The following is a 265,821-nucleotide window of genomic DNA, read 5'->3' on the forward strand; positions in this document are numbered from 1 at the left end:
GTGCCAGGTCCAGCACCCACTCCTCAGTCCAAGGCTGATCCTGCCCTTCTGACTTCCCAGAACACAGGCATACCCTGTTTACTGAACTTTGCTTTACTGCACTTGAAGATACTGCATTTTTTACAAATTGCACATTTGTGACAACCTTGGATCAAGCAAGTCTACTGGCATGCTTCCAACAGTGTGCTCACTTTGTATCTCTGTGTCACATTTTGGTAATTCTTGCAATATTTATTTCAAACTTTTTCATTATATTATCTATTATGGTGATCTGTGATCAGTGATCTCTGATATCACTTTTGTAATTCAGCACCACAAACCATGCCCACGTGGCAAACAATCAATAAAGGTTGTGTGTGTTCTGCTTCATTGACCTGCCATTCCCCATCTCTTTCCCTTTTCCTCTGGTCTTCCTATTCTCTAAGAAACAATATTGAAACAGGCCACTTAATAACCTTGTAATGGCCTCTAAGTGTTCAAATGAAAGGAAGGGTTACACATCTTTTAAGTCAGAAGCAAGAAAAATGATGAAGCTTAGTGAGGAAAGCATGTTGATAGTTACAACAGGCTGAAAGCTGGGCCTTCTGTGCCAAACAGCCAAGTGAATACAAAGGAAAAGTTCTTGATGGAAATTAAAAGTGCTACTCCACTGAACACAGGAACAGCGAGAAAGTCAAACACCCTTACTGCTGATAGGGAGAAAGTTTGAGTGACCTGGATTAAAAAAAAAAAACCAATCACAAGATTCCTTTAAGCCAAAGCCTAGTCCAGAGCAAGGCCCTAACTCTCTTCAATTTTATAAAGGCTGAGAGAGGTGAGGAAGCTGCAGAAGAAAAATTGGAAGCTAGCAATGGTTGGTTCATGAGGTTTAAGCACAGAAGCTGTGTCTGTAATGCAGAAGTGCAAGGTGAAGCAGCAGGGGCTGTTGGAGAAACTGCAGCAAGTTAACTGAAGGATCTAAGATCCTTGATGAAGGCGGCTACACCAAACAACAGATGTTCAATGTTGATCAAACAGCCTTCTATAAGATGTCATCTAGGACTTTTATAGCTAAAGCGGAGAAGTCAATGTTTGGCTTCAGAGCTTCAAAGGAAGGCTGACTCTTAGGGGCTAATACAACTGGTAACTTTGCTGAAGGCAATACTCATTTACCATCCTAAAAATCCTAGGACCCCTAAGAATGAGGCTAAATCTACTCTGCTTGTGCCCTAGAAATAGAACAACAAAGCCTGGGTGACAGCACATCTGTTTATAGCATAGTTTACTGAATATTTTAAGTCCCCTATTGAGATTCAAATTATTACTGCTGACAACGTACCTGGTCACCCAAGAGCTGTACAAGGAGATGAATGTTTCCATGTCTGCTAACAACATCCATTCTGTAGCCCATGTATCAAGGAATAATTTCAACCTTCAAATCTTTTTTTTTTTTTTTTTTTGAGACAGAATCTCACTTTGTTGCCCAGGCTGGAGTGCACTGGCACAATTTCGGCTCACTGCAACTTCCACCTCCCAAGTCCAAGCAATTCTCCTGCCTCAGACTCCCAAGCAGCTGGGATTACAAGCGCGCACCACCACGCCTGGCTAATTTTTGTATTTTTAGTGGAGACAGGGTTTCACTATGTTGGCCAGGCTGGTTTCGAACTCCTGACCTAAGGTGATCTGCCTGCCCCAACCTCCCAAAGTATTGGGATTACAGGCGTGAGCCACTGCACCCGGCCTCAAATCTTTTTAAATTTTTTTAAAAATTGGCCAGGCATGGTGGCTCATGCCTGTAATCCTAGCACTTTGGGAGGCCGAGTGAGACCGTCCTGGCTAACACGGTGAAGTCCCGTCTCTAGTAAAAATACAAAAAATTGGCCAGGTGTGGTGGCAAATGCCTGCAGTTCCAACTACTCAGGAGGCTAAGGCAGGAGAATTGCTTGAACCCGGGAGGCGGAGGTTGCAGTGAGCCGAGATCGCATCACTGCACTCCAGCCTGGGCGACAGAGTGAGACTCTGTCTCAACAACAAAAAAAAAGTACACTGTTTTAGACATAATGCTATTACAAACTTAATACAACATAAACATAACTCATATGCAGTGAGACACTAAAACATGCGTATGACTCATTTTATTGCAAAGTTTGCTTTACTGTGGTGGTCTGGAACTGAACCTGCGACATCCCTGAGGTATGCCTGCACTTAATAGTGAGCTTCCCGTGGGGGCGTGAACTGCCGGGCATATTATCCTCCCCCTTTCCTCCACTTAAAAAGCAGCTTTGCCTGGCCAGGCTTGCAGTTCCTTAAGGATAGACTGGTCTTCTCTAGCTTGACATGCAGTCGATCCATCCCTCTAGCTCCGAGGTTCTGAAACTTCAGTGCGCACAGCAATCACCCAGAGGCCTTGCTGAAAAGGTTGCTGGGCCTCACCCCCAGGATTTCTAATTCAAGGTGGACCCCAAGAATCTACATTTCTAACAAGTTCCCAGGTGATAGCTGATGCTGCTGGTCTGGGGACTACACTTTGACCACTGATCTAGTTTAGCTTCTCCCAAAGACTTTCCTGGGCAAAACCGGCTTTCTCAGAGTAGCTGTGTGGATCCTGGTCACATCTACCGCCTGTCTGCCCAGGTCCCTCAGAGCTAGGACTCAGCTGACACCTGGGATGAGGCAATGCTTAGTAAAATAAAACACCAAGACACCAGGATCTTGTTAGCTGGATATATTTCTTTTTTCTTTTTTTTTTCTTTTTTTTTTTTTTGTCACAGAACACTGTTTGCAGTAGAGGAAACTGGCATTGCAGTCTGGTGGTATAATGGCTTGTCCACATAAACCAGTACATGTTCATCCTTTAGCGCAAAAAGCCCTAATGGCGCGTACCCTATTAAAATTCAGGACATCTCCAATATTATCTCTCTCTGTTTTTCTTTGTCATCTTTTTTTTTTTTTTTTAAATAAACATTTTCAAGGTTTGTCCAAAAGAAGGCCATATAGGTTCTTGGCTAGCGGAAGACAATTCAGAACAGCTGTTGCACACTTGGACTGTCACCTTCTCCAGGCTGGCAGTTGATATCTTATTTTTTTTCCAACTCATTTTTATTAAAAAAATAAAAAAATGCTCCAACTATCAGTTTTACAAAATCTCTAAGGGAAACACAAGAGCAAGGTGCTGAGGTAAAAAACACCTGAGGTAGCTTTTTCTGTGTGTTTTTTTCATTAAAAAAATCTGTAAATTTAACGCCCTGGGCCAACAACCTTGGTAAATTTCTACTTTCCTCCACATTTTTTTTTTAAAGAAAGAAATCATTTTGCTGAATATCGATGGCTTATACACCAAAATGCAAAAAGACAAAATACATTCTTTCATTGTGGAATTTTTTCTTTGTTTGGTTGACTGGTTGGTTTGATGGGTTCCTGTTTTCCTCTTCCAAAACGCTAGGACAAGTACCATTGACTCTTGTTCTTTTGAGTAACCAAGTGTAAGTTGAGGCTGGTTTGTGTGTTTCGCTTTTGTTCCTTTTGTGTGATGTGATACTCAGAGCACTGCTTTGCCTGGGGGGGGGGGGTGCGTAAGATACGGGATTGAGATGGAGGGATGAGGAAATTCAAAGAATGGAGATGGAGAAGGGGAGGGGAGGGAGGGGAGAGATAAACAGAGAGAGACAGAGAATTATATAGCAGTATGCAAAAAACCAGTTTAAAACCTGTGAAGCAAAGAGAAATGGGTGTATGAGCTAGACAGGCATGAGGAGTGACAGAGTTTCCTCTTCAAGGAGACGGTATCCCTTCTGTTGACATACACAGGTGATCCAGAACTGCTGTGAGTGTCCTTCCGACGAGATTTCCCTCTGGGTAAATTTTGTGTGGGTGGCCTCAAAGCTCCTCTCTACACTGTGAGACCCCCCAAAGAAAGACTTTATTCTTTAAAGTCTAGAAAAGCCTGCTTTCTCTTTAAAAAGAAAAAAAAAATTAATAATTGATTAAAAATTGGAGTTAGTTGAGTTATTTGATATATTATTTCTAAAATATATTACCGCTGCAGGCACCCTGTGTAACCCACAGGCCACATATCTTAACATCTTCCCTTTCTAATATGTACACACATGTACAGAGACGATTTGCCACAAAAAAAGGGTGTGCATTTTGCTTGGCTTTGAACACGTTCACCTATGTTAGTTCAACTAAAAGGGATAGCGTCCTGGGAGTTAAGGAGAGATCCGAGTGGATGGTGGAGTGGATGGCTGGAGCCTGCAGAAGCCCTGGGGGGCGGGAGGCGGGGCTCGGTGGTTCTGGCAAACCTGGCTGACCTTCCCCACCCCTCCTCGGCCCCTGGGGTTCTCAGGGCCTCTGCAGAGTCCCTGGCCGCCTCCGCAGACTTCTCATTCCTCAGATGGTCTTTGGTTTGCTCCCGATCTGGCTGGCTGTGTTTGGTCTCATTCTGTCAGGTGTTGGAAGGGCTACATTCATCCGTTGTTTTGCTGGTGCCTGTGGGAGCCTCACTTGCTGCGCTGTGAGGCGACTCCCTGAGGGTATTTCTGCTCCTGCTGCTTCACCTGTTGTACAATTTCCCTGATCTTGCGCTGTGCAGTCTGCAGCAAGGGAGAGAAGGGAGAGGAAGGGACAGGGGAAAAAAGGAACCCAGTTCTGAGGACAAACGGCAGGGGAGGCTCTGGGGCTTGGGGACGAAGGGTGGAATGTTCAGACAAGCATCATCTACCCCCACCCCCGCACCTTACTCTGGGCCCTTTTCTGCCTGGAAGTAAGTGGCAGAGATCCCCCCTCCACTCCCACCCCAAGGTCCAGAGTAAGGGGATGGGACTCCGGCAGCTTCCAGTTTGCTGCTGGACGGACAGGCCAGGAAGCAGAAGCAGGGCGCCAGCAACAGGGGGCCTGCAGAGTCAGATGCTGCTCCCGCCCCGCCCCCGTTCTACGGCGGCTAGGAGGGCCATGAGTGTGATGGACACGGGAGGGAGGGAGGAATTGAGCCCAGATGCTCTACCCTGAATAGCTGGAGCACACACATGAACCCCCACCTGTCCCCTCACCCAGCTCAGCACTGTCCCTGCAGGCAGCTCCCTGCAAACTGAACTCCTGTAGGAACCAGCTGTTCAGACACATTCCCAGGGCACTGAGGAGCTGAGCTGGGAGACAGCAGACAGGGGCGTGGCCAGGGACTCTGACTGCAGAAGACCCAACTGAGAATTTCAAAGGGCACTGGGCGGGGGGTGTGTGTGTGGGTGGCGGGGGATCCACAGTGTGGCAGGTGCCTTTTTCTGGACCATCAGGTCTCTTGGCACAGGCACAGGTGTTGGGAGAGCAGGCTGACAGCTTAGACAAACCTTCAGTGTCTGCTTACACCAAGTACACTGTCTTCACTGGTTTAGGACAAAGACCAGGAACACTCTCCCCAAAACTCAATTTACAAAAGCATCAAAGAGAAAGAGGCCAGGTGCTGGCCTTTCCCAATGAAAGAGAAGCAGCTGTGTGGAGGTGCAGTATTTTGATAGGTGGGTTGTGGTGAGATGGAAGAGGAGGAGGAGAGAGAAATGAGAAACAAGGCTCTCTTGCCGTGAGCATGTAGCCTTTCATAGTGAGTGCTCAGGCTTTCCGGGAGGAATCCAGAGAGTGGCCTTGCCTGGCTCCCAGTGGGGAGGCTGGGACTGAGGCCTGAGGAGAGAGGGTGAGGGAAGCTGAGACCATGCCCTTAAGCACTGCAGGGGGCTTGGAACCTGCGTGGCTTTGCTTAAGCGCTTAACTCTCCCCTCTTCCCCAAGCTCCTAGCATACATACCTCGGGGATGACAGTGGAGAGAAGTGTGAAACAACATCCCCTGCCCCGGGGGCCATCCCTGAAGACCCAGGAAGAACCAGGGAGAGGTTCCATCTTGGCAGGGATCGGTGCTCAGGGCCTGTGGCCACCTGACAGGCCACCAGTAGCTTAGCAGAGAATTGAAAAGAGACTTGCAGGAGAGACAGGGCCCTCACAGCACAGTACCTGGCTAGCAAAGAAGTGCCCGATAATTCTGACGATCACTTCCTCATTTTCATCTGGCGTTTGGTCACGAGGCACGATGACTTCTGCACTGGTTAAGTTCTGCAGTTCATTCACCTGTGAAGGGAGAAACGGCAATGGGTTGGATAGGTTCCCTCCCTGTCAACGTGGTGGGCTCAGGATGGAGTGGCCAAGAGGTGGAGCAGGCGAAGGAGGAGGGCTGGACTCTGCTCTCCTTTCATCAAGGACACCCCGGGGGCTCCTCTGCCCCTGGGCACATGGGGCCATGTTGGTTGGGCCCTGACAGGCTCAATGACAGGGAGAGGGAGTCCAGCCACAGATTCCTGGGGCTGCTTCTGAGGCGAAGTTCTCTTATTCTGGAGTTCCCATCGATGCAGGCCTGCACATGCTCACAGAGACCCCAGGCTTTCCCATAAGCCCCCCACTCCCCACCCCTACCCTGTAAGATCATTCCTCCTGGACATGCTCTCCTGGGTGCTATGAGCCCAAACTTCTTCTTGGTTAACTTTCCCTGCGAATCAGCCCTGCTGTTCCCTCCTCCTGATTTTCACTCCTGCTGCCAAGTCTTGCTCATGCTGTTCCTACCCTTGCATTGTTGTCCTCTCTCCCGGCCACTGGATCCCACCCCAGGCCCACCTCCATGCAGCCTCCAGCCCATGCTGAGCTCCTCATGTCTCCAACCACTGCCTGCACTGTTTCTCCTCCCCGCTGCCTCACTGGGCCTGCTTCCCAACAGGACTGCACGCTTCCTGAGGGCTCAGACCCCATCCTCCAGCCCTCTGGCCTGATGCTGAGCTCACAGGCGGGTTCAGCATGTGCTTTAGGGGAAACCTGAAAGTCTGGAGGATGCAGAGAATTCAGTGACTGGTTCTGAAATAGCCAAACAGGACACCCAGGGGCTCAGGATTCTACTCCCTGCTGATCCATCTGCTTTCTTTTGCCTCCTACATTCCAGCTCCGCCTAAAGCGCACTGTGTGCCCTGGAGCGCCGACTACATTCTGGAGACAGGGAATCATCTGATTCCACACCGCTCCATTCTTTCGTAGAAAGCTGACTCATTATATCTAGAACTTGGTTTTGAATTCCATTTAAGAGTTTCTATGTAAAGAGCTTTACAGCTGGACGCGGTGGCTCACGCCTGTAATCCCAGCACTTTGGGAGGCCGAGGCGGGCAGATCACCTGAGGTCGGGAGTTCAAGACCAGCCTGACCTGACCAAAATGGTGAAACCCCATCTATACTAAAAATATAAAAAATTAGCTGGACGTAGTGGCAGGTGCCTGCAGTCCCAGCTACAGGAGGCCGAGGCAGGAGAATCATTTGAACCAGGGAGGTGGAGGCTGCAGTGAGCAGAGATGGCGCCACTGCACCATAGCCTGGGTGACAAGAGCGAAACTCTGTCTCAAAAAAAAAAAAAAGCTTTACAAAAACAGCAAATAACACACATATACATATATACACATACACACTCAGGACTCAAAAGAACCCCCCCCCCACCAAGTTCCTGCCACCCAACACTGTTACTTTGCCAGCCAGCCTGCACTAGGCTCTCCTGGAACTTCTCAGTGGTTATCTCCCCACCCAGGTCAGTAAGTCACATTCCAGAACATACCTGGGTCTGCAGACCACCTGCTCATTCCAACAAGCTTCTGGCACTTTTCAAACTACACTGCGTTTGTTCGTGCCACCTTCCGGTAGAAAATGCAGATGATCTTTCAAAAAACAATCTCCTCCTTGCCCACCCCCCTACTGCTAAACTAGCTCCCCTATAGCCACGTTTGGGAAACAGCCAGAAGATGGAGCCTGCAGAGGGAGAGTTAGGGAATGGAGGCATCTGTCAGGAGGGCTGAGAGTCAGAAGAGTGCAGGGCACAGGCCTGAGTGACATCCAGGGAAGGTGGTGGTCTGCCAAGCGGGTTAGCATCTCTCTCGGTGGGACTCCCCCCTTTCCGATTTTAATGGCTGCTACGTGTGGGTATAAAGGGGGCAGAAAACAGCCTCTCTGTTTTCAGGGAATGGAGGCCTTCATTTACCAAGGAGCCAAGATGCGTATTACTGGGCACAGGAATGTGGTGTTTTTGGTGCTGGGCTTACAGCAGCACGGATTAGGGGCCCTAAGTTGTGGAGTGAAGCCGATGACATTTTTGTCCTTGGGATCCTCATGCCTCAAAGGGCTCAGATGCCAGGAGAGCCTTAGTTTGTCTGCCAAAGACCCTGACTGTACATTGGGAGAGAAGGCGCCAAGGGGAGACTGAGGGAACTCAGGCAAGGCCAGAGCGGGGAATCTGACCCAGGTGATGAAGCGAGCCCGGAGCACACTTACGGTCTTGCCACCTTTGCCAATCACCCGGCCAGCTGTGGAAGAGGGCACTCTGATATGCGCTTCCAGCTTCACTTCTTCTTTAGGGTTAAAGAAGTTTTCCTCTTTCAGTTTCCCAAAGATCCGTCCCTGGGCCTGAGAGAGCAAGACATGACTAATGACTCTCAGTCGGCCAGCAGCTGGCCACTTCATCAGTGCTGCAGAGGGCACTGGAGAGTCCAGACAACGGGTCAGTCCCATTTCCACACTCCCTGGGACACACAGGAAGCTGCGCGCCCCAGCCCCCGCTCTCTCACACACCTGGGGGGCGCTGCTCCCGCCACGTCCGATGGCTGCACTTTGAAAAATGTGCACGGGCATTCATGTTTTGGTGGTTTGCACAAGACTGCCTCCTCTAGGATGCTTTCTGTGTGTCAGGGCTAAGAGGATGGCTGAGGGGATGGAACTCTATGTCTTATTTCCATATTATCACCTATAAATGTTCGCTTGATTGACTGAATTTTTTCAGGGGATTCTTAACTCCCATCAACCACAGGGTCATACCCCTGGTTAGTAAAGGATGGAGGTGATGGTGGTGGTAATGGGATTTGAGGAGCCTGATGTTGCTTTTTTAATTAAAAAAATTTTTAATGGAGAACAGGGTCTTGCTCTGTGCCCAGGTTGGAGTGCAGTGGCACGATCACAGCTCCTGTTTTCATTTTTTTTTTTTTTTTTAAGAGACGAGGTCTCACTATGTTGCCCAGGTTGGTCTTGAACTCATGGCCTCAAGTGATCTTCCCACCTTGGCCTCCCAAAATGCTGGGATTACTGGTGTGAGCCACTACATTCAACATGATCTTTCTTTTTGATGTCTAACTCCAAAGGCAGAGGAGCCAAGAATCTATTTTTCTTTTTTTTTTTTAAGTGAAAAAGAACCACAGCTTACAATGTTTTTCTTTCTTTACTTAAAATATTGAGATATAACTTACATAATCTGAAAGTCACCATTTTAAAGTATACACTTCAGTCCAGGCGTGGTGGCTCACACCTCTAATCCCAGCACTTTGGGAGGCCAAGGTGGACAGATTGCTTGAGGCCAGGAGTTCAAGACCAGCCTGGTCATCATGGTGAAAACCCATCTCTACTAAAAATACAAAAATTAGCCAGGTGTGGGGGCATGCGCCTGTAATTCCAGCTACTCGGGAGGCTGAGGCACGACAATCACTTGAACCCGAGAGATGGAGGTTGCAGTGAGTCGAGATCACACCACTGCACTCCAGCCTGGGTGACAGAGGGAGACTCCGTCTCAAAAAAATAAAAACTAAAAAAAAAAAGTATCCATTTCCGTGGTCAGTATGTTGTGCAATCATCACCATTATCTATTCAGAACATTTCCACCCTATTCCCCCAGATAAAAACCTCGTAACTATTGGCAGTTAGTTCCAACTCCTCCTATTCTCTGGCAACTGCCAATCTACTTTCTGTCTCTATGGACTGGCCTATTCTGGACATTTCATATAAATGAAATCATTTCACACGTGGCCTTTATTTATTTTGAGACAGTCTTGCTCTGTCACCCAGGCTAGAGTGCAGTGGCATGATCACAGCTGACTGCAGCCTTGAGCTTCTGGGTTCAAGTGATCCTCCTGCCTCAGCCTCCCAAGTAGCTGGGACTACAGGTACAAGCTACCACACCCAGCTACTTTAAATTTTTTTTGTAGAGATGTGGGTCTCACTATGTTGCCCAGGCTGGTCTCAAACTCCTGGGCTCAAGCAGCCCTCCTGCCTTGGCCTCCTAAAGTGTTGGGATTACAGGAATGAGCCTGTACACCTGGCCTATATGGGGCTTTTGGTGTCTGACTTCTTTTACTTCGTGTGATGGTCACCCATGTTGCACCATGCATCAGTACTTCATTCCTTTCTGTAATATTCTGGTTTTTTTTTTTTTTTTGAGACGGAGTCTCGCTCTGTCGCCCAGGCTGGAGTGCAGTGGTGCAATCTCGGCTCACTGCAAGGTCCACCTCCCGGGTTCACGCCATTCTCCTGCCTCAGCCTCTCCGAGTAGCTGGGACTACAGGTGCCCGCCACCACGCCCTGCTAATTTTTTTGTATTTTTTTTTTTTTAGTAGAGACGGGGTTTCACCGTGGTCTCGATCTCCTGACCTCGTGATCCACCCACCTCGGCCTCCCAAAGTGCTGGGATTACAAGTGTGAGCCACCACGCCCAGCCGAGTAATATTCTGTTAAATGGATATTCCACAAGTTGTCCAATACTGAGTTAAAGGGTTACTGTTTTTTGTTATCTTTTTCTTTTCGTTAGAGATGAAGTCTTGCTATATTGCCCAGCCTGTTCTCAAACTCCTGGGCTCAAGGGATCCTCCTGCCTCTGCCTCCCGAGTAGCTGGAACTATAGGCGCATGCCACCACCTGCTGCCCCTGGCTGAGGCTATTGCTTTTGAGCGGTTCCACATGTGTGAATTTCCTCTTCTCAGCTACATTGTAAATATTTTTAATGATAAGGATTGTACTTTTATAAATAAATAAATATGTGTTTCTCACTTTTAGAAAGCTCAAGTTATAATTTTCCTAGGGAAGAAAAAAAGGCAAAAACAAAACAAAGCAAAACACACCTCACCAAAGAACTTCCAACAAACCATGCTACTTCCCCTTACACCTGTGTTAGTCCTCCATCGCTTGAAGGGTAGAAATGACTAAATGAGCCAGAGACATCCATCCTCAAAACCAGGGCTAAGGGATCAGAGGTGCCAAAGGAGGGGCCACTCAAACTGGGCACCAACAGATGATCTACTTTTCCATGGGAGGGAAGGGAAAGAGGGCTTCCCAGCAGAGGGCAAACGTGCAGAAGGAACAGCCAGGGACAACAGGGTGAGCCGGAGCCCGATGGGCAGTAGCAGGGAGGGAAATGGAGGCTGGGCCTCCAAAGAAGAGCCTTGAATGTGCCTCTGAGGTGGCTGCTCTGTGCCCAGAGCCTGCAGGGCTGAGGTGTCCCTTGGCACTAACCTTGAACTGGGCTTCCGGTGGCCCGGTGATGATGACCATCCTTTCGCTGACGTCTGGGCCTTCCGCAGGGGCGATCTGTGGTTCACAGGAGAGGAAAATGCTGATGCTCGGCTGCATTCCCCAGCCCCTCTTTCTTGTCTAAGTGGACGGCAAGCATACCAGCAGGAGATTCCGGGTCTTGCTTCTGCCGTTACCCCTGGCTCTGTCTGATGCCATGCTGCCTCCACCGTGGTCTTAGGAAGTCATGACTGTAATGCCCAGTATCAAACTTGGGTTTTTGGCCACCCAGGGACAGTCAGACACAGGCCAGTAGTTACTGCCTATGTCTGTCCCGAGCACCAGCTGTGACAGGCCTCCTCTCACTGAGTTTTAGGAAATAGCCAGGGAGTCAAAAGCTCTAGGAAGAGGGACGTGTAGGCTCTGCCAACCCACCTAGGGCCCAAAGGGAAGGAAGGACAGGTCCACCAAGGTGTTAAATTGGAGTCGAGCTTGCAGCAAAGGTGTCTCTGGTTCTAATTCTCAGCTCACGGGGGTAGTCAGCTGCAAGTGACAATTGAGTTAGAGTATGTGTCGTCAAGACGGCTTCCTCCACGGCAAATGGGTCATAAGTAAAACAGCAGCAGAGCAGAAATGGGGGCACGTTGGTTCTAGTCCTGGCTCTGCAAATTCCTCCCCTCACCGTGCCTCCATTCCCTCATCTGTGAAACATGGGGGCTGGGCCCAGCAAGCTCCAAATCTCCTTTCACTTTTTTGCCCAGGCTGGAGTGCAGTGGCATGATCTCAGCTCACTACAACCTCTACCTCCTGGGTTCAAGTGTGTCTCCTGCCATAGCCTCCCAAGTAGCTAGGACTACAGGTATCTGCCACCACACCCAGCTAATTTTTGCATTTTTAGTAGAGATGGGGTTTCACCATGTTGGCCAGGCTGGTCTCAAAGTCCTCCAAAGAAGAGCTCAAGTGACCTCAAGTGATCCGCCCACCTTGGCCTTCCAAAGTGCTGGGATTACAGGTGTGAGCCACTGCGCCCAGCCTCCTTCTCTCAGTTTCTGTGAGTTCAGGTTCTCTTGTAACATGATTAAAACCCTGGGCTGAGGAGGCATTTTTGTTAGAGAGACCCTTGTTACGTATTTGTTTCTGCATGCCCTGTTTTATTAAAAAAAACTTCAGCTAAAAATAAATACAAAATTAAAACTTATTAACACAGTGTGGCAAAATTAAATGTCATTAAAAGTAAAATGAGGCCAGGCGTGCAGTGGCTCACACCCGTAATCCCAGCACTTTGGGAGGCCGAGATGGACAGATCACCTGGGGTCAGGAGTTCGAGACCAGCCTGGCCAACATGGTGAAACCCCGTCTCTACTAAAAACACAAAAATTAGCCAGGTGTGGTGGTGCGCGCCTGTAGTCCCAGCTACCTGGGAGGCTGGGGCAGGAGAATCACTTGAACCCAGGAGGCGGAGGTTGCAATGAGCCGAGATCAAACCACTGCACTCCAGCCTGGGCGACAGAGCGAGACTCCGTCTTAAAAAAAAAAAAAAAAGTAAAATGAGTGCACATCAGGCATTTAGGATCGTAAGGATGAGCCAAGACTGAGGTCAGAATACACACATCTCATAAGGTCCTACACACCTGCCCCAGGTTGGCCACAGATGCAGTTCTAAGCTAAGAGCAAATACGAAACAAGAAACATGGTCAATGACAGGGACATCACATTCTAAGGCAAAACCGAAGTAGGGATTCAAGGGAGGCACCATTCCTGAGACTAGGTCTCGAGAAAGATCTGTTTAGTGAAATAGGATTCACCGTCGGTGTTGCATTTGTGCTTGGATCACCTCTGGACCACTGTGTCACTCAGGCTCCTCCAGGAAGACCTCCACCTCCAGGGGGTTCAATTTGGTTTCCCCTCAGTGTGTGTTATAAGCCAGCTTCCATCCATGAGCCTCAGGATCCAGGGTGGCTGCCCCTGCTTTATTGTGAGTACACAGCCAAGACATGCTCAGACCCTGTCCCGCTCTGGAAGGAGGGACCCCTTCATGGGATCTGCAAAGAGTTCTCTGGCCGCGACTACCTTGGTGGATGAGGATAAATGTGAGACTCAGGTGGCCAACAGCTGAGCTTCTTGGGGGACTTCCTTTGCTGTGGGCAGCCATTTCTTGGCAGGGCCTTGGCCAAAAAACACAGATCTGAGTGTGTCCAGGGGTCTGACACCCTCTGGCAGATCACACAGAGCCTGGCCATTGAGACTTCTGGCAGGGTCCCTTGACTCTACTTTGAGATCCATACCTGGCATTAAACCTGGTCCTTATCTCTAAGTAAGAGAGAGCGGATCACGGCTGTGTGGTTCCCAGCTCCTACCACCACCCAAACCGAGAAGGGCGAATGGCTGATTCATGATTCACGCTGACCAAATCAGTTCTGCCATCACCGTCCACTTCGTAGTGACTTGTGGCTGCTTTGCTCAGATTCTGAAAGAAACCTCTGAGGGCTCTACTGCCTGGCATTCGCCAGCCTAGGCCAGAAGTCGGAGGGCTACTTGTGCACTTGTGCAGTTTTGGAATGTCATTCCATGCGCACAATCCCTCTAAAGGGGCAGGAATGAGGACCCCATCTCATGACTGAAGCATATGGGACCCAGAGATAACTGCCAAGATCACAGGGTAAGCAGGGCTGGAGTCAGGATCTGGAATTAGGTGTCACTGGCTGAATGAATTTTGTGCAGCATTTGGAAGCCTGTTCTAGAGGAAAGGCAGGTGACGGGAGCTCAGCTCTCACCTGCAACCAAAGCATCTCTTGGAGTGCATCACCCACTCTTAGCTCAGCCCACCTCCTCTGGGCACTCTGCTCCCATGGATGAGTGTGAGGTTCTCTCCCTGCCCAGCAGCATCAAATGTGCCCCTCATTGTGGCCCCCAAAGACTGGAAAAGTAGAAACTAGGGGTGGGAGAATCTCTGGCGTTAGTGAGATCATCCATCTTGCTTTAGAGACAGATGTTTTCAGGGACCTGTTGAGACAAAGGGAATCTAGCAAAAACCAGACTAATTTTTTACTTTTATTTTTTTGAGACAGAGTCTCGCCCTGTCACCAAGGCTGGAGTGCAATGGCATGATCTCAGCTCACTGCAACCTCCGACTCCCAGGTTCAAGTGATTCTGCTGCCTCAGCCTCCCAAGTAGCTGGGATTACAGGCACCCGCCATCATGCATGGCTAATTTTTGTATTTTTGTAGAGATGTGGTTTCACCCTATTGCCCAGGCTGGTCTCCAACTCCTGACCTCAGATGATCCACCCGCTTCAGCCTCCCAAAGTGCTGGGATTACAGGTATAAGTCACCATGCCCGGCCGACTGATTTTAAAAATTTGGAAATTTCCTTCACAAATATTTGCCTCCCTGGTTTATGCTATGGAGAGAGGCAGGAGCTGGGGAAGTAGAAGGTTGCTGGAGAAGATTGTTGGCCCAGCATAAAAAACACCGTCTGGACCTTCCTAAGCTGTACAGTCCATTCTGTCCTCCTGATGCAGCACTGCTGTCTTTGCCCATCACAGAGGCCAGGAGCACAGTGACACGTCACCACTCAACCTTGCTGGGACCTGGGACCTGGGACTGTGGGATGCAGCCCATGCGACTGATCTCTTATTTTCCTAAAGGCCCCGCTGGGAATGATTCTGGCATCACAGTTAGGTTGCTATGGTGGAAAAACACACTGGACCAGAAACAGGATAACCTGGGCAAATCTTGCCTCTCTCATTCTTCAGCTTTGTGGCCTTGGACAAGCCAATGAAAACTCCCTAGGCCCCAGTTCCTCATGGGCAATAGTAAACGAAGAGGTGCTGTAGTGGTGAGCCCCAGGAGGTGCTGGATATCCCAGATGTCAGCAGACTTTCCATCTCAGAGCCAGCCCTGCCACATGTGTGCCTTGCCCATGTCCCAGCACTCTCTGAGCCTCACTTTTCTCTGCTGAACAAGAGAGGGATTTGATGAGATGGTCCCTTAAATCTCTTTTAGTTGAAATGGTCCTTTCTCCTGCCGGCATCTCAGATTGCAGGACTGAAAGCTGGGCAAGGCCCAAGGGCTGCAGCCAGCCAGGGGGTCTTCCACACCTTACTCAGCCCACCCTCAGGGGTCGGGCCAGCACCTGCCTATCAGTGCCCAGGCCGGGGTCTCACCTGCAGCAGGCCTGCTGGGCACAAGAGCCCCCACACCTCAGGGCTCTCATCCTGTCTGTCCACTCTGCAGATGAGATAAATGAGGCCTGAGAGGGAAAATGATTCACCAAAATGAAACTCTCTGATGGTCTCAGTGCAACCCTTGTTCTGTACTACTCAGAGTATTTTGTTTTTGTTTTTCCTCTAGCACACTTGCTGTGGGAGAAATTCCAGCTCTTCCTGGGGAGAAAGTGTAAGCATTCTTTCTCTCCAAGTCATGAGACTTCTCATTTGGAATTCTGGTTTGTCCCATGGTAGCAAATTATTTTGCGTAACAACAAAAACTCTGTTTCCGAAAATGTTTCATGAGGCTTGGGACGTGCTCAGCATTCTGCCCGTGAGTCAGAGCTGATAGCTGGTCTTGGAGCACGACCAGGGGCAAATAATCCTCCCCTTTCAGCTTCTCTGATGATTCTCCACACTGTGCTCAAGGAGGCAGGATGTGGGCCTGGAGCTGCAGCCACGTCTGCATTCGCAGCCTTTCCGTAAGTCAAGGACCGTCCTTCCTGAGCTGTTCTGCTCAGGCCGGGCTGCATATCGGGTTAGACACTCAACTTTTCTTTATGATTTTATCATTGCTTTTCAAAGAGTTTTTTTATTCACATTATTTTCTCGTAGTTCAGGGCCTGTGAAGTGGAGACTCATTAAAGCACCGTACACTGATACCTGCTAAGTTATCACTTTACTGCAGTCCCTTCCCTTAGCTTGGGAAAATCCTCAACCTTTCTTTATCTTCTTGAGGACAACAATGACAAAACAAAAAGGACTGGATTGGGTTGTTTGCTACTATTGTTTTCTAATTCAGTGGTTAGCTGAACAGTAAAGGAATAAGAAAAGGAAAGATGAGAGGGGATGGGAATAGTCATGGGGCAAATGTTCTAGATCACTGTGGGATTCTGTCTCTGCATGGTGTGGCGTTGCCTGGGACTGAGAGGGAACAAGGGACATGGGGTGAGCGGAGGTGGTAGAAAGGGCCACAAGGGCCGTCGGGAGCAGCCTCACCTTGATGGAGGCTCCGGCGAATCTTGCCAGCTGTTTGATGTGTGCCCCCTTCTTCCCGATGATGGCGCCCACAGCCTGGGTTGGGATGAAGAGATTCACAATCTCCTGCTCTGGATACTGGGAGGGCGAGACAAGAAAGAAGACATTATTCCAACTAGGCTTTCTCCTCCAGGCACTCAACAGGTACCAAGCGCCTTACCATGAACCCCATGGTGGGAAGGCCCCGCCGCCCAAGGAAATGGCCAAAATGGTGCACGGGATCCTTCTGCGGCCTGTGGCTCTGCAGGTGTGAAGCCTGAGGAAGGGACCTGAGAATAGGCAGCGCTAGTGATAATCAAGGGCACACTCCTCTTGAGCTTCTCAATTTGTTGGATTCCAAAAGCTGTCTGTTCACAGGTTTTCTGTCTTATACAAATGTGATCTCTATCTCTCCTGTGTCTTCGCCCAAGAAATGAAAACAGCTATTAAACATACCTGGCCTGAAGACAGCCCCAAGGCATTCTGTTAGAGGGAATGGAAAGCTGCCCAACACATCTGGTATCCAGAGAAGCATTTTTACAACTAAACCTGCCCTGACCCAGCCGCACGGTGACTGCCCAGGAAGATGGGGTGAACCATCCCTCCTGGGACCCTGTGACAAAAGGCAGAGGCTCTTGGGCAAGGCTGCCAGGGGTCCTTGCAAGTGGGGTCTGTGCAAATGACGTTCCCTCATTTGCTAGACTTTGTTCAAAGATCTTTGGAAACTCTGCTTTTCAGTGCCAACAGCACCTGCTCATCTGGCCTTCTGCTTGCCCGTCTGTAGCAGTTCCTGCGACCTGTGAGGTGTGCGAGCATCCACAGGACTGTGCGACAGGAACGGCCTAGGCCTCTGCAGAACCTCAAGGACACTTGGGTGCTGGGGAGTTTGGCGTGCTCAGGCTTTGAGGTGTGTCACTCCCAGGACAACCCAGAGCCCCAGGAGACAGGACCTGCACTGTGAATACTCACTGGCCACCAAGGACCAAGTGTGCCCAGCCCCAGGAAAAGGAAAAGTGGCAGATGCGGCTGAACTGAGGGGGCACTTACAGAGTGATGATGCGGGAACGGGCCAAACTGATGATGGGGGTACAGGCTGGAGAAGTATCCGGAGTGGGTCTGCAGCATGAGAGAAAGAGTCAGTGGGTGGGTGCCCTCAGGGACCGTCACTGTCCTCAGGGAGGCAAGATTCCCCACATGCGACACAGGCTCTCCGTGGCATCAGCTGGCTCCACTGTCGTGTCTACTCTGTGTCTCAGATCTCTGCTCCACTTTTCCCACTCAGACCACTGAATGCTTGGCAAGACGTCCCCTGGTTGCAGTAGCTGTCTGGGCTAAATGTTCATCATTTCTAAGCTGAGTCATGCTTGAGGCGTCCTAGGAACATACCGTGGGTGCGAACACACACACACATACACACATACACCCACTGGCACTTGCACCCATACACTCTTAACCTGCCCTCGGGTGGAGAGGAGGGGCCAGTGCCTTCCATTTTCTGGAGAATGATGAGTCGTAGATGAAAAAGAACAGTGTGCTGGACAATACCCAAGAGTTATTCAGAACAAGCAAATGTGTTCCTGGGCAGATAGATCAGTCAGCTCCATCAGAGAATTCTAGAAGGAATGGAAAGAATCCTGAGAAGGGAGAAATGTCAAAGGAAACTGAGCTTTGGGAATCTGAAATGGGAGGATCCCTTGGGTCCAGGAATTTGAGACTAGCCTGGGTAACATAGAGAGACCCCATCTCTATAAAAAATAAAAACAAAAAATTAGCTGGGTTGTGGTAGTGTGCACTCTGGTCCCAGTTACTCAGGAGGCTGAGGTGGGAGGATCACTTGAGCCTGGGAATTTGAGGCTGCAGTGAGCTATGATTGCACCACTGCACTGGTGTTGTGCCTGGGTGACAGAGCAAGACCCTGTCTCCATAAGAAAAAAAAGAGAGAGAGACTGTGAGAGGAGAGAAAGAAAATGAATGTGGAGAGAAGCAGGGAACAGGAGGGCAGATACGGACAGAAAAAAAGTACGGCTATTAAGAAAATAGAAATTTAGAAAGTAGCTGCTTTTATTTTATTTATTTTTGAGACGGCATTTCACTCTTCTGCCCAGGCTGGAGTGCAGTGGCGCAATCTCGGCTCACTGCAACCTCCGCCCCCCCAGGTTCAAGTGATTCTCCTGCCTGAGCCTCCCAAGTAGCTGGGATTACAGGCACCCCCCACCACGCCTGGTTAATTTTTTGTATTTTTAGTAGAGATGGGGTTTCACCATGTTGGCCAGGCTGGTCTCGTACTCCTGACCTCAGGTGATCTACCCGCCTCAGCCTCCCAAAGTGATAGGATTCTAAGCGTGAGCCACTGCACCCTGCCAAGGAGCTGCTTTTTACTGAATAGGTACTGTGTACTAGATACTAACATAGATATTTTGTGTCTATTCATAAACTCTTTTAATCCTCACAACAGTCCTATGAGAGGGAACTATGTCTGATTTGATAATTTTTTTTTTTTTGAGATGGCGTTTCACTCTTGTTGACTAGGCTGGAGTGCAGTGGCGCGATCTCAGCTCACTGCATCCTCCACCTCCTGGGTTCAAGCGATTCTCCTGCCTCAGCCTCCCAAATAGCTGGGATTACAGGCATGTGCCACCAAGCTCAGCTAATTTTGTATCGTTAGTAGAGACAGGGTTTCACCATGTTGGTCAAGCTGGTCTTGAACTCCTGACCTCAAGTGATCCACCTGCCTCGGCCTCCCTTTAAAGTGCTGAGGTTACAGGTGTGAACCACCGCACCCGGTCTGATATATTCTTACAGGCAGAACGCTGACCTGAGTCAGCAGAATCGTTAGCTGTGCTTTACACAAGGCTGGGTCAACACTGACATCACTGTTCCAGGAAAGGAAGTGAACAGCTCTGGGTACCATGGAACCAATTCCCGCAGGCCCACCCTGCAAGCTAGTCCTCCAGGAAGACGATTCCAACGGTGGTCAGACGTGGCCGAGGCTTGGAGTCTGGTGACCCAGCTTTCATTTGAGGATCCTTGAGCAAATCTCACAGTGACGGGCAATGCCCTCCATCCCCTGAATCTCCTGAAGGTTAGGATTTTGCCTTATGACCCATTAGGGACAAAATGAAATCGTTGCCCTTTCTGAGCTTGGAGCGAGAAGGCAGAGATGTGAACAATTTGAGGAGCTGCTCCAGGGGTGCTGTAGGTTACCAGCCACGCCTGCCGGCGACAGAGCTCCACTTAACAGGGCTGTGGTGTGAGCCTTGCTTTGACTTGGAAAGGGGCTGCAGCAGCCCCTCGTTCCCACAAGAGGGCGCTACGAGATCAGCAGTCTCTTGGCAAGCTCAAGTTTTATAGAAAGGTGAGTAGAGAAGCAGTTTCTCTCTCTTGGCTCTGCTTCTTTCTAAGGACCCCCTGGAAAGAACATCATCTCCAGAGCTTTCTCTGCAGGTCCGTGCCCTGGGCCATGAAGAGCTGGGGGAGAATTCATGCAACTCTTTTGCATAAAACTCTAGTCTGGGAAAAGAGCACTTCAGCTCTCCTCCCACCTGAAGAATCGTTCCTTCAGGTCTCATGGCAGAAATAATTCCTTTGAACTATGATTTGCCATTTCCTTACACAACTCATGTGAGGCCGGGAATAGACAAGTCACAGTGTGGCTCCTATTCTGGGTTCAAATACTTCTCACATAAATACTATCAAATTTAGACTTCCTAGGAACTCAGGGTAAGAGATTTTTAAAATTAGCTGTCAAAGGATAAAAAGGACAAATTCTCTTTTATTCATGAGTAACAGCTGGAAAATTGTCACAGGGAAAGAATCTTGAACTCTGCAATCAGGAGCTTGTTTCTAGTGGAGGCTCTGCCATTAGCCCCTGTGTATAGAAGTTAGTTTTTGGAGTCAGAAGATCCGAGTCTCTGAATCACTACCTCTACAAGTTGGAAAAAATTATTTAACCTTTCTGAGCCTTACCCACAAACAGACTCAAATAATATCTATTTCTTATAGTATTGTTGTGAGGGTTTGTTCATTCATTCATTCAAAAGGTGTCTGAGGCTGGGCACGGTGGCTCAATCCTACATGCCTGTAGTCCTAGCACTTTGGGAGGCTGAGGCAGGCGTATTATTTGAGGTCAGCAGTTCAAGACCAGCCTGTCCAACATGGCGAAACCCCATCGCTAGTAAAAATATAAAGATTAGCTGGGTGTGGTGGTGGGCACCTGTAATTCCAGCTATTCAGGAGGCTGAGGTGGGAGAATCGCTTGAACCCGGGAGACAAGATTCAGTGAGCCGAGATCATGCCACTGCACTCTAGCCTGGGTGACAGAACAAGACTGTCTCAAAACAAAACAAAACAAAACAAGAATGAAACAAAAAAAATAAAAGGCATCTGAGCACCTACTCTGTGGGAGGTATTGACCCGGGTCCCGGGTGCTGGGGACACAGTTATTAAGACAGTGAAGGTCACTGACAGCATGGAGCTTGTGTTCTACTGGGGAGGCAGGCACAAAAGAGAACTTCAAGTACTGTGAAAGAAATGAACAGGAACAGGCAAGGAGCAGGTGTGGAGGCGAGTGGTCTGGAAAGACTGCTGAAGTCAAGACCCAGGGAGGAGACAGAGCCCCAGACAAGGCACTGGGAGGCAGCATTCTAAGCAGGGTTCTAGGAGGTCCAGAGCTAGAAAAGGGGGTGGCCTGTTTGGAAAACAGAAAGGAGGGCAGTATGGTGAATGTGAATGAGGGTTAGCAGGATGTGGCAGGGGAGGCAGCACCAGTGGGCTGCAGATTTGACCCTAAGCACGACAGATGCCCTTGATGGGTGCTATGTGATATTCAATGAGGTCACAGGAATGAAAGATCACTGGGCATTGGATGAGCTACATTAATTAGTGATAAATAAATGCTTATGTATAATGAAATGTCTGGCCAGACATGGTGGCTCACGCCTGTAATCCCAGCAGTTTGGGAGGCCGAAGTAGGCAGATCGCTTGAGGTCAGGAGTTCAAGACCAGCCTGGCCAACATGGTGAAACCCCACTTCTACCCAAAATACAAAAATTAGCCAGGCATAGTGGTGCACATCTATAGTTCCAGCTACTTGGGAGGCTGAGGCAGGGGAACTGCTTGAACCTGGGAGGCAGAGGTTGCAGTGAGCCGAGATCATGCCACTGCACTCCAGCCTGGGTGACAGAGTGAGACTCCATCTCCAAAAAAAAAAAACTGTCTTATCAGAGCATACTTTCTATTTCGCCTTCCCATATATATATACACATATATATATATATATATACACACATATATATATATATACACATATATATACACATATATATATATATATATTTTTAAGACGGACTAGCTCTGTCGCCCAGGCTGGAGTGCAGTGGCATGATCTTGGCCCACTGCAAATTCTACCTCCGGGTTCAAGCGATCCTCCTGCCTCAGCTTCCTGAGAAGCTGGGATTACAGGTACCCACCACCACACCTAGCTAATTTTTATATTTTTAGTAGACACAGGGTTTCACCATGTTGGTCAGGCTGGTCTCGAACTCCTGACATCAGGTGATCCTCCCACCATGGCCTCCCAAAGTGCTGGGATTACAGGCGTGAGCCACTGCAGCTGGCTAATTTTTTTGCATTTTTAGTAGAGACATGGTTTCACCATGTTGGTCAGGCTAGTCTTGAACTCTTGACTTCAAATGATCTGTCTGCCTCGGCCTCCCAAAGTGCTGAGATTACAGGAGTGAGCCACCAACATCCGGCCCATTCCCATACTTTCTGTTAGGTGATGTCTACAGCCTCAAATGGAAGGGGGCTTTCAAATCTTGCTTATTTATAATGGTCAGAAAAAGTAACTTGGCAATAACTCAAATAACTATTTTAATGGGAAAGCAGGTTGTAGTCATCTGACATCTGGTTCAAGGCCCCAAGGGATAGGGAGGTTGGTAGGGAACCCTGACCCCAATGTGGCCATTAGACTCACTGTCCCAGTTGGAGAGTCCCACCTATTTTATGAGGAAGAAGCTACTTTATTTTTGAGTATTTCAAAATCATTTTGGCAGTGGGGAGGGGGAAAGGAGGTGTGGTGAAGGCACTCCTGCCAGGTGTGTCCTCACCCCCTCACCCCCCACCCACTAACTGAGAGGCAGAGGGAGGTGGGTAATTGTTATCCACAGGCTTGTTTCAAACTCTCAACTTCGGGAACACTGGTGTCTGCCTTTTCTCTGAGTTTGACTCTTTTGGGGGGGTAGGTAGAGAGTATATATCAAACACACTTGTGAAAATTAAAAAATGGAGTTATAAACAGCAGGGCTTCCTTTTCCTGGGAGAACTGCAGGGTTCAAGCTACGATGTGTGACCATCTGATACGCAATTTAGGTGATATTCTGAAGCATGAAGAAATCAGGGGGTGGGAAGAGTGGAGGGTGGGAAAGGGGAGTGCAGAGGGCAAGGACCAGGCATAGGAATTATGTTTAATTGATCTTTTGTATTGTATTTTTCATTCCAATTTCATTTATTTCCACCCTGATCTTTATTACTTCTTTTCTTCTACTAATTTTGCTGTTGATATGATGTATTACATTGATTGAATTGCATATGTCAAACCATCCTTGCATCCCAGGGATAAATCCCACTTGGTCGTGATGAATGGTCTAATGTACTGCTGAATTTGGTTTGCTAGTATTTTACTGCATATATATGAATTATGTTCAAATATTTAAATAGTTTTAGTGTGATGATAGAGTGATACCAGACTGCAAAGCTGGCAGGTGCTCCCTCTGGGAGCCAGGGACATGGGCCTTAGGAAGGGGTGACGACTTGGCCAGAGGGTTCAGTGTTGTGGACGTAGCTTTCTAAGATGCAGAAGGTGCACTGCTCTATGCCAGCTTGTCAAAGTGTCTCCTTACATGGAGCTGCCTGTCCTGCTCTGTGTGTTCTCATGGGACAACCTTAGAAGCTGGAGGGAGCTAGGAACTGGTGAGCCAGCAAGAGGTAGAGTTGAGATGCCAACACAGATCTCTGTGTCTGCCTCTGCAGCCCAAGATCTAAACCACTGCACTCACTGCTGTGCTCACCTGGGACATTCTGAACTCACTGGTTCAGGTGGGGTCTGGGGAGCATGTTAAGAAAAAGCTTCCCTAAGGATTGTAATTATGCTCTCTGTTGAGTGCATTTAAATATGTAAATGGACAATTAAAATCCATTAGACACATATAAAGAATCAGCAGCACAAGGGAGAGGAGCCCAGCTGCACAAGACAAGCAAATGAACCCAGTGAGTTAATGGAGGGAAAAGGGAGAGCTTTCTACAAAATTGTGATTTGATCTCCTAGTGAGATGGAAGAGGAGAGTGCTTCAATAATTTGTATATAGATTGCTACGAGAAATGAACAATCAGAGAACCAGAGTGACCCTGGATATGAAAAACATGGTTAAGTAAAAACTCAGTAGAGGACGTGCAAATAGTAGGGAAGACGCTGCGGAAAAGCCCATCAATGCACAAGACTGTTAAACCACAAAAACCAAGACAAAGAGTGGGAAGTGGACAGACACAAAGAGTAGAGTGAGGTTTGCTGTAACTCTCCTCCTCTGGAGTGGGAACTCCAGAAGGAGAAAATAAAGTGGATGGGAGCGAAGCAACACTAAAATTAATTATGGAAGGGAAACATTCTCCCGAGCCAAAGAAAAACACGGATCTTTAGATCAAAGCACTCAGATTCAGATTCCTGAATTCCAAGGGTAAAGGCAAATTATTATAAAAGGCAAAAAACCTTATAGACACCGGGGGCGGGGGGGGAAGACAGGCGTGGTGGTGTACACCTGTAGTCCCGGCTACTCAAGAAGCTGAGGCAGGAGCATCACTTGAGCCCAGGAGTTCGAGATTGCAGTGAGCTGGGATCACACCACTGCACTCCAGCCTACTAGGTGACAGAGCAGGACCCTGTTTCTTAAAAGAAAAAAAAAAAAAGAGGAGGAGGAGAAGGAGAAGAAGAAGAAGAAGAAAAAAGATACCTACAAAAGAAACAATGCTAGAAGTAACATTTTTAGAGTTCTAAAGGAGCTAAGGGCTGGGCATGGTGGCTCACACCTGTAATCCCAGCACTTTGGGAGGCCAAGGTGGGCAGATTACTTGAGGTCAGGAGTTCGAGATCAGCCTGGCCAACATGGCAAAATCCCGTCTCTACCAAAAATGGAAAAATTAGCCAGGTGTGGTGGCACATGCATGTAGTCCCAGCTACTTGGGAGGCTGAGGCATGAGAATTGCTTGAACCTGGAAGGTGGAGGTTGCAGTGAGCCAAAATTGCACCAGTGCACTTTAGCCTGGGTGACAGAGCAAGACTCCATCTCTAGATAGATAGATAGATAATTAGATTAGATAGATAGATAGATAGAGGGACTACGACCCTAGAATTTCTAGACACCCAGAATTCATTCACATGTGAAGGAAAAAGAAGGGCACTTTCAGATACAGAAAGGCTTAGAAATTATACTCGTGCTATTTCTGTTAAAACTTGTTTGAGAAAATACTCCAGACAAACAACAACAAAACATTCAAATAAATAACTCAAAAATTGATAGGGTGTGAAACACAAGAAGCTGTTTGTAGTGAGCAATGAAACCAGTAAAAGTTTAGTTAATTCTAAATAACTGGATTATGCAGTTGTATATTTATTAAGAACGCAAGCTTAGGCCAAGCGTGGTGGCTCACGTCTGTAATCCCAGCACTTTGGGAGGCCGAGGCAGGTGGATCACCTGAGGTCAGGAGTTCGAGGCCAGCCTGGGCAACATGGTGAAACCTCATCTCTACTAAAAATACAAAAATTAGCCGAGTGTGGTGGTGGGCACCTGTAATCCCAGCTGGGAGGCTGAGGCAAGAGAATTACTTGAACCCAGAGGCGGAGGTTACAGTGAGCCGAGATCATGCCACTGCACTCCAGCCTGGGCAACAGAGCAAAACTCCACCTCGATAAATAAATAAATAAATATTTTTTAAAACAGAAATTGAGAGAGAGAAATAACCATAAGTCTGGATATTTAAAAGGCAATAGTCTGTTTTGTACCACTTTATATCAATACACATAAAAGGAAAAATTAAGTGGAAAAAATGTGTATTTTCATAGGAAAATATAAATCAACAAAATCAAGTTAAAAACTTATAAGAAATTTGGCCGGGCGCGGTGGCTCAAGCCTGTAATCCCAGCACTTTGGGAGGCCGAGGCGGGCGGATCACGAGGTCAGGAGATCGAGACCATCCTGGCTAACACAGTGAAACCCCATCTCTACTAAAAATACAAAAAATTAGCCGGACGTGTTGGCGGCCGCCTGTAGTCCCAGCTACTCGGGAGGCTGAGGCAGGAGAATGGCATGAACCCGGGAGGCGGAGCTTGCAGTGAGCCAAGATCACGCCACTGCACTCCCGCCTGGGAGACAGAGCAAGACTCCGTCTCAAAAAAAAAAAAAAAAAAAAAAAACTTATAAGAAATTGAAAAGGTAATAATCAGTCTTTCTCCAAACAAAAGTTGGTAGGCCCACATGTTTTTTGATTGAATTTTTACCAATTCTTCAAGGAAGAGAAAATTCCAATCTTTCTTTGATTTTCCCAAGCATAGTAAAAGTTGGCCACCTTTCCAGTTCATTCTTTGAGGAAAAAAATAACCTTGCTGTTAAAACTGTCAAATAGTATAAAACACATAGAATCTGCTGTGTAGACAGAGACAAATGGAATGGAATAGAGTCCAGAAATTTGATTAAGTGAATGAGATTCTATGTTGGCATTCTATGAGATTCAACATTAGCATTTTAAGTTGAACGATAAAATGGTGGATTGCTTAATAAATGGTTTTTGGAAAACTGAATATCCATTTCAAAAAAAAATAAAGTTAGATCTGTATCTCAGTATAAGTCAAGATAAATTCCCTATGAATTGCAGACATACACAATCCCCCAAAACCAGCAACTAAAAATTAGTGTAAGAAAACATGGGCCAGGTGCGGTAGCAAGTGCTTGTAGTCCCCGCTCTTGAGGAGGCTGAGGTGGGAGGATTGCTTGAGCCCAGGAATTCGAGGCTGTAGTGTGCTATAATTGTGCCTGTGAACAGCTACTGCACTCCAGCCTGGGCAACATAGCACGGTCTCTTAAACAAAGAAAAAGAAAATATGGGAGAATATTTTATTTTTACAGTCTTGGATGGAAGAAGGCTTTTTTTCCTTAGCATGACGTCAAAGGTCAGAAACTCAGAAGGAAAATATCAATTATTTAACTACTTTAATTTTTAAGTTTTCTGCATGAATTCTGGTGGAGAGAAAACTGTGAATATTTAAAATGCATATACCCTTTGACGTAATAATTCCAGTCTTAGAGAATTTACTTTCAGATATAGTCACACACTTGTGCAAAGATTTATGTAGAGGCACACCTCATTTTATTGCATTCGGCTTTATTGCACTTTGCAGATAATCGTGTTTTTTACAAACTGGAAGGCTTGTGGCAACCCTATGTCACACAAGTCTATTAGTATCATTTGTCCAACTGCACGTACTCACTTTGTGTTTCTGTGTCTGCATTTTTTAGTAATAAAGTATTTTTAAATTCAGGCATGGATATTGTTTTCTCAGACATAATGCTACATTGCACACTTAGACTACAGTATAGTGTAAACACAGCTTTTATATGCACTGGGAAACAAAAAGTGTAACTTGTTTTATCATGTTATTCACTTTACTATGGAGATCTGGAATATAATCCACAATATCTTCAAGATATGCCTGTAAAGATACTCATTTTGACACTGTCTGTAATACAAAAAACTTGGAATCAACCCAAATGCATAAAACTAGTGTGCTGGTTACAAAAATTATGATAAACTCATTTAATGGAATATTATGCAGCCATTAAATCAAACTAGGTCTAGTTATAGAAAGATGCCCATAATATGTAAAAACAAAATTTGTAATTCACTGTGTACAGCATAATTTCATCTGTATTTCTGAATAATATGATTGTATATATGCCGAAAAAACTTTTTTTATTGTGTAAACATAACTACTACACTTCTAGGGCGGAGGTATTGGGTGAAATTTGGATAAAGGAACAAAGGCTGAAGGGAAATGTTTACATTTAACTTCAAACAAAAGTTCATTGGTTCGAGAGATATATATATAGTGAACTACATATAAAGTGGGAATTCCGTGTATGACAAAGTTGGCATTTTAAGTTGAACTATGAACTACTGTTCACTATAAATGAACATATATATAATTATATACATACAATTATTTATGACATAAAACACCACAAATAAAGCAAAGAGAATATTTGCTGAAAATATTTACAACATGACAAGTGGTTAGTAGCCTTAATATGTAATTAGCTATGACAAATCATTAAGAAAAAGATGAAATAAAAAGATGATGATAATAGCAGCTATGGTTTACATAGCAGTTACTGTATGTAGGTTTTAACTTACTTAATTACCCTCATAACAATCCCCTAATGTAGGTACTATTATTACTCCTAGACCTGAAGAGCTTAAGTCACTTGCTCAAAGTTAAAAATAGCAAGTGACAGTGTAGAAATTCAAATGCACGCAGTCTGCTCTAGAACCTAAGCTACATTGCTTCTCAATAGACTGAGGGGTCAAAAATACAGAAAGCAACTTATTAGAGAGAACAAAAATGGCCAATACGAAATTGTTTAGTCATATAATTTTAAAAAGCGCATATTTAAAAATATCAGACTGCGAGGAATAATTGGCAGTGGTGGTATGGAAGAAAAAATCCTGCTCTGTTACACACACTCTTGACGGGAATGAAAAGTAATATACCTTTTTTTGTATCAAAATTATATACTATGTATTAGCATAGAAAATGTACAGATTCTTTGATTCTACTTCCAGGAAATTATTCTGAGGAAATAATTGGATAAACGAATCAAGATGTATACATGTATACACACAAGGATTTCCATTCCAGAGTGAAAATTTGGCGGAAAAATATAAATCATATATAAATATACACACACACACATGCACATACCTACACAGAAACACTGGTTATATCTAGGTTAAGAAAAAACTTGCACTTTCTGCATTTCTGTATTATTTGCAGCTTCTTTTTTTTAGGATCAGAGGAATGTGTTTTTTGGGAAATTCAAAAGTACATACTCCCTGCTTCTTAAACACTATGCACATATTACTATTATAACCAGAAAAACAGTTAAAAAAAAAAAAAAAAGTGATAAAGTTTTCCTACACACACATATGCATTAAAAATTCCAGAGTTCGGAGACCAACCTAGGTGTGGATGAGCCAGTTATAAGGAGGGACACAGACTCTCTGACCTTTGGATGCTAAAAGCAAAAGCATCAGAGCTTTGTGATATATAAAAGCAACCAAGAAATGTCTTAGTTCCTTGAAATTTGAATGCCTATGTGACAGGAAAACAATACTTTAAGTATGTAAAGTGTCTCCACCACCCTGTGCTGCTGTTCTCAGGAGTCCTGGGCCCACCAGGGAAGCCTACAGGTCTACGGTATGGACTCTCCAGGTATCACTCCAGGAATAGCCTAGGTCCTGCACAGGTGGGCAGTGAGGGCCGCCTCCATGCCATTGGACCTGCACTTCTTGCAGCTGCATGAAGGAGATGTCTGCAGAAGCCATCATGTCTCAGACAGTCAGGGCACTGGATTAGAATCTACTCTAACATTGACCCATGGAATCAAGATCAGCATTACCTGGTTGTTTTTGTTTTGTTTTTAGTTTAACAATTTTTTATTTAAAACCTATTTTACAAATAACAGGAACCACACATTTTAGCAAAATGGTTATTCTACTATTTTAGTAAAAATCTGAGATATAAAGGAAGCTTTCCAACTAGCAAAATCTATTTTCTTTTTATTTTTATTTTTTTTTTTTTTGAGACGGAGTCTCTGTCAACCAGACTGGAGTGCAGTGGCGCGATCTCGGCTCACTGCAAGCTCCGCCTCCCGGGTTCATGCCATTCTCCTGCCTCAGCCTCTCCGAGTAGCTGGGACTACAGGCGCCCGCCACCACACCTGGCTAATTTTTTTGTATTTTTAGTAGAGACGGGGTTTCACCATGGTCTCGATCTCCTGACCTCGTGATCCGCCCGCCTTGGCCTCCCAAAGTGCTGGGATTACAAGTGTGAGCCACCACGCCCGGCCCCTATTTTCAAGTTTAGAAAATATTCTGCTATCAAAAGAAAAATTCTCTCCTTGTTAAATTTAGTTCAGGGGTCAGCAAACTTTTTCTGCAAAGAAGCAAATCATAAATATTTTAGGCTTTGTGGCTCATGTGATCTGTATGTATCTACTCAGCTCTGCCACTACAGGGGGAAAGTAGGAATAGATAATATGTAATATAAACAGCCATGACTGTGTCCCCTAAAAAACTTTATTGATGAAAATAAATGGTGAGCTAGATTTGGCCCTCAGGTTGTAGCATGCTGACTCCTATATTTGAGATTACCAATTTAATTTAGTTTTATTTTTATTTATTTATTTTGAGATGAAGTCTCACTCTGTCGCCCAGGCTGGAGTGCAGTGCCGCGATCTCAGCTCACCGTAACCTCCGCCTCCAGGGTTCAAGTGATTCTCCTTGCCTCAGCCTCCCAAGTAGCTGGGATTACAGGTGTGCACTACCACACCTGGCTAATTTTTGTAGTTTTAGTAGAGACGGGGTTTCACCATGCTGGCTCGGTCGGTCTTGAACTCCTGACCTCAGGAGATCCGCCTGCTTCAGCCTCCCAAAGTGCTGGGATTACAGGCATGAGCCATCATGCCCAGCCTAGATTACCAATTTTAGAATTGGTCTAATTTATTATGCCCTTTTTCTTTCCCCACTTACATTACCTATACTGAGAGGGTAGCCTAACGTTTGAGGTTATCTTCTGTGGGGCTGTATGTACAGCCTCTCTCCCAAGAAATGATTATGTGCCTCAATGCCACTTAGTCGTACCTCATTGGGCCATTCTCAGATCTGACAGCAAAAATATGGAGATGTGAAACTCTCAAGCTATTCTTATTGCTTGGCGCAGCCATGTGACTGACAGCTGCCACAATCCCTCGTACTGCATCTTCTGGCTACTCAACACACAAGGCTCACTGTCAGTCCCCTCCTTCAGTTTAAGGGGAAATGGATATAACTAAAGAGGTGGTATGAAGAGATTTAGAAATGACTCAGGGGGCCGGGCGTGGTGGCTCATGCCTGTAATCCCAGCACTTTGGGAGGCCGAGGCAGGCAGATCACGAGGTCAGGAGATGGAGACCATCCTGGCCAACATGGTGAAACCCCTTCTCTACTAAAATTAGCTGGGCGTGGTGGTGCATGCCTGTAATCCCAGCTACTCGAGAGGCTGAGGCACAAGAATAGCTCGAACCCAGGCGGTGGAGGTTGAAGTGAGACAAGATCACGCCACTGCACTCCAGCCTGGCAACAGGGCAAGACTCCATCTCAAAAAAAAGAAAAAAAAAAAAAGAAAAGGAAAAGACTCAGAAGAGCCATATATAAGCAAGAATGCAGAATGTGTGCATATATGTGACTCAGCATGTGGGTGCCAGTTTGTGTCTGCATTTTGTTGGCAGGATGGCACAGGGGATTCATCCTGTCTCTCTACAGATAACCCAAAAAGCTACTGGGAATTCACACAATGTGAAGCCTACCCCAGAAAGCACTTCTCAAAAGAACAGAATGGCTGAGGCCATGTTCACCCACCCGATTCTTCCCATTTAAACAGCATAAACACTGGGGGAAAGAAAGTTTGCTTTTAAAAATAAGCAGTCTGCGTAGAGAAAAATTAGGAATGAAAAAAAGCTGCCAAGTATCCTGAGCCCCAATTTGGTAATGTACTAATCTTGAATAATGCTTGTGAATGAAAGCAATAAGTAAAACACTCACAAAATTCACATTTCTTCTTCTGTTGTGAAGAAATACTTATTGAGAGCTTACTAAATACCAGGCATTGTGCTAAGTGTTTAGAGATAAACAATGTATGTAATATTTTCTTTTAAAAATTGCCTATTGATAAGAAATAATACATTTGACTTGTAAACATAGGTAGAAACTGCACATGTATGTATGTATATATCTCTCTTCAAGAATCATCCAGGTACCCCATATATTTTAATAAATTACCATCACTCATGAAATGTTCTTATTTGAGCTAACAAGTTCTTTTCTATAATAAATTAGCTTCTAGTTGATGAATTTGCTATGAGTTTCTTTCTTGGCTAGTTATGACATACTATATTTAAGAACACGTGTTTAGAGGACTGGTTTAATATTAAGTTGCCCATTAGGAAGAAGTCCTAAGAAATGCTGAGTTCAACCTACATTGGATTCATCTCTACTCGAGCATGGCCTTTAAATGAAAGCTTCCGTTCTGATTCCACATAGCAGAGTCATGCTGCTGCCTGGAGGCGCCCAGCGCATAAGCAAACCTCCACAAGCTGAGCTACTTACAGCGAAGGGGTGGTAGGGGGCAGCGGGGGGAGCTCCGCGGGGCCCTGCTGGTGGAGATAGCACGGACAGTCCTGTTGAAAAGATGCCAAGTGCGCTGAGGTTCAACCCTGGGATCAGATTGGCTTGTTGCTGGGAATAGAAATGGAGAAAAAAGATGAAGGGAGGAGACCAGAGAGGCCCGCACGCCTGGGTCAACCTCCCTCTCTTGTCTTAATGGCACCAGCGTCTCCTAATCAGCTCTGCCCAGGCTCTTCCTACCCTGTATCAGAGGTGGGTGCCACATCTTAACCTGACCATGGTGTTCCTTCAAGGCTTCTCTGCCACACTTGGGCATGTCTACATATCTTATTACGGAAAATGAGGCTCTTCCTGGGGATGGCAGCCACCTTGCCAGCCTCACTCCTGCTAACCCTTCATCTCCAACCTGGCCAGTCCTGTTTCCTAAATACCTCTGAGCCCCTTCACATTGCTATTTATTTCTTAGGCAAGGAAGTGCTTTTCTCCCTTCTCACCTGGCTAAGTCCTACTGACCTGTGGGTTTCACCTGAGCATAGATGACCCCTCATACAGGAAGCTTTCTTTCATCCCAAAGATCAGCTCGAATGCCCTGTCTGTGCTCTCCAGCATTCCTGTTTCCCTAAGACAGCACTCATTACATGGTGTGTGAATAGCCTGTTTAGTTACCTCCTGCCCTTTCAGATCAGAATTTCCTTGCAAACAGAGATTGTCTTACTTAGTGTCGTGTTCTCAGTGCCTGGTATATAGTAAGTACTCGATAAATATTTGTTGAATGACTGTTTAAAACAAACTGGATTAACAGTGTTTTCCAACTCTATCCACGGAAAGATCAGATTCTTCACATGATGTGAATTCCCACATATGTAAACTCCATTATCCAGGTTTGGGATGGTTTACAACTTTGTCTCTTTACTATTTAGTTGTCGGCTTTGTGATCATCTTGCTTGCTTGCTTATCTTACATTTCTACATGGGGATGGTCACACAGACTGGGGGTGGGTTTAGGCACACAGCTCTTCAGAGGCAGAGGAACGTGTCACCCATTCCAGGCTGTGTCCAACCTGCTTCCATCTTTGTCTCCCTGAACACAAAGCAATTTCCTAACATTTTCTAATCTTTGTCTACGTTCACACTGTAACTTGCCTTTTTTTTTTTTTTTTTAGAATGTTTGGAATAGCAGTGCTCGTATCCTTCATCTTTACCTCATTTTGTCTATAAGATGTAGTAATTTTGTTATTCACCTACCAGTGCATACTTTGGCACAGACATGAATGAACCTAAGTGGTAAGCTCAGGTGAGGATGTATGAATCACTCAGGCCCTTCTGTAGCTTTTCCAGGTGTTCACAGAAAGAGATGTTTACCATAAGATGTCAAGAACCCACAGGAAGAAAATGAGATTGTCAGATGATACTTCCACAAATATATCCAAACATGGGGAGAAGACCCCACTGCAGTCTCCTGCTCTAGCTCTTCTCATCACGCCCCATAATTGTCATGTGACGTGGGCTGCTAAGGTGGGGGTCGGGGTGAGGTGGGGACAGATTACTGGCTGGAGTAGAGGGTACAACGGAAAGTGCTGCAGTGAGGGACCTGGGTTTAATCTACAGAGTGCTTTGTCGACATTTATTTCTCTAAGAAATATTAACAGGTCTGAAATTTGCTTCAAAGGTCATCCAACAGGTATGGAGAGTGGATACGGATGAGGGTTTGGAGGAAACAAAACAAGTAGTGAGTTGATAACTGCAAAAGGTGGATTATGGGTATATGAGGGCTTATTGGAGCATCCTATTCACTTTTGTATACATCCAAAAACTCTAATTAAAAAGTGAAAAAATTTACTCCTCTGAGCTGGACTTTTGCTGATAGCCAATTATTTTAAAAGTTTTTTTTTTTGTTTTTTGAATGCCGGATCGGTGTCTCCCCACTAAGAGTAAAAATTCGGTAGCAATCACAGGAAAGACAAACCTAATGAGTCTGCTACAAATATACAGTTAAAGGCTCAACTGGTTGACAACATTAATCAGGCAATCTAAAAGTGCAGAGCAGCAAGCAAGGGAGGAAAACCAGAAGTTAACTTTAACGCATGCATTTTTAAAATTTAAAAAGTAACAGGACAATATTACATAAGGTTCAGAAGGCTACATACATGGAAAAAACCCCACTTTTCTAATGTGCCAGCTGTTTTCATTTTTGTATGTAGCCTTCCAGTCATTCTGATCCATGTTATTTTACGTAATTGTAAATTTACTTATATACTTTTATATCTTGCTTTTCTTATTTATTTAGAGATGGGGTCTCACTCTGTTGCCCAGGCTGGAGTGCAGTGGTGTAATGCCAGCTCACTGTAGTCTCAGCCCCCTGGGCTCAAGTGCTCCTCCTGCCTCAGCCTCTTGAGTAGCTGGGAATACAGATGCATGCCACCGCACCCAGTTATTCTTGCTTTTCTTAATAAACATTATAGCATAAGCTTTTCCTTATTTCGGTCTTCAAAGTTACAATTTTAATGTCTTCACGTGATGTTGTCCAGTGCACTTATCATAATTTACTAGTTGGTTTCCTGATTATTTTAATGCCTTTATCCTAGGAAGCCAGGAAAAACTCCGCATACCTATCCTAAGGCACTTCCTCATTAGCTGAATGACAAGTATTCTTAGAGAGCCTTGTGAAAACCAGCGGAGAAGAAAGCATTAGGGACTTACATTAACAGCCAGCATATCATTTTCAAAGGCCTCACGCAGCTTCTTCATAATCTCTATCTCAGCACTGGCACAGGCTTCAACGGTGCCCTTCACAGTGATGGTTCTTTCCGGGTTGTATATGCTCAAATCCTGCAAACTGACCCATGAGAAGAAAAGAGAAATTTTGTTTTCAACAGGAAAAATAAAATGCCAAAAAAAGAAAATCATAAACAAGTTTTGGCAGAGAGGGAGAAGACTCAATTCCCTCCCAACACAGTGTCAGTGTGGTGGAGAATCCCTGCCATCGTATTTCAAATCTTACTAGTGATTTAGAGCACATCCATAGTGAAAAATGTCCACCTGGTAAGTATTTACATGTTTTTTAAAAAGATGATGGACATAATTGCATCACTTATGATTATATTCCCATTTTAGGGAAAAGTAGATGAATGAACTGGACGTATCGAAATGCTCAGGTGTTCCATTATTGGGCATGAGTAATCTGAATAAGTGGCTTACGATGAGATTGTTATCTTGGTCCCTGTTTCATGTTCAATTTTCTTCAAATTTCTGCCTTCTTTTCCAATCAGTCTTCCAACCAAGCCATTGTGAGCCAAGATTTTCAGAGGAATCTCTTCGGCTCTAAAAGAGAGAAGCAACAAGTTAACACTTTAGATATGTATAATGGTTGTCTCCCAGAAACCATTACCTTGCTTTTTTCCTTATAAATGGAAGTCATTTTGTTCAGGTACCAAGTGACGATGGGATTTGGGAGAGGTCAGGTCCCTCACCGACCCCAGTTCATGAATTTTGATTAACATAAGCCAAACCATGGTAATTCTACTCCCTTGTAGCAACTGGATGGAAGTGGATCCATGAGGCTGATCTGGCCAATGAGGGTATTACAAGAACTCTATTGGGTGACGAATGTTCTCCTTGCTCTTAAAAAAAGGTACCAGGGAGAGTGACGTTAGCGAGATAGCAGACTAGGAAGCCACAGGTCTCTTTCCCCCTCACAGACGCCTCAAATGAACAAGAGATAGACCAGAATACTTCTGTGAGAACTCTAAAGATCAGCTGAGAAGCTATAATATGAAGTCCACCGTAAACTACGGAGGAATTCCAGGCCGGGCACTGTAGTTCACGCCTGTAATTCCAGCACTTTGGGAGGCCAAGGTGGGCAATCGCCTAAGCCCAAGAGTTCAAGACCAGCCTCGGCAACATAGTGAAACACTGTCCTTACTAAAAATACATTAGCCAGGCATAGTGGTGCATACCTGTAGTCCTGGCTACTTGGGAGGCTGAGGTGGGATTGCTTGAGCCAGGGAGGCCAAAGCTACAGTGAACCATGATCACACACTTCTGCACTCCAGCCTGGGCTACAGAGCAAGACCCTGTCTAAAAACAACAACAACTATATACACACACACACACACACACACACACACACACACACAGGAGATATATATATGGATATATATATATATACATATATTTACTGGAGATATATATATATGGAGATATATACATATATATGGAGATATAGATAAAAAGGTAAGAACATTCAGTGTTTTCAAGGCGCCACCCCCTACATGGCATACCAAAGAGCAAAGGGAGGAAACCCTAAAGGCTGGGCTCCTCCTTTGGGACAGAAACAAGGACTGGATTATGCATACAACATTTTGGCTTGTCTGGAAGGTGCCAGAAAAACTGGTTTTTGTGTCACTGACTCAGAGCACTGAAGGATCAGCATCAGAGTTCAGAAGCTGCTGAAAAGAGAGGCAAGCAGCATTTAAGAACTGCAGTTCTACAGTCAGACACCAGAGGGACCAAGAGATTAGAAAAGGTTTGAGAGGTCCTAGAACCTGTAGCTAGGCTGATTTCAGGTCTTCCACTGCCCAAAGCCAGTACACAGAGACTGTGAGAGGTGGTTGTTTTTTTCAAACGCCCAAATCCCAACAAAAAAACTTACTAGGCATACAAAGAAACAGAGAAGCATGACCCAATCAAGGGACCAAAATAAAACTCCAAATACTGACTCTAAAGAACACAGATCTATATGCTCCCTGACCAGTAATTAAAAATAATTGTAAAGATGCTCAATGAGCTAAACAAGAACACAGATAGACAACTAAATAAAGCGGGAAAAATTATGCATGAACAAAATGAGACTATCAACAAAGAGATAGAAACTATAAAAAAGAACCTAACAAATTCTGGAGCTGAAAAATACAACTGAACAGAAAAATTTGTTAAAGGAGTTCAACAGCAGATTTGAGCAGAGAGAGGAAAGGACCAGCAAATTTGAATGTAGATCATTTGAAATCTTCAAGTTAGAGGATTAAAATAAACAAATACAGTGAAGAGAGCCTAGGGACCTATGAGACATGCCAAGTAGATCAATATAAGCATAATGGGAATCCCAGAAAGAGAAGAGGGAACAAAGGGGCATAGAGCTTTATGTGAAGAAGTAATGGCTGAAAGCTTCCCAAATATGAGGAACGAAATGTACATACAAATAAAAAAATTTAAAGAACTCCAACTGGGACAAATCCACAGAAAACCACACTGACATACATTATAATCAAACTGTCTAAAGTCAAAGATAGAGTATCTTCAAAGTGGCAAGAGAAAAGCAATTGTGACATACAAAGGAGCTTCCGTAACACTATCTGCAGATTTCTTAGCAGAAACTTTGCAGGCCAGAAGGGAGTGGGATGATATATTTGAAGTGCTGAAAGAAACTGCCAACCAAGGACACCATGTGTGGTAAAACTGTCCTTCAAAAATAAAGGAGAAATTAAGATTCCCAGATAAATAAAAACTGAGGGACTTTATTACCACTTGACAAGCTCTACAAAAAATGCTAAATTCTCTAATTTTCCTTGTGCTGTTGATTTCTGGTTACATTCCATTGTGATCAGAAAAGATACTTTATAGTATGATTTCAATCTTCTTGAATTTGTTAAGATTTGTTCTGTATGTTCTCTCTCCTGGAGAGTTCCACATGCACTTGAGAAGAACATATATTCTGCCATTGTTGGGTGGAATGTTCTTGTATGTCTGTTGGTCTATAGTGTTGTTCCAATTCTATTTCCTTATTGCTCTTCGGTCTAGTAGTTTTATCCATTATTGAAAGTGGGGCACTTAAGTCTCCTACTGTTATCATGTTGCTAATTATGTCTCCCTTCAGCTCTTTCAAAGTTGACTTCATATATTTAGAACTCTGAGGTTTGGTGTGTACATATTTATAACTGTTGTATCTCCTTGGTGAATTGTTCCTTTAACATTATAATGTCCCTCTTTGTCTCTTGTAACAGTTTTGTTTTGAGTCTATTCATCTGATAATAGTATAGCTACTCCTCCTCTCTTGTGGTTACCATTTGCATGGGGTACCTTTTTCCATCTTTTTACTTTCAGCCTATATGTGTCCTTATATCTAAAATGAGTCTCTTATAGACCACATACAGTTAGATCCTGTTTTTAATCCATTTAGCCAAGAATGGGGAGTTTAATTCATTTACACTTAATTACTGATAGGGAAGGACTTACTTTTGTCATTTTCATTGTTTTCTGTATGTCTTGTAGCTTTTTTGTCCCTTCTTTCCTTTCTTCCTGTCTTCCTTTATGTTTTGCTTATTTTTATTATAGTGATGTGCTTTGATATTCTTTTGTGTGTTCTTATAGATTTTTTCTTGGTGGATACTATTGCAATTACATAAAACATCTTAAAGTCATAGCATCCTATTTTGAACTGATAACAACTTCACTTCAATTGCATAAAAAACTCTACTTTTTTACCCCATCCCCAAATATCACAAATTACATCTTTATATGTTTTTATACCCATTAACATAGATTTATAGTTAAAAAATGTTTTTGTCATTTAAATTCTATGTACCAAAATTACTAAAGTACAGGTTACTATATTTGTTAATATTTACCCTTACCAGATAACCATATATTTTCATATGGCTTTGTGTTGCTATCATTCTTTAATGTTTTATTTTAACATTTTTTCTTTTTCTTTCTTTTTTTGAGATGGAGTTTCACTCTTTTTGCCCAGGCTGGAGTGCAATGGCATGATCTCAGCTCACTGTAACCTCCACCTCCCGGGCTAAAGTGATTCTCCTGCCTCAGCCTCCTGAGTTGCTGGGATTACAGGTGTGTGCCACCACACCCGGCTAATTTTGTGTTTTTAATAGAGATGAGGTTTCGCCATGTTGGCCAGGCTGGTCTTCAACTCCTGACCTTGTGATCTGCCCACCTCGGCCTCCCAAAGTATTGGGATTTACAGGCATGAGCCACCGCACCCAGCCCCATCCTTTTATTTCAACTTGAAAAGAACTAAACCCAAAACCAGCATAAAAATGGCAATAATAAAAATCAGAGCAGAGATAAGCAAATACAACCAACAAAACTAAGAGTTGGTTCTTTGAAAAGATCAACCAAACTGACAAATCCTTAGCTAGATTAAGAAAAAAAGAGAACATTCAATAAATACAATCAGAAATGAAAGAGGGAACATTACTACCAATACGACAGAGATAAAAAGGATTATAAGAGAATATTATGAAGAATTTTATGCCTACAAATTTAATAACCTAGAAGAGATGGATCAATTTCTAGAGGAAACACACAACCTACCAAGGTTGAATCATGAAGAAATGGAAAGTCTGATCAGACCAATAATGAGATTGAATCAGTAATCAAAAACCTCCCAACACAGAAAAGCCCAGGACCAGATGGCTTCATCGGAGAATGCTACCAAACATTTAAAGAAGAATTATCGCCAATCCTCCTGAAACTCTTCCAAAAAAATGAAGAGGAGGGAACATTTCCAAGCTCATTCCATGAGGCCAGCTTTACCCTGATTCCAAAGCCAGACAAAGACACCACAAAAAAAGAAAACTTCAGACCATTATCTCTGATGAATATTGATGCAAAAATCCTCAACAAAATACTAGCAAATCAAATTCAGCATATGAAAAGGATTATAAGCCACGACCAAGTGGGATTTGTTCCTGGAATGGAAGGTTTGTTCAGCATACAATTAATGGAGAGCTGGGCGCAGTGGCTTATGCCTGTAATCCCATCACTTTGGGAGGCCAAGGAAAGAGGACTGCTTGAGGCCAGGGGTTCAAGACCAGGCTGGGAAACGTAGTGAGACCCCATTTCTATCAACATTTTTTAAAAAATCAATCAATATAATAAATCACATTAACAGAATGAAGGGGAGGAAACCACATGATCATGTCACTAGAAAAAGCATTTGACAAACTTAACACCCTCTCATGATAAAAACACCCAACAAAATTAGGAATAAAATGACATTGATTCAACATAAGACCATTTATGAAAAGCCCACAGCTAACATCACACTCAATGATGAAAGACTGAAAGCAAGGCTTTTCCTCTAAGACCAGGAACAAGGCAAGGATGCCCACTCCTGCCCATTTCTATTCAACATAGTACTGTAAGTCCTAGCCAGAGCAATTAGGTACAAAAAAGAAATAAAAGGCATTCGAATTGGAAAGAAAGACATAAAATGATCTCTATTCACAGATGACATTATTTTATATGTAGAAAGACTTAAAGATTCCACAAAAAAGGTTAGAATAAATTCAGCAAAATTGCAGGATACAAAAATCAATCAACATGCAAAAATCATTTACATTTCTATACACAACAATGAACAATCTGAAAATGAAGAAAACACTGCCACTTACAATAGCATCAAAAAGTATAGAATACTTAAGAATAAACCTAACCAAGGAGGTAAAAGACTTGTACACTGAAAACCACAAAAGGTTACTAAAAGAAATTTAAAGGCACAAATAAATGGAAAGACATCCTGTGTTCATGGATTGGAATATTTAATATTGTAAAGACGTTTCCTCTGCCCGGCCACCCATCGTCTGGAAAGTGAGGAGCGCCTCTGCCCGGCTGCCCCATCTGGGAAGTGAGGAGTGCCTCTGCCCGGCCACCCATCGTCTGGGAGGTGAGGAGCGCCTCTGCCCGGCCGCCCATCGTCTGGGAAGTGAGGAGCGCCTCTGCCCAGCCACCCATCGTCTGGGAAGTGGGGAGCGCCTCTGCCCGACCACCCATCGTCTGGGAAGTGAGGAGGGCCTCTGCCCGGCCGCCCCGTCGGGAAGAAGTGAGGAGTGCCTCTGCCCAGCCGCCCCGTCCGGGAAGAAGTGAGGAGCGCCTCTGCCCGGCCGCCCCATCTAGGAGGTGAGGAGCGCCTCTGCCCGGCCACCCATCGTCTGGGAGGTGAGGAGCGCCTCTGCCCGGCCACCCATCGTCTGGGAGGTGAGGAGCGCCTCTGCCCGGCCACCCATCGTCTGGAAAGTGAGGAGCGCCTCTGCCTGGCTGCCCCATCTGGGAAGTGAGGAGTGCCTCTGCCCGGCCACCCATCGTCTGGGAGGTGAGGAGCGCCTCTGCCCAGCCGCCCATCGTCTGGGAAGTGAGGAGCGCCTCTGCCCGGCCACCCATCGTCTGGGAAGTGGGGAGCGCCTCTGCCCGACCACCCATCGTCTGGGAAGTGAGGAGCGCCTCTGCCTGGCCACCTATCGTCTGGGAAGAAGTGAGGAGCGTCTCTGCCTGGCCGCCCCGTCTGGGAAGTGAGGAGCCCCTCTGCCCGGCCGCCCCGTGTCTGGGTAGAAGTGAGGAGCTCCTCTGCCTGGCCGCTCCGTCTGGGAGGTCTACCACGGAGGCCAGAAGCAATGTGGGGGCTGGACGTGGTGGCTCACGCCTGTGGTCCCGGCACTCTGGGGGGCGAGGCGGGTTGATCACTTCGGGCTAGGAGTTCGAGACCAGTCTGGCCAACTTGGCGAAACATGAAGAATACAACAGACAAACCAACCAACCAACTCAATGACAACAAAACAGGTCTACCCTGGAGTCATACTCTAATTTTTTCTATTTTCCTCCCTTTCTGATCCTTTATCCCACTTTCTTTTTCTTCCTCTTCCTTCTCCCTCTTCTTTGTCAAATAGAGGATTGAGTTATTATCACTGATCCATATAAAGTCCCTCTCTCATTTATTTTAACTCCCACCCCCATTTCTATTCCCCGACTTCCCATGTGCAACCTTCCTAATATGTTTGATACGCATCTTTTTGTTTGTATGTATTTTTAGAAAATGTTTATTGTTTTTGTATGCAAAAAAAAATTAAAAAAAAAAAAAAAAAAAGACGTTTATACTGCCAAAAGTGAGCTACAGATTCAATACAAGCTCTATCAAAATCACAGTGGGCATTGTTTGCAGAAATAGAAAAATTCATATGGAATCTCAAGGGATCTTGAATAGCCAAAACGATTTCAAAAAATAAGGAAGTTGAAGGGCTCAGACTTCCGGCTTTCAAAATATATTCCAAAGCTACATAACCAAAACAGTGTAGTACTGGCATAAAAACAGATAAATAGACCAATGAAATAGAATAGAGAGCCCAGAAATAAATCCTGCATATAGTCTCCAATGATTTTTGGTAAGGTGCTGAGACTACTGGATGAGGAAAGAGCAGTCTATTCAGCAGATGGTGCTGGGGAAACTGGACACACACGTAGAAGAATGAAGTTGAACCATTATTTTACACCATATACAAAAATTAACTCAAAATAGGTTAAGGACCTAAACAGACCTAAAACTATCAAACTCCTAAGAGAAAACACAGGGGGAAAAGCTTTATGATATTGGACATGGCAAAGACTTCTTGGTTTCACCATGATACCAAAAGCATAGGCAACAAAAGCAAAATTAGACCAGTGGGAGTACATCAAACTTAAAAACTTTTGTGCATCAAAGGATATAATCAACAGAGTGAAAGGTCAACCCATGGGATGGGAGAAATATTCACCAATTATTTATTTGATAAGGGGTTTGCTATGGTTTCAAATTCCCCTCAAAACTCATGTTGAAATTTAACTGCCACTGTAACAGTGTTGAAAGATAGGACTTTTAGGAGGTGATGAATGCCTTCATGAATGGATTAATGCAGTTATCACAGAGTGAATTAGTGGGTTGAGGGTGAGTTTGGACCTATTTCTTCTCTCTGTCTCTTGCACTTGCTTCTGCCTCAGGCCTTCCACCATAGGATAACCCTTGCCAGATGCTGACACCACACTCTTGGACTTCCCAAAACTGTGAGCCAAATAAACTTTTGTTCCTTATAAATTATCCGGTCTTTAGTATTCTGTTACAGTAGCACCAACTGGACTAATACATAGTTAATGATCAAGAATATATAAAGGACTCCTACAACTCCTATAACGAAAGAATCAAATATCTCAGTTAGAGAATGAACAAAGGATTTGAATAGACATTTCTCTAAAGATGATATACAAATGGCCAATAAATATATAAAAAGATGCTCAATATCACCAATCACTAATCATCAGAGAAATACAAATCAAGACCACAGTGAGCTCTCACCTCGTACCTATTAAGATAGCTGTTATCGAAATAACAGAAAATAACATGTGTTGGAGAGAATGTGGAGAAACTGAAACCCCTGTGCACCGTTGGTGGGGGTGGAAAATGGAGCAACTGCTATGGGAAAATGTATGAAGGCTCCCCCAAAAATTAAGAGTAGAACTACCATATGACCCAGCAATCCCACTTCTCGGCACATATCCACAAGAATTGAAAAGAGGGTCTTGAAGAGCTATTTGAAAACCCATGTTCATAGCAGCATTATTCACAATAGCCAAGAAGCAGAAGAGCTCAAAATGTCCATCACCAGATGAACAGATAAACAAAATGTGGCATATACATACACTGGAATGTTATTTGGCCATAAAAAGGAAGGAAAGCCTGTTACATGCTATAACGTGAACCTTGAGGACACTATGCGAAGTAAAATAAGCCAGTCACAAAAGAATAATAGTATATGATTCTACCTATATGAGGCATCTAGAGTAGTCAAATTCATAGGAAGAAGTGGTGATTACCAGAGGCTGACGAGAGAGGGAAAAGAGAGTTTCAGATTTACAAGATGAAAACGTTCTGGAGATCTGTTTCACAGCAATGTGAATATACTTAAGACTACTGAAAAGTACACTTAAAAATGATTAAGACAGTAATTTTTTTTTTTTTCTTCTGAGATGGAGTCTCATTCTGTCACCCAGGCTGACGTGCAGTGGTGCACTCTCGGCTCCCTGCAACCTCCGCCTCCTGGGTTCAAGCGGTTCTCATGCCTCAGCCTCCCGAGTAGCTGGGATTACAGGTATCCACCCCCACACCTGGCCAATTTTTGTATTTTTAGTAGAGATGAGGTTTCACCATGTTGGCCAGGCTGATCTCAAACTCCTGACTCAAGTGATCCACCTTGCCTCGGCCTCCCAAAGTGCTGGGATTACAGGCGTGAGACACCATGCCCAGCCAAGACAGTAAATTTTATGTTATGGTTGTTTAACCACAACTTTTAAAGAAGTTTTCTGAAAAAAGGACACAAGGAAGGGATGCCCTCTCCCTCAATTTGTAACTTTTTTGTGGGAATGCACATCTGAAATCACTATAGCCATCCTATTATAACCAACGGAACGTGAGACATGCTGAGGAACGTAAAGCAGAAAAATGTCCTGGGTCTTTGGGCCCATGATTCAACTGACCTTGGAGCCGTGTGCCTTAGGACTTCTTGTTATGTGACATGACATCCTTTTCTTATTGGTTATACCACTTGTATTTTCTGTTGCTTGAGACCAAAAGCATCTAACAGATGCATTACTACTGCCTCAAAATAAAGAGGGTGCTTGAAGAAGCTCCATTAGAATGTAACTTTCAGAGGGTGGGCATTTTTGTCAGCTTTGTTCACTGCCGAGTTCCTGGCACACAGAATAGTGCCTGGCACATAGTGAGTGCTCAATAAATGTTTGGTAAATGAACAAAAAGAAAGTTTAGGATCTCTGTTCTCCTACATCTTCTTCTTCTTATTCAGTCCCTTCAGGGCTCTGTCACCTACACAGGGAGGCATTCTCTGAAACCCCCAAATCTTTGTCCCCCTAAAACCCTCATCAGGACCTTCAGTTTCATGTCATCATTGGATACTACATTCTTCCACTGTAGCATTTCTTTGTTTTTTTCTTTTCCTTTTTTGAAATGGAGTCTCGCTCTGTCGCCCAGGCTGGAGCGCAGTGGCGTGATCTCGGCTCACTGCAACCCCCACCTCCCAGGTTCAAGAGATTCCCCTGCCTCAGCTTCCCAAGTAGCTGGGACTTCAGGCGTGCGCCACCATGCCCAGCTAATTTTTGTATTTTTAGTAGAGACAGGGTTTCACTATATGTTGGACAGGCTGGTCTCAAACTCCTGGCCTCAAGTGATCCACCCGCTTCAGCCTCCCAAAGTGCTGGGATTACAGGCATGAGTCACCACGCCCAGCCTCACTGTAGCATTTCTTATAGCTGCACTTAATTACTTATTGGTGTAATTACTCATTATTTGTTTAATAAGTGTCTCTCCCATTGGACTGCTCCATCAAAGCAGGAACCAATGGGTGAAAAAATGGTATGTGGGGAAGAAAAAAAAAAGCAGGAACCAAGTCCTGCTCATGGTTGTAGCCTCAACTTCCAGCAGTGATTAGCACAGTGTAGGCACCTAAAAATTTTTTTTCTAAGATATTCAAACTCTATCTTGGCTCTACATGAAAACATAAAAGCCCAAGTTGTAAATTAGTCTTTCTGACTAATTCAGAATTTTATTAAGTTGTACCTAGGTTGAAGAATCAAGGAAGGTGGCTGGGCGCAGTGGCTCACGCCTGTAATCCCAGTACATTGGGAGGCCAAGGCGGGTGGATCACCTGAGGTCAGGAGTTCGAGGCCAGCCCAGGCAACATGGTGAAACCCTGTCTCTATTAAAAATACAAAAATTAGCCAGGTGTGGTGGCAGGTGCCTGTAATCCCAGCTGCTCGGGAGGTTGAGGCAGGACAACTGCTTGAACCCGGGAGACGGGAGGTTGCAGTGAGCCGAGATTGTGCCATTGTACTCCAGCCTGGGTGACAAGAGTGAAACTCCGTCTCAAAAAAAAAAAAAAAAAAAAAAGGAATCCAGAAAGGTATTATTTACTAAGTTCCCAGGAACTTGTATGAGAAATGTCTTTTTCAAATTAAACTGTGGCATTTGGGGGATTTCAAAAGCCCAAGTAGAATAAATAATTCATAATAGAAAGGACAGAGTCTCTTATGAAATCCAAGAATAGATTTGTAATGTTCTTCTTTTAAGGACCATTTACATCTTCTTGGTTTTGGAACACTCATGTTTGACATTATTTGATTCATCCCTCACTACTTCTCTATAAAACTGCCACTGCTACCCACAAACAGATTTTGCCAAACTGAAAATCTCCTTTTTCTTTTTTTAGGGATAGGATCGTGCTCTGTCACCCAAGCTGGAGTGTGGTGATGTAATCATAGCTCATTGCTCAAATTCTTGGGCTCAAGCAAGTCCGCCTCAGCATCCTGGGTAGCTGAGACTACAGGTATACGCCACCATGCCTAACTAATTTTTTTAATTTTTTGTAGAGATGGAGGTCTCACTATGTTGCCCAGCCTGGTCTCAAACTCCTGGCCTCCAGCCATCTTCCTGCCTTGGCCTCCCAAAGCACTGAGATTATAGGTATGAGCCACTGCACCCAGCATGAAAGTCTATTTTTATTGTATTATCTCTTTCATCACCACTCATTCATTTATAATACAAAGTCAATTTGTTTGGTAAGAACTGTATTTGCCATTCAAACTGGGACAACCCTCATTACACTGTGGAATCCTATAATTACTTCATAAAATAAGGGGAAAGGGCTGGACACGGTGGCTCACGCCTGTAATCCCAGCACTTTGGGAGGACGAGGCGGGCAGATCATTTGAGGTCAGGAGTTCAAGACCAACCTGGCCAACATGGTGAAACCTTGTCTCTACTAAAAATACAAAAATTAGCTGGGCATGGTGGCGCACGCCTGTAATCCCAGCTACTCGGGTGGCCGAGGCAGGAGAATCACTTGAACCCAGGAGGCGGAGGTTGCAGTGAGATGAGGTTGAGCTACTGCATTCCAGCCTGGGGCAACAGAGAGAGACTCTGCCTCAAAAAAAAAAAAAAAAAATGGAGGAAGTGGGAGGAAGGACAGATAGAAGAAAAAAGTGGAAGAAGAATAAAGCAGCCATGTTTCTACTACTTAAGGAAATGTAATCCAATGTTAAGAGTGTAAACAGTTTAGAAGCATGGTGGGAGAAACCTTTTCCAGGACAATAAATGATAGCTTTGGTGACAATATGCATTCTACACTTGCACTGTCCAATACGATGGGCATTAGCTATACACATGGCTACTGAACTCTGCGTAAGTAAAAATAAAACACTCAGTTCCTCCACTGTACTAGTCACATTTCAAATACTCAATAGCAACATGTGGCTAGTGGCTGACCTATTGAACAGTGCAGATATAGAACTTTTCTATCATTGCAGAAAGTTATATTGGACAGCATGAGTCTACATGTTCCTCCCAATAATTACTATCAATGGGTGATAGAAGCATTAAAATCACCAAGAGAGACACGCAAGTGGAGAGACAGCCATACTGTAAATGCAAAAGATCTACTTCCCACTGTATTCTACTTGGGAACAAATTTCTTAAACATAATCCCTCCCTGCCTCCGTTACTGAGTAACAGATTTGGAGTTTTTAAAAAAAACCTCTTCGGTTAAATGAGGGAGAATCTACTCTTTTTCTCTGTTGAGTGCTCTGGGCATTGCATGCAAACTTACAGTTTGGTCTCATCTGCCTCTTTCTGCATTATTTCAAGAATCATACGGCATGCTTCAGAAGTCCCCTCTGGGGTGGCATGGATAGTGACAGGCTTCTCTGCAGCTCCAGAGTTCTCTTTTCTATGGATGTCTACCCTGTAGGAAAAGAATCAGGAGCCATGATTACAAGGTCATCTGGATAGGACCCTAGTCCCAAGAAAGCGCCACACCAACCAGTGTACAGCAAGGACACAGACAGACAGGGAGGCGTCATCAGCACGTTTGCAATCAGTGCCATTCTCCAAGAAGGAGGCAAGCAGTGCAGGGGGTCTTGTGCCAAATTTTAATTATTTGCAGCTTCACTTAGAAGGGAACGGTTCTTACAGGAGTGCTGTAGGACAAAGGCACTAAGCCAACTCGGTAATGAAGCCAGTTTGGTAAATGAAGTATTTTGTGTAGTCTTTCAAATGACTGCAGAAGTGAAGAGTAAAGTGAGAAGGATAATACTGCACATTGGCACAGTGCCGGTCTCTGAACTGATTGCAGCTTTTAAAAGCCATATGTTAATCCAAATCCAAACACCAAATTCACGCAAGCTTTATATATTTGAGTGTGGATAGAAAACAGAGGCATGCCCTCTCTCTGCCTCTCTAAGTTTTTGGTTTCCTTTCCATTGGCAGCCTGCCATTAAGACTAATGGCTCAAAAGCTTGCTGACTTTATCAGACTTCTTTGGGTAGTTGTGGTCCTACCTGTTTTTGTTAACTTTCAAAATTACATAACTGATTATATCCTTTTTACTCTGGCTGTTAGAAAGCTTAGAGCCAAGTCTTTGGTTGACTTCTAAAAAATGGGCACACACTTTGAGAGCTAACCCCACTTTTATTTAAACTTGTTACATTTTTTTTCAAGCCACCTTACACAATTTTTGGAACAAAAAGACATACATAAAAGTCACTTTCACAGTGAACTTGAAGGAAAAGCCAGGGCTGATTTTAAAATAAAAGGAATACCAAACAGTAACTTCCCTCTCTATTTCCTCACTTCTAAGATGTGGCACTCCAGACTCATCCATATCTGTGTCTATTATTTGGCGATAAATAAGACGTTTTGAAGAAAATAGCATTTCTCTTTCAGGTTACAAGACACTTACTGAATGACCTGAATAAACTGCACTAGCCCATGTAAATAATTACTATGCGTCAGTAATTGGGTGCTTTGCAATTTAAGTACTTTCATATAAATTATTTCACTCAATCTCCCTGATTGTGCTAATTGTCATAATAATCCTGGCAAAACAGACAGGAATCCTCTATTTATTTACTTATTTATTTATTTAGAGATGGAGTTTCACTCTGTTGCCCAGGCTGGAGAGCAGTGGCGCCATCTCGGCTCACTGCAACCTCCACCTCCTGGGTTCAAGTGTTTCTCCTGCCTCAGCCTCCCAAGTAGCTGGGATTACAGGCGTGAGCCACCAGACCTGGCTGATTTTTGTATTTTTAGTAGAGATGGGGTTTCACCATGTTAGCCAGGCTGGTCTCGAACTCCTGACCTCAGATGATCCCCCCTGCCTCAGCCTCCCAAAGTGCTGGGATTCAGGGATGAGCCTCTGTAATACAGAGGGTGCCCGGCCAGAACCCTCTGTTTATAGAAGAGGCAATTGATGCTCAGAGAGGTTAACATCTTTTCCAAGATCATAAAACCATTTAAAGTGCTACAACTTGAACATGAGTCTTTGTTTTCAAGTCCTGAGCTTGCTTTATTACATCATGCTACAGTTTTAGGAAGATATAAAAATCAACAATTCCGTAAGACATTTTATTCACTCCAACTCTTACAACCAGTTTAGTCTCCTTAAACAGGGAGGAAACTAAACAGAAGGCCAGTGTGCTTTATTTCTTGCTTGACGTGGCAGTGACTCATCCACTTCTTTGTGAGACTACCTATGTGGTCACAAAGAATGGCCACCCCCGGGGCTCTGACTCAGGGGAAGAGGAAGAGCTAGGAAGAGCTAGGATGAGTGGGTTCTAGGATCCCGCAGAGCTCCACACCTCTGCTTTTGTAGAAATCGATGCATCCATAAGCATTAGTTCGCTTACGGGAACAGTCCTGGCTGTGAGGTTATCAGTACCCTCTTTATGAACTTTTAGCCTCTCAGCATGAAAGCTTATCACAGCCCCCAGCTTGATGTTAGTCTGTTAGTAGTCCTGTTGAAAGAAGCCACTGTTTCTTACAGCACAGCCCCCCACTGCTGATGTAAGCAATTGTGACCTAAGAGTGGCTGAGACCCACCAGCACGCAGGGGACCCCTCAGAAGGAAGCAAAGGAAGCCCCAGAGGCACGTACCGGGACTGGGTCTGCTTAGTGATGTTCTTTATGGTCAAGCCCTCCTTTCCGATGATGGCACCAACAAACTGGGTGGGGACCAGGATCCGCAGCGGGAAATCAATCTGTCTGGCCTGAGAAGTGCCCCCAGGGGCGTGGCCTTGCTCCCGGGAAGAGTGGTCCCCACGCTGGGCTCGCTGAGGGGGCGAAGGGGAGCTCACCTCTTCATCCGGGATGTAGGAAATCTTGAAAGAGTAGTTCTCAAACTGATGCCCGCTTAGCTTCTCCATGGCTCTGAAAGGCAGCAGCATAGGGGAGCTTCGTCAGAAACCAACATCAAGAAAGACCCTCCCACAAGACTGGTTCATTCACTCCCATTTAATAGGCGCCTATATGGTGCCATGCCAGGCACTGAACATACAGTGGTGAGCAAGACAGACACCATCTCTGCTCCCTCAGAGCTTGCGGTTAACAGTTAAACAAGTAATCACAACGGATCAGCCTGGTCAGGCTTCATATCCAACATTACAGCCTGGTTTCTCCACCACTCAAGGCCATTTCCCCCTTATCAAAAACTCTTATAAATATCAGTATAAAATTATGACTAAAAAAAAATTATGACTCTTTTTTCTCATTTTAATCATCATACATATTATTGAAAATTCAGAAATATGTAAGTGCAAATAAAATCCTAATCCACTATCTTTACTGTCTTTCTTAAATATAAACATATTATTGCTTATAAAAATGGGTTAATATTGCACATACTATTTTCTAACCTTTAAAAAATAGTTAATATTCTAAACATTTTTCAATGTCACTAAGTACCTTTCAGTATAATTTACACGACTCAACTGCAGTATCAGTATAATTTTTAACGACTGTTTAACATTCTATTGATTTACCATAGTTTTTGCAACTGATCCTTTATAGTTAGATATCTGTTGTGTCCAACCTTTTACAGTTACACACAGTGTCACCATCGGCATCTTTGCAACTACAACTTTGCACACAGGACAAATTCCTAGTAGAATTGTTAACTATTGCCCAGTGGGCCCCTGGAATGGTTTCAACATTTATGATCCCATAGCAGTTTAGGAGAAAGCATTTTGTGTCCTTGAATCTTCAAATGCACAGAGTGCTGTTATTTAAAGATATTTATCAATTTGATAGGGGATAAATGATATACCACTATTATATTCTTAAAATGACACATGAAATACAATATCCTTTTCACATATTTTTAGTAGTATTAACCCAGTTTTACTAGGTTAATGTTTACGACTTGTAAATTTATTACAAAGCAGCCTTTTGAATTTAATAAAAGCAATAGAGTAATATCATGTACGGAGGTCCACCCAAGCAGCAGCTAGATAAGGGCTGTGGAGTTGAGTTGTTGGTGTATCTCCACTTACAAATGTGTACAAGGTAAAGCTAACACTAAATGAACTATTACCTTTTTCTTTTTCTTTTTTTTCAAGACAGAGTTACGCCCTTAATGACCAGGCTGGAGTGCAATGGCGCGATCTTGGCTCACTGCAACCTCCGCCTCCCAAGTTCAAGTGATTCTCTTGCCTCAGCCTCCCAAGTAGCTGAGATTACAGGCATGCGCCACCATGCCCAGCTAATTTTGTATTTTTCGTAGAGATGGGGTTTCTCCATGTTGGTCAGGCTGGTCTCGAACTCTCAGCCTCAGGTATCTGCCCACCTCGGCCTCCCAAAGGGCTGGGATTACAGGCATGAGCCACCACGCCTGGCCTGAACTATTACCTTTTTCAATGCAAAATTAACATTTTGAAAACTAGCAGTATGAAAATGGGTTAAATATCTTTGTATGTTGAAAAAGAACACTATAATCCTGGGATGTATAGCCAACGTTATGCCACATCCATAAAGCAAGACCAAATGTGACCATAATTCTAGTTATAATGACCTGACAGGCACTTTAAGGACCTTCTACAAAAAAGGAACTTGTTTTTGTTGTTCTTTTAGAGATGGGGGTCTCATTATATTTTGCCCAGGCTGGTCTCAAACTCCTGGTTTCAAGTAATTCTCACCCTCCCAAGTAGCTGGGATTATAAGCATGTGCCACCACATCCAGCTGCTGTTGTTGCTGTTTTGAGAGGCAGGGTCTTGCTCTGTTGCCCAGGCTGGATGGTAGTGGTGAAATCACAGCTTACTGCAGCCTTACTGTCCTGGGCTCAAGTGGTCCTCCTGCCTCAGCCTCCCAAGTAGCTGGAACTATAGGTGCAAGCCACCATTCCCAGCTAATTTTTAAATTGTTTTTTGTAGAGACCGGGTTTCCCTATGTTGTCCAGGTTGGTCTCAAACTCTTGGGCTCAAGCAATCCTCCGGCCTTGCCCAAAATGCTGGGATTAGAGGCATGAGCCACCATGCCTGGCCTCATTGTTTTTTAAGAGACTTGATCTTATGTCCATTAATAGCTAAGCTCAAAATTAACCATCCCTGAAGTAATGAATGGGCACTGGAAAGAGGATGGGGATTGGAGAAAAGAACCCAAACCAGGTGCTATTGATTAACCTAACCACTCTCAGACAATTCTCTCAGCTGCTGCTGTCACTGAGGTGGATTCCCTCTTAATGTTACACACACAAAATTGATGTTTTGGTATAGCTTGTGCTGCTTCCTCGCAGTGCATGGAGGAAGCTCTAGGTAAAATGGTCCCAAGTGTTTGGCAAAGCAGAGTCTAAAGGACACAGTGTCACAGATATGGTGCCCTCTATTCCTGATCATGTCAAGACACAGCTCCCATCTTGGTTTTGATGCCAAGGCTCAACATTTTTCAAGTCTCTACACAATCCACAAATATCCCGGTGTGAATGTCCTGGAGCTCCACTGACATGTCAAAGATGACAGGAACACCCTGGAGCTCTACCAATATGTCAAAGGTGGCTCAGATGCCGTGGAGCTCCATGGATATGTCAAAGGTGGCACATATCCAGCTCACAGATCTGCATCTTTTTAGAAAACATTTAAAAACACAGAACTCAATGGAATTCAAAGATAAAAACAAATAAATTTAAACAGAAATAAGCCCAAATCTGCTTACATTTTTGCTTCTTCTCTTGTTGCATATGTGACGTTGACAACGGCGGTTTCTGTGTCTGTGTTGACTAGGGAAAAAGCAAAAACTACACTGTCATAGGAAAAAGTGCTGTCACCCTCTGGCTTAATGTAAACAGACAAACTTTAGAGAAAAATGCATAAAACCCTCATCACACTGGCTCCACAGTTATCTGCATCTCTACGTTTATTCATCTGAGTTCACAGTAATTTGTAATCAATTGTATATAACACATTTGTAATCAATCGTATGAACAACTCAGAACTGTATTTTCCACATATTTTATAAACACTTTTATATGAGTATTTTGTATCAGTACATTTTCTTTGTATTTTTAATTTTTAATGTCTATATAAAATTGCAGTGAGTCAAATGTACCATGACTTGCCTAACCATTCCCCAGTTGTTGGCAAGTAGGCTGTTCCCACTATTTGCTATTCTAAATAGTGTTGCTAAAAATCACCTTTGTTGCAAACATCACTGGATTGTGTGTTCTTCTGAATTACTTCTTCAGGCTAAAATCACAGAAGAAAAGTAATGCAGTAAAAGAACGTGATGCTTTTCAATGCATATTTTCAGACTGGTCTCCTAGAAGTTTGTATCAATTTATTGCATCACTATCAAGGTATGAGTTTTAATTATAATTTGCATTAATTCTTAAATAATTGGATATACATATAAAACAATAAGAAAATGTTTTAATTTAAATTATTCATTCATTGACAAGGTTGAACCATCACTATTTTTGTTTCCTTTTGACTGAACTCTCTGTGTGAGTTAAATCTAATAAATAAAACTGACAATTCTAATTTACTTGGCTAAAAGAGAAAGTATAAACTCTGATTGGCTAATAAGGGATTACTCTTGTGAGTTGTCTTATCTTAGATCAAAATTTTTTGCCTCTTCTTCTACAGTTAGAAATTAAAAATAAATTCAAATGCCAGAGAAAACTTTCTCAATCCAAGCCAGTAAACGTAAACACCAAAAATATATGTTTTCCAAAACAAACAAAGGTGACTAGATCAATTCTTCCCTTTAAAACATTTAAGCTGTTGGGAGTTTGGAGTTAACAACAACATTAAGTTAAAGACAATTCAAGAAAATTATGATAAAGCTGCTGTCCGAAATAAAAATAAAACTCTATAATGTACGATTCTTTACCCTGGACCCATGCTTGAGCTTCAAGAATTCTATAAACTCTTCCAAAATTATTCAAATTTATGGAAATGTGAATTTTTCTGGTTATTTTATAAGATTTGCAAAGGGATCTGAGACCCCAAAAAGCTTAAGGACTACTGTTAAAAATACTGTTTGTTAAATAACTTTAAAGCAGCTGCAGCCTTTATGGGTTGCAGGGAGTTGTATGTAATGCTCAGAAAGAGCTGCCACTGAGAACTACATGTAATAAACCCGAGCCCAGCTCTGGCCTTGGCCTCGAGTGTTCATAGCATACTTTAATTCACACTTAACCCAGAGAAGTCCTCACAGTGCAAAACAGGGGAGGTGTAGCCCATAACTGTCCTCTCTCAGTGCTGACACAGAGAATGCTACAAAGGTTTCATATTTGCTGCTTTCTAGTGCTACAGATGAGGCTGTTGACTCCCAGAAAGCGCTGGGTTTGAACCTTCTGAATAAAGCTATCCATTAGGATTCTCAGATTCAGTGCTCACTTCTTAGTCATATTCTCCGCTCTTCAAAGATGTTAGTCTTCAGGAAATCAGGCAGTTCTTTGATTCTGTGACGAGCTAAGCTCCATTCAAATGATTTATTTCACTGGACATAAAAGTTCTATAAAGTTGCCTAAAACTCTACTGAAAATATTTTCCCACTGAAGCAGGAATCACTCAAGTAACAGGACAAAACAATAGCCCAACAGTTCTATCCTGTCATTGTTAGGCAGCTGGAAACTGGGGGGGTCTCCAGGGCACAGCTGCCCTAGGACCTGTAAACTGCCCCAGGGACCTGGAATATATTTTTCTTGCGTAGCATTGTCCTCAGTTAATAATATAATCTTAACTAGTAACTTTTACAGGTTCATGTCTGCAAGGCCATCTTGCCTACAATACCCAATCATTAGAATGTCTTCTTTTCTGCCAGGCACGGTGACTCACAGCTGTGATCCCAGCACTCTGGGAGGCCAAGGTGGGTGGATCATTTGAGGCCAGGAGTTTGATGCCAGCCTGGCCAACATGGTGAAACTCCGTCTCTACTAAAACTACAAAAATTAGCCAGGCATGGTGGCGCTCACCTATAATCCGAGTTACGAGGGAGGCTGAGGCACAAGAATTGCTTGAACCCGGGAGGCGGAGGTTGCAGGGAGTAGAGATCGTGCTCCTGCACTCCAGCCTGGGCGACAGAGCGAGACTCCGCCTCAAAAAAAAAAAAAAAAAAAAAAAAGGGGAGTCTTCTTTCCATGTCGAAGGAAATAAGAACTAAGAAATAGAATTCTTATAAATCATGTCTTCTTTCTGAGCTCTTTCCCCTCACCTTTGGGCATGGGCAGGCAGCAGCATAAACTGAATAATATCTGAATAATTACTACTTTTAAACTATTAATTAAACTAGCAGAATAGATCGTATACAAGAAAATGGGTTATTTGCAATTTTTCCTAAGTGAACTTGAACAATCCCTTCAGCTTATGTTATGACTCTGCTGTCTACAAATGCCTTATACAGGTTCTCTTTGGGTACCACAACTATCCAGTGATAGAGGAAGGGTAGAAATTTCTCTCTCAATTTTACACTTGTGCATACTGAGTCAGGGAGGTTATGTGACTTTTTCAAGGGTTCGCAGTCAGTAAGTGACTGAATTTACATTCTGTTTTCTAGGTCAAGGCAAAAATAATCTTTATCACGTATTATCGCCTGTCACATCCGGAGTTTGGAATCTACTTTTCTGGGACTCTTAAAGAGCTACATAAGATATCAGCTTTAGGTACCACTGTTTTCCTTTTAAAAATCATAGTATTTCATGCTTTAGAAGATAAAAAAGAGGTTGGCAGGAAGAAAAGTATCTTCTGGGCATTTGCAGCACTGCTCCTGAGACAGGTGTTCTCAAACCTGAGTGTTCACAAAAATCACTTCAGGGTTTTTGTTTGTTTGTTTGTTTGTTTTGAGACAAAGTCTCACTCTGTCACCCAGGCTGGAGTGCAGTGGTGTAATCTCGGTTCACTGCAACCTCCACCTCCTGGGCTCAAGCGATTCTCATGCCTCAGCCTTCCAAGTAGCTGGGATTACAGGCATGCGTCACCATACCTGGCTAATTTTGTATTTTTAGTAGACGGGGTTTTGCCATGTTGGCCAGGCTGGTCTTGAACTCCTGGCCTCATGTGATCTGCCCGCCTGGGCGTCCCAAAGTGCAGGGATTACAGGTATGAGCCACCACGCCCGGCCTCAGCTGCTTTTTTAAATATAGATTCACGAGCTCTTCCCTGCAAGACTCTTACTCAGTAGGTCTACAGTAAGCCCTAGGAGTCCGCATTTCACAAGCACTTCAAGGGATTATTGGTATAGGAGTCCTATTCGTTGGGTAACACTCAGTCCAAGACATTAGGGATCTGTTTTTCTTATCCAGGAAAAGGAAAGTAGCAACCGTGTAAATCCAATTACTCCTAAGTGAATTAAGATTACCCTAGCCTGACAGCATTTGTCAGTGCTTGAGCACACTGCACAGTGTATGAGAAACAACTTGTAAATAATATTCCTTGAAAAGGCAAACTACATAGACATAGATAGAAAGAGACAAGATATCTCTCACATCTATGTAAGATACATCTTACATAGATGTAAATATATATCCTCTAGGAAGCTTATTTCAAAGAAATATGAACTTACTATTTCTCCCTGGAGTTGACCTAACCTATAAGAAATAACAGATAATAGCTCTCTCCAAAACCCAAAAAGCTAACTTCCTCACTTATTACCTTGTTCCACATTCTCCACTGTCCCATATTGAGCCAAAAGTCCATCCAACACCTAAAAGAGAAAGCTTCCATGTCAGAATGGGAAGGCAAGATCATACGTACAAAAAAATACTACAGTGATATCCCCAGGCAAATGAATTAAAGAAAAAAAAAAGATGGTTATAGGAATAATCTAATTAAATTGACATCTCAGGTCTTCCATAAAAACAGTTAGAACTGAACAAATATATGGGACCTACATTCACTTATTGGCTCCCAAATAATCTGTTCACTAAGGTTACACAGCAGAATTTCAGAGTCTTAGTAACTGTTAACAATCACATTCATCATGATGGTTGGAACACACTACTCTTACAATGAGAAGCAGAATAAAGTACAAGACGCACTCCAATTTCTTGAAATATTTAACGATTCTTTTACAAGGATCTCTTCATTTTACAAGGTAATAGGATGTGTATGTTTGAAATGTTCTATAATAATCAGGTGTTTTGTTTTGTTTTGTTTTGAGATGGAGTCTCCCTCTGTCACCCACGCCGGAGTGCAGTGGCACCATCTCGGCTCACAGCAACCTCCACCTCCTGGGTTCCAGTGCAGCTACTCTCCTGCCTCAGCCTCCGGAGTAGCTGGGACTACAGGTGCCCGTCACCATGCCTGGCTAATTTTTGTATTTTTAGTAGAGACGTGGTTTCACCATGTTGGTCATGCTGGTCTCAAACTCCTGACCTCAAGTGATCCTCCTACCTTGGCCGCCCAAAGTGCTGGGATTTACAGGCGTGAGCCACAACGCCCAGGCAATAATCTTTTTTTTTTTTTAAAGTAATAAAAGCATTAGATAAAACATTGTTTCCTTTAAGGCACTGTGTTTTCTTTGGGTGGGGAATAAAATATGAGGCAGTTTGTTTTTAAATCACAATAAGGCCACTCCTCATATTCTTACTTTATTTTAAGGTAGAAATCTTATAAGCTTTACAACTCTGAAAACATACCTTAACTGTTACAGCAACTAATTCAAAACAAACAAAAAATTATGCTAAAACCAACAAAGACCTTTCTACTTTTGTTGCCTTTTCATTCACTTTTTTTTTTTTCAAATTATAATCTGGAAAGATAAAAATCTTTTTAAAAATCATGAGACACAAAGCAGGTGGATTGCTTGAGCCTAAGAGTTCGAGGCCAGCCTAGACAACATAGCAAAACCTCATCTCTACAAAAAATACAAAAATTAGCCGGGCATGGTGGCATGCATCCATAGTCCCAGCTACTCAGGAGGCTGGGGTGGGAAGATGGGGTAGGAAGATCCCTGGACCCAGCTGCAGTGAGCCATGACTGGGCCACTGCACTCCAGCCTGGGTGAAAAAGTGAGACACTGCCTCAAACAAACAAACCAACAAACCATGAGATACAAATCACAACCAGGTATATATTTTGTTTCTTGGCTTATTTGCTGGTGCTTGGTAGCATGGTACTTGAAAAGACAGAACATGAGGGATCACAGTACACATTCTATGAAAGAAACAAATACGACCCCAAACTCTTTACAGATCACATGCATTCGGGTACTGTAAAGAAAGAGGCAGGACTCAGAAGCTTTGTGGGAAACACTGAGGCCCTCTAATTCCTAAATGTAAAATGGAACTAAAGAAGGGAGAAATGTCTCAACAACCCATTAAAAATTGACACTGGCTTACCTCCCACTGCAGGTGAGGAGGGATGTTTCGAATCTGAATTTTCCTGCTCCTGTAAAGATAAAACCACAGACTATAACACTTTCTCCAGGACACAAACTACAGCAAATAATAAAAATCGGCTTAAACCCATCATTTGAATTTGTTTTCTCACTGTGTTCACCATGGCACCAACAAAAAATTCCTACTGTGAATCATGAGCGTAGTTTTTTTTGTTGTTGTTGTTTTTTCGAGACAGTCTCGCTCTGTCGCCAAGGCTGGAGTACAGGTGGTGCGGTCTCGGCTCACTGCAACCTCTGCCTCCCAGGTTCAAGCGATTCTCCTGCCTCAGCCTCCCAAATAGCTGGGATTACAGGTGCCCACCACCACACCTAATTTTTGTGGGTTTTTTTTTTTTTTTTTTTTTAAGACGGGGTCTCACTCTGTCATCCAGGCTGGAGTGCAGTGGTGTGACCTCGGCACACTGCAACCTCTGCCTCCCAGGCTCAAGCGATTCTCCTGCCTCAGCCTCCCAAATAGCTGGGATTACAGGTGCCCACCACCACACCTAATTTTTGTGGGTTTTTTTTTTTTTTAAGACGGGGTCTCACTCTGTCATCCAGGCTGGAGTGCAGTGGTGTGACCTCGGCACACTGCAACCTCTGCCTCCCAGGCTCAAGTGATTCTCCTGCCTCAGCCTCCCAAGTAGCTGGGATTACAGGCATATGCCACCACGCTTGGCTAACTTTTGCATTTTTAGTAGAGACGGGGTTTCAACATGTTGGCCAGGCTGGTCTCGAACTCCTGACCTCAAGTGATCCACCTGCCTCGGCCTCCCAAGTGCTGGGATTACAGGCGTGAGCCACCGCACCGGCCTCATGAGCATATTTTAAGGTTTTCAATTACTTTGGAAAAAACAAACAAACAAAAAAAACCAAGAAACCCAAGAAATCCCAACAACCTAAAAATAATAATAATAATAATAATTTAAATACAAACTCATCTTTTCAATTTCCTACCATAGTAGTTAGAATTTCAGTCATCATACAGTTTCTATTTATAGAATTATCCCCTTCTTCCTCAAAATATATTGGCCTGCAACTGACCCTACCCCAAAGTGTACCTAGGCTCAGACAGGACAGGTGAGGTCATATAGTAGGCTTCAACAAGATCAGATTTAGTTGCCCCCTTATCTAACAATGCAAAATGTCATTTAAAAATATTTTTATTTCTGAATAGGTACTACAGTCCTAATTCAAAAGTTAAAACACTATAAAAAGTTATACTGTGAAAAGTCTCACCACCCCCTTCTTTCACCAGAAATACTTTTTACATGTTATTTGCGTATCCTTCAGATTCTTTATGCAAATAATAGCAAATGTGAATATATATTCATATTTTCACCCTTTTCTTATAGAAATATCTGCATATTCTACACATTCTCTGCATCTTGCTTTTTTCACCTAACAGTCCTATTCTTGAGATCTTTCTCAAGGTAGAGGTAGAGAGCTTCCTCATTCTATTTCATAACTACATAGGTATCCTGAAGTATATTTAATCCATCCCCTACTTATGGATATTTGGGCCTTTTCATTCAGAGGCTTTCCCCAAGACATCCTGCTGTCTGAAAGTTTGAATGACTTAGATTGTTTCTTGTTTTTACTTAAGCATTAAAAAAAGACAGAAAAAAGAACAGTATAAGTTATGTAATTTTTTTTTTTTATCTTTGAGAACATGCTGGATCCTGGAAATAAAGCATTTAAATGTTAAAGAGGTTGTTTTAATAGAAGAGCTTGACACTGAAATCCTATAAATACTCATTTTGGGGGGTTGCCAGAAAAGAGATGTGGTGTACCACCTTGTGGGGTCAGAGGTACTAAACAGTGGCTATACACAGTCACATGTTTCTCCAGGGCTTTAATCTGGGCAACAGCCCCAGAGAGAAATGTTACAATTCAAGCAGAAAGAGAAAAGGAGAGACACACACAGAGAGGTACAGAGATGGAAGAAATAAATGGGGAAATAATGAATTAAATGAGGGGCTCTAGTTTTCTCAGCTCCTTTTTATGAAACGTCACGGAGGCAACCCCTCTGTTCTAGCTCCTATATACTACTTCTGTCTTGTCTATTTTTTAAAAATATTAATGTATTCAGGCTTTACTAGGGCTGCTTTAATGACTATACAGAATCACTAATTGTGTATCAGGATGGAAAAAGAATCAAGAACTAATTTCTACCTCTATGCTGTGAAGGCTAATTCCCGACATGGCCTTTGGCAATAGTTCAGAATAAAACTGCCAGCATCTGGCCGGGCGCGGTGGCTCATGCCTGTAATCCCAGCACTTTGGGAGGCCGAGGCGGGCGGATCACGAGGTCAGGAGATCGAGACCATGGTGAAACCCCGTCTCTACTAAAAATACAAAAAATTAGCCGGGCGTGGTGGCGGGCGCCTGTAGTCCCAGCTACTCAGAGACGCTGAGGCAGGAGAATGGCGTGAACCTGGGAGGCGGAGCTTGCAGTGAGCCGAGATTGCGCCACTGCACTCCAGCCTGAGGGACAGAGCGAGACTCCGTCTCAAAAAAAAAAAAAAAAAAAAAACTGCCAGCATCATCCCATACAGTGGCTACATGGAAATTCTCTATGGAAGATGTCACCAAGCCTAACAGTTTGTAGAGAAGACATGAGAATTTTCAAGAAAATAAAATATTTCTAAAGAAAAATATTTTTGTTATTTCCAAATATAAACATTGACTCCAACTGCTAACCAACAATTTACTGGTAGATATTCTATTGGAAGAAACTCATGAATGAGAACAAAGAGATGTGAACAAAGACAGCTACTGTAACATTATTTGTAACAAAGAGTGCATACAATCTAAATATTTACTAACGAGAGATGAATACATATATCATAATACAGCCGAATAGAGAATATTATACAGCTCTTAAAAATGAAGTTGACAAGCATGCACTGTCATAGAAAACTCTCCAAGGTATGCTGCTACAAGAAAAGGGGTAATTACAGATTAAATTGATCCTGCTTTTAAAAAGCACAAAACCAAACTACCTGTTATTCAATGTGTATGTGTGTAAATGCACAAAGGTTACACCAAGCAGATTTAGTTGGTAAAAGGATACTTTTAGCTACTAATTTTTTATATTTTTTAAAATTATTAAATTTTTAATAGAGATGGGGTCTTGATATGTTGCCTGCTGGTCCTGAACTCCTGGGCTCTAGTGATCCTCCCACCTTGGCCTCCCAAAGTGCTAAGATTAAAGGCATGAGCCACCATGCCTACCCCTTGTTTATTTTTTTAATTGAGAATATATTCACGTCTTATCCTACAGGCTTTAAAAAATGAACAATGAAAACTTCCATTAGGGTTGCCTTAATATACAAGACTTATTTTTTTTAAAGTATACTGGAACCTGCTAAGTAAAAAAAAAAAAAAAAAAGAAAGAAAGAAGAAAAAACCAAGCCTCATTTTCTCCATAATTACACTAGGTATTCTTGAAATCTTATTTCTTATTCTTGAAATCTAATACAAGTAAAAGTCATTTCTCATCCTCACTGCCACAGAACTATTAATGTATGTGGCAAACACTTCATAGTGCAAAAGTAGGAAAACTCTGCCCAATGCTGATTACCCCAAATGCTAACTGAATGCATCTAAAACAATGGCATTTCCCTGTAATAGTCCAAGTAAAGACTACACATAAGTTCAGTAACTGGGAATGTCCTGCTTTGTTAAGCCAGACGCTTGGAGGAATAATCTCTTAAAAGCTAGACTGTCGCACCTCTGATCTCAGATCAGGATGGAAAGGAAGAAAAGGAACTGAGAGCTAAAAAGAGAAATGGAGATCACTACGGTAGAACCGACTAACCTGGAGTTCAGCCGGTCATTTGGGAGACTATCCTGAGGGATTATCTTTTGGGGTCATGAGCAATTAGGATCTCTGAGATCTGCTGACTCCTGTGGCAGCATCTGGACAGCATGCCTTCTCATCAAGGTACCCAGGAGGCCTGTCCCCTCCTTCCCCGGGAGGGACTTTGGCATGTCCTTCAAAACGCAGCTCACACACAATCCCTGTTGAGCTTTCCAGAATGTCTCCAGAAAGAACTGTTTCCTCTGCACTTTTCAGCTTTTCTGGTAGCTCACTCTTTGCCACAATTACTTATCTGCTAGTGCTGTGTCCCCTCAACCCCCGTGGTGATTTCGTCGAGACAGGTTCCTTGTTTACTATTCCACTGTCTAGCACGGGGTCCCGTACACAGGGGCTGAGAAGAGCACTTCTGCTGCTGGCTGCAGTCTGTTCATGATGAAGACCCTCCTGACCCCACCCAGCAAAACGAATTGTCTATTTTTTCTTTGCCAGGTAGTCAACAGGAGAGGGAAGGAGGTGTTCATTTCCCTCCTTCCTTTAGACAAGAAAGGAAAGTATTTGGCTCAGTCTCAAATGAGAATATGGATCTTTCTCCCTGAAACTGTGCCCTGCTTTAAAAAAACCAAACACAGTAACTTAGGAAAGTGATTGGTAATAGGAAAATAATTCTTTGTACCTTAAAATAATAATTTCACAGTTCCAATATGTTAAAGATGAAACCAAGCTTCTCTAATTACAGGTAAAAGGCATTTTTCATCCTCACTCACAGAGCCACAGAACTATTACAGCCGTCTCCCAGCTGGTCCCTCCATCTTTGGCCTCCCCCTCTCCCATCCACTCCTCACCTGGCTGACAGTCACTTTTTCCACACACGGAGAGGGCTACTCCTGCCTTCCTTGACTCCCTGCTGCTGCCTCCTCCCCATCTCTATCTTTAAACACTCCTGCCACACCAAGCCCTTCCACCTCCAGTTCACAAGTGTGCCAGAATGAGCCTTAAACTCCCTCAGCTCACCTTCAAACAGAAGTAAAAAGAGCAGCGGGAACATGTCTTTATTTCACCTTCATTTTAACTGGAAGCAGAATAAGACCTGAAGTCAAGCAAAGGGTGCTCTTTAATACAAATATACAGGCTCTCTCCCTGTGGCTTTCGGATTCAGGAACTTAGAACTTCCCACTCTCAAATTCAAGTAAATTAAGTGTGTGGGAAAGGGCCACCTACCAGGAAACAAGTAATGCAGCCCTGGAGCCATCCTGCTTTGCTAGGGAACTGGCTACCTTCACGGATTCTAGACTCTGGTCAATTGATTATAGCACACGTGTGGACTATCAAACTGTAAAGAACTACAGAATAAAGTATATGTAATCCCAGCTCATCTAACTAATTTATAGTTGAGGGGTTCCAAGGACTTTCAACATATAAACGCCTCAGCACATATTTTATAATATGTTATATTTATAATACGTTATCTTTGGCTGTAGATACCCAGAGGTAACAGAAGGTTCCAACTAAATGAATGTCAGATAAGCTAGATGTCCATTGTTATGAATTTCAAGGGCCTGGCAGAAATTATTTAGTTATGGTAGAATTTGTTGCTTAAAGTAAGTAGGCAATCAGCTGGGGAAATAAAATTGTATTTAACTATTGAGGAACCTCGTGAAACTGAAGAACCATTTCATCTGTATTATTAAAAAAAAAAAAAAAGTTGGGAGGCTGAGGCAGATGGATCACTTGAGGTCAGGAGTTCGAGACCAGCTGGCCAACATGGTGAAACCCTCTCTATCAAAAACACAAAAATTAGCCGGGCATGGTGGATGGTGCGCACCTATTGTCCCAATTACTCAGGAGGCTGAAGCAGGAGAATCACGTGAACCTGGGAGGCGAAGGCTGCAGTGAGCCAAGACTGAGCCACTGCACTCCAGCCTGGGGGACAAGAGAGAAACTGTCTCAAAAAAAAAGTAAAACACCTGCTTTGGTGTGAGGAGGATAATGCCATAGTTTTCAGGCATATGGTCAATTAGCCACAAGTCTATCAGCTACCTTGAGAACTCTAACCCAAGCCTTGGCTATGCTGTGGGTCTGACTAGAGAACAAATTAACATGAATTGTGAGAACCCAGCTTGTAGGATTCCAGCTTCCACTGGAGAATTAGGCCAACTAGGAACTGCAGGTTTCCCAGGTAACTTTTGGGCAAGAGAGGCAACATAGAGGACCTTGTGAGAGTGTCCTTTGGGGCTCTACCCAACTAGGTCCCATCTGTTTCCACAGCATTTCTGAGCTCCATCAGATGATAAAAGGGATTTCCTTACGTGCATTACCTGTAAAGAGAGGCAGGTATGCTAACCAACCCCAAGCCGGGACAGAAACCACCAGCCCTCCCAGCCCTCCTCCCGTTTAGCGCTGCAGTCAGATTCCAGTCTATTGCACGCGCTCATTAGTGTGTGTTTCCTATTCCTCATTAGTTTGAAAGTTCCCCTAAAAACTTCTGGTCATTCTGTACAAGGGACATCCTGTGCTAAACTGAACTAGGACCTAGGGCTGCTCAAGGAAGCAAATAAATCACCAGTGATAGCCAAGTCCAATCCTCTACCCAACTGTCTCTTTTTTTTTTTTTTTTGAGACAGGGTCTTGCTCTGTCACCCATGCTGCAGTGCAGTGGCGTGATCTCAGCTCACTGCAGCCTTGACCTCCCCCGCCCAAGTGACCCTCCCACCTCAGCTTCCTGAGCAGCTGGGGCTACAGGCCCAAGCCACCATGCCCAGCTATTTTTTGTAGTTTTTGTAGAGATGGGGTTTCGCCATATTGCCCAGGCTGGTTTTGAATTCCTGGGCTCAAGCAATCAGCCCACCTTGTCCTCCCAAAGTGCTGGGATTACAGGCATGAGCCACCACGCCCAGCCCAACTGTCTCTTAAAGTTCTCTCTTTCTCTCAAACCCAGACACCACATGGGAGGATCACAGAGACTGATTAAGAGTCAATGAAAAAAAATTGTTTAGTCACTTTCTTTGTTGCAAAATGACTAAGAACAATTGCCTCTGCCTCTATGGAATCCAAAATAAAATAAATGTATTAGGAAACTAAATGTGTTCAACATAAATAAACTGTTGAAAATGAACAAAATGAACAAAAAGCAGTTTGGGGTATTTTTTAAGAGAAAAAACAAATAATAAGCATAAATCCTTGTGAATATTAGTAGTGTTATGAGCCAAATCATAAGAGGATTAAATTAAATACTGCGGTGACCTGCTGCAAAGGGTTCCCCCACCAAGACACAGTCTTGCTCTGTTGCCCAGGCTAGAGTGCAGTGGTGTGATCTTGGCTCATTGAAACCTCCGCCTCCTGGGTTCAAGCGATTTTCCTGCCTCAGCTTCCTGAGTAGCTGGGACTACAGGTGCACACCACCACACCTGGCTAATTTTTGTATTTTTAGTAGAGACAGGGTTTCACCATGTTGGCCAGGATGGTCTCGATCTCCTGACCTCATGATCCGCCTGCCTCAGCCTCCCAAAGTGCTGGGATTACAGGCATGAGCCACCGTGCCCAGCCCTGCAAAGGGTTTTGAGCCAGGAGAACTGCAGTTATGAACCCAGTAACTTCCCTTGCTCTATAAACTCATGTTCACAAAACCATAAGCCCCAGAACAGCCCTCATAACTCATGCTTCCTGGGCATCCAGAGACAGAAACTCATGGAAGTTCACTGCTTGAATGAAACAGGAAAAAAAAAAAATCACTTAATATGATGTGTCTTGGTCCATTTGGACTACTATAACAAAACTCCATAGACTGAGGTTATAAACAGAAATTTATTTCTCACAGTTCTGGAGGCTGGGAAGTCCAAGATCGAGGCACCAGCAGATTTGCTATCTGCTGAGGGTCTGTTCCTCATAGAAGGCACTGTCTAGCTGTGTCTCTGGATGGAGGAAGGACTAGATATCTCTCTGGGGTCTATTTTACAGAGATACTAATCCCCTTCATGAGGGTTCCGCCTTATGATCTAATCAACTCTCCAAGGCCCTTAAATACCACCACCTTGGGGGTAAGGATTTCAACATAAGAATTTGGGGGGGACACATACTTTTAGACCACAGCAAAAAGCAATAGTCTGAGACTAATTCATTTATCTCCCCACAGCCCTCTCAGAGCCTACTAGCTCACAAAAAGACCTGACTAACACAATTCTAGATTTCTCTTTTGAGGAAGCCATCAAAGATTCTTAATTGTTTCCTGTTGAAAGGAGTGGAGCCGGATGTCGTGGCTCACACTTGTAATCCCAGCATTTTGGGAGGCCAATGTGGGAGGACGGCCTGGGCCCAGGAGTTTGGCACCATCCTGGGCAACATGGCAAGAACTCATCTCTACAAAAAGAGATGGTGGATAATTCCATAATACTATTCATTTTTTAATTATTAGCCAGGCGTGGTAGCACATGCCTGTAGTCCTAGCTACTTGGGAGGCTGAGGTGTGAGGATCACTTGAGCCCGGGAGGTCAAGGCTGCTGAAAGCTGTGACTGTACCACTGCACTCAAGCCTGGGCAACCGAGTACCAAGTGAGACCCTCTCTCTCTCTAGCAAAAAAAAAAAAAAAAAAAAAAAAAAGAAGTGGAAGGAGAAAAGTCAGTGAGTCAATGGATCATTAGATGATGTTTAGATGTCTGTGAGAAGACTGGTTGGATGGTTACTCTTGGACAAGATGGTGAAGGAATTTCTCTATTGGGTTAGAGTAGAACTTGCATGAAATGACCATTATGTTTCATTCCACCTTCAGGATTCTATAAATCTTTTGGACAGAATTGTAACAGGAAGGTTAAAACCATTTCCCATTAAAAAGAAATTAGCATGCTTGTTTATAGATTGAAACCATCACGCACTGTTCAAGTGAAATAGATTATCAGATTTCTCAGAGATTCCTTTTTTTTTTTTTTTTTTTTGAGACAAAGTCTCACTCCAGTCACCCAGGCTAGAGTGCAATGGCGTGATCTTGGCTTACTGCAGCCTCGGTGTCCTGGGCTCTGGTGATTCTTCCACCTCAGCCTCCTGAGTAGCTGGGATGACAGGAGCGCGCCACCACACCTGGCTAAATTTTTATATTTTTATTAGAGATGGGGTTTCTCCATGTTGCCTAGGCTGGTCTCAAACTCTTGGGCTCAAGAGATCCACCTGCCTCAGCCTCCCAAAGTGCTGGGATTACAGGCATAAGCCACTGTGCCCAGAGATTCAATATTTTAGTTCTTTAAAAAGGACATCACTTAGTCAGATGTGGTGGCACGCACCTGTAATCCCAGCTACTCAGGAGGCTGAGGCAGAATAATTGCTTGAACCCAGGAGGTGGAGGCTGCAGTGAGCCAAGATCGCGTCACTGCACTCCAACTTGGGCAACAAGAGCAAAACTCCGTCTCAGAAAAAAAAAAAAAAAAAAAAAAAAAAAAAGACATCACTACCTAAAATTCTACTTTTTTGAATTTATATTCAGTGTTTAACGAAGGGGCTTTTTTTTTTTTTTTTTTTTCTTTTTTTTTTTTTTTTTCGAGTTGGAGTCTCACTCTGTTACCCAGGCTAGAGTGCAGTGATGTGATCTTGGCTAATCACAACTTCCCACCTCCCAGGTTCAAGCTATTTTCCTGCCTCAGCCTCCTGAGTAGCTGGGACTACAGGTGCCCACTACCATGCCCGGCTAATTTTTGTATATTTAGTAGAGATGGGGTTTCACCATGTTGGCCAGGATGTTCTCGAACTCCTGACTTTGCGATCCACCCTCCTTGGCCTCCCAAAGTGCTGGGATTACAGGTGTGAGCCACCGAAGAGCCTACTTTTACTGGAATAGTGGTGAATAGCTCGACTATGTGAACTGAAGGAAGACTAAAAATCTATATAATTATTCCAAGAAAGATGACAGTTTTTTGGGAGGAGGCAGTCAAAGACCTCATTCGGAAATCAAACAAAAACCCTAACACAAAAAAATTGTGATTATCCTTATCAAGGTTTGTGTACAATTCCCTACGATAATACCACCTCTCCCTTCCACCATCCCTCTCCTCAACTCATTCTGTGCAATGTAGAGAAAGAAAAGTAGTTTTAGCTCAAGTTTTCCTAGAATTTCTCCATGGGCTTCACTGAACACTATCTTTTCCCCGTTTCTCAATTTATTTTATTTGATGAAGTCTAATGTTTCTGAGGTAAACCCAAGACATTCTTCACAGCGTGTTTAGCATGAATGTTCTCCCAAATCACCGTTACTACTGACATTCATGGATGCTAAGTATCTCATTTAAGCCTTACCCTTTTGAACTAGGTGTTATTCCCATTTTTCAGAGAAATACACTGAGGAGCTGATGAGTCCTTTGTCTGAGTCTCATAGTTAGGGATCACAGTTAGGGAGTGATATTTTTGACTTGTGGTCTCTATACATTTAAAGTTTTGCTCTTCAAATGTCACTGGAATTATTAATTCACCAAAAACAAAATTTACATTTCAGGCATGTATTTTAGTTCAATGAATGTTGGTCAAGATGTCCCCGTCCACCGGCGAATGTTAAGAAAACGTGCCTTCAGAAGGATGTCCAGCTTTTCCTTCTCAGCATCAACTGCACCGTAGAGTCGCTGACCAAAAACACCTCCAGGAAGGGTTATTTTGGAAACTTCACTGTGGTAGCTCACTCTGCTCCTCAAAAGGATTTACTTAAATATAAGTGCCCTTTAGAGAGGGTGATAAAGGTATTAACTGTAAATTCCTTCACGGATTAGCCAACTTCTGGTTGATGGTCAGGCTCCCCTGGCGCACGGCGGGGTGCAGCACATACATGGAAGGGCCTGAGGGTGGAATGGTGACACAAGAAATACCCGCTTATCCCTGGCCCCAACCAGGGTGGTGCCCAGCCTCATGGGGCCAGATCAAGTTTGAGAAACTTCCTCTTTGGATTGCTTGCTCTACAGGGAAGGGCGGAGTGAATCCCAGACAGCTAGACAAAGTCCTCAGAAGAGCAAGAACATTCATGTGTGCCTGAGTACAAACATGCATTTGGACTCAGGAAGGTGAGACTTTGAGACGTAAGGCTGAGTTTTTATGAGCCAAACATCTGCATGCCTGCTTTCAGTTTTTCAAGATCTAAACAGAGTAAAAACCAAAAGCATTTTCTTTAACGTTTTAATTCTGCTGTGATGAAGATTCCAGTTAGCGAAACCAAATTGTGTTTCTAGAGAAGTGATTAGTCACGCTTACATAGTCCTCAACTCATTATCTGTAATTAAGACTAACTAGGGTAAAAACAAATATTTACACATAATCATTTGAGCTCAGATAAATAACATGTACAAACATGATACAACACAAGTTATTATCTAAGTATATAAATGTTTGCTTTGTGTGGCACATGGTAAACACAAAACCATCTTTGTAAAGGCCAAGAGGGTCACATGCCCAATCACCAACTGTGCCATTCTTTCAGCATCTTGTCAATTAGTTTCCAAAAAATTGTTCTCTTTGGTTCTCCAAACAGCACTTGAATCTGTCCCTTTCCTTCCTCCCCTACTACCTGTGTCTTTTTTTCCTTCCTCTTCAGCCCAAGCAGTGTCTGGAGCACAGCATGTGCGCAGCAATCAGCAAGCTCCCCAGGGGCATTTGCTGCTGGGCGCTGGCTTCTTTTTCCTGGCCCACTCCATCCCACATTCTGTCTTTCGACTGTAAGAGGAACACGTGCTTACTAAAGACACTGGTCCTCAAACAAGCCAATTTCTTTCATTTCCAGTTTATGAGTGTTAAAGTGACAGCAGTTTACTTCTGAAAAGAAGAAACTATTCTCACCAGTTATAATAGATGTGGATCTTACTCATAATCGTTATGGTGATGAAGGAAAATTAAATTCATCTGTAATATAGCCCTAAATCTACCAACAGAGCAGGAAAGACAGGAGAGGGTTGGCCAAATCACTTGCTCCTCCCTTAAAGAGGAACTCCTTCCTCTTGCCATGTAAATCAAACAGTATCTCCCATTTCACACAAGAGAGCACCATCTCACCTAGCTGAGGGTCAGGTGGAATGAACAATCCAAACCCCCTCTACCCAAATGTTTTGACTGGAGGTTAATAGACATTTCACCTGGATTCTGTAGAATGGGATGATCTCTAAAATTAAACTAAAAGCTTTTCCAAATTCATTCAATAAATGTTTACTAAGGACGCATTATAGGCTAAGCACTTATGTTAAGTGTTGGGGTACAGTAGTGAACAGAACAAAAAATAGGACAATATTGATCTCGGCAATTCTGAGAACTTAATTTCAATAAAGCAATAAAATTAGAGTTGGTTACTCAATCCAACTCCTTGCCTTTTCCTAGCTCGTATTTTTAGATTTTTTTTTTTTTTTTTTTTTGCTGAAAGTGAACCTAATATCTTTAAATGCCTATTTCTGCACAGTACCTTTATAATGTAATAGCAGCTAGGAAATGGTATCATAGAGTCACTGTTTCCACAGACTGTGGGAAAGTTAAAGATGGGGTAGGTATTGTGTGCATAACAGCACGGGACACCTCCATTGCCCCAGAAGGGTGTCAGAACAGCTTTTCCCAACACCCAGAGTCTGCCCCTTGGTCCCTGAAGTTTCCTCTGTTACAGGAAGGGATACACTGGAGAAAGTAAAAAAAAAGACCAGCCAGGAGCGATGGCTCATGCCTGTAATCCCAGCACTTTGGGAGGCCGAGGCGGGCAGATCACTTGAGATCAGGAGTTCGAGACCAGCCTGGCCAACATGGTGAAACCCCATCTATACTAAAAATACAAAAATTAGCTGGGCATGGTGGAGGGCGCCTGTAGTCCCAGCTACTTGGGAGGCTGAGGCACAAGAATCCCTTGAACCCAGGAGGCGGACGTTGCAGTGAGCCAAGATCGCGCCACTCCACTCTAGCCTAGGCAAGAGAGCAAGACTCAGTCTCAGAATAAAAAAAAAAAAAGAACAAAATAAAACAAAAAACCTCGAGTGATTCTGGTTACTTGCTCCAAAGGGAATGAGGAAAAGGAAATTTTTTACGCTATAGGAAAAGTTATTTATCAACAAGGTGAGGGTAGCCAGAAAAATAGCTTCTTACATAATACCAATAAAAAAAAAAACCACTTCATAGGATACAACGAAGAACAAATCAGTGAACATCATCATAAAATGCTGAAGAATATCATTAGCTCTCAAGCCTAATGTCACATGATTTGAATACAATAAAAACTACTTTTTAAAACCTTGAATAGCCAACTTTAAAAACAGATGAACAAACTAGGGAAAGAGAGCATATAAATTATTCTTATTATTATAAGAACTTATCATCTTATCAAGGATTCATCTGAAGATCCCTTTAAATCAGTTCTGCAAATGGGGAAAATTAGGGCAAAGATAACTTTAAATATGCAAACTTGATTTATAACCAATTTTGGGAGACTAGACTTTTGCACAAATAATTTTTCCAGTGGTGCTGATAGAAATCCAAGATTTTTGACCCGTGTCTTTCCTGAACTATGCAAATCTTATTCCTATCCCTGCACATCCACAGCTTCTAGGCTAGTGACATGTGCACAGCAGTCTCTCAGTAAACCTGATGAATGAATGAACATGACAGGGTTAACATCTCTGGTGCTTAAACACAGAATTCCTTCCAGCGGCTGATTCACACAATCTTCTGAGTTCTCTGTCCTACAAAGACAATGAACAGCATCTGTCTCAGTTGGTTCCTGAGTTTTCATCGCTTCCTCTCAAGACAGCACCATTAGCTGAGCAGGCTCCAGCAGGACCCGCCAGCAGAGAGGTGCACGTGGGAGTCAATACCTGACGTGAGTAACAGTGAACGACCTACCTGGCTCAGCAGGTGGCCACAGGCAGTTCCCACTACCACAGCTTCAAATTCCTTTTCCGACCTCTTTTTCCTTCCCTGGACGCAGCCCAGGAGTGCCTCCTACTTTCAGGACCTTTCCTTGCTTAGAGCCTTGTCCTTGGCAGCATGATTGAGAGAAGGAAGAGAGTTGAGTAGGTGCTCTCTCCTTTGCTGTTCACAGGGTCCCCGTCACCATGGTAGATAAGCTCCTGCCCTCTCTTCTCACTTGCCTTTCATCAAGCCCCAGGATTATGAGAAAGTACTCCACAAACTGCAAACTCTACAAACACCAAACTCCCCTTTCCCAGCTTTGGTCTTGATGTGCTGCTCAGTAGAGTTGGTGCCTGGTTTTCCTATGAAATGTGAATGAATCTGGCAACTAATTAGAAGGCATGACCTGGAGCCAGCAATGAATCAGGAGAGAAACTACTAAAGTTATACAGAGTCACCTGTAGATTCAGCTAAAGACCTAGTTCAGGGTGGTTTCAGAAGCTGAGAAGTGCAACTGTCAAACCAACAGATTATGCTTTTTTTTTATTTAATAGCACCCCGATTACCATACTGACTAAGAATACCTTTTTTCCTTGGTGTGAAATGTACAATTTGCAATAATCAATCATAAGTACTTATGAAAATGCAAACATTTTTATTTACTAGTGTCTATAAGCAAAGAAAAAGCCTTGATTTCCTAGGGAACAATGACGTAAGAAAAAATACAAATTTTAAATACATTCCCTAGATTTTCTAACTCCATAATTCTCCCCACTCCTAATAAAACATTTTATTGTTACCAAAGGCTGCCATTATTCCAACACAACAGAGAGGCAGAGTGAGAGATATGCCAAGTGGGAACTGGAGATAAGAATTTGAACCCCAGCTCTACCACAGACAAGTTGTCAGACAGATGCTGAGTCACTCATTCAACCTCTCTAATGTCTCAGCCATGAGACAGTTAAGATTCTTTCTAAATCTATGATTTACCTCATTTTGACAGCAAAACAGAACTGTTGCAAGGAGAAGGTAAGGAGCAGAAAGAAGAGGTATCCCACATGGACCTTAGGCTACAAATAGATGCTGAATTTTGGGAAAAAAAATAATCTCAACAAATCTTGAATTTTGTTTGGGTCACAATTTTTAACATCCCAATAAATAAGTTAGGTGACAAACTCCACTGTATTTTATAACTAGATGGCTTACAAATCAAAAACAATGGGTTTGTGACTCTACTTGTGTCATGACCCTACAGCCTCCATTTACCCATTTCTTCCCTCTCCTAAAACAGGAAGCTTTACGCTTACACTTTCATTACTGCCAGGATACTCTTGTACAATATCCGGTGTCCAGATTTTGAAAGTATAAGGTTATTTCATGAAATTTACTATGAACAGAATAGAGGGTGTTGCATAGCCTGCCCTACAGAGATATATATACATATATATATACACACATATATATATATATGTAAGAGACATATATTTGTGTGTGTGTGTGTGTATGTGTGTGTGTGTGTCTGTGTATCTTGGTGTAATACTGTGAATGAGAAGACCAGAACTGCACCCAAGGAACTGTACCACTGTCATAAACCATCAGGTCAAAGTTCACATTTCCACTGCATAGAAACAGAACACTGGCCCATAATTCAGATGTTGGTTAATTAGTAATATAGTGATACTCCACTTGTTATTGCGACTTTGATCTAAACAGCTCTGTAAAGCCCATTTTCACATTTTTAAAATAATATGCTTTAGCAGCAGGTGAGGAAAACTTAAGGCATGGCACATTTATTGGAAAAGCAGCAGTGGGTGGCTTGGTTTAATGGCAACACCACTAGATAACTGTCTAAGGCCCTTTCCAGATCCAATGGTCAAGGTAACAGGTAAGTAACACAGACTCCAAAGGCAGGGGTTTGAGGGGAGTAGGGAGTGCTGGTGAGACATCAGAATGAAAAGTGTTTATTTCACATGGAGCTCTTTCTCGTTATTTTTAACATTGCGATTCTGTGGATCTCAGCAAATCTGAACAGCTATATCTACCACTCAACTGGTATATTTGAAATAAATTTATATTTTAGAAGTAAGTACTACATATTCTTTTTCATTTGCTTTTGAGACGAAGTCTTGCTCTGTTGCCCAGGCTGGAGTGCAGTGGTGTAATCTCAGCTCACTGAAACCTCCACCTCCTGGGTTCAAGTGATTCTCCTGCCTCAGCCTCCTAAGTAGCTGGGATTACAAGCGCCCACCACCACACCCGGCTAATTTTTGTGTTTTTAGTAGAGATGGGGTTTCACCATGTTGGCCAGGCTGGTCTTGAACTCCTGACCTCAGGTGATCCACCCATCTTGGCCTCCCAAAGTGCTGGGATTACAGGTGTGAGCCACCACGCCCAGCCCAAGTACTATATATTCTTTGCACAAAATTCAAAATATACCAAAGAATAGAGTAGAAAAATTCTCTCTACATCTATCCTTCAGTCCTCCAGGTCCCATTACCTGTTTTTTAAAAATCCTTCCCGAGTACTCTATACATAAGCATATATGCATACATTCCTTTTTTTTTTTTTACCCGAACACAAACATTAATGCTCTGTATATGCATTTTTTCACTTAGTATAGGGTAGTATTATTCTTTTTGACAGCTGTATAATATTCAGTTTTATGAATGTACCATAATTAAACTGGTCTTCTAGTGATGGACACAAGATGTTTCTAATCTTTTGCTGTTTCCAAAAAGTAAGTAAATGCTGCAATGAATATCTATCCATCTATCATCTAGCTATCCATCCATCCATCCATCCATCCATCCATCCATCCATCTATCCATCTCGCTTTGCACGTGTGAGCATATCTTGGAAGATAAACTCCTAGAAGTGAAATCCTAAAAGTGGAACAGTTATTGGGCTGTGCATTTGTAACGTCAACACACAGTGCAATGCTGGTTCCCCCATGTATCTGAAACATGGGAGCTGAAAACATGGAGCTATCAAACTTTTTGATTTCTGCCCATCCATAGGTGAAAAATACTATCTTGTTTGCATTTTAATTACAAATGAGGGTGGTCATTTTTCATATATTAAAGAACCTATGGTTAGGTGCAGTGGCTCACACCTCTAATCCTAGCACTTTGGGAGGCCAAGTCGAGAGGATTGCTTGAGCCCAGAAGTTTGAGCCCAGCCTAGGCAACATAGCAACACTCCATCCCTACCAAAAAACAAAGCAACCAACCTATCCCATCCCATTCACTCTGGGAAACTTCACAGAATTCTGCCTTGCTTTTTCTCAGTATTCAGGCCGGTGACTATTGGCTTTCTTAATTTCATTTCACTTATTCCACAGACCCTTACCAAGCATTTACTATGTTAGATACCAGAAAGACAGTGTGAACCACCTGCTCCCAACCAGGAGGCAAGTGGGCAGGGAGTGCACCTCGCATGCAGCGCTGCCAAGGGACAAGCCTGCACCATGCTGGAGGGTGCCTGAGGGGCAAGACAGACAGGAGGGGAAACCTGGCAAGGAACCAGGCAGAGGCAACACCTTAGCAACACTCTGAGGAATGGAAGGCAGAACACGCCAAAGGGAAAAGCGAGAGCATAGAGGGGTCAGGGAAGATATTCTAAGGGAATGAGGCACACAAACCCACAGCAGCCAGGAACAGGAGTTTGAGGAATCTCAAGTCCTCTGATTTGAGAGGAGCAGAGAATGCTTCCAAGGAAAGGCAAGAGAGCAGGCTGGACAGGCTGGCAAGAACCCATGGCAAAGACTTCCTACTTCCTGAGTTAAACCACGAGGGTGATAAACCTTTCACCAAGACTCAGACACGAATCATCACGCCCCACACAGAGTCAGTACACGCCAGGTAAACACTGGGAGACAGGTAAGCACAGCCAGCAGCACTAACTTTCTTCTCAGAAGATATTTTCTTCTTATGGCTTTTCATCCTCAGAAAAGAGAACTCTACAGCTCTGAAATGTGCAGTGTAAGTATAATTCTACCCTGTTCTGTGGCTGTGTATATCCCACCATCAGGGCAGTCTTCTGATGATTTGTCGTTTTTTTTTTTTTTTTCTTTTTTTTTCTTTTTTTTTTTTGAGATGGAGTTTCATTCTTGTTGCCCAGGCTGGAGTGCAATGGCATGGTCTCGGCTCACTGCAACCTCCACCTTCCAGGTTCAAGAGATTCCCCTGCCTCAGCCTCCCAAGTAGCTGGGATTACCAGCACCCGTCACCACGCCCAGCTAATTTTTTTGTATTTTTAGTAGAGACAGGGTTTTGCCATGTTAGCCAGGCTGGTCTTGAACTCCTGACCTCAGGTGATCCACCTGCCTCAGCCTCCCAAAGTGCTGGGATTATAGCTGTGAGCCACCACACCCAGCCTGATTCCTCACTTCTTTGTGACATGTGGCTGCCAGGTCCACTTAACCAACAAATTAAATGCCTCTTTATCTTAAAATAAAAGCATCTCCCCAACTACTATTCTAATACTCTTCTGTTTTTAACAGGTATTTACCACACTTCTTGAAAGCATAACAAATAGATCCATTAAATATATTAGGAGTGTTTTAGGTTAGTAGAGGGTATGATTGAATAACAAGATTAAAAAAAAAAAAAAACACCAGAACTTTTATTTTTTTAGTACACACAAATAAGGCCTCCATCAAAGTAATGCTCTTAGAAAACTATTTACTTATTCTGACAATGATTCTTCTGCCCAGTATATTTTTGGAATTCTTTTAATGATATTTTCTGCAGCATTTATCCAATAAACATTGATGTAACTGATTTGCCTTTTGGTCTACAATACAATCTTATAAATATGCTCTGTGTTAAAACAGAATATCCCTCTTTTCTTTCCCCTCCCTCTTTCCATATTCAACAGAAACAAAGAAAATCTCAGAGGTCTCTTCTTATGCCTCTGCTAACAATAAAAAGAACAGCTTTCTGGGAAGTGGGCTGCTTTATCCCGTAGCCCTCCTCAGATGCCAAGACTGCTGGGCTGGTCACCACACTCATGTCCTCAGTAAGGAATTTACCTCCTACTTTTCTTCGGGGACAGGTAGGGAAGCACAGCACCAGCCCTCAGCTGTCTTGGGCTCCCTGATCTGGTTAAGGAGAGTGTATTTACTCAGGGCCATGGTAGTGCATGGAGGAAGCCAACCCTGTCAGCACTGGCTGGTCATCAGAATGCAAGTGGCAGGACATCCTTCATTTCCAGGTCATGCTTGGTTAACATTTCACCTTAACTGAGGGGCCAAAGAGAGGCTACGCAACCTGGATCAGAGCTCCGACAGCCCTTACCTGGTGGCTTGTTCGTGGAATTTATCACATCCTGTTGTAACGCTCTGTTTACATCTCTGCTGCCCAGCCAGACTCCGCCTCCTGTGATTTGCTCATCCCACCACCCAGTACTGTACATGCTCAACAGATGACTATAAACAAGTGAACAGATAGCAGGAGTGGCTGCCCTTATGCCCATGGAACTGGGCCTCTCAATTCAGCCCATGTTGGTCATTTCAGATCATCTGAATGTAAAGGGTCCTCTCTGTCTCTGACCAGGCTTCTTGCAGGCCTTTGGCAGCCGTGGAGCTCTGAGAGGGACTGGTTTCCTGAGGGCTGGGCACCCCGGTCTATTTACTGGGAGGCCACAGAGAGAGTGGGCATCAGGACCAACGGGCACACGGCCACCACCCAGATACGTGACTCTGGCATGTATTTCACTTCTCTGGGGCCAGATGGCCTCTTCCTAAGATTCTCCTCAGTGCTGAGAGTTCTTCAGTCCTGCCTGCTGACTTCTCTCCAGGACAGAACAGATGCCTCTTCCTCCCATAGATATGATGCAAGAACTGAGCTGTCCAAGCAAAAAAAAAAACCTTTGAAGGAAGAATTTCTGTGCTGTGAGAGGTTTACTCTGAGAATAGGACTCAAGTTTTAGAAATCTTTGTTCAATGTCAGAGATAGAGCGACTGTAATCTGTGAGCCAAGAAAAAAGGTTTGTAAAGGCTGGAAGAAAAGAAGCCATGGCTAAGAACTTGTAAAAACATCTACAGCAAACAAGAGTTCCAAGAGAAAGACTGTGAATCAGCAGGCCCACAGGAGCTGGAGAGCAAGCTTCGAAATGACATAGAATTAATTGTCTAAGGGGCAAATAAATGGTGCAGAACACAAATGCAGGAGGTGACACAAACGCACCTGGATTCATCAGAGGAGAAGTAGACACATCTATGTCCCAGGCTGCACTAATGAGGAAAGCCCATCAGGTGGGAAGTGGGGACCACTGAGAGTTTATAAAGCGAAAAACCCGTCTTGGGATGTAGAGAAGGAGGGAAGGAAGTGAGAATGAACAGGAATGGCATTTTCTGTTCACTTCACTGACAGCTTTGCACTGTGCATTTCCAGCTGGGCATGTCCCAGACATGATCTTTTGCATGGGCTGTACTAATGAACATCAAATGTTCAGGCTGGCAACCAGTTACATGAACCGGTGTTAGGCGTGCACATTAATAGGCATCTGACTAGGGCAGGGGTGGGCAAACTATGGCCCCTGTGCTACATTCAGCCTAAAGCCTGTTTCTGTAAATAAAGTTTTATCAAAACACCCAATTTGTTTCCCTATTGTCCACAGCTTTTTTCATGCTGCACTGGCAGCATTGGGTAGTTGTGACACACACCATATGGGCCACAGGGCCTAATATATCTGCAATCTGGCCCTCTACAGAAAAAAATTTGCTGAACCTTGGACTAGTGGGGCAGATAGTGAAGCTGAGAAGATTAAGACCAAGGGAGTAGAGGGATGTGGTCCAGGGCTAAAGCAGTAACTATCAGAAAGCAAGTCAGGGCCGGATGCAGTGGCTCACGCCTGTAATCCCAGCACTTTGGGAGGCCGAGGCGGGCAGATCACAAGGTCAGGAGATTGAGACCATCCTGGCTAACACGGTGAAATCCTCTCTGCTAAAAATACAAAAAATTAGCCGGGCGTGGTGGCACGTGCCTGTAGTCTCAGCTACTCGGGAGGCTGAGGCAGGAGAATCGCTTGAACCCGGGAGGTGGAGGTTGTGGTGAGCTGAGATCGCGCCACCGCACTCCAGCCTGGACAACAGAGCAAGACTCTGTCTCAAAAAAAAAAAAAGAAAGTCAGAAAATCCCTCCTGGAACTGGCAGATGGGTAGGGTTAAATCTGAGTGGAAAATGGAAGCAGGAAGCAGGGAAGAGCAAAGCCATGATCAAAACCTGAGAAACTGAGAGGATGAACACAGTGCAGAAGTGACACCAAGGTAAGATCCTGTATCTTTTGGAGTCAAGAACCACCATTTTGATGGGCTATTCTGGGCTTCCCAGACCTTCCCAAGAAGCTGCTCCTTACAGCTTACAGGACCACATTCTTGGGAAGCCACAGACCCAAATCATGCCTTGCCAGGTCATATTCAGTGTGGACCGCAGTAGCACTATGATGGTCAGAGATGACCTTGGGTGGGGAGAGGAAGCAGACAGAGGAAGAAACAGACTGTTTTGGACGAGAGAAAATAGGGTACATCTAATGGGGAGACAGATGAATACTAAGTGGGGACAACTGCAGAGGCCTTATTTAATAAGGTGAAGAGTTTGCACTGATACAGTAGGCTATGGGAGATCACTGCAGGGATTTGGACAGGGCAGTCATTTGTGATTCCAGTTATTTGTGAGATAAGGATAGTGGGGCATGACAAAGCTCTACAAAACTGTAAGATACTGCATATCTTTGATGAACAGTAGTATGAAAGACAAAACAGATTGGGTTTGCTAGAATAAAGGTGCTAACAAGATGGCTGTCACTAGCAATCTGCTGCAGCAACAGGCTCAAACACCCCTACGCAGAGCTCTTCCTTCATGTGTTTCATCTTATTTGCATGAACATTCCTAGGAGTTAAGCAGAAAAAAGGCAGGGATGAGCTTGGAAAATGACCAGGAGTGTTGACTGGGGAGTGAATACTGGAGTACAGGCTGGGTGTGGTGGCTCACGCCTGTAATCCCAGTACTTTGGGAGGCCGAGGCAGGTGGATCACCTGAGATCAGGAGTTCAAGACCAGCCTGGCCAACATGGTGAAACCTTGTCTACTAAAAATACAAATATTAGCCAGACGTGGTGGTGCGCACCTGTAATCTCAGCTTCTTGGAAGGCTGAGGCAAGAGAATCACTTGAACCTGGGAGGTGAAGGTTGCAGTGAGCCAAGATCGCGCCACTGCACTCCAGCCTGGGTGAGAGAGCGAGACTCTGTCTCAAAAAAGAAAGGAAGGAAGGAAGGAAAGGAAGGAAGGAAAGGAAGGAAGGAAGGAAAGGAAGGGAAGGGAAGGGAAGGGAAGGGAAGGGAAGGGAGGAAGGGAGGGAGGGAGGGAGGAAGGGAGGGAGGGAGGGAGGAAGGAAGGAAGGAAGGAAGGAAGGAAGGAAGGAAGAAAAGTTGGAGTACAAAGAAGTGAGTCTTGATAGAAACAAACTCAAATGAGAAAAGCAAACCACACTGAATCCAAGGGCCATGAATAAATACAAACTCAAACTCTGGTGTGGAAACAGCTGCAGATGTACAATTCTAATATATCTGCAATATGTCCCTTCTAAAGTGAAATCCCCCGGAAAGTGGGAAAATATTCTCCCCCAGGCAACCTTCCATCAACAAGGCGCTTGTGGGCACTGAGCATAAAGCAGAGCATTGAACCTGTGTGCTACCTTCGAGGAGTCTTCAGTCTCTGGCCACGGTCTATAAGAAAGGGCTACCAGCTAAGTGAGAGCACTAGAATAACAGACATATCTAGTGCTATGCTGGTAAATATTTTAAAAATGGCTCTTGCAGGGGGAGGTAAAGCAATCTGTAGTTTTTGCCAATTTCTGTGGTGTAAATATTCTCACCAAAGCCTATTTATTTTATTAATTAATTAATTTATTTTTTAGATGGAGTGTTGCTCTTGTTACCCAGGCTGGAGTGTAATGGTGCGATCTCGGCTCACCACAACCTCTGCCTCCTGGGTTCAAGCAATTCTTCTGCCACAGCCTCCCGAGTAGCTGGGATTACAGGCATGCACCACGACCCCCGGCTAATTTTGTATTTTTAGTAGAGACGGGGTTTCTCCATGTTGGTCAGGCTGGTCTTGAACTCCCAACCTCAGGTGATTTGCCCTCCTCGGCCTCCCAAAGTGCTGGGATTACAGCGTGAGCCACCGCGCCCGGCCCCCAAAGCCTATTTAAAGCTACTAACATGATATCACCAAAACAGAAATTGGAAAGGATGCATACAATTGGCTCTGGTGAGCCAGGGGAGCCCTCTAGCACAGCAATGGAAATGAAGCTTGTTGCTCATAGCAGCTCTTAACTGGATGTTGGTCTGCTGTGATATCTAAGGACACTGACAGGCCACTAGGAAGGCATGCTGCTGAACCCACTCCACCCAGCCAGTTATTCAGAGGCAGATCTTACAGCTGACATTCTTCAAAGAAGAACCTCAGCTTCAGGCTTTGGAAGAAGCTCATTTTGCAGATTAGGAAACTGAGGTCCAGAGCTGTTCCTCCTTGAGCTGCATGTGAGGGCTGGTGTCATTATGCTTTACATAATCAGTAAGAAATTCTGAAACCAGACAGTAACTGCTGTGTGAGAAGGTAGTCGAAAACAGTTGAACTCCATTACAGTGCAGCAGACACAGGGAAACGTCCTTCAAGGGTCATGTGGTCAAAGGAGAGACAGAAAAGACATTTGGATGCCTACAAGTTGTGTGTGTACACGCTTGCACACATGTTAGTGGGCAGATGTCAGGAAGCACTCATAAACGCCACCTCCTGTGTACTGTCAATACAGTAAGAAGCCCCAGGCACCTTAATTAAAGTAACAAAAAATTAGTGTGTGGATTTTAACCAATTAATGAATGACACACATGAAGGAGAGGCTCATACTCTTCTTTTTCTTTTTTTTTTAATTATTATTATTTGTTTTTTGTGAGATGGTGTCTCGCTCTGTCACCCAGGCTGGAGTGCAGTGGTGCAATCTTAGCTCACTGAAACCTCTGCCTCTCAGGTTCAAACAATTCTCGTGCCTCAGCCTTCCGAGTAGCTGAGATTACAGGCACCCACCACAATGCTCGGCTAATTTTTGTATTTCTAGTAGAGACGGGGTTTTACCATGTTGGCCAGGCTGGTCTCGAACTCCTGACCTCAAGTGATCCGCCCGCCTCGGCCTCCCAAAGTGCTGGGATTACAGGCATGAGCCACTGCACCAGGCCCACTCTTCTTTCAAGTAGTTTTTTTTCTTTTCTCTTTTTAATGGTTAAAACTTTTAATTTTGCTACCTCCTCATCTCAGCAAGTGAATTATGTATTTAATTGGAAATCAAGTCTGTCTAAAAACTGTACTTTCATGCTGGTTTCCTCCAGACTAATAAAACACTGTTTATCAGTCTAAGCCTCAAGTAGGTCTCTCATGCACCTGTCTTCCTCTTCTCTGTCTACCACCTCCCTCACTCTCATCTGAAAAGTCATGAACCAGCCCACCTAGTGAGTTCTTTTGACATCAGGGCTAACAGGGCCTGGGTAAACTTCAGCAATGTTGGCTTTCTTCCTGGCTTTTTCTGCTTTAAAAGAAGGCTCTTTTAGCAAGTCAGGGCAGTGTTTTCTGTTTGTGAGGTGCTTTTCTTCTGGGTGGCAGATATGTCTTCTATTTAAGCAACCATTCACTTACCACTAACCAGCATCCTTGGCAGTTCTTAGAAACTTTCAGATGGCAAGTACTTTTTTTTTTTTTAATTTTATGAATTTTATCTTTAGAGACAGAGTCTAGCTGTGTCGCCCAGGCTGGAGTACATCTGGTCCACTTACTGCAGCCTCAAACTCCTGGGCTCAAGGGATCTTCCTGCCTCAGTCATCTAAGTAGCATGCACCACCACATCTGGTTAATTTAATTTTTTTTTTTTTGTAGAGAGAGTGTCTCACTATGTTGCCCAGGCTGGTCTCAAATTCCTGGCCTCAAGCAATCTTCCCACTTCAGCCTCCCAAAGTGCTGGGACTACAGGCGCATGCCACCATGCCCAGCCGCAAGTGTTTATCCCCATTTCATAGGGGGTGAAACTGAGGCACAAAAAGAGGAAATCACCATCAGGATATGCCACTGCAGAGAGATACAAGATGAGAGTAATTCAGCTTCACGGGTTATTTTCAAAAAGTAAGGAAGAAACTGCAACAAGAACTGAATCACGCTTTACTACAGCACTGCCTTCTACTTCCTCCACCAGCCAACTGCGAGATGAACTTTTATGAGGAGCAGTATTGATGGATTTAAGTTTTCAATTTTATGTCATTTTGTGCTTTCTGGAGGCGGTACAGTAAGCTTGGAAGTAAGTGATATGGTGGGAAGGCGGAAACAGGGAAGGTAAAGTGAGAGGCTTGTAGGATCCAGACCTGGGATAATCAAACTAAGAAAAATCAGTCTGGTGGAGGTTACACAGAGACTCTTAGAAATGACACCTCAGCTGCTCACAGCTCACTGGAAAACTGTAGGAACAGCCCTTTTTACATCAGGGCTGGCGGGTAGAGAACTCTGGCCTGATGCTGTGTTTTTAAATAATTTATATAATTTTATAATTATATAAACAAATATACAAACACACATATACATATACACAGTACATATATGTACGTGCTATAAACATATATATGTACAAATGATACATAATTATGTAATTATAATTGAGTTACAAGAACCCACTCAGAGAGTGTTTTCAGAATCAGCCTTCATTTTAATATAGAGAAAACTCTTGGCCATAAAAACATGCTTTGTTTTGTTCCCAAAGGGGTATGTCATTTTGTTCTGCCTTTGCTAAATAAGAGTTGAAAACTGTTGAAACATTTCTCGTTGGCTAAGCTGGAGAGAACCAATACAAATCAACAGAAACTTTTATGTCTTCAGAATTGAGATCTGTTGAGGTTTATGTGGGAAGTGGGAAAGGTTTGTGAACATGTTTATGATTCCATCAAATCCAGTCGGCCACAGTTCCACATCGGGGCACAATCAAAATTATGCAAACAGCTAAGTTTCTATCCCTTGGAAATGATGATATTGGGTCATATTTCCAATACTTAGAACTCACTGCTTGGGTCCACAGCAGCCTACAGTCAAAAGCTTATCAGATAAAGTCATTTTCACAGGGTATTAGGGCTGGGAAGGTGGTTAGGCCAATCCCTTCACTTCATAAACAAGGATGCTGCATCCCAGAGAAGTGATTTGTTCAAAGGCAAACAACAGTATATAGGATGAGAAGCCACATCTTCTGGGTCTCCAGATCCCTGAACCTTCTTCCCACCCCAGTGTCTCTGTTGGTGGCATCCACCCCAGTCAATCCATTAACAGACAGGAACTAGCACAGGTGTTCCAGCACTGGGCCAAGCCCCTCAGGAGGACCGACTGTTTTTGATGTCTAGCTCTGAACAGGCGCTGAGGGCTCCAAACTTGTGTATGACATGTAGTTTCTTCCTTACTGGAGCTCCCAGGCTAGTGAGGGTCCCATGGAACTAAACAACAGATGAGTATGGAATGGGGTGAAATCACTCCAGAAGAACAGACAGCATACGATGGGAGCTCAGAGGAAAGGCTATACCTAGCCTTGAGGGAGGGTGTAGGAACCGGAAGGAAAAGTAGGCATCATCCAAGTAAAGAAGAGGACAAAAAGACAGCGATCCTGCAGAGAAAACACCATCGAGCAAAGTTGGGAGGCAACCGAAGGGGGTAAGCAGATTCGGTCTGGGCAATCCCAGGGAAGCCGAAGGAGACAAATCCAGTGCCAGACTATGCAGAGACAAATTTCTGTAACTCTACGTGGGGCTGCAATGAGCATGTGGTCACAGCAAACACATGCTTGGGCCAAAAAGTCCTAAGTGGCACCAGGACCCAGGCAGGAATGAACAGATAAGGAGAGAACCAGAAGAAGAGAGCCTTCCAGACAGCATGTGAGCAAAATCGCCCGGCTAAGGTCTGAAGAGGCAGACAGTCCCCTGAGATCATTCCCTGGGATCTTCTTGTCCACTGGGGTAACATGTGGTCTGCAGACTAAGGTAGCTTGCTCTATCAATCGGCCAACAACAGTCTTGTTTCTGTTGAGTTGTAAGCTTTCCAGGACTGCAACTAGACAAGACAAGTGGGGAGGTCAGAGTCTAAATTAAAACTAATTCCTCATAGGTTTTATGACTGCTATCCCTTTTTTCCCTCTCTCCCTGTACCTAGGTTTTTGCCCTGGTAGAGGTGGAGACGATATAGCCCAGAAGTTCAGACTGGAGTCAAAGGTTCCGAGTTCAAAGCCCACCCAGCTACTTATTAACTGAACGACCCTTAGCAAAGTTGTTTTAACTTTCCCGATTCAGCTCCTTCATCTAAACTCTCAGAATTGTTAGATCAGATAGGAATGCAGAAGTTGCTTTCAACATGGTGCCTGGCACTAGGAAGGGTTCTGTGAGTGATAGTGTTCTAGTGTTCTATTTAAAAGGCAAGGTAGGCCAGATTTTAAAGGAATCACCATATCACAGTCTGGACTTTGTTTGGTGCATTGTATTTCCCAAAAAGGAATGCATCAGAATCTTGCCTATATGCTTTCCTTATGGTGTGACTTTGATACTCCTCCCATTGAGAGATGGAATTCTATATTTCCTCCCCCTTGATAGTCATGCTTCTGAACACGGTGACAGTGATAGTTTGTGACTGCTGAAACCAGATCATAGCATGCCTTTCTTAGGAATGCTTGCTCTTGGAAGCCAGCCACCATGCTGTGAGGAAGAGCAAGCAACACATGGAGAGGCCACTGTTCCAGCCAACAGCCCCAGCTGAGGTCCCAGCTGACAGGCCGCATCAAATCGCCAAGGATGTGAACAAGTAAGCCTTTAGATGTCAATTCACCCCAGCTTTTGAATATTCCCAGCAGAGGCCTCAGACATAACAGGGCCAAGACAAACCATCCCACTGTACCCTTTCCAAATTCCTGACCCACAGAATCTGTGAGTCTGATAATATGGTGGTTATTTTATGCCACTTTGTTTGGGTTTGTTACATAGCAACAGATAATCAATATAATTGTTTTAAGGCAACAGATGGCCATGGAAAGGTTTGAAAGTGGTGAAAAAGCAAGATGTACATTTCCAGAAGGCTAACCGTCTGACTGCAGTGGGCTGAGGTTGTTGGCAGGGGACACAGTAGGAGAGCAATGATACTACGTGATGCAAACCTGAATATTAGGACAGGGGGAGGGTGTTAAAGGTCACAAATTAGATGTGGGGGTTGACAAAAAGAAAGAACTTCAGATAACACCAAGGTTTGAACTACTAGCGGAACTGGACATAATTAGGTTCATCCAGAAGGGACTAATATTGTTTTCTTCTGGTGGACAGTTGGGGTAGAGGAGAGGAGGTAAATTCCATTCTAAATACATGGAATTTGCATGATGTCAGTATAATCCAAGAAGTATCAAATGAGAAGTTACAAATTCAGGACTAGGCTGGCTGTGGTGACTCACAGCTGTAATCCCAGCACTTTGGGAGGCCAAAGCAGGAAGATTGCTTGAGGCCAAGAGTTCTAGACCAGCCTCGGCAACATATTGAGACCCCAATCTTTACAAAAATTTTTTTTAAAAATCAGTCGGGCATGTGTGCCTGGGAGGCTGAGGATCACCTGAGCCCAGGAGGTTGAAGCTACAGTAAGCCATGAACATGCCACTGCACTACAGCCTGCACATCAGGGTGAAACCGCCAAAAAATAAATTAATAAATTAATTACTTAATCCAGGACTAGAAGCTGAACACTGGTGTTGGTTAAAACCTTGAAAATGGATGAGATCACCTCTCAGATCATGCCTGTATTTAGGAGAACAGGTGAGCGGGACCAGGGTTAGCTAGTCACAGAGGCAGAATTCTGAGAGTATAATTTCACCAACAAGTTTTGGAAAGGTGCAATCATCATTAGTGCCAAATGCTACAGAGAGATGAAAGAGATGAAAGATTGAGAAAAGGGACTGGAACCCAAAAGGTAATAAGGAATGGACCCAGGGTCAGAGGAGGAATGGACCCAGGGTCAGAGAAGGGCCTCTCCATCCCTCACCAAAAATGAAACAAGACACACAAACTGGGGAATGAATGAAATTACAAACCCTGCTGGGTACACATCTGAATGTCTTCAGTCTCCATTCAGATGGAAATTTCCTGTAGGTCTGGAAGGGGGAAGTGGTAGGAACTGCTAAAATGAGATGGTGAAATGCACATTCCTAAAGGTATAAAGTGGGCACAGGAACACCTGCCACTTATCTACCTCACAAAGATAAAGCACAAATTAGATTCCTATAAAGTGCTTTGAGTTCTCTGCCACTGTAATAGACCCAATACCTATCTCTCAGCCTTCAGAGAACAGTTCTTAACATTTGCTGCTCTCCAGCATTCCTGGGAGGTAGATATTATCGTTGGATGAGGAAACAAAGGCCACACAGCAAGTCAAAAGCCAAGGCAAGATTAGAACAGGGCCTGCCTTCTGTGTGGGGAAGTCCAGTTGGCTAGATGCCTTTTGTGTCAGTAACAGGTTCTTTGATCTGTAATACAGAAGAGGCTTGTTTCTGGGGAGGCTGTGAAAATAGATACATTAATGACCACAAGGTTCTCTGAAACTCACCAAGGGGGTTGTGGGAAAAAAAGGTGCAGCCAGCCAGATTCTGGAAACAACAGAAGAAATTACAGGAGGCCGAGCATGGTGGCTCATGCCTGTAATCCCAGGACTTTGGGAGGCCAAGGCGGGTGGATCACCTGAGGTCAGGAGTTTGAAACCAGCCTGGCCAACATGGTGAAACCCCATCTCTACTAAAAATACAAAACTAGCTGGGTGTGGTGGCAGGCACCTGTAATCCCAGCTACTCGGGAGGCTGAGGCAGGAGAATCGCTTGAAACTGGGAGTCAGAGGTTGCAGTGAGCCCAGATCATGCCACTGAACTCCAGCCTGGGCGACAGAGCGAGACTCCGTCTCAAAAAAAAAAAAAAAAAGTAAAAGAAAAAGAAAAAAGAAATCACAGGAGCAATGGAGATTGTTAAGAACAGCAAGGGAGATGCAGAGCCCTCCGGAAGGTTAGTCTGGGCAGATCCAGAGGCTGCGGCGAGGGGCCTCACAGAGCAGGCTATGCACCAGCCTTAGCCTCCTCACTTGGGGCAGACACGGCATGAACATGGCTGGCTTGGACTGAGGCTCTTGGCCTCAAAGACAGAGCAGTAACTGGATTACTCACAGGTTGAACAGGTGAACAAAAAGGTAGTGCTGTGGATGAGAACACCTCAGGGGGCCCCAGAAACAGCGAAGAGGAAGAGTAATGGTTTTGTGAAAAACACTTTACTTGAAATTTCTGGAGAAGCAGTAGCATCATAATCCTTCCTCTTCCTATATTTACTTTTTCCCTAAAAATTCAATTTCTTAATAAAACTAAAAACGCAATGATGACACTGTTTGAATATTATAAATTAGATGGAGTAGAGGATAAACAAAGTTGGCACAGGGAAGGCAAGAGGCATTTACTGAATGTCTATCATATGCCCTCTCAATATTTAGAATCCCCTCATGAGATACTGGCAGCCCATTTTACAGACACTAACAGAGACTTAGAAAGGATAAATCTTTTACCCAAGGCCATGCAGCTAGTCTGTGGAGCCAGGATTCCAGCCCTGACATGCCTGGTTCCAGAGCTCTTGTTCTTTTCTGTATACTGCACTACCTACATCTCAACAGTCATGAGTTCAACATTAGTCAGGTCTGAACTAATGAGCTTTACTATAATGCCCCAGAGATGACTGTACCCTACAGCTGGAGAATGCATAGGGAGGGGCACTTCCGTTACGTATCCCTCAACTATGTTTGCGATTCACACAAAATAAAGAAGTGACCAGGGCCAACCCCAGCCTATGAGAGGCAAAGTTACTGCTGCCCGCTCCACCCCACCCTAGAGCGCCCTCTGCTCCGCACTCTCATGCTGCCTTCCAGCTTTGCAACAGCGCCAGACCCTTGCTGCTCCTGAACCCCTTCCCCTTGCTCCCTTCATCAGGCGCTCTCCTCTCCTCCAGCCCATCAGCGCCTTGACTTGGGTGGCAAGAGTTGGTAGGTTAACCAGATTCACCAACCCCCGTTAAGTCGTTCACTAACATGTTACCCCTTCTAGGATATGGGCTTTTTGTGCTTTTGTTTTTTAACTCAGTTAACATGTACTTTATTTACCACCATAAAGGTAAAATGACAATGGTGGACGTCTCATTCATCCTGGAAGACTGACAGAGGAGACAGCTTCAAGGCAAGCAGGTCTTTGGGCATTTCCCCAGCCCATCAACCAGCCAATCACAAAATCAAAAAACTAGGTGAGTCTTATACTTTTTAAAATACTAATTAATATTTATGGTTTAACTATTGAACAGATTTGCTTAGTGAGGTAGGTACTATTATGACACCCATTTTACAGAAAGCATACAGTCACGAAAAGGTCCAATAACTTCCCAAAGGAGCCGGGTGCAGTGGCTCATGCCTGTAATCCCAGCACTTTGGGAGGCTGAGGTGGGCGGATCACGAGGTCAGGAGTTCGAGACCAGCCTGGCCAATATGTTGAAACCCCATCTCTACTATAAATACAAAAATTAGCCGGGCGTGGTGGCGTGTGCCTGTAGTCCCAGCTACTCAGGAGGCTGAAGCAGGAGAATTGCTTGAACCCGGGAGGCGGAGGTTGCAGTGAGCCGAGATCGTGCCACTGTACTCTAGCCAGGGCAACAGAGTGAGACGCTGTCTCAAAAAAAAAAAAAAAAAAAAAAAAAAAAAAAAAAAAACCTCCCAAAGGCTCACAGCTCATAAGCAGCAGGAGCAGGATTCGAACGCTATGACACAAGTTCTCAAAGCGTGATCTGCATACCCTTGGGATCCTCAACACCCTTTCATGGGTTATTAGGTAAAACCCATTTTCCTAATCACACCAAGATGTTATTTGCCTTGTTTATCGTGTTAATATTTTCACTCATGGTGCAAAAGCAATGGTGGGTAAAACTGCCAGTGCCTGAGGCTGCATCAACGCAGTGGCTTCACACTGCACCGAGTCATACGCTCACTGTTGTGTACTCTTAGTGGAGGGGGGAAAGCCAGCTTCACTTAAAACTGTCCTTGACAAAGCAGTAAAGATTACTGCTTTTTTTTTTTTTTCCTAAAAATTTTGACCCTGGAATGCAGATCTTTTAAAATATTTGGTGTGACAAAATGGAAAGTATTCAGAAAACAACGTTGCTGCATCCTGAAGTAAGATGTCTCAGGAAAGGCAACTGTGTGATCATTTGAGTTAGGAGCTGAAATGGCCACTTTCTTCCTGGGTATGTCATTTGTACTTGACAGAACAGACAGACAGTGATGACCATTCAGATCTGGGTAGCTCTCACAAATTTTTCTCGAAATGAATAAAGTGAGCCTGTCACTTCAAATAAAATAACTCACAGTATTTGTTGCCAATGATAAAATTTGACCTCTTAAGAACTAGAATTTTAGAATACTTGTATTTACTATTATGAGCTTGCAGCTTCCCAATACTCGTCACGATAGTGATGAACGTAATTTTTTGATATTGTATGGTGCAACATCAACATCCGGAAGATCTGAATAACCCAGTGACCCAATATTTTCCAAATGACTAATGTATAATGCTACAAAACCCTGCATTAGTAAAAAATTTTCATGTAACAGAATATTAACGTTCATATGGTTTCAGATACTACATGGCAACTAACCTTTAAGAAACTACTGCTTGTCAAATTTTGGTATAGTATCAAAGAAGAATATCCACAATTATCTGAAAAGGCTATTAAAATACTCTTTGCCACATATCTGGATGAACCCAGATTTCCTTCATATTTTTCAACCAAAATAATGTATTGCATCAGATTGAATGCAGAGGCAGACATGCGAATATATGTATCTTCTCTTAAGCAAGGCATTAGAGAGATTTGTAAAAACAGAAAGGTAAAACAATGTATCCATTCTAAGATTTTTTTACTTTAGAAAAAATATTGTTTCGGTTTTTATGTATCCAGGGTACCTGTGCAGGTTTGTTAAATGGATATATTGCATAATGAAGTTTGGGTTTCTATTGAACCGGTCACTCAAATAGTGAACACTGTACCCAATAGTTAATTTTTAGCCCTCACCCCACTCCTACCCTTTCCCCTTTGTGTCCCCAGTGTCTGTTATTTTCATCTTTATGTCTATGTGTAGCCACTGCTTAGCTCCCACTATGAGTGAGAACATGCAGTATTTAACTTTGTTTTTGAGTTATTTCACATAAGATACTGTGAAATATAAATGGTGCTGCAAGAGAAATAATTTCATTCCTTTTTATGGCTGCATAGTATTCCATGGTATATTTATGCCACCTTTTCTTTATCCAATCATCTGTTGATGGGCACCCAGGTTGATTCCACGGCTTTGCTACTGTGAACCGTGCGATGATAAACATACAAGTGCAGGTGTCTTTTCTTTTTTTGAGACGCAGTTTCGCTCGTTTCCCAGGCTGGAGTGCAATGGCACAGTCTCAGCTGACCACAACCTCCACCTCCAGGGTTCAAACAATTCTCATACCTCAGCCTCCTGAGTAGCTGGGATTACAAGCACGCGCCACCAGGCCCGGCTAATTTTGTATTTTTAGTAGAGACGGGGTTTCTCCATGTTGGTCAGGCTCGTCTGGAGCTCCCGACCTCCGGTGATCCGCCCGCCTCGGCCTCCCAAGACAGCAGCCCAGGTGTCTTTTTTATACAATGGTTCCCTTTGGGTAGATGCCCAGGAGTGAGATGATGGTAGTTCTATTTTTAGTTCTTCAAGAAATCTCCATACTGTCTTCCATAGAGGTTGTACTAATTTACATTCACACTAACAGGGTACAAGGATTCCTTTTCCTCTGCATCCACCCCAACATCTGTTGTTTTTTGAGTTTTTAATAATAGCCATTCTGACTGGTATAAGATGATGCCTCAATGTGGTTTTAACTCACATTTCTCTGATGGTTAGTAATGTTTAGTACTGAGAAAATAGTTATTTTAAATAAACTGATGTTTACATTAAAATGTAATTTTTTAAAAAAATGAATGAATAAATACTTTAAAACTTCCTTGGTTTTAACTCCAGATGTGGTAAATATCAAAAGCTCTTTGGATTCCTCAGTAATTTTTAAGAGTATAAAGGGATACAGAGACCAAAATTGGAAAATCACTGCTGTACAGAATGGAACCGAGAAGGAGAGAAGACAAAGAGCAGGCTGTGTAGCTGCACCACTTTTTTTTTTTTTTTGAGATGGAGTCTCGCTGTGTATCACCCAGGCTGGTGCAATCTTGGTTCACTGCAGCCTCCGCCTCCTGGGTTCCAGTGATTCTCCTGCCTCAGCCTCCCTAGTAGTTGGGATTACAGGCATGTGCCACCACACCAGCTAATTTTTGTATTTTTAGTAGAGACTAGAGATGAGGTTTCACCATGTTGGCCAGGCTGGTCTTGAACTCCTGACCTCAGGTGATCTGCTCACCTCAGCCTCCCAAAGTGCTAGGATAACAGGCGTGAGCCACTGCACCAGGCCTGCATCACTTTCTAGGTTAGGGGGGAACCATGACTAGTCACTATGAATTTTACAGACTTCTCAGCAAGTAAGTTTCAAGGACCTAATTTCTTATCAGTCTTTAAGGCTTCATGACAATAAATTTTAAAGATCATTCTTGGCCGGGCGCAGTGGCTCACGCCTGTAATCCCAACTCCCACTTTGGGAGGCCGAGGCAGGCGGATCACGAGGTCAGGAGATCAAGACCATCCTGGCTAACACGGTGAAACCCCATCTCTACTAAAATACACACATACACAAAAAAAATTAGCCGGGCGTGGGGGTGGGTGCCTGTAGTCCCAGCTACTCAGGAGGCTGAGGCAGGAGAATGGCGTGAATCTGGGAGGCAGAGTTTGCAGTGAGCCGAGATCACACCACTGCACTCCAGCCTGGGTGACAGAGCGAGACTCCGTCTCAAAAAAAAAAAAGAAAAGATCATTCTGGACTTCTTGTGGTTTCCGGAGTACGTTCAGCTCCTGCCTCTAGTCTTGTGCACTCGTTGTTCTCTCTGGTCCATCTGGGAAACTCCAACCCTCCTTCAAAACATATATTGCCAGCCTCTCCTCTCTGCCCCCAGGAACCCTGTATATCCCTTTTCTATAGCACTAAGCACGTGGCTCTGATGTTTGTTTATGTGGCTTTTTCTCTATTGGGAGTGTGAGGCCTTGAAAGCTAGAATTTTTTCTTAATCCTGGTACCTTCCTCAGTACTTGGCATGCAGAGGGAAACTCAGAAAAGATCTGTTGAATTAATAAAACCAAGCAACTCCCTAACATGCACCAACCAATCTTTCAGCAGCAATGTGGCTTCTCCAGGGAAGACTATGTTGACCAGCTGGTACAAACAGTACAGGATTTTTAGTATTTCTCAGTATGATAAACAACTGACATCTTGACTCACTATCAAGTCCTGATATAGTTAGACTGGTGTGAAACCTGAAACTGTAAAACTGAGATCCAAATCTGGGACTTCAAAACCCTCTAAGGCAAGCACCCCTTGCCCAGCCCCCAACATACTACAAGGACCCTCCCTAGGGAGACGGCTGGCCTCCTTCTGCAAGACCCATGTCTCAAGCTCTCTAAAATCAAAACAATGCTTTTAAGCAGCCAGGTTGGAAAGAGAAATTTTTAATAAAATGAAGAGTATATGAAGACAATTATAAAGTCACTGTGGTAGCTTGAACTGCTACATGACCAAGGACTTCATATCTCAATTAGAGAAAATATTTTTTTCCCAAATTTAATGTAAGCAATGTGTGGGAATAAAGGATGTTGAGTCAGATAATCCCCTGTAGGCCTCACAGATAACACCATGTGTATACGTTTTGAAAAATGTTCACATATCTCAGGATGTTACAGCTTCTTTCTGGAATGTTGCTACTGTCCTGTTAATCCCTCCCCCAACCTGCCCACCACAGTGTTCTCTTATCCTGTTGTTCATCACCCCACTTCCCTTCCTTCCACTATACTGCGTTCTCCTGCTTCCCCACCCTATTCATCTAGGAACTAGGGGAGGATACAATAAAGCTGATAGCCATAAGACATTTCACAGACTTCTTAGGCTCTGCCAAAGAACACAATCGTCTGATCCCCTTGTCCCTACAAAGTAAGAATCTTGGAAATCATCTATTCTCATCCTTATTTTACTAAAGAGGAACCTGAGAAAATGTAAAGTGATAGATATGCCATATTTTTTCAGTCCATTTCTGTATAATTCAGGAAGCTTGATCCCAAGGAAAAGAGGGTGCTCCACAGTCAAAGGGAGAAGGAAACTGAGGAATGGTTAAGACTGTCAGTATCCACTCATCATTTACTGAGCATTTACTAGATGCTAAGCACCAGAAGTCCTGTGTTAGCACAGACAGACAAAGAAAGCCCTATGTGTTTAAAATTTTACAGATAATATATCAGAGCCAGACTGGGCGTGGTGGCTCATGCCTGTAATCCCAACACTTTGGGAGGCCGAGGCAGGCGGATTACCTGAGGTCGGGAGTTCGAGACTGGCCTGCCTGACCAACATGGAGAAACCCCATCTCTACTAAAAATACAAAACTAGCTGGATGTGGTAGCGCATGCCTGTAATCCAAGCTACTCAGGAGGCTGAGGCAGGAGAATCGCTTGAACCCGGGAGGCGGAGGTTGCGGTGAGCCAAGATCGCGCCATTGCACTCCAGCCTGGGCAACAAGAGCGAAACTCCATCTCAGAAATAATAATAATAATAAATAAATAAATCAGAGCCAAAAATAAAGTAAATGCAACAAGCACATTAAAAACAAACAAACAGTAGTTTAGGAAAATGAAAAGTTTAGCAAGTCTCTCTATGAATGGAACAGGAAAGACATGAAGAAAAATTAAAAACTGGGTAAAGACTAAATAATTCACTCACCTTGCAATTTAAGGATTTGTTTAGAAAGAGTGTGTACATTCATTACTGGGAAAGTATTTCTGGTGACCAAAAAAATCCCACAGTAACAGCATTGAAGTATTTTTCACAAGAACCCTTAACCCCCTTACTTCGCCACAAGAGGGTGCACATTTCCTTACGAATACAGTAACCCAGGGAAACCTGCTCAAGTTTCTCTAGGCAGCTGCTCACCTCTGCTGGGGCACCTCTCTGCCTAGCCTGAGTCTCATGGCAGTAATGAGCATCTGCACATAGTTACATAGGTGAAATCTGTTCACATACTTTATCTCATTCAATTCCAACAATAGCTCTGTGAGGGTGGGTAGGGCAACTTATCAACCCTATTTTAAAGACAAGGAAACACACTCAGAGGTGAAGTGACTTGTCCAAGGTCAGAGAGATCATAATGTTAGAACCCAAATGGAAACTCACGTTGTCTAGTTCCCAAATCCTATATGCATTTTCCTTATCTCCCTATAAGAGCATAATGAAAAATTCCACAATCATTCAGCATCTCTGTTCATCCATTCTACTTCTGGGCAAAGAATCATACACTGGGCAGAAGAAAAACTGCTCACTTTTGCATTGTTAAAAACCAGTGAAAGCTGGTTTTTAACAAGTGTGTGTTAGCACCTGACAATTATCTTTATAGGTTTCCAATGAAGTGAGAAGTATGCTGACACTTGTCTACAGTATTTAAGGCAGCAGTAACATGGAAAAGAATAATTTTAATTTCCCTGCTTACAACAGGGAAATTAATTGTAAGCTCAACTTTCTTTGGATAGATCTTATGAGACTCAGGCTGAAACCTAATTCCAAAACCCTCCTCCTATCAGAAGCACTAGAGTATAGAGGTCAAGGATTTTGGAGTTGGATGCCAGACTGCCTGGGTTCAAATCCAGGTTTTGCCACTTACCATGTGACCTTGGCCAATTACTCAACTCCGACATGCCTCAATCTCCCCTCTGCAGAGTGGAGATAAGAGCAGCAGCTCCCTCACACCGTAATAGCGAAGACAGCATTGTAACATGAAAGCACACATAAGCGCTCAAGCTACAAAAGGCAGCCCTTACTCTAAAAGGCAGATGAGAGACTAAAGAAAATATATTAATTTTATGTGCATTTTATCAGTGAATTACATTTTATGACAATATCAATGCTTGAAAATACATTTAAATCCTTTTTTTTTTTTTTTTTGAGACCAAGTCTCGCTCTGTCGCCCAGGCTGGCGTGCAGTGGCATGAACTCAGCTCACTGCAACCTCCGCCTTCCGGGTTCAAGCGATTCTCGTCCCTCAGCCTCCCGAGTAGCTGGGACTACAGGCGTTAGCCACCACGCCCGGCTAATTTTTATATTTTTAGTAGAGATGGGGTTTCGCTGTGTTGGCCAGGCTGGTCTTGAACTCCTGACTTCCACCTGCCTCAGCCTCCCAAAGTGCTGGGATTACAGGCATGAGCCACTGTGCCTGGCCTTACATCCTTAATCTATGTGCATAGCAATTATGTCTATCTTAAAGGATTTACAGCATAAATATAAATAACTAAGAACAAAGCTCTCATATCTTTGCTTTTATGACACCGTCTGGCATTATCAATGGTCAGTCTCATGCCAAGTCCTTGGTCAAGAACGAAGAGCTAAATTACAGAGTTCCTCTGGGAGGAGATAATAAGCTTTACACAGCAGAGGGGAAGACTCCTTATCCCAGGAACCTGAAGCTGTAGTTACAGCTCTGCCACTAAATAGCATCCCCTAATCCCACATCCATAACTCTTAAATATTTCTAAAAATATACCTTTTCATTTCCATCACCATGATCTTAATTCATATCCTTAACAGCATGGACTCCTAACTAGCCACAGAAGTAGAGCTCATTAAGTTTGTTGAATGAGTGAATGAATGGGGGGTGGGATAGTGACACCAAAGGAGAAGACCACAGAAAACAGGGGGAAAAGATTAGTTTATAAACTATATGCATACACTTTGTTATTTCAAGTCCTAGCTCACTTCTGATTTCACAGAATGCTGGACCACTCCAGTAAGGCTAACCTGAAGGAATCCACCCTCCCTCTCAGAATTTTTTCTTAGTGGTAGTGTCACAGTCCCCAAGGGGTCCCCCAGATCACCGTTTCAGTCCAGTTTGTTGGATCAAATCCATCAGATCCTTAAGGCTAGCAGCTCCTGCACCTGGTTGAAGCTGCCTTGGCACCTCTAGGTCTAAGAGGGTACTGGGCCGAGGTCATGGGGACTCGGAGGTGGGGGGCAGGGGGGCACTCTTTCACAGGGTCTGAGTGCCTTCCAGCTCCTTCCTAGGGCCCCAACAAACCCTTCCATTCCAAACACCACACTCCTCCTTTTAAGACTGCCCTCTAAATTCTGATTTAGTTTGAAGGACATCTCTGTTGCCTAACTCCTACGGGGTAGAGATAATTCCATGGCCACATCTCAGTCCAAGGTGAATACTTTTTACAGCTTTGACCTCAGATTTTGACACTGTCATGGGTCCGGCTCCCCTTCTTGGGGACATGGCTTCACACGCACAATATGTGCACCATCGTTCCCTACCCATGCGATGGCAACATCTTGGGGATGACATTTCCTCCACTGGAATAGGCCCACTTGCTTACCCAATGTGGCCGTGAATTAAACAATAAGAGAACATCTCTGCATCTTGCTCACAACCTGAAATTCCCAGCAGTGGACACCGGGCAAGTGGGGAAGCAGTCATCTGATGGCAGAGTTAATGAGCTCAACACTTAGGGTTTCAAGTTAGGCTTCACAGGCAGTCTCTGTGATGTCGGACTGCATGATGTTGGGGACATGCCTGAATTTGGCTTCCACAGATTGTAACAAGAGTTTTCCTTTTGACCCTGATATGCAAAACTGTGCCATCAGTACGGGGTGGCAAATCTATGCTAGGAAGGGACATGATCTCAGCCATCAAAATTAGAAATGGAACAGCCCTCCCCAAATCTAGGCAGAATAACTTAGTCCTAAATGTCTTAGAAGGGCTTTTGATACTTGTCTTGGGACTCTAATTTACAAGCTAACAAGTGTCGCCATGAAAATGGCTTTTTGTGATGTTTAGCATTAATTTGTATTTCTTTTTATATACTGCTTTGATTGATTCTAAATACATTTTCTCTTTCCATGATGTTTACATCCTTCACATTCCTAGGGACTGTTATCATATCCCCTTTAATCATCCGTTGGCCAAGCTATACATATTAAATTCCTTTCATCTCTCCTATGTCCTTCCTTCCAGCAGTGTTGGCTCCTCTTTAAATTCCTTCCAATCTGTCAACATCTTTCTGGAGCTGATGTACACCCTCCCTTAATAAACATTCTAGGTGCTCCTTGTTTCCTAAGAATTCTCCAAAGACTCCTACTGTGAAAAAATATTGGACTGGGCATCAAAAGTGGTAGTTCTAGTCCTGGATCTGCTCCAAGCCTCAGTTTTCCCTTTTATAACATGGAAGTAACACCTTTTTTGGCTTGATCAAAAGAAGAGTATAAAATATAAAATCACTTTGCAGATTATAAAGTAAATGTGCACAAAGAATGTGTGCATATAGTATTTGCATAATATTAAAAATATAAACAAAAATAAAATTGTGAACAAGTATGTCAAATAACTGTTGTTAAACCTGATAGTGGCATTTGGAGTAACAGTTACATTATTCTATGCATTGAGTGCTTTACGTTTCAACTTCAGAGAATTATTTATCCATTTACTACAAGTACTGACTTAACTTCTACTCTACACAAGAAGACAGGCTAGACAATGTGGGAGAACATGAAACAAAGACCTCGAGAACTTATGATGGTCATCCCCAGTTCTTAGACACTCAGTACTTGGTTTGGATCACATAATATTAGGAAGCTGTTCCTGCTGCCTCTTGGATTATGCTTTATAACATTGTGGTGATTTCTTATTATTTCTTTAGAGTAGATTCTGAGAAACAGAATTACTAGGTCAAAGGGTGTGACCATATTTAGGCCTCAAATTTCCAAATAGTTTCCCAGAAAGAGTGTGCCAATTTCTACCCTCACTGCCAATGTTTAACAGTGTCTCTTACCAGGCCATTGCCAACACTGGATATTATCTTTATTCCAAATCTAATGAATTGCTTTTAGAAGTCATAAATAAAGGCATGAAAAAATCTAAAATAAATTCATTTCTACCAAGATTAAGTATCCTCACTTGGTATCTATTTTGATGTTGCCTTGTGGTAAGTATTCAACAGAATCTTTAGTCCTTCAAAAGACATTAACTGAGTGCCTATTATTTTCCAGGCAATAAAACTGGGGGTTAAACCACAAAGATGAAATAGTCCCAGATCCTGCCTTTAAAGGGCTCATAATCTAGTGTAAAAGATAAACACTAATAATTACAGAACTAATTATAGAACACTGTGGGCAGAGCTCCTTCCTTGAGAAGAACATGAAAAGTATAAAAGCAACACAGAAGAGGGAGGCAGGAACAGCCTAGGGGAGCCAGGAAGGGCTTCAGGGAGGTGGCCATATCGAGCTGGGTTTTGAAGGATGAGCAAGTCTTAACCAGAGAAGGGAGAACGAAAGACATGAATCCAGGCAGAGGAACCAGTTGTTGGTCTTTGCAGCCACTACCATCCTTTCTCAGAAAATGTTTTATTATATAAAGGTTTAGCAATTCAGGGCTAAGCCTCACTGGGCAGTTTTATTGTTTTAATCTCTATCATTTACAGTTGCATTTCTGTCCCTGGAGAAAGCAATCAGAAAATATTCCTGGTACTTCATCCAACAAAGGGCACAAGATCACTGCTGCTTCCTTCACAGAGAATGCTGTTTTATAAAAACAAGTATTAAACAATAATTTTGCTAAATACAAACTTTAAAACTTAGATTGTCATGCTTGAAGTGGACCTTTAATCCTTAAAGATCCTTAAATACTTTCTCAGGTAAAGTGGGAATATCTATAAATTAAGATAAATAACTTTCCTTTCCACTCCTACAAAATTAAATCAATTGGAGCTACAAAAAAAAGTCACAAAACCCAGTTTAAAAAATAGCATAAAAAATGATTAATGGCATCAGATCAATTTTCAAATAATAAAAATATTCCTAAAAGCTGCCCTTTTATGTGTTTTCACATATCATTGGTGGCATATATAAATATCCACGTCTGGATTCTGAAAAATATACTCTTGTGGAATAGGGATTACAACAGTGGACTTAAAACAAAACAAAACAAAACGGCCATTGCAACTGTACTAGGTTACAAGCCTCTAACCTGTCCTGGAATTTTCAAAGCCCAAACATCACTCCTGGTCTCTAATCCTCAGTGTGTTTAAATTGCAGGGCATTTAAACAGAACTGGCAGAAAAACACATACAAAGGGCCCTCTTTATAAACTGTAAAAAGAAAGCTTTCCAATTACTTTGTCAATTATTTTCTTTTAAACTAAGTCCTTCAAATTGTGCCCTATGGCTCAAATGTCTTCCTAAACCCTTTTGTTACCAAAAGGCAAACAGATCTTCCCTTGAATCTAAATGACAGCCTGGCTTTCTCTTGGCTCCTTAGGAATCACTACCACCTGCCGGAATGCAGCTGAATTTGGCCAGGAGCAGAAACACTGATGCTGTCCCGTGATGAGGACAGATTCTCTAGTCAGGGAGCTCTAAGGGAAGGCTATGACCAGGAGTCCAGGTACCCAGCCACACGAAGCTTCGCTTTCGGTCTAGCCCCACAATGCAACCCAGATCCCAGAGGAGGTTCCAGACCATCTGCCACTGTGCTTAGGACTCAGGTCAGCCTACGTTCAGATATTGAAAATTACCATTTATCTCCACCTTTATTAAAAATAAATATACCATCAAATTATGTCCTTTTTTTTCCTTTCCCCCCACCCCCCCTACCCCCCACCCCAAGACAAGGTCTCACTCCCATTGCCCAGGCTGCAGTGCAGTGGCACAAACGCAGCTCACTGCAGCCCCGACTTCCCAGGTTCAGGTGATTCTCCCACCTCACCCTCCTGAGTAGCCGGTACTACAGGCATACACCACCATACCTGTCTAATTTTTAGTACAGACAGGGTGGTGCCATGTTGGCCAGGCTAGTCTCTAACTCCTGGGCTCAAGCAATCCACCCACCTCAGCCTTCCAAACTGCTGGGATTAAAGGTGTGAGCCACCATACAAGGCCTTTTTATTTCCTTCTCAATTGTTGAAAAGCAAAGGGGATCTTTACACAAAACCATATATGTCCACACAATTGGACTGGCATGAAAAATAAATGTCAGTTTGCATATTTAGAAAGATACATATCACACAAGGTGAAGAATAAAATACTAAACCATTCATTTACCATTTAATCAACAGCACCTACTATGTGCCAAGCACTGTGCTGGGCTGAGGACACTGAAATCAATAACACACAGTTTCCCATTCTCAAAACATTCACAGTCTAATACAGACCAGTACTATTTTCTCCTTCATATTAAATGTCTACCTGCTGAGTTTCCAACAGAACTAGCCAAGAGTATCAGATTTACTCACCTCGTAACCTTAGAAGTACAGTCATTTGAAGCCTTTTATTTTCTGTGTTATGCTAATAATCATAATAGTTAAAACTGATTGAATACCTACTCTATGTCAAAGGTCAAACTAATCTATTTTCTTAATGTTATCAAGGGTAATCCTTTGAGCTAGCTTCTCTTATTATTGCTTCTTCACAGGTGAGGAAACCAAGCTCAGAACCGTAGGTGTCTTACTCATAGTCATATACCTAGTAAAGGTTAGAGCCAGCATGTAAACTTGAGTCTGCCCAAACTGGACTTGTGCTCTTAATTACCAAGCTTTGTGGTCTATACTCACTCAAGGGACTGCCAAGAGTAGCTGCAAGTTGAGGAAATGTTTGCATATTTTCTTATTTTATTTTATTTATTTATTTATTTTGAGACGGAGTCTCGCTCTGTCGCCCAGGCTGGAGTGCAGTGGCGTGATCTCCGCTCACTGCAACCTCCGCCTCCTGGGTTCCAGCAATTCTCCTGCTCAGCCTCCCAAGTAGCTGGGATTACAGGCACATGCCACCATGCCCAGCTACTTCTGTATTTTTAGTAGAGATGGGGTTTCACTGTGTTAGCCAGGATGGTCTTGATCTCCTGACCTCGTGATCCGCCCGCCTCGGCCTCCCAAAGTGCTGGGATTACAGGCGTGAGCCACCGGGCCCGGCCGCATATTTCCTTCTTGAGAAATTGTTCTATCAAAGGCACAAGGGTAAAATACTCCAATAGCACATAAAAATCCTCTCAGAGATAAGTTCAGTGAGTTATTGATTTTCAAACCTCTTACCAGCCTACTGATAATTTCATAAATCCAACAGAAGCATATGCAGAATACCTTGCTGCAAGCAGAGGTACAATTTTGAAGCTACTGGTTGTTAATTTTGATTTTTATTGAACTTCCTAAATCTCAAAGCTGACCTTTCAGATTCATTTCTTTCCTATTCAGGATCCATGGGCTAATTTGACCAATAGACACAAGATAAAAGAATGAATGGGTATCAATGGTGAGTGGCACCCTGTCCCATGAATAACTATTTGTCATTGTCAAAACCTGGAATTCACTCTGAACAGAGAAAAATTCCAGGTCCCATGGGATTACAGATAAGGAGAACTCAATCCAAAATAAAAAGCCATGGAAAGGGTGACAACAGTAACTGGCCACTGTCATTACAAAAATTACAACAGTCAGGGTTGGCTTCATGGTTAAGCTCATTTGATGCCCAATGAGTACAGGATTTCGGTAGACTCACCATGAGTGGGAATTCGGCAAGATGCAGAGCAAGCACGAGGTAAGCATGTTATATCTATGACTGAGTATGTGTGGGTGCAGCCCAAGAGACCACACTTTCTACTGGAACTAGAATTTGCCTTGAATGTAGAAAGAAGACAATGGCACTCTGAGAAACACGAACAACCCCTCTTACTCATGTTACTTCTTCATGTTAGCCAACCACTTACACTAGAAACGGTGATGTATGTCATAGAAGGAAAAGAAGAGATAATCCATAGTTTCTTTTCCATTAGGTTTTCCACAGTTCCATTATTCATTAGTAAGCTGAAGGTGGAGAATGTTGGTAAAACGTGCATATATTAAGAAGTGAAATAAGAAATGATAAATTTTTTAAAAAAGTGAAATAAGTTTGAGACCAGTGTGGGCAACACAGTGAGATCCCATCTCTTAAAAAAAAAAAAAAAAAAAAAATTAGCCGGCCAGGCACAGTGGCTCACGCCTGTAATCCTAGCTCTTTCGGAGGCCAAGGCAAGTGGATTACTTGAGGTCAGGGGTTCAAGACCAGCCAGGCCAACATGGTGAAACCCCATCTCTACTAAAAATACAAAAAAATTAGCCAGGCATGGTGCCAGGTGCCCGTAATCCCAGCTACTTGGGAGGCTGAGGCAGGAGAATTGCTTGAATCCAGGAGGTGGAGATTGCAGCGAGCCGAGATTGTGCCACTGCACTCCAGCCTGGGCAACAGAGTGAGACTCCATTTCGAAAAGAAAAATATTAGCCGAGCGTAGTGGTGCACACCTGTGATCCCAGCTACTTGGGAGGCTGAGGTGGGAGGATCACTCGAGCCCAGGAGTTTGAGGTTACGGTGAGCTATGATCACCCCCCTGCACTCCAGCCTGGATGACAGTGTGAGATCTCATCTCAAAAAAATAAAAATAAAAGTGAAACAAAAACAGCTGAGTTAGTTTAATGCAGCATTTCCACAATTTTGGTTAGAACAATGTGTGAAGTACAAAATATGAACTGCATGATTTCAGTGATAACAAGCTAAATGCTCTCATATTTGCATTTTAAACTGCACTGCGGCCAGGCGCAGCGGCTCATGCCTGTAATCCCAGCACTTTGGGAGGCTAAGGTGGGCAGATCATGAGGTCAGGAGTTCGAGACCAGCCTGGCCAATATGGTGAAACCCCATCTCTACTAAAAATGCAAAAATTAGCCAAGCATGGTGGTGTGCACCTGTAGTCCCAGCTACTAGGGAGGCTGAGACAGAAGAATTGCTTGAATCTTTGAGGCAGAGGTTGCAGTGAGCCAAGATCGTGCCACTGCACTCCAGCCTGGGCGACAGAGTAAGACTCCGTCTTAATAAACAAACAAACAAACTGCATTGCACAATATAAAGGCAAACAATAAAATTCATACTAATAATTATATTTTTTTTTTTACTTAGAGTGACTTTAAGTAACAAATAAAACACACCATGACAAGTCAGGAGAGAAACGATGGAAGAAAGGAAAACTTTATATTTTAATTTTTTTATTTTTGTTTATTTTTTGAGACAGAGTCCTGCTCTGTTGCCCAGGCTGGAGTGCAGTAACACGATTTCGGCTCACTGCAACCTCCATCTCCCAGGTTCAAGTGGTTCTCCTGTTTCAGCCTCCAGAGCAGCTGGGATTAGGTGCATGCCACCACGCCTGGCTAATTTTTGTATTTTTAGTAGAAATGGGGTTTCGTCATATTGGCCAGGCTGGTCTCAAACTCCTGACCTCAGGTGATCCTCCCGCCTTGGCCTTCCAAAGTGTTGGGATTACAGGTGTGAGCCACCACGACTGGCCTATTTTTAATTATTTAATGATACTTTTTCTGTTTTTTGAACAAGGGACCCCACATTTTCATTCTGCACTGGGTCCAACAAATAGCTGACTTTAGTTATAGTATCAGATAAAATTATTAAATTATGATCAATCCATTGCCTCTTTCGAACCAAACCTCAAATCACGATGTAAAAGACTAGATAATTCAATAACAAAGCAAACAAAGCTTGGAATTCTGGCTTTGGTGAAATCAACGAATCAACACAACCTCCTTCCACCACACGCAACAATCCAGGGATCATAGAAAACCAAAGGTAATCAGCACAAAACGTAGGAAAGAGGTTTTTAACATCCAGTCAGTCCTAGCAGTTCTCCCAGTGTCTAAGTCTATGCCTGAAGGGTTCCCTGGGAGGGAAAAACTGCAGATAGTGCAAGTGGCACAATTGATACATTTTTTAGTGCAAATCTCTGTATGACACAAGCAGCCCCAGACTCTGGCAATGACTTACTGCTTATGTGCACCTGTCATCTTTGGCACCTGAGAGGCGAGAGATAACTTCTAATGTTTGATGGACATTTTAAGGTTTGAAAAATAAAGCACTTTCCTAAACAGTCTTATTTTATTCCTACCATAGCCAAGTGAGGAACTCAAGAAAAGTATTTTTCAATAAAATTTTTATTGTTAGTATTCCAATGATAAAAAGTAATGCTGCTTTCATGTGATTGATCTGGGTAGTAGCTACATGGGTATTCACTTTATACTTATTCATTAAACTGTATATATGTGTTTTGTGTACTTTTGTGTACGACGTAGTCTGCAAAAAAAAAAAAAGAACAAAAGGTATAAATGTTCATTGTAGGAAATCAGAAAAGGAGGTTTAAATTCTCCCATAATCCCATCAGAGGAAACTACTATTAATTTGACACCTTCCTTCCTTAGTTTTTATAAAATTGGAATTATTGGCCGGGCACCATGGCTCACACCTGTAATCCCAGTACTTTAGGAGGCCAAGGCAGGTGGATCACTTGAGGCCAGGAGTTTGAGACTAGCCTGGCCAACATGGTGAAACCCCATCTCTACTAAAAAATACAAAAATTAGCTGGGCATGGTGGCCGGCACCTGTAATCTCAGCTACTTGGGAGGCTGAGGCACAAGAATAGCTTGAACCCTGGAAGTGCAGGTTGCAGTGAGCCGAGACTGCGCCACTGCACTCCAGCTGGGGAGACAGAGTGAGACTCTGTTTCAAAAAAAAAGAAAAAATTGGAATCACATTTTCCACATTTTGTATCTTTTTCTTAAACTCAGCATACCAAGTTTTCATACGGCATTAAAAATTCAACACTGCCTAATAAAGATAAACCTAGTTTATTTAACCAATTCCCAACTGTTTGATGTTTAGGTTGTTTCTAAATTTATTTCCAAAATGACCAGAGGGCCTTTATTTCTATTTCACGGAAAGTAACATCGTGTGGAGGCATGCCCCTGCTGCTGGTGTACGGCAGAGCCAGAAGGAGCCATGCCTCCCTGCACTTGGAGGCCTCATTCCCTCCACACGCTGCTTTGCACTTCCTCTGATCACAAGAGTTTAACTTGACAGATTAAAGGGAAAAACTGTGAAAGACAATCCACCCCGACCCTTTCCCATGAACTCTCTGCCATCCTAAGTAGAGGAATGGTCGACCAAGTTCAAGGTTAAGATCAGGAAGCATGAGCTTCTCTGGTACCTGGCCTGCAGATGAAGGGGCACCAGTGCTGTCCATGTGAGGTGTACTGCTGGGCCCAAATAGTTACTTGGGAGGCCAGGGAAGAGAATAAACTTTTCAAAAGTACAGAGTTGCAGGGTTCGAGGTTAGTAGAGAGGTTTTATAAATATTTACCGAACAAAACTCTGCCTGTTAACTGGCTGACACAGAGCAAGGAGCAAGGTGTGGTTTTCCTTCCCACCCCCAGAGGCGGCCGGGAAAGTTGGTCTGACAAACCAGTGGGAAATGCTGCCCAGCCAAGATGGAACCAAGAGACGGCAAGAATGCCTAAGATGATTCAGGAAATGAGTCCAACCGTCTTCTGTCTGTCCTCTTCCCTCAGCCCCCACAACTCCCACTTCTATTCACTGAAGCAGGAAACCATAGAGAAGACACTCACAAACAAAACACTGGCTGCTGCAATGAGCGCCTGCAGTAGCTGGCCAAACAAACAGCTCTGGTCACAGTGCACGGCGTAGCTGCTGCCCAACAGGTTGAAATATCACTCGCACCATTTCGTATTGTGAATGCCACTGGGTGGCAATAAAAATCATGAGCTGTGGGGAGGTTGTACATAAAAAAAAAAAAAAAAAAAAAAAAAGTCCTAACCTTCCTCTGGTTTGGTGGGTGGTCTGAAAGTTTTCTTTTTGGCAAGGTCATGTCCACTTTTTCACACTCCTTGCTAACTGCAGTAGCCAAGAACCTAGGTTTGGGAAGACAACCTTTCTTCAGATAAAACCACAAGTAAACCAGCCCAGACTTAAGAGAATCTACCCTATTATAAGGACCCCAGAGATACTAATTCCAAAAGCTACTGAAAAGAAACAAAAATGTTTAGTTACTGTTTACTGGAAAATCCCCCCAACACGTATATACAAATTCAATTCTAATCCCTGATTTTAAAAAAATAAACCTGTTATACAGTCTACCTGGCTTGACAAATTTGACTTGGGGGCACCCTGAGTGGACGGAGGGCAATCAAAGTGATAGGAATCGATGTCTCAGCGCCACTAAAGCCAAGACACCACCTGACTGCTCACAGCAACCATGGACATAAAAGCACCTGGTTCCAAACAGCAGCGTTCTCAAGGGCAGGGGCTCCCAGTGGCAGGGCAATTCACGTGAGCAACTCCATGTTCTCCCAGTAAAAGCAGGGACTGATCTACTTAATGATTATTTTCCTGTGAGCAAAACCGTGGAGGCCACCATCCTAATTCAGAAGGACTGGCCTTTCTATCACTGGAACACGGGTCCAAACTGAATGTCTCTCACTTCTGGATCAAAAAAGCCAGCTCTCACTAATAGGTAGGAGACACCATTTAACTTATAAGCTTTGTGTACCTTTATGAGGAAGATTATATATGAGGGTGGAGCAAAAGTGGGGATAAAGCCAACAGGAAACATATATCACATTATGCAACCTAGATACCTATTTATAACTTTTATTAAACTTCCATTTAAATGGTAGATTCTTGAGCTAGGGATTCCTGTAGAAGTTATCTGAACTATTATATAGCAGAAGAGAAAATGCTCTTATGTTTGGAAGCAGGACCAGAAAAAGATCTCTTTGCTGCTTTAAGCAAAGTTGTAAAAGTAGGTCTGTAAAGATCTAGGTATGCAAATGTGACCATGCTAAATTTTGAGTGTGGGCTCTTTTTCATTCCTGGCCTGCCTTCCTCTGGAAGTGTGATTGGACAAGAGGCAAAATCAAAAACAAACAAAAGCAAAAACCAGGCAAAACAGAAAAATAAGCCAGAGACCTAGAAAACTCCAAAATGAACAATTTCCAAGTCACTAGGAGCCGAGGATAATTATCCATCTACATATCAATGGAATTACTATGTTTTAACTTTCTAGGATCTTTGTTCTTCCTAAATTAATTATCCACTTACAGCTTCTAACTTAACAATTTATAAATAGCTACCCTTTTACTGCTATGAAGAAATTTAGATTTTTAAGATGTTAACATATTTTAAAGCTCTGAAAACTGGTAACACTAAGATTTATCACTTTTTCTCACTATCCTTATGTTACGGTACTGTCACCAACCCTGGACTTGGAAGTCTTTGGTATTTAGGGTCTAGATGGTCTGTTATTACGGGTTTTAAAAAATATAGACTGGGTGCAGTGGCTCACGCCTGTAATCCCAACACTTTGGGAGGCCAAGACAGGTGGATCACCTGAGGTCAGAACTTTGAGACAAGCCTGACCAACATGGTGAAACCCCATCTCTACTAAAAATACAAAAATTAGCCAGGCATGGTGGCACCTGCCTGTAATCCCAGCTACTTGAGAGGCTGAGGCACAAGAATCAATTGAACCTGGGAGGTGGAGGTTGCAGTGAGCTAAGATCACACCATTGCACTCCAGCCTGGGCGACAGAGCGAGAGTCTGTCTCAAAAATAAATAAATAAATAAATAAAATAGTCCATATATATTGTTCATATATACATATATGAACAATGACTATTTGGTTTCTTTAGTAGACTGAGAATGTCCCAAACATGGTGGATCAAAGGTGCCTTCCTATCACGTTTTATTTTGAGATGGAGTCTCGCTCTGTTGTCCCGGCTGGAGTGCAGTGGCGCAATCTCAGCTCACTGCAACCTCCACCTCCCAGGTTCAAGCGATTCTCCTGCCTCAGCCTCCTGAGTAGCTGGGACTACAGGCGCCTGCCACCATGCCCAGCTACTTTTTTGTATTTTTAGTAGAGACAGGGTTTCACTGTGTTAGCCAGGATGGTCTCGATCTCCTGACCTCATGATCCATTTCACCGTGTTAGCCAGGATGGTCTCGATCTCCTGACTTTGTGATCCGCCTGCCTCAGCCTCCCAAAGTGCTGGGATTACAGGCGTGAGCCACCAGGCCCAGCCTCCTATCACTTTTTAAAGGGCTCCCATTTAGACTACCGTCACAGGAGCAAAGAGGTAGAGGAAGGAACTGGGGGGTTACATAATGGATACACTACTAGGTATGTGATATACTGCCTGCCTGTACTCAGTGTGTCAGTGAACAAGTACTACTGTGCCTTAATATCAGAAGTAGCAACTGGAAAATACAAAAATATGCCACAAAGCCTGCTGCTATTCCTATTGTGGGAAGTCAAACAGAAACCTTTTCAAACTTCAATTTTCTTTCCCCCCAGTAATAGGTTACATAGAAGTTCTCCGCCAAGTTTTAGAATGTACTTCTAAAAATTCCCAACCAGCAAATTCTAGACCAGCAGTAGGAACTGCTAAGGCATAATATATAACAATCATTATAGACTGAATTCTCCAACTCTTGATTTAGAAAATACCAACTGCCATCTCACCCTACCCAAACAGCCTGCACGGTGGCAACCCTGTCCCAGAAAATCTGGCTGTCCCCACAGCATTCAAAAGTCAGCCTGGTAAGTCTCATTTTGCAAAACCTGCTCCCCAAGTTCCTGACACAAAGAACTCCAATGCCATTGATAACCTCAGAAATTCACAAGCTCCCCTTATCAGCCATTAAAATTATTTTAAAGCAAAAATTATTTTACTTAAATTTAGTAATCTAAGAACTTCTTGGCCAGGTGCAGTGACTCATGCCTGTAATCCCAGCACTTTGGGAGGCCGAGGCAGGCTGATCACTTGAGGTCAGGAGTTCAAGACCAGCCTGGCCAACACGGTGAAACCCTGTCTCTACTAAAAATACAAAAATTAGCTGGGCGTGCTGGCACATGCCTGTAATCCCAGCTACTTGGGAGGCTGAGGCAGGAGAACTGCTTGAACCTAGGAGGCAGAGGTTGCAGTGAGCCGAGATCACGCCATTGCACTCTAGCCTAGGTGAAAAAGCGAGACTCCATCTAAAAAAAAAAAAAAAAAAAGAAAAAAGAAAAAAAATTCTCTCTTTTCTGGCTTAATTAGCCGAGATCACGCCATTGCACTCTAGCCTAGGTGAAAAAGCGAGACTCCATCTAAAAAAAAAAAAAAAAAGAAAAAAGAAAAAAAATTCTCTCTTTTCTGGCTTAATTTTACTGAGAACAGTAATTTAACCTACACATATACATGTCAAGGCTCTGTTGTAAAGGATAATTGTCTACTAGTTTATTTATCAGATTCCTGGCCTTAAACATAAATGTCTGGAGGCAGAAAAAAACTGAGAAGTTGGGGTCATCACTTGAAGATTCAACTCACTTAGAGGAATTAAAATACACAATCAATTGTTGATTAGACAGTAATGATTATAATAAATGCTAAAGTCTAAGTTCAAACAAGCAATTAAGGTTGATACAAGAAGTGTAAACAATTCATGAATGGGCTAATTGCTCTTCTGAATAGGAACTGGCCTCTAGTCCTCACACTGTGTCCATCTATCCCCAAATCTATCCCTGAATCTCTCTGGTGACTCCCATGACACTTCCTCCCAGGTGCAGCAGCACTAATATAACCTTCTCTTTTCTGGACATAACTTCTTCCGCTGGGTAATTCTGAGAAAAAAACTTGTTTTACTACCCAGTGTAAAAAGTTAAATAGGACCTGCAATCAGACTTGGAATTAGCCAGGATATGATCTCTCACTGAAAGGCACTACTTCAATTAACAAAGTTGCAGTGTGTTAAAAAACGTCCTTGACACCAAGCCAAGGGCATGAATTAGATTGCCCCAGAAAGAAATGAGCCTGTGCCTGAGAAAAATCAGGCAAACACATATCTTTAACAAAAATTAAAAGTACACCAAAAATACAATGATATCTGGGCATTTATCCCCCACGCGGACTTACTGCGAGAATAGAAGCTCTTCGTAGGTAAGGACTATCTCCTAGCTCGGTTGTTTTGAACTTTAGCACACATCAGAAGTCCCCAGAAGACTTGTTAACAAGCAAGTTGCAGGAACCACTTCCAGAATTTCTGGGTGAATCTGGGGTGGGGCCTTAGAATTTGCATTTCTAACAAGGTCCCCACTGACAGTGAGAGGACCACACTGAGAATCACTGTCCTGGCTTATCTATTATGTAGTGTGAACAAAGGTCAGAGAATGCTTACCTTTCTGTGGGGAACATCCCCTCCACAGCACTGGAAAGCCGCACTGTGAAAGGATCCTTCAGGAAATGCTCCATTTTGCCTTGACACTGGGAATTTATTATCTGTTGATCTTTAATGTATAAATTATAAACTTCTCTAGACATTGACACCTTCCAAAGAAAGGAGAGAAACTCCCCTAGCCTAGGAACCATCTTGCCTGGAGTAACACTTGTCCCATCCCCTAGAGGTACAAATTCTAGAGTAAGACACACCTGAGTATCTAAAGCTCTTAGCCAGAATTCATAGAAAACTCAGTAAATATCAAGGCTATCATGCCTGGTCCTTGCTAAGGACTTCTACAGTTCTCTACGTAGATCACTTGTAATCCAGGAACTCTTCCTCCACAAACTCCTACCTATCCAAGATTTCTCAACAAGATGTCAAGACAAGACGGAAAGACTTCTCTTGGGAAAAGATTACGTGCGATCCTCTGGGATTTCTTTGTCTTCCTATATCCCTGTCTCTGCTCCAATACAGACCCCCCTCATATACTGTCATAGCCCCTGTGTACTTTTACTCAAGTCCCACTGGCACACTCAATTGTTTCATCACTGTTCAAAAAAGTCTTTCAGAACCAGGATAGGTGCCAGCCATCATAATTCAGCCAAAGATAAGCGAACCGTCACGCCACTTGAACACATGTGTTTCTTCTGAAATTTATGTCCACGCACATTTTCTTCTTTTAAAACAATTGCTTCCTGGCCGGGTGTGGTGGCTCACGCCTGTAATCCCAGCACTTTGGGAGGCCGATGCAGGCAGATCACCTGAGGTCAGGAGTTTGAGAACAGCCCGGCCAACATAGTGAAACCTCGTCTCTATTAAAAATATATTAGCTGGGCGTGATGGGGTGCGCCTGTAGTCCCAGCTACTAAGTAGGCCAAGGCACAAGAACCGCTTGAACCCGGGAGGCAAAGGTTGCAGTGAGTGGAGATTGTGCCACTGCCTCTGGCCAAAATATTGCTTCCTTTAAATAACATTATAAAATCATATATATAGGAATTAGAAAATTAAGATATTAGTGATTCTATCACCCAATGATAATCACTGTTAATAATCTGATGAAGGGGCTGGGTGTGGTGGCTCACGCCTGTAATCCCAGCACTTTGGGAGGCCGAGGCAGGCAGATCACCTGAGGTCGGAAGTTCGAGACCAGCCTGACCAACATGGTAAAACCCCATCTCTACTAAAAATACAAAAATTAGCCAGGCATGGTGGTGCATGCCTGTAATCCCAGGTACTCAGAAGGCTGAGACAGGAGAATTGCTTGAACCTGGAAGGCGGAGGTTGTGGTAAGCCGGATCATGCCATCGCACTCCAGCCTGGGCAACAAGAGGGAAACTCCATCTCAAAAAAAAGAAAAGAAAGAAACACAATCTGATGAAGAGGCCAGGCATGGTGGTTCACGCCTGTAATCCTAGCACTTTGGGAGGCCAAGACGGGTGGATCACGAGGTCAAGAGATCGAGACCATTCTGGCCAACATGGTAAAACCTTGTCTCTACTAAAAATACAAAAATTAGCTGGGCGTGGTGGCACACGCCTGTAGTCCCAGCTACTCGGGAGGCTGAGGCAGGAGAATGGCGGGAACCCAGGAGGTGGAGCTCGCAGTGAGCCAAGATCGTGCCACTGCACTCCAGCCTGGGCGACGAGGGAGACTCTGTCTCAAAAAAAAAAAATAATAATAATAATCTGATGAATGCTATTAGTTGTATAGGTATTTATGAAAATGGGACCATACTGTTTATTACTCTTCTGCAATCTTCTTCACTTAGTATATTGTACAAGTCTTTACATATTCTTCTACAACATTAATTTTAGTGGCTACAAAGGGTTTCATGGCATAGGTGGACAATAATTTCCTTAACTCCTTGGAGTCTTTCCTCTCTCGCACATGTTACGTCTACTTAGGGTCCAGCAGAATGACACATGCATTTACAACTCCTACACTACATCACTAGGCCATGTGCAGGAATAGGCCATTGCAGGAATAGAATCATTGGATGATAAAGCTAGAGGAATTATTACCTAATAAACTTGTGGACAGACTTTCTTAATCAGAGAAAAAACATTTAAATTAATTAAAAAGCATTTCTCTTCATTTCTTCACACTATAATATTAGCTAGCAGGTGGCCCATAAAGCCATTCCCTTTTATACTCCAATGCAGCTGAAACATTTCCCCCTACTTTTGTTTTAATGGGAAATTTAATTGTCAATGAAATTAAATACAATCTGAGTACACTTTACACACATTCCCCAGGGCCTAAAGGTAGTAAGAGCATAATTTTAAACTTTTTTTTTTTTTTGGAGATAGTGTCTCCCTCTGTCACCCAGGCTGGAGTGCAGTGGCACCATCTTGGCTCACTGCAACCTCCACCTCCCGGGTTCCAGCGATTCTCCTGTCTCAGCCTCCTGAGTAGCTGGTATTACACGTGTGTGCCACGTCGGCTGGCTAATTTTTGTATTTTGGGTAGAGATAGGGTTCCACCATGTTGGCCAGGCTGGTCTCGAACTCCTGACCTCAAGTGATCCTCCCACCTCGGCCTCCCAAAGTTCTGGGATTACAGGCATGAGCCACCATGCCCAGCCCAATTTTAAACTTTTTAAAAAATAAGAGGGAGAAGTAAGACATATAAATTATTTACTGTGTTTTCATTCACAACAGGGAGAATGCAGGGGGTTGAGGGTGGTAGTAGGGGAGAGAAATCTAAGCCTTACAAGATACATTTTAATTAGTTAATATTGTTAAAGAATCAAAGACCTTGTGTGAGATTAAGTTCAAATCTTTCCATTTACGCTGTGCTTCTCAAAGGATTCTCATAAAACCAACCACTGTGAGTGTCGGAATTACCTTTCCAATGCCAAGCATTCACCTCTAGAAACACGTACAATTGTGGCCTCCACTGCTTTCTCTGGTGTTGGAGGTGATAGAACTCCCGGGAACTGTACTTGCAGAGTGGGGTGCCCTCTGCCTGTAAGGAAACCTTCTGCCCCCTCTACTCAGCCCCTCCAAGTCTGTGTCTTCTGCTTCTCGTTTCTCACCAATTACCTCAAAGCATGTGGTCTTTCTTTTCATCTTGGGAGAACCAACATTATGGGGAAACATGCAGAAAAGATGCAGAAAAGATGTACAGTATCTAGGGAAAAAATCAACTCATATATCCCTTGTGAAATATTATTTATCACCCCTCAAAACAAGTCATACCTGGGGTGGCCCAGTCTGCCTCTGTGTCACACAAAGATAAGGCAACTGCGCAATCCAAAGAGACCGGCAGGCCACAGCCATCACTTCCTGCGGCTAAGTAGACACTTCCTCTTGATGTCCCAGTATCTCAAATTTAAAATCTCCTCAAACCCACCTCCCCCTTCTGATTTCCATTTACATTTAATAAAAACAATAGCAGCATCTATCTCCCAAGATCCCTATTTCAGGATCTGATATGGCTTGGATGTGTGTCCCCTCCAAAGCTCATGTTGAAATATGATTCCCAATGTTGGAGGTGGGGCCTGGTGGGAGGTATTGGATCATGGGGGTGGATCCCTCACGAATTGCTTGGCACCATCCCCTTGGTGATAAGTGAGTTCTCAGTTAGTGCACGCAAGATCTGGTTGTTTAAAAGAGTCTGATGCCAGGCGCGGTGGCTCACACCTGTAATCCCAGCACTTTGGGAGGCTGAGACGGATGGATCACTTGAGCTCAGGAGTTCGAGACCACCCTGAGCAACATGTTGAAACCCCATCTCGACAAAAAAAAAAAATACAAAAATTAGCTGGGTATTGTGGTGCGTGGCTGTAGTCCCAGCTACTTCGGAGGCTGAGGAGGGAGAATTGCTTGAGCCGGGAGGCAGAAGTTGCAGTGAGCTGAGATTGTGCCATTGCACTCTAGCCTGGGTGACAGAGCCTGGGTCTCAAAAAATAAATAAAATAAGAATATGGGACCTCCCCCTTCTCTCTCTTGCTCCCATTCTTGCCATGTGACATGCCTGCTTCCCCTCACCTTCTGCCATAACTAGAAGTTTCCACAGGCTTCACCAGAAGCCAAGCAGAAGCAAGCACCACAATTTCTGTACAGACTGCAGAACTGTGAGCCAATTAAACCTCATTTCTTTATAAATTACCCAGTCTCCGGTATGCCTTTATAGCAATGCAAAAACAGAGTAACACAGAAAATTAGTACTGAAGAGTGGGGCACTGCTATAAAGATAAAGACATGGAAGTGGCTGTGGATCTGGGTAATGGGCAGAGGATGGGAAGAGTTTGGAGACAGGGAGATGAGGGAGAGTTTGGAACTTTTTAAAGACTGGTTAAATGGTTGTGACTAAAATGCCAATAGATATATGGACAGTGAAGTCCAGGCTGATGAGGTCTCAGGTGGAAATGAGGAAGTTAATGGGAACTGGAGTAAAAGTCACCTGCATTACATCTTAGCGAAGAACTGAGCTGCACTGTGTTCATGTCCTAGGGATATGTGGAAGTTTGAACTTAAGAGTGATGACACTTAGGGTATCTGGTGGAAGAAATTTCTAAGCAGCAAAGCATTCAAGATGTGGCCTGGCTGCTTCTAACAAACTACAATCGGAATTGGGAACAAAGAAATGACTAAAAGTGGAACTTATATTTAAAGGGAAAGCACAGTGTAAAAGTTTGGAAAATTCGCAGCCAGGCCCTATGGTAGAGAAAGAATCCAAGTAGGCTCTGGAGCAACCACTTGCTACAGAGATTAGCATGACTAAAAGGGAGCCAAGTGCTAACATCCAAGACAATGGGGGAAAAAAGCCTCAAAGCCATTTCAGAAATCTTCCAGGTTACCCCTCCTATCACAGGCCCAGAGGCCTAAGGAGGAAAGAATGGTTTAGTGGGCCAGGCCTGGGGCACCAATGCCCTGCACCACCTCAGGAGGCTGCAACCCCCATCTCCGCTGCTCCAGCTCCAGCCATGGTTCACAGGGCCCCAGGTACAGCTCGGGCTGCTTTGGAGAGTGCAAGATACCATAAACCTTGGTAGCTTCCCCATGGTGTTAAGGTTACAGGCACAGAGAGTGCAAGAATGAATGAGGCTTGGCACCCCCTGCGTAGATTTCAGAGGATGTATAGGAAAGCTTGCTACAGGGGCAGAGCCCCCACAGAGAAACCCTACTGGGGCAGTGTCTAAGGGAACTGTGGGGATTGGAGCCCCCACATAGAGTCTCCACCAGGGTACTGCCTAGTGGAGCTGTGGGAAGGGGGCCACCGCCCTCCAGACCTAAAAATGGTAGAGCCACTGGCAGCTTACACCCTCAGCAAGGAAAAGCTACAGGCACTCAGCTGCAACCTAAGAGAGCAGCCATGTGGGCTGTGCTCAGGGAAGCCACAGGGGCAGGGCTGCCCAAGGCCTTGGGAGCCCACCTTTCAAATCAAGATGTGGGACATGGAGTCAAGGATTATGTTGGAGCTTTAAGATTTAATGCCTGCTCTACTGGGTTTCAGACTTGCATGGAGCTTACTACCCTTTCCTTTAGGCCAATTTCTCCCTTTTGGAATGGGAATGTTTACCCAATGTCTGTACCACCATTGTACCTTGGAAGTAAATAACTTGTTTTTTATTTTACAGGTTCATAGGCAGAAGGAAATTGGCTGTGAGTCTCAGATGAGATTTTGGACTTTGAGTTGATGCTGGAACAAGCTTTTGGGAGACTACTGGGAAGGGATGATTGTATTTCGCAATGTGAGAAGGACATGAGATTGAGGGGGGCCAGAGACAGAATGACATGGTTTGGATGATGGCCCCTGCAAATCTCATGTTGAAATGTGATCCCCACTGCTGGAGGTGGAACCTGGTAGAAGGTACTAGATCATAGAGGTGGATCCCTCATGAATGGCTTAGTGCCATCCCCTTAGTGAAGAGTGAGTTCTCATATGGTTTATGCAAGATCTGGTTGTTGAAGGGAGTCTGGGACCTCCCCCTTCTCACTCTTGCTCATGCTCCTGCCATATGACACGCCTGCTCTCCCTTCACCTTCTGCCATCATTGGAAGCTTCCTGAAGCCTCACCAGAAGCCAAGCAGATGCTAGCACCACACTTCCTGCATGGCCTGCAGAACCATGAGCCAATTAAACCTCATTTCCTTATAAATTACCCAGTCTCAGGTGTTCTTTTATAGCAATATAAAAACAGACTAACACAGGATCACTGAATGATCTTTGATTCTTCCTCTTACCTTTGCCAGGCTTCAATATCCAGTCACTAACTCAACAAATCATGTTTCTTCTCTCTGCACAATATTTCTCCCATCTGCCTCTTTTTTTGGCTTCCTCAACCAATATCCTAGTTTAGGCTCTTATTACCCAACACCTAAATATATCTTTAAGCTCTTAACTGGCCTCCCATACACATCAATCCATTCCATCTATGGCCACGTGTTTTGATAATTTTTCTCTGCTGATCAGAAACTCAGGAGGTGGCTGGGCATGGTGGCTCATGCCTGTAATCCAACACTTTAGAAGGCTGAGGTGGGAAGATTGCTTGAGTCCAGGAGTTTGAGACCAGCTTGGGAAAAATAGCAAAACTCCATCTCTACAAAAATAAAACAAAAATTAGCCAGGCAAGGTGGTGAGCATCTGTAGTCTTAGCTAGTCTAGAGACTGAGGTGGGAAGATTGCTTGAGCCCAGGAGTTTGAAGTTTACTAAGCTATGATCACACCACTGAACTCCAGTCTAGGCAACAGAGTGAGATCCTGTCTCTAAATAAATAAATAAAAGAAACGCAGGAGACTACAAAATAAAATCTTAATGTCTTCTTCCAACACTCACGAGACTCCATGGTTCTAGCCATATCTCTGTCCTAGCAAAAGTGGTCTTTTCTACTCCTGGGACACATTATGCACACTTGTGTTTCCAAATTACCCTTGAAACCTTTTCCTGCACTTTCAATCACCTTCCCACTCTTCTCCTCTTCCTTAAATTCTATTTATACCTGAGTGTTCAGCTCAAATCCAACCTCTTCTACAAAGCCATCAGAAAAGCTACTAAGCACTTGCCTCTGCATTCTATTTATTCAAAAAGTATTTACCTACTAACTTCCTATGATGTGCAAGGCACCAAGTTAGTTGCTGAGTAGAAAATGGTGGGAAAAAAAAACCCACACAAATAACACAAACAGGGTTGTTGTTTTTATATTTTCCTCTCTCCATGAGTCGTATCTGCACCAATTAAGTATAGCCCTTGGAGAGACTATATCTCATACTTTTTTTTTTTGAGACAGAGTTTTACTCTGTCACCCAGACTGGAGTGCAGTGACACGATCATGGCTCACTGCAGCCCTGACTTCCCGGGCTCAGGTGATTTTCCCACTTTAGCCTCCCAAGTAGCTGGACTACAGGTGTGTGCCACCACATCTGGCTAATTTTTGTATTTTTTTGTAGAGATGGGGTTTCGCCATGTTGCCCAGGCTGGTCTCAAACTCCTAGCCTTAAATGATCCACCCACCTTGGTCTCCCAAAGTGCCGAGATTACAGATATAAGCCACTGTACCTAGCCTATATCTCATGTATTTTAAAAAAATCTTTCAAAGCTCCACTCTTAGTTTAGTGCCAGGTGCATAGCAAATGCTCAGTAAATGATTGCTGATTGATTTCTGATTGGTGGTTACAGATCCAGTCTATCCACACACATACCTCTGACCTGCCTGTGACAGCAGCTATTTATACAGCCAAGTCAACTGGCTCATATCTGAAGAGACTAACCTTTATTAACACTATGCTCCAAAATCAACCGGGCCAACTGGCCACCTGACCAAGAACAATAATTGTCTTTTTCATAGAGAATGTGCCAGTTTGCCTTAGGCACTGAGAGCACTTTGTGAAACTCTGATCACAACAGAACAAGGCGTACTTCTGAATGGCAACAGGAGATGATATAGGCAGTCTCTGCCTTCATACGTTCATGCAACAAAACATGGGTACGGTCAAAGAGTCCCACTCAATTAATGCCTTAGAGACTTATAACCATCTCATCTCATATAGCCTTAGGAGGTATGCAAAATGCCTGTCAAACATCCAAAGTGTGCATCAATTAGGCAAATATTTACCAAACACCAAGAAGAGACAACACCCAAGAGAAAGCACAGGCTTTGGAACTAAGAAAACCTGGGTCTGACTGCTGGACTTAGCACTAGTTATGTGGAAAGATGTCTGATCTTGCTCAGCTTTGGTTTCCTTCTCTGTAAAACAAGGACAGGACCACCTACCTCACAGGGTTTGCTTTGAGGATTAAATGAGATAATGCATGTAAAGTACACGGCATGGAGTAGATGTTCAGTAAGTGGTAAGCCGTTGCTATTGCTGAAGGAGAAAATAAACAGGCAGTAGTGATAACTGTAGTGTTGGGCACTGTTAGCACTGCTGTATATCCAGCAAGACAATCTCAAGGCAGACCTTTAGGTAGAGAGAAAAATAAGAGAGGGAGACATAAAACTATCTTATGCCTTAGAACACGTATCTACCACTGAAGGCTAGGGAATGTGGAAACTAAGATGTTTCACTGACATCATAAGCAACATTATCCCAAAGCATTTAAATAAAATACTCATCTCCAACCACCCTCGTGTCATGGTCACTTGTTGCTTTCAGCAATTCAAACTGCTTGGGGTGATAGAGCTCCATGGTAGGAGATTTAACTGCAGTCCTTTACCTTGAGATCAACAGCTTGTAAACTCCTAGAAGGCCACTACTGCTTTTAAAACCAATGTTTGTTCTTCGGGGAAGGTAATGCTGAGAATCCAAAACCGGTGTAAGAATTCAGCTCCCATGCAGGCCACTGTGAGGAAGACACACCTAGTAGACACACAAATGTTTGCTGAACATAAGAATAAGTTTCAGTTACAATGGACCTCTATATCCAATGTAATATAACACCTGGGATACCAATGCAATACATGTTACTATGAATAAGAGTGCCAGTCTTCAGAATCAGAGAAGGAAATGGAGCAAATACAAATGCCCAGTTTCCATCTATCCTGAGAACAAAGAGAAACGGAAGAAAGTATTGAACCAGAAGCTGGCATTCGCTCTCAAACACGTACTACTGTGTCCTCTACCCACTTCTGTCCAGTCTTAAAGGTGTGTGTGCATAGATTAGTTGAATGTGTTTCAAGTTCATAAAGGAAGTCAAGGAAAAATACCATTCTTTAGCACCTTGCTAAAATATATAGCTTCCGTAAGATGACACTAAATGTAAGTATTCAGCACTCACATCTCACTGAAGAGAAGGGAGAATCAGGAGAAAATGAACTGTAAAGGGCGAAACTACGCTTACGAAGTAAGAGTCCAGCATTCTCTGCCTTTCTGAAGAGTGGCAACCATCCCTTCCACAGCCCCAGGCAGCAGTATCTGAGAAGCACACGGAAGGCTGAAAAAGCTGTGGATGACCTTACTAGAATTTCATGCTTACTTATACATGTGACTTAGAGCCAGCACCCAGGCTTCCAATCTCTCAGAAGTCGCCCATAAATCAGCTCATGAGACAAGTGCTGCAAATAGCATAATTTCTCATGAGCAAGGACCCTGGCTATGTTGCTAGATCTTTCTGTAGTTAATAGCAAAAGATAATATCCGTTTTAACATTTTATTATGAAGATTTTGAATTTACACAAAAGTAGACAGATGTGATGAACCCAGCTTTAACAGTTACCAACATATGACAAATTTTGTTTCATCTATACCATACCCATTGGATTATTTTAAACTGAAACCCAGGTATCATAGTATTTTGTTTATAAATACTTCAGTATATAAAAGATAAGGATTTTTTTAAAAATCACAATACCATTACTAAACATTAACAATGAAAAGCCATTTCCTTATACTAGCAAATATGCCCTTACAATGTTCAAATGTCCCCAATTGTCTTATAATCCCATCCTCTTTTTACAGTTAGCCAATAACTGAATGTTCACAATGGAAAGAAACTTAGGGACTGCACAGTTCAGTTTCTACCCACTATGACCCAAACTCCCTCACAGCAGCGCCTCGGTTATGACACGTCCCCTGAGAAGTGTGCATTTTGTGGAAGACAAGAATATTAAACTCATCAGTTTTTTTTCCCCTTCAGTATGTTATTTTACTCTCTTTTGTAATTGCATACTTAAGATTTTTTAACAGCTTGAGATATAATTCACATCACAAAACTCACCCATTTAAAGTGTACAATTCAATGATTTTTAGCACATTCACAAAGTTGTGCAGTGATCCCCACTATTTAACTTCTGAACATTTCTATTAATCCAAAAAGAAACTCTGTACCCATAAGCAGTCTCTCCCTCACCCGCCTCGCCCCTTCCCGGCCCCTGGCAACCACTCATTGGCTTTCTGCCTGTGTGGATTTTGCCTTTCCGGACATTCTTACTCCACTCTCACACTGTTTAAAGTTGTTTGGGGGTCTGTCCTCCAACCCCCAGGTAAGGCAGTAACTTTCTGGGGGTATATGAGGAATATCTGACAGGCACTCATAGAGTAAGATTCCCTAGCAGGCTCTCTTGGCTCCTCCCTAATCTGGGAGCAGAGGATCAGCTGTTTCTTTTTGCTATGGCTGTTAGAGAGTTCAGGCTTAAATTTGCTGCCCAACTTTAATAACTGTGTAGCATCTTATCACATACATTTCTCTCACCAAATTTCCCTTTGTCCTCACCTTAGTATTCAACCTTAATTTTCCTTTTGTTTTGTTCATTTGCATTTTTCTTATATTTTCTTATACTTCAAGTATTTCGTACTCAAATACTTTTTTTTGAGGGGGGGAACCAGTAAAGAATGAATGCATAACATTTATCTTCAGACACTCTGGTACTATCTTATCATGTCTTAAAGCCCAGGAAAATCTCATTTGATTATGATTATTTCTGATGATGGACACCTAGGCTGATATTCCCAAAAACATGGTGTTAGGCTCCAACGAAAGGATACAGAAGAAAAAGAAATGCCTCAAGGATGATTTGGGTGAGGATGTGTGAAATTTACTCCTGTACAACACACAAAAAAAGAGGTGTATGTGTGGGGCAGGATCGGTGAAGAAAATGTTGGTGATTCAGCTTTAGTTTAGAGAACTAAATGTAACAGACTTGATGGTCAGGGGAAATAAACAAAACGAAGAAAACAGACATGGAAGGTATCATTCCGGGGCCCTGGGCTGATGCCTCCATTAATATTACCGCATTCACTGTGAAGCGTACGTGTCTGCATCAGAGAACAAGAACTACGGCGTCACTGCCAGGAGTGTGAAGAACCATCCCCATCCCAAGTGCTATTTAAGACATTTTACTGGGGGTACTGGTTGCTTTACTCTTGCCAAAAGAAAAATATCCTGTAAGGAGTAACATTAAAACCCAAGCTTTCCCCAGGAAAGACCTCACAGGCAGAGGACATTAATTCCTCCCCTGATAGAGTTCAACAAAACTCTTCCTGCACCCCGGAATGCAATGATTAATCAACTAATCTGGACCCAAGCTTTGTTTATATGTTCCAACCCTAAACATTAATTGAAATATTTCCATTGCAACAAAAACACTTTGGTTAGGATTTAAACACCACTGCATAACAACATGCAAGTGTGCTTCGAACATGAAAGCACAATTTAGCAAAACAACAGTCCCTGCATTCGATCCAAGGGGGCCAGGAGTGAAAAATGTGTTATTCCAGGATACATGGTTACTTGACAGCTAGACCAAGGGACACGAATTTCCTTTCCCATGTGATAAACTGCTGTAGATATTCTACCATGCTTTGTACTATTAGAAAAGCTTGCATAAAAATTTTTTTTGCTTGTTAGTGTTTGTTTTGTTAGGGTTGGGTGGTGTGGGTGTTAGATTTTAGCATGTGAAAAAGAGACCCAAGGCCAGATGCAGTAGCTCATGCCTGTAATCCCAGCACTTTGGGAGGCGGATATGGGCAGATCACCTGAGGTCAAGAGTTCGAGAGCAGCCTGGCCAACATGGTGAACTACTGTCTCTACCAAAAGAAAAATACAAAAATTAGCTGGGCGCAGTGGCTCACACCTGTAATCCTAGCACTTCGGGAGGCCAAGACAAGTGGATCACCTGAGGTCAGGAGTTCGAGACCAGCCTGGCCAACATGGTGAAACCCAGGCTTTACTTAAAAAAAAAAAAAAAAAAAAAAAAAAAGCCGGGTGTGGTGGCAGGCGCCTGTAGTCCCAACTACTCGGGAGGCTGAGGCAGGAGAATCGCTTGAACCTAGGAGGTGGAGGTTACAGTCAGACAAGATCATGCCACTGCACTCCAGCCTGGGTGACAGAGGGAAGCTCGGTCTCAAAAAAAAAAAAAAGAAAAGAAAAGAAAAAGAGAAAGAGACACAAATTTGGGAAATACCATGTTTGAGAGGAAGTGTGTTTTGATGGTATTTGAATATGGGTCAAATCCCTTGAAGAAGCTTAGCTATAATAATAGAGGTGAATGCAATATCAGAGCTTATACTGGCTGCAGTCTACTTCAGCTACTGCTCTAGGAAGCAGCAGCCTTCAAGAGGGGAGAAAAGTCTGGGCAATTTAGGATGCACAGATGAGTTTCTTAATAATAGCAAATGGATGAATTTTATCCAAGTGCTTTAAAGTACATTTAACACAGAACAATCTGCAGCAGCTATTCTCACCCCCACCAAAACCTCCCTTCCTCAAGATGAACCAATCTCCTGGTTTTGCAACAATATGAGAAAAGCAAAATACTTTTTATTTGTTAAGAAGGTTTATCTGCCTAGAATGTGATTCTCAAGCCTGGATACAGGGTATCCCTACACAGGGATTCATTAGAATCACCTGTATAGATGTTTTTTGTTTTGTTTTTTTTTTTAACAACAAAAAATAAAGCAGCTAAGCCCACCCAGAGATTCTAATTTAACTGGTCTGGGATTGGATCCAGGCACTGGCATTTTTTAAAAAAACTTCCCAGTGATTCAAACATAAACCTGGGTTGAGAATCAATGGTCTATACAAACACCTCGTTCTACACCAAGTCGTATCTGTGGGGTTTCTGTTTTTGTTTTTTCCATTTTAAAATAAGCCTTTTCTCTCTTCAAGGCTGAATCTCCTCCATGTAATATACCAAAATTACCCTACCTTAGTAGGTCCCTGGTCATGTAATTGTTCCTGACATTCCAAGGTTAAAGCGTTTGTATTTCTCCTGTGACTTAAGCATTTATGGATATACTCAGCATTATATTCATAATGTAACCAGCATGTTTATGTTTGTTACTATGGTTTGTGCTTAAGTTACAAGCTTGTCTTATCTCCCCTTGTTTGATTCAGCAGATGATTTTGGAATGCATATTATGTGAATGTCACTGTGCTCAAGGCCTGTGGAGGCTGCAAAAATGTAAAACCATTCTTGTAGCTGTCAAGGAACTTAAAATCCAGAATGGAGATAAGACAGAAATAAATAACACCACCATATAGAATATAAAATCCGTAATAGACAGCCCAAGGTATACTAGACCACTCTCAGCTGCAGAACAAAGACATATATCAAAATGCTAACAGTGGTTATCTCCAGGAAGTGGGATTAAGAGTGTTCTTTGTTTTTGCGTGGTTTTTTTAAGTCTTTTACAGGATGTATGTTATGGGAAACAGTCTCTAAAGAAGGAGAAATCTGTCTGAAGGATGGAAAGTTGACAGGTGGAGAAGGGGCATGAGCAAAGGCAAAGCACCAAATGTATTTGGTGACAGTGGGTAACTCCATTCTGCTGCTGTTCCTTGGAGTGAGGGCAGAGAGAGAAGACAGTGAGGTCAGAAGGATTGTAGCAGTATTGCCAAAACCTTGAATGCCATAGAGAGGATTTTTAACTGGCAAATGGGAGCCACTAAAGGTTTTTAAATGGTACTTTTCCTTATTATAAAAATAAAACTTTTCTTAAAAAAATAGTATTATATGTCTATTATATAAGTAATTGGAAAGGAGTAAAATCCATAAAGTAAATAAAAATTATCACCAGAAAGCTCATCACTCAGAAAAAAAAAATTGCTAATATTTTGGCACATTTCCTTTCAGTCTTTTCTGTCTGCAGTCATGAAAGATTTTTTCAGCAGGAATGTGACCTCATCAGGGCTGTGCTTTAGGAGGCTGGGTTATGAGATGTCCGAAGCACAAAGTGACTTCCTCACACACATTCTCTACTTCTCCTGCTTATGTTTTTGCTGCAGATCCACAAATAGGTCCCAAGGGGCAAGCAGAACCTGAGGGGAAAGCCCAAGGCTGAAGCCGAGGGAGAAGCATTCCTAATATTCAGTGAAACAGACAAGAAGCCCTTGATGGAAGTGAAGAGACCAATCTGCAGAGCAGCAACAGGTTATCAGGAAGGGGAGTCTTGTCTTGAGAAAGGGAAGCTGTTTCACAGGACCACAGAGAGCTTTTCTAGAGATCATCTTCACCATAATTCCCAGCAGGGAGATTCCTAAAAATAGGCAATTACCACATCTTGTATGTGATAATTATATTACGATAAAACAGCTCATAGTATGACAGCTACTGCCTGTGAGTAAGAAATCATGTTGCCTCTGAGATCACAGCTTCAAGAAGGGGTTGACCTGTGTCAAAATCCCCTGACAGGCTTTATTCGTCAAGTCAGTTCTCACAGCACTCAGCCTTGCCCCCCACTCTGAGACAATGGGGCTCTGTGTAGGAGCAGAGGCCAAAATCTGGAAGGACACTGGCATGCCTCTTCTACCTCCACGAGGTGTTTATTATTTTGCTTGCAAACAGGCTGGGTCCAATGTTTTATTTTCTTCCCCCTTCTTCCCTTTGCTAATTTTATCTCAATTTCAAATTAGTATTTTTCAAGAGATAATTTACTTAATTCCCAGCCCCTCCTACCCGTTTATGACTTAGGAATGAACGTAAGCACAAAACATCTTGTGATGGCCTCAAAATAGAAAGCAAGTTTAAAGTTTTATTTTTCTGTCCCAAAGCTGCCAAAGCTCTGGCGTATTTTAACTTCTGCTCTACACACTGTTTCCCCCTCCGTCCCTCCCATCCAGCTATATTTAGTAAAGCCCAAATAAAAGGGATACAGGCAAAGCAAAATTAAATATAGTTTCTTTCAATCAGTAAACCCGAGTTAAAGCTCATACAAACATTCATATACTAAGAAGTACTCTCCTCCTCCAAAGACAGCTCACAGCCTCACCTGTCTCACCAAGTAGCAGGTGCGCCTAACCACCTCCCCTCCTTAATCTGGGACCACTCCTTCCCCCCTTGATCCCACACTGCCCTCCTTCAGTACCACCCCCACCTCTATGTTCTCCATTTCTAGATGCCAGTGTACGTACATCACATTCTACACTCCACCTGCAACTAGAATGAAAAGAGGAGAATTGAGAAAGGTCCATCTATTAATACATGAAAGGCATGCAGAAGTGCTCGAGGACCAAGGGAGTGTAGACCAGGCTGCTCCAAAGCACACCACTGCAGCAGCTTCACACCACATCTTCATCTCCAGTGACTGATGTCAAACTTATCTTTGACTTTCACTGGCTGAAAGAAATTCTATGGGACTTGGGTGCAAGGAAGACACTCTTGATTCTGGTTTTCTAATAGGGATGAAGATATTATAACGGTACAAGATTTTTGGGGGAAAATTCTTGTCTATAAGGCACCAAAGCTGTAAAGCTAAATACGGAACATGCCAAAGAAGGGAATGAGGGAGGTTTACGGAGGAGAGTTTGTGGGCATAGATATGGGAATGTCTCCAAATGCAACTTTCCCCATAAAAGAAGTACCTGAGTACCCCATCCCTTTTCCAAAACCAAAGGCACACAGGAAGATGGGAGAAAATGTGGAGGTTCTAAGAACCCAATGGCTGGGTAGCAAACTCATCCTTCTCAGGATGCTTTCACCTAAATAAAGCCCACGGTGCTATACACGGCCACTAAGTATATTTAATTCTACTACCAAAGAGGAAGCTACTACCAGGTCCAGTGAATAGCAATAAAACTATTTAGACAATACCATCAAAGCCCCAAATTTATTTGCTACTACTACATTAAGGCAAAACAACTCTACATTTTAAAATATTTTAAGTATAATGATCTAGAACATGGAACAGCAAACTACAACTGATAGGTCAAATCCAGCCAGCCACCTGTTTTTGTATAGTCTACAAGCTAAGAATGTTTTTCCCTTTTTTTAAATGGTTGGAAAAAAAATAAAAAGATTATTCCATGACATGTGAAAATTATACAAAATTCAAATCTCAGTGTCCATAAATAAAGTTTTATTGGAACACAGCCATGTTCATCCATTTACATATTGTCTATGGCTGCTCTTGCAGAGTTGAATAGGTACTAAAGGGATAGTATCGTCTAACAAGCCAAAAATATTTACTATCTGGTGCTTTACAGAAAAAGTTTGCCAACCTCTGGTCTAGAGACAAACGTGGGGTGTGAAAAATACTCTGTACTGATTTCATTTAATACTTTATAGTTTTCTCTGGTATATTCACACCTATTACTTTCATTTTATCTTCACTCCAAGTCAGTGAGTTATACCCTGTTTAGAGATGAGATCGCAAGTTTGAAAGTGGACTTGCCCAAGGTCATGCAGCAGCTAAGAGGCAAGGCCAGGGCTATACCCCAGTTTTCTGACCTATATCCCAAGGTGTTCACATCACACAGCTGTCTTCTTGGATGCCTGCTAACTGTAGCTGCCGTCTTTTAGACATTCTCTCCACATTTGATAGTTCACCATAGTGTAAAGTCCATCCTTCCTAAAATAGGACTGAAAACAAACTTCCCAGCCCCACTTCCTCCTAGGATAGAGACACACAACTGTGGACCCAGTGGCTTCCCAATCTAGCAGAGGCAGTTGTGGGAGACGCTTCTCGATGGTGGCACAGGCAACAGCTCTCTTGGCAGACCAGTTCTGCAGACTATCAAGAAGCTCTACCTGGAGCCTGTTTCTTCAGCCTGCCCGACAATTCTGTGATCTATCTATATACCTCAATGTGTTCTTTTGTGCTTCATCTAGCTACTCTGTGAATTCTGTTCTCCACAACGATGACCAGAGACCAACACAAGTTCAGAAGAAATCCTTATAATACGACAGTGTTTCCTAAAACCTTCTAAAACAACTTCCCACCATTATTACTATCTTCTAAAATCCAATCCCATTTCCATAAGATGTTAAAGGATTCTGTAGTTAAGTAAATAAATTATAAAACATCAAGTTAAACAGATTTCTTTACTACAGGACTTCTCACAGCCTTAAAATGCATGTGTGCTTCATAAATCTCCAAGAAAGGGAGAAGTATACAACATTTGAAAAATGTATTTGACCACTGAACCATTTTTTAATATGTCTTACCAATACAGTAATATATTTGGGGAAATATTGATCAACATATCTTCTACTTGGAAAAAAAAGTTTATAATTATATTTTAAAATAAGGCTGCTGAAATGAGGAATACAATTCTGGAATATGTTGGGTGAAATTATGGAATGTATTAGGGTTGAAAATGATTTCATGTACTGTTCAGGGGATATATTTTAGTGCAGCCATTTTGGAAAGCACTGGCAATGATTATTTTAGGTTAATGCAAAAGTAATTGCAGTTTTTGCCACTGAAAGTAATGGCAAAAACAGCAATTACTTTCACACCAACCTAAATAGCAAGTATCTTAATCCTTATATTACTCTTTAATCCAATCATTATACTTCTAGGAATATTTCCTTAAAAAAAATCTGAAATGTGGACAATTACCAGATCCTCAGCCCTTACATACACTTTTGTGACTTTATGCAAAAGAAAAAAATGTTCTCACTTGAGAAAAACACAGAAGGGTACTACTGCTTTGTCTTTCTACTCAGGTCATAACTTCCTTATGATTGAGGGAAAAGAGACAAAGGGGCTGTTATTTTCTTAGTGGCATCATGACACTATATAAACATTTATTTAGCTCTTTACCTCCTACAGAAAAAGGAAAAAGGAAAGTTGAGAACTTTCCCAAGAGTATCTCTGTTGTTAATTTAAACATCCTCAGCCAAATGCACGGCATCCCCGTAAGTGCAGCAGTTTAGAAGAACCTGGGCGACATGAGTATGTAGTTAGAGGTGTTATGATGCTGAGCTAACCCAAGGGCTGATGATGAACTACAAACCTTCGGGATAGATTTTTTTTCTGCAGGATTCAGGTTAACTTGATAAAGAACATGATAATGATAAAGAACTGCATGTTAACCCTTTTAAGTCAATCTAAGTATTTTTAAAAGGTCCGTTAATACTACTTAAGTATTTAAATTATATTTTGAGTATGTGTATACTTAATACATATAAAAATGATATAAATTTTCTGTCTAATTCTGTGGACGACTGAAAAGAAGCTTCAAATTCAGCAACTTGTAGATTCAGATCATGTGACTAGGACAGCACTGCCCTCTAGTGGTGGAGTATCATGCTTTCACTTTGAAGCTTCTGATAGATCAATAAGCACCTTTAAAAGGTTGAATCTAAACCGGGCGCGGTGGCTTTACGCCTGTAATCCCAGCACTTTGGGAGGGTGAGGCGGGGGGATCACCTCAAGTCAGGGAGACCAGCCTGACCAATATGGTGAAACCCCATCTCTTCTAAAAATACAGAAATTAGCCAGATGTGGTGGCACGCGCCTGTAGTCCCAGCTACTCAGGAGGCTGAGACAGGAGAATTGCTTGAACCTGGGAGGCGGAGATTGCAGTGAGCTGAGTTTATGCCATTGCACTCCAGCCTGGGCGACAGAGTGAGACTCCGTCTCAAAACAAAACAAAAAAAAGGTTGAATCTGAGCGCGGCGCGGTGGTCCACGCCTGTAATCCCAACACTTTGAAAGGCCGAGGTGGGAGAATCACTTGAGGCCAGGCATTTGAGATCAGCCTGGGCAACACAGCAAAACCGGCACCTCTATAAAAAATTTTAAAAATTAGCTGAGCATGGGGAGGCTGAGGAGGATGGGAGGATGGATTAGGCCCAGGAGTTGAGGTGGAAGGAGGACTTGGGCCCTGGAGTTTGAGGTTGCAATGAGACATCCATGATCATGCCACTGCACTCCAGCCTAAGAGACAGAATGACACCCTGTCTCCAAATTAAAAAAAAAAAAAAAAGTGAATCTATTGTTTAAAACGGAAGTTATAAAGAGACAGCAAACATTCAGAAGAACCTGTAAGTCTTAAATAGTGAATGCCACGACCAAGTAAAGGTATTCAGTCCAAAGGCCACTCTTCAATTTGCTCTCAAGTGCATTTTACAGACAGAGAAATCATGGTCTCCAAAGATTAGAAACGGCCTGGCACGGTGGCTCACGCTTGTAATCCCAACACTTTTGGAGGTTTGAGGCAGAAGGATAGCTTGAGCCCAGGAGTTCAAGGCCATCCTAGGCAACATGCCGAGATCCCATTTCTACAAAAAATTTTTAATTAATGGTGATGCACACCTGTGGTCCCAGCTACTCAGGAGGCTGAGGTGGAAGGATCAATTGAGCCCAGGAGGTCAATGCTGCAGTGAACTGTGGTCATTGCCACTGCACTCCCGCCTGGATGAGAGAATGAGACCCTGTCTCCAAAAAAAAAAAAAAAAAAAGAAACAATTTCATCTCAGTCACAAAACCACATGAACCAAGAGGTCTGTGTTTCTGTCATGCTTACTATCTATTAGGCAAAATCCACAAATTCAGAATGAACAAACCATCTTCTCACATTTTATTTCTAAAGAAGTGCCAACTGCCTATAGCAGCAGCCACTGTATCCCTCTTTCCAAAGTTCGGCCCCTGTGGACCAGAGGCCCACACAAACCCAATAAGATCCAGGAACCCCTGGAAGGGAAACGAATCCTGAGCCTTCTATGTCCTCAAGGAAGCAGAACTGGGGGATGGTCTCTCTCTTAGGCTCGTATGTCAACAGAATCTATGTCTCATAAGAAGGGATGTGGTGGCGGGCGTGTAATTTACATCAGAAAAATGAAGTCTCTACCCTTGCTCTGCCATAGCACACCACATAGTTAGGACTCAGGATTGGTCGAGCAGGACTGGCCAACCCGAGGGAGCATATGTGGTGATTTACGGGAAACTCCAGTTCTCTCAGGGAAAATGGGATGTGGTAGGAAAGGCAAAACCAATGAACAGAGATTCACCATGTTGGAGTGAGAAAGAGTAGTGGGTTATATTTTAAAAGGATTTTATACATTGGAAAGTATTTTCACAAGCATCTCATTTGCTCCTTTGGTTATGACCCCATAGGCCTTTATTCCAAGGTAACAGATTTTAAAAAGACTGAAACGTTAAATGGTTTGCCTGTGTAATCTGGCAAATTGGTAACAGACTCAAGACTCACCCAGAGGTCTGTTATGTTTCCCACAGCACCTGTGACACCCAAGGTGGACGTAGGTGCCTTAATTACCAGCACATATAAATTATGAGAGGAGGAGCCCCTCTAGGCAGTCACAGTCAGAGCAGCACAAAGAGACTGTAATAGATGATCTTGTGGAAAGGTTTCTGTTCTATTTATCTTTTAGTTAGAGACAGGGTCTCACTGTTGCCCAGGCTGGAGTGCAGTGGCACGATTATAGCTCACTGCAGCCTCAAACTCCTGGGCTGAAGTAATCCTCCCACCTCAGCCTCTCTAGTAGCTAGGACTACAGATGTGCATGACCACATCTGGCTAATTTATCCTTTTTTGGTAGAGAGGGAGTCTCACTATGTTGCCCAGACTGGTCTTGAACTCTTGGCCTCAAGCAATCTTCCCACCTTGGCTACCCAAAATGCTGAAATTATAGGCATGAGCCATGGCACCCAGCAAACGGCTTTTAAAAATCCAAAGACCAGTCACAGAACTTAAAAAGTGAACAAGCCTAAGACTAGAAGAGGGACAAGGAGGACTACAAAACTTGAAAAGAGCCTAAATGGGCCAGGCCTGGTGGCTCACGCCTGTAATCTCAGCACTTTGGGAGGGCGAGTTGGGCCGATCACTTGAGGCCAGGAGTTCGAGACCAGCCTGGCCAACATGGTGAAACCCCCGTCTCTACTAAAAATATAAAAAAATAGCCAGATTTGGAGGTGCACGCCTATAATCCCAGCTACTTGGGTGGCTGAGGCAGGCGAATCACTTGAACCCGGGAGGTAGAGGTTGCAGTGGGCTGAGATTGAGCCACTGCACTCCAGCCTGGGCGAAAGAGTAAGACTTTGTCTCAAAAAAAAAAATAGAGTCTAAATATAATCACTGTTTTACAATTAAAATATGTTTATGAGACTCTGTTAAAGATGTAGGTAATGAGAAATCCATTTTAGAAAGACTGATATCCAAAACTCCTAAAACATTTGCTTAAGGAGGTAAACTTTCCACTTTCCAAAAACTTTCTAGATAACCAAGGTGCTGGCTGCAGTCGCTTCTCAACAATTTCAATAAATTAGTGAATCTCTTTCTCTTCTTCCTATGGTCTCATTTTTCCTTACAGTTTGAATAAGTAGTCTTGTCCTCTGAGTTTTTTTTAATGGTACATTTCAAATACTATGAGCTTACTTGCATTGCAACACTTATTCTTGGTAATGAAAGAAAACAATGGAACTGGAAAGGTCTGGCGTCTATAACAGACCCATTTTTGAGGCTATGCAGCTCACAGGGCCTCTTTGTTACAGAGGTGGGCTCCTGGAGGCGGTGTTTATATCCTGGAACCATGTCATTATGGCCATATCTGGTTGGGTCAGGAGTAGGCATCTCTGCCCCAAACAGAGCCAGTCAGAAACTTCTTCATAGCAATTCCTTTTGCTTAAACTAGCTTGATTCTGTTTCTATTACTCAGAACCAAAAGGCTCTAGATAATACATTTTATGTATTTATTTGGTTTCTTTTCTGCTTGTCCACACTAAATTGTTTGCTCTACACAGGCAGGATTTCTGTCTGTTTTGTTCACTGTTATAGCTCAAGTGCCTAGAATAATGCCTAGCTGATACTACAAAAATGTTTAGATACTCAAAAATGTTTGCTGAATAACGAATACTGTGAGCCTTTCTTAAAGAGTTTTCCCTACTGTAAGTTTTATTCAGTGGGCTGTTCTATTTGCTGAAGAGAAAACACTCGGCTCTGTAGAGCTTGGTCTTTACCAACCTTCCACACGATATCTGAAATATTTTCAAATTTATCTTTTCCCAAATATCAACTCCTCATGCTTCTGTATCTGAATCTCATCTCTCCTTCACAAGTTAGCAATTCAGTGCTACAACGGCTGTACATAGTGTATTATATTATCATCATTACAATGGGATAATCCCTATACATCTCCCTTTCTTCTCTTTTTTTTTTTTTTTTGAGACAAAGTCTCGCTGTGTCGCCCAGGTTGGAGTGCATGCAGTGGTGCAATCTCGGCTCACTGCAAGCTCTGCCTCCCAGGTTCAAGCGATTCTCCTGTCTCACCCTCCCAAGTAGCTGGGACTACAGGCATGTGCCACCACGCCCAGCTAATTTTTGTATTTTTAGTACAGACGGGATTTCACTATGTTAGCCAGGCTAGTCTTAAACTCCTGACCTCAGGTGATCCACCCACCTCAGCCTCCCAAAGTGCTGGGATTACAGGCATGAGCCACCGCGCCCGGCCCTTCCCTTCTCTTTCGCCCTTCTAAATGTCTGCCCTCAATAATGTCATAGGCTGGGCCATCTATTAACGAATGGGCAGACTTCATCCCTGCTTCCCAAGCTCCAGGATTTAAATGATGCCTGCAAGGGAATATAGAGGTGCTCCAGGAGGCCTGACAACTAACCCCATCAGGGTACCAATCAGGTTCCCAAGAGCAGCAAAGCATGTGACTGCTACCCAGGAGGCTAAATAAATAGCACAATACCATTCCTAATCTCTTCACTAAGGACCAGGGAAGCAGAGACACCAAAAAGATAGCTGGCCACATTTTTATACCTCCTAGGTGCTATTCTAACTCCTATTACTGAACCATTTACCTGCTCTGTGTGTTGATTAGTAAAATAGATCATTCCTACTTCTCTATATTGTTAAGGAGGAATAATCACTATTATAAAACTATAGACTATAGAACTTGAGCTTTTGGCTAAGAAAGAATGATCTATTAGACCTTCAAATAATTTAACAGGAAGAAGTACTAAATAAATATAAATTGTTCCTATACAAAGATTGAGTGCAGATTACACATTCAAATGGAAATATACATGAATAGATAATTTTTAGAAGTAGAAAATTTTCCCCAAATACTTGGTTTTAAAATTCAGTGTTTATGTTTAAAATTACTTAGTTAAAAACAGAACAAAACAGACTTTACGTAAGTTTAAATTTCCTACATAAAAACTAAGTTAGGGAGGCCAAGGAGGGGTTTATTTATAAGGTCAAAAGAAACATGATCGGTTGCTCATAGAAAAATGAGCAACTGTTCTTATCCCTACAGTACTTTACAATTCCTTTGATCAACTCATCTTCTCATGCCACTTTCTTTTTCTTGCTGAAATTTCTTAGTGTAACTTCTTAGGCTTAAATTCTCACAATTTTCATTAGCTCAATTTTACTTGCCGTCTGAATACTCGTTTAAAAACAAGTGCTCTAAAAGCCCTTGTGCCACATTTTTAACGTGCTGAGCACACTCATGCAAGTGATCTAACAAAGACAAATACTTTCTCAGCTCCTTCGCAGAGATCTTCTCACTTCTGGCCCTCCCTTCCTGGAAGTCCTGACTTCACTGATTGAGAGGAGAAACAAATCTCTTTTGATCTCTGGCTGGAGTGAGAGCTGCCTGCTGTTCTCTACCTCCCCTTAACACAGTGCTGAACACAATTTTCTGGAGGACTGCCAGAATGTGTGCCTTTCTGGAAGGGCAAATAATTATGGCCTCATCCTTACTCCAGTTCATACAATTGAGGCGGGTACGGACAGCCCAGAGCACAAGAAAGCAGGAGGGAGACGGTTACACAGGGCTTGCATGATTTCAACGACTTTCACCAGGTTTCAGACGTCTGCTTGTTTTCCTCTACTAGTGCTAAATCACAGACTAAGAAAGTAAAAACAGGCCGGGCATGGTGGCTTCCGCCTGTAAGGCCTGCACTTTGGGAGGCCGAGGTGGGCGGATCACGAGGTCAGGAGATTGAGACCATCCTGGCTAATACATTGAAACCCTGTCTCTACTAAAAACACAAAAACTTAGCCAGGCGTGGTGGCGGGCACCTGTAGTTCCAGCTACTCAGGAGGCTGAGGCAGGAGAACGGCGTGAACCCTGCAGGCAGAGCTTGCAGTGAGCCGAGATCGCCCCACTGCACTCCAGCCTGGGCAACAGAGCGAGACTCTGTCTCAAAAAAAAAAAGAAAAAGAAAAAAGAAAGTAAAAACAACTTCAAGAAACACCAGTGGGGCCAACTCCTGCTTTCCCATTGATAAATAAGTCTCACAGACAGTATATGTGACAGTTAAGAGGGAGCTGGGGACGAGCATGGTGGCTCACACCTGTAATCCCAGCACTTTGGGAGACCAAGGTGGGCAGACCACAAGGTCAGGGCAGATCACAAGGTCAGGAGTATGAGACCAGCCTGGCCAATATGATGAAACCCCGTCTCTACTAAAAATACAAAAATTAGCTGGGGGTGGTGGCAGGCTCCTGTAGTCCCAGCTACTTAGGAGGCTGAGGCAGGAGAATCTCTTGAACCTGGGAGGCGGGGCTTGCAGTGAGCCCAGATTGCGCCACTGCACTCCAGCCTGGGCAACAGAGTCAGACTCCGTCTAAAAAAAAGAGGGAGCTGGGTTCAGATTTTGGCTCCAACACTTGTCTGGATGAACTCTAGCAAGTTACTTAAGCTCTATGTCTCAGTTTCTTTATTCGTAAAAGAATAACAACAGCACTGACCTCATAGGATTGTTCAGAAGTTATATGAGAAAAACATGCAAAGCATTTACAACAATACCTGCCTTGTAAGAGCTCAGTAAATGATGGCAGTAATAGCTGTTGATGTGTGATTACTACCCATATTACTGGTGTTGTTTTCTAAACGAGTTGTTCCAAGAACTGCAGTGCCTTCATTCAGCAAACATTTCAATGAACACTTATATCTCATATGTGGCTAAACTCTGGAGACAGAGACTCATAAGCCGCAATCTGGACCCTCCAAACAGCATCCAATCAAGTGGAAGATGATCATTTAAACAACATATCACAGAATGGTTAAGAGCTAGAACAGAGATGTACATAGGATCTTGACAAGCCAAAGAAGCAGCCTGAGAGTTCCAAGGAAGGAGAATGATCCAGAGCAAGGAGAAAGGTGAACTGGAGTGCACCAACAGGAGAGGGAACATCATTCTGAGCAAGGTTGGGGAATGGCAAAACATAAGACTAATAAGCTTAGCAAAAGCAAAGGTATGAAAGGTCTAAGATATTTGAACTTTAGCTTGAAGAGAAATGGAGATCACTGACTGTAGGACAAAGGATGGGCTGGGTTAGGGAAATAAAAGGAGAAGATGGCTGAGTGAAGATTACTGCAATAATAAAAATGACAGTCCAAGCACTAATAAAATGTAAAGGTATATAATTTAAGACCTAGCAATTCCACTTCTCAATCTCTACCCTAGAGAAATACTTATACATAAGCGTGAATAACAGGATATTACAAAAATGTTTATTGCAGCATGTTTGGAATTGGAAACAGCCTAGCAATAGGCAAATGGCAAGGTGGCTCAAGCCTGCAATCCCAGCACTTTGGGTGGCCAAGGTGGGATAATCGCTTGAGCCCAGGAGTTTGAGACGAACCTGGACAACACAGTGAGGTCACGTCTTTACAAAAAATTTAAAAAATTAGCTGGGTGTGGTAGTGCACACCTGTAGTCCCAGCTACCCAGACAGTTGAGGTGGGAAGATCACTTGAGCCCAGGAATTCAAGGCTGTAGTGAGCTACGATCATGCCACTGTACTCCAGCCTGTGTGACAGAAGTGAGACTCTGCCTCTAAAAATAATAATAAATAAAAAAAAAATAAAAACCCCAAGGTGGGCAAGGATAGATTAAAAACTCCAAAGAGCCTTATAGGTAGTATGGAGTAGAGAGAACAGACCCACAACATGTTTATAATTTATTTTTTTCTTTTTATTAATTTTTTTCTTTTGCACACAATACAATAAACATTTTCTAAAAACACATACAAACAAAAAGATGCATATCAAACATATTAGGAAGGTTGCACATGGGAAGACCGGGAATAGAAATGGGGGGTGGGAATGAAAGAAAATAAATGAGAGAGGGACTTTGTATGGATCAATGATAATAACTCAATCCTCTATGTCTTTGACAAAGAAGAAGGAGAAGGAAGAGGAAGAAAAAGAAAGTGGGATAAAGGATCAGAAAGGGAGGAAAATAGAAAAAATTAGAGTATGACTCCAGGGTAGACCTGTTTTGTTGTTGCTGGGTTGGTTGGTTGGTTTGTTTGTTGTATTTTTCATATGTTTTGCCATGTTGGCCAAGCTGGTCTCGAACTCCTAGCCTCAAGTGATCAACCCACCTCGGCCTCCCAGAGTGCTGGGACTACAGGCGTGAGCCACCACGTCCAGCCCCCACACTGTGTCTGGCCTCCGTGGTAGACCTCCCAGATGGGGCGGCCGGGCAGAGGTGCTCCCCACATCCCAGATGGGGTGGCCGGGCAGAGGTGCTCCTCACTTCCCAGACGGGGCGGCCGGGCAGAGGCGCTCCTCACTTCCCAGACGGGGCAGCCGGGCAGAGGCGCTCCTCACATCCCAGATGATGGGCAGCCGGGCAGAGGCGCTCCTCACATCTCAGATGATGGGCGGCCGGGCAGAGGCGCTCCTCACTTCCCAGACGGGGCAGCCGGGCAGAGGCACTCCTCACATCCCAGATGATGGGCAGCCGGGCAGAGGCGCTCCTCACTTCGCAGACATGTTTATAATTTAAAGTGACAGGTCTTAGTTGTGGATTGGATGTGAAGGATCAGAATGGAAAAAGTAAAAAGTGAGGATCAGGTTACTGACTGGAGAAATGAAGTTGATGGTGGTGCAACTGAGATCCAGGCAGAGAGGATCTGGGTTTGGAAAGGATGCTGAGCCTAGTTTTGAACGTGCTGAGTTGAGGGACTTAGGGACATTCAGATGGAGCTATCCAATAGGAAGAAAGTCAGAAATACAGATCTGCATTTGTGAATCCAGGGTGAGGGTGGAGACAGAGATGACTCCAGAATGCAGCCAAAGCCACAGCAGGGGTGTCATGGGAGTTGAAGGTAACGAAGATGGATCACCCCAGGAGATCAGAGTGCAAGGGAGAAAAAAAGAGCAGATGCCACAGCAACCAACATTTTCTCAGAACTACACTATTTTCATCTTCATCGGTCTTGTCAACAACAACTTTCTCAAACATTCCAATGTTCTTTATTTATATACCATCTGTTTCACAAATATTTGAGGCAGCTTATGGTAAAGACATTCAATAAAACAGTGCAATACAAATGAATACATCAGGATTAGAAAATATGAAATTAGATTAGGAGGTCGAGACAGAAGCAGACTCAGAAAAAAGTAGGGTTAAAATACAATTATTCAGGTCAAAAGGGTACTAAGGAGTTGCTACATTAGAGCTATGAGTTTGGCTCTGAGCTTCCTAGTGGCCAAAGTGAAAGAGATAGTTGCCTCCAAAAAAAGAACTACAGGAAGTCCTCACTTAATGTTGTCAATAGCTTCTTGGAAACTGCAACTTTAAGCAAAATGATGTGTAACAAAACCAATTTACCACAGGCTAGTTAATATAAAGAAGAGTTAAGTTTCTCAGGTATATTTGTGGTCACGAAACCATCAGCCTGGGCAACACGGCAAAACCTTGTCTCTAAAAAAATAAAAAATTAGCCAAAATCAAAACCAAACCAAAACAAAAAAATTAGCTAAGCATGGTGGCTCATGTCTGTAGTCCCAGCTATTCAGGAGGCTGAGGCAGGAGTATGGCTTGGGCCCAGAAGTCAAGGCTGCAGTGAGCCAAGATTGCACCACTAGCCTCTAGCCTGGGTGACAGAGCAAGATCCTATCTCAAAAAAACAACAATAACAAAATCACCAAACTTCTAAAAAAATGCCCAAAACACTTTTAATTTTAAACATTTAAATAAATGAGCTATGCACACATCTAAGAAATATTCATAAAAACAAGTAAGATCATTATTTACCCAATTTTCAGTGAATCAGTGAGTGATGTCAGTCATAATGGTGGTGGGTCAAATCAAGGAATAAATGTTTGCAAAGCTAAAATTGTAAGGAGCATCTCCTATCATCACACGGTTCAAAAACAATCACAAGGGCTGGGCACAGTGGCTCACACCTGTAATCCCAGCACTTTGGGAGGCTAAGGCAGGCAGATCTCCTGAGGTCAGGAGGTCGAGACCAACCCGGTCAACATGGTGAAATCCTGTTTCTACTAAATATACAAAAAAATTAGCCAGGCACGGTGGTGCACATCTGTAATCCCAGCTACTCGGGAGGCTGAAGCAGGAGAATCTCTTGAACCCGGGAGGCGGAGGTTGCAGTGAGCCAAGATTGCAAGAGTGAGACTCCGTCGGAAAAAAAAAAAAATCACAAATGTAGAGGCTCGCTGAGCATTTTTGTGCTACATCATTTACTGTCATGCATTTGTATTACCATCTACTTTTATTTTACAATAATTTATATTCATTCATTCATTCATTTTCCAACCTGCTTATTCGAATACAAAGTTGAGAGTGGCTGGAGCGTGTCTTGGCAGCTCAGGGCACAAGGCCAGAAGCAACCCTGGACAGGACACCATTCCATGTCATGGCACTCACACACACCCACACACTCACTCAGACTGGGACAACTTAGACACGCCAATTAACCTAACGTGTGCATCTTTAGAATATGGGAGGAAACTGGAGTACTCAGAGAAAAGCCACACAGACAGGGAGAATGTGCAAATTCTACACAGTGGCCTAGCCAGGAATCAACTTTTTTCTCATCAACATTATAATAAAGCAACATAAAACTGAATGACATTATTTGGGACCTGCTGTATATTCCCTCTCAGGATTAACTGAATAATGCCTTCCCCTCTACCAAGTTGCTTCAACATGCAAGTATTCTACAGCTAGTCACAGTCTCATCATCAGGATGGCACGGCAGGAAGGGAACTAGACTAGGAATCTGGACACCTGGTTCTATAGGACTAGTTCTTCTGCTAACCATGAACCCAAGGCAGGTCATTTACATTTTTGGTGTCTTGTTTTCCCAACTATAAAATAAGTACTTTCACTGAACCAGAGTCAACCGATACATGCTATTTGTGCTGTAATTCTCCAATCCAGCACACCTTGACCAACATTGCTAGTTAATCACAGAAATCTTTTCTGTTGAACCCAGATGAGACCTCAAAACCTTATATAACAGTGTTCAGGTAATCGCCAATAAGTCAACATGGGCACTCTGGCCTTAGAGATTCCTTCTCTAAAGTGCCTCCAGGGCTAACACACTACCATGCAGTGATCATGGTGTATGCCACTCTATGGCATCCTCTCTTGAATAAGGAAGAATGAGGGTGATCTGACTGAGCTGCTAAGGTAGGCAGATATGGAACAAAGCTTTTTTTTTTTTTTGCAGTTATTTTTAAACTTCTAAAAATACTTTGATATGCTAAAATTAAAACTCATGAGTCAAAATACACTACTGATTAAAATAAAACACTTCCAAATCATCTACCACAAGAAATCTAGGAAAGGCATGGCAGCATGTACCAAGCTGAAAATCTTTAGGAATAACTCAAACTTTAAAGGGATCTTTCTTCTATTTTCAAAGTGTATTGTGAGCATTTCCACAGAATTCTCTGCACAAAAGTAGAGACATACAACAGATCTACAGCACCCATCACCCAGTTTCAATCACCATCAACATTTTGCCATAAATGTTCACAGCATCTAACTTTAAAGGTCAAGACGACTGGGGGCTATGGTCCAAATTCTGGCAAAATATAGCTTCCTAGGAAACATGCTTGTGTCCATGAGCTAATGCATGCGCACACACACCCATAAAATAACTTCCAGACAATGCTAAAAAATGGACTGGAGCAAGATTCTCGCTATTCCAAGCGTGGTCCCTGATCATCACCTGGGAGCTTGTTAGAACTACAGACCCCCAGGCCTCATTCCAAACTTACTGAGTCACAATTTACATTTTAACAAAATCCCCAGGTAATGAGTCTGCACACTAAGGTTTACAAAAGCACTGGTCTACTCTAGACCACTATAACTGTCCTCTGAAAGCTTCTCCTAATTGCTGTTCTGAAAAGCTGGGCAAGAAACCAAAGTATGAAATACAGTGTTCATTTTACTTGGGAGAGTTATTTGCCATTAACCAATAAAATGTAAAGTATGTGATTTAAGACCTAGCAATTCCACTTCTCAATCCCTACCCTACAGAAATACTTGTATATAAGTGTAAATAACAGGATATTACAAAGATGTTTATTGCAGCATGTTTGGAATTGAAACAGCCTAACAATAGGCAAATGGCAAAATAAACCAGTACAGATAGTAAACGGAGGCCAAAGTGAATGAGCCAGATCATGGAAATTTCTAGACATGTTGCGTGAAAAAAGCCAGTTGTGGAATGTTCCACTTAGTATGACAGTTGTTTAAAGCAAAAGAAAAGAAACACAAATGCCTCATTATATATTCTCTCTGGATACATATACGCATGTGTAAAGGAAGAGAAAAGGTCTGGAAAGACAGATAAAAGAAAGGAAACAGTGGTTACAACTGGGAAAGGAGGAAAGGGACCAGGATTGGGGTGGGAGGTTAAAAGAGGATTATGATGTTCTATTTGCTTATTAATTGAAAGGAGAATACATCACTTATCACCTGTGGGACAAATATTTTTCAAGTAGCTATATAGTTCCTTGGCCAAATGAGTTTATGGAGAGAACATATGTTCAGGATAAGGCTGCAGAAAGATGGACAGAAAATTTAAAGATCTTCAGCAAACTGCAGGTATTTGGAAATTAGGTACACTGGCACAGACCATTTTTTCTCGCGTTTTCTCCCCCACACACATTCAGGTGGTACTGGGTATATTCTGCACCATTTAAAAATGTCTTCGAAAGTGGTATGATGTTTTTCTGTGTATACACAGAAAAGTAGCTTTTTTCATTTGTCTGTGAGCTACCTGAAAACGTGTTATATACGTGATTCCTTCTACTACTGCACATACCCATGGATGATATGAATTCTACCTAAATGAATTACTCACCAGGCTATGTATAATCATAATAATATATTTTTAAGATCCTTAAGAAGTGCACAGAGCACATATCATCCCCATTTTATAGCCGAAGACACCAGCTCAGAAAGGTTGCATGGTATGTCTAAGGACTATCTAACCAGTAAGTGGCAAAGCCAGACCTTGGCTCACATCTTGTGATTCCAAGTCCTCTATCATTTCAATTACACCACATTTGCCACACTGTCATATTTAAATATAATACCTATCCACATTTTAAGGCAGTTTTTTGGCAGCTTCAGGTTGGAAATTCTCAGGAGAAACATTAGAATTTAAATAATATGTACACTTTGGGGCTCTCGAATCTAGTTATTTGAGTTTTTTAACTTTTCCAATACCTTGCCTTGAACAACCCAAGGAAATAAGGCTGAAAAAAAAAGACTACCACCCTATCCTCAACATAAAGTAGATTAAGGACGAATTCCAGCTATTCTGCGTTTTTAAAAAATTGTCTGTTTTTATTGTGGAAAAAACTCAACAAATACAAAAGCAGACAAATACTATGTATCCGTCTCCCAGCTTCAGCAATGATAATCCATTAGAAATGTCCTAGTGGCAATGTAAACAGTGTTTGAGGAGCTGGGAGGAAAGGGAGAATCTAGTTGTCTGTCCTGAATAATAGGCTGAAAAATTCCATTTCTAAAGGTAAGTGACACCTGGAAGCTCTTCATGTGAAATATTCTCAATCTGACTTATAGGCTTTGTGAAGTTAAACTCTTTTTAAAGGTTTGGCATTAAGAGGGTTAAAAGGTTACAGTGGATCCTGGATATTAAATAATAATATTAAAATAATACAGCTGACTTCTTGAAGTCAGTTTAAGCATTGTGACTACAGAGGCGCAACTCTGGACATATATGCATGCCTTTATTTATAGCAGCAAGCACCAAGTCTTATGGGAAAAGCTCCTCAATCATTTAAAAATCAAACTATTTTAAGCACCTCACAACTTTCTAAGAATTTTGTTTGTTTGTTTTAACATTGTTCCCAAAAGTTGGGTCATAAGTTGTGTGTGTGTGTGTGTGTGTGTGTGTGTGTGTGTGTATGCATGAGTACGTTTGCTTTTGGGAAATGTGCAAAATGGGGTTAGTGGGTTTGAAGCATCAAAGGCTCTTTGAATAGTTCTAACCAGGGCTGCATTTGTGGGATAAGGTCCTGGGAGTTCACAGTATGACTAAGAAGTGAATTAGCTACTTGAAATATTTTTTTTTAGAATTGGGCAGAATATATATATTGTTTAAAAAATATGAATCAAGCACAGCTCACTTCAAATAGAAGGCATATTTCCCATAACCATTTATAACATATGTACTGGTTCTGAGATCTTGCTAAATTTAAACCATGACTCAGTAGAGTAAGACAACTCCTTCCTTCTTCGTTCAGGAAGAAAAGAGTGAAGAGATTGCCCTCGTAGTGAGTACTGCTAAAAACACCCTCTTTGTGCCAGGAACTTAATGTGCCAGGAAATTTTTAATGATGTAGAGAATTATTAGCCCCCAACTCCCTTTTCTTAGATGAGAAAACAACAGGTTGAACGTATTTAAAACTTGCTTAAAATCACACAGCTAATTTCTAATATTGGTCCATTTGACTCCAAAATCTACTCCCTTTTCCTCTCTATCACATTGATATTCAACTAGACTAGAAGCATCATATGTTTGCTTCAAATAGTCTTGAAACGTTTCACCGACTATCTCTGCTTGGAATTAACCTTTTGGGGACGGTGTTCTCTAATTTACCATGTTCAAGAAACTCACATTCGTTTACATAGAAAGTTATATTACCACCCACTAATTTTGAGACCCTTTGAAAAGGGCTTTCCACTACACCATGGCACTTACAAGGTGGTCACCAAAAAATAATTATTCCTAGTAATTTTATTCCATCACTGGGAGTGCAGACTGTAAATTAACAGGCATACCTATACTGGTCTTATCTGAAAATAGCTGCATGACTGTGTCCACACAGTGACTAGAATATGTCAACGCATGAAACTCACAGGGTACAAGGCTTACACAGAGAAGAGCCTACATGAAGTTCACCAGGATCCCAGGGTGGGGACTGGGAGATGGAAGTCACTGGCTTTCTGGCATGGTCACCAAGTAACACCCACCTGAGATGTTCTCCCAAAATCTTGTGGTGGTTATTGTTTTAAACTCCATCTTTAAGAACACATATGAAGAAGTTACGTAGTAGGGATTAACCACCTGTCAGCTGTGGGCCTTGGGTTACCAAGTTACTAACACAATTAGTAGTTCTAATTAATTATATAGTTTTTAGTTCAAGTTTAATTCCACTAAGATGTCATGGTGAAACTAGACCATTTATGAAGGTTTATGGATAAAAGGATAGTGATAAGATTGAAGGTTATCATATATATGATTCAGAGTTGAGACATACAAGATACTTGCAAACCAAGAGTGGTCCTTCTTGTTCTATGAACAGCAATAAAAGTAAATGTGCCCCTCACCTATACAGATTTCTAAACATCTGGACTCTTACTGAAAATAGATTGAAGCCTCTGCTCTGAGAAGGTCATGGAAGGCCTAACTGCACAATGGCCCTCAGGAGGGAGAGTGGGCTGGCCCTCCACGGTTACAGGGAGCTCTGCAGAGGTGAAGAAGGATTTAAGGTGGTAGAAAGCCACTGTGATTGCCAAGGTCAGCAAAAGTGGAGTTCTCACCCCTGAGGGCAGGACAAAGGGTTCCCAGGAATTCTAATCCAGGAGGTGATTACAAACTCAGGGACATAAACCAGGGAAAGTCTATGAGAGCCACTACTTGGTCACCAGCCAAAGGTCATTGCCTCTGTACCTCATTGTCTTTATCATTTTATGTAAAAACAGACCTCTACTTCCGAGACCTGATTGGCCGAAGTGGTTAACACCCATTTGTGCATAACCAGTAGCTCAGCTATGCTTCTCCATCTACGATGTAAATCTTCCCAGGGATTCCAAATGATGGGGTGCGGACACAGAATGGGTGTAGTCCATATTTTCCCCAGTTTATTATAAAGGATATCACACTTTTGTGGAATATCAACCTCTTGTGAAGTTTTAAAATATTTTTTGATATTTTTACATTAAAACAAACATAGAGTACCTTGCCAGAAACAGTTATTATACATACATACGAAAAATATACACAACCTTTATTTGTTAATCTCTTAAAATAAAAAACAAAATTAAATAAACAACAGCCGGGTGAGGTGGCTCACATCGGTAATCCCAGCCCTTTGGGAGGCCAAGGCAGGCAGATCACCTGAGGTCAGGAGCTCGAGACCAGCCTGGCCAACATAGTGAAACTTCGTCTCTACTAAAAATACAAAAAATTAGCCAGGTGTAGTGGCGCATGCCTGTAGTCCCAGATACTTGGGAGGCTGAGGCAGGAGAATCGCTTGAACCCGGGAGACAGAGGTTATAGCGAGCTGAGATCGCACCACTCCACTCCAGCCTGGGCAACAGAGTGAGACTTTGTCTCTCAACAAATTAGATAGATAGATAGATAGATAGATAGATAGACAGACAGACAGACAGACAGACAAAGTTTTGCGTTTACAGAGGTCACTTTGGTCGAAACGTCCTCCATCCACTGGGGCATCCTGCTCTGAAGAGAATTTCAGTAGAGATATTTGAGGGACATTGACCTGCTGGATCTCTAGGAAATTCCCTCAGCACTCAGAATGGAATGGCTCATCCCACCCGCCAAAGGCCACCTCCAGCACAGCAGGAGGCACCAATCCTTGACACTGCTCTTTAGGGACCCTCCACACACTACCCTCTGAGTGGCTACAGGACTGGGTACTACTGCATCAGCACTGCTCATGCTATGAACACGTTCCCCATGCGATGAATGCTGTTCCAGTGATCCCCTGCTACTCATCATCATCAAACCCTGCAACGCAGCAAAAAGGCCAACTGGTAGTAGAAACCAAGTCAAGCTGTATGTGTAGAAATGGGTCTGTGAGAGAGGGTAAGCTGGGCCAAAGAAAACTTGTAAGGAGAACTCAAGGGTACAATGGGCATTCGCAGAAGTATCACCAGTACAGCCAGTCCCAGAAGCGCATTCACTAACCACCTACCATGTGCAAGGCAATGGGGATACAGAGATGCCTAAGACAGTCTTTGCCTGTGAGGCAAGTCAGGATGACCTAAATTCCTGACATTTCAGTAGTCTGCTATCAAAATTTATATATTCTAAATCAGACTTAATTTTTCAGGGAAAATAATTATATGCCTGTGTTTTCTTTTCAGTTAAGAGCTGACGTGGGCCAGGCACGATGGCTCATGCCTGTAATCCCAGCTTTTTGGGAGGCCGAGGCAGGCGGATCACTTGAGGTCAGGAGTTCCAGACCAGCCTGTCCAACGTGGAGAAACCCGGTCTCTACTAAAAATACAAAAATTAGCTGGGCGTGGTGACGCACACCTGTAATCCCGGCTACTTGGGAGGTTGAGGCAGGAGAATCGCTCGAACCTGGGAGATGGAAACTGTAGTGAGCCGAGATCGCACCACTGCACTCCAGCCTGGGCAACAGAGTGAGACTCCTTCTCAAAAAAAAAAAAAAAAAAAAAAGAAATGACATGATTGCGAAGAGCTTATATGGGGCTTTCGGGGTAGAGATCGTTACACCCCAGCATTTAGACACTCATTTTACTGTGTCAATAACGAGTGTTAAGAAAAAAAAATGGAATTCTAGTCTAATAGGCAAAAAGCATCTGTCTGATATATCAGGGAGACTTAAGCATTTGACAAACTTCTAAAGGATTTAAAAGATATTTTGAAATTAAAATGTCCACAGCACGGTGGCTTGTGCCTGTAATTCCAGCAACTTGGGAGACCAAGGTAGAAGGATCACTTGAGGCCTGGAGTTTGAGACCAGCCTGGGCAACATATCAAGACTCTGCCTCTAAAAATAAAAAAAATAAAAAATAATTAGCTGGGCCTGATGGAATATACCTGTAGTCCTAGCTATTCAGGAGGATCACTTGAACCCAGGAGTTTGAGACCACAATGAGCTACAATGGGACCACTGCACCCCAGCCTGGGTAACAAAGTGAGACCCTGCCTCTTTATAAATTAATTAATTAATTCCAGGGCATAGAGTTCACTGTGTAAACCGTTTCTACACTGAACTGGTCATTAAAAGTAGATCTAGCCAGGCGCGGTGGCTCACGCCTGTAATCCCAGCACTTTGGGAGGCCGAGGCGGGCGGATCACGAGGTCAGGAGATCGAGACCATCCTGGCTAACACGGTGAAACCCCGTCTCTACTAAAAATACAAAAAATTAGCCGGGCGAGGTGGCGGGCGCCTGTAGTCCCAGCTACTCGGAGAGGCTGAGGCAGGAGAATGGCGTGAACCCCGGGGGGCGGAGCCTGCAGTGAGCCGAGATCGCGCCACTGCACTCCAGCCCAGCCTGGGTGAAAGAGCGAGACTCCGCCTCAAAAAAAAAAAAAAAAAAAAAAAAAAAAGTAGATCTAAGGATTCTTTCATTCAATTACAAGGTAACAAATTTAATAGACTGAAGAAAATGTTCTCAATTCTCAGCTAAATGCAGGTATATTCAGAGGTTGATAAGATACATGTCCTGTCTTCCAGAATTCAGTTTAAAGCAGGGTTTTTCAAACTTATCTTTCATTATCGCTCCCCTAATGAGCTAATTAAATTTTTTTTCCAAATCGCTCCATTATCACCCACTACCCCTGCCAAGAAATTTTAATACCAAAGATAAACTATGTATCTGTTGATGTACTGTGTCCCTTTGAAAGGCTGCAAGTCATTACAACAGCTAAGATTTCACTCCCCCCAACAACCAATGTTCACTCTCTTGGAGGCAACATGGCCCCACTGAGAAATCCTGGTGTAGAGAAAATGTTCATAGAACCTGTCAGGCCTCTGAGCCCAAGCTAAGCCATCGTATCCCCTATGACCTGCACGTGTATGTCTACATGGCCTGAAGCAAGTGAAGAATCACAAAAGAAGTGAAAATGGCCGGTTCCCACCTTAACTGATGACATTCCACCACTGTGATTTGTTCCTGCCCCACCTTAACTGAGCAATTAACCTTGTGAAATTCCTTCTCCTGGCTCAGAAGCTCCCCCACTGAGCACCTTGTGAGCCCCCGCCCCTGCCCATAAGAGAAAAACCCCCTTTGATTGTAATTTTCCACTACCCACCCAAATCCTATAAAACGGCCCCACCCTATGTCCCTTCCCTGACTCTCTTTTCGGACTCAGCCCACCTGCACCCAGGTGAAATAAACAGCCTTGTTGCTCACACAAAGCCTGTTTGGTGGTCTCTTCACGTGGACACGCGTGACAGAACCCTCTTAAGATACGTGGAAACCTACATATACATTTTTTTTATCAAAATCTTAAAGGACTCCCTGATCAAAAAAGATTAGATCTACAGCAGGGGTCAGAAAACCTGTTCTGTAAAGGACTGGATAATAAATGTATTTTAGGTTTTGTGGGCCACATACTGCCTCTAAGGCATATTCTTCTTTATTTTTTGTTTTGTTTTTACAACCCTTTCTAAATGTAAAAGCCTTTCTTAGTTCAAGGACCCTACCAAAACAAATTACTGACCAAATCTGTCCTGTGGGCTGGAGTCTGCTGACTCCTGATCTAGAGGAACAATAGCTAACATTTTTTGAAATCTTAATATTTATAAAAAAGTAACCATTTGTAGAATGGTGGTGGCAGGGGGCTGGGAGAGGGGCAATGGCAAGTTACTGTTTAACGGGTATAGAGTTTCTGTTTTACAAGACAAAGAGAGTTCTGGAGACAGATAGTGGCGATGGCTGCATAACAAAGTGGATGTAGTTAATGCTCCTGAGTTGCACACTTAAAAATGGTTACAGTGGTAAAGGTGACGTTATATGTATTTTACCACAGTGAAAAAAATCATTTAAAGAAATAAAAAAATATGTCATTTAAAAAATATTTAACGTTTGTTCAATACCCACTAAAAAAAAAATGAGTAGATATTTTCATTTTATAACTGAAGAATTTGAGGCTAAAAGAGCTCTGACAGGCCGGTTGCGGTGGCTCACGCCTGTAATCCCAGCACTTTGGGAGGCCAAGACGGGCAGATCACTTGAGGTCAGGAGTTCGAGACCAGCCTGGCCAACATGGTGAAACCCCGTCTCTACTAAAGATAAAAAAATTACCTGGGCGTGGTGGTGGGAGCCCGTAATTTCTGCTACTCAGGAGGCCGTGGCCCGAGAATCGCTTGAACTCAGGAGGCAGAGGCTTCAGTGAGCTAAGATCACACCACTGCATTCCCGCCTGGGTGACAGAGTGAGACTCTGTCTCAAAAAAAAAAAACAGTTTGCATAAGTTAGAAAGCTGCAAGTGGAGTGCTGAGATTGGAAGCTGTAAAGACTGAGCTCTTAGCCGGGATGGATGCTGTTTTCTCAGCACCAAGAACTCCTTTCACTTATTTTCTCCAACAGATCAACATCATTTGTTAATAATTTGTTTTGTTTTTTTAAACAATTACTTAAAGGTAATATAGACAATCAGAGCTTCAGATTCATTCATGGGTTAGCCCATTCTTAAAAGATAAGCTCTATACTGATACAATTTCAGGCAAAAATCAAAAAGAAATTTGGCATTCTAGTTAGCATGTCAAGATTTTCTTCATGTAAATCTAAGTTGCATGAAAGCAAGGACCTTCCTTATCTGTCTGTTTCATCAAAGTACCCTCTGTTCCTACAACAGGGCCCTGTATTTAGAAATGTGAAAAAGTGTTTACCCTCCTTTACTGTGGGTCCTTAGTATTTGGGAGACCCCACATTATATCTGAAACTACTGAAGGTAGATGGATTCTAGGATCCCTGTCATCTCTAAAGTTGTATGTTTCAGCTGGGTACAGTGGCTCATACCTGTAATCCCAACACTTTGAGAGGCCAAGGTGGGCTGATCGCTTGAGCCTAGGAGTTCAAGACCAACCTTAGCAATATAGGGAGACCTTGTCTCTACAAATAATAAAAAATTAGCTGGCACACACCTGTTGTCCCAGCTGCTCAGGAGGCTGATGTGGAAGGACCACTTGAGCCTAGGAGCTAGAGGCTGCAGAGAGCTATGATTGCGCCACTGTACTCTTAGCCTGGGCGACAGATCAAGAACCCATCTCTAAAAGTAGTAATAATAATAAAGTTGTATGTTTCAATGCCTTGATATGTTTATACCACGAGTTCAGTCAGTCAACCATAGTTTTTGAGAACACACTACAGCATAAGTGCTAGTCTGGGTTCCTATGGAAAAACAGAGTAAAACAGAAATGTAATCTCCAGTCTACTGGTTGTAAAGTCCAAAACTGACAAATGACTTATTTTTTATTTTTTTGACAGAGTCTTAATCTGCCCAGGCTGGAGTGCAGTGGCATGATCTCAGCTCACTGTAGCCTCCGCCTCCTGGGTTCAAAGTAATTCTGCCGTAGCCTCCCGAGTAGCTGGGATTACAGGCACTGCCACCACACCCAGCTAATTTTTGTATTTTTAGTAGAGACAGGGTGTTCACCATGTTGCCCAGGCTGGTCTCAAACTCCTGACCTCGAGTGATCTGCCCGCCTTTGCTTCCCAAAGTGCTGGGATTACAGGTGTGAGCCACCGTGCCCAGCCTCATTCTATTTTTTTGAGACAGGGTCTCACTGTGTTGCCCAGGCTGGAGTGAAGTGGCTATTCACAGGCCACTGTGAATATTCCATCCTCCTGCCTCAGCCTCTTGAGTAGCCAGGATTACAGGCACCAGCATCAACAAAGACTGTAAAAGATTTTCAATGAATCAAGGAAAGAATCTTAATTAGTTGTTTGAGCTGAGTTCCATATGGACTAAAAATGCATGAAAACTGCTGTATCTAACTGTTTACAGCAGTTCCCTCAGGGTATCATCTGTGTGACCTCCCTGGGCATGTGACACAAGCTGAGCGTATCACGCACCCTTTAGAACTGTCACAAACACATGACCTAGCCTAGACCAGTGTGAGCATTCTTCCCTGGGATTTGTCAAACTTAAGCCAGGGGAAAAGAATCCTGTTTTCTCTCAGATCGCAGTGATAAAGATGTCTATAGATGGGCAATGACCACAGTCATGTCCCCTTCCATGTAGAGGAAGCCCACCTGCAGTAAGACAAAAATTAAGCCAACACTAAGAGATAAAAGGTGGGGAGAGAGCAGGGAGCCACACAGGGCACACAGCTGTGTTTCAAGTCCCTGGTTATGAATGTCCTTAAAATCCACCTCATTCCAGCTCTTCCTGCAATCCAGTTAAGTAAGCAAAAAAAAAACCTTTTGCTTCAGCTAGACTATGTGAGTTTCTGTTACTAACAACCAGGAATCTTTTTTTTTTTTTTTTTTTTTTGAGACAGAATCTCACTTTGTCACCCAGGCTGTAGTGCAGTGGCACAATCCCGGCCCACTGCAACCTCCGACTCCCAGGTTCAAGTGATTCTCCTGCCTCAGCCTCCCAAGTAGCTGGGATTACAGGCATCCACCACCACGTCTGGCTAATTTTTGTATTTCTAGTAGAGATGGGGTTTCACCATGTTGGCCAGGCTGGTCTTGAACTCCTGAACTCAGGTTACCTGCCAACCTCAGCTTCCCAAAGTGCTGAGATTACAGGCGTGAGCCACTGTGCCCAGCTGCAACCAGGAATCTTAATGCATGGGCTGAGGAGGCTGACTGACCTAGAGGACGATGTGCGTCATCCCAGAAGTAGGCTAAAGGTAACGAGCTCCTGGGCTCACCCTGGACTGCCTCCTCGTCCTTCCTCCACTTCTAGTTTTCATCTGAGAAAGTAGGTTAAACCTCTTTGCTACCAGGTGTGCTCAAATCCCTTAAACAGGCAGATTTGACATAAAGTACTGTTTAATCATTTTTGCTTTTAAACAGAAGTGAGTCTCCCAAAGTCCCCCAAATACAGTAATTTTTATCTTAAAAGTGCCTTTACATTGTCTAGATCAAACACTCAAAAACAAGTGGGAAGAAGTGACTGGGCTTCAGGATATACATAAGAAAGAGCTTTAAGGGAACCACTAAGAAGGTAATCTCTTCAAACAGCCCACGTAAATTATACTAATCTATGGAAAGAAATCTTCCATCACGAAGAGAATAACAAGAAAAATTTCACTTTCTTCCAACCCCAGCCACCAGCCAATCACCCTTTACTTCGATGATTTCTGTATTATCATGTTCTTACCTTTCCTTCCTAAAATTGTTTTTTCCGTGTGAAATTAGAGGAAGCTATTCATGTTAAATCTGCTCAATTCTACCTAAGATTGGGGAGCTATGAGTAGAAACAGTATGCATCTGAATTAGTCACCAGCCACAAGGAAACTTGATGTTTGCCTTAATAGAAAACTCAGAAAATTAATAATTTAGTAGCAGAATATTCAAAAAAGAGCGTTACCTTTCAAAAATATCTCAAGTTACTATAAGACTTTGTTTGAAAGGAAGAGAAGAATTACTGTCTAATCAAAGACTACGTAATGGTAAACTGCCCACATCATGTTTTTCATTAGCTTATTGTCAAGGACAATTCTGAATAATTTTAAAAGTACTTTTTCATCACTAGCATTTAAGGAAAGAAAAGATAATCTGCCCCCAGAAATGGCTTATTCAAGGTCAGCTTATGCATTTCTAAAATAGCAGGAGTTTCTAGATGACAATCGACCCCAGACCTGGCTAGTCTAATGATGGTCCATATTCTCCCACCAGGCTGTCTAAAGGGTAGGTGCTGGAACTGTATTGGTCCACTGCTGTGTTTTTAGTGTCTGACAGTGCCTGGCATATCACACATAGGTGATTAACAAACCTTTGATGAATAAGTACATAAAAGGATCAATAAATAAATCCAACTGTATGTCCTACCTCCAGCTTTGATGAAGAGTTCGACAAAAATTCTTGAGTTTGACATAAATTCTAGCTGTAATCCCAGCTACTTGGGAGGCTGAGGCATGAGGACTGCTTAAGCCCAGGAGCTTATGCGCCCAGCCTGTGAAATACAGCACAAGAGCCTGTCTCAAAAAAAGATATTTCTTGAGAAACTACCAAGAATGGAAATGGAGAAAGTAAAAGTTTTTCTTCCTTCAACTCAACCAAATTCAACAAGGATCTCTGGGTGTGTCCTCTGTGCCAGGCACTAGGCTAATAATACCTGCTGACACCCAGATAAAGATAAGAGAGCCCCTTCCCCCAGGTGTGCATCACAGTGAGCTAACATCATCTGGAGGCCATCTTTCACGGGGCCTATCTGCTCATCAAGGGGATTCATCTTTAGTAGAAAGAACAGAGAGGAGAAGACAACGGAATACTTTGATTTTGAAATACACTTAAATATCCTAACTAGCCATTGACTGCTTATAGCATCATGTAACCTATTATTCATATAACAGTGTTTCTACACAAAAACACATTCTAACAAAAATGCTACAGTTCCAGGGATGAGCCCCCACATTCCTAATTCTTCACTTCTTCCACTACACCTCTGCTAAGGCAGAGCTGGAGGGAAGGAGAAGGAATAAAGGGCCACTGTGACAACGGGGGCTCTTCTAGGACGGTAACATATGGGAAGGAAAGATGGGAGGTGTAATATTCCCATATTTGGCATGGATCATTCAAGTATTTGAAGACAAGAGGGGCTATACCTTTATTTCCAAACCTCACTAAATCCAGAAGCATCTTCTCATGCTGAAATCCATCTTACTAAAGATATTACTATTACTGCCATCAGCTTGAATACATGATCATAGACAAATCATCAAGTTACAGCAAATCCTGTTAAAAAGTAGATGATTACTTAATGGGTTCAGGTACCATCAAATTATGGCCTCTCCAAAAAAGCAGCCATAAAGAAAAAATGTCCAACTAGTTTTGAAATTGAATATCTGCTTTTCTCCTCAACACAAACAGTTTAAAAACAGGGCTAGGCGGGGTGGCTCACGCCCGTAATCCCAGAACTTTGGGAGGCTGAGGCAGTTGGATCACTTGAGGCCCAGGGTTCGAAACCAGCCTGGCCAACATGGTGAAACTCTGTCTCTACTAAGAATACAAAAATTAGGCCAGGCGCAGTGGCTCATGCCTGTAATCCCAGCACTTTGGGAGGCTGAGGCAGGCAGATCACCTGCAGTCAAGAGTTTGAGACTAATCCTGGCCAACATGGCAAAACTCTGTCTCTACCAAAAATTCAAAAATTAGCCGGGGGTGGTGGCGGGTGCCTGTAATCCCAGCTACTCGGGAGGCTGAGGCATGAGAATCGCTTGAACCCAGGAGGTGGAGGTTCCAGTGAGCCAAGATCGTGCCACTGCACTCCAGCCTGGGGGCTAGAGTGAGACTGTCTCCAAAACAAAACAAAACAAAAAATTAGCCTGGCGTGGCGGTGGGCGCCTATAGTCCTAGCTACTCATGAGGCTGAGGCACGAGAATCTCTTGAACCCAGGAGGCAGAGGCTGCAGTGAGCCAAGATCGTGCCACTGCACTCCAACCTGGGTGACAGAGTGAGACTGTCTCAGGAAAAAAAAAAAAAAAGGTAAAAAACAGATTGCACACATGTTTATTTAGCATAGAGGGTACCAAGGATATAAACAACGATTCTCTAAAATCTGCAAGCTTTTTCATCTATATGCATTCATCCATGGAGCACCAATTATGTGTAAGATACTACATCAGCCTTAGCAAAAAATATGATGGGGAGGGGGGCACAGAAAGGGGATGCACCCTCAATTAGTAATTTCAAGGAGTATTCTTTCTATTAATACTTCCTATCCTGTCTTGTTAAAGTCTAACTGAATGACTAGTGGAATAAGAAAGTAAAATAAACCCCAGGACCTATTCCACACAAAATCAGAGTAGAAGTTAAAAAGATTGAGTAAGAGCCACTACTACTTAAAAATACACAGGTGAAGGCCAGGCGCGGTGGCTCACGCCTGTAATCCCAGCACTTTGGGAAGCCAAGGTGGGTGGATCACGAGGTCAGGAGTTCAAGACCAGCCTGGCCAACATGGTGAAACTCCATCTCTACTAAAAAATACAAAAAAATTAACCGGGTCTGGTGACGGCCACCTGTAATCCCAGCTACTCGGGAGAGTGAGGCAGAGAATTGTTCGAATCCCGGAGGTGGAGGTTACAGTGAGCTGAGATCATGCCACTGTACTCCAGCCTGGACAAAAGAACAAGACTCCGTCGCAAAAAAAAAAAAAAAAAATACACAGGTGCGATCAAAATAAGAATATTTGGTCATATAATCAGCATTCCCCAAAGGTACCACAGAGAGACCTGCAAAGAACTAGTCGCACTGGACTCCCATGACAGTTCCCACACCACACAAGACCCTCTCACGAGCAGCCCACAGCTCTTCCTCCTCTATCTCAGCCAGAATATTCTACTGCCTTAGCACACAAGGGCACACAAGAGGCACTCAACACTTTGCTCATGGTGATCACAAACGTGGCTCAACATCTTCAAACTATTCAGATCTCCGCACATTACAGGGGTGGTTACAAATGTGGTCAGCTACTGATTCTATCATAGTCTTCTGGAATTATCTAACTGCACAATTACATGGCTTGCTATATTAAGGAGTGTTTGCACTCCAGCACACTCTGCAGGGGAAAAAAGGTGTGGTGCGGCAGAATACAAGTTTTGCAGTTAAGATAGTTGTTAAGTTCAGATCCAAGGTTTGTCACCTTTCTCGCTGGTGGCCTTGGGAGAGTGGCAATCTGAACCTCAGTCTCCTCTTCTGAGGAATAAGGCTGCCACACAGGGATGTTGGGAGATCAGTGATAGCCCACATAAAGCACCTAGCCCAGTAAAATGGTCTCTACTTTTCACGCCAAGCTGCCTATACCTCCTCTCACCCAACATATCCACATGCTGACCACAATGCCACTGTGCGTTTCAACCTGACAATCAGTCTGTGTGTGTGTAACAAAAGCAAAACTCTGCTAACATGAGCCTACATGAAACCTCAGGGGACAGATTAACTTGGTACCAAATTACACGCTCCAAACCAAAAAGAAACAACTTTGATATAATTGACACATCAGCCTAGGTAAGAAAGACTCTTTTCTATGGGTTGCTGAAAACAAGGAAAACTTGAGAGGAACAGTTACTGCCCATCCTGAGGCAGTAAGAAACTGATTTCTTCTGATAACACAACTGCTCAATCTAAAGCACTGACAGAAACAGCCCTGCCTCTGGGCCTGGTGTCAAGGCAGGTTTGGAACCCTGGAATTCAAGATTCCCAGTCTTGGAATCTAACAGCTCTACAGAGTTCTGGCCCTGCCTGGGGAGCAGTGAGGTAGGATGGACAGCAGATTAAAGATACTGATTGTGTTTGCAAACATGCCCAGATAAGGAATGGTCAAAGCAGATTTTTTTTTTTTTTTTTTTTTTTTGAGACGGAGTCTTGCTCTGTCGACCAGGCTAGAGTACAGTGGTACAAACAAACTCACTGTAGTCTCAACCTCCTGGGCTCATGCAATCCTCCCGCCTCAGCTTCTCAAGCAGCTGAGACTACAGGTGCATGCCACCACATCTGGCTAATTTTTTTTATATGTATATTTTGGGAGAGGTAGGGTCTCACTACGTTGCCAAGGCTGGTCTCGAACTCCTGAGCTCAAGCAACCCTCCCAGCCTGGCCTCCCAAAGTGCTGGGATTACAGGTGTGAGCCACCACACCTGGTCCAGAGCAGATCCTAGAGACCCGGGCTGCCCTCATATCACAGGTGTGTGTGGCTCTTTACCCTCACACAGGCATTGTTCCTAAATAAATATTTCTTTGCTAAGGACTTAATCATAGACTCACAGAATTCTAGAACAGACAGTAAGGTTGAGTATCAACTAACTTACAGCCTCGCATTACTGATGAGAAAACTAACAGCCCGATGAGGGATCACAGAGCTGGTTAATGACAGAACCAGATTAGATAGGACTCAGGCCAGTATTCTTACCCCAGACTTTACCATCTCATTCAAGTATCCATGTACATGCAGAGTTCCCTTCCCAACAGTGCTTCTTTTTAAGCCTTTCAAAACATTGGCTTTATTTGGAGGTCACATCTTTTTTTTTTTCCATTGTGATAAAAAAAACCATAAAATTTACTATTTTAACAATTTTCAGGTAAACAGCTCAGTGGTGGTAAGTACATTCACACCGTTGTGTAACCATCACCACCATCCATCTCCAGAACTTCTTTCATTTTCCCAAACTGAAATTCTGTTCCCATAAAACAGTAACTCCCCATCCTCCCCCTCCTCTAGCTCCTGGCAACTACCATTTTACTTTCTGTTTCTATGAATTAGACTACTCCAGTTATCTTTTTTTTTTTTTTTTTGAGGCGGAGTCTCGCTCTGTTGCCCAGGCTGGAATGCAGTGGCGTGATCTCGGCTCAGTGCAAGCTCCGCCTCCCGGCTTCACGCCACTCTCCTGCCTCAGCCTCCTGAGTAGCTGGAACTACAGGCGCCCGCCACCACACCCGGCTACTTTTTTGTATTTTTAGTAGAGACGGGGTTTCACTGTGTTAGCCAGGATGGTCTCGATCTCCTGACCTCGTGATCCACCTGCCTCAGCCTCCCAAAGTGCTGGGATTACAGGCGTGAGCCACAGCGCCCGGCCTCCAGTTGTCTTCTATAAGTGGAATCATATAGTGCTTATCCTCTTGTGACTTATTTCATTAGCAAAATGTCTTCATGGCTCATCCATGTGGCAGCATGTGTCAAAATTCCCTTCTCCCTTAAGGCTGAAAATATTCCACTGTATGTCCATACCACATTTGTTTCTCCAGGCACCTGGCAATGGACACTTGGGCCACTTCCACATGTTGACCATTGCAAACAATACTGCTTTAACATGGGTGTACAAATATCTGTTCTAGTCCCTGCTTTCAATTCTTTTGGGCACACACCTGGCAGTGAAATTGCTGGATCACACAATGTATCAGTGCTATTTTCTTTTTTTTTTTTTTTTTTTTTTTGAGACGGAGTCTCGCTCTGTCACCCAGGCTGGAGTGCAGTGGCACAATCTCGGCTCACTGCAAACTCCGCCTCCCGGGTTCATGCCATTCTCCTGCCTCAGCCTCTCCGAGTAGCTGGGACTACAGGCGCCCGCCACCACGCCCGGCTAATTTTTTGTATTTTTAGTAGAGACGGGGTTTCACCGTGGTCTCGATCTCCTGACCTCGTGATCCGCCCGCCTCGGCCTCCCAAAGTGCTGGGATTACAAGCGTGAGCCACCGCGCCCGGCCTTGCTATTTTCAAATGTGTCTTAAAAGAGACAAAGAGGAGACAAAATCATCTGGGTTGGTGAATTCTTTAAGAAAATGAAGCCAGAAGCAGTGGGTCAGTCTATAATCCCAGCACTTTGGGAGGCCGAGGCATGTGGATCACCTGAGACCAGGAGTTCGAGACCAGCCTGACCAATATGGTGAAACCCTGTATCCACTAAAAATACAAAAATTAGCTGGGTGTGGTGACGTAGTCCCAGCCTATAGTCCCAGCTACTAGGGAGGCTGAGACAGGAGAACTGCATGAACCCAGCAGGTGGAGGGTGCAGTGAGAAGAGACCACACCACTACACTCCAGCCTGGGCAACAGAGCGAGACTCCATCTCAAAAAAAAAGAAAAGAAAAAGAAAAAAAAAAAGAAAATGAAAAATACTGTTTTGTTCTTAAACTTAGCTTTACTTCAACACAACAAACTATATGAAAAAATTTGTAGCGATTGTATGATGTAGAGGAAAAAACACAGCACTGAGGAGGATAACTTTCTAGTAATATCCAACATTAACACAGGACATATTTTTGATGCCTGAATATGAATTTCCACAGGCAGGGGAGAGTGGCCTAGATAATCCCTAAGGTCTATGGATTCTGTGGGTTCCATGAAAAAACTTATTTAAAGGATTACTATGTCTTTTAATCGTTTTTTCTTTTCCTTAGATCCAGTTTGCATATTAGAACTTAAAGAACCATTTCTGGCTATAGAATCTAGTGTATTCTTGAAATAAGAGCTCCAGGGATAGGCGGGGGCATGGTGGCTCACACCTGTAATCTCAGTACTTTGGGAGGATGAGGTGGGCGGATCACTTGAGGTCAGGAGTTCGAGACCAGCCTGGCAAACATGGTGAAACCCTGTCTCCACTAAAAATACAAAAATTAGCTGGTCATGGTGGCATACGCCTGTAATCCCAGCTACTGAGGAGGCTGAGGTAGGAGAATCACTTGAACTCCCGAGAGGCAGAGGTTGTAGTGAGCAGAGATCGCACCACCACACTCCAGCCTGGGTGACAGAGTGATACTCTGTCTCAAAAAAACAAAATAAACAAACAAAAAATTCCAGGGACAAGAACAACTCCTGAGCTAGGAAAATAAACAGAGAGAGAGAGAGAGAGACTAAGGTAATACAATAGACAATAATTTTCCTACCAGTACATTTATTTGTTAATTGCTTTAGGATGTCCAGAGTGTAGTACCTGTATACTCTGAGTCACGGTTTACTCTGAGTCACTGTGAACTTGTGTTTACTTTGTAGTAGTCAGTATAAAACTATCAATGCACACTGGGCTCAGTATCAACAAGGGCATACCTGCCAAGAAAATTTTGCTACAATAGTTTGGTTCAAACAATACTTCAGTTACTGAGCAACATACTGTTGTCATCAAGATTCCTGACAATGCATTCTGAGTCAAAATGCACATTAGATTCCAGGTATGAAACCAACAACACACTCCAAACCCCATCCACTCTCAGGCCTCCCAGGAAGGTTTATAAAGTGAGAAACGCACTGCCTCATCCTGTTTCTCCCCACTTCCCTAGAACTATTTCTGCTTAGGTATCTACCAAAAGCAGGCTTTCTACTCCAGGGACAAGAAGGATAAGAGACAGAATTCTCCATGTTGACTTCACCAATCAATTATTTCAACTACTTATAAAAAGCTTCCTAGGCCGGGCCTGGTGGCTCACGCTTGTAATCCCAGCACTTTGGGAGGCTGAGGCGGGTGGATCACAAGGTCAGGAGATCGAGACCACGGTGAAACCCCGTCTCTACTAAAAATACAAAAAATTAGCCGGGCGTGGTGGCGGGCACCTGTAGTCCCAGCTACTCGGAGAGGCTGAGGCAGGAGAATGGCGTGAACCCGGGAGGCGGAGCTTGCAGTGAGCCGAGATCGCGCCACTGCACTCCAGCCTGGGTGACAGAGAGAGACTCCGTCTCAAAAAAAAAAAAAAAAAAAAAAAAGCTTCCTATGCTGGGTACAATGATACACATGAACCTGCTCAGTCCTTACAATTCTTCCAGGTAGGTGTGTTTGTGCTCACAATGTAGGAAAGCGAGGTGGAAGCTCAGGAGTGTCTTATCCAGAGTCACACAAGCAGTAAAGAGCACAGCTAGGCTGGACCAGGTCTTCTGACCCCACGTCCAGTACTCTTTTGGCCACATCATTTGTTTACACTCTTACAAGCCTATGCTAATTTGGACACCCCAAAGAGAACATCTGAAGATCCTCTCCTAGAAAGCAGGACTAATGATCTAACAACTAATGCCTGGCTTTTCACTTAAGAGCGGAGTTTGCTGGCTTCACTCTTTCACCTTTATTTCAGCTGACAGGCAGAGCTTTGAAGAAACTCAAGACAGAAGGAGAAATTGTGCATCAGTCCTTTCACTTAAAAATGCTTTTCACAGGCCAGGTGCAGTGGCTCATGCCTGTAATCCCAGCACTGTGGGAGGCCAATGCAGACGGATCAGCTGGGCCCAGGAGTTTGAGACCAGCCCGGCAACACGGCAAAACTCTCTCTCTACAAAAAATAGAAAAAAATTAGCCAGGCGTGGAGGTGCACGCCTCTAGTCCTAGCTACTGAGGAGGCTGAGATGGGAGAACCACCTGAGTCTGGCGAGGTCAAGGCTCCAGTGAGTCAAGATCACCCCAGCCTGGGTGACAGAGTGAGACCCTGTCTCTTAAAAAAAAAAAAAAAAAAAAAAAGTGCCAGGCACAGTGGCTCATCCCTGTAATCTCAACATTTTGGGAGGCTGAGGCGGGTGGATCACCTGAGGTCAGGAGTTCGAGACCAGCCAGCCAACATGGTGAAATTCCGTCTCTATTAAGAATATAAAATTAGCCGGGGGTGGTGGTGCCCACCTGTAATCCCAGCTACTCATGAGGCTGAGGCAAGAGAATCGCTTGAACCTGGGAGGTGGATGTTGCAGTCAGCCGAGATTGTGCCACTGCACTCCTGGGCAAAAGAGCAAGACTCTGCCTCAAGAGAAAAAAAAATTGCTTTTCAGAGAAAAACACGCCCACATTCTCACCACCTCCAATAATGACAGATAGTGACTGGGCCCTGGTGTTTTATTCACCTCCAGGTTTACTCCCAGGAAATCTACAGTGGGAAAAGGCATCCACTAAAGACTTCCTTCAACATTTTTAGAGACTTAGGCTATCCAGATCTTTCCTCTCCAAATTCTAAGAGTACAAACAAATAGTGTTAATATTTATTACATAATAGATTCAGGAAACTGTGTTCCTATGACCACATGAATTTTTCTTACACAACATTCATGCCAATTTTATTGGACTTGGAGCATAATTATATTATTTTAAATGACTATGGAGGTTTGTAATTACTGTATTGTTGATTTTATGACACATTATTGGTCCCATTCATGATTTATTTGATGCCAAGGCCTTGATCAGGACGTTAACACCCAAATATAACATTTTTCCTGTGGGAAAACACCATTTGCTTTAAAACACCTGCTTTTACGAGGGAGTTTTTTATTAATGCAACACCATAAGAAGCAGAGAGTACCTGTTCCAGAAAACCCTGAGTAAGCAAAATATAACCAAGTTTTTCTTTTTTCTTTCTTTTTTTTTTTTTTTTTTTTTGAGACAGAATCTTACTCTGTCATCCAGGTTGGATGGAATGCAGTGGTGCGGTCTTGGCTCCCAGGCTCAAGCAACCCTCCCACCTTAGCCTTACAAGTAGCTGAGACTACAGGCACACACCACCACACCTGGCTAATTCTTGTATTTTTTGTAGAAACGGGTTTCACCATGTTGTCCAGGCTGGTCTTCAATCCCTGGGCTCAAGTGATCTGCCCGCCTCAGCCTCCCAAAGTGCTGAGATTACAGGCATGAGCCACTGTGCCTGGCTCTAAGTTTTTCTTTACTCAACATTCAGGAGAAAGAAGCTGCAGGCCCGGCACAGTGGTTCACACCCATAATCTCAACATATTGGGAGGTCGAGTCAGGCAGATCACTTGAGCCCAGGAGTATGAGACCAGCCCAGGTAAAATAGCAAAACCCCATATCTACAAAAACAAAAATAAGCCAGGTGTGGCGTCATGTGCCTGTAGTCGCAGCTACTTGGGAAGCTAAGGTGGGAGAATTGCTTGAGCCCAGAAGGCGGAGGCTGCAGTGAGCAGCTTCACTGCACCACTGCCTTCCAGCCCTGGGCAACAGAGCAAGACTGTCACAGAGACAAAACCACAATGACATACCATCTCACGCCAGTTAGAATAGTGATCATTAAAAAGTCAGGAAATGCCGGGCGTGGTGGCTCATGCCCGTAATCCCAGCACTTCAGGAGGCCGAGGCGGGCGGATCACGAGGTCAGGAGACCGAGACCATTCTGGCTAACATGGTGAAACCCCGTCTCTACTAAAAAAACACACAAAAAATTAGCCGGGTGTGGTGGCAGGCGCCTGTAGTCCCAGCTACTTGGGAGGCTGAGGCAGGAGAATGGCGGGAACCCAGGAGGCGGAGCTTGCAGTGAGCCGAGATTGCACCACTGCACTCCAGTCTGGGCGACAGAGCGAGACTCCGTCTCAAAAACAAAAAAAAAAAGTCAGGAAACAACAGATGCTGGAGAGGATGTGGAGAAATAGGAACACTTTTACACTGTTGGTGGGAGTGTAAATTAGTTCAACCATTATGGAAGACAGTGTAGCAATTCCTCAAGGATCTAGAACTAGAAATATCATTTGACCCTGCGATCCCATTACTGGGTATATACCCAAAGGATTATAAATCATGCTACTATAAAGGCACATGCACACGTATCTTTATTGTGGCACTATTCACAATAGCAAAGACTTGGAACCAACCCAAATGTCCATGAATGATAGACTGGATTAAGAAAATGTGGCACATACACACCATGGAATACTATGCAGCCATAAAAAGGATGAGTTCATGTCCTTTGCAGGGACATGGACGAAGCTGGAAACCATCATTCTCAGTAAACTATCACAAGGAGAGAAAACCAAACACCGCATGTTCTCACTCATAGGTGGGAACTGAACAATGAGAACACATGGACACAGGAATGGGAACATCACAGATCGGGGCTTGTCGGAGGGTGGGGGAGGGGGGAGGGATAGCATTAGGAGAAATACCTAATGTAAATGACAAGTTTATGGGTTCAGCAAACCAACATATGGCACATGTATACCTATGTAACAAACCTGCACATTGTGCACATGTACCCTAGAAGTATAATAATAAAATAATAAAAAATAAAAAAAAAATAAAGTACTTGCTGATGTGGTGGCTCACACCTGTAATCCCTGCACTTTGCGAGGCTGAGGCAAGGGATCATTTGAGGTCAGGAGTTCAAGACCAGTCTGGCCAACATGGTGAAACCCCATCTGTACCAAAAATACAAAAATTAGCCAGGCATGGTGGCACATGCCTATAATCCCCGCTACTCAGGAGGTTGAGGCCAGAGAATCACTTGAACCCAGGAGGCGGAGGTTGCAGTGAGCTGAGAAGGTGCCACTTGGTGACTGAGCCAAAAAAAAAAGAAAGAAAGAAAGATAGAAAGAACTTGCTGAATACCTGGGAGTAAATGATAAAAGAAATCTGGAAGGTAGGACATAGGCATGGGCAAAGGTTTCATGACTAAAACACCAAAAGCAATTGCAACAAAAGCCAAATTTTGGGCTCAACCAGAAAAGCCCAAGTTCATGCAGCTGTGGCAGAGATACAGTTCTGTGGTTTCATGTTAGTTACCTTATAGTTACTGTATAATTAGTGCCACTTAATGTATGTTACCAAAAATAAATATATCTACCCCAGACTAGATGTAGTATTTTTTGTATAATTGGATTTCCTAATACTGATATTTGTCATCCCCAAAGAAAGTGTATTGGTTTTTTAAAAAAGAAAGTGTATTTGGAAATAAAGTCAGATGGAAAATTCAAAAAAAAAAAAAAGCCAAATTTGACAAATGGGATCTAATTAAAGAGCTTCTGCACAGCAAAGTAAACGATCATCAGAGTGAATAGGCAACCTACAGAATGGGAGAAAAATTTCGCAATCTAACCATCTGACAAAGGTCTAATATCCAGAATCTACAGGGAACTTCAACAAACTTATAAGAAAAAAAACCAACCCCATAAAAGAGTGGATGAAGGATATGAACAGACACTTCTCAAAAGAAGACATTTATGCAGCCAACAAACATACGAAAAAAAGCTCATCATCACTGGTCATTAGAGAAATGCAAATCAAAACCACAATGAGATACCATCTCAAGGCAGTTAGAATAGCGATTATTAAAAAGTCAGGAAACAGCTGAGTGCGGTGGCTCACGCCTGTAATCCCAACACTTTGGGAGGCCGAGGCAGGTGGATCACTTGAGGTCAGGAGTTCAAGACCAGCCTAACCAACATGGAGAAACCTCGTCTCTACTAAAAACACAAAATTAGCCAGGCGTGGTGGCACATGCCTGTAATCCCAGCTACTCAGGAGGCTGAGGCAGGAGAATTGCTTGAACCCAGGAGGCGGAGGTTGTGGTGAGCCAAGATGGCGCCACTGCACCCTAGCCTGGACAACAAGAGCAAAACTCCATCTCAAAAAAAAAAAAAAAAGGTCAGGAAACAACAGATGCTGGCAAGGCTGTGGAGAAATAGGAACACTTTTACGCTGTTGGGAGTGCAAATTAGTTCAATTATTGTGGAAGACAGTGTGGCAATGCCTCAAGGATCTAGAACCAGAAATACCATTTGACCCAGCAATCCCATTACTGGGTGTATACCCAAAGGATTATAAATCATGCTACTATAAACACATGCACACTTATGTTTACTGCAGCACTATTTACAACAGCAAAGACTTGGAACCAACCCAAATGCCCATCAATGATAGACTGGATAAAGAAAATGTGGCACACGTACACCATGGAATACTATGTAGCCATAAAAAGAATGAGTTCATATCCTTTGCAGGGACATGGATGAAGCTGGAAGCCATCACTCTCAGCAAACTAACACAGGAACAGAAAACCAAACACCACCTGTTCTCACTCATAAGTGGGAGTTGAATGAGAACACATGGACACAGGGAGGGGACCATCACACACCAGGGCCTGTCAAGCAGTGGGGGGCAAGGGGAGGGACAGCATTAGGACAAATACCTAATGCATGTGGGGCTTAAAACCTAGATGATGGGTTGATGGGTGCAGCGAACCACCATGGCACGTGTATACCTATGTAACAAACCTGCACGTTCTGCACCAGTATCCCAGAACTTAAAATTAGAAAAAAAAAAAGAAATCTGGAAGGTAAACCTAATGCATCCCAGAGGAGCACACAGGTAGAGAGGTTCTGATCACCAGTCCTTTGCTCTCTAAGTAGCATCCTCATTCCAGCTTAACACATGAAGGGTTCTTGACTAACCAAGACATGCTCTTGACTAATTACGGTAATACTTAAGGCTGGTGTTGGAATGGTAAGGTGGAAAAGCAGCAGTTTGCCCAAGGTTTCTTTCTGCAAATTTGGAAATAACAGAAGATTCCTCAGAGCCGAACTCATGAATGCAGGGACAGAGGCTTGGCCTCTTCTGTAACCTGTATTCTGAGCTCCACTCTGGCTAATGCATTGTAGTGGGTGCTCAAGTCATGCTCTTCCAAGTTGAAATAACTTGTTGAATTCGTTACTGGGTCTTGAGAACATTTTTAAAATTATTCACACATAATTTAGCATTCAGCAATTAATACAGCTGAGGAAACAGAGCGCTGGCATGCAGTTAATTTCAAAACCCAATGCAGCATTACCAACTAGGTATAAAATTTCTCTTACCCACCAGCCAGACAAAGCCCCATCAAGAAAGTTTAGGTCTCTAAAGACCCTTGAGAGAGAAAATATTCAGAAGGAAAAGCTTTTCTCAAGATGAGAACACCCACAAACACTTTCCTGTTGTTAGAAGGACTTAAATAAATGTAGAAGTTAAGTGCTGAGAGTAGCCTTTGGAGTGCTAATATAGCAGGGGTGAGCCACCCGCCCGGCCAGTTATCCTATTTTTGACAAATGTAGTTTGCTAGACTCAATCTCAGAGGTTACCCACAGCACTTCTTTTTAAACTAAAATGTATTTCAATTTTATTTTTAGAGGGCAGAATGAAATGTCAAGTGATCAAACATTAAAATAGCCCCAAATCAGGCTGGGTGCGGTGGCTCACGCCTGTAATCCCAGCATTTTGAGGCCTAGGCGGGTGGATTACTTGAGGTCAGGAGTTCAAGACCAGCCTGGCTAACATGGTGAAACCCTGTCTCTAATAAAAATACAAAAAGTAGCCGGGTGTGGTGGCAGGTGCCTGTAATCCCAGCTACTTAGGAGGCTGAGGCAGGATAATCACTTGAACCCGGGAGGCAGAGGGTGCAGTGAGCTGAGATCATGCCACTGCACTCCAGCCTGGACAACAGAGCGAGACTTCGTCTCAAAAAAATAAACAAAATAAAACAGGCCTAAATTAAAGTATTACTGGTTACTGGATTCTTCTTGGTAAATATTTCCCAAATAAAAGTACTGAACAAAGAAGTATTTGCATTTTCTTTAATTGTAAGAATTCTGATCCAAGTTATTTTCATTTTCTGTTGATTAAAGAATACTGTATTGCCATGATTTAAATTAAATGCTTTTGAATGGATGGATTTTTTAACCACTTTCTGTCACATGAAAGTAATTAAGACATCATCCTAACTTCTTCTAGCATAGGATGGTACCCAGATATTTGTGTCTCAATGGCATCAGAAACCTAAAATGAATCAAGATTGTAGTTCACTGAATAGTGAAGTATTATTAATTCTAATTGTAATAGGACAGAACTGAAATTAATCTTTCCTTTAAATGGGGGTAGGGGTACTCATTCAACAAAGGAATCAATATAAACAAGATCATAAAAGGGAAATAAGCTATTTAAACACATTTCAGGCTGGACGCAGTGGCTCATGCCTGTAATCCCAGCACTTTAGGAGGCCAAGGCGGGTGGATCACCTGAGGTCAGGAGTTCGACACCAGCCTGGCCAATATGGTGAAAACCCATCTCTACTAAAAGTACAAAAATTGGCCAGGTGCAGCAGCTCACGCCTATAATCCTGGCACTTTGGGAGGCCGAGGCGGGTGGATCATGAGGTCAGGAGCTCAAGACCAGCCTGGCTGAGACGGTGAAACCCTGTCTCTACTAAAAATACAAAAATTACCTGGGCATGGTAGCATGCGCCTATAATCCCAGCTACTTGGGAGACTGAGGCAGAGAATCACTTGAACCCAGGAAGCAGAGGTTGCGGTGAGCCAAGATGGCGCCACTGTACTCCAGCCTGGGCAACAGAGCAAGACTCCATCTCAAAAAAAAAAAAAAAAAAAAAGAACAAAAATTTGCCAGGTATGGTGGTTTCATGCCTGTAATCCCAGCTACTCAGGAGGCTGAGACAGGAGAATTGCTTGAACCTGGGAGGCAGAGGTTGCAGTGAGCTAAGATCACGCCACTGCACTCCAGCCTAGGTGACAAGAGTGAGATTCTGTCTCAAACAAAAACAAAACAAATCACATTTCAGAAGTATTGATATATAACTGATATGCTGAATATAAGTCATTTTTTCTATTCAATGAGAAGGTCCAGTAGGATTGTTTTTCAGCAACATTTTGTTAGTTTCCTCAGATTACAATATTTAATTGAAAACAATATAAATTTTTAAAAATCTGCCCATTCAGGCATTCTACTAATTATCACTGCTCTTCCCTTTACCGCAACTAGTTTGAATCAATGAGGCCTCAATGTATTTAATTACAATCATAGGCCGGGCACGGTGGCTCACGCCTGTAATCCCAGCACTTTCGGAGGCGGAGGCAGGTGGATCAAGAGGTCAGGACATTGAGACCATCCTGGCTAACACAGTGAAACCCCATCTCTACTAAAAATACAAAAAAAAATTAGTTGGGCGTGGTGGCGGGTGCCTATAGTCCCAGCTACTCGGGAGGCTGAGGCAGGAGAATGGCGCGAACCAGGGAGGCAGAGCTTACAGTGAGCCGAGATCGCGCCACTGCACTCCAGCCTGGGTGCCAGAGCAAGACTCCGTCTCAAAAAAAAAAAAAAAAGAAAAAAAATTACAGTCATAACCTCAGGCCACGAATTGAACAACATCCACCAATGTGATGGAAAATGCTCAACCATTTTCATTCCACTTTACATAGATCCTGGGCTCTTAGGCACATACAGTGAATGTCTGAGGTTCAAGTATCAGTTGTACTGGCCCAGAAGTATTTCTGAAAATCCAGTAAACACAGGTTTCCAAAGGCTGACAACCATACAACCAGAGTTAGTACATATCCAGGGACCCTCAGAGGAGTGTGGTGCTAACTTGGGCTGTGGAAAGCCTCTGTGATGAGCTTTTGTAGGTAGAGAGACCTATGAGGCCTTCTCAGGAGGGCTGGGAAACAGACTGCCTGGTAACCAAGTAAGAAATGTTCTTCCTACCCCAAATGGTGCTGTTCTTGACTTCAAAAACAAATCAAATGAAAGGCAAATTAAGGAGGAACAATCAAGACTGTGTGAGACCTGAACCGGTCACTGGAGGTGGTTTGGCCCACCATAAGGCTTCTGATTTTCCCTGCTCCCTTTCCCCCAGGCCGAGATTATACAAAGAAAAAAAAGTCGCTGGGGAAAAATGAGAAACAAATACATTTCTTTGGGTGCATATCCACAGGCAGCCAAAATATTTTAAAAACCAACAAGGACATAGAGTTATAGTTCACATTTGATCCTCTGTGCTCACGGAATTCCCTGTTCATGCTCACTTTTAACCTCTTGGGAAGATTATAAAAATGTGAAGTAAATCTTTTTTTTTTGAGACAGAGCTTCACTCTTGTCACCCAAGCTGGAGTGCAGTGGCGTGATCTCGGCTCACTTCAACGTCTGCCTCCTGGTTCAACTGATTCTCCTGCCTCAGCCTCCCGAGTAGCTGGGATTACAGGTGCCCACCGACCCCCCCCCACCCCCCTAGCTAATTTTCGTATTTTTAGTACAAACAGGGTTTCACCATGTTGGCCAGGCTGGTCTCGAACGCCTGATCTCAGGTGATCCGCCTGCCTCAGCCTCCCGAAGTGCTGGGATTATAGGCATGAGCCACTGCGCCCGGCCAAATGTGAAGTAAATCTTAAACTCAGTCTGCCCACTGAAGACAGTCAGGGAGTTCTCTCTAAACTCCCTAAAGCAGAAAAAAAAAGTTTAACTATTATCCTTTGACTGTTTTGTGAAAAAATATTTCAAGACTTTAAACTACAGAGAGGTCAGGAAGTCACTTAAGAGCACACAGAGGAGAGGTGGGAAAAGGATAACTTAGCAACTATTATGGTTGACTAAAATATATAGACTATATAGAAAATTGTATTTACCCATAGTGTTTTTTAAATCATAAAAAAGCATCTATCTATCCTAAAGAGTAAGCACTCCTAAGGGACTCTAATATTTTCTAAGCCTCATTCTATACACATTCGAAAGGAAACAACCAAAATAACTTTTCACTTCACATAACTATCATGTTATCAGAACCTTTCAAAGAAAAGGTTACATGGGTTATGGGAATATGTAATGCAAATAAAGCAAGCACTGAGATTCAAAAAATTTAAAAACTTGACTATTAATACACTATACTTGACTGAAGTCAAAACAACGCAGGACATTCTATAGGCAAAATTCAGAGGTTTGCCTAAGTTTGGCAAAATGCTCACACAGAATGAATCATTTAACATCAACATGGATATGCTTGACATCAAAAACAATACAAAACACTATCAAATTTCTTCAAGAGTTTCAAGTACCATTATAAATATTTGCAATATTTTTCTAATATATAATAAAGGTAAGTGCAAAAGATCTGAGGGCCTGATGCGTTGTAGTTTTAGCAGGGGAGAGAACTGGACATGTTTGATATCAACATGAACACTCATTTTGCCTAAGATTTACTCATATTTGGTATAGTAAATGGCGTATTTCTTAGAAAATCAATGATTTTAAAGAAGGGTAAATTTATTTTCCTCTTGTAGACCATGGCTAACCACAGTATGGCACAATTCTGGAGCAATCGGACCTCACCCAGATACAAAAATAGCAAAAAGGACTTTTGCTGCTGGCAGAAAAGTAACAAACAACTTTATTGATACTAGAAGGGCAGTGTTTTAAAATTTTCAATCAGACACTGAAAAAAATCAGCTTTCTGAGATAATACAGAAAGGGAACAATTAAACTGTACTTTACAAAAGGTGAAGTAATTGAATCATTCTTCAGCGGAAAGAAAGGTGAAGGAAAAGAAAAAAAACCTGAGGTTGAATGCTAAAAATGTGACCCCACCTAAACACTGAGAACAATTTAGGCCTTAGTTCCCTAATTTATGAAATGGGGATAACAGTATCTTCCTTCCTCATTCTACAAAATGTTGTGAAAATTCAGTAAGGATCATAAAAGAATTCAGTAATCAGTAATTATTACTACTGTTATAAGAAATTCCAGTTTTACTCCAAAACAGGTTAATTATAAATGTAAGGGGATTATTACTTTTCAGTATATGCCCCAAATTAAGTATCATTTCAATTTGTTGACTTTTCCTAATTATTAAAAACCAAAATGGCTCCCAAAGATTCTCATCTCCTGGTATTCAACTTATTAAGTAATCCTTTCCCATAGAGTATGGGCTGGACTTCATGTCTCATGTTTAATAAAATAAGGCAGACTCAGTGACCGCATCATAAAAGAAAAGGTGATGTCACTCTCCTTGTCTTTCTTGTTTTATTCACTCTGGGGGAAGACTGTTGTCATGCTGTGAGGAACTAAGGCCTCCAGCCAACAACCACATGAGTAAGCTTAGTAGCCAATCTTCCAGCCCCAGCTGAGCCATCAGATGACTGTAGCCCCAGCTGGCAGCTTGACTGCCATCTCTTGAAAGATGATGAGTCAGAATAATCCAGCTAAAATGCTGACATTGTCCTGATCCTCAGAAAACGTGTGAGATAATAAATGTTTGTTGTTTTAATTAGCTGGGTGTAGTGGTGCATGCCTACAGTCCCAGCCATTCAGGAGGCTGAGGTAGGAGAATAGCTTGAGCCTGGGAGTTCGAGTCCAGCCTGGACAAGATACCAAGACCTCACTTCTTTAAATAAAAAAAAAAAAAAAAAGGAAAGAAAGAAAGAAAAATGTTTTAAGTTGCTAATAGAGGCCAGGCACAGTGGCTCACACCTGTAATCCCAGCACTTCAGGAGGCCAAGGCGGGTGGATCACCTGAGGTCAGGAGTTCGAGACCAGCCTGCCAACACGGTGAAACACTGTCTCTATTAAAAATACAAAAAAAAAAAAATTAGCTGAATGTGGTGGCAGGCACCTGTAATCCCAGCTACCAGGGAGGCTGATGCAGGAGAACTGCTTGAACCTGGGAGACAGAGGTTGCAGTGAGCCAAGATCACACCATTGCACTCCAGCCTGGGCAACAAGAGCTAAACTCCGTCTCAAAAATAATAAATAATAATAATTTTAAAAATTAAATTGCTAATAGATTACTAACAGAGCTTTTTTTAATTTTTATATTTTTCTTCTGAGACAGGGTCTCTCTCTCTCTCTCTCTCTCTCTCTCTCTCTATTACCCAGGCTGGAGTGCAGTGGCGCAATCTCAGCTCACTGCAATCTCTGCCTCCCAGGCTCAAGCGATTCTCATGCCTCAGCCTCCTAAGTAGCTGGGACCACAGGTGCATGCCACCACACCTGGCTATTTTTTTTTTATCATTTTAGTAGAGATGGGGTTTTGCCATGTTGGCCAGGCTGGTCTCAAATTCCTGGCCTCAAGCAACCCGCCTCAGCCTCTCAAAGTACTGGGATTACAGGCATAAGCCACAGCACCCAACCTAATACAGAGCATTTGACAGCATTCTGCTTTGCAATTAAAATTTAGTCAGTCACTTCCTTGGTTATGTATTAATTACTCTGTCCATTGGTAGGTATTGTTAGACTTGTCTGGTTTTTTCACAGTAACTTTAGATGCTGTCTGCTTAATTTATTATAAACAAACATATCTTTAATCCGATTCTTGTATCCACCTATTATATTGCAATAAGCGAATAGCTAGTTGGGTTTCTTTGTTTTTTGTTTTGTTTTGTTTTTCTTTTTTTTCAAATAGGTTTTTCTTCTGTGATTCCCAGTAAATTTTTAATGAATTTGACTTTCAGGGAGAAATACCTATGAGGAAAATTATATTTTCATGTAATCACACTGAATCTTATTCTAAAACCAACCTATTCTTACCTTATTTGATAAAAAAAGAAAGAAAAGAAAGACTGATTTGTGAAACCTATTCTGGTTCCACCAACTCTAAAATTTTGCTTTCCAATGTTCATTTTGCAGCCCTGTGCAATTGTTCTTTGCAGCCGGCCTCATGAAGGTTTAAAGAACCTTCATACCTAAAATGCCCATGAAGAGATGTTATTCCCACTAAGGCCAAAGATTCACTTGGAAGTTTTAAAAGGCTGGGTACGGTGGCTCATGCCTGTAGTCCCAGCAACTCAGGAGCCGGAAGTGGGAGGATCACCTGAGCACTGGAGGATGAGGCTGCAGTGAGCCATGATCGCACCACTGCACCCTAGCCTGGGTGAGACCCCCTGTTAGAAAGAAAGGAAAGAAAGAAAAGAGAAAAAAATTTTTTTAATAAAGTAAAAAGTTTAAAAAACCCATTCACAAAAAAGCAAAATCTTTCAACCACAATTTTTCCCCCACCATTCTGAAAATACAGAAGAAAAATAAGAGGAAAAGGGAAGAAGAAATAAAAGTAAATTTTTATTGATATTACAGCTTCAATCTTAATTTATTCGAAAATATTTCATGAACAGCCATTTCCACTATTCAAGGCACTCAAGGTGCACCTGTCCAAAGAAAAAAACAAGACCCAGCTCTTGTGGAACTTCAAATTTTTTAAATTCAAAAGACCAGTCCAGAAAATAGAGTTGGCTATTTTTCCAGAAGCGTTAAGATCCATCACAAATGAGGGGAGCCAAATATTAATAAAATCCTGAATTCCCAGGCTCCTGTGTGCCACTCTTCTATGCCCTACCATCTATGATTTGCTAACCAAAGTTTTCTAAGACATGCGCTTTACCTGACCATTATAAAGTGATTACTAATGAGTTATTTCATTCTGCATGTAAGTTACACTTTTTTTTTTAAATGCTAATGCCAACTATCAGAGTACTCTGGGGCTTTTATTTTATTTTGCTTTTTAAAAAGGTCCCTTAGGCAACTGGAAGTTTCCTTTCGTTTAGCCTTAATGATTATTTTCTGCACCCAGGGAACAGAAGCAGAGTCCATATGGCCTTCAATTTCCTTAACTTAAATACAGAAAAGTGCAGCAGTAACCAAAACACTTTTCAAACTATTTAAAAGCACCACTTTTCACCACTGAATTTTCCTATGGCACACTGTGTGCTTTTAAAACCATTTGCCTTATATCAGACATTTAACAGGCAGAATGGCCAGGTGCAATGGCTCATGCCTGTGATCCCAGCACTTTAAGAGGCCAAGGCAGGCAGATCACCTGAGGTCAGGAGTTCAAGATTAGCCTGGCCAACATGGCGAAACCCCATCTCTACTAAAAATACAAAAATTAGCCAAGCATGGTGGCAGACACCTGTAATCCCAGTTACTCAGGAGGCTGAGGCAGGAGAATTGCTTGAACCCGGGAGGCAGAGGTTGCAGTGAGCCAAGATGGTGCCACTGCACTCCAGCCTGGGCAACAGCGAGACTGTCTCAAAAAACAAAAACAAAAAACAAAAAACAAAAACTAAAAAACAAACAAACAAAAAAAAAAACAGAACTACTCAAGTTTTTACTTTACAACATGTTTTCTGGACATATGAGAATCAAATTTTCTTAGAAAGTGGCTTAAAACATTATCTATAGTTGGCTTAGTGTTTAATTGGAGAGGGTGTAATTTAGATTGATGTGGAAACCTGTTCCTCCAATTATATGAAAATAGAGGCTTATCTTTTTTCCATAAACATGTATTATGAAATACTATATAAACTTATAGGACAGTCCCATATTCAGCATATATATATTCTATATTTACAAAAGAATTTTAGATGGTTTAATATAATAGAAACAAAATAAGATCATCACATAAAGATAAAAATGTAGGGTACTTTATAATGGAGAAAATAATTATTTTATTAATAAGTAAAATAATAATTGATGAAAAATGGCTACTGCAACTAAGACCTAATTTGATTTTGAGTTTCCAAACAGCTATCATCATTAGATAAGATCCATACGAGTTCATCCTGTCTATCAAGAAAAGGACTTTTCCCTCTCACTCTTAGACAAGCCTATGTGTAAGGGATACTAAACATAAAGGACAGTGTCTTCAACAATGTTTTATAGAAGATACAGATTTTCATGTGGCAGACTGCAAACTGGCAACCCACGGGCCAGATTCAACCCACGGCTGTCTTTTTTGACCTTCAGTGTCTATAAAAAATTTTGAATTGTTGCCAATATTTAAAACTTCAGATACTTAACATAAGAACTCTGACTTCCACCTTCTCTTGAAAAATCAGATTTGGGAACACTGGCCCTACATTTCCAAACGGCAGCAGTTGGCTGGAGCTAACTAATAGCTGTCCCCCCTGCACTATCCAGAACACCCTTGCCACCACTTATGTCATCTACCCCTGTAAACATATGGTGTATAAAAATCTTACTACAAAAGTTGTGTGCAAAATATGAAACCATGGGTCTCTGAAGGCCAGTCTGTGGGAGGCTACAGTGACGGAGCACATGGCAGGGGACGGTGCTCTGAGTAGGGCGTCTCTCTCTCTCTCTCTCTCTCTCTCCCTGCCTGGGCATCAGAACCTCTCAGGGGATGTTTAACAACATGTAGCTAAATTCCAAGGACTTTCAGGACTTTCCAAGAGTCCTTGGCCATAGGGGAAGAAATCATTGAGAGAACAGTATTTTTACTGTTTTAAAGTAATATCTTGTTTTTGAACAAAAATCATTTATGTAGGACTGATACTGAGGGGGTGTGTATTAGAGTATCATGGCTTGTGACCGAGCTCATTTGTTGGGCATTCATTCTAACCAACTGAAAATGTTTTGAAGATCACTCCTGTGTTCGTGGAGCCCCATCTTACACAACAGATAAGAGGAGGGCTGCTCTGCCTCAAGGATTAGGAAGCCAACCCTGCTTCTACCTTCTGAAGCAAAAACTTGTTTTCGATGAATGAACGGGTCCCGTGTCACCATGCCCATCACTCTTCAAAGGCAGTTGACTCTAATGGCTCTGCCAAGAGCCAGAGCGTAATCACTGGCCAAGGAGCTCCCTGGAAAGTTCCTGAAGGGCATGCATTCTATGTTGTTGAGTATAGAAAAATCCATAGATTTAGTAGTCTGGCATGCAGTTGGCAAAGCAGATACTTGTTACCAAAATGAAAGTGACAGGAAATAGAGGGCCATTCCATGGAAAGCAGATGTAGGAGTAACAAGGGCAGGGTCTAAACTTTCCTCAAGAAAGGGCTTTGGGTCAAATCAAGGAATGGACTGAAGACTCAGAATTACACACTTTACACACTGTAGGGTGGGTGCTTACAAACTGTGTTTTAAAGCAGCAAACTCCTTTTCTAAACTAAATCTTAGACTCAACTCCAATTCTGTATATAAAACAGCAACAAATGCAGCTGTCTTTGTATTGCGCAGTGGGTAAGAAGCCAGGATTCCCATGTACATACATCCATTCGTCCTTCCCACAAATTTGGCATCTCCTTGGAATCCTAAGGCTCTATGAAACAGTGTTTAATAAAAACTGCCATAAAGAATAAAAGATACAATGTTGGCCTAGAAATTTATAAGGCAGGTATTAACACCGTGACCACAATCGATACATGTGAACTAAAGCCACTGATCAATTTCAGTATCTAAATCATTTTTTTGAAACCATTATTGAAATAGACACAACATACCATTAATATGCAAAACAGTGAACAAAGAGCTAACTCTTCCCCGGCAACACTCTCGTGATGTAGAAATAATTATATTAGAACCAATCACCTGTTTCTGAGCCCTATGTAACTCTTAAAATGCCTTTTCGACTTACCTACTTTACAGATCTAAATCTCTGTCTTCTTTAATTCAAGTAATTGAGTAACCAGTACCTTTGTCATCTCAAATATTTTAAGAAGAAAAATATATAAACATTTTAAAAAATAATAAACAGCCAAAAATTTTAAATATTAAGCAACTAGTATTTTGTTCTCTATTCCTTAAAAGGGAGAATCAATTCCACATTTTTCAATATCTGAGCTTAAAATCTGGTTTCTCAGATCCTTGATTTCATCATCTTTAGTGGTGGCACAACTCAGGGAGTTTTACAAGGCTTAGTTTACAAATTCAGTGTCCATGACTTGAAGACATCACTATCAGTTCGAAAAGAAAGGGGTAAACAGTAGTACAGCTGGATCCAGGAGAGAGGCCAGATTATTTATGCATCCACAACATTATTTTCTATCTGTCAATGGTTTAAAAAAAAAAAAAAAAGATGTTTTCCCTTTCCAAATAATAAATACAACTGCACTGCAGGAGAAAAAAGTAACCCAAATTTTCAACCACTTACAAAAGCCTACAACGTTAGACCCCTACGACCATCGAAGCTCATGTGTCTGCTGCACATTCCAAGTAAGCGTATGCCACAGAACCCATACATTCCAACACATTGAGCAAGCACACACATGCCTCCCCAGCTTCCCCAACTCTCGGCCAACCAGGGGGCAATGGGGCTGCAGGCAGGCCTACACACCAGGCACCGCACTGCCAGCCCTTTCCAGCCATCCCCAAGGAAATGCAAAGGAGAAGGAGAATGAGAGAGGAAGTGGCCGGTGTGAGGCCTTACAGAAAGAAATGCAAAACCTTTTTTGGGGCAGGGCAACCACATACTCAGAGTTTTTAAGTGTCAAAGAAAAGAATACGTTGTGTGAGACTCCCAGTCCTGCTGTCACCGTTGGAATCACTTACTATCTTCCACACACTATCAGTGAGGACCAGTCTTTGCCACGTGCTCTGGAAGTATAGAAAGAAAATGCAGAAGCTGTACACATGGTTTAGTCACCTACACTTCTATGGTCTCCTCCTTTCTCCTCTCCTCCCTCCCTTTCCATCCTCCCTTCCTTCTTTCTTAATAATTTAAGAGGCTCAACTGCACTTTTTCAGTATTAAACTGCTTTTATCATCTACCTCTGACTCTCTTAAATAAAGAGGCACAAAACATTTTACTTCAAAATCTTATTCATACAATGATAAGAAATGATAAAGAAAAACATCCACTGAAATTTCAAAGTATGCGTTGTTAAAAATCACAAAGATCAGTAGGGACCAAAGTAAAAGGTCTCCATGTAATCCAAAAATACTATATAGCCTATCCTCACATGGGCTTTTTCAAAAACACCCTCTATTTCATGAATTGGTGTGAGGTTAACCTGTCCAAAGAATCACCACTCGATTTTTTGTTTCATTTTTCAAAGAGAAAGAAAAGATATAGTAATAAAAATGTCTTTCCTGGTAATTTTTAAAGCTCTATTAGAGGTTCTTGACTGAGGAAAGTAATTATTTTATCTCATAAATTATATAAAATTATGTTCTTGTCAAAAAGCATGGCGTCTATCTAGAAGAAAACCTCTTATATATCTCATTTCATTGGTGGTTTAACTGTATCTTAAGTCCTATGTTACTAAACAAAAAAAGTAACAAAATGCATGAGATAAAAAGTAACAAATGCATAAAGATACTTAAGTATTGTACCCAAAAGTGCTTTCACTGACTTTTTCACGTGTCAAAGAGGTTTAAAATGTTCTGTTAATAAGGTGAACCATTTTCTAAAAAGTAATTTACAAAAATTCCATTATTTTCCTTCTCTAAGACACAGACATTTTAAAAAATACATACAAAAATGAAAGCATGCCAACCTTTGTGCAACATTCTGTATCCTAAACAAAAAACCTCAAGTTTTTTTCAGGATTTGAAAAAATATATATATCTGGGTCAAAGGCATGGAACAGGCCCTCCTCCCACACTGCATACATGTATGTTTTTTATACTTAACTGTCAACCACAATGATTTTTAAAAAAAACCTCTTTCTCTTTATATAATTATAAATGCTTCTACTATAGGACTACTTCAAGGAAGTTCCTTCAAATTATGACTAACACTTTTAATTCTTTTCAATTATATTAAATTAAAAATATACTGAACTTCAGCTCCTAATCTTTCTCAGCATAGGTTTTATATATGGAAATTTTGTCTCTTATTCCAAGTTAGGAATAATATACAAAGTTACTCTATAGCCTGTATACATATTATCACAACTTTCTACTTCATTGCTAAGGTTCTGTTGCAGTATTCAAATGAGGTGGACAACAAGCCTTCTGAAGTTCTGGTCAGGAGCAAGGAGTTATTTTAGAGTCTGAAGCTTTAGAGCCCTTTGTGTAAGAAGGATAAAGACGGATCCTTCAGGCTGTGGGGAGGATAAAACAGGAAGCCTAGTCCAGTGCCTAGCACATAGCAGCCACCCAGTTTTAGTTACCTCTCTTCCTCTCCCCCATCTCCTGAGTCAGAATTCCACGGAAAATGCTATATCCCACTCTGGACTGTACTAACTCGAAGAAATGCATGGGGAGCTGGAAATAACCTTCTTTCACCTATTTTTTTTTCCTTGATAATTCCTCCCTCCCTCCCACCAGCACCATAAACAGTCCATAAGAGTTAAAGGAAACGAAGATAAATGCAGGAAAAGTTTACAGTTGAGGGGAAATGAACTGTAGTTCACATGCTTCATTATTTAGCATATTTTTTTGTGCGACTGTAAAATTAATAAAGAACTCAGAACTTTATGGATACTATCCCTATTAACACTCACCCCATACTCAAGAGGCCCAAGGCCTTATTCAGTACAGAAAGTGACGTTGAGAAAGATATCACCTCTGGGAAAGACCTGGCAGTTTCTACCAGGGAAACATGTAAACCACAACATAGCCCTGACCTCTGCAACAGGCTGTCTGAACCCCGTGAAGAACCCACCCAGGAGATTCCTTGAGCTAGACTTTCATTTACCACATGGCACATAGTCTTGACCCGAGTGACAGTTCGCTGTCTAATCTGTGTGGCTCAGATGTTGAAAGAAATGTTTGTCTTGTTATGTCAGGAACACAACCGCCGAAAAAAGCAACATAACAACAACAACAACAACCCCACAACCTGCTTAGGTATACTCCCCACTTCTGTCTGTGGGCAAGCACAGAGATGGGAAGACGCGCAATGCTACTTTTAAAATTACCTCTATTTCTAATTATTTTTTTCTAAAAACTATAGCAAAGTACAGATCACTCAGACTGATGTAGCATCATTGCAAAGGTTCAATTCACAAATGTATTTTCATATATTTCTACCACTCTTGAATAGCACTCTTTCAACTTTGTAACACATTCAGCTGACTTCTTTAATGTAAAACGTTAAATGGAGAGGAAGCACAGTGGAGCGAGACTCAGGGACCTCAAAAGACCTGGGTTCTAGCCCTACTACTTAATTAACAGTCATGTGGCCTAAACAAATTATTAAGCTTCTCTGAGACTGAGTTTCCTCATCCAAAAGAGATAATATCAATTGTCCTATTTTTCACAAAATTATTATTTGGAATAAATGAAATAATGTGTCAAAGAGGCTGGAACAGCATCAGTACTGTATGAATATAAGAGGCAGACAAAAAAAATACTCCTCCCTGGGATAATACTACTACCATTGTTTAAATACCAATACATGAAATCATCAACCTTTCTGATCACATTTAAAACAAAAATATAAAAATTCAAGCTTCTCACTACAGCAAATCCTTACTTTGAGACACATTAATTATGTGACAATAAGAAAAACTGAAAATATAATTCTTATTGCAATGTTCCCATACAAATTTTTCTGGTCATTAGATGCAACATTTATTATGATATGGGTAAATAAGAGAAAGCTCAAAACATGCATCAGAACTCTTAATTTTCATTTATCAGACTTATTAAAATATCTGCTATATTTATGAAATGTCCTTGACACTAAACAGAATGGGAAAATTCCAACTGAATGTTCACATTTTAAGAAATAAAGTGTAGAACAGATAAATAATGAGGAATAAACAAAATGTATCTCAAAAATACAGATATTATTTAGTGAAAAGCAGAGGCTTGGGGAGGAGACATAACTATCAAATGATGGAATAGGGCTAGCTTTTGGGCTTGAATGCCTCCTATTAATGCAAAAGCATCCATTTTCACTGTTGTACTTATTCTATCTCAATATACCATCAAACTCTAAACCAAATTAAAGAAATAATTATTGTATTCCTTCTTCTCTCTGGCAGCCAAGCAACAGAATCTGAAGTTTTCTACAAAAGAAAATAATTTTTCTTCACTATTTTATGGAGAGACCAGACTAAAGTCCATGATCAAAACAGGAAAAGTAAAACCTTAAAAATAATGCTCTGAGCACTCTGCAATTTTGCTGCCTAAAATAGAACCCATAGAGTCCATGCCACCAATGAAAATTATAAGTTTGTAAGCATGAAGTCAAATTATAAAGTAAAAGATTTAAAATGTTTTAATGGTGATGATAAATGGGAGGAAAGACTTATCTTCATTGGTAGGTGTTTGCTGTTTATTTGCTATTATTTGTTCAATGATACTGCTTTTGAATGAATACCCAAAATAATTTGAACTTGAATTTGAATATTAGAAGGACTTTACTAATAAATTCTGGGGGCATGTTTTGTTAAACAGAACACTCCCATCTCTCAATTTAAGAAGTTAATCATAGCTTTTGAGAGATAATGCTTTTGACTGAAAGTTTTAGAGCATGAACTCTTTAAAAATTAGCTTAGCCAAGCCCACTACTTTCTAACACTGAAACACTGAAGACTTTTGTGATGTTTAAATATAACTTTTAAAAATATATTTCGAAATGTATAATTCAACATTTTTAAGTCTCCAAAGAAACTATTTCAATATAAAGCTTCTTCTAATGAAGTTTACTCACTGAGAGCACTTGTGTTATGCAAAATACTATATTGCTTTTCAAAGTATAGAATTTCTAAATGAAAGTGCATATTCAAATCTTGAATTTTCTGACACTTAAAAAAATGGCTTATAAAATCATCAAAGCCTTCACAGAATCTTTTGTGACACGGGATAGTCAAGTGAAAAGGAAGGAGGGCAGATGCTGCACTGATGGTCCTCTTTCAGTAGGATGCTCACTGTAAAACCTACTCCAGGTACCTGTGACTTGGCTTTCACGACAAGGTTAACCACCTACAAGAGTTATTCATCACTCAAGGCAAATATCACTGCACTTGATTCCCTTTGCCACAGGTTTCAATCACCAAGCAACTTTCTTGAGCCTTGTCAAGACTGAATTCCAGAGCAACTGTTGTTCAATTAAAGATCTCCTGCTCCTTCTTGATACCATCTACCTGAAACTGTCTCCCACAAAAAACATATACACCCACTTGCACGTACACAACTGAAACAGAGAGAGGAAACATTTAGCTCAAATAATATCCTCTAACAATTCTGACCAATTGCTCATCTACTTTTGAGGGTTTCATAGAGGACTTGGAAGAGTGATTCCGCTACAGATAGCAAATATTTAGAAAAGCTTGAAAGTATCAAATATATAAACAGTTCCTGTAGAAATCTGGTTTTCATAGCTTTTTTGACTTTTAATAAATATGCCTAAGTCATTATCCTTTTATGCATAATTCAAAATCATTTGCATTTCCCCAACACAGTACTTGAAAATCTGGAGCAACCTCCACACATTAAAAAAACACAAAAACCACGTGTTTACTCAAAATAATAGTGAAATGATAATTTTGATATGCAATTTGTTCTAAATCTTCTTTTAAAAATATTGTAAAAGTTAAATGCTTTTTCTCTTAAAGAGAACATATTGCACTTTAGATCATCAAGTATAAAAGGCTTTGTACAAATATTACTAATATCCTCTCATCTTCTCTCTACCAAAGGATAATCTCAGGTTAACATAATAAAAAACAAAATGCTTAGAACATCTCTTACTGGTCATCTTATACCTGGCCATAAATATAAGGAAACACATGAAAAGCACCATTTGACAGCTGCACTACATATCACAAATCACCTTTTGGAATTAATGTTTAGGTGTTTAGCCATTAAATAGTTTTATAAATTGTTATATTACAATTTAAAATTTTTATGTATTTGGTGAATTGAAAAAAAATCAAGCAAACCATAAAATCTATTTTGATGTATAAATCTCATTGGTTTCTAATATTTAATTAAACGATGTAAAAGCATCAAATAACCAGTCTTTTAAAAATGTAAACTAGAATTTTTAACCAATATCACCAAGTTCATTTTTTTCTGTATTGCTTCTATTTTAACTCTAATACTTATCTCTTCGAGGTCACAATATGCAACTCTCTAGGGTATTACCTAGCACCATGTGAAAAAATTACTAACATTTTTTTTTTCTGGGAAACTAAAAGTTTAACTCCAAAGCCAAATCAAAAGTAACCTTACAGTTTAATATCATATATTCTGTGTTAATATATGTTATATCTACACATGGAATCTATGTAAGTAAATGCAGGTATTAATTTCTAAGTCAACAAATTCTCAAAATAGGACGGTACCACACAATTTTAACCTAATAAAAGTCATTTCTGTTTCTAGAAAATTAAAAATTGATGCAGCAAAAGACTGCTGCAGGAAGGGCCTGAGATTGGATGTTTTTTCTTCTTTTTGGTATTTAATTCAACTATACACAATGTAGTACATACAAGCAAAATACAATTGAGATACTGTTTTCTTTAACATTCCTATAGGAGACCAAATTCATTTGCATTGGAGTGAACACAATTACTGATTTTTAACTCATGAAAGACAAATTCATAGCTTTTTCCTACACTATCTCATAGTATTCACACCATCTCAGTGAAAGAATGTCCAGAACCACTTAGTTACTTCCTAGAGGTGGGCAGAAATTGCATTTTTCAAAGTTTTGTTTCTCACAGAATCATTCAGCTTGAGGTACAAAAGCACATTCAAGTTAGCATGTCTTAGTTCAAAATAAGGCATGCAGTGTGTGTGTGTGTGTGTGTATGTGTGTGTGTGTGTGTGTATATATGTATATATATATACATAATTTTTAAGTTAACCTTCATCAACACCAAAAATGAAATTTCTGTCAAGGAAGTTTCCAAAACTTTTAACAGCATTTTAGAGCTTACCAGTTTTTTCCTCTTTAATAAACATTTGACCATATGTACTACCAAGAAATATTAATAGAGAAAAAAGATTCAAACACTTTTATTCAACAGAGCCTGAAACCAACTTACAAAGAGAAATAAATGCTTTATGTGTGGTTGACATTAGAATAATTTGCATTTAATAAGAATAAAACATACGCTGCAAAAAGAAAAGAGTTTTCTAAGTGACCCTGAGAAAATAATGGTATCTAGTCTATTATGCTATTATAAAATGATGCCAGAATATTTAACAAAAGATACAACTGGTAAGCAAATGGCATGACAATAATTTCATAAGATAAAAACATCTACTCCCAAACTATCATTAACCTTAAAAAATCTATTTGAGATATAGATATTAAAACTAATTCTTGAGAAATCAAAGAAATCACTACAATACGAAGAAAATGCACTCAATTGTTGAATGATTTTTAAGTAAGCAAGCAATGAGGATGAACTATTTTCTTCCCATTTTCATTTCAACTAACACAAAAACCACATACAGAATTGACTTAACACTGCCAAATTTACTTCTAACTTGTTAATATTCATAGAAACGCAACACAAGAACACCAAAATAGTCTCCATATAACATAAAAGCTTTGGTTTCAAATGTCACAGTACCCTGGATTTAGAAAGCCATCAACGTGGTAGTGACCAGGACATGAGAACATACAGCTGCTTCATCCCTGAAGTCTGATCTCAGTACACAATACCGGTCATTAGCTATCTCTCCCTTAGCCTGCAGTACAAGTAGCTAATTTCTGCATTTAAACTAATAAAGGAAAGGAAAAAAAATTAAAACCATCCAATCAGAAATGATGCAACTCCTCTAGAGCAGCAGCTTATGCATACATTTGGAATGTTAAACATTTTCAGTGTAGTGAATCATACACAGCGCATTTTAATCTACCTCCTGGGTATTTCACATCGCCCACATGTTCAAAGAAATCATCAACTAATAGGGCTGTATAAATCCTAGATTGCTCTTTATTTAATTTATACTAAAAACTGGGAACATGCCTTTAATTCTGAACTCTTAAACAGAACAAAATTACTTAAATGACACTCCGGCTAACAGCAAATATTCTGCATTTTGAAAGAAAAAAGATAAAAAGTAGTACATTTGTGAGAAGTTTTAGGAGCTGTTAATAACTTCAGATAAACCAGTATTTCACATATACTACAAAATTAAATAATGCACACTGCAACATGAAATGAGACAACAACAAAGATAAAATTCTAGTAATTTTTTTTTTACTAATTATAACCCCCAAAAGTATTCACAACCGCAAACAGCCAACAGAATTAGACATTTATAGAAACATACTGTATCAAATACTTGGGGTAGTTATTTCACTGTTCAATATATTCATTCTGCAAATTTTCAAGTGTTTTGAGATAGTAATTTATATTTGTTGTAAATAGTTAATATATCAGAAAGCTTCAACTTGGACTTCTCAAGCAAAAAATATTATTTTAAAGAAAAGTATACAAATTTAGAATACCTTATTGAAAACCAATTGGTTACACATTACATCTTTCCCAATACAGGAAAGAACTAGCTTAATATTACACATGAAACTGCAAATCATAACTCACCTTTTTTAAATTAAAAAAAAAACAGGATTTAAGTAATTTTCTCATATGCCACAGAGGTCATTTGCAAACAAAAGTTATTCTGTTGCTTACTTAAAATAAAACATATCTGGAAATGTGGCACACAATTTTTAAAAATCCCTTCAACAAAACATCTAAGTATTTATAAAATTAGGGTAGTTTGTTTTAAAATCTACTCAATCCTGGCAAAAATCAGGTGGTTAAACTATTGACTGATAAACTGTAAAGGTGGTAATCAAAAACTTCACTGAACAGCTCCAGTCCAGCTACTTAATGACTAATGGTGAAGAAATGTATGTGAATGGGATATAAACTAAGTTTCGACACACAGCAGAAGAAAAAAATTTAGAATGAGTAATAAAGGGCCCAAATTTAAAGTCCACAATAAACTTTAAACAAAGATGTTTTCTCTTCTCTTCTCATGTTAGCAAATCACTGTGGAGAAATCCAACATCCACAAAACTTGTTACTCCGTCATTAACAACAGTGCACTTAAATATAACTATAGATTTCACAAGGGTATTTATTTTAGCCGCAAACATTTCTTACAAGCAACAACAACAAAATGCTCAGAAGCTATACTCAGTAGTCTCAGTGACTGAAAAAGTCCGGCTTTTAACTGCCATCCAATCCAAACAACCAACTTCTTTAGAAAGCTATGCAAAATATTGACCCCTTACTGAATTATTTTACTATTCAACATTAAACTATCTAAAAGAGAAAAGTAATTAATCGCTAAGTTTAGTTAAGCAATTTAGCTGACATAGTAAATATTTACTCTTCACATCTCACAGGAAGTCTTGACAAGCATTTGCTGCTATTCTGCTGGGGGTAGGGGCGGGAGGTGGGGGTGGGAGGCAATTTTTGATAAACAAGTTACAGGGTCCCAGCGAACTGAACATAGCTAGTGTTCGCCACCCCGACCCCCAATCAGGCACCAGATATTTTCTAAGAACAGTAAACACCTTATATAATGAAAGTAAAAAAAAAAAAAAGTAGCTTTCTAAACTATGTATCTCCACTAACAAAACAAACAAAAGCCCCTTTAAAAACTACCAAGAGCACGTTTTTTAAAGCTATGTGTACGTTTTTTACTTATACGTAAGGCCAATCGCAAAAAAAAAACTAAGCAAAGTATATTTACCTTAGCTTTTTAGAGACTGAGTAATCAACTTCCATGATTTTCCCATGCAATTCCACTTTACCTTTAAAACAGAAATTAAAGCACTCAGAACCTTGCTTAGATCAAGCCCGCGGGGGTCTAGGAGGGGCACGCACGGAACTCCACGCTCGGGCTCCGCCTTCGGGCGCCCCCAAGGGGTCTCCTACCCGGATCGAGCTGGGCGAACTTGGTTCCCAGTGGAAAGAAAGGTGGGCGCCCCGTGTCTCGGGACAAGGCGAGAAGGGTGCGAGCCCGGGTCGGACCCCAGGTATAGCCGTGGGTGGCATTACCGGAAAAACAAATTTAATAAAGAGCGGCGCCAATTTGAAAGGATGAGCTCATTTGAAACTCAAGCTGCAGGGCTGGCGCGGCCCCGCTGCTCTCCCGGCCCCCACCTCTCCATTCCGCTAATCCGGGGCCCGAAGGCTCTACCGGGCTCCCCTCCCTGCCCTCTCCTCCCGGTGGCCCCGAGAAAACGAGCCGAAGCCCCCCGGAGTCCGCCGCAGCAAGAGCCCTGTCCCTGCCCGCTCCTGGGTGTCACCTTGGCCTCGCCGCCGCCCCGCCCCCACTCCACACGCCGGTGGGGAAGGGGCTCCCGCCGGGCCGGGGTTCAGGGGGCGCCGGCCGGAGCCCGGGGGCCCGCGCGGCTGGGAGCGGAGCGTGTGCTGGGGAGAGTTGGGGAGTGCGCGCGCGCGAGTGTGTGTGTGTGTCGCTCTCCGTCTCCTGTCTGGGCTCCAGCGCGCTCGCGGGCCCCCCGGTCGCCTCTTTCCCGGTTCTCAACCCTGGCCCCCACCGAGTTGAGACAGGGCACCTCGTAAAAAGGTGCTTCTGGCCGAGCGGGAGGCGGGGGAACGGGCGGCGGAAAGCCCCCAGCCCCGAGTTCTTCTCAATAAAATCGGACAAAAAATTCAGAGAAAAATAGGAGCGCTTGAGAGAGCAAGCGAGAGGGGACTGAGGTTCGGGAAAGGACCGAGGGGATGTGCCGTCGTGCAAGGGCTGGGGCTGGGGGAGCCCCGAGATCTCGAGGGGGCTCACCAGGGTGGCGCCGAGGGGGTGTCAAAAGTGGGGGGCCGTGGGGCGAGGTGGGCAGGGGGCTCGAAAGGAGAGTGCGGCTCAGGAGACGCCAGAGGGCGAGAGGTTCTGGGCACGAGGCACGGGAAGAGAGAAGGTCCGGCCGGGGGAGAAGGAAGAGACGCTGGATTTGGGGAAGGGGGGACCCTGACAAAGGGGGTGACAGGAAGGTCAGGGGAGAAGTGAGACGGGGGACGCTCAAAGGGTGGGGGGCGGGGAAGCTCAGAGCAGTCCGGGGCGCCAGGGGAACGAGGGGTGCCCCTAAGGAGCCGGCGAGCCTCGGGAGCCCTCGGAGCAGCACGGGGGGCGCCCCAAGGCTGCGGCCCCGAGGGCGAGGGCAGAGTCCAGAGCTGTGGGGGGAGGGGAGCGGGCCGTCCCAGGAGCGGGCCGGCGGCGAGAGTTGAGGGTCTGGTGCGTGGAAGTGAACGTGCGGGCGCGGGAGCCGCCGCCGGGCGCCGCCCGCCGGACTCGGCCTCCCTCCCGGCGCCGTCCCGGCCTGAGCGGGGCGAGGCGGGGGGAGGGGGCCGCGCTGAGTGCTCACCCGAGAGGGTCTCGATGGCGCGGATGGCCCAGTTCTGGTCGGGGTAGTCCACGAAGGCGTAGCCGGACTTCAGCAGGACCTGTCCCGCCAGGGGCAGCTTCCTGTCCCCAAAGAGCTGCCGGAGGTCGTCGGCGGTGACGGCGGGGCTCAGGTTCCCGATGTAAAGCTTGTTCATCATCCGTCTCTTCCCCGAGAGCCCGCGGCTCCCCCGGCCCGGTACCCGGCGCTCCTCGCCTCCTCCGCTGCCCTCGTCTCTCCTCCTCCTCCGCCCCCCCTCCCCGCCCTCCGCCCGCCCGCCACCCACCCCCACCCTCAGCCTGGCTCCCCCCACCGCGGCCGGCCCGGCCCGCCCGGGGGCAGAGGCGGAGGCGGGGACTCGGCGCGGCTGCCTCCTCGGGGCAGAGTCCCGGGCCGGGCGGCGGCGCGCGGACAAAGCGCTCTCTCTGCCTCCCTCTCTCTCCCTCTCAAGGCGGTGGCGGGAGGAGGAGCAGCGGCGGGCGGCGGCAGCGCACCCCGCGTGTGTCTGTGTGAGAGTTTGTACGGGCGTGTGCGCAGCCGAGAGGGAGCGAGCGAGCGCCCCCTCCCCGCCCCGCGCCGCTGCGCCCCTCGCCTCGCGCCCACCGCGCTCCACAGTGGCTGCTCGGGCTCCGGCCCCGCGCCAGGCGGGCGGAAGCGGGTCGCGGCCCCGGGCTGGGGCTCCGGGCGCCGGAACCCCGGGCGGGCGCGGCGCCGAGGCCGGGCGAGCGGCGGGGCGGGGAAGGCGCGCCCCGGACGCGGGTGGGAGCGCGCGAGGGGGCGACGGGGAGCCGCGGGCGTAGGAGGGAGAGGGGCTGCGAGTGAGCGCGGAGAGGGGTGTGCGCAAGGTGGACCGGATGTGAGTGCGCTGCTGCCAGAGCAAGCGGGAAGGTGTGTCCCGGAGGTGAGAGGCGAGGGCAGGCTGGGAGACAACAACTTTCGCAGCGGCTTGGCCGGGGCTGGCGCCCTGCGCGTTCCCGGGCCGTGCGCTCGCTCTGAGACCCGCTCCCCGCCACGCTCTCCGAGGTGACCGAGCGGCGCGTGTGGTCGAAGGATCGCGCGCGAGAGTCGGGACGCCTGGGACCGGGGTTGGCGGGGCCCTCGCGGACCGTGCTCGCGGGGAAGTGGTTCCCGGTCCCGGGCCTCAGTTTCCCGACCGGGGAGGGAAGGCGGAAGGCCAGCGCGGAGTCACGTCCCCTCCGCCCAGACCCCGCGCGTCCGGAACCCCGCGGCAGGCGGCAGCCTGACGTTGGCAGCTGCTCTCTATTCTGGGAAGTGCCGAGGGCTTCCCGGGCGGCGGCGGCGAAAGCCAGGTGGCGGGTGGGGAAACGAACGCCGAGGGGCCAGGGGCTGTGGCGAGGCCGCAGCGCTGGGGTCAGCGGCCGGGGGACGGATGCTCGCCGCCCGGCTGCACGGCTGGTTCAGCTCCAAAGCCAGGGTGGTGGGAGGCGAGGGTGGCTGGAAGCGGAGGAGCGAAGGCTGTGTAGGAGTTCCCCGAGCACTGGGAAGGGCCCGGAGAGGAAAGAGGTCCTTCCAAGCGGAGGAAACAACGTGACCGACGGAAGAGGCAGGGTTGGGATGAGAGCAGGCTGGAGCCGAGGGGCTCGGGCAGGAGTCAGATAGGCTAGAGCGGGCTGCAAGTTCCGGGGCCCGGCTGGAAGCCTGATGGTTAGAGCCTGGTCCCAGCCAGGAAATGAAATTCTACAGGAGGGAGAAGAATGGCAGGATTCAGAGGTGAGGAGGCAGAAGATTCCAAGCTCTGGACCTCTGGGGGCCATTGGGAGAGTTGAAGGTTTGATCGCGGAAATGTTGGGTTTTGTGAGGGCGTTGGGGCGCAGGTGCGGGGGGTGTCCTTGGGTGGAGAAGTCACGAATGGAGGAGTGGAACAACTTCGGGTCTCCTGACTGGGTCGTGAAGTAGTATTGTCTTTCCCAAGCTTTCCTGTTGATGAGCGGCGTGGAGGGAACGGGGCTTGCTGGATTTTGTATTTTCCGCAAGTACTCCCAGGTGATTCTGGTCTGGGAAACACTGTTGGAGTGGAAGGCCTATCTGCCCCGGACTCAGACCTTCTCTCTATCCGTATCTTTGTGCCCTGAGATGTTCCAGCATTCTCGAGCCTGAGTTTCTTCATCTATAAGGAGACAAAATAACCAGTCCTCGCAGGGCTGTTGTGAGGGCTGCAAGAAGGATAACTGCCTAGCGTGTTGAGACACGGGTGGTCAGACACTTAATGCCAGTTTCTCTTCTTTCCCCCAGGAATTCATGAACTTTTAAAATACTTTATTCTAGAGAGGGAGATCTTCTTAACTAATTAGGTGTCCAGAGGAGAAAGTAATTAATCCATTTTCACCTAGATATTTGCAGTTATTTGAATTCTGGCTTTTGTCTCAAGTATTCACATATTTTTTTCTCTCTCTAGAAAAAGAACCAGATTTTACTGCTCCAGGAGTTGAGAATGAACTTGGTTACTAATCCCCAAAGTAATAGATAAACTAGGTGTGGATGCTTCTTTACTAAATTGTATCAGAGAATCACAAATGAACATGACTTGTGCATGCATAAACCTCAGCAGACTGAACTAACCATCTTTAGATTATTTACACACGTGCTCCTAATTGATATGGTCACCTTTCGGCCGTGCGCGGTGGCTCACGCCTGTAATCCCAGCACTTTGGGAGGCCGAGGTGGGCGGATCACGAGGTCAGGAGATCAAGACCATCCTTGGCTAACATGGTGAAACCCCGTCTCTACTAAAAAATACAAAAAATTAGCCGGGCGCGAAGTGGCGGGCGCCTGTAGTCCCAGCTACTCGGAGAGGCTGAGGCAGGAGAATGGCGTGAACCCGGGAGGCGGAGCTTGCAGTGAGCCGAGATAGCCGCCACTGCACTCCAGCCTGGGTGACAAAGCAAGACTCCGTCTCAAAAAAAAAAAGATACGGTCACCTTTATATTATAGGACAGCATGTTTCCTTATTACTTATTCACAGGTACATGTGAAGGAGAAACGAGAGTGGCAGGAATCGGCCTCATTCCTCTCCAACAGGTTAGAAAAACTGTGGTTGTTGTGTAGCATTTTAGATACATCAATTATTTGGTCTTACTGTAAGACGAAAAACAACTTCACATGGGCAGTAGACAATGTACAGATTCTTGGCAGAGGTGGTGTATCAGTCCATTTTCATACTGCTCTGAAGAAATGCCCAAGACTGGGTAATTTATAAAGAAAAAGAGGTTTAATGGACTCACAGTTCCGCATGGCCCAGGAGGCCTCCTCATAGTGGAAGGTGAAGGAGGAGCAAAGGCACGTCTTACATGGGGCAGGCAAGAGCACGTGTGCAGGGGAACTGCCCTTTATAAAACCATCAGATTTCGTGATACTTACTCACTATCACAAGAACAGCATGGGAAAAACCCACCCCCATGATTCAGTTACCTCCCACCGGGTCCCTCCCATGACGTGTGGATTATGGGAGCTACGTTTCAAAATGAGATTTGCATGAGGACACAGCTGAACCATATCAGGTGGCTTCTGGTGAACTCTTCTTACCCTGCTTCACCAAGTCACTTTGAAACTTTTTTTTCCTGAGAAATAACTGCTCTTTGCTGCAGTTGTCAACTGTCCTGCTGGAGTTTTGGAAACAGCAGGGCTGCAGAAGGAGGGCTTGAACTGTAAGTGTGATGGAGGGCATGCTTCCACTACACCCCTGGTTGGCAGTGGGTTATCTTAGAATACAGTGCCTTATCTTAGAATGCAGAGTTATTTTTCACATGATAGAGAAGAGGTTGAGGACCTTTGAAGACAATAGGGGACAGCCTCCAAGTGCAAAGCCAGAAATTCAGAGGCCTTGCTCCTGCCAGACAAAACTTATTTACCTGTTTTCTCTTGAGTTCCCCTACTTATCCCTCCCCCAGAGAGCTGAAACAGAGATCATCTTGATTGATCTAGACTTGGTTTATGCCTGATAAGCCAAGATTTTATGAATGTTTAACAGAGGTCAGAAATTTGGAGAAAATCTTATAGTAGGCTTATTACCTTTTAAAGCGTGAATTAACTAATGTTTTCCTCAAGCATTTGAAAGGCAGTACAGATCCTCATTGTTTCCCAGCGATTCTTTTGGGCAAGACAGTGATAAGGTGGCTGGGACAAGCTTTCTTAATCCTTCTTTTCAGGTAAGAAAACTGAAGCCCAGGAAAGTATAATTTTTTCTTAATCACATGGAGGGCCTGAAACACACCTGGAAAAAACATTTTAGTCTAACAACAAAGAGTTCATAAGTGTTAAGTCTTTTTTTTTTAAAACTCCAGGCTGAAGTATAGTGGGGTGATCATGGCTCACTGCAGTCTCAAACTTCCAGACTCAAGCAGTCCTCCCACCTCAGTCTCCTGAGTAGCTGGGACTACAGATGCATGCCACCATGCCCAGCTAAAATTTTAAGAGATGGGATCTCACTATGTTGCCCAGTCTGGTCTCAAACTCTTGAGCTCAAGCGATCCTTTTGAACCTACAAAGCCATAGCGGAATGTTTTTTGCTCAACTGATAATGTCAGTATAACCAGTGTCTCTAGATAATGTGAGAAGTTGAAAGAGAAAGTGAAGCCTATTTGCTGGAAGACTGGGGCAAAACCAACATTTGGAGGTAATTCGTAGAAGGTCCTGCACCTGTCTGTGCATCAGGAATGATTTGGTAGTAGGGTAATATCCCTTAGACCAGTAGTCCCCAACCATTTTGGCACCAGGGACCAGTTTCATGGAAGACTATTTTTCCACAGACAGGTTGGGGGGTGGTTTCAGGATGAAACTGCTTCACCTCAAATGATCAGGCATTAGATTCTCATAGGGAGCATGCAACCTACCCTCACATGCGCAGTTCAAAATAAGGTTCAAGCTCCGATGAGAATCTAATGCCACCACTGATCTGACAGGAGGTGGAGTTCAGGCAGTAATGCTTGCCTGCTCCTCACCTCCTGCTGTGTAGCCGGGTTCCTAACAGGCCACACAGTACCAGTCCATGGCACCAGGGTTGGGGACCCCTGCCTTAGACACCTTTTCTTGAGTTGATAATTGCCTTATGCGAGTTACTTCACCTGTTTGAGCTTCAGATTCCTCATTTGTAAACTAGCCCAATTGTTTCCTCACTATAAACTCTAGCCCATCTCTCCCTGCAGTTTCATATTATGCAAATGCTAGGACATTTCAGAATTCCGTCTTTTTGCACATTTGTTTTCTTTCCCTGGAATTCATTTCTTCCCCTGGTAAACTCCTGTCTTCCCCTGACTCGGCCCCATGTCACACACAGCACTTCATACAGATAAAAAATATTTTGTCTAGTGATAGTTGTACAACTTTGTAAATATATGAAAAACCATCGAAGTGTATTCTAAGTGAGTAAATTTTATGGTATGTAAGTTATATCTGAATTTTTAAACATGGAGGATGGAGGGAAGCCTTGCCTACTACATGGTGGGTTTCTGGAGGTATGAGATCTTCTCATTTTCCTGTTTGAATTTCCTTTGGCCAGTATGAAACCTGGTCCATAATAAAGGCTTGGGTAATATTGTTGAATAAACAGTGACCATCTGAGGTTTGCTCTAAGGGATTAAATGAAGATGTATGTGATGGTATTTATCTTGCACAATCCCCTTGTTGAATTCATTTATTCATGGCACTGTGTAGTGCTAAGCACTGAGGATACAGAATGAGTAAACATCATCCTGATCTCAAGGAATTTATGGTCAGTGGAGGAGGCAGATGTATAAACAGACCATAGCATGGCATTAGAGGTGCCACAGTAGACTTTGTGAGCATACAAGATAGAGCATCCCATTCAGCCTGGTGTTGGGGAAGGGAACATCAGGAGAGAATTGATTTTGGTTTTGAAGGATAATTAGGGATTTACTAGAATACAAGGCATAAGAGAGGAAATACATCCTAGGCAGAAAGAATAGCATATGCAAAGGCACAGACACACAAAGTATCTGTTCCACTTCTGAAATCCAATCCAAATGTTAACTCAGAAATGTTTGAGAACAAGACAGAAGAAATAATGCAAAACAAAAAAGATTCTCAGAATCAAAGACATGGTTCTCCAGATCAAAGAGTTTGCAGAAGGCCCAGCAAAATGAATGATAGAAGATCTAAAAAGCACATCATCATGAAATTCTGAACTCAAATTATAAAAGCAGGTCTGGACAAAACAGGTCGCATACAAAGGAGTTGGAACAAGAATGAGAATGTATTTTCCTAAAACAAAGGAAACTAGGGAGTCAATAGAGCAATGCCTTTGAAACTGAGTGGAAATTAACTTCAATCTAGAATTCTAACCCTAGTGAGACCGTCAGTTTAAAAAGAATTCAGACATGCCCATTTTGGGGAAGCTACTGGGAGATAAGTGCCAGCAAAACCATGGAAGAAGATTACATGGGATTTGGGAAATAAGAAATCCAACATGGTAGACTCAATTTAAAAATCCAGAATGCCTGCAATGCAGCCATCCCAAGAGCAATCAGCACAGATTGGAAAAAGAGGATAGATGGCTCAGAATGAGGTCTTCAAGAAACAACAGCAACAACAAAATGGAACTCATTTGTATGAGTGCATAATGATTATTTCTGATAGGATGGCAGACATGTTGGAGCATTTGGAAAAAATTAATCACAAGTATATGGAAAGCCAGACAAGTGGGAAAACAAGGAAATCATTAACTGAAGGAAAAATACATGGTCATACAAGAAAGGAGCAATGGTCATAGGCTCAACAGTGAAAATGTTTGTACAGTCATAGTGTAAACACTGATGTATTATCCAAACTGCATAAAGAGATCTTACAAATCAATTAGAAAAAGACAACCATTGGAAAAACGAGCAAAGAGTATGAATGGGCTAATTCACAGAAAATGAAACTCAAGCTCAACTCATGAGTAATTGGGGAAATTAAAACTATTCACTGACTGGGCATGGTGGCTCACGCCTGTAATTCCAGCACTTTGGGAGCCTGAAGCAGGAGGGACTGCTTGAGGCCAGGAGTTCAAGACCAACCTGGTCAATAAAGTGAGACCCAGTCTTTACAAAAAAAAAAAAATTAGGCCGGGCGCAGTGGCTCACGCTTGTAATCCCAGCACTTTGGGAGGCCGAGGCGGGTGGATCACGAGGTCAGGAGATCGAGACCACGGTGAAACCTTATCTCTACTAAAAATACAAAAAATTAGCCGGGCGTGGTGGCGGGCACCTGTAGTCCCAGCTACTTGGAGAGGCTGAGGCAGGAGAATGGCGTGGACCCGGGAGGCAGAGCTTGCAGTGAGCCGAGATCGCGCCACTGCACTCCAGCCTGGGCGACAGAGCGAGACTCCGTCTCAAAAAAAAAAAAAAAAAAAAAAAAATTAGCAGGGTGTGGTAGTACATACCTGTAGTCCTAGCCATTCAGGAGACTGAGGCAAGAGGATTCCTTGAGTCCAGAAGGTTCAGGCTACAGTGAGCTATGATCATGCCACTGCACTCCAGTTTAGGTGACAGAGCGAGATCCTGTCATTTATACATACATGTGTACATAAAATCAAATTGACAAAAATCTTAAAATTCTGATGGTTCAAGGGTCTTGGTGAGAGTATGGAGCATCATAAACAGTCATCCACTGCTGGCAGGAGTATACACAGGTACAATTACTCTGAAGAGTAATTCGTCAGTATCTAGCAAAGCTGCAGATACAGGCCCTGATACGGCCTGGCAATCTTTCTCCAAGATGGTTATTTCTTATCTCAATTTCAGCTTCTAATTGATCATTCTCCACCCAGGGTCTCGGCTGATAACCCTGCTTTGTATTTCACTGAGAGACTAGAAGCAAGCAGAAGAGCACTTCAAATATTTGCCCACATACTTGCATCTGTGCCAATAGACTCCGTATTTCTTGAATTACTATGGATGACCATGCATGATTTAGAAGAGAGGTAAAAACTGATGACTCCAGAGAGAATAAACATCCACACCCTTTGTGGAAGAAACATATATGACCATTCATTGTAGCACTGTGATGGTGAAAAATGTAAATGTCCATCAACAATAAAACTGGTACATTATGGCATAGCTATAAACTGCCTACTATATATTGAGTCAAAGGAGACACATGTTTATTCATTCTCTCTGGAATCATTACTGTCTCCTCACTTCTGGATGAAATAAAATAGGCAATGTGTCAACATTAACCACCTAAACAAAAAAACCCAAACATATGCTAAGTGAAAAGTTATAGAAGGATGTTTGTTACACGAAGTTTTCTTCTTTCTTCCCCGCACCCCCACCCCAAGACCTAGAGACGGGGTCTTGCTTTGTCACTCAGGCTGCAGGACAGTGGCATGATCTCAATTCACTGCAACCCCTGCCTTCCAGGCTGAAACATTCCTCCACCTCAGCCTACTGAGTAACTGGGACTGCAGGTGTACGCCACCACACTGGCTAATTTTTTGTACTTTTGGAAGAGATGGAGTTTCGCCATGTTCCCTATGATTGGTCTCGAATGCCTGAGCCCAAGCTATCCATCCTCGTTGGCCTCCCAAAGTGCTGAGATTATAGGTGTGAGCCACTACAGCTGATCTATACAAAGTTTGAAAACATGCAAAGCAATTCTGTTGTTGATATGGACACATTTGTGTGGCATAATTGTATAAAAACGTACATGGGAACAGCAAACTCTAAATTGGGGATAATTATTACCTTTAAGGAGGGAGAAACAGGAATAGGAGGAGATGGAAGGGCACACATAGAATTTCAATTTGTTTTAATTTTATTACTATGTTTTTTTACACGGAGTTTCACTCTTGTTGCCCAGGCTGGAGTGCAATGGTGCAATCTTGGCTCACCACAACCTCTGCCTCCTGGGTTCAAGTGATTCTCCTGCCTCAGCCTCCCGAGTAACTGGGATTGCAGGCATGCACTACCACGCCCGGCTAATTTTTTAATTTTTAGTAGAGAGGGAGTTTCTCCATGTTAGCCAGGCTAGTCTCGAACTCCCAACCTCAGGTGATCTGCCAGTCTCGGCCTCCCAAAGTGATGGGATTACAGGCATGAGCCACCGAGCCCTGCCAATTTTTGTTTTTTAAAAGTAGGTGGCAGGTACATGGATGTTTAGTTACATTTTTATTACTTTGAGACAGAGGTTAATTCTTGTCAGATGTGCATCATAATCACCAAGAAAACCTTCAAAAATACAAATTCCCAAGACCTACCATGAGAACTCCTGAATCAGAATTTTCAGGGCGGAAGCCCACGAACCTGTTTTTCTTTTGTTTTGTTTTACAGTACGTTCTTAATATGCTTACCCAGAATCTACATAAAAAAATAAAAGAATATGTATATGTAGGTGTATATATACACAATAATATTACAAGAAGTCCCATATACTCTACCCACATTCCCCAAATGTTAACATTTGTTTTATCTTTTATGTTTCTCTGAATCATATGCCTAAATACCTCAGTTTGTATCTGCTTAAAAAAAAAAAAAATTAGGCCAGCATGGTGGCTCACGCCTGTAATCCCAGCACTTTGGGAGGCCGAGGCGGGTGGATCACCTGAGGTCAGGAGTTCGAGACCAGCCTGGCCAACATGTTGAAACCCTGTCTCTGCTAATAATACAAAAATTAGCAGGGCGTGGTGGTGCGTGCCTGTAATCCCAGCTACTCGGGAGACTGAGGCAGGAATCACTTGAACCCGGGAAGCAGAGGTTGCAGTGAGCCAAGATCACGCCATTGCACTCCTGCCTGGGCACAAGGGCGAAACTATGTCTCAAAAAAAAAAAGAAAAGAAAAAAGTCTATTCCCAGTACAATGATAAAAACCAGTAAATAAACTGATACTATAATCTGTAGACTCTTCAAATTTCAAATTTTATGAATTGTGTCAACATTATTATTGCAAAAGAAAATCCCCAATCATTTGTTGTGTATGGTTATCTTGTCTCTTTACTCTCCTTTAATTTGGACAGTTCTTCAGTCATTCTTTGTTTTTCATGGCATTGATGTTGTTGATTACTACGGGCTATTTATTTGGTAGAATGCCATTGAATATGAGTTTGATGTTTTCTTGTGATTAGATTTATGTGCTATATTGTCTTGCAGGAATGCCGCAGAGGTTATAATTGTGGTCAGACGATGTGCATTGTCTCTGGAAGCACTTGTTGTTTGGTCCCATTATTGGTGATGTTAACTTTGCTCCCTTGGTTAAGACAATGTGTCAGTATGTATCAGGTTTCTTCATTGTAAAATTACTAAGTATCTCGCCCGGGCGCGGTGGCTCAAGCCTGTAATCCTAGCACTTTGGGAGGCTGAGGTGGGCGGATCATGAGGTCAGGAGTTCGAGACCATCCTGGCCAACATAGTGAAACCCTGTCTCTACTAAAAATACAAAAAATTTAGCAGGGCGTGGTGGTGGGCGCCTGTAGTCCCAGCTACCCAGGAGGCTGAGGCAGGAGAATGGCGTGAACCCGGGAGGCGGAGCTTGCAGCGGGCCGAGATGGTGCCACTGCACTCCAGCCTGGGGGACAGAGCCAGACTCTGTCTCAAAAAAAAAAAAAAAAAATTACTAAGTATCTCTTGGGGAGATACTTTGAAACTATGTAGATGCTCTGTTACCCATCAAAATTTCAACCACGAGTTTTAGTATCTAGTGTTGAGTCTTGCTTGGATTAATTATTATTTGGGTTGACAAGTGGTGATTCTGATTTAATCATTTCTTTTATATTTATTAGTTGACTTTCTACTGTAAGAGCTTTCTCTTCATCCCATGTATTGTATCACTGTGGACAAATGGATTCTTCTTTTTTTTTTTTTAGTTTGTTTGTTTTTATGATGGAGTCTTGTTCAGTCTGGCTCTGTCGCTCTGAACCACGTTGGCCAGGCTGGTCTCAAACTCCTGACCTCAGGTCATCTGCCCACCTTGGCCTCCCAAAGTGCTGTGTGAGCTACTATGCCTCGCCTGGATTCCTACTGTATTTAAAGTGCCATAAATGTTTACTATTAGTAAGTATTTTGATGCTCAAATTGTCTCAGATTTGGCCAGCAAGAGCCCCTTCAAGCTGGCACATGTGAACTTCTGTTATTGTTTTAGGTTTGTACTTTATCTGCCTTGCCTATAATCAACCACTTATCCAAGGAGTCCAGGTACTTTTTAGTATTTATAAACCAAGATCCGCATGCTACATATGCTCACTGCTACAGGAATATCGTTGATTCTACACCCTCTTAGTTGGAGGAGGCAGGTAATAGATTATATACATAAACACACACATAGACTTACACCTGTCTATTCTGGCTAGTGCTGTATTAAAAATCACAAGTTTGGGCTGGGCACAGTAGCTCACGCCTGTAATCCCAGCACTTTGGGAGGCCGAGGTGGGTGGATCACAAGGTCAAGAGTTCAAGACCAGCCTGGCCAAGATAATGAAATCCCGTCTTTACTAAAAATACAAAAAAAAAAAAAAAAAATTAGCCAGGCATAGTGGCAGGTGCCTATAATCCCAGCTACTTGGGAGGCTCAGGCAGAGAATCGCTTGAACCCAGGAGGCAGAGGTTGCAGTGAGCTGAGAACATGCCACTGTACTCCAGCCTGGGTGACAGAGTGAGACTCCGTCTCAAAAAAAAAAAAAAAATCACAAGTTCACACTAATACTTTTTTTGTTTTGTTTTGTTTTGTTTTTTTGTTTTTTTTGAGACAGAGTCTCACTCTGTCACCCAGGCTAGAGTGCAGTGGTACGATCTCAGCTCACTGCAACCTCCGTCTCCCAGGTTCAAGGGATTCTCCTGCCTCAGCCTCCCGAGTAGCTGGGGTTATAGGTGCCTGCCACCATGCCTGGCTAATTTTTGTATATTTGTTTATTTAGTAGAGACAGGGTTTCACCATGCTAGCCAGGCTGGTCTCAAACTCCTGACCTCGGGTGATCCACCCACCTTGGCCTCCCAAAGTTCTGGGATTACAGGCGTGAGCCACCACACCCAGCCCACACTGATACTTCTGATTCCAGTGAAACACTATAAGATTCTCCTTCCCACTTTTCATATTTGTAATTCTCTCCTTCAATAGTGAGAAACCTGGCTCCCATTGTCTACAATATATTTACTTATTCAATCTTACACACTTAAAATTGGATTGATCCATTTGCTTCTGTTTCTTTTCTTTTCTTTTTCTTTTTTTTTTTTTTTTTTTTTGAGGCAGAGTCTCACTCTGTTGTCCAGGCTGGAGTGCAGTGGCACAATCTTGGCTCACTGCAACCTCCACCTCCCAGGTTCAAGCAATTCTTCTGTCTCAGCCTCCCAAGTAGCTGGGACTACAGGCATGCGCCACCACGCCCAGCTAATTTTTGTATTTTTAGTAGAGATGGGATTTCACCATATTGGCCAGGCTGGTCTCAAACTCCTGACCTCGTGATCCGCCTGCCTTGACCTCCCAAAGTGCTGGGATTACAGGCGTGAGCCACCTCGCCAGGCCTCTTCAGTTTTTTCTACTTTATTTCCCACCACCACCCACCCCCCCCCCACCCGCCACCACCCTAGTTGTTTTTATTTTTGTTTTTGTTTTTAAGTAAAATATTAACAAGATTGCAAAACACAGAATGTATAGTCAGAGGAATTCCATCCCCTCCCATTCCTTCTATTCTGTCCAGTTCATTTCCACCCAATCCCTGAGGGTAAACAATTGTATTAACTTCTGGTTTCTCTTTCCTGTGTTTCTTTTTTTTTTTTTTTTTTAGATGGAGTCTCGGTCTGTCGGCCGTACTGGAGTGCAGTCGCGCGATCTTGGCTCACTGCAAGCTCCGCATCCCGGGTTCACGCCATTCTCCTGCCTCAGCCTCCCGAGTAGCTGGGACCACAGGCACCCGCTACCACACCCGGCTCATTTTTTTTGTATTTTTAGTAGAGACGGGGTTTCACCGAGTTAGCCAGGATGGCCTTGATGTCCTGACTTCGTGGTCTGCCCGTCTCGGCCTCCCAAAATGCTGGGATTACAGGCGTGAGCCACCGCGCCTGGTCTTTCCTGTGTTTCTTTTTACACAAATGAACATACACATGCATATTTCCTCCTTTCCTACAAAAATGGTAGCATATTGCCAATACTCTTTTCCACTTTGCTTTCTTTCTTTAACAAGAGATCTTATATCAGTTCATAGAAATCTTTCTCCTTTTTTAAACAGCTGCCTAATACTCATATGTCATAAATATGGGCATGTCAGTGACTTCCAATATATTGTAATTTTACAAAAATGATGCTATGAATAACCTAGTATGTATGCATTGTTGGAGGTTTATCTTCAGGGTAAATTCCTAGGAGTAAGGTTGCTAGGTCAAAAAATAATACGTGTGCACTGTGCGTGTGTATGTGTGTTAAATATTTATTGTGAAATTCTCCATAGAGATTATACCAGCTTGCATTCCACCAGCACTGTATGAGTGCCTGTTTCCCAACAGCCTGCCAACAAACTCTGTGATTACGCTTTTTACTTTTTGCCAATCTGATAAGTGAGAAATTGTATCTCAGTGTAGTTTTAATTTGTAATTCTCTCATTATGAGTGAAAACGAACATTTTTTTCACGTGTTTAAAGATCATCTTTTTTGTTGTTGTTGGGGATACATTCTCTGTTCATGTCTTTTGCCCATTCTTCTATTGAAGAGTTTTGATCTATTTTTTTTCTCAACTTTTATGAGTTATTTAAATATTATGGATGTAAGGTTTTTATCTGTGATACGTGTTACAAATATTTTCTCCCAGGTTTTAATTGTCTTTTTACATTGTTTATGGTGTTTCTTCCTATGCAAAAGGTTTTACTTTTATGTAGTCAAGTTTATCAATCTTTTATTTCATTTTATTTAATTCTGAGTTATAGTTAGAATCCTTTCCCCTACCCCAGATTAAAAAGAAATTTACTCATTTTAAAAATAGTATGTGTATGGTGATAGATAGATAGATACATAAATAGGTAGGTAGGTGGATAGATCAATTCTTGATCCATTTGGAATTTGTTCTTGTTGATGGTATGAGGTATGGATCTCCTTTTACCTTTTTCTTCTAAGTACCTAATTGTTCCAGTACCATTTATTTTAAAAATCCTTTTGGCCCAGGTGTTTTGAGACACCATCTTTATTACATACTAAAGTTTCATATGTACTTGGTCTTACTTCTGGACTTTCTTTTCTACTGGTCTATCCATATTACTATACTGTTTAATTATAAAGGCTTTATGGTATGTTTTCATATCTGGTAGGCCAAGTCTCCCTTGTGACTTTTTTCTTTTCTTAGTATTTTCCTGGCTATTCTTTTTTTTTTCTTTTTTTATTATACTTTAGGTTTTAGGGTACATGTGCACAATGTGCAGGTTTGTTACATATGTATCCATGTGCCATGTTGTTTTGCTGCACCCATTAACTCGTCATTTAGCATTAGGTATATCTCCTAATGCTGTCCCTCCCCCCTCCCCCCTTTCCTGGCTATTCTTGTATGTTTGCCTTTCTGTATGAAGTTTAGTATCAGTTTCTCAAGCTCCACAAAAAGGTCGTTGGTGCAGCCATAAAAAAGAATGAGATCGTGTCCTTTGCAGGGACATGAATGGAGATGGAGGCCATTATCATTAGCAAACTAATTCAGGAACAGAAAACCAAATGCCACATGTTCTCACTTATAAGTGGGAGCAAAATGATGACAACACTTGTACACAAGATGAGAACAACAGGCCGGGCGCGGTGGCTCACACCTGTAATCCCAGCACTTTGGGAGGCTGAGGCAGGTGAATCACTTGAAGCCAAGGAGTTTGAGACCAGCCTGGCCAACATGACGAAACCCTGTCTCTACTAAAAATGCAAAAAACCAGCCAGGCATGGTGGCGCACACCTGTAATCCCAGCTACGCAGGAGACTGAGGCATGAGAATCCCTTGAAACCAGGAGGCAGAGGTTACAGTGAGCTGAGATCACGCCACTGCACACCAGCCTGGGTGACAGAGAGACTCTGGTCTCCAAAAAAAAAAAAAAAAAAGGAAAAAGAAGGGAAACACACTGGGGCCTTTTGGAGGGTGGAAGGAGGGAGAGGATCAGGAAAAATAAATAACTAGTGAGTACTAGCCTTAATACCTCATGAAATAATCTGTATAAACAAACCCCATGACACAAGTTTACCTATATAACAAACCTGCACTTATACCCCTGACCTTTGTACTATTGACTTGATGGGAAATTAACAGATAATGGCTAAAATTGAAAAATCTAAGAATGGCATAAGCAAATTAGTTAGAAATACATAGATAAATACCTAAAGAAGAAAGAGCTTCAAAAGTGAGGACACTTTTTTATTTTTATTTTATTTATTTATTTTTGAGATGGAGTTTTGCACTGTCACCTGGGCTGGAGTGCAATGGCGCGATCTCGGCTCACTGAATTCTCTGCCTCCTGGGTTCAAGTGATTCTTCTGCTTCACCTCCTGAGTAGCTGGGATTACAGGCACACACCACCACACCCAGCTTTTTTTTCTTTCTTTTTTTTTTTTTTTTTTGTATTTTTAGTAGAGACGAGATTTCACTAAGTTGACCATGATGGTCTTGAACTCCTGACCTCATGATCCACCCACCTTGGCCTCCCAAAGTGCTAGTATTACAGGCGTGAGCCACTGCGCCCAGCCAAATGAGGAGACTTTTTCTTAAAAAAAAAAATATATATATATAAGGCTTTTAGTACATATATTAGTCAGGCTCCTGGTAGGAAACAGATGGCTAACTTAATCAGGGTGATTAAAAATCTCGTAGAGGTACAGTTGGTCTTCTGTGTCCTTGGATTAACCAGCCATGGATTGAAAATATTCAGAAAACAATAAAAATAACAATATAACAACAAATAATAATAGAAATAGGTCAGGTGAGGTGCCTCACATCTGTAATCCCAGGACTTTGGACAGCTGAGGTAGGAGGATTGCTTGAGACCAGGAGATTGAGACCAGCAACAAAGTGAGACCCTTTCTCTACAAAAAAAAAAGAAAAAAGTTAGCTGGGCTTGGCTTTGCATACCAGTAGTCCCGGTTATCTGGTGGGCTGAGGCAGGAGTATCACTTGAGCCCACAAGTTCTAGGATCACACCACTGCATTCCAGCCTGGGCAACAGAATAAGACACCATTTAAAAAATTAAAAATAAAAAAAGATGCAAATTTTTAAAACAATTTAACAACTATTTACATAGTATTTACTGTGTATTAGGTGTTATAAGTAATCTAGAGATAATTTAAAGTATATGGGATCACTTTGGGAGGACTCACTTGAGGCCAGGAGTTTGAGACCAGCCTGGCCAACATGGAGAAACCCTGTCTCTACTAAAAATACAACAATGGCCGGGCGCAGTGGCTCATGCCTATAATCCCAGCACTTTGGGAGGCCGAGGCAGGTGGATCATGAGGTCAGGAGATTGAGACCATCCTGGCCAACATGGTGAAACCTCGTCTCTACTAAAACACGAAAAATTAGCCAGGCATGGTAGCCCGTGCCTGTAGTCCCAGCTACTCAGGAGGCTGAGGCAGGGGGATCGTTTGAACCTGGAAGGCGGAGGTTGCAGTGAGTGGAGATTACACCACTGCACTCCAGCCTAGCAACAGAGCAAGACTCCATCTCAAAAAAAAAAATACGCCGGGCGCGGTGGCTCACGCTTGTAATCCCAGCACTTTGGGAGGCCGAGGCGGGCGGATCACGAGGTCAGGAGATCGAGACCACGGTGAAACCCCGTCTCTACTAAAAATACAAAAAATTAGCTGGGCGTGGTGGCGGGCGCCTGTAGTCCCAACTACTCGGAGAGGCTGAGGCAGGAGAATGGCGTGAACCCGGGAGGCGGAGCTTGCAGTGAGCCGAGATTGCGCCACTGCACTCCAGCCTGGGCGACAGAGCGAGACTCTGTCTCAAAAAAAAAAAAAAAATACAAAATTAGCCAGGCATGGTGTTGCACCCCTGTAATCCCAACTACTCAGGAGGCTGAGGCATAAGAATCACTTAAACCCAGGAGGCAGAGGTTGCAGTGAGCCAAGATTGCGCTACTGCACTCCAGCCTGGGCAACAGAGCGAGACTCTGTCTCAAAAAAAAAGAAAAAGTGAGAGGATGTGTGTAGGTTATATGCAAATGCTATACCATTTTATGTAAGGAGCTTGAGCATCCATGAATTTTGGTATCTTCATGGAGGTCTTGGGATACCAAAGAGGATACTGAAAGACAACTGTACTGTTTAGAAGTGTGGGTGGGCTTAAGGGACATAAACATGGGTTGGTGAAGCACCCTGCCACTAGAGCCACAGGGAGCAGTTTCTACTCCTTGGCCTAAAGGGTGACAAGAAGTACAGCTTAATGGAACAAAAAAAGCTATGGAAGAGGACTACCCAATAGAAATCATGGACTTGAGTAGAACGTAAGTCACTACTTAGTGCAGCATGACAGGTTGGGAACTGCAGAATAAACATCTTACTCTCCTCCCATTCCTGTCAGGGGCCTCTAATGTTTAAACTGAAGCAGAGGTGGAGAGCAAGGAAGCCCATTGGTGCCGTTTATAATGAGCAGCCTCCAGAAACAGTAGGGCAGGGAGGGGTAGAGAGTGGATTTGTAGGGGCACATGGAAGAAATCCAAGCAGTACTATAATGCATTTAAATATATAAATGTACAGCATAATAAAACAAAAAACAGTGGAGAAGATCAGGTGTGGTGGCTCACACCTGTAATTCCAGCACTTTGGGAGGCCGAGGTGGGCAGATCACCTGACCTCAGGTCTCACCTGGCCAGCATAGTGAAACTCCGTCTCTACTAAAAATACAAAAATTAGCCAGGCATGGTGGTGCATGTCTATACTCCCAGCTACTTGGGAGACTGAGGCACAAGAATCACTTGAATCTGGGAGGCGGAGGTTGCAATGAGCTGAGATCGTGTCACTGCACTCCGGCCTGGGTGACAGCAAGACTAAGTCTCAAAAGCGAAAAAGCAACTTTTGTCAATGAATCTATGGTCTAAGCGCACATGAGTCAATTATAACAAAGATGGAAAGGTGGTACATGCCTGAGGAGAGATTGGAGACACTCCCAGTGAGGAAAACCAACAGATTCTCTGGAAATGGTGACTTTTGAGCTAGGGATCTAACTTATATCATCATATAGCAGCTGGGTGATGGATACTGGTCTATTCTGATGCAATAAAACATCTGTAGGAGAACTGAAGAAATGCCTCAAACCTCATGGTTTCCATTGTCCTGCTTCCTGTGGATATGCCTTTTCACATTTTTAGGGTTTTTATTGTTATAATTTTTCCAATCTATATTTTATATTGATGTCCTCAAGATGGAATGACTGATTTTGTACTATGCCCCTGGTATAGTGTTAAGGACTTCAGATGCATGAGCTCAAACAAATATGGGGTTGATCTTATTATACCCATTTTACAGAAAAACTGTGGTTTGGAGATAAGTAACTTACCCAAGGACAAATAACTAGATCGAAATCACAATATAGGTTTGACTTAACAGCTCCTCTTTACCAGCATTCTAAATTGCTTCTCAGTGTAGGGATTTCTGGCCAGATGTGGTGGCTCATGGCTGTAATCTCAGCACTTTGGGAGGCCGAGACAGCAGGATCATTTCAGCCCTAGGAATTCGAGACCAGACTGGGCTACATAGCGAGAATTTGTCACTACAAAAAAATTTTAAAAATTAGCCAGGTGCAGTGGTGTGCACCTGTAGCCTCAGCTACTCAGGAGGCTGAGGTGGAAGGATCACTTGAGCCTGGAAGGTTGAGGCTGCAGTGAGCAGTGATTGTGCCACTGCACTCCATCCTGGGTGCCAACCAGTCTCAAAAAATAAAAACAAAAATCGGATACAATTCCCAGGTTGCTTTATTAAGGTGCAAATAAGTCCATTTCTTCCTATTCAGTTTTTAACTCTTCTTCTCTCAGGGAATGGTTGAGCTAACACAATGAAACCTTGGTTGTGCCTTGTCTAGTTATATCCCCTGGATTTCATATACCAACCCCTACCAAGAAAGAGTAGTTTAGAAACTTCAATATGCAGGCCGGGTGCGGTGGCTCACGGCTGTAATCCCAGCACTTTGGGAGGCCAAGGCAGGTGGATCACTTGAGATCAAGAGTTCTAGACCAGCCTGACCAACATGGAGAAACCCTGTCTCTACCAAAAATACAAAATTAGCTGGGCGTGGTGGCACACGTCTATAATCCCAGCTACTTGGGAGGCTGAGGCAGGAGAATCACTTGAACCTGGGAGACGGAGGTTGTAGTAAGCCAAGATCACGCCATTGCACTCCAGCCTGGGCAACAACAGTGAAACTCTGTCTCAAAAAAAAAAACAAAAAAAAAAACAAAAAAAACCAACAACAACTCATATTCCAGGGTCCCGCTCCTGGGGTCGTCTAGACTTAAGGAACCCAGAAGTCTGTGGTTTTTTTTTTGTTTTTTTTTGTTTTTGTTTTTGTTTTTTTTTTTTTGAGACGGAGTCTCGCTCTGTCGCCCAGGCTGGAGTGCAGTGGCGCAATCTCGGCTCACTGCAAGCTCCACCTCCCGGGGTTCACGCCATTCTCCTGCCTCAGCCTCTCCGAGTAGCTGGGACTACAGGCGCCCGCCACCACGCCCGGCTAATTTTTTTTTTGTATTTTTAGTAGAGACGGGGTTTCACCGTGGTCTCGATCTCCTGACCTCATGATCCACCCGCCTCGGCCTCCCAAAGTGCTGGGATTACAAGCGTGAGCCACCGTGCCCGGCCAGAAGTCTGTGTTTTTACTCGTGCCCCACACAATCCTGGCAGGTGATTCACAGACCATATATGAGAAGTTATAGTGGAACCAAGTGTACCCAGATTTGCTAAACATTGAGCGTTGGAGAGTGGGGACAGAAAGGAAACTTGGGTTTGGGTTGTAAGCTGACTCGTGGAACGTACAGCCCATCTTTTCCTCATGGGTACTCTGGGCTTAAACTGTGAGGAATTTTACAGCATCTCAGACCAGAGACGACTTTGTGGTGGGCCTTAGAGAATGATCAAGGCAACATGTTCTAAGGTCTTGATGGCAGAAGCACCAGAAGCCTATTGTTTTATAATTACATGTCTATTATTGGTACAGTGGCTTGTCAAACTCGGCATGTAAGTAAACACCCCCCCCACCCACAGACCATGGGAGTTTAATCTTTAGTTTGTGGCTTCTAATTTATACTGTACTTGACTTCCCTGACGTTCTACCCCTTCTCCATGTTTCTTGTCTCCTCCCATTGTACACTGCTCCTCTGAGAAAGGAAGACATAGTGGAAAGTGCTGTAATGAAGCCAGCAGTCCTAACATTAAGTTCTCTTTCACTTACTAGCTGTGTGACTTTAGTAAAGTTACTTAGCCTGTCTGAGCCTTGATTCTCTTTTGTAAAAGGAGAATAATACCTACCTCATAAAATTGCTATAAGAGTTGGAAATGCCAGATGGGGCACAGTGGCTCATGCCTATAATCCTAGCACTTTGGGAGGCCAAGGCAGGAGGATTGCTTGAAGCCAGGAGTTCAAGACCATCCTAAGCAAAAAAGCAAGATGCTGTCTCTAAAAAGAGAGGTGCTTTATGTCAAGTACCTGGCACAAGACTTGTCACTCACTAGGTGGCAGATGGGGATATCACTGTCCTACTGCAGACTGGGGCTTTCCCTCCTCCTGCTGAGGTTCTTGACTCAGCACTTCAGCATTGCTACAATGGGAGTTGCTCTCTTGGCAATTACTTGAAAGTTTCTAGACAAAGTTGGAAAGGACTTTAGCAGTCATCTGGTCCATCTGGCCCAGTGGATGCAGGAGATCCTGGCACAGGCCTCATGACAGATGGGCACCCCAACTCTGCCCGTACCAATGGAGAGCTCCCTCCTGAAGCTGACTGTCATTGGAAGATTGGTTGATTGGAAGAAAGCTTTTCCTTGAATTGAGCTGAAATCATTTCCCCACAAATTATAGACTCAAAACCAGTTAGAGCTAAAAGACATCTTCAAGATCTTCAAACCCACCCACTGATTTTATGAATGAGGACTCTGAGGCTCAGGGAAGCAGGGTGAGGTGCTGTTCATGCAGAGCTAAGCAGACCAGTGTCTCCTTCAATGTCACTGATTCACATGGCCTCTCAGTTCTTACAGTGTCTCCCCCACCCACATTCCCTCAACTTTCCTCCCATGAACCAGGATCCACTCTTCACCCCTCTGATTACCCACCCTTGCATATGCAAGTTTGTGATGCCAAGAACTAAGCATAATTCTTACTGTGATCTGGCCCTAGCAGAGCAAAATGGGACTATTTGAGAGTTAGAGCTGGGGCAAGATAGGAATTAGACCTGGAAAGGTCAAGAACTTAAAGTACACAAAAGCAGCAGGTTAGTCAGGCTCAGTGGCTCACGCCTGTAATCCCAGCACTTTGAGAGGCCAATGGGGGAAGATCACCTGAGGTCAAGAATTTGAGACCAGCCTGGCCAACATGGTGAAACCCCAATTCTACTAAAAATACAAAAATTAGCAGGGTGTGGTGGCGGCCACCTGTAATCTCAGCTACGTGGGAGGCTGAGGCAGGAGAATCTCTTGAACCCAGGAGACAGAGGTTGCCATGAGCTGAGATCACACCATTGCACTCCAGCCTGGATGACAAGAGTGAGACTCCATCTCAACAGAAAAAAAAAAAAAAAAAAAGCAGCATGTTCCTTATAGAAATCTGGGTGGTTGTTGTTGTTTAGTTGTATCCAGCTCCTCCTCACTGACCTCTTAGAATTTGTTGTAGACACTTTTGAAACATCTCTAACAGGCCCAAGGAAGGTACTCAGTGAAATTTGCTAAATTAACATAAATTTAATTTTAACTTTTTTTCTAACGAATTTAAGAGGAGGAGGTGGAGATAGAAGAAAGTGTCAAAGAAGAAATTGACCTGTTGTCTCAGAACCAGTTGTAAATTTGTAATTTTGCCTAAATGAAGAGTGGGACCTCACACATGATTTTAAAATAAACCCAAGAAAATTTCCATAAGTCTAGTATTGGCATTTTCTGGAAATGTTAATAGAGATCACACAATAAAGAATTGCCTGGTCTAAGATACAATAAAAATTGTGAGACCTTTTGTTCAAAGCCATTCAGATAAATTATCTCGGAGATTCTCACATTTCTGAAAGGAGGAAGGAGGGGACATGGCTGAGAAGAGTGCCATATTATTCAACTGAACAATCCTCAGGGAAGGTATGTGTTTTATGAAATTGCTGTCACTGTCAACATATTTAACAAGATGGCACTGCCTCAGTAATTTTTTAAGACCAATATTACATCCGGTTATTGGGTTTTGAGACTTTCTAATAGTTGGCATTATTAGAATGGAGAGACTAAATGTTAGTTTTAATAGGAGTTATCCATGTATCTATCCCAGGTACATCTGGTGTGGTTTTTTTTAATTTATCTGTAATTTGTTTCATTTTTAGACAAATTAGATATATACTCTCCTAGATAAAAATTTATAAAAATCTCATTCCTTTATATGAAAGACATCTTTAGCCCTCACACCAGAAGTGATCTCAGAAGCAGCTGATCTGATTAGCTAATTCTTGCCAAAAGAACAACCAAATAAGTACCACACCAAAAGTAAAATTGTTGTTTTTGTCAGAAGTTTTCCATTATTCAAATAGGCAATTTTAAATAACACACATTCAGCTGTTACAAGCAGTGTGTGGGGGGGAGGGTAAGGGGAGTGTTGGTGCTATTTCAAAAAGAACAAGAGCTATTAGGAGCCCTCACGAGGTCAAGGAAAGAAACCAGTTGCTACTCCTGTAGCGCACTCCAAGAGAGACCGTCCTGAGCTCAAGCTAGACTAAAAGACTAAATGTAGGCTGGGCATGGTGGCTCACGCCTGTAATCCTAGCACTAAGGCTGAGGCGGGCAGATCACTTGAGATCAGGAGTTCGAGACCAGCCTGGCCAACATGGTGAAACCCCGTCTCTACTAAAAATACAAAAATTAGTCGGGTGTGGTGGCGAATGCCTGTAGTCCCAGCTACTTGGGAGGCTGAGATAGGAGAATCACTTGAACACGGGAGGCGGAGTTTGCAGTGAGCCAAAATTGCACCATTGCACTCCAGCCTGAGCAACAAGAGCAAAACTCTGTCTCAGACACACACACACTGCTTGTAACAGCTGAATGTGTTAATTAAATTGCCTATTTAAATAATAGGGAAAAATCTTGTTGATTTCTTAAATAGTATTTATCTTGTAGGTGAAGCCTTTTTTCTGTGATAACGCATCATCAAATTAATAATGGAAGTTAGTGGGAAATGATTCAGTTTTAAAATTAGCATTATTCCCAACTGTTTAGACTTTTTATTATGTCTGTCTTTTCTGAGAGAAGGAGGAGATGTAGAGATGGGTAATCTACAAGGTCTATGATGCTATTCAATTCAGCACTTCTCTGATCTTTAAAAAATCCAGCAGTAAGGAATTTTGATAGTCCAACTCAGTTACTGCTAAAAGCTATTGCCAAAAACAAAAGGAACAAAGAATGGTGACAAAGATTCTGCTTTTGATAACAGACTAAAGCAGGCTGTCTGAGGTAAGTTATTAACTCATATCAGAAACAAAAGAATAGCACAGCTTTAGAAATAGAAAACCTGGATTCTGGTCCTCACTGCTGCTTTTCTTCTTTTTTTTTTTTTTTTGAGATGGAGTCTTGCTCTGTCACCCAGGCAGGCTGGAGTGCAGTGGCGCGATCTCAGCTCACTGCAAGCTCTGCCTCCCAGGTTCACGCCATTCTCCTGCCTCAGCCTCCCGAGTAGCTGCGACTACAGGCACCTACCACCACACCCAGCTAATTTTTTGTATTTTTAGTAGAGACAGGGTTTCAACATGTTAGCCAGGATGGTCTCGATCTCCTGACCTTGTGATCCACCCACCTCAGCCTCCCAAAGTGCTGGGATTACAGGCGTGAGCCACGGCGCCCGGCTCTCACTTCTTTACCCTATGGCCTTGGGGTAATTTGTTTAATCTCTGTGCCGAAATCACTTGCTGCAGGCAAAGTGCTGGATCTGATAATCTTTTGGGGGTGTCTTTTAGTGGTAAGATCTATTATCAGAATTCTTCTTGGGAAAGTAGCTGTCTTTGTTTCAGGAAATACCATGATAAACCCCGAGGGCATAAGAACTGGCTGGGGCTCAGGAACCAAAAAAAGGCCGAAAGGCTGCACTTGTAGAAGCAGGAAATTAATTTTTCTTGGGGTCAGAGGTGGGGGAAGGTGTTCCCTATAGGGTGGAGGAGTGAGGGGAGGGGAAGGGAGGGCTAGAAAATTGTTGGGCTAAGGGCCCTGCATGAAATAAAGATCAGTGAGAAACCTCCAGTACGGAATGATCAAAAGGACTCTTGAGAACAAGAAAGCCTAAAATGCAATTTTACGTGGTTTGTTGTGTAATGGGCAATGTGACCCTTCCCCGTGACCCCTACATCTTAGTGAACTTGAATACACTAACGTTCTGTTTCAGTGGGGGTTTACTGAAAGAGGAGTAAGGAACCATATGGACACACTGCAAAACGAACACAGCCTCAGAAAAGCTGGAGCCAGGGGACAGAGAGGCCCTCCTCAACGCAGGCTCTCCTGAATCAGCAGAGGGCTTGGTAGGGTTTCCAATCAGACATGAAGGGTCCTGGGGAGCCCGGCTGCTATTTGGATTGCCCCAGTGATGGAGGGTCTGCAGGCTGCCTGCCCTCTGAGCCCCTCTGCTAGCTTCCTTTTCCAGGTTTTTGTCCTTTTCACATTAGTGACAATTTAAGGGGTGACTTCAGAGTCTGCTAGGATAACCTCTAGCTCCACTATTTTGGTTTAAACATAAAGCATTTTCCTTTCATATTGTTTTGCCCCTCAATGGGTTTCTGGAACCCCTTCATATTGTTTTTAAATCATTTTCTAGTTTTAGCACATTTTGTCATTTTTGTTTCTTCTTTTCTTTTTTGAGACAGGGTCTCACTCTTGCTCAGGCTGGAGTGCAGTGGTGCAATCTCTGTTCACTGCAACCTCTGCTTCCCAGGTTCAAGTGATTCTCATGCCTCAGCCTCCCAAGTAGCTGGGAATACAGGCGCCCGCCATCACACTCAGCTAATTTTTGTATTTTTAGTAGAGACAAGGTTTCACTATGTTGGCCAGGCTGCTCTCGAACTCCTGGCCAAAGTGTTGGGATTACAGCATGAGCCACCATGTCGCCACTTTTCCTCTTTTTTGGGGGGTTGGGGGGGTGGGTGGTCTCGCTCTGTCACCAGGTTGGAGTGCAATGGCGCGATCTTGGTTCAAGGCAATCTCTGCCTCCTGGGTTCAAGTGATTCTCCTGCCTCAGCCTCCTGAGTAGCTGGGAGTACAGGCGCCCGCCATCATACCCGGCTAATTTTTAGTAGAGATGGGGTTTCACCACCTTGATCTCCTGACCTCATCATCCACCCGCCTCGGCCTCCCAAAGTGCTGGGATTACAGGCATGAGTCACTGCGCCCAGCCTCCTCTTTTTATTAGAAGTAAATCGATAGAGATTCTGGTTTTTTTCCTCTTGTTAGAAGTGAATTAGCAGATTCTGGCTTATTTCCTACTCCTCTTTTTCATTCGTCATTCAGATTTTTCTTTGCTTGGAACTCTCATGGTTACTTCAAGGGCTCCTTTAGGAAACATTTGTAGTTTACTTTCTGTAAGCATTATTGGATATGACATCAATTTTTAGCATATTTGATGAGTTAGATCATCTTTCATATCGAAAAGTTGTATTGCTTCTTTCAACTTCAATTTTTAAAATAAATTTATCTTTACATATTCCCCATTCAATTCTATGAGAGTTTCACTTTTCTCACCCTAAGTGAAAATAATCACTTTGGAGTTCCAAATAAAAGCATTAACAACACCACCTAGGGCCAGACGTGGTGGCTCATGCCTGTAATCCCAGCACTTTGGGAGGCCGAGGTGGGAGGATCACTTGAGGTCAGGAGTTTGAAGCCAGCCTGGCCAACATGGTGAAACTCCGTCTCTACCAAAAAATACAAAAAATTAGCCAGGTGTGGTGGTGGGCACCATAATTCCAGCTACTCAAGAGGCTGAACCAGGAGACTCACTTGAACCTGGGAGGTGGAGCTTGCAGTGAGCCAAGATTGCACCACTGCACTCCAGCCTGGGTGACAGAGCGAGACTCCATCTCAAAAAAAAAAAAAAAAAAAAACCTTAAAGATTATGCCAGTGGAAGAATAGATTGGTATAATCTTTCTGTCAAGCAATTTGGTGGGGAGCCGTAAAAGTGTTTATACCCTTCAGCCCAGTGATCACAGTTCTCGGAATTTTTCCACTGGAAATAATAAAAAACGTGGTTCAAGATTTACGTACAATGTGTTTATTGTAATATTATTTATTTGTGATAGTGACAAATTGGAAACAGCCTAAGTGTCCAGCAAAAGGAAAATAAACTGTTACATCCATATGATAAAAATTATTCAGCAATTAAAAACTACACTTTTCCTTGAACCTTGTAGTCAGTTAAAAATGTTTGGATAACCTCTCTGAGTGTCCATGACTTCCATGATGGAAAGCAGGAGTGGCTTAGGTCTCTTTAACCCTCTCCACTGACTGTGAAAATCAGTCCATCCTGAAGTGGGCACAGAGAGCGAAGGGGCTTATTCCAAAGGCCCAGCCCCAGAGGTTCTGTCTTTGCAAGTCTGGGGGCCTTCAAATTTAACTTTTTTTTTTTTTTTTTTTGAGACAGAGTCTTGCTCTGTCGCCCAGGCTGGAGTGCAGTGGCGTGATCTCTGCTCACTGCAAGCTCTGCCTCCTGGGTTCACACCATTCTCCTGTTTCAGCCTCCGGAGTAGCTGGGACTACAGGCGCCCACCACCACGCCCGGCTGATTTTTTTGTATTTTTAGTAGAGACGGGTTTTCACTGTGTTAGCCAGGATGGTCTCGATCTCCTGACCTTGTGATCCGCCTGCCTCGGCCTCCCAAAGTGCTGGCATTACAGGCGTGAGCCACCGCACCCGGCCAAATTTTACATTTTTTACTAAGGTTTCCATGTGATTCTGACATGAACCCAGCCTGAGACTACCACCTCACCCCCTACCCATAAACCAGGTGCTGGATTCTTTTTTTTTTTTTTTTTTTTTCAGACAGAGTCCTGCTCTGTCGCCAGGCTGGAGTGCAGTGGTGCGATCTTGGCTCACTGCAACCTCCACTTCCCAGGTTCAAGCGATGCTTCTGCCTCAGCCCCCTGAGTAGCTGGGACTACAGGCGTCCACCATACCCAGCTAATTTTTGTATATATATATATTTTTTTTTTTAGTAGAGAGGAGGTTTCACCATGTTGGCCAGGATGGTCTCAATCTCTTGACCTCCCCGCTCCCAGCCCAGGTCCTGGATTCTAATAAGAATTGGGGAGGGGAGTAGAAAAGAACTGTTCTTTCAAGAAATTTTTACTATTTGGGGAAACGCTATGTGGAAGTAAGATTTTTTTTTTTTTTTTTAAGACAGGGTCTCACTCTTGCTCAGGCTGGAGTGCAGTGGCACAATCATAGCTCATGATGTCAGAATTTTTAATAAATTGTATTATTCCAAGTTTATGGAGGAAATTAATATATGCTTAGAAAAAATAAACATGCCAAAATATTTATAGAGTTTATATGTGAGTAATAGAATTGTGGATGATTAATGGGGAACCATGAGAAGCCCTGATTCAGAGAGGTGAGGTAATTGCCCCAAGTTCTCGTAGCCAGCAAAGTGCTGGAGAAAGGATTCAAACCCAAGTCTGCTTCACTATTAAGTCTGCTCTCTAACAGCTGCTGAAATGTTACTTAAATTTAAAATATATACATAAAATAAATACAGGCTGGGCGCGGTGGCTTATGCCTATTATCCCAGCACTTCAGGAGGCCAAGGCAGGATGATAGCTTGAGCCTAGGAATTCAAAACCAGCCTGGGCAACATAGTGAAACCCCATCTCTACAAAAAAATTTAAAATTAGCTGGGCATGGCCAGGCGCAGTGGCTCACACTTGTAATCCCAGCACTTTGGGAGGCCGAGGTGGGCGGATCACGAGGTTAGGAGTTCGAGACTAGCCTGGCCAACACAGTGCAACCCCGTCTCTACTAAAAATACAAAAATTAGCTGGGCTTGGTGGCGGGCACATGTAATCCCAGCTACTTGGGAGGCTGAGGCAGGAGAATCGCTTGAACGCAGGAGGCAGAGGTTGCAATGAGCTGAGATTGCACCACTGCACTCCAGACACTGGGCGACAGAGCTAGACTCTGTCTCAAAAGCAAAACAAAACAAAAGATTAGCTAGGCATGATGGTGTGAACCTGTAGTCCCAGCGACCCAGAACGCTGAGATGGGAGAATCGCTCGAGCCCTGGAGGTTGAGGCTGCAGTGAGCCATGATCCCCACTCCAATCTGGGCGACAGAGAGAGACCCTGTGTGGGAAAAAAAAAAAAAGAAAAAGAAATACAAATACAAATATGGCATTCTGAATGTGGTAGATTGAATTATTTATCCCAATTCTTCCATGCCCTGTGTAATTATTTTATATTCAGACCCTTGCTGTGGCCTCATGATGAACAAGATATAGTCTGTGCACCTTGACTTGGGGCTTGGCCACGTGACTTGCATTGGCCAATAGATTGAAGGTAAATACAATGAAAGGGAAGACTTAAAATGGGCTAGCACAGTTGGGCCTTTTCTTTTGCATTCCTGCCTTTTGCCATGAAAATAACATGCTTCAGGTAATCTGTGATACAAAGGAGATGAGGAATATGTGGGGGCAAACATGGACCCAACCTGCAACTGGAATCTTAAATATCAGCCAACCTGAAAACACACGATGAAAAATAAGTGATTATGGTTTAAGTTATTGTGTTATGGATTATATGTAGAATTATTTATGTAGAATTATTTTATTTTTTATTTATTTTTTATTTTTTTATGTAGAATTATATGTATTAATATATTTATGTAGAATTATTATGGTTGACATAATAAAGCATAAAGGTGTTTGCATTAAGTCATAGAAATTAATCTCTTGGTCTATCAATACAGGTCCAAATTTGGTTATGCAAATTATCTAGTGTCTATAGGTAATCAACATCTGGGAAAAGGATATAACAAGACATTTTATTTAATATGAATTGCTTCATTGCATAGTGATACGAGTCTCTAGTGAGGAGGGAAATATTTACATAAGGAATACATGATATTCAGTGGGGAAAAAGGAACACAAACCCCAAATCTCTAGAGGCTAGGGTTGGGAAATACAGTTTATGTGAGCCAGGCCCAGGGTAGAGTATGAACAATGAGGAAATAACAAATAGCCTGGCCTCTAGAGCTTAAAAGAGAGTCATTTTTTTTTTTTTTTTTTGAGACGGAGTCTTGCTCTGTCACCCAGGCTGGAGTGCAGTGGCGCGATCTCGGCTCACTGCAAGCTCCGCCTCCCGGGTTCACGCCATTCTCCTGCCTCAGCCTAAAAGAGAGTCATTTTCTTTTAAGGGCATGGAAATACATTCTGCCCATCATGAAGTCATAGCAAGGGTATGAATGTAAAGAGTGGAAAATTCTAATCTCGACAAGCTTTGAGGTTGGAGCTAGAAGGCCCCGAGATCCACTGTGGGCACCCTGTGGGAGCTCTGGACAATGATGACTCAGTCTGTGAACTGCACTCCTGGAGTCTAAGCACTGGTTCTACATTTTACTCTCCCCACCTTTTTGTTTTTTTGCAAAAATGAGATTATGTCTCATTTAATCAACTATATTTTGCAGCCTACCTGAACTATTTTTCAAATTATTAAATATTCTTCTACAATTTCTTTTCTTTTCTTTTTTTTTTTTTTTTTGAGACAGAGTCTTGCTCTAACGCCCAGACTGGAGTGCAGTGGTGCAATCTCTGCTCACTGCAACCTCCACTTCCTGGGTTCAAGCAATTCTCTGCCTCAGCCTCCTGAGTAGCTGGGATTACAGGCGCCTGCCACCATGCCCCGCTAAGTTTTGTATTTTTAGTAGAAATGGGGTTTCACCATGTTAGCCAGGTTGGTCTTGAACTCCTGACCTTGTGATCCACCTGCCTCGGGCTCCCAAAGTTCTGGGATTACAGGTGTGAGCCACTGTGCCCGGCCTACAATTTCATTTTAATGTCTACAAAGCATTCTCTTCTATGGTCCACTGTCCTAGGGCATTTGCTTATTTAGGATGGGAAATCAGATAGAAACATTTTTCTCCCATGTTCTATCTTCCACCTTTTTTTTCTTTTTCTTTTTCTTTCTTTCTTTCTTTTTTTTTTGAGACAGAGTCTCACTCTATTGCCCAGGCTGGAGTGCAGTGGTGCAATCTCGGCTCCCTGCAACCTCCATCTCCCAGATTCAAGCGATTCTCCTGCCTCAGCCTCCCAAGTAGCTGGGACCACAGGCATATGCCACCACACCCGGCTAATTTTTGTATTTTTAGTAGAGAGGGGGTTTCACCATTTTGGCTAGGCTAATCTTGAACTCCTGGCCTCAAGCGATCCACCTGCCTCGGCCTTCCAAAGCTCTAGGTTTACAAGCATGAACCACTGTGCCCAGCCTGTTTTTTTGTTTTGTTTTGTTTTTGTTTTTATTGGAGACAGAGTCTCACTCTGTAGCCCAGGCTGGAATGCAGTGGCATGCTCTCAGCTCACTGCAACCTCCGCCTCCCAGATTTAAGCAATTCTCATGCCTCAGCCTCCCAAGTAGCTGGAACTACAGGCATGCACCACAACACTCAGCTAATTTTTTGTATTTCAGTAAAGATGGGGTTTCACCGTGTTGCCAAGGCTGGTCTTAAACTCCTGAGCTCAGGCAATCCACCCACCTTGGCCTCCCAAAGTGGTAAGATTACAGGCATGAGCTACCACTGCACCCAGCCCTTCACCTTTTTTTCTGTTTTTTTTTTTTAAATATGAATCTAGGCCAGGTGCGGTGGCTCACACCTGTAATCCCAGCACTTTGGGAGGCCAAGGCAGGTGGATCACGAGGTCAGGAGATCGAGACCATCCTGGCTAACTCAGTGAAACCCCATCTCTACTAAAAATACAAAAAGAAATTAGCCAGGCATGGTGGCGGGCACCTGTAGTCCCAGCTACTCGGGAGGTTGAGGCAGGAGAGTGGGGTGAACCTGGGAGGCAGCTTGCAGTGAGCCGAGATTACGACACTACACTCCAGCCTGGGCAACAGAGTGAGACTCCATCTCAAAAAAAAAAAAAAAGAATCTATACCCAAAGCAAACATGCTATATAAAAATATCAGAAAATAAGTTAATTGGAGAGAAAAATCAAGGACAATAAAATACATGAAACATTTTGATCAAAACAATGAAAACAGGCCAGGCGCAGAAGCTCACACCTGTAATCCCAACACTTTGGGAGGCCAAGGCAGGTGGCTCACTTGAGGTCAGGAGTTTGAGACCAGCCTGGCCAACATGGTGAAACCCTGTCTCTAATAAAAATATAAAAATTAGCTGGGCATGGTGGTGGGCACCTGTAATCTCAGTTACTTGGGAGGCTGAGGCAGGAGAATCACTTGAACCTGGGAGGCAGCTTGCAGTGAGCCGAGATTACGACACTACACTCCAGCCTGGGCAACAGAATGAGACTCTGTCTCAAAAAAAAAAAAAAAAAAGCTAGGTGTGGTAGCTCACACTTGTAATCCCAGCACTTTGGGAGGCCAGGATGGGCAGATCACCTGAGGTTGGGAGTTTGAGACCAGCCTCCTGACCAACATGGAGAAACCCCATCTCTACTAAAAATACAAAATTAGCTGGACGTGATGGCACATGCCTATAATCCCAGCTACTTGGGAGGCTGAGGTAGGAGAATTGCTTGAGCCCAGGAGGCAGACGTTGCAATGAGCCAAGATTGTGCCATTGCACTCCAGCCTGGGCAACAAGAGCAAAACTCCATCTCAAAAAACAAAACAAAACAAAAAACAATGAAACAAGAAATAAATAGGCTGGGAATGGTGGCTCATGCGTGTAATCCCAGAACTTTGGGAGGCCGAGGCTGGCAGATCACTTGAGGTCAGGATTTCGAGACAAGCCTGGCCAACATGGTGAAATCTCATGTCTACAAAAAATACAAGGGCTGGGCGTGGTGGCTCACACCTGTAATCCTAGCACTTTGGGAGGCTGAGGCGGGCAGATCACAAGATCAGGAGATCGAGACCATCCTGGCTAACATGGTGAAACCCTGTCTCTACTAAAAATACAAAAAATTAGCTGGGTGTGGTGGCGGGCGCCTGTAGTCCCAGAACTTTGGGAGGCCGAGGCTGGCAGATCACTTGAGGTCAGGATTTCGAGACAAGCCTGGCCAACATGGTGAAATCTCATGTCTACAAAAAATACAAGGGCTGGGCGTGGTAGCTCACACCTGTAATCCTAGCACTTTGGGAGGCTGAGGCGGGCAGATCACAAGATCAGGAGATCGAGACCATCCTGGCTAACATGGTGAAACCCTGTCTCTACTAAAAATACAAAAAATTAGCTGGGTGTGGTGGCGGGCGCCTGTAGTCCCAGCTACTCGGGAGGCTGAGGCAGGAGAATGGTGTGAACCCAGGAGGCAGAGCTTGCAGTGAGCCGAGATCGTGCCACTGCACTCCAGCCTGGGCGACAGAGCAAGATTCCGTCTCAAAAAAAAAAAAAAAAATTATGTGGGTGTGATGGCATGCACCTATAGTCCCAGCTACTCAGGAGGCTGAGGTAAAAGAATCACTTGAACCTGGGAGGCAGAGGTTGCAGTGAGCCAAGATTGTGCCACTGCACTCCAGCCTGGGTGACAGAGTGAGACTCTGTCTTAAATTAAAAAAAAAAAAAGGCCAGGCGCGGTGGCTCACGCCTGTAATCCCAGCACTTTGGGAGGCCGAGGCGGGCGGATCACGAGGTCAGGAGATCGAGACCATCCTGGCTAACATGGTGAAACCCCGTCTCTACTAAAAATACAAAAAAAAATTAGTTGGGCATGGTAGCGGGTGCCTGTAGTCCCAGCTACTCGGGAGGCTGAGGCAGGAGAATGGCGTGAACCTGGGAGGTGGAGCTTGCAGTGAGCCGAGATCAAGCCACTGCACTCCAGCCTGGGCGACAGAGCAAGACTCCGTCTCCAAAAAAAAAAAGAAAAGGAAAGAGAGAGAGAGAAAAAAAGAAAGAGACTTAAAGGACATTCTCTAAATATTAATGTTTAATAAGAAATAGCTATGAGCAAGCATACCATGAGACATAAAATTTTATACATTTTAAAATAAATCCAAACCCTGGATATTTATTCCAAGCATATGATTCAAAACAAGAATAAACTATAGAATGTATGGCTAAGTGGCTCCTAGCAGACACAGTTCTTGCACAGATTACTATAAACTCTAGACAAAATACAACACAAAACTTAAAGGCATTTTAGAGTAAACAAAAGCAGGCAGATTCTGGAGAGGAGTCAACACTCAGGGGGAAAAAAAAAAAGGAACATCACAGGGTAAATTATCCATTTATAGAGCTTTTTTCCTGAAGTCAGACCATAGTCAGCACTGCATGTAGTGACTACAACAGACAGAACACTTGCTAAAATACCACCAGGCAAAATTCAGGGAATCCTCTGGTGCTGTTGAGGGGAAGGTAGAATCCCAGAAAGAAAAGACTCCTATTGGAAGGGTAATAAATTCTGTATATAAAGTCTGTCCAAATTTCTGTTCGACCCCTAAACCACATAGGCATGAGACAGATGTGAGCTAAGAACAAGAGAATTTGAGCTGTCATCAAAGATATGGAGTTTACAGTTTAAGTTCAACTCAAATTAGTTCTCTGTTTTTAAATTACCTATGTTCTTTACAGAATATAAAATAATTCAGAATCTCTACAAGATAGCATTGACAAGGTCTAGGATACAGTCTGAAGACTCAGGAAAATATGACAGCAACAGAGACCAATGGTGAGAACACTCAACACTTAAAATTAGTAGATAGGGATTTAACAGCTATTATAACTATGTCAAAGAAGTAAAGGAAAATATGCTCACAATAAATGAAAAGATAGGGAACCTTAGGGGGTAAATAGGGACCATATCAAAGAACCAAATAGAAATTCTAGAACTGAAATATACAATTTCTGAAATTAAAATCTCACTGGATGATTTTAACAGGAGAATATAGATGACAGAGGAACAACCCAGGAAGCTTGAAAAAAATCTAATCTGAAGAACAAATGAAAAAATATTGAAAAAATAAACAGAGCTCCAGAGACCTGTGGGACAATATAAAATGTCCAATATATCTATTATCAAAGGAAAGACAGAATGAAGCAAAGAGAAAATTTTAGAAAACAGCCAATTTTTTTTTTATTTAGTGAAAATTATAAATTTACAGATTAAAGAAAGTCAGTGAAATCCAAGCCAGAAACTCTAAAGAAAATTATGCTTAGAAGCAGCATAGTCAAAATTCTGAAAAAAGATAAAGGGAAAATCATGAAAACATTGCATACAGAGGAACAATGATTTAAGTGACTAATTAATTTCAGTAGAAGTTTTATGGAGACAGTAAAACAATATGTTTTAAATTCTGAAAAATAAATCATCAACCCAGAATTACATATTCAGCAAAAAATATATTTCAACAATAAAAGTGAAAGAATTACCTTTTCAGATTAAAAAAAAAAAAACTAAGGTAATTTGTTATTAACAAGACTACACTATAAGAAACACTACACTTTGAGAGGCTGAGGCAGGCAGATCATGAAATCAGAAGTTTGGGACCAGCCTGACCAACGTGGTGAAACCCTGTCTCTACTCAAAATACAAAAATTACCCGGCCGTGGTGGCTCACACCTGTAATCCCAGCTACTCAGGACTCAGGACAGGTGTGTCTCACCATGCTCACCCCTACCTTCAGGAGGCTGAGGCAGGAGAATCACTTGAACTCAGGAGGTGGAGGTTGCAGTGAGCCGTGATCGCACCACTGCACTCTAGCCTGGGTGACACAGTAAGACTCTGTCTCAAAAAAAGAAAAAGAAAAAGAAACTCTAAAGGGGCTCATCCCTGTAATCTCAACACTTTGGAAGGCTGTGGCAGGTGGATTGCTTGAACCCAGGAATTCGAGACCAGCCTGGGCAACATGGTGAAACCTCATCTCTACAAAAAAACACAAAAAATTAGTCAGGTGTGGTGGCATGCTCCTCCTGTAGTCCCAGTTACTTAGGAAGCTGAGGTGGGAGAATCACTCCAGCCCAGGAAGTTGAGGCTGCAGTGAGCCATGATCATGCCACTGCAGTCCAGCCTGGGTGGCAGAGTGAGAACCTGTCTTTTTTTTGAAACAGGGTATCATTCTGTGGTCCAGGCTGGAGTTCAGTGGTGCAATCTCAGCTCACTGCAACCTCCACCTCCCAGGTTCAAGTGAGTCTCCTGGCTCAGCCTCCTGAGTAGCTGGAATTATGGTGCCCACCACCACACCTGGCTAATGTTTTGTCGTTTTTAGTAGAGACGGGGTTTCACCATGTTGGCCAGGCTGGGCTCGAACTCCTGGCCTCAAGTGACCCACCCACCTCAGCCTCCCAAAGTGCTGGGATTACAGGCATGAGCCACAACACCCAGCCTGAGACCCTGTCTTAAAAAAAATGCTAAAGGAAATTCTGCAGGCTGAAGGCAATTGATACTAAAATGAAGATAATTTTCAGGAAGAACTGGAGAGCATAAAAAATGGCAAATATGTGGGTAAATATAAAATATTTTTTCCTATTAATTTATTTAAAAAGGACTGTTTAAAGCAAAAATTGTAAGAGTTCCTTGTAGGATTTCTAATGTATATGGAAGTAATATATATGATAAGCGTTGCATAAAGGAATGGTGGGGGTGGGCAGACTAATGAGGTTTCAAGGTTCTGCCATTTATTTATTTATTTAGACAGGACCTTGCTGTGTTGCCCAGGCTGGAATGCAGTAGTGTGATCATAGCTCACTTCAGCCTTGAACTCCTGGCCTCAAGTCATCCTCCTGCTCAGCCTCTCAATGAGCTGGGATTACAGGTGTGTCCTACAATGCTCAACTCTACCTTTTATATAAAATGATACAATATATGGCCAGGTGCGGTAGCTCACGCCTGTAATCCCGGCACTTTGGGAGGCCGAGGCGGGCGGATCACCTGAGGTCAGGAATTTGAGACCAGCCTGGCCAACATGGTGAAACCCCATCTCTACTAAAAATACAAAAATCAGCCGGGTGTGATGGTGTGCTCCTGTAGTCCCAGCTACTCAGGAGGTGGAGGCAGGAGAACCACGCCGCCTGGGAGGCGGAGATTGCAGTGAGCTGAGATCACGCCACTGCACTCCGGCCTGGGTAACAGAGCAAGACTCTGTCTCAAAATAATAATAATAAAATAAAATGATACAATATAAATTCTAAATTAGGCTGTGAAAAGTTAAACACGCATACTGTGATCCCTAGAACAAGCACTAAATGATGCAGGAAATATAGTGAAAAAGTCAATATATAAAATATTCAAATAATCCAAAAGATAGAAAAGGATGGAAAAAAAACACCAAACTGAAGTAATTAACAAAAAGCAGTGGTTTTCCTTTGGCTCCAGGACAAAAATCCATGAGGCCTCCATGGCCTGACTTTGCCAACTTTGCCAGCCTCATCTCTCTAGTCCACTAAGCTTTCTTCATATTAAGCTTTCTCTTCTCTCCACTATCTCCTGTCATCTCCTGACAGAGAAACTTTCCAGAGTCCTTTCACCTGTCTAATTCCTTCCTCATTCTCCAGGTCTTAGCTTAGGTGACACTTTCTTCAGGAAGCCTTCCTGGGCCAGCTTCTTCCTCCTGTGTGGTCTATTGCACCCCAAACATCCTCCTTTACTTCACTCATCTGACCACTCTGAAATTTCTGGTTCAGTGCCTCTGTTTCCCTAGACTGAGCTTTAGGAAGGCAGGGATATGGCCTATTTTGCTCAGCATTCTATGCTGTGGCTTGGCATAGAGCTCAGCACATAGTAAATATTCAGAACATTTGTCAAGTGGCTAAAAAGTGACTAAGTGAATGAGTAGAGAAAGAAGATATTGATTAGTCTGCCTCGGAGAGAATCCCTATACTGGAATGTTGAAAGTTGCCACAAAATATAGTAGTGAGGGAAGCTGAAGGAAGTGAGGAAAACCTGACATAATAGTGGCTAAGGGGGCTGGGCGAGGTGGCTCACGCCTGTAATCCCAGCACTTCGGGAGGCCAAGGTGGGTGGATCACCTGAGGTCAGGAATTCAAGACCAACCTGGCCAACATGCTAAAACCCCATCTCTACTAAAAATTCAAAAATTAGCCCGGCGTGGTGGTGATGGATGCCTGTAATCCCAGCTACTCAAGAGGCTGAGGCAGGAGAATCATTTTAACCTGGGAGGTGGAGGGTGCAGTGAGCCGAGATCATGCCACTGTACTCCAGCCTGAGTGACAGAGCAAAACTCCGTCAAAAAAAAAAAAAAAACCACCTACAACCAACTGATCTTGGACAAAGTCAACAAAAATAAGCAATGGAGAAAGGACTCCTTATTCAATAAATAGTGCTGACAAAACTGGCTGAGCATATGCAGAAGAGTAAAATTGGACTTTTTCCTCTCACCATATACAAAAATTAATTCAAGATGGGTTAAAGATTTAAATGTGAGACCTCAAACTATAAAAATCCTAGAAGAAAACCTAGAAAATACCCTTTTGGACATTGGCCTAGGCAAATAATTTAAGGCTAAGTCCTCAAAAGCAATTGCAATAAAAATAAAAATTGACAAGTGGGATCTAATTAAACTAACGAGATTCTGCACAGCAAAAAACTCATCAATAGAGTAAACAGACAACCTACAAAATGGGAGGAAATATTTGCTAACTATGCATTCAACAAAAGTCTGATATGCAGAATCTATAAGGAACTTAAACAAATTAACAAGCAAAAAAAAAAAACCTCATTAAAAAGTGGGCAAATGGCCGGGTGTGGTGGCTCAAGCCTGTAATCCCAGCACTTTGGGAGGCTGAGGTGGGCAGATCACTTGAGGTCAGGAGTCCAAGACCAGCCTGACCAACATGGTGAAACCCCATCCCCACTAAAAATACAAAAATTAGCCTGGTGTGATGATGGGTGCCTGTAATCCCAGCTACTTTGGAGGCTGAGACAGGAGAATCATTTGAACCCAGGAGGTGGAGGTTGCAGTGAGCCGAGATCATGCCACTGCCTTCCAGCTTGGGTGACAGATCGAGACTTTGTCTCAAAAAATAAAAAATAAATTAAAAAGTGGGCAAAGGACATGAACAGACACTCAAAAGAAGGCATACAGCCTGGGCACGGTGGCCCACACTGGTAATTTTGGCACTCTGAGAGACCATGGCAGGAGGATTGCTTGAGCTCAGGAGTTGGAGACCAGCCTGGGCAACATGGCAAAACCCTGTAAAAATACAAATAATGAGCCGGTGGTTGTGGCGCACCCCTGTAATCCCAGCTACTAGGTAGGCTGAGATGAGAGAATCACCTGAGCAACAACAACAACTACAACAAAAAGAAGACATACAAGTGGACAACAAACATATTTAAAAGTGTTCAGGCCGGGCATGGTGGCTCATGCCTGTAATCCCAGAACTTTGAGAGGCCAAGGCTGGAGGATCATTTGAGGTCAGGAGTTTGAGACCAGCCTGACCAATATGGTGAAATCCCATTTCTACTAAAATACAAAAATTAACCGGATGTGGTGGCAGGTACCTGTAATCTCAGCTACTCGGGAGGCTGAAGCAGGGGAACCACTTGAACCCAAGAGGCAGAGGTTGCAGCGAGCCAAGATCACGCCACTGCACTCCAGCATGGGCAACAGAACGAGACTCTCTCAAAAATAAAAATGAAACCCCGTCCGGGAAGAAGTGAGGAGCGCCTCTGCCCGGCCGCCCCGTCCGGGAAGAAGTGAGGAGCGCCTCTGCCCGGCCGCCCCGTCCGGGAAGAAGTGAGGAGCGCCTCTGCCCGGCTGCCCCGTCCGGGAAGAAGTGAGGAGCGCCTCTGCCCGGCCGCCCCATCTGGGAAGTGAGGAGCGCCTCTGCCCGGCCACCTATCGTCTGGGAAGAAGTGAGGAGCGTCTCTGCCTGGCCGCCCCGTCTGGGAAGTGAGGAGCCCCTCTGCCCGGCCGCCCCGTGTCTGGGTAGAAGTGAGGAGCTCCTCTGCCTGGCCGCTCCGTCTGGGAGGTCTACCATGGAGGCCAGAAGCAATGTGGGGGCTGGACGTGGTGGCTCACGCCTGTGGTCCCGGCACTCTAGGGGGCGAGGCAGGTTGATCACTTCGGACTAGGAGTTCGAGACCAGTCTGGCCAACTTGGCGAAACATGAAGAATACAACAGACAAACCAACCAACCAACTCAATGACAACAAAACAGGTCTACCCTGGAGTCATACTCTAATTTTTTCTATTTTCCTCCCTTTCTGATCCTTTATCCCACTTTCTTTTTCTTCCTCTTCCTTCTCCCTCTTCTTTGTCAAATAGAGGATTGAGTTATTATCACTGATCCATATAAAATCCCTCTCTCATTTATTTTAACTCCCACCCCCATTTCTATTCCCCGACTTCCCATGTGCAACCTTCCTAATATGTTTGATACGCATCTTTTTGTTTGTATGTATTTTTAGAAAATGTTTATTGTTTTTGTATGCAAAAAAAATTAATAAAAAAAATAAAAATAAAAATAAAAAAATAAAAATGAAAAATAAAAATGTTTAAAGTCACTAATAATCAGAGAAACACAAATCAAAATCACAACAAGATACCATCTCACACCAGTCAGAAGGGCTATTAATAAAAAGTCAGAAAACAACAGATGTTGGTGAGGCTGTGGAGAAAAGAGAATGCTTATACATTGTTGTTGGGAATGTGAATTAATTCAGCCACTGCAGAAAACAGTTTAGAGATTTTCAAAGAACTAAAATAGAACTACCATTTAACCCAGCAATCCCATTACTGGGTATATACGCAAAACAAAATAAATCGTCCAGGATAGGCATGGTGGCTCATGCCTGTAATCCCAGCACTTTGGGAGGCCAAAGTGGGCAGATCACCTGAGGTCAGGAGTTCGAGACCAGCCTGGCCAACATGGTGAAACCCTGTCCCTACTAAAAATATAAAATTAGCCGGGCTTGGTGGTGGGCACCTATAGTCCCAGCTACTCGGGAGGCTGAGGCAGGAGAATCCCTTGAATCCAAGAAGTAGAGGTTGCAGTGAGCCGAGATCACACCATTGCACTCCAGCCTGGGCAAAAAGAGCGAAACTCCATCTCAACAAATAAGTAAAAAAATCGTCCTACAAAAAAAACACACGCACTTGTATGTTTATTGCAGCACGTTCACTATAGCAGAGACATGGAATCAACCTAGGTGCCCATCAACTGTGGATTGGATTTATTTTTATTTTATTTTTTTTTGAGACGGAGTCTTGCTCTTGTTGCCCATTCTGGAGTGCAATGGTGCAATCCCGGCTCACTGCAACCTCTGCCTCCTGGGTTCAAGTGATTCTTCTGCCTCAGCTTCCCAAGTAGCCGGGATTACAGACACACGCCACCGTGCCCTGCTAATTTTTGTATTTTTAGTAAGGATGGGGTTTCACCATGTTGGCCAGGCTGGTCTCGAACTCCTAACCTCAGGTGATCCACCTGCCTCGGCCTCCCAAAGTGCTGGGATTACAGGCTTAAGTCACTGTGCCTGGCCCAGTGGATTGGATTTTTTTTTAAATGTGGTACATACACACCATGGAATACTATGCAGCCATAAAACAGAATGAAATGTCCTCTGCAGCAACATGGACGCAGGTGGAGGCCATTATCCTAAGCAAATTAACAAAGAGAAAACCAAATATCACATTTTCTCACTTGTAAGTGGGAGCTAAACCTTAAGTACACACAGACATAAAGATGGAAACAATAGGCACTGGGGACTCCAAAAGGAGGGAGGGAAGAAGGGAGATAATGGCTGAAAAACTTCCTTTTGGGTATTACTGGGTACTATGTTCACCATCTGGGTGACAGGGGCAATAGAAGCCCAAACCTTAGCATGATGCAATATACCCTTGTAGCAAACCAGCACATGTACCTTCTTAATTTAAAATAAAAAATAAGAATCTAACACAAAGTTCTGAGTTAAAGTATCTGTCAATTTGAAATTGCTTACCTAGCTAAAATTTTTTCAAGATTGAGGATAAAATGTAAAAGAATTTATACAAGTAATATAAACTAAGTTTACTTCAGTTATTTACATCCTTAAGAAATATAGTAATATTTTAAATAAAATGCTGTTTCATATTTTTAAAAAACACATATTACGGCCGGGCGCGGTGCCTCACGCTTGTAATCCCAGCACTTTGGGAGGCCGAGGCGGGCGGATCATGAGGTCAGGAGATCGAGACCACGGTGAAACCCCGTCTCTACTAAAAATACAAAAAAAATTAGCCGGGCGTGGTGGCGGGCGCCTGTAGTCCCAGCTACTCGGAGAGGCTGAGGCAGGAGAATGGCATGAACCCGGGAGGCGGAGCTTGCAGTGAGCCGAGATCGCGCCACTGCACTCCAGTCTGGTTGACAGAGACTCCGTCTCAAAAAACAAAAGAAAAAGAAAGATCTTAGCTCACTGCAACCTCCACCTCCCAGGTTCAATTGATTCTTGTGCCTCAGCCTCTCAAGTAGCTGGGATTACAGGCAGGTGCCACCATGCCTGGCTAATTTTTGTATTTTTAGTAGAGACGGGGTTTCACCATGTTGGTCAGGCTGGTCTCGAACTCCTGACCTCAGGCAATACACCCACCTCGACCTCCCAAAGTGCTGGGATTACAGGTTTGAGCCACCATCCCCGGCCTTTTTTTTTCTTGAGATGGAGTTTCGCTCTGTTACCCAGGCAGGAGTGTAGTGGTGTGATCTCGGCTCACTGCAACCTCCACCTCCTGGGTTCAAGCGATTCTCCTGCCTTAGCCTCCTGAGTAGCTGGGATTACAGGTGCTCACCACCACACCTGGCTAGTTTTTGGATTTTTAGTAGAGACGGGTTTTGCCATATTGGCCAGGCTGGTCTAGAACTCCTGACCTCAGGTGATAAGCCCACCTCAGTCTCCCAAAGTGCTGGGATTACAGGCATGAGCTACCACGCCCGGCCTGACAATGTATTCTTTGGTATTGGTGTTCTCGCAAATGAAAGCTTAAAACCTTCAAAATAAAAATGATTCTTGGAAACACAGCATACAAAATGTGGTGATAATCTCCTTGAATATTTAAGAAGAAAAGAAAGAGATCTAAAGTTACCTGCACAGTTTCTTAGTCATTCTATGACAGTCAGAAAGCATCATTGTCAGCTTATTTTAGGTGCATATTGTGTGTGCTCCCATGTTCAGTGATTAAAGTCAGTAGAAAACTACAACCAACCCAGCCAGGCGGGACTGCTAACAGACCAGACTCTTCAGGAGCAAAGGGGTGAGTCACCTTACCAGGCGAGGAACCTTAACCAGCTGTTTTGTACTGAGAGCAAATGAGAGACATAATAGCTAATGGATGAAGGTAGTTATAAATGCTGGCTATGACCCTATGATTGGTTGTGAAAATAAGGACTGTAATAGTTAGAAATATTTCTTCCTTATTTTGATATGAAACTATTTGTGTTTATATTAACCAATTTTTCCTTCCCCCAGCCAGTCCCCTACCATATAATACAAGAAATGTTGTTTTTGTGGTGTTTTTTGTTTTTGAGACAGAGTCTCGCCCTGTCGCCCAGGCTGAAGTGCAGTGGCGTGATCTCGGCTCACGACAACCTCTGTCTCCTGGGTTCAAGCGATTCTCCTGCCTCAGCCTCCCAAGTAGCTGGGATCACAGGCACATGCCACCACGCCTGGCTAATTTTTGTAATTTTAGTAGATATGGGATTTTGCCATGTTATCCAGGCTGGTCTCAAACTCCTGACTTCAGGTGATCCGCCTGTCTCAGCCTCCCAAAGTGCTGGGATTATAGGTGTGAGCCACCGTGCCTGGCCAAGAAATGTTAAAGGTAGCTAACTTCCTATCTCAGTATTTTAATGACAGTATATCAAGAGGGAGTATAACCTAGCTAGAAGAGGAATAAACTCCCCCAAAGATAAATAAAGGAACTTTGTGAAGTGGCCTCATTTGTCTGGGGTAATACCTGAGTTTCCTTGCCTCATGCCAAGAAAATCGAGGACGCGGACACACACAAGGAGTAATTTGGAGGGCAAAGGTTTAATGGGCAAAAGAGAGAGAAAAGAGGCTCTCTCTCCTTCAGAGGAGATGGCGTCTAATTTATATAGGGCACGAGAGATTGCTCAGACCAGGTGTGCCATTTGCATAGCTCACGAAGAACCTGGCCATCCCACCCTAGTCTTTTATTATTTTGGATTTGCAGATGGGGTCTCTACCTGGTCAGAACCATGTTACCTGCTTTTTTTACTGCACATATGGCGACAAAGAAAAGGGAAGAGGGAACCTCCATGTTGAATATTCCTGGCTTCCAGGTATCCCTTTTCTATTAGCACAGCTGCCCGCATTTACCTATGCAAGCTTTTAGCTTGCTTATCTATGCTTGCAGCTTGATTTTTTAGGCTGCTTTTTGTTAGAAAAGAAATGATTTCGGGCTGCTTTTTACTACAAGAAAACTTACTGAGGACTCTTTTACCCTCACTCTCTGCCTAAATAATTTCTTTCTAGCTCCTATATCATTTGTATACTTTTTTTGGGAAAATGTTAGCATGTTTTTGTTTGAATGAGGGATAGTTGCATTGTATTAGGCAGAGGCATGATTTTGTTACTTTCTCCACTTGGAAGCTAAGTATGATTAAAAGAGGTACGTAAGGCCAGGTGCGGTGGCTCACGCCTAAGTATGATTAAAAGAGGTACGTAAGGCCAGGTGCGGTGGCTCACGCCTGTAATCCCAGCATTTTGGGAGGCTGAGGCAGGGATTTGAGACCAACCTGACCAACAATGGTGAAACGCTGTCTGTACTAAAACTACAAAATTAGCTAGGTGTAGTGGCTCACGCCTATAATCCCAGCTACTTGGGAGGCTGAGGCAGGAGAATCGCTTGAACCTGGGAGGCGGAGGTTGCAGCGAGCTGAGATCATGCCATTGCACTCCAGCCTGGGCAACAAGAGTGAAACTCCATCTCAAAAAAAAGAAAAAGAGGTATGTAAGAGTGCCAAGTTGACAAGAGGTGACTGTGGTGAATTTGTATGAACTTAGCTAACGTATATATATGTGTGTGTGTATATATGTGTGTGTGTATATATATGTGTGTGTGTATATATATATATATATTTTTTTTTTTTGAGCAGAGTCTCGCTCTGGCACACAGACTGGAGTGCGATGGCATGATCTCGGCTCACTACAACCTCCACCTCCTGGGTTCAAGTGATTCTCCTGCCTCAGCCTCCCAAGTAGCTGGGACTACAGGTGCCTGCCACCACGCCCAGCTAATTTTTGTATTTTTAGTAGAAATGGGGTTTTGCCATGTTGACCAGGCTGGTGTTGAACTCCTGGCTCGAGTGATCCATCAGCCTCTCAAAGTGCTGGGATTACAGGTGTGAGCCACTGCGCCCGGCCACTAAACTGTATTTTATTAGCTATATATTCCAGAAACCTCATCCATGCATAGTTGTAAATTAGAATTGGCCATAAGGGATTTTGAAGCAGAAGTGAAGCAGCAGCCATTTTTATGCCTAGAAGTTTGGCATAATGTCAGGCACTGTTGCATTTTGTGCATGTTGTCAGCAGGCAGCCTTGTTGGTGTGGGGTAGCAGCCAGACCAAAGTGCCTCCAGCTCCCTCCGGATGCCTTCTTCAGCTTCACCAAATCCCAGGCCAGAGGTATATGCAAATCTGTCAAGAATTGCCCGAGCTTTTCTGCAGATCACCTGCATTATTGAAGCTAGAGGCCTAAAGTTGGTGAGAGACCAGCATGGGCTCTAGGGACAGACAGACATGTGTTCCAGCTTGTTCCTGTTCTACCCTGCTTCACATTCATTATCTCTTTGTGACTGCCAGCTGCCTCGACTTCAGGCCCAGCACCAGATGCAGATGACTTACATAGACTGATTAGCCAGCTCCCTGAATTATGTCAGGTCAGAGCCCCATAATAAATTCCTTATATTGCCCAAAATGGTTCTGCTTCCCTGATTGAACCCTAACTGATAACCCCCCTCCCTTTTTTTTTTTTTACCCCCAGCAATTAATTTATCCTGCAGTTTTTTCACAGTCTAGATCCTGGATTTTGTTGATTGTGTCCATCTGGTATTGCTGAACATGATTTTTTTGTTTTTTTGTGTGTGTTTTTTTTTGGTTTGTTTTTGTTTTGTTTGGTTTTGAGACGGAGTCTCACTCTGTCTCCCAGGCTGGAGTGCAGTGGTGCAATCTAGGCTCACTGCAACCTCTGCCTCCCAGGTTCAAGCGATTCTCCTTCCTCAGCCTCCCAAGTAGCTGGGACTACAGGCATGCATCACCATGCCTGACTAATTTTTGTATTTTTAGTAATGAGGGGGTTTCACCATTTTGGCCAGGCTGGTCTTGAACCCCTGACCTCATGATCCACCCACCTCGGCCTCCCAAAGTTTCTTTTTTTTTTTTTTTGATATGGAGTCTCACTCTGTCTCGGGTTCAAGTGATTCTCCTGCCTCAGCCTCAGAGTAGCTGGGATTACAGGTGTGCTCCAATAGGCCCTGATAATTTTTGTATTTTTAGTAGGGATGGGGTTTCGCCATGTTGGCCAGGCTGGTCTCAAACCCCAGACCTCAAGTGATCCACCTGCCTTAGCCTCCCAAAATGCTGGGATTACAGGTGTTAGCCACCGTGCCCGGCCTCTGTTCTTTATTCTTCCAAATTAGTAGTTAAATCTGGAGGCTTGATCAGATGGAGATTTGATCTTTTTGGAAGACATATATAGCAGTTGTATATTTCTTTTTTTTTTTCGAGATGGAGTTTCACTCTTGCTGCCCAGGCTGGAGTGCAATGGCACGATCTCAGCTCACTGCAACCTCTGCCTCCCAGGTTCAAGCGATTCTCCTGCCTCAGTCTCCCAAGTAGCTGAGATTACAGGCATGCACCACCTCGCCAGCTAATTTTGAACTTTTAGTAGAGACGGGGTTTCTCCATGTTGGTCAGGCTGGTCTCGAACTCCCGACCTCAGGTGATCCTCCCACCTCGGCCTCCCAAAGTGCTGGGATTACAGGCATGGGCCACCAGGCCTGCCCCAGTTGTATATTTCTATCAGAAAATACCTGATGTCTATTTGTCTCTCTTTATGTGATGTTAGCAGTTGTTGATAAATGATACTGAGATCTATTATTTTATTATTGTTTGCAAAATAACAATATAATTCTTTATTAGCTGAAATATTTCTATAAAGATAAACTTTTATTTTTTTGAGACAGAGTTTCGTTCTTGTCACCCAGGCTGGAGTGCAATGACACGTCTAGGCTCACTGTAACCTCTGCCTCCCAGGTTCAAGCAATTCTCCTGCCTCAGCCACCCAAGTATCTGGGATTATAGGCGCCCGCCACCACGCCTGGCTAATTTTTTTGTATTTTTAGTAGAGATGGGGTTTCACCATGTTGGCTAGGCTGGTCTCGAACTCCTGACCTCAGGTGATCCGCCCACCTCAGCCTCCCAAAATGTATAAAGAGAACTTATCCACTGTTTGTTTAATCTGAGGTGAAATTCATGTAGAAAAGGCAGGAATAAATGCTTGCCATTTTCCCCCTTAAGTTATCAGATTTCAAATTAATGATTTGGTTTCCTTGTATCTTCCAAAGGTGACCAATATTTTTGAGTACCATCATGAACTCATGAACATACTTGAGGAATTTCAAACAATTACAATTATTATTCTCATGGACATTTTGGGGCATTTGGGCAATTGTCCCATTCTGGGGCAGTGGACACCTCTTCAGATATGCTCTTGGGTCATCTTAACATACCCTCAGTGGCCTTTAGTGGCTTTTTCTTATTTTCTTATTTTCTGACATGTTTCAGGCTCAGTTTGTATATTTTCTGCCCCAGACCTAGAATCAATCATTTCTCTAGAGCTCTGGTTTCTTTTCTCTTCTTTTTTGAGACGGAGTCTCGCTCTTGTCGTCCAGGCTGGAGTGCAATGGCTCACTGCAACCTCCGCCTCCTGGGTTGAAGCGATTATCCTGCCTCACCTTCCCAAGTAGTTGGGATTACAGGCTCCCACCACCGCACCTGGCTAATTTTTGTATTAGTAGAGACGGGGGTTTCACCATGTTGGCCAGTCTGGTCTCAAACTCCTGACCTCTGGTGATCCGCCCGCCTCGGCCTCCCAAAGTGCTGGGATTACAAGCATGGGCCACCGCACCCGGCTCTGAGCTCTGGTTTAAGTGCAAAATGGATTTTGGATATCACAGTCTGAATAAAGTGTTGATTAATGCTTGATTGGGCATTGTTTCTAGGCTTTTTCAGTGAAGATAGCTAGATAAAAAGCTCTTTTAAAAAATGATACAGTATATCATGAGTTTATGGTGATACTTCCTTTTTTTTTTTTTTTTTTTGAGAAAGGGTCTCACTCTGTTGCCCAGATTGGAGTGCAGTGGCACGATCTCGGCTCACGGCAACCTCCACCTCCCAGGCTCAAGCAATTTCCTGCCTTAGCCTCCCGAATAGCTGAGACTACAGGTGCACACCACCATGCCTGGCTAATTTTTGTATTTTTAGTAGAGACGGGGGTTTCACCATGTTGGCCATGCTGGTTTTGAACTCCTGACCTCAAATGATCCACCCACCTCGGCATCCCAAAGTGTTGGGATTACAGGAGTGAGTCACTGTGCCCAGCCATATAGTGATACTTCCAATTCAAACTCAGGAATACCGCGTTTTTTCTTAATCTCATCTACCTTAATCTACTTCTTTTCTTCCCCCACCAAAAAATCAGTATAACCACGCCATTGCTTTATCTCAAAATGCACACATAACAGTCTTAGAAGAACAGTACTGACATTAACACAAACATGATTGTTAAAAATGAATTTGAGGCCGGGCGCAGTGGCTCACGCCTGTAATCCCAGCACTTTGGGAGGCCGAGGCGGGCGGATCACGAGGTCAGGAGATCGAGACCATCCTGGCTAACACGGTGAAACCCCGTCTCTACTAAAAATACAAAAAATTAGCCGGGCGAGGTGGCAGGTGCCTGTAGTCCCAGCTACGTGGGAGGCTGAGGCAGGAGAATGGCGTGAACCCCGGGGAGCGGAGCCTGCAGTGAGCTGAGATTGCGCCACTGCACTCCAGTCTGGGTGAAAGAGCGAGACTCTGTCTCAAAAAAAAAAAAAAAAAAAAAAAAAAAGGAATTTTGATTTTTTTTCCAATTCTTTTTGTCCTTAGGGTATATCCCACTAAGAATATACATTCAAATTAGAGCATTTTAAACTCATTTGAAATAATTCATATTTGTATGGTTATACCACCAACTCAACATACATAAATTAGGGTTGTTTATCCCATTTTGCTTTTGATATTTTGGAGTTTTTTTTTAAATACATATTTTGGCTGGCATAGTGGCTCAACCTGTAATCTCAGTGCTTTGGGAGGATCACTTGAGGCAAGTTCAAGGCCAGCCTAGGCAACATAGCAAGACCTTGTCTCTACAAAAAAAATTTAAAAATTGGCCGGGCATGGTAACTCATGCCTGTAATCCCAGCACTTTGGGAGGCTGAGGCAGGAGAATTGCTTGAACCCAGGAAGAGGAGGTTGCAGTGAGCCGAGACTGCGCCACTGCACTCCAGTCTGGCAACAGAGTGAGACTCCGTCTCAAAAAAAAAAAAAAAAAATTTTTTTTTGTAAACTTTATGGCAGTCGTCTGATTGGTGGCAGTGTTAGAATTGTTATAATTTTTCACTCTTGTCACCCAGGCTGGAGGGTAGAGGCACGATCTCGGCTCACTGCAACCTCCATCTCCCGGGTTCAAGAGATTCTCCTGCCTCAGCCTCTCAAGTAGCTGGGATTACAGGCACGTGCCACCATGCTAATTTTGTATTTTTAGTAGAGATGGGGTTTCACCATTTGGCCAGACTGGTCTTGAATTCTTGACCTCAGGTGATCCTCCTGCCTTGGCCTCCCAAAGTGCTGGGATTACAGGCGTGAACCACTGCACCCAGCTAATTTCACTTTTAAATAGCACAACTAACAACATTAACAATAATTTGAGAAGGGATTTCTTTTTCTTTTTTTGAGACAGAGTTTTGCTCTTGTTGCTCAGGCTGGAGTGCAATGGTGCGACCTTGCCTCACTACAACCTCCACCTCTTGGGTTGAAGTGGTTCTCCTGCCTCAGCCTCCTAAGTAGCTGGGATTACAGGCATGAGCCACCATGCCCAGCTAATTTTATATTTTTAGTAGATACGGGGTTTCACTGTGTTGGTCAGGCTGGTCTTGAACTCCTGACCTCAGGTGAGCCACCTACCTTGGCCTCCCAAAGTGCTGGGATTACAGGCATGAGCCACCACACCCAACTGGATTTCCTAACAAGATACAAAAAACACAATCTCAAAGAGAAGCTTATATATTTGTTAACATTCAAAATTTAAAAATTTTGTTTAACAAAGATTATGAGAAAGAAAGGTAGATGGAAAAAATATAAACGCATATAACAAAGATTGAAGAGCCACAACAAATCAGTAAGAAAAAGACAAACCTAATATGAAAATAGTCAAGGAATGACAGAAAACTTAGGAGGAAATCTAAAGTGGCAACAAATACATGAAATATGCTCAACCTTCTTGTAATTAGGAAGAGGCAAATTAAAAACCACAGTGAGTTACCATTTTATACCTTTTTTTTTTTTTTTGAGACCTTCACTCTGTGACCCAGGCTGGAATGCAGTGGCACAATCATAGCACACTACAACCTCAACCTCCCAGGCTCCCGAGTACCTGAGACTACAGGTGTGTGCCACCATGCCTGGCTCATTTTTTGCAACTTTTGTAGAGACAGGGTCTCGCCATGTTGACCAGGCTGGTCAACTCCTGGACTCAAGCGATCTGCCCACCTCAGCCTTCCAAAGTGCTGGGATTACAGGTGTGAGCCACCACACCCGGCCTACACCTTTAATGTAGGTAAAATGTAATAAAACCGTATGTTGACAAAATGTGGGCAAATGGGAATTCTCAGGTCCTGCTAGTATGCGTGTCAATTGGACAATTGAACAGAAATTTAGAACTATCTATCAAATTTGAAAAACTGTATGCCATATCACTCAGCATTTCCCCTCCAAGGTGTAGAGCCCATAAAAAACCTTGCTTATTTGCATAAGGAAACAAGTACAAGAAAGTCATTGTAACATTGTTTACAATAGAAAAAAATGGAACAACCGAAATGTCAAGCAATAGAATAGATAAGTCATGCTTTATTCATATAGTGGAATACTCGATAGAAGTTAAAATATGTATCAGCCTCAAAAAACATGTTCAGGGCCGGATGCAGTGGTTCATGCCTGTAATCCCAGCACTTTGGGAGCTGAGGCGGGTGGATCTTCTGAGGTCAGGAGTTAGAGACAGCCTGGCCAACATGGTGAAACCCCGTCTCTACTAAAAATACACACACAAAAAAAATTACCCGGGAGTGGTGGCAGGTGCCTGTAATCCCAGCTACCTGGAGGCTGAGGCAGGGGAATTGCTTGAACCTGGGACGCAAAGGTTTCAGTGAGCTGAGATGGTGCCGCTGCACTCCAGCCTGGGTGACAGAGCAAGACTCCATCTCTAAATAAAAATAGGCCGGGTGTGGTGGCTCACACCTGTAATCCCAGCACTTTGGGAGGCCAAGGCGGGTGGATCACGAGGTCAGGAGTTCAAAACCAGCCTGGCCAATATGGTGAAACCCTGTCTCTACTAAAAATACAAAAATTAGCCAGGTGTGGTTGTGCGCGCCTATAATCCCAGCTACTCAGGAGGCTGAGGCAGAATTGTTTGAACCTGGGAGGTGGAGGTTGCAGTGAGCCGAGATTGCACCACTGACTTCAGCCTGGGCAACAGAGCAAGACTCCATCTCAAATAAATAAATAAACAAAAGACCTAAGATTAAGATCTAAAAAAGTTCTAAAAGATTAACAGCTAACTGGGGCATGGATGTTCATATTTTTTTCACTGTATCTTCCCATATGCTTGACACATGGCCAGAAAGAAAAAAAAAGCCAAAGGTGAGGAAGTGGAAAAAGCAAAGATCTTGGCTCTGAAGTCTGAGAGACAGGGTAGGAGCTACAAAAGGAAGAAGGGCCAAGACTGCTAAATGGAGCCACAAGTTTTGAAATGCTGACAAGTCAGAGGCCAGACCTTGCCTTTTCATTTTTTATTATCCCCTTCCAGTTTGACAAATAATACTTGGCAATTAAGTAAGCACTCTATGACTTTTGTTGAATGGATGAATGGAGTTAATAGAAACAGTTGGCATCAGTAGGACATATAGTTGAACATTCCTTTTTCACAAGGTCGCTCAGACTTTACTGAATAGATTCCTCTGGGAACAATTGCTTCCCTCTGGAAAAAAAGCCATCTCTTCTGACTAAATGGAGATTTCTGCCAGCTTTCTAGCACTGATTACAATTCAGCATCCTTTCTTCATTAAAACCCTAACATAATTAGGTATCTATTTTAAAAAAAAAAACGGCTTTATTGAGTATAATTTACACATTCAGCCATTGTAAGTGTATAATTCAATGACTTATAAGAAATATGTGGCTGGGCGCGGTGGCTCACGCCTGGAATCCCAGCACTTTGGGAGGCCGAGGCAGGCGGATAAACTGAGGTCAGGAGTTCGAGACCAGCCTGACATGGCGAAACCCCGTCTCTACTAAAAATACAAAAGGCCAGGCGCAGTGCCTCACACCTGTAATCCCAGCACTTTGGGAGGCCGAGGTGGGTGTATCACCTGAGGTCAGGAGTCGGAGAGCAGCCTGACCAATACAGTGAAACCCTGTCTCTACTAAAATTAAAAAAATTAGCCAGGCGTGGTGGCACACGTCTGTAGTCCCAGCTACTCTGAGGCAGGAGAATCGCTTGAACCCAGGGGCAGAGGTTGCAGTGAGCCGAGATGGCACCACTGCACTCCAGCCTGGGCGACACAGTGAGACTCTGTCTCAAAAAAAAAAAAAATTAGACAGGCATGGTAGTGGGCACCAGTAATCCCAGCTACTTGGGAGGCTGAGGCAGGAAAATCGCTTGAACCAGGGAGGCGGAGGTTTCAGTGAGCCGAGATCATGCCATTGCACTCCAGCCTGGGCAACAAGAGCAAAACTCCTTCTCAAAAAAAAAGAAAAAGAAATGTGTAAAGTTGTACAATTACCATCACAATCCAGTTATAGAACATTATTATTACTCCAAAAAGTCACCTCATGCAGTTACTCTCTCCTCCCACCCCCAGCCCCAGGCTACCACAGATTTGCCATCGGTTTCTATAAATTTTCCTCTCCGGTACATTTTATATAAATGAAATCATATAAAATATAATGGTTATGTCTGGCTTCTGTCACTTGGCATAATGTGTTACTTAACATAATGTTTTTGAAGTTCATCCATGTTGAAGCATGTATTAGAATTACCTTCATTTTTATTGCCAAATTGTATTCCATTATACGGATATACCATATTTTGTTTTTTTGTTTTTTTTTTGTTTTGAGACAGAGTCTCGCTCTGTCGCCCAGGCTGGAGTGCAGTGGTGCGATCTCAGCTCACTGCAACCTCTGCCTCCTGGGTTCAATTGATTCTCCTGCCTCAGCCTCTGGAGTAGCTGGGATTATAGGCGTGCGCCACCACACCCAGCTAATTTTTGTATTTTTAGTATAGACGGAGTTTTGCCATGTTGGCCAGGCTGCTCTCAAACTCCTGACCTCGGGTGATCCACTCGCCTGGGTCCACATTTTGTTTAACTATTCATCAGGAGCTGGACATTTAGGTTGTTTCCAGTTTTGAGCTATTATGAAGAATTCTGCTATGAACATGTGATTGTATGTTTTTTTTGTGTGTGGATATATGTTTTTATTTTTGTTGGGTACGTTCCTAGAAATGGAATGACTGGGTTTTAGAACAAATTTATATTTTAAAAACACTATCTGGCTGGGCGTGGTGGCTCACACCTGTAATCCCAGCACTTTGGGAGGCTGAGCTGGGCAGATCACAAGGTCAGGAGATCGAGACCATCCTGGCTAACACAGCGAAACCCCCTGTCTACTAAAAATACAAAAAATTAGCTGGGCATGGTGGTGTGCACCTGTAATCCCAGTTACTTGGGAGGCTGAGGCAGGAGAATCACTTGAACCTGGGAGGCAGAGGTTGCAGTGAGCTGAGATTGCACCACTGCACTCCAGCCTGGCCAACAGAGCAAGACTCCATCTCAAAAAAAAAAAAAGAAAAGAAAAGAAGCTGGGAGCAGTGGCTCACACCCATAATCCCAGCACTTTGGGAGGCCAAGGCAGGCAGATTACAAAGTCAGGAGTTCAAGACCAGCCTGGCCAGCATGGTGAAACCCCGTCTCTACTAAAAATACAAAAATTAGCCGGGTGTGGTGGTGGGTGCCTGTAATCCCAGCTACTCAGGGGGCTGAGGCAGGAGAATCACTTGACCCTGGGAGGCAGAGGTTGCAGTGAGCCAAGATCACGCCACTGTACTCCAGCCTGGTGACACAGCAAGACTCCATCTCAAAACAAAACAAAACAAAAAAACCTACCTGTTTTCCAAAGTGGCTCTACCATTTTTGCATTTCTGCCGCCAGTTCGTGAGGGTTCCGGTTTCTCTACTTCGTCACCCACACTTGTTCTTTTCTGTCTTTGTAATTATAGCCATTTTAGTGTGTGTGAAGTGATATCTCATTGTGGTTTAAAGTTGCATTTCCCTAGTGACTAATGATGTTGAACATATTTTCGTGTGCTTATTAGCCATTTGCATGTCTTTTTTGGTGAAATGTTTATTCAAGTCTTTTGCCCATTTTTCAAATTGAGCATTGTTTGTCGTCTTATTGAAGTGTAAGAGCTCTATATATTCTGGATATAAGTTCTTTATCAGATACGTGATTTGCAAATAACTTCTCTCAATTGATGGCTTGTGTTTTCATTTTCTTAATGTTATCTTTTGATTCCATTGTCGCAGATGTCAGCCTAAAACTGGAAGTATTTAAAATTTAAATTGAAGCAAGATTTTACAGTATATGATAAAAATTCATTATATTTTTCTTTTCTATTTTCATACAGCAAAATGCAATATAAACAGCTTTTCACAATAGTAATAAAAATTTAATTGACTTGATTTAAAAGCAAAGATGTTGATTTGAAAGCAAAGAAAACAATAAAACTATAATGTGATAAAGGAGTACATGAATACAGAAGAGATAATCCTTGCTTGAGAAGGATCAATATAGTAAAGATGACATTTTCACAGTGAGTATATAAAGTTCCATTCAACAAGCATTAAAAAATTTTTTTTAAATTTTTACTTTTTTTTTTTTTTTGAGACAGAGTCTCGCTTGTTGCCCAGGCTGGAATGTAGTGGCGTGATCTTGGCTCACTGCAACCTCCGCCTCCTGGGCTCAAGCAATTCTCCTGCCTCAGCCTCCTGGGTAGCTGGGATTACAGGCGCCTGCAACCATGACCGGCTAATTTTTTCTATTTTTAGTAGAGACAGGGTTTCACCATGTTGGCCAGGTTGGTCTTGAACTCCTGACCTCAAGTGATCTGCCCTCCTTGGCCTCCCAAAGTGTTGGGATTACCGGCGTGACTCACTGCACCGGGCCTCAACAAGCATTTTTAATACTTATTATATGTTAATCATTATATTCAATGCTGTAAAAAAATATATGAACAAGACATTCTGACATTTACAGGTACTGAGACACTGGAGTCACTATGTGGAAAAGAATTAGCTTGGATTTTTACCTTATCTCTTACAATGTAATGAGCCCCAGGTGAATCTTCCATTTATTCCCTCCGTTCTCTTTATGTGTTACTGCATAACAAATCACTCTCAAAACCTAGTGGTGTAGAACAACAGTAATTTATTTTGCTTAAGAATATGCAACTTGAGGAGAGCTTGACAGGGGTAACCCTTCTGTGTTCTACAATGTCTAGGGCCTGCGTTTGGAAAACTCAAATGGATGATAGTGAATCAAATGGCTGGAGGCTGGAATGCCAAGAGTTATCTCTGCTCACAAGACTGGTCCCTAGACTCGGAAGGGCCTTTAGAATAAATATCTCTGAAAGAACCAATGAAAGTGACTAGGAGAAGAATGGAAACCTTCAGGAAGAGCCGTAGAATAGGCAACGGAAAATTAAGTCTGGGATGGGCACGGTGGCTCACGCCTGTATTCCCAGCACATTGGGAGGCCGAGGTGGGCGAATCACAAGGTTAGGAGTTCTGGCCAACATGGTAATACTCCCTGTCTACTAAAAATACAAAAAATTAGCTGATTAGCTGGGCGTGGTGGGGGCGCCTGTAATCCCACCTACTTGGGAGGCTGAGGCAGGAGAATCACTTGAACCCGGGGGACAGATGTTGCAGTGAGCTGAGATTGCGCCACGGCACTCCAGCCTGGGAGACAGAGAGAGACTGTCTAAAAAAAAAAAAAAAAAAAAAAAAAGAAGATATCCAAGTGGCCAATAATATTGTATAAACTCGGCCAGGCGCAGTGGCTCACGCCTGTAATCCCAGCACTTTGGGAGGCCAAGCTGGGTAGACCACCTGAGGTCAAGAGTTCAAGACCAGCCTGGCCAACAAGGCGAAACCCCAGCTCTACTAAAAATACAAAACTTAGCTGGGCATGGTTGGGAGCACCTGTAATCCCAGCTACTTGGGAGGCTGAGGCAGGAGAATCACTTGAATCCAGGAGACAGAGATTGCAGTGAGTAGAGATTACACCACTGCACTCCAGCCTGGGCAACAGAACGAGACTCTGTCTCAAAAAAAAAAAAAAAGAACTGGAGAAACTCAGATTCAATGACCAATAAACACTGGAGAAATACAAATTAAAGCCACGATGGTATACCACCATACACCCACACTAATAGCAATTATTGGTGAAATTATGGTGCAACTGGAACTCTTGTACATTGCTGGTGGGAGTGTACATTGGTTCAGCTACTTTGGAAAAGTGTCTTACAAGATTTACCAAAACCGGCCAGGCACAGTGGCTCACGCTTGTAATCCCAGCACTTTGGGAGGCCGAGGCGGGCAGATCACGAGGTCAGGAGATCGAGACCACGGTGAAACCCCGTCTCTACTAAAAATACAAAAAATTAGCCGGGCGTGGTGGCGGGCGCCTGTAGTCCCAGCTACTCGGAGAGGCTGAGGCAGGAGAATGGCGTGAACCCGGGAGGCGGAGCTTGCAGTGAGCCGAGATTGCGCCACTGCACTCCAGCCTGGGCGACAGAGCGAGACTCTGTCTCAAAAAAAAAAAAAAAAAGAAAAGATTCACCAAAACCGAACACATGTACGTAGTAACCTGGTAATTCCACTCCTAGTTATACACCCAAGTGAAGTGCGTATGTCCAGCAAACAATATGTTCAGGAGTGTTCATAGCAATCTTATTCATGGCAACTTCAAGCGGGTGACAACCCAAATGTCCATCAAAAGGAGAATGGACAGGCCCGGCACGGTGGCTCACTCCCAAAGTGCTGGGATTACAAGCATGAGCCACTGCGCCCGGCCAAGAATATCAGTTTTCCTAAAGGAAGCTTGCTTGGGTCAAGTTGGACAAAGATCCAGGTGGAAGTAAATTGATTTTGTGTGTGTGTTTTGGTTTATAAAACAGAAAGATAAATATCTTTCTTCTCCTGAAAGTTGGTCTTTGAGGGTCAAGATAATAAAATGTTGGCAAAACCATTTAGATGAAAGAAACTTGGGTATACTCTATTTATGGCTTTATATGTTATATATATTATATATTTATATAATATATATTTCACTTAACATTATATTGTAAACATTCTTCAAAAATTATTTTGAATGGCTTCATAATCATTCATCATGAATATGCTGGGATTTATTTAAACATTTCTCTATTGTTGAATATGTGTACTGTTCCCAACTTTTTGCTCTTATAAATAATGCTGTAATGAAAATCTGATTTGGCAAACACAAGTCTGTTTGTCTTTGGGGTTGATTCCTAAGGCTGAAATGACCACAGCAAAAGTATGAGCATTTAAAATGTTTTGATACTGATGGTTTATCAAAAATTGTATTTGATGGACCAACAATTCCAGTTATCCCACCCTCCTGGATATAGTGATTTCTACAGATGACTAATGCCAATGCCAGGCTCTCACTCGATAACCTCCTCCCTGTTGAAGTCCTACGTATTTACAGTTAATTTTGTAAGAGCAAAAGTGGTAGCATCAGGTAGACCTCAGTTCAGTCATCTATTCTTCCAAGTCCTGGATGTGTGTCCTTGGATCTCAGTTTCTCATCTGTGAAACAGGGATAATAAGATGTAGTTATTTTTATTAGTTTGTTTGTAGTTTTTTTTTTTGTCATAACACGTTATGTACAGATACATCTACAGGAAAACAAAAAATATTTTCAGTATTAAAAAAAAAAAAAACATAGGCTGGGTGCAGTGGCTTGCACCTGTAATCCCAGCACTTTGGGAGGCTGAGGTGGGCAGATCACTTGAGGTCAGGAGTCCAACTCTAAAAAATAAATAAATAAATAGCCAGGCATGGTGGCACGTGCCTGTGATCCCAGCTACTTGGGAGGCTGAAGGCAGGAGAATCACTTGAACCTGGGAGGCAGAGAGTTGAGATCGCGTCCCTGCACTCCAGCCTGGGTGACAGAGTGAGACTCTGTCTCAAAAACAGCAAAAAAGTGTATACTTTTCCCTTCATTGAGGTCACAAAGACCAAATAATAGAGCCAAATCATCTTGCTATAACATCAACTTAAGTGGAATCATCCTATTAATTTAAAAACTCTGATTAGCACTTAAATATCTTTGATAATAAAAAACTGGGGCCGGGCTCGGTGGTTCACGCCTGTAATCCCAGCACTTTGGGAAGCCAAGGTGGGCAGATCACCTGAGGTCAGGGGTTTGAGACCAGCCTGGCCAACACAGTGAAACTCTGTCTCTACTAAAAATATAAAAATTAGCCTGTTGTGGTGGTGTGTGCCTGTAATCCCAGCTACTCAGGAGGCTAAGGCAGGAGAATCACTTGAATCCAGGAGGGGGAGGTTGCAGTGAGCCAAGATCACTCCACTGCACTCCAGCCTGGGTGACTGAGCAAGACTCCGTCTCAAAAATAAATAAATAAATAATAAATTAAATTTAAAAAGAGTTTTACGGCCAGGAGCGGTGGCTCACGCCTGCAATCCCAGCACTTTGGGAGGCCGAGGCGGGCATATTACCTGAGGTCAGGAGTTCGAGACCAGCCTGGCCAACACGGTGAAACCCCGTCTCTATTAAAAATACAAAAATTAAGGCCGGGCGCGGTGGCTCAAGCCTGTAATCCCAGCACTTTGGGAGGCCGAGGCGGGCGGATCACAAGGTCAGGAGATCGAGACCATCCTGGCTAACACGGTGAAACCCCATCTCTACTAAAAATACAAAAAATTAGCCGGGCGTGTTGGCGGGCGCCTGTAGTCCCAGCTACTCGGGAGGCTGAGGCAGGAGAATGGCGTGAACCTGGGAGGCGGAGCTTGCAGTGAGCCGAGATCGCGCCACTGCACTCCAGCCTGGGCGACAGAGCGAGACTCCGTCTCAAAAAAAAAAAAAAAAAAAAAATACAAAAATTAGCTAGGCGTGGTGGCACATGCCTGTAATCTCAGCTACTCGGGAGGCTGAGGCAGGAGAATTGCTTGAGCCCGGGAGGCAGAGGTTGCAGTGAACTGAGATCGTACCACTGCACCCAAGCCTCGCCGACAGAGCGAGACTCTGTCTAAAAAAATAAAAAAATAAAATAAATTCCCGACCTGACCAACATGGAGAAACCCCATCTCTACTAAAAATACAAAAAATTAGCCAGGCCTGATGGCACATGTCTGTAATCCCAGCTACTTGGGAGGTTGAGGCAGGAGAATCACTTGATCCCAGGAGGTGGAGGTTGCGGTGAGCTGAGATTGCGCCATTGCACTCCAGCCTGGGCAACAAGAGTGAAACTCCGTCTCAAAAAAATAAATAAATTTACTTGTTTCTTTCTTATATGTATGATTTTTCTTTTTTTTTTCTTTTCTCATTGATGATGTTCAGTAGAAATAGTTAGTGGACTGTCTTGACTTCATCTTGATATAATAGAAAAAAGCGTTCAGTTTTTCATCATTAAGTACGGTGTTAACTTTTAAGTTTTTCATAGATGCCCTTTATCAGGTTGAATATTTTTTTCCTCTATACTTAGTTTACTGAAGGTTTTTATCATGAATGGGTGTTGAGTTTTGTTAAATGCTTTTTCTGCATCTATTGAAATGGTGATCTAGCTTTACTCCTTTTTTTTCTGTTAATGTGGTAAATAGCATCAGTTGATTTTTGAGTGTTAATCCAAACTTGCATGCCTCAGAAAAGGTCATTTACGGCCGGGCGCGGTGGCTCAAGCCTGTAATCCCAGCGCTTTGGGAGGCCGAGGCGGGCGGATCACGAGGTCAGGAGATCGAGACCATCCTGGCTAACACGGTGAAACCCCATCTCTACTAAAAATACAAAAAATTAGCCGGACGTGTTGGCGGGCGCCTGTAGTACCAGCTACTCGGGAGGCTGAGGCAGGAGAATGACGTGAACCCAGGAGGCGGAGTTTGCAGTGAGCCGAGATCGCGCCACTGCACTCCAGCCTGGGGGACGGAGCAAGACTCCGTCTCGGAAAAAAAAAAAAAAAGAAAAGGTCATTTACTTGTGATGTGTTATCTTTTTAATATATAGGTTAATTCAATTTGTTATTATCTTGGTATAGATTTTGCACTTATTTTCATCAGGAGTATTTCCTCTGCAATTTTCTTTTCTCATAATGCCTTTACCTAGTTTTGATATCAGAGTAATGCTCTGAGTTGAGAAGTGTGTCTTTCTCTATTTTACAAAAAAGGTTTATATGAAATTGGTATTATTTCTTCCCTAAATGTTTGATAGAATTCACTAGTGAAGTTATCTTAGTCTGGAAGGTTTGTTTGTTTGTTTTTTTGAGATGGAGTCTCGCTCTGTCACCCAGGCTGGAGTGCAGTGACACGATCTCAGCTCACTGCAAGTTCTGCCTCCCGGGCTCATGCCATTCTCCTGCCTCAGCCTCCTGAGTAGCTGGGACTACAGGCGCCCGCCACCATGCCCGGCTAATTTTTTGTATTTTTAGTAGAAACAGGGTTTCACTGTGTTAGCCAGGATGATCTCGATCTCCTGGCCTTGTGATCCACCCGCCTCGGCCTCCCAAAGTGCTGGGATTACAGGCTTGAGCCACCGCGCCCGGCTTTAGTTTTGCTTTTGGAGCTTTATTTTTAATGGAAAATTTTTATTCTATTTATTTATTTATTTATTTATTTATTTATTTATTTATTTTTGCGACAGTCTCTCTCTGTTACCCAGGTTAGAGTGCAGTGGCGTGATCTCGGCTCACTGTAACCTCTGCCTCCCGGGTTTAAGTGATTCTCATGCCTCAGCCTCCTGAGTAGATGGGACTACAGGTGTATGCCACCATACCTGGCTAATTTTTGTATTTTTAGTAGAGACAGGGTTTCACCATGTTGGCCAGGCTGGTCTTGAGCTCCTGACCTCAAGTGATCTGCCTGCCTCGGCCTCCCAAAATGCTGGGATTACAGGCATGAGCCCCCACACCCAGCCAAATGGAAAAATTTTAAATTCCATTTTTAAAATAGTGTCTTTTAAGGAACTGGTCTATTTCATCTAGGTATTCAAATTTTTTGGCATCCATTTCTTTCTTCTGAGACAGGATATTACTCTCTTGCCCAGGCTGAAGCCCAGCAGCATGATCTCAACTCACTGCAGCCTGACCACCTGGACTCAAGCAACCCTCCTACTTCAGCCTCCCAAACAGCTGTGACTACAGACCCATGCCACCACTCCTGGCTGATTTTGCATTTTTTATAGAGAAGAGGTTTCATCATGTTGCCCAGGCAGGTCTCGAACTCCTGGGCTCAAGCGACCCTCCTGCCTCGGCCTCCTAAACTGCTGGGATTACAGGCATGAGCCACCATGCCTGGCCGAATGTTTTCTTTATTCATCCAATTACTTAATAATTGTTTAAAATTTTCTACCTTCTTGGGATGAGTCTTTTGATTCTCCCTTTTGCCTTTCTCATTCTCTTGTTAACTAACCTAATGTTTTTATTAGCATCAGTAAGACCCGTGAAGGAAGCTCCTCTCATTCATTTCTTTTCTTTCTTTCTTTTTTTGAGACAAGGTCTCACATTGTCACTCAGACTAGAGTGCAGTGGTAGGATCATGGCTCGCTGCAGCCTCAACCTCCTGGCTTAAGTGATCGCACCTCAACCTCCCAGGTTGCTGGGACCACAGGCACACACCACCACGCCCAGCTAGTTTTTTTTAATGTTTTTTGTAGATATGGGATGTTGTTAAGTTGCCCAGACTGGCCTGGAACTCCTGGGTTCAAGTGATCCACCCGCCTAGGCCTCCCAAAGCACTTGGATTACAGGCATGAGCCACCGCACCTGGTGACATTTTTTCTTGATACAGATTCTAGTTTGACAGGTTTTACTTTTCTTTCATCACTTTAAATGGTTGTTACATTGTGTTCTGAGCTGCATTATTTCTGATGAGACGTCAGAGGCTATTCTTATCATTGTTCTTCTATGTAATGCATATTGTTCCTCTGGTTGCTTTTTTTTCTTTTAATCATCTTCTTTTTTTTTTTTTTTTTTGAGACAAGGTCTTGCTCTGTCGCCCAGGCTGGAGTGCAGTGGCACTCACTGCAACCTCCACTTCCTGGGCTGAAGTAATCCTCCTACCCCAACCTCCCAAGTAGCTGGGACTACAGGCACAAGCTACCACACCCAGCTAATTTTTTTTTTTTTTTGTATTTTTAGTAGACATAGAGTTTTGCCATGTTGCCCAGGCTGGTCTCAAACTCCTGACCTCAAGTGATCTGTCTGCCTTGGCCTCCCAGAATGCTGCAATTACAGACGTCAACCACTGGACTTTTCTGGTTGGTTTTAAGTTTGTTTTTGTTTTTTTGTTTGTTTGTTTGTTTTTGGTTGGTTTGGTTTTGAGACATTTAATTCTGATGTTCCTTGGCATATTTCTTTGATTTTTGTCATTCCTGGGATTCTCGGAGCTTCTTGGATCTGTGGGCTTACATTTTAAAAATTCTGAAACCGTTCTGACAATTATTCTCATGTTATATTTTAAATATTATTCAGATATTTTTTCTGCTTGAGTATCTCTCACCTTTCTTCCTGGTACTTAAACTTCACACATAGTAGATGGCCTGATATCGTCCAACAGATTGCTGATAATTTGACAACAGTTTTCTGGACTTTTTTTTCTCAATGTGCTTCAGTTGGGATAGTTTCTATTGTCATGTGTTCAAATTCACTGATCTTTCTTCTGTGTGTCTAGTCTGCTGTTAAGCCTATCAAAGGCCAGGCACAGTGGCTCACACCTGTCATCCCAGCACTTTGGGATGCTGAGGCATGAGAATCACTTGAGGCCAGAAGTTCAAGACCAGCCTAGACAACACAGCAAGACCCTATCCCTATAAAAAGTGAAACAACAACAACAACAACAACAACAAAAAACCATTAGCTGGGTGTGGTGGCACATGCCTGTTGTCCTAACTGCTGGGGAGGCTGAGGTGGGAGGATCACTTGAGCCAAGGAGTTCAGGGCTACAGTGAGTCATGACCACACCACTGCACTGCAGTCTGGGTAATAGAGTGAGATCTTGTCTCTAATTAAATAATAATAATTTAAAAAAACCTGTCCAGGTCGGGCATGGTGTCTCACACCTGTAATCCCAGCACTTTGGAAGGGCAAGGTGGGTGCATCACTTGAGGTCAGGAGTTTGAAACCAGCCTGGCCATCATGGCGAAACCCCGTCTTTACTAAAAATACTAAAAATTAGCTGGGCATGGTGATGCACACCTGTAGTCCCAGCTATCTGGGAGGCTGAGGCACGAGAATCGCTTGAACCCAGGAGGCAGAGGTTGCAGTGAGCCAAGATCATGCTACTACACTCCAGCCTGGGCAACAGAGCAAGACTGCGTCTCAAACAAACAAACAACAACAACAAACCTATCCACTTACATTTTTCATTCGTATATTTTATTTTTAGGTTCTAAAATTTTTGTTTGATTCTTTTTTGCATTTTCCATTTTTCTATTGACATTTCCCAATTGTTCTCTCATTGTGTTCATCTTTTCCTTAAAATAGTTTAATGTGTTTATAATGCAGGTTTAAATTCCTTGTTGATAATAACATCATTTCCATCATTTTGGGGTGTATTTCTATTTACTAATTTTCTTCCTCATTATAGATCATACTTTCCTGCTTCTTTCTGTATCTAGTAATTTTTAAATTATATGCTAGACATTATGGATGCTAAATTGTTGAGTGTCCAATTTTTTTTTAACTTCCTTGATAGATTTTTGGATTTTTTTCTGTCAGGGACTTAATTTACTTGGGAATTAGCTTAATACTTTTGAAACTTATTTTTTAGCTTTGTTATGGTGGGTCTAGAGAAACCTTTAACTCTAGGGCTAGATTAGACTTTCTCCTAAGATGGGGTCTTTCTGAGATGTCTGCTGTGGCCTCACTTTTTGTAAAGTATTTCCACTCTGGCTAGTTGAAACTTGAACATCTTTCAGACCTGTATGAGATTCGGTAGTTATTTAGCTCTCAGCTAAATGATAGTTGTTCTTTCTCTGGTAATTGTTCATTGCCCAGCCTCTTGGAGACTTGTTCTGTGCATGTGTAGTTTAGTATTTAGACAAAGACTCAACAGGGTCCCGACGCAGATTTTTGGAGGTCTTCCTTGGCAATTGTTCTTTCTCTTTGGTAATCTGCCCTACACATTCCAGACACAAGGTAGTCCTGAACTCTGATTTCCATGTTCTTAAGTCAGGGAGACTTTTGTCCTCTGGTTGGGCTACCCCTCAGACACCACAGTCCAGAAATTGGCTCCAGATAGAAAGCCGTGGCATGCAGGCTCGTTTTGTTTGTTCCCTTTGCTGAAGGATCACAGTGCTGTGTTGCCTGAGGTACAACAGTTATTTCATGTGTTTTGTCCAGCTTTGTAGCTGTTTACTGAGGGAGAGATGGTTGAGTATCATTTTCTGTCATGGCTTGAAGTGTAAATACTTGCCTTCCAGCTTTCATATTTTTAATTTTGGAGAGTGATGAAAATATTCTAAATCATGAGTTTCAGAGGTAGTTATGTGACTACACACTTGTCAGAACTCATTGAATTGTGGAATAAGGGTACTTTTTTTGCATGTAGATGTTTATTTTATTTTATTTATTTATTTATTTTTTTTTTTGAGATGAAGTCTCGCTCTGTCACACAGGCTAGAGTGCAGTGGCACAATCTCGGCTCATTGCAACCTCTGCCTCCCAGATTCAAGCGATTCTCATGCTCAGCCTCTTGAGTAACTGGGATTACAGGTGCGTATCACCACATCTGGCTAATTTAACATCCGGCTAATTTTTATATTTTTAGTAGAGACAGGGTTTCACCACGTTGGCCAGGCTGGTCTCAAACTCCTGACCTCAAGTGATCCACCCGCCTTGGCCTCCCAAAGTGTTGGGATTACAGATGTGAGTCACCATGCCCAGCCATGCATGTAAATTATACTCCAATAAAACTCAGAAAAAGGTAAAATACTTTTTGAGACAAAAAAGTATTAAATGTTTAAATATTATTAAATATTAAATATAAGCACACACAAGAATATACAGAATAATGGGAAACACCCTTATCATTATCACTCAGACTACAAAATAAAGCAATACAAATACAAGCAGAAGCTCCATATATATATCTCTCTTTGCATTTATTATCCTCATGCTTGTTTTTATCACCTTACTTCATATGTAGGTGTCTCCACAAATATGGTATTGTTTTCCCTGTCTTTAAACTTCACATAAATGTTTCATTCATCTAGCTGTTTTTCAATGATGTGATAATAAGTAGGCAGACCCACACATGTGATTATATTTGCACTTGGACCTGTACAGAAATGCAAAGTTTACCTGACTCTCTACATTTTGAACTCACTGTACTTCTCTCAGGAGAGAATGCCAAGAAAGTCACTGTCATTTATTCCTCTGCCTGGGGCAGAAAAATTAGTGAACACTCACTCTTGGTAAGTGGCATGAAAGGCCATTTGTAAGCCTGGCCCTGCTCCAATGGCTGCTGTGAAGATTCATGCACTGAGGGTGATGAGGGCTTGGAGGTGCCCTTGGCCTGAGTCAGCAACCTGCTGGTGCCTGGTGTCAGCAGTTTCCTGTCAGAGAGTGACTCGCTGGATACCCTCCTACTTTCTGCTGGATGGAAGTGAGTGTCTCAGGGAAATTGATTCCAGCCCTCAGATCCAGACTGCACCATTAACTGTGTAAATCTTATTAATCCCTTAACAAGGGTCAGAAACATCTGTAATTCCTTTCCAGTGAGCCTCGTTTTTTATTTTATTATTATTATTATTTTGAGATGGAGTTTCGCTCTTGTAGCCCAGGCTGGTGTGCAATGGCGCAATCTCGGCTCACCACAACCTCCACCTCCCAGGTTCAAGCAATTCTCCTGCCTCAGCCTCCCGAGTAGCTAGGATTACAGGTGCCTGCCACCACGCCCAGCTAATTTTGTATTTTTAGTAGACGGGGTTTCTCCATGTTGGTCAGGCTGGTATCTAACTTCCGATCTCAGGTGATCCGCCCGCCTCGGCCTCCCAGGGTGCGGGGATTACAGGCGTGAGCCACTGCACCCGGCCTTACCAAATTTAAAACGATAGAAACACTGTTCAGACCAGGAACGGTGGCGCACACCTGTAATCCCAGCACTTCGAAGGCCAAGGTGGCCAATCACTTGAGATCAGGCGTTTGGGACCGGCCTGGACAACATGGCAAAACCCCGACTCTACCAAAAATACAAAAATTAGCCGGGCGACATGGCGAATGCCTGTAATCCCAGTTACTCGGGAGGCTGAGGCAGGAGAATTGCTTGAACCCGGGAGGCGGAGGTTGCAGTGAGCCAAGATTGCGCCATTGCACTCCAGCCTGGGTGACAGAGCGAGACTCCATCTCAAAAAGAAAAAAACAAAAAACAACAACAATAAAAACCCCACTTTGTTCATAGAACTGCTCTGTATACAGCATGAAATTTGTATTTTCTTTTTAAATCTACAATACTACACTTTAGGTTTGCAACTTTTGCTAATGTAAATCCTCCAGAACAAGCCTATCTCTTAAATCACTAGCAAGACTGCAGCTCATAAACACAGCCGGATCCTTCAGAATGAGTTTTATTTTCTCATATCCTTTGCTGATTCTAAGTAGAGTTTCATTTTCTTTTCCATGTTATTTTGAGCTATAACAAACCCCTCCTCTGTCCGTTTCTTGATTTCCTGACAGTTCAGTTTTGATCAGTAGTAGTGTAGTTAAATTTCCTGAAAGGCCACACAGCTGAGCCATGTAAAGTTCTCAGTAGAAATAAGAGGGACTGGCCAGGCACGGTGGCTCACACCTGTAATCCCAGCATTTTGGGAGGCCGAAGTGGGTGGATCACCAGAGGTCAAGAGTTCAAGACCAGCCTGACCAACATATTGAAACCCTGTCTCTGCTAAAAATACAAAAAATTAGCCGGGCGTGGTGGTGGGTTCCTGTAATCCCAGCTACTCTGGAGGCTGAAGCAGGAAAATCGCTTGCACCCAGGAGGTGGAGATTGCAGTGAGCCGAGATGGCGCCATGGTACTCCAGCCTGGGCGACAAGTGCAAAATTCCGTGTCAAAAAATAAAAAAAAATAAAAAATAAAAAAAAAAAGAAGAGGGACATCAAACACAGGAGCCTGTTTTCAGAGCTCCCAGACCACATGAAATTCAGAAGCATTAACTAACCCCTTTGAAAGCAAAAATTTAATGCAGAAAAAGTACGAAAAGCATGCCAATATTAGGACACACGTGCACACAACTACATACACTTTTTTTGCACATTTATTTTTTATTCTACTTCAAGTCAAGTATAATCAGTTTCCATATCTTTCAGTGAAATCAGTTCCTGAGGACTGAACATGCTTTTCTCATACACCCACAGTTTTCCTCCTCCCAGCTTCACCATTTAGGGATATGATACTTAGGCCGGGCGCGGTGGCTCAAGCTTATAATCCCAGCACTTTGGGAGGCCGAGGCGGGTGGATCACGAGGTCAGGAGATCGAGACCACGGTGAAACCCCATCTCTACTAAAAATACAAAAAAAAAAAAAAAAAAAAATTAGCCGGGCGTGGTGGCGGGCGCCTGTAGTCCCAGCTACTCGGAGAGGCTGAGGCAGGAGAATGGCGTGAACCCGGGAGGCGGAGCTTGCAGTGAGCCGAGATTGCGCCACTGCACTCCAGCCTGGGCGACAGAGCGAGATTCCGTCTCAAAAAAAAAAAAAAAAAGAAAAGGGATATGATACTTTTCAGAGTTGATAGGAAGTGTTTACTTATTTTGACCATCTCAGTATTGTTCATTTTTGAGACACGTATATAATATAGCAGGAATGACTTTCCTTTTTTCTTTTTTTTTTTTTTTGGAGAATGAGTCTTGCTTTATTACCCAGGCTGGAGTGCAATGGCACGATCTTGGCTCATTGCAACCTCCGTCTCCTGGGTTTAAGCGATTCTCCCCGCTCAGTCTCCCGAGTAGCTGGGATTACAGGCGCCCGCCACAACACCCAGCAAATTTTTGTGTTTTTAGTAGAGACGGGGTTTCACCGTGTTGGCCAGGCTGGTCTCAAACTCCTGACTGCAAGTGATCTGCCTGCCTTGGCCTCCCAAAGTGCTGGGATTACAGGTGTGAGCTACGGCACCCAGCCATGAATGGCTTTCTTATTCCCTACAAATATTGTTTTATATCCTAGAGTTCAAATTTTTTTCATTTTTTAAATTTTTTATGTGCGTATATCTAATTTTCTTTGACTACTTCAAACCTGTGAAAGCCTCTCAGTATTGTCTCTGAATACAAAAATAGTTCCATTTTCCTTATTTGCCAAAGCACATCATCTAGGAGATTCCTCAAAAGTTGCATAGGGTATTTTTTTTTTTTTTTGAGATGGAATCTCGCTTTGTCGCCAGGCTGGAGTGCAGTGGTGCAATCTCGGCTTGCTGCAACCTCTGCCTCCTGGGTTCAAGTGATTCTCCTGCCTCAGCCTCCCGAGAAGCTGGGACTACAGGTGTGTGCCACCATGCCCAGCTAATTTTTAGATTTTTAGTAGAGACGAGATTTCACCATGTTGGCCAGGATGGTCTCAATCTCTTGACCTCGTGATTGGCCTACCCTGGCCTCCCAAAGTGCTGGGATTATAGGCGTGAGCCACTGCACTTGGCCAGGGTATCTTTTTTTTTTTTTTTTTAAGACGGAGTTTTTGCTCTTGTTGCCCAGGCTGGAGTGCAATGGCGCGATCTCGGCTCACCGCAACCTCTGCCTCCCAGGTAGCTGGGATTACAGGCATGCACCACCACGCCTGGCTAATTTTTTGTATTTTTAGTAGAGATGGGGTTTCTCCATGTTGAGACTGGTCTCGAACTCCTGACCTCAGGTGATCCACCCGCCTTGGCTTCCCAAAGTGTTGGGATTACAGGTGTGGGCCACTGCGCCCGGTCTTTTTTTTTTTTTTTTTTTTTTTTTTTTTAAGAAGGGAAGTCTTTGTATGCCTTAAGATGTCCTTATTCAACTCTCAAATTTAGAATTTTAGGTTGAAAATAATTTTTCTTGGCCTGTCACAGTAGCTCATGCCTGTAACAATACCAGCACTTTGGGAGGCCGAAGCAGGTGGATCCCTTGAACTCAGGAGTCAGGAGTTCGAAACAGCCTAGGCTAATATAGCAAAATCTCGTCTCTACAAAAAATACAAAAAAATTAGCTGGGCGTGGTGGCATGTCCCTGTGGTCCCAGCTACTCGGGAGGCTGAGGTGGGAGGATCCCTTGAGCCCGGGAGGTCGAGGCTGCAGTGAGTGAACCAAGATTGAGACACTGCATTCCATCTGGGTGACAAAGCGAGACCCTGTTTCAAATAATAATAATTTTTCTTCAGAATTTTGTAGTCATTTCTCTACTGTTTTTTAGCATCCTGTGTTGCTTTTGAAAAGTTCAATGCCACTCTGATTCTGTTTTCTATTTCTTTGAATGAGAACTGTGTCCTCTCTCTCTCTCTTTCCTTCCCTACCTGTATTCTTAAATTTCACAACATGGCTTTGTGTGCTGGGTACACAGTAGGCCTTTTCACTATGGTGACTTCCAGTGAGGTGACATTCATGATGTTGGGGGAAATCTACTTGTACCATATCTGAAATAATTTTCTCGCCTCCACATTCTCTCTTTCTGCAACTTCTGTTATTCCCAATCTCATGGAATAAATTTCTAATTTTTTATTACCCATATTTTCCATTTCTTTGGTTTTTGTGTTTTATTATACTTTCTGGGAGTTTCCTCAACTTTACCTTTCAACTTTTGATTGAACCAAAATTCCATCTATAATGTTTTTAATTCTTTCTTTTTTTTTTTTTGAGACAGGGTCTTGCTGTGTTGCCCAGGCTGGAGTGCAGTGGCACAATCTCAGCTCGCCACAGCCTCGACCTCCTGTGCTCAGGTGATCCTCCCACCTCAGCCTGTAAAGTAGCTGGGACTACAGGCATGTGCCACCACACCTGGCTAATTTTTGTGTTTTTTTAGAGCTGGGGTTTTGCCATGTTGCCCAAATCTCAAAGTCCTGGACTGAAGTGATCCACCTGCCTTGGCCTCCCAAAGTGCTGGGATTACAGGCATGAGCCTGGCTGATGGTGTTTTTATTTTTTTGAGACAAGGTCTTACTGTGTCACCCAGGCTGGAGTGCAATGGCATAATCACAGCTCACTGCAGCCTTGACCTCCCAGGCTCAAACGGTCCTCTCACCTCAGCCTCCCGAGTGGCTGACATCACAGGTGAGCACCACCACCTGCAGCTAATTTTCATATTTTTTTGTGTAGACAGGGTTTCGCCATGCTGCCCAGGGTAGTCTCAAACTCCTGAGCTCAAGCAATCCACCTGCCTCAGCCTGGGATTACAGGTACGAGACACACAGCCGGCCTGTTTTTAATTTTTAAGAGCTCTATCTTGTTCTCCTATCATTCCTGGTTTTATTTATTTTTTGTTTTTGAGACAGAGTCTTGCTCTGTCACCCAGGCTGGAGTGCAGTGGTGCCATCTCGGCTCACTGCAACCTCCATCTCCTGGGCTCCAGCAATTCTCTTGCCTCAGCCTCCCGAGCACCTGGGATTACCTGTGTGCCACAACGCCTGGCTAATTTTTGTATTTTTAGTAGAGACGGTGTTTTCACCATGTTGACCAGGCTGGTCTTCAACTCTTGACCTCAAGTAATCTGCCCACCTTGGCCTCCCAAAGTGCTGGGATTACAGACCTGAGCCACCGTGCCCAGCCCTGTTTTTAATTTTTAAGAGCTCTATCTTGTTCTCTGATTGTTCCTGGTTTGGTTTTATTTATTTTATTTTTTGTTTTTGAGATGGATTCTCACTCTGTCACCCAGGCTGGAGTGCAGTGGTGCAATCTCAGCTTGCTGCAACTTCAGCTTCCTGGGTTCAAGTGATTCTCCTGCCTCAGCCTCCCACGTAGCTGGGACTACAGGCACACATCACCATGTCCAGCTAGTTTTTTATATTTTTAGTAGAGATGGGGTTTCACCATTTTGGCCAAGATGGTCTCGAATTCCTGACCTTGTGATCCGCCCGCCTCAGCCTCCCAAAGGGATTACAGGCAGGAGCCACCGCACCCGGCCTAGTTTAAAGTTTTAATTGAGGTGTAATTTATATACTGAACAACATACAATTTTAAATGTATATATACAATTTTGATTATAGTGCTTGATGAATTTTCCATATGATTACACCTGTATAGCCACACGTAGATCAAGATACAGAATATTTCTGGTACAACAAAAGGCTCTCTTACACGCCTTCCCAGGCAATACAACCTCAAGAAGCAACCACTCTTCTGATTTCTTTCAACAACCGTTAGTTTTGCTTGTTCTTGAACTTCATATCAATGGAATCATGTATTACGTACTCTTCCGTGTTCGGTTTATTTCACTCAACATTATGTCTGTGAGATCCATCCCTGTAACCAATTGTAGCCGGTGTTCCCTATTTGTATTGATGCATTCTATTCATTATATAAATATACCATAATTTATTTCCCGTTGAAGGACATTTGAGTTGTTTTCAGTTTGGATGTATTATGAATAAAGCTACTATGAACATTCTTGTACTTTTTTTTTGAGACAAGAGTCTCATTCTGTCACCCAGGCTGGAATGCAGTGGCATGATCTCAGCTCACTGCAACCACTGCCTCCCAGGTTCAAGTGATTCTCCTGCCTCAGCCTCCCGAGTAGCTGGGACTACAGGCACACACCACCACGCCCAGCTAGGTTTCTTTTTTGTACTTTAGTAGAGATGGGGTTTCGCCATGTTGGCCAGGCTGGTCCCGAACTGCTGGCCTCAAGTGATCTGCCTGCCTCAGCCTTCCAAAGTATTGGGATTAGAGGCTTGAGCTATCACCAGTAACTTCTATAAAGCTCAACAAAGGTAAAGTCAAGGGCAAATCTTCTTTCTCAAACCAATTTCTTTCTTCTCATTTTTAACAGGGCCACCGCTAGCATCCAGGAGCCCAGGCTCGCAGTCAACAACCCTTCCTTTCCCATTAACTCCCATAGTCTTTCACAAATTCCTATTTGTCCTTTTTTCCAAATGCCTCTTGCATTTTTTTTTTGAAATGTAACAATTTATTGATCAATATAAATGAAATAAAATTTAGAATTTATTTCCAACTTTGCTATATTGCATAGTAACGAGACTCCATCTCAATAATTATGAATTTCCATATCTAAATGCAAAGATTCTTAGATTTATAAGAATTTGGAAGTTATTTTTTATCCTCCCATTTTATAGAAAAGCAAACCAATGCCTGGAAAATTAGGCATATTTTAAATGGTCTTACATTAATTAATTGTAAAGAGAGGAATATAATGAAGTCTCCCGTCTTCTAGACAAGTGTATTTATTTTAAATTTTACTTTAAGTTCTAGGGTACATGTGCACAACGTGCAGGTTTGTTACATATGTATATATGTGCCATGTTGGTGTACTGCCCCCATTAACTCGTCATTTACATTAGGTATATCTCCTAACGCTACCCCTCCACCCTCCCCCCACCCCATGACAGGCCCCAGTGTGTGATGTTCCCCTTCCTGTGTCCAAGTGTTCTTATTGCTCAATTCCCACCTATGAGTGAGAACATGTGGTGTTTGGTTTTTTGTCCTTGCGATAGTTTGCTGAGAATGATGGTTTCCAGCTTCATGCATGTCCCTATAAAGAACATGAACTCATCCTTTTTTATGGCTGCATAGTATTCCGTGGTGTCTATTGTCTATGTGCCACATTTCCTTTTTTTTTTTTTTGAGATGGAGTTTTGCTCTTGTTGCCCAGGCTGGAGTGCAATGGCACGATCTCGGCTCACCGCAACCTCCGCCTCCCAGGTTCAAGCGATTCTCCTGCCTTAGCCCCCCCGAGAAGCTGGGATTACAGGCACACACCACCACACCTGGCTAATTTTGTATTTTTAGTAGAGATGAGGTTTCTCCATGTTAGTCAGGCTGGTCTTGAACTCCCAACCTCAGGTGATCCGCCCACCTCGGCCTCCCAAAGTGTTGGGATTACAGGCGTGAGCCACTTTGCCCGGCCTGTGCCACATTTCCTTAATCCAGTCTATCATTGATGGACATTTGAGTTGGTTCCAAGTCTTTGCTTTGTGAATAGTGCCGCAATAAACATATGTGTGCATGTGTCTCTTTTTTTTTTTTTTTTTTTTTGAGACGGAGTCTCGCTCTGTCGCCCAGGCTGGAGTGCAGTGGCATAATCTCGGCTCACTGCAAGCTCCGCCTCCCAGGTTCACGCCATTCTCCCGCCTCAGCCTCCCGAGTAGCTGGGACTATAGGCGCCCGCCACTGCGCCCAGCTAATTTTTTGCATTTTTAGTAGAGATGGGGTTTCACCATGGTCTCGATCTCCTGACCTCGTGATCCGCCCGCCTCGGCCTCCCAAAGTGCTGGAATTAAAGGCATGAGCCACCGCGCCCGGCCGTGTGCATGTGTCTTTATAGCAGCATGATTTATAATCCTTTGGGTATATACCCAGTAATAGGATGGCTGGGTCAAATGGTTTTCTAGTTCTAGATCCTTGAGGAATCACCACTCTTCCACAATGGTTGAACTAGTTTAGTCCCACCAACAGTGTAAAAGTGCTCCTATTTCTCCATATCCTCTTCAGCACCTTTGTTTCCTGATTTTTTAAGATTGCCATTCTAACTGGTGTGAGATGGTATCTCATTGTGGTTTTGATTTGCATTTCTCTGATGGCCAGTGCATTTCTTTCTTACTTTTCTGTCACTCTCTCTGCCTTCATCCTAGCCCAGAGCCTGCCCCTGGGCTGGGCTCCCTATAGACTCTTCCTGCCTCTATCATTCTACTCCATTCATCTATTCATTCATCAGAAGAGCATCTGTGGAGCACTTAGTGCTAGACACTGCACTAGACACTAGATGCACCCGTAACACAGACATGGTCCAGCTGGGGAGGCAGATAATTGACAAGCAACTACAGTGTCTTGGGGTGAGTGTGATGATGAAGGAAGCGGTTAGCTGGGACCGTAATCCAGATGGAGACGTGTTAGGGCAGGCCTACGTACTCCTACTGGTTTCATTGTCCTAAACACTTTTATCCTGTTTCAGCTAAAATTGGCCTTCTCTTACTTTTGTTCCTTTGGGTTCAAACTTTGTAACCTGAGATTCTAAGGCCTTTCTTGTCAACCCAGGCCCATTCCCAGGACTCTCTAGCAGAAGAGGTAGTAGTAACAATGATAGTAATAATAGCACATCTTCATTAAGCTTATTTATCTTAAATAATAGGCCCTCCTCTAAGTACTTTTCTTATGTTAACTCTTCACAACATTCTCTATGAAGGAGGTACAGGTACTATGATTAGCACCACTGACAGAAGGGAAAACCGAGGCATGAGTGCTAAAAGGCAGAATCTGGGTTCAAATCCAGGTGGTATGGCTCCCAGGCTGGCATGTGACGATGGCACCATTGCGTGTCCGTGGAGCCTGGCCATGTGGACCTCAGACTCTCTACCATACACCCTAAGTTCTCCCCAAAGACCTTTTTATTCCTGGTCCCCTCTCCCCTGAGAATGTCCTCCTTCTTATCAAACCCTATAGAAGGCTTTATTTTCACTTTCTTGATGTTATCGTTTGCAGCACAAAGCTTTTTAAATTTTAATTAAGTATAATTTAGCAATATTTTTTATGATTAGTGTTTTCTGGTTATTGTTTAACCTAATACCCTTTTCCAATTGTTGTTTAGGTTCCCATCTTTGTTCTTGAAGGTTTTAAAACCTAGTGATCCTTGATTATCTGTTCATATTTAAGAAAGAAACAGATTGTGGCCGGGCGCAGTGGCTCATGCCTGTAATCCCAGCACTTTGGGAGGCCGAGGCAGGTGGATCACGAGGTCAGATCGAGACCATCCTGGCTAACACGGTGAAAACCCGTCTCTACTAAAAATACAAAAAATTAGCTGGGCGTGGTGGTGGGCGCCTGTAGTCCCAGCTACTCGGGAGGCTGAGGCAGGAGAATGGTGGAAACTCGGGGGGTGCGGATTGCAGTGAGCCGAGATCACGCCACTGCACTCCAGCCTGGGAGACAGAGCGAGACTCCGTCTCAAAAAAAATAAAAAATAAAAAGGCTGGGCGCGGTGGCTCACGCTTGTAATCCCAGCACTTTGGGAGGCCGAGGCGGGCGGATCACGAGGTCAGGAGATCGAGACCACGGTGAAACCCCGTCTCTACTAAAAATACAAAAAAATTAGCCGGGCGTGGTGGCGGGCGCCTGTAGTCCCAGCTGCTGGGAGAGGCTGAGGCGGGAGAATGGCGTGAACCCGGGAGGCGGAGCTTGCAGTGAGCCGAGATTGCGCCACTGCACTCCAGCCTGGGCCACAGAGCGAGACTCCGTCTCAAAAAAAAAAAAAAAAAAAAAAAAAAAAAAGAAACAGATTGTGAATGGAAGCCCCACGTGCAAGGGGAAGCTCATCAGCTGATGGGCTTCAATGGAGGGCAGAGCTTCCCAACCTTTTGTGCATCAAGGCATACACAGAAAATGACAATAGCGGTGAGGTACACTGGGGGTAAACTGGTGATTTGGGGTACCCATAATGGACTCAGTAAAAAACCCCTGCAGGGCTGAGCCCGAGGTGGGAGGATCAGCTGTGGCCAGGAGTTCGAGACCAGCCTGGCCAACATGTTGAAACCCCCACCTCTACTAAAAATACAAAATTAGCCAGGTGTTGTGGCCCATGCCTGTAATCCCAGCTACCTGGGAGACTGAGGCAGAATTGCTTGAATCCAGGATGCAGAGGTTGCAGTGAGCTGAGATCATGCCACTCACTCTAGCTGGGGCAACAGAATGAGACTCCATCTCCAAAAAAAACACCAAACCAAAAAACCCCCCAAACAACAAAACCCCTGCAGTTTCTTTACATAAAATAATTGAGGAAAATATAATAAAATATAAGCTATTAGTAATATTAAACATTAAAATCGCTTGAGCCCACAAGTTTAAGTCTGCAGTTTACGGCCGGGCGTGATGGCTCACGCTTGTAATCCCAGCACTTTGGGAGGCCGAGGCGGGTGGATCACGAGGTCAGGAGATCGAGACCACGGTGAAACCCCGTCTCTACTAAAAATATAAAAAATTAGCCGGGCGTGGTGGCGGGCGCCTGTAGTCCCAGCTACTCGGAGAGGCTGAGGCAGGAAATGGTGTGAACCCGGGAGGCGGAGCTTGCAGTGAGCCGAGATTGCGCCACTGCATTCTAGCCTGGGCGAGAGCAAGACTCCGTCTCAAAAAAAAAAAAAAAAGCCTGCAGTTTAGCTGTGATCACACCACCGTACTCCAGCCTGGGGGACAGAGTGAGACCGTCTCAAAACAAAATCAATAAAAACAGTATGTATAGTTTCTACTAACTATATAGAAATGGTTTTCTCCAGTGAAGTCTGGTACTGAAGCCAAGTCACATGGTACAATACAGGTATGGATATAAGGTCCTATAAAGGAATGACAAGAAACTAAATCCACAGAATGTTATTTTCAGTGAGAACAAATTACTGTCCCCCTTCACAAGGAAACTTAATATTGCAGTTATTCCCATCAAAGTATGTTTCACATTGGAGCTCAGTTGTGGTAATGTTTAAACTTGAGTGGATATTCATGTTGAGGATATGTTCATTGCCTTTGCTTTGTTACCAATCTATCCTGCTGCTCCAACCCTTTAACCATGAAGATGATTAGATATTGATCTGTCCAGAAGATACCTGTAAACTCATGCCTATTTCTCCAGATGAAGACAATTAGCACGTTTTTTTTCTCGAGGTCTTACAGTCCTGGTTCTCATGTAATCCTCTGTACCCAGCTGAGCACATCTTTTGACTGGGAGCCCCCTAAACAGCCCATTGGTCAGAAGCCTTACCAATAACAAAGGTAACACAAAACTTGTGTATGTATTATGTGTATCTGTTAAAACTCTCATTTACTACATCAAAGTGGCTCACAATCTATCTTCATCTCCATCATCTTCATGTTGAGTAGGCTGAGTGGGGTGGGGGTTCTCGTCTTGCTGCCTCAGGGGTGGCAGAGGCAGAAAATTCCTGTAAGGAGACTGTGTTTTTATTTCTGTGAACCTAGTATCTAGTTAACTACAGCTTGAAATTCCTGCCAGATCCTTTCACACACAAATTTTATCTTGCTAATTTATTAACCCT

The 265,821-nt window shown here is 43.2% G+C and overlaps 2 protein-coding genes across 12 annotated transcripts; one reads left to right on the forward strand and one right to left on the reverse strand.

The window, feature by feature from the left end:
* Positions 1–2,689: 2,689 nt before the first annotated feature.
* IGF2BP2 (insulin like growth factor 2 mRNA binding protein 2) lies at positions 2,690–189,075 on the reverse strand. Of its 11 annotated transcripts, none has more exons than XR_010116685.1 (16): positions 188,802–189,073; positions 187,172–187,232; positions 58,450–58,498; positions 56,762–56,813; positions 52,824–52,887; positions 49,775–50,047; positions 47,451–47,585; positions 35,218–35,340; positions 34,720–34,855; positions 17,582–17,650; positions 16,517–16,633; positions 11,314–11,388; positions 8,317–8,448; positions 5,977–6,090; positions 4,290–4,571; positions 2,690–3,534 (listed from the first exon to the last, which is right to left on the reverse strand). XR_010116685.1 is itself a non-coding variant. In XM_063621944.1 (16 exons), the coding sequence occupies exons 1-16, from the start codon at positions 188,977–188,979 to the stop codon at positions 4,479–4,481; spliced, it is 1,818 nt and encodes a 605-aa protein (XP_063478014.1). In that variant the 5' UTR covers positions 188,980–189,075; the 3' UTR covers positions 2,690–4,478. The 11 variants fall into 11 exon arrangements, 10 of the variants coding, with proteins under 10 accessions (XP_063478014.1, XP_063478015.1, XP_063478017.1 ...); XM_063621944.1 differs by adding an exon at positions 32,003–32,131 and having other exon boundaries at positions 2,690–4,571; positions 52,824–52,905; positions 188,802–189,075; XM_063621945.1 differs by adding an exon at positions 32,003–32,131 and having other exon boundaries at positions 2,690–4,571.
* LOC134733329 (putative uncharacterized protein IGF2BP2-AS1) lies at positions 73,973–77,394 on the forward strand. Its single transcript, XM_063622318.1, has 2 exons — positions 73,973–74,033; positions 77,027–77,394. Exons 1-2 carry the CDS (start codon positions 73,973–73,975, stop codon positions 77,392–77,394), a joined length of 429 nt encoding a protein of 142 aa, XP_063478388.1.
* Positions 189,076–265,821: the final 76,746 nt, after the last annotated feature.

The sequence above is a fragment of the Symphalangus syndactylus genome, chromosome 17, assembly GCF_028878055.3.
Source record: "Symphalangus syndactylus isolate Jambi chromosome 17, NHGRI_mSymSyn1-v2.1_pri, whole genome shotgun sequence".
Classification (NCBI taxonomy): Eukaryota; Metazoa; Chordata; class Mammalia; order Primates; family Hylobatidae; genus Symphalangus; species Symphalangus syndactylus.

Bases quoted from the DNA above. Each gene is read 5' to 3' on its own strand.
- LOC134733329 (XM_063622318.1), top strand. From the start codon at position 73,973: ATGGCAACACCACTAGATAACTGTCTAAGGCCCTTTCCAGATCCAATG. The intron at 74,034-77,026 runs GTAAGTAACACA...CATATTCAACAG, and splicing joins TCCAATGGTCAAGGTAACAG to AAACAAAGAAAATCTCAGAG.
- IGF2BP2 (XM_063621944.1), bottom strand. From the start codon at position 188,979: ATGATGAACAAGCTTTACATCGGGAACCTGAGCCCCGCCGTCACCGCC. The intron at 35,341-47,450 runs GTAAGTTTGCAT...TCTCTCTTTTAG, and splicing joins GAGGCAGATGAGACCAAACT to AGCCGAAGAGATTCCTCTGA. The intron at 4,572-5,976 runs GTACTGTGCTGT...CCCTTGCTGCAG, and splicing joins GGCACTTCTTTGCTAGCCAG to ACTGCACAGCGCAAGATCAG.